The 288,358-nt window shown below is 40.6% G+C and overlaps 2 protein-coding genes and 1 pseudogene across 4 annotated transcripts; 1 reads left to right on the top strand and 2 right to left on the bottom strand.

The window, feature by feature from the left end:
• Window positions 1-8,971: 8,971 nt before the first annotated feature.
• On the bottom strand, window positions 8,972-10,678 carry LOC129504809 (ATP synthase subunit alpha, mitochondrial-like; annotated as a pseudogene).
• Window positions 10,679-114,989: 104,311 nt separating this feature from the next.
• Window positions 114,990-228,773, top strand: USP47 (ubiquitin specific peptidase 47). Of its 2 annotated transcripts, XM_055317661.1 has the most exons (29): window positions 114,990-115,225; window positions 150,171-150,230; window positions 155,487-155,690; window positions 159,581-159,694; window positions 161,173-161,311; window positions 166,712-166,808; window positions 168,381-168,526; window positions 168,960-169,039; window positions 177,215-177,364; window positions 195,482-195,577; window positions 195,654-195,806; window positions 198,143-198,310; window positions 200,437-200,568; window positions 201,010-201,086; window positions 201,612-201,667; window positions 204,254-204,366; window positions 205,558-205,662; window positions 207,749-207,956; window positions 210,031-210,146; window positions 212,153-212,272; window positions 213,958-214,735; window positions 219,417-219,592; window positions 219,942-220,022; window positions 221,724-221,839; window positions 222,181-222,299; window positions 224,717-224,847; window positions 226,111-226,158; window positions 226,252-226,382; window positions 227,211-228,773. In XM_055317661.1, exons 1-29 carry the CDS (start codon window positions 115,187-115,189, stop codon window positions 227,383-227,385), a joined length of 4,128 nt encoding a protein of 1,375 aa, XP_055173636.1. In that variant the 5' UTR covers window positions 114,990-115,186; the 3' UTR covers window positions 227,386-228,773. The 2 variants fall into 2 exon arrangements, with proteins under 2 accessions (XP_055173636.1, XP_055173637.1); XM_055317662.1 differs by lacking the exon at window positions 150,171-150,230 and having other exon boundaries at window positions 114,992-115,225.
• Window positions 228,774-233,305: 4,532 nt separating this feature from the next.
• Window positions 233,306-277,321, bottom strand: DKK3 (dickkopf WNT signaling pathway inhibitor 3). 2 transcript variants are annotated; one of them, XM_055317992.1, is made up of 8 exons: window positions 277,201-277,321; window positions 276,337-276,572; window positions 268,555-268,689; window positions 265,234-265,317; window positions 238,058-238,150; window positions 236,672-236,816; window positions 235,756-235,912; window positions 233,306-234,905 (listed from the first exon to the last, which is right to left on the bottom strand). In XM_055317992.1, the coding sequence occupies exons 2-8, from the start codon at window positions 276,547-276,549 to the stop codon at window positions 234,689-234,691; spliced, it is 1,044 nt and encodes a 347-aa protein (XP_055173967.1). In that variant the 5' UTR covers window positions 276,550-276,572; window positions 277,201-277,321; the 3' UTR covers window positions 233,306-234,688. The 2 variants fall into 2 exon arrangements, with proteins under 2 accessions (XP_055173967.1, XP_055173966.1); XM_055317991.1 differs by lacking the exon at window positions 277,201-277,321 and adding an exon at window positions 276,853-276,961.
• Window positions 277,322-288,358: the final 11,037 nt, after the last annotated feature.

Below are 288,358 nucleotides of genomic sequence, written 5' to 3'. Positions count from 1 at the left end.
AATTGTTTTTGACGCTGGGTATATTATGTTCTAAATGTTTAATCTGGCAGAGGCCATAAAAGACAAGTTCCAGGCCATTTGGAGCTTATATTGCGAACAAGATGGTCTGGGAGGCAGCTATAACGAAAAAAAAAAAAAAAGGACAGAGATCCCAACAGAGTGGCACAGACAAATTGATCTGGTTCTGACATGGATGCTAGGCATCAATTCAGGGTGAAAGAGACTCCTTTGTTGATAGGAGAAAGGCAGTGATAAAAGCAAAATGGTCAGCCGTCAGACCTTACTTTCTAATGCTTGGGGAAGCTTCCCTGAGATGGCAAAGAAATCAATATGTCTAAGGCAGCCGTGTTGATTCGTGGCGCCAGACAGTCAAGAAAGGCAATCCTACCTTCCAGATGTTAATAGATGACCATTTAGCATGCACAAGTCTGATGCACCACATGCCCAGAAGGGCAGATCCTCCCAACCCAAAGCCTGCACTGCAATAAGCACATATATAGTCCCCTTAAGGAATCCTCCTACTGAGGGCTTCCTGACTGGGGGAAAAAAGTCTAGCATGGGTGGTTAAATGCTCAGGCTTAAGTGTTAGATGTAAATTCAGATTTTAGCTCTTCGACCTACTGAGTACACCCACTTTGTAGCCTGTCTGGGCTAGGCCTCTATTTCCTCATCTAGTGGATTCCTGTAGGAATAGAAGGAGTATTGGTCTACCAGCAATGAGGTGAGAATTAAAGGACATAATTGGGGACCTGGGTGGCTCAGTGGTTGAGCGTCTCCCTTTGGCTCAGGTCGTGATCCTGGGGTCCTGGGATCAAGTTCCGTATCAGGTTCCCTTTAGGGACCCTGCTTCTTCCTCTGCCTATGTCTCTACCTCTCTCTGTGTCTCTCATGAATAAATAAATAAATAAATAATCTTATAAAAAAAAAAGAAAAGAAAGGAGATAATCGGCACAGTTTCTGGGATATAGTAAGTGTTGAATACATGTTACCTGTTAGTATTAAGGTTCTCAGTATGTAAAAGAGCATGGACCAAGCAAGGCAGAGACACAGGCAAGGGGAGAGGCAGGCTCCATGCAAGGAGCCCGACATGGGACTCAATCCCAGGTCTCCAGGATCACACCCTGAGCTGAAGGTGGCACTAAACTGCTGAGCCCCCCAGGTTGCCCACAAAGCAATATTTAAACATCAGAAAAGGTCAAGACTTGGCCTCTCTTTTTTTGTACTGCAGGCATTAGGTGGCATTCTTGGCAATGGACAGTGTCTGGCATCTCTTGGTTGTACGGCATTAGGATTTCAGAACAGGGCAGAGCTTGAGCCTTGAAACAAACTCATTGAAGTGTACCCAGGGTTGATTAGATTGAATCCTCCTTCTGGAAATACCCCAGGGCAAGAGGGCCATCACAGATTGTATACTTATTACATGCCAGACACAGTAGCAAGCACTTTATAGCTACTCTCACTGATTTCTTGAACAAACAGAGGCACAGAGAGGGTAGAAAATTTGCCCATAGTCACACAGCAACCTTGGAAGGAGGCAGAAATCATGATTTTTTTCCAAATTTGGGTTTCTAAATCCAGTATTTTTTCCATATCACAGCTGTGCCTTTATTTATAGAAATATAAAAAAGATTGCAAAGGAAATGTTTAGCTTACTTATGAAAGCCAACAGTTTTTTAAGAGTCTATAAAATTACTTTAATTTAACCCATCTGTCTATAGAAACTTACTGCAATAATTACAAATTTTACCTGTTCATTTAAAGAACAAATATGCAAAATCACTACTTGTAATACTATGTTATGCCAATAGTGTGCATTACCTAGTTTTTCACTAAACAAGTATCACCATGTAGTAAAAAATAAGAAAAGTGGGTTCAAATCCTGCTTCTATCATGCATCAGTTCTGTGGCTTTGGACAAGCTCCTTAACTTCACTGAACCTCTATTTCCCCATAAGTGAAAGGCAGCTTTTAAAACTAATCCCATTGCTGCTAGAAACATCGGGGTGCAGGTGTCCCGGCATTTCATTGCATCTGAATCTTTGGGGTAATATCCACAATAGCCAAACTGTGGAAGGAGCCTCGGTGTCCATCGAAAGATGAATGGATAGAGAAGCTGTGGTCTATGTATACAATGGGATATTACTCAGCCATTAGAAACGACAAATACCCACCATTTGCTTCAACGTGGATGGAACTGGAGGGTATTATGCTGAGTGAAGTAAGTCAATCGGAGAAGGACAAACATTATATGGTTTCATTCATTTGGGGAATATAAATAATAATGAAAGGGAATAGAAGGGAAGGGAGAAGAAATGTGTGGGAAATATCAGAAAGGGAGACAGAACATAAAGACTCCTAACTCTGGGAAACGAACTAGAGGTGGTGGAAGGGGAGGAGGGCAGGGGGTGGGGTTAAATGGGTGATGGGAACTGAGCAGGGCAGTTGACAGGATGAGCACTGGGTGTTATTCTGTATGTTGATAAATTGAACACCAATAAAAAATTAATTTATTAAATAAATAAATAAATAAATAAATAAATAAATAAATAAATAAAACTAATCCCAGGAAACGAACTAGGGGTGGTGGAAGGGGAGGAGGGCGGAGGGTGGGGGTGACGGGGTGGCGGGCACTGACGGGGCACTTGACGGGGCACTTGACGGGATGAGCACTGGGTGTTATTCTGTATGTTGGCAAATTGAACACCAATAAAAAATAAATTTATTATTAAAAAAAATAAAATAAAATAAAATAAAACTAATCCCAGGGCAACTGCAACAAGTAAATTACATAATATATATGAGGCACCAGTGTCTGGTAATACTAAATAGTGGGAAATATCATTATTCCTGAGAAATAATCCTTCTTTAAAATATTCTCTAATTCAGACATATTACTGTTCATATAAGCAGATTTCACTATTACAGAAGTCTGATTAGCCAGCAATTCCACTTCCAGGAATTCAGCACAAGGAAATGCTCATAACTACAGAGAAAGATGTGTGTGTGTGTGCATGTGTGTGTGTGTGTGTGTGTGATGAGTTACAGAATTGTTTATAATAGGGAATCCCTGGGTGGCTCAGCAGTTTGGCACCTGCCTTCGGCCCAGACATGATCTGGAGTCCTGGGATCGAGTCCCACATCAGGCTCCTTGCATGGAGCCTGCTTCTCCCTCTGCCTGTCTCTCTCTCTCTTTCTCTCTCTCTCTCTCTCTCATAAATAAATGAATACAATCCTTAAAAAAAAGAATTGTTTATAATAGTAGGAAATGGGAAACAACCTATATATCCATCAAAAGAAGAATGGTTAAATAAATGATGATTTATCTATATAAGGACAAACTTCTCCTGTAAAGAGCTTGAGAGCAAATATTTTCAGTCTTTGTGGGCCATGCAGCCTATGTGACAATTACTCAGGGCTGCTGTTGTAGCACTAAATCAGCCGCCGACAATATGTAAAATAATAGACCTAGATATTTCTCAAAAAAACAAATAGAACTGTATTTAAAAAAATAGATGGAAGCAGATTTGGCCTCAGTGTTTTCCAACCGCTGATATATATGGCTGAATACTACACAGCTATTAAAATAATAATAATAAAGTAGACCCTCATGTATTAAGGCAGAAAGATATCCACAAAACCTCCTACAAGTCATAAGAAAAAGGTAAATAGCACAATAAAAATTGGAGAGAAAATACGAACAGGCAATTCATAAAAGAAAATTCAAATAGCCAGTTTGAAAAGTTGCTCAACTAATTTCCAAATGCAAACTAAAACAAGAAGATCCTAGATGCACTCATGACATCTGCAAAAATTAAAACACTGACAAAATCAAGGGTTGGTGATAATGTAAAGAAAAAAGTACTATCATACACTTTTAGAACGAATATAAAGTAAGACAATCGCTTTGAAATTTTCTTTGGCAGAATCTATTCAAACTGTAAATGTGCATATCCTATGATCCATCATCTCCTCTTCTAGGTCTATACCCCAGAGAATCATGTTCACTTGTGTTCAAAAAGATTGAATAAGAAAACTGACTGAAGCATTATAATAGCAAGAAAATGAAAATGACCAAAGATCCCCAATAATGGAATGGACAACTATAAACCAAAACATTCATGTGGCAAAGTACAATTCAGCAATCAAGAGGTGTAAACTCAATCTATATTCATAGATAGTTCTCAGAAATATGATACCAACTTTCAGAACAATCCTTACAGTATGACACAATGTAGGTAAGAATATGGACACAATTAAAAAAAAAGAATATGGACACAAACTACAAATCATACACTTGTTACAGGAAATGTACATGTGTATAAAGGTATTTATTTATTTTTATTTAAATTTAATTTAGTTAACATATAATGTATTATTAGCTTCAGGAGTAGAATATTATTCACTCCTGATTCATTATTTGCATTTAACACCCAGTGCTCATCACAACAAGTGCCATCCTTAATGGCCCTCACCCAATTATCCCATCCCCCCACCCACCTTTCCTCCAGAAACCTTCAGGTTGTTTCCTATAGTTAAGTCTCTTATGGTTTGCCTCCCTCTCTGTTTTCATCTTATTTTATTTTTCCTTCCTTTCCCCTTGTTCATGTGTTGTTTCTTAAATTCCGCATATGAGTGAAATTATATGGTATTTGTCTTTCTCTGACTTATTTCACTTACCATACTACCCTCTAGTTCCATCCACATTGTTGCAAATGGCAAGATTTTATTCTCTTTGATGGGTAATATTTGATTATATATATATTTATATATAGATGCACTCATGACATCTGCAAAAATTAAAACACTGATGAAATCAAGGGTTGGTGATACTGTAGAGAAAAGAGTATTATCATACACTAAAACTATATATATATATATATATATATATATATATATATATATATATATAGTGGACCTTGCTTCTATAAAGATTGGAGTATTTAAAGAAAGATCTGGAAGGTTATGCAGTACAGTAAATGCAAACAATAGTTATCTTGGGACATAGGAGAGAAGATGAGAATTAGAAGTGATGGCCCAAGGAGACTTTAGATTTACCCATAATGTTTTACTTTTTAAAAATGAAATAACTATGTAATATCTCACAATTGAAATAAATATTCTTAAAATTTTCATGATATATTAAATGAATAGCCGTTACAAAACCATATATATTGAATGATGGTATTTTACTTTTAAAATTTTTACATCTTGTTTTTGTGTGTGTTTGTCTGGAAGGGTGATTACCACATAGTTAACAGGATTTTTTTTTAAGATTTTATTTATTCATTCATGAGAGACACAGAGAGAGAGAGGCAGAGACACAGGCAGAGGGAGAAGCAGGCTCAATGCAGGGAGCCCGATGTGGGACTCGATCCCGGGTCTCCAGGATCACGCCCTGGGCCGAACGCAGCGCTAAACTGCTGAGCCACCCAGGCTGCCCAGTTAACAGGATTATACAGTAGTGGAAAGGGAATTAGAGCCCGGGAAAGAATAATATATTAGTCTGCTCAGGCTGTCGTAACAAAATACCACCAATTAAGTGGCTTAAACAACAGAGATTTATTTCTCACAGTTCTGGTGGCTATAAATTCTAAGATCCAGGTACTTACATATTTGATATCTGGTGAGGGCTCTCTTCCTGGCTTATAGATGGCCACCTCCTTGCTGGGTCCTCACATAGCCTTTTGCTCCTCCCTGTTTCCCAGGGAGGAAGAAGAGAGGGGGGAGGATCAAGGGGAGTAAGCCCTAAGAACTCTAATCCTATCTGATCAGGAGTCCACCCCTATGACCTCATTTTAACCTTAATTAACCTTGGAGGCCCATTTCCAAATACAGCTACATTGGGATTTGGGGCTTCAACATAGGAATTTTGAGGCAACACGAACATTCAGTTCATAAGATATACTTTCCTCTGTTGATGAGAAAGTATGGTGTGGAAACATGCTGCAGTTGGAGTTGGCTAGATTCTAACCCTACCTGTGCCACGTCAGAGCAGCATGGCCATGTGAAAGTCAACCTCTGTTTCTTCATCTGAAAAGTTAGGATAATTTTGTTGTTTAATATGGTACTTACTGTGTCTCAGGTATCCCTGGCATGTATATATGTATGTGTGTGTGTGTGTGTGCATGTGTGTATATATATATGCATATATATACATGTACATATATACATATACATATGTACACACATATCAATGTATACAAATATACATATATACATATATGTATACACACACACACATATATATATTCCTCAGTTCAACCTGTGAGGTAGGATCATATTCCCATTTTAGAGATGAGAAAACTGAGGTGCAAAGAAGTTCAGTGACTTGCCTAAGTCCTAATGCTAGAATGTGGTAGACCTGGTTCCAGAGATGACAGTCTTAAGTCATAACTAGCCCTCTAAACGTAAGTTTTTGTTATTTTCACTTTAAATAATACATATAAATATGTATTTCTATAATCCTTGAATTTTATAACTTAGAATATATGTGTGTGTATACGTGTATATATATACATATATATGTATGTATATGTGTATGTGTGTATATATGTAGTCTTAGTTTCTTATTGCTGCCAACAAAGTCATGCTTAAGACAATAAAAATGGGGATCCCTGGGTGGCGCAGCGGTTTGGCGCCTGCCTTTGGCCCAGGGCGCGATTCTGGAGACCCTGGATCGAATCCCACATCGGGCTCCCGATGCATGGAGCCTGCTTCTCCCTCTGCCTATGTCTCTGCCTCTTTCTCTCTCTCTGTGTGTCTATCATAAAATAAATTAAAAAAAAAGACAATAAAAATGTATTTTTAACAGTTACAGAGGTCAGAAGTCTAAAACCAAGATGGTGCCAGGGCTATATTCCTCCTGGAGGCTTCAGAGAAAAACCTGTTTCCTTGCCCCTTCTGGCTCCTAGAGGCTACCTATAGTCCTGACTCATGCTGTCTTTCTGCATCTTCAAAGTGCATCATTCCCACCTCTGGCTACATCACCACATCTCCTTTTTCTAACTCTGACTCCTTCTACACCCTTCTCACAAGGACTTCGTCCTTATGTTGAGCCCACCCAGATAAATTCAAGGTACTCCCCCTATCTCAAGATCTTTAAATTAATCATATCTGCAAATGACTTTTTGCTATAAAAGGTAAACATTTTCACAGCTTCTTGGGATGAGGATATTGTCATCTTTAGAGGCCATATATTAGACAGAATGCACATATACACATCTACCAATATAGTTTAATAGAGGAAATTTGACACTTTAACCACATGTTAAACATATATAAAGTATACTGATTAATAGCACATTTGCCTTCACAGCACATTAGACACAAATTATATTTCCATTTATATTTTTTTTAATGAAAGAAATGAGCTAAGGACAAGGAAATCTGGCTGAGCCTCCTATTCAGGAGATGAGGGCCCCAGGAGGTCAGGTCTCATGTTTGCCACAGTTGAGGAATCACTGATCTAGTCCAGCACAGCAGGTTAGAAAAAAAGTGGTGACTAACTGGACACACAAGTGTTCTGAGCCCCAGAGCATTGAAGATACTTGCTTTGGGACAGCAGGACAACTTGAAGAGCCCACCTCCAGCAGTGGGTCAGAAAGATCCAGACAGAATCAAAGGGTCACTTGTCTCAGCTGGTCCCAGGGTCTGAATCAGTTTTGATACAGCTCTCTGACACCTCCTTGCTCAGCCTTTGACAATGTCTCCTAAAATAGCTTCACTCTAACCAACCTAAGCGCTAAACCTTCTGCTCCAGGAAAGAAGATAGCTTTGTGGTTTCCTTGAAAAATCCTTGCATCTGGTGTTCAGCTCTAAGAGCCTCAGTGCTGCCACTAAGTTGATTCTGTTTCTTCTTGAAAAGACTCCCCACACAATTCCATGCATTTTAATTTCCAATCGGCAATGCCTTGTCACGGTAACCACAGTGCCGCTGAGTCTCAGCAGCTGCTGTATGGATCTTCAATGATCTCCTGGCTGAGTCTGTTTCAAGGGACCATCTGTAGTTCTGAGTTACACACACTTCCCCCCAACCCCACAGGGCAGCTAGTCTGACCAACCTCCCGTCATGTGTGAGCCCCACCAGGATGTTCCTTTGCTTTGACTTTGGTCTGTGCTAGACCCTTTCCCAGTAGTTAGATATAAATATGGTAGCTTGGTAGATATGGTCACTCTCAAACTATCACTCGCTGCACTCACAGGTGAATCTAGACCACGATAGGAAGGCATGAGGGGAAGGTCAGAGGTCAGAGGATCTGGTCTCTCTGCATGCCCTGCTACTGCCAATTGGTCAAGGGAAAGGCAGGTTACCTCCAAGTGTCATATGAAGAGTAACAGACAGATTGATACAATGTCCCTGTCACTAACCCTGTCACATCTTATGTAAGCCACTCCTACTCACTTATCAGAGTCTGAGTGTCCTTTATCAGATCAGTTTATGGGTCAACTAACATCTCTGATAACAGCCCATGGCACTATCATTTGCATTTATTTCAGATCATCATTAAGATTTCTTCCAGCTCAAAAAAATCTACATTTTATTGAGGTAGCTCTAAATTATATATGGAAAAAAATAAACTTAGACCATGATTTTTTAATGAAATTATTCAAAATTAAAAGTTTTTACAACTTAAGATTGATCAAGAAGAATGTGATTGTTTAAATATGTCTTCCATTCCTTCATTCTTACACACAACTTTGAAATAGGTGTTAAAAACTGACACATGGTGTCTTCTACTGTAGTCAACTTGGAATCCTGTCTTATAAGACATACACACCTCTTGACACCATGGGCCATATGGCTGAGGGTTTTTCCCCCATATTTTTTTTACCACCAAGCAATATGGAACCTTTATTTTTAAGGTAATTTCTGTACATCTGGAGCATGAGAGTAATCCTTTTACAAATGGAACTGATTACTAGAATAAACGACGACAAAACCAAACTGGCATTTTATGTGAATCCAGAGGAGTTTAAGCTTCAAATCCAGCCAAGAAGTTTGTGTTACAATCTCTTTCAGCTTAGCATTTGATTGTTCTGAGATCTTTCCATCGGTCCTTATATTGCCTAAGAGGGCTTGGTGATAACATGAGCCAAGAAATCATGTTCAAACTTTGTGATCTTGCTGGGCTCCAAATTATCAAGATATCCTCTGACACCAGCATAAATAACAGCCACTTGTTCTTCAACAGCCAGGGGAGAACACTGTCCTTGCTTCAGCAACCCAGTCAGTCGCATGCCGTGACTCAAGGGTTATTGACACCATCAAGGTCAGAACTGAACTGGGCAAAAGCAGCAACTTCACGATACTGAGCCAATCCCAGCTTCATGGTACCTGCCACCTGCTTCATGGCACTCGTTTGGGCAACAGATCCAACACAGGACACAGACAAACCGACATTTATAGCAGGGTGGATACCTTTGTAGAACAATTCTGTTTGCAAGATTTGTCCATCAGTGATGGAAATGACATTTGTTGGAATGTAAGCAGACACATCACCAGCTTGCGTTTCTGACTGGTAAAGCAGTCAAGGAGCCACCACCAAAAGAATTGTTCATTTTGGCTGCTCTCTCTAGCAGACGGGAGTGTAGGTAAAACACATAATCAGGATAGGCCTCACGACCAGGGGCCCGGCGGAGCAGCAGAGACATCTGACGATAAGCAACAGCCTGTTTGGATAAGTCACCATAGATGATCAAAGCATGTTTGCTGTTATCTCTAAAATATTCTCCCATAGAATATCCAGAACAAGGAGCCAGGTAGTTAAGTGGAGCAGCATCAGAAGCAGTAGCTGACACCACAATGGTGTACTTCATGGCATCTGCATCTGTAAGTCTCTTCGCCAACTGGGCAACAGTAGACCTCTTCTGACCGATAACAACGTAGATACAGTATAACTTCTTCTTTTCATCAGTTCCATCATTGAGATGTTTCTGATTAATGATTGTGTCAATAGCAATTGATGTTTTGCCAGTTTGCCAGTCACCGATAATCAGCTCACGCTGACCACGACCAATTGGCATCAAGCTATCCACAGCCTTAATGCCAGTCTGCATTGGTTCATGCACAGAGATTGGAGGAATGATCCCAGGGCCTTTCAGGCCAACTCGCCTATAGGTCTTGGAACCAATGGGACCCTTTCCATCAATGGCATTACCAAGGGCATCTACAACATGGCCCAGTAGCTCCTTGCCAACTGGAACGTCCACAGTGGCTTCTGTTCTTTTCACAATATCTCCTTCCTTAATTAGTTTATCATTTCCAAACACAACAACACCAACCTTGTCAGGTCCCAAGTTCAGAATCATACCCTTTAAGCCTGAAGAAAACACTACCATTTCTTTGGCCTGAACATTCCATGTACACGGGCACCACCATCACCGCTGCTTAGGACATGCCCAGTCTCTCCAAGGTCAATAGAGGTATCAGCTCCACGAATACGCTTTTCAAGGACAGAGGACACTTGGGCAGTGCCAGTCTTCTGAAGACGAGTGTCAGAGGCATGGAGGTTCCTTGCAGCAATGAAGGATGATCTCAAAGCCTTTTTGGAGACCAGCCCAGCCCACCGAGGGAGGACACAGGCCACAGCCGGGGTGACACGCACAGACAGCAACTCTGCAGTTTCTCTCAGGTGGTTCCTCTGCAGCCACAGCCTCCAGACTGACTGGGCTTCCTCCATATTTTAAATATGACTTATGTCTACCAAATGTAGCAGAGATCACACGGCTAAGACAGCACAGAAAAGAGAAGAGGACTGTGCACTGAGTAATACTGAGCCTATTATGTATCAGGTATTGTAACAGACATTTTCTGTGAGACAGATGTTGCCCCTAAATTTCAAATGAGGAAACACATTCAGAGATGTTACATAAGTGACCTAGGTCACACTGCTAATTATGTGGATGTTGGGATTCATAATCTGTCACTAAATTCCATGCTAATGTTTCTATATTGTGCTGCCTCTCCAGCATGTTAAAGCAGGCTAAGTTTTCAAACAACCACAGAGAAGAAGGTGTTGGACGTGACCATAAAATCTGCAAGTGAGCAATATAAAAGATTATGACAAAGTTAATTAATCACAAGCCTGAGCTTCAGTTCTCTCAACATTTCACTAGGTATTTATGAATGTATTACTCTAGAGAAAGACTCTGTATTTGTAAGTATATTCTTGGAATTTGTGTGGAAACCAAGTCAAGATTCCATTTCTTCCCCCCAAATGCCCTAAGGTCTTTTTTTTCTTTTTTCTTTTTCCCTAAGGTCTTTAATGCCTCCCATTATTTTGTTTCTTATTTTCTATCCCTTTCTCTCATAAAATTCAGAATTGACTCTATATCAGGGTTTCTTCACAGAAACCTTGGCACAGGCTCACCCTATGCCTTTCAGAGTCCTGATAGTTTGGAGGTTAGAGGTATCACAGGGGCCAGTGAGAAGGAGCTTTGCAATGACTCATGATTAGATGGTATCATCTCCAACGAGGTACCAGGCAGTAGGACAGGATGGGTTTCTGTGTCTTATTGGTCATGGATACAGTTCATGGCATCCTCCACACTTGTACCACTGCCGTCACAGAACTTACAGGATTACAAAGAACTCAGTATTACAAAGAACGGCCCTACTCTCTTTTCTACACTGCTATGTCTTTGACCCTGTCAAAAATTGTTACATTTGATGAATATAGAGCATATTTTAAAAGAAAAAGAAAAAACCTCATTCGAATAGCTAATAGTGTCAAGAGACATGCCATCTCTCACATGATAGGAATTCAGAATTGACTCTAGATCAAGGTTTCTTCACCTTGACACTATTGACATTTTGAACAGATGATTCTCAGTAAGAATTACAAAGTGGGTGGTCTGTATCCCCCAACCCCAACCCTCCTCCCCTAGCTAAGTTCTACTCATCTTTCAGGTTCCTGCTTAAACATCATTTTCTCTGAGTAGTCTTCCCAGCCTTCCTGCACTCTAGTTGACATATCCCCTCCAATTTGCTTCCAAGGCACTCTGAGCTTTCCCCACTGAATACCGTTGTAATGGTCCATTTATTTAGAGAGATATATGAGGCAGAGAATTCGCATAAAACTCTATTTTATCTAATTCCTCATTCATTGTTTTTCTCCTCCTACAGCATCTTTGCTAAACTGTTATCAAATCTCTACCTTCACACCTTCAGTAATGAACCCACTATGTTTTAAGACCTTCATCTTATTGCTTAAGAGGTAAAAGTGTGTCCGAATAGTAAATCCCAATCTTTCTTCTTATAATTTTCTCTTGGCCCTGGCTTTACCTCTAGGGGCCACTTTCAGAATAACAGGTAGACGTAAGCAACTTAGAATTGTTCGACATTCTCAACCCAAACAGACCTCTGCCAAACACCCAATCTTTCCTGCTTTCATATCTCCTTGACTGGTCAGCCGTGTACTTTCAGGGAATACAGAGTCTTCCTTTCTGAATGAGAGATGTGTGATAAGAAAAGAAAACCACAAAAAAAGAAGGAAGGAAAGAAAGGAGAAAAAATGAGTGGGAAATATCAGAAAGGGAGACAAAACATGAGAGGCTCCTAACTCTGGGAAAAAAACTAGGGGTGTTGGAAGGGGAGGTGAGCAGGGGGTGGGGGTGACTGGGTGACGGGCACTGAGGGGGGCACTTGATGGGATGAGCACTGGGTGTTATTCTATATGTTGGCAAATTGAACTCCAATAAAAAATAAATTTATAAAAAAATAATAAATAAATAAATCTCACCCACAATAGAAAAAAAAAGAAAAAGAAAGAAAGAAGGAAAGAAAAGAAAAGAAAGAAAAGAAGAGAAGAGAAGAGAACAGAAAGAAAAGAAAAGAAAAGAAAAGAAAAGAAAAGAAAAGAAAGAAAAGAAAAAGGAAACCACAGGAGGGATAAATAAGTCTCTTCCAGGCCCAGCCTAGAAAATTAAGGTCTAGGTCCCAGGGAGACTCAGGAGCAAAGTATCAACTAGGCAACATCTGGAATCAGCAGCCCCTCTGCTCCTACACAGGGTTTTGTGAATGCTCTTGAGATACCAAGTAGAGGCAAACCCTGCGTATACGTTGGGAAGTCCAAATGTATATACCAAGCCTCAAACCTGGTCATTTGCCCAACGTGCGTGTCACAGCCTGAATGTGTCCCCCTCAAAATTCCCAGGTCGAATGCCAACCCCCCAACATGATGTCAATTGGAAATGGAGCCTTTGGGAGGTAACTAGGGCTAGTGTAGGTTGTGAATGTGGAGCCCTCCTGAGGGGAATAGTGGCTTTATAAGGAGAGGAAGAGGAGCGAGATCTAAATGTGTTTACACTGAGGAAAGGCCGTGGGTGGACATAGTGAGAAGATGGGCACCTGAGAGCCAGGACAAGAGCTCTCACCAAGAACCAAACTGACCAGCACCTTGATCATGGACTTCCCAGCCTCCAAAACTATGAGAAATAAATTTCTGTTGTGTAAGTCACCCAGAGCCCGGTATCTTGTTATGGCAGCCTGAGCAGACTACTATGGCAGGCAACCCAGAAAGAGGTTCACACTCACATCGAGGAAAGTGAGCAGCAAAGTGCTTGCCTCAGCTTTCTCACCTCCAGGCTCTCCCCTCGCTCAGGCTACCGGCAGCCCTCCCTCACACACCCAGGCTGCTCAAGGAAACACGTTTCTCTCCCCAGAGGGTGGTTCCCCGGGTACCATGCCAGGCTCTTTACTCTCCCCAAAGCCAACTTCAGACCTCCCAGCACCTGCACCCCAGATGGTCCCACCATTTCTCAGAAAGGAGCAGTTACATTTGTATCTAGCCAGCACCACTAATTAAATGTGATTTCAGGGTCTCTCATGGAAGAGAAGCTTGTCTTCCTCGGGGGTTTCTGTCTCCAATCTTACTTCCCCTAAATCATTCTCCACACTGATGCCAGAAGGGTCTTTCTAGAACACAAATATAATCTTGTTACTCCCCTGCTTAAAGCTTTTTGAATGACTGCCCACTACCTTTAGGGTGAAATCTGAACTCCTTCACCAAACTCCTCAGTACTGCCCCTGACCTCTTCCTGTGAGTCATGGCTGACCACTCACCACTTGGCCCCTAAGTTAGAGATCCCACACATCTGGAAGTCCCTCTAGGGTCCACACTCCCTAGGACTGTTGCACCCTTCCCTGAGCCAATCCCCCACCTTCATCCCCTCTCTGGGGGCTATTTCATGACCTGCCCACTCCACTCCATATCCACCAGCTGAATTAAGTTATCCCTTCTCTGTATTTCTACACCTCATATGTTTGCCTCTAATATACACAACAACTCACAAACTGTATCTGTCCTTTAATCTGCTTATTTTCCCCCTCACCCATAAGCCAAGACAATCATTAGTCTTTATTTGTAGCCCTCCTGCTCAGTACAGAGGCTGGCACATAGTTGGTGCTCATGTATGGTTTTGGAATGAATGAGTGAAGGAATAAGTGGCCTGTGATGACTGAAATAATGAGTAATCTCACCATTATGACAATTTCTAAGACCTGCAAGTGGCCCATGACCTGGTCAATGCTATATTAACCTCTCTTGTATATCCACTTCCATTTCACAGCAAGTTTCCAAATTCATGAAACACTGTCACTGTCCAAGCTGGTGACTGTTAGCCGCATGTGGTATTTAAGTCATATTAAAATTAAGTAAAATGTTAGTTCCTTGGTCACACCAACCTCTAATAGCTATCATGCTGGACAGTGTGGATATAGAACATTTTTATCACCACAGAAATTTCTACTGGACAATGCAAGTCTAGAATAAAGCACACGAATTGGAATTACAAAGAGAATATATACATTTTTGCCCTCAGGAAGAACAAAATCTAACCTAGTTAATTCTGGCTTGTCAGAAATTAGACAAGCATTTTTGTCTTACCTATGGTTCTGAATATTCATATGTAAATTATTTCTCTGTTATGATAAAGTAAACAATTATTTTTAAATTCCTTGCTCCTTAAAATTATCCTTTTTTTTATAATTGCCATATGGCTCACTGATTTACAAGGGTGTTAAGAGACTTAATTAATGTTTATTTGGAGCTTTGCCTGTCAGGGTTGTTATTAGAGGATCCACGGAGATTCTGCTAGTAACAAAAAGTTTGGTGGAAAACCCTAGCTTATTTGAATAGAGGCATGCAAACAGTGGGAAGAATTCTCTAGTCAGATTTAATTTATCACCTTCCTTTATCAACTATTTATTGAGCATGTACCATGTGTTTCGCAGTGAATAGCAGAAGGAAAATGTGGCTCCTGCTGGAAACTTGTCATTACTTCCTAGTAATGGAATCCCTGGCATCCATCAAAATTGCTATCACTGGGAGTGAAGCTATAAGGAGATGAAATGGAGATGTAGAGGGTACTGGCTCGTGGCTCAGGCTACCCCTGCCTTGATGGAGTCACCATAACCCTGGTTGTTAGCTTTGTGGTTCTAGAACTGAATTATGCCCATATACTCAAAAGGGATGGATCATGATCATGATCATCATTATCATCAACATCATCATCATGATAATCACTAACACTTAGATAATACTATTATGTGCCAGTCACTGTGCTAAGCCATAAGTCATGGATATATGCCTTATTAATCAATTACTTGCCAAATGTGATAGCATTTCCCACTGACCTAACACTAGTGTTTGCATCTGGGAACCTGCTTTAGAAGTCCAGAGGTTGCTTGGTGGGCTTTGACTACTGTGGAATGCATAAGGTATCTAGCACCCCCAACTTACCCTACCCAGTTTACATAGTTCCTAGAGCAGCTGCAGAGCTCTTTCACTTAATCCACCTTCTAGACATGCCTGATTGGTCAAGGTAGACACTTAACCCAAACAGGCCATAAGCCTCCTCCTCAGGATACATAACTTGGGATAGAAGAAAGGACAGTGAGTCCCCTTGCAGTGGTGAAGACTATAAGGCAAAACCCAGAAGCCATTGGGATCTATTTTCTCTACCATTTGGAGATAGTGTGTAGAGGGAGGCGGAAGCCAGCCCATAAGAGAAGCAAGGAAAGTCCTAGCCATATTCAAGCTCCTGATCCCCTAGGGCCCTGAGTCCAACCTCATCTCTGATCCTCCTTCACAGCATTCATCTCTTCCTTGGATCCCAAGCCAATAAATCTCTCTTTTGACTTCAGGTTTTTACATTGAATTCCTTTCACTTGCAACCAAAACAGTTTTAATACAGATGTCCTCAAAATAGGGTCTAAGCCCCTTAGCACGGAGCAAAGGCCCTGCCTGACCTGGACCCCACCTTCTTCACCAAGGTCATGTCCTGCCACTCTCCCTGTCTCAGTGCCCAGCTACACCATGCTCACTCTCTCCTCATGATTTTCTTGCCTCTCAACTAGAAGCTCAAAGATGATAGGAGCTGTATCTGCTTTGTTTACTTCTTTATTCCTAGGGACTAGCAAAGTGTCTTTCATACAGCTGGGACCCAATAAATATTTATGGAATGACTTCATGGGCCACTATATCAATGGAAAGTGAATAGTCCTGAACAACTTTCACCCAACCACTGTGAGCGCCTGAGGAACATCCCTGCCTGCAACAAGAGCACTTCTCTAGGTCAAGAACACTGTCTCCCCGACTTTCAGAGCCTCTACCCTGGACAATGTTGGACACTCAATGACAAGTCTGGCCCTAAGGAATTCCCCGTAAACCCTCACTGCAGACTAGCCTTCTCTATCAGCAAACCTCCCTCAAGTGTTGACCCGCAGTTAAGTTTCAGCTGCAGCCAAGTTAACACACATAATGATGGGAGATGCTCCAGTTTGACTCAGGCTTCATAGACTTGGTACTCCTACACAGCTTTTTACTGACTATCTTTTACTAACTTCCCATTTTATGAACTCTTGGGACATTTCTATAGAGAGCTGATGTCATTTTATGACATTTTTATTCTTCCTAATTTCACTCATAGGAGGAAAGTAAACTTGACTTAAGGCTCTAGGGTTTCCATGCCTGTTATCACTCATCACTGAGATCCCTGTCATTGAAATTACTACAGCAGCACTACGGTAACCACAGCACAGAGAGGAGGCTGGCTCCACAGCACCAGCACCACAGCATCAGTTACCAACAGCAAACTCTAGGCAATAACAGTTTATTGAGTTTTTTTTTCTTCATCATCATTTAAATCCATGCAGACCTCTTCTTTTTCTAATTCAAATTTAACTTGCCAACACACAGTGTAACACCCAGGGTTCATCACATCCCATGCCCTCCCTATTGCCTGTCATCCGGTTACCCCATCCCCCCACCCACCTCTCCTTCTGCAACCCTTTGTTTCCCAGAGTTAGCAGTCTCTCATGGTTTATCTTCCTCTCTAATTTTTCCCCACTCAGTTTCCTCCTCCCCCTTCCCTTATGGTCCCTTTCACTATTTCTTATATTCCACATATGAGTGAAACCATATGATGATTGTCTTTCTCCACTTGACTTATTTCACTTAGCGTAATACCCTCCAGTTCCATCCACATGAATGTAAATAGTACATATTCATCCTTTCTGATGGTTAAGTAATATTCCATACATATGCCACATCTTCTTTATCCATTTATCTGTCAAAGAACATCTCAGCTCCTTCCACAATTTGGCTGTGGTGGACATTGCTGCTGTGAACACTGGGGTGCAGGTGTCCATCATTTCACTACATCTGTATCTTTGGGGAGGTGCAATTACTGGATCATAATGTAGTCTATTTTTAACTTTTCGAGGAACCTCCACACGGTTTTCCAGAGTGGCTTCACAGCTTGCGTTCCCACCAATAGTGCAAGAGGGTTCCCCTTTCTCCACATCCTCACCAACATTTGTTGTTTCTTGTCTGGTTAATTTTAGCCATTCTCACCGGTGTAAAGTGGTATCTCATTGTGATTTTGATTTGTATTTCCCTGGTGCCAAGTGATGCGGAGCATTTTTTTCATGTGCTCATTGGCCACGTGTAGCCCTTCTTTGGAAAAATGTCTATTCATGTCTTCTGGCCATTTCTTGACTGGACTGTTTGTTTTTTACATGTTGAGTTTGGTAAGTTCTTTATAGATCTTAGATACTAGCCCTTGATCTGATATGTCATTTGCAAATATCTTCTCCCATTCTGTAGGTTGTCTTTTAGTTTTGTTGACTCTTTCCTTTGCGGTGCAGAAGCTTTCTATCTTGATGAGGTCCCAATAGTTCATTATTGCTTTTGTTTCCCTTGCCTACAGGACGTGTCTTGCTAGAAGTTGCTCTGGCTGAGGTCAAAAAGGCTGCTGTCTGTGTTCTCCTCTAGGATTTTGATAGATTCCTGTCTCACATTTACATCCTTCATCCATTTTGAGTTTATCTTTGTGTATGGTTTAAGAGAATGGTTCAGTTTCATTCTTCTGCATGTCCAATTTTCCCAGCACCATCTATTGAAGAGACTGGATATTCTTTCCTGCTTTGTCAAAGATAAGTTGACCACAGAGTTGAGGATCTATTTCTGGGTTCTCTATTCTGTTCCATTGACCTGTGTATCTTTTTTTTTTTTTTTTTTTTTTTTTTTTTTTTTGCTGGTACCATACTGTCTTGGTGATCACAGCTCTGTAATTCAGCTTGAATTCAGGCATTGTGATGCCCCCAGCTTTAGTTTTCTTTTTTTTAATATTTTATTTATTTATTCATGAGAAACACAGAGAGAGAGAGAGAGGCAGAGACACAGGCAGAGGGAGAAGCAGGCTCCATGCAGGGAGCCCGACGTGGGACTTGATCCTGGGTCTCCAGGATCAGGCCCTGGGCCAAAGGTGGCGCTAAACTGCTGAGCCACCGGGCTGCCCCCCAGATTTGGTTTTCTTTTTCAACATTCCTCTGACTATTTGGGGTCTTTTCTGGTTCCATACAAATCTTAGGATTATTTGTTCCAACTGTGTGAAGAAAGTCCATGGTATTTTGATAGGGATTGCACTGAATGTATAAATTGCTCTGGGTAGCATAGACATTTTCAAAATATTTATTCTTCCAGTGTTTTCCCATCTCTTTGTGTCTTCCTCAATTTCTTTCCCAAGTGTTCTGTAGTTTTTAGAGTACAGATAATTTACCTCTTTGGTTAGGTTTATTCCTAGGTATCTTATAGTTTTTGGTGCAATTGTGAATGGGATTGACTCCTTAATTTCTCTTTCTTCAGTCCCATTGTTAGTGTATAGAAATGCAGCTGACTTCTGTGCATGGATTTTGTATCCTACCACATTGCTGAATTGCTGTATGAGTTCTAGCAATTTTGAGGTGGAGTCTTTTGGGTTCTCCATATACAGTATCATGTCATCTGCAAAGAGTGAGAGTTTGACTTCTTCTTTGCCAATTTGAATGCCTTTTATTTCTTTTTGTTGCATGCAGACCTCTTTTATCAATTCCTTTCCTCTTTGTTCCCTGCCCTGCCCTCTCTTCACTTCCCTATGTTCTCAAGATCACTGCATTAGAGGCTACTGTGGATGAGAAAACAGGAGAAGAACAAAAAGAGGAAGGAGAGATGACAAGAGAAGGTACTCCAACCTCTCGTCCACTCTCCCTCAGGTGCTTCCTTTTCCTGAACCCTAACCCCCTTCCCTTGCCCCTACTATCCCCCTTATGCAGATTGGCACCTGGCCCCAGCCTGCCCTCCAGTGCCCTGCCTTGATTGCAGATTCCTGGGCTGTGCAGCTGACAGTTTGAATCCCTGGGCTGGCTGCCAGGGTGTTCCACTTCTCATTACTTTTCTCACTGCAATTCGTTTCCCTATGATTGGAGACAATTAGGATGCCAAGAAATGGTTGTCCCAGCCCTGTTTGGCAGTTACATAACTACAAACAAGTGTGCACTGCCCCATCAGAAGCAAGTGAGCTGCTAATGAGGAGGAGTAATTACAAAGTGAAGGTCACCCCAGAATGACCCTTCACCACATTTCACCTACTGTGGGAGAGAGGCCAGGCACCAAAGTCTTGGCTGCAAGGACCAAAATAACTGCACAGGGGCCCTTTTGGAGAGTGGATTGCTGAGCCCTATTTATGGGAGCAGAAAGGGGATGGGGAGGGGTACAGTTCTCCCATCCCTGAGAACCTTATAGCATGATCCCCCAAGGTTGTCCCAACATCAAAAGAATTATATACTCTAGACCCCTTGACCTATTTGCCATATTCTTCCTCCTTATGTCCCCTTGAATGACTCATGGCTTCGAGTCCTTACTTATGTCCTGCTTCAATATACTGAAATACATCCAGTGGTGGGGGATGAGGGGGGTTCTTCAATGTTAGTCAATTCCCCCACACCTCTTAGTGGACTGTGCCCTAATAAACCACCTACCAGCTATACTGAGGGTCCTGGGAAAAAGCAACATGGAGGAACCCATCTAGCACCATCTGTGGATCCTAGCCAGATCTTTTCAACAAGCCATATCTGTGCTACCTTAAAGTTTTCTCTTTTATACCTTTCTATGAAAACCTAAGCAAACTTCTTTGATACTTTCTCCCTCTTCAAGCTGCCACAAGTTATGGCAAACATGACTTTTTTTGTCATGAATGGGAAGACAAGTCCCAAACCAGAAAATGGAAGAATTAGGAGAAAATCTTTATTCTGAGCATGAGGTAATTGGGTATGTGGCTCAGAATTAAAGCTAAAACATATGAATTGACTGGAAGTCCACTTGTTTGCAGTCCGACTGGTTGCAAGTATCTACCCAGGCCTTAGCTCCTATAGAGCTATAGAGTTTTCCTGTGTCTTGTAGGGAGTAAAAGTCATCTTCTCCAGTTCACTTTTGTCCATTCCTTTCTCACTCATTGACAAAATAACACTAATCAATACACAAAGTTATTTTGTGTTATTGCGTTTCTTATCTTCCAAAACTACCCCCTCCTCCAATGTTTCTATACTTTTGATTGAATAATAACATACCAATACCAATAAATGTTTTCAGATTTATTACCATAAGGCCATGTCTGTTTTCATCAAATGCCAAGAAATGTACGTTTCTAACATACTATAAATGTAACTTATTAGCAGGAATCTGAGGTTCCACCAAATTCCCCTTTCATTCCTCATTTTTAATTTACAATATGAACTTAGTCCTTTCTTCCCCAAGAATAAATATAAAACAGTTTTAAGGATGCCTGGAGGGGCTCAATGGTTGAGCGCTTCCCTTTAGCCCGGGGTGTGGTCCTGGAGACCCAGCATCAAGTCCCACATCAGGCTCCCTGCATGGAGGCTGCTTCTCTCTCTGCCTGTGTCTCTGTCTCTCTCTCTGTCTCTGTCTCTGTATCTCTCTATTTGTCTCTGTGTGTCTCTCATGAATAAATAAACAAAATCTTTAAAATAAATAAATAAATAATTAAACAATTTTAAGAGGTAAGGACCAGGAGTGTACAGTACAAGGTAGGGAGTGGCAGAGAATGAGGTTGATGGGGTAAGCATAGGCCAAATAATGAAGACTAAGAGATTTGCACTCTATCTCATAGACAAGTAGTATACTTAACATTTTTCTGTAGACAAATCATGATACTGTTCAGATGCACACTGCCAAAGGCATACCCAAATTTACACACAATTCCCCAACTACCAGCTATAAATCCCCCTTTTCACTCCCCATCAAGGAACACCTCACCAAGCAAGTGATTTAGGATAATGTTATTGTAGGAATAAACGTGTATCCACTATAAGATTGAAGTAGATAAATCATTCACAATCTTTAGGACTTTAACTCATTACTAATAAGTTTCTAACAACATGCAGTGATTTTTGCCTATTTTTATTCACTGACATATCCCCCCTAAAGACTTTCAGTAGTAACTGATACATAATAAATAGTTAATAAATACTTGTTGGATGGATGATGGATGCATGCATGCATGCATTTGCTTTAGAGGTGATGTGACAAACCAATGTGTTATGTCACCAGAGGCTGACAACCACTGTGGCCAGAAAGCATGCTTCCACTAAGGCTTTTAACTAAGGAGTTGACAAGATCATATGCATGTTTTTGAAAGATCACTCCACCTGCTGTGTGAAGGACAGGAGAGGAAGAGCCCAACAGCAGGGAGACCAGTTAGGAGGCCAATGTAATGATGCACATAGGAAATGATGAGTTCCTGAATCATGACAGTGGTGATAGGCTGGAGGGGAAGGAAGGAATTCTAGAAATGTTTATTAGAAGTGGAAAAATGTAATCAAGGGATCTTTCGCCACTGTGTTTTTTAACAGAATTAATTATGTAAGCCAGAGCCAAGGACTGGGAATGCTCATCATACTGAAATCATAGTGGCAAAGCCCAGCTGCCATTATATGTAGGCAGAGTAGGAAGTCACCTCCATATTATAATGTCAGGAGCACATGGAGGAGCTGCAATCCAAAAATATCCATGCCACCCACGGCCTGAAATTATACCACCAAAGCAGCATTTCTTGGTTTTAATCCTCACCTCTCCAGATGACTTTAAAGCATGCTAATATACTTGAGAAGGGGGAAAAGGAATATTTACTAAGTGCAAATAAGATATTAGGCACTCTGCACACTTTTATCAAATTCTCACAATGACCTTGTGATTTCAATATTGTTAGGGGGAAACTGAAGCTCAGAAAGATACCTGGGGTTTGAACCCAGGTCTTTGTAATTTCCTTTTTCTTGAGAGAATCCTGACTGATACCATCATCGTTATTGGTTTTTTTTTTTCCATCATCATTATTGTTACTGACACTATTTCTCTTTTGTTCCTTTTACAACTATGAAAGTAGTGGGTCCAAGGGAAATGAAAGTGGTAGAGGCTCTAAGAAGTATGAGTGGTGCAGACAAGACGGAGTAAATGTACAGATAGTAAATATATTCAACTTCACAACTTTCCCCAGGACTACACTTCAGTGGGAAGTGTAGGCAAGCATCTGAGCCACGTAAGTTAGTGTGGTCTGGGATTCTGAGCACTCTCATTCTCAGGAGCTACACATTATCAGATCGCAGCAAAAGCTCTCAGGACAAGGTCGCTGTGGTCTTGAAATAGTGACAAAACCCAGATCAAGGAGCTAAAAATGGAGACAGGAAGAGTCATTTCCCCCATATTTCCCAGATAAATGGAAAGAAACTAGCTGACCCTGACCCTAAGAGGAATACTTCCCACATTTAAAAATTCACTTTTCTCTTGAAGATTTTTTCATTTGACTAATCCTTTCTTGTTCTTTTCTTCCAGAACTGAGTATTCTTCTATATAAGAGCAGTCCTTGAGTCCCACTTCACAGCTCCCAGAATTTTGCTTTCTTCCTACTTTTTTCACGTGAACACTTAAAACAGCTAACAGAGCTGGATTGTAATATCACACTTCACCAACAGGTGCTGCCAGCTATGTTGTCATAATGTGTCCATGATGTTGTCAAACCTAAAAATAAGTTAAATTTCAGTTTATTGATATGGAGATGTATGCTGGCTTAATGGTTTGTAAATTTGAAATGTGTACATTGAGTTTACTTTATCAAGGCATACAATGGAAAGAAGGGACATAGGAGAAGTTAAGCTCAGAGGAAGAAGGGCGAAGGTCAGAAAATAGTGAGAGATTAGGCAGGACCAGCACCAAACCTGAGTGAGAGCACATGAGAGCTGGGTGAGAGCCAAACTGGGTCAGACTGAGCACCAGCGAGAGGCCCAGGTTAGATCTGTTAACTCTCAGAACTAATGAAGACCTCTAATTCATGCTTACCAAACTTACAAAACACTAATTGATAAACCAAATGCAGAGCCATTAAATTTCAGAGAAAAATTTAAGCAATTATTGGTCTGGAACCCAGGACCTCCCCTGGATAGTGGTTAAGATAAACTGACAATATTTTAGCATCTGGCACTCAACTTTTCTAGAGTCTTTGGAAGATTCCATCTGTGGGCAACATCAAACACATGCTACATGCTAGTATAGCTAAGTTAAATCTCATGCCAACCTTCACAGTCTAGAAAACCTTCCTGAGTCTACACTGAATTTTCACAGCAGTTACATCCACCCACTCTCATAGAGTTATATCCACTCTTTCTTTCATTCATTAATGCTTATTAATGTCTACTACATGCCCAGCAGTGGGCTAGTGGTTGAGGGTGTAACTGGTAAGTGAGAGAGGCATGGCTTCAGTTCTTATGAAACTTAATTAGTTTGGGGAGTCAGACTGTTAACAGAGAAACGAAATCACTACAGAGTGCATGAGGGGTATTAAGGCATAGGATCCTGCAAGAAAGGAAAATGGAAGGCCTCCTTAGATGGGGTGAAAATGTGACTTTTAACCTGTGACCTGAAGAAGCCAACCTTACAAAGATAGATAGAGTATATGTAGCAGGGGCTGGGATTCCAGGCAAAGGGAAGGCATGTGCAAAGTCTCTCAATTTGATGTGAAAATAATTTGATGTGAAAGATGACCGGCGTTGCTGGAATATAAAGAGCAAGGAGAGAACACTGTATGAGATGAAGTTTAGACAGGAGGCTGGGGACAGATCGTGCAGAGCCTTGTGTGCTATGATAAGGAGTTTGGATTTCATTTGAAGTGAAATGGGAGTCATGGAAGAATTTTAAGAAGTAGGGTGACGTGATATGAGTTGAGTATTTAAAAGATCGCCCAGGCTGCTGTGTGGAGAATGCATTGTGGCTTAGGCGAGGGTCATGACCTTCTAGATAGAAGGAAGTAAACTGAATTGAGACATTTAGGAAGGAGAATCGAGAGATTTAGTGATGGATTGGATGTGGAAGAGGGAGAAAAGCTAAGGATGACTCCTGGGTTTCTAGGAGGTGGTGGGACCATGAACTAGAGAAAGACAAATTATCTCCTAGGAGAGAGGTTTCTTGTACCAAGGTCAATAATTTATGCATTCAAAATTCTAGAGTCAAGCCTTTGTTTATATTAGTAAAGGTTCTCCCCCACCCCAAATCTCTGGGCTTATTAAAATCAACTACAAAGGCCAGAGTAGCAGGCACTCATGATCCTCCTAAAGAAACATCAGCTCAAATAACAATGTTAAGAATGGACTCTCTCCCATTTTAACCTCTGTAGTATGGGGGGGGCAACGCCACACATCTTTAATTTACCATCTCAATCAAATCAGACTATTAAGGTCACTCTTTAGACACTCAGACACAACATTATTAAATCCTATCCACTTATTTCTATTGTTCCTGTTATTAAATGTTTATAGGTATCTCTGGAGACCTTTCGAATGCTATTCAAGAACTAGAATTGTTTACATTAACAGTAAGACACAATTTTCAATAGATTTCTTTTACTTAGCCACCATTTATGAAATGCCCACTGTGTGCTAGCCTTTATTAGATCTTAACAGTTGCTCCGTGAGGTGGGGGTCATTGCTCTCACGTGAAGTCTGAGAAAATTAAGATGCACAGAGGACATGATTGGGCCAAAGTCATGAGCGGTCATTGCCACTTAGGTACCTTGGACACAACAGTCATGTTCTTTTCCACTCTGCTCTTCTGAGCAAGCTTCTATTTATGATTTCCTTGGGGTTATCAACAACCTTGTGCATAAATGACATCTTTATAAGCATCAAGAAGAACAAGCCAAATGCCAGGGATAGCACACTGAAGAGCCTACTGGACCCAGACAGATGTTAATTAGTGAACAGGCCTGATAGAAGGAAAAATTGGGAGTCACAGGGACTATGGCAACCTGGGGAGCACATGCCCCTTCCAAGGAGAGCAGCTCCTTCTGACCTTCACATGACTGCCCCTGCTAGGGACGTGGCCTGTGTGACCAGACCTTCTGCTTTATCAAGTAAACAAAAATTCCAGCTTTCCATGTGACTCCCCCAAGTTTTAAGCTTGCAACAAAGCTCAAATATTCCTAAAAGTACTGTGTCTGCCAATACCATGCAAACCTAACAAAATGGGTATGTGAGCAGAATCCAGGCTACAGGCTACCAGTTTCCGGCCTTTATTGTACAGATCGTTGAAGCATTATTTACAATCTGGAAGAATTTTAAATGATCTTAATGTCCAGTGGTGTGGGCTGGTTCAGATAACTGTGATGCAGCCATCTGATTGATTTTTTACAGCCTGTAACAGTCAGCAGTATGAAGACATGCAGCATACTAAAAAATGCTTAGGATAAACAGCAGGGTGACATGATCCTGCTATGACATTAAATTCAAAAAGCAAACTACAATATGATACCCAGCCAAGTGTTTTATATGTTGAACTGGGGGACAGTTACGAAAGTGAACACATGTGAAAAATCATTGAGCTATACAGATATGCATATCTCACAGCATGGATGTCATACCCCAATAAAAAAATTAATGATGCCTGGGCTATGATCACTATTCTGTACATTTTTGCATGATTATGGACAAGAATTGCAAGGAAGCATGGGCAAAGAAAACAATTCAATTGTGTTGGTAGTGTGTTGCACTTTCCTTCCTATTAATTTCTATTACTGTTACTGTAATACGGTATGGGGGGGATTCCTCAAAATATAGTATCTAAAAAGAGTAAAGAGTGGAACATAAGCTGATTAAAAATAAACAAATCAGTAAGTAATTACCTTCCTATTTCAATGCAGATTGAAAGCCCAAAAGGGAAATTCGGCATTTACTGTTTGATCTGGGTCACTTTCCTTTCACTCCTCTCCACCTAGACATATTGAGAACCCCACCTGCTGCCTCAGCACCATTCCTAAGTAGGTCGAAAGGGAAACTGGGAGCCCCAGCCCTACAAGATAAAAGAGACATAACATTGTCAGCCCACGGTCCCCTGATAAGCTTCCAGGAAGTCAGAAGCACCTCTCTGCCCATTGAGCTACCCCTGTCCCCACTGAATCATGTAGAATGATTTCTGCTGCAAGTAATGGAAAAGGCAACCAAACACTTAAATACTGGAAGAAGTTCATTATCTCATGTATCCAGAATTCCAAGTCACCCTACCTGGATCCAGAGGACCACAATCAATAAGTCAATGATGTCAGCAAGGGCTCAGGTTCTTTCTATATCCCTGCCTTCCCATGGCTGTCCCTCCAATCTGATAGCAGTAATAGTCAGAGGTACATGTAGTCAGAGAGATAGCAGAGAACAAGTACTTTGTTCACATCCAGCAAAGCAGTGATGTCGTCCTCTGGTTTTTTCTTTAGGAGGGATTTTTTTCCCCAAAAGCCCCAATTAGACTTCTCATGTCTCAGAATCAGTCACATGACTGTTTTAAAATTAGTCCCCAGAAAGTAGGATGATGAAATTACCATAAACAACTTGGACTAATCACCTCGATTGAGGCTGATGTGGGACACCAACCCCAATGTCCTTGACCCCTTTTTGATTTTACCTCCAAAAAATATCTTAAATGTGTCTACCTCATTGGTTTCCAAGTTACCATAATCTCATCCTTGGACTATATCACAGTCCTCTGAACTAACCAATCTACAAGTTGCTGGTGGGTAGGAACTGCCATTGCACACCCAGCTCAATCAAAGAGCCAGAGCATTAAGTCAATCTGCCTAATAAAGTGTAGGAGGTTGGCGGCCTCAAGGCAGAGAGAGAAATGGAAGGAAACTTTATCTTGGTATTGAACTGTGCTTCTTTGCATATGGCACGGCACTAGCGTTAGCTCTTGTGACACCTTAGGTTATAATGTGATTCCAGGACTAACTGTACTTAGAAATCAGTAAGCTTCTCCTGGAAATGCCAAGTTTCAATCTCAGAAAGAACCACCTGCCAAGGCAAAATAAAGTGAAACGCACAAACAAAAAACCCAAGGAAGTTATTCATTCATCTGATACATTTTTGAGTACTTAGCCCATCCAAGGCAATGTGCTCGACCCTGAAGATAGAAAGGTGAACAAGACTGACAGTCTCCTCTCTTGGAGCTAACACTATAGCAGGAAACACAGTGATTAAACAACCAATTACCGCCTAATAATTTAATTGCAGTTTTGACAAATGCTATTAATAGGGAAATATAGGCAACTGACACCATATAATGGTTTGAGGTGGGAGGCATGAAATCAGAAGATGCTTCCCAAAGGAAGTGACATTTACTCAGAACAGAGTTCAACCAGAGAAAAGCTAAGGGACAAGCATTCAAGGCAGGGAAAACTGTGTGTACAAAGACCCTGAGACAGAATGAAACAGGGAAAAACTAAAAAGGAGTATGTCTAGAAAATAAAAGGAAGAGCAGGAAGAGATAAGCAGGAGAGTCAGGGGCTTGTAAATAGGGGTAGACCAGCAGGACCTTCTGCCCTAGAGGTTTAATAAAGTGATATGAGCATGACACTACAAGCAATTGGGAAGAGACGATCAAAAATAGAATAAATAAGCTGTTTCTAGAGTTCTAGGAGAAAGAGGGCACCCTGATGAGAGAATGGGGCTCTGATAAATCTAGCTTGAGTCCAATTCACTTTCCCTACCCAGCTATAATACTGTAGCTGCCACACAGCCACTGATGGTGAATGACAGGATCACCTTCCCAGTGCCCTTAGGGCTAATGTGCCCCATGTGTAGGCTGGGACGTATTCCTAGATACCTGGGACATGGATCTCCCCGCTGTCCTGGCCCTGGAGTCAGCCTCCTTCCTACCCCAAGATTTTGCATTCCAAACAGGAGCGTTGTCTGTTCCTCCAGTCACTGGGCTGTGAGGAGGGGTTAATTTGCCTGTTAATTTTCCACATGAGGTAATATGCACAATGAAGCACAAATGAGAAGCAGGACCTCGACACTGGCTCCAGCAGAGAAATCAATTCATGCTTTAAATTGTTCTGGGTGACCCCCAGTCACCACTGGGTTCCTATTTCCATCTATCCTGATTTGTATAAAGTTGTCCTCCTGGAGCGTGCAGACCCCAAGAGTACCCTGGGAGGTTTCACTGCTGCACCCTGGTGGCACACTAATGGCCCGGTGAGAAGGAACGCCACTGGGGCGGGCAGGCAGAGGTAAGGCCTGCTTGGCCAGCGCGACAGCTCAGTGTCAGCAACAGTATCAGCCAGCCTGAGCTCTAGCAGGCTACCACCAGGGGTTCAGAGGCCACTCCCCTCTCCCCACCACCTGATATCTCGGCTGATTAACTGTCTGGATCACTTATCCATTTTACAAACATATAAATGAGTGTCAGATATTGTGTGTGGTTTAGAGGAGATAAAAAGATTAAAAAGATGCCCTTGTACCTTGACACTGGAGATTAGAAGAAAGTCAAGCAACTCGGGTGTCAGTCCTAGCTCTTCCATTTAATAGCTATGCGACCGTAGGCCAGCTGTGTAACCTCTCAGCACTTTCTTGGTGCCTCACCTGCAAAATGGAGACAACACCTATTTCCCAAAGTGGTCCTGTAAATAAAGTCTCCATGTACTTGCTTTTCACAAACTAGGTTGCATAGATCATCAGATGTGACGGTTATAATTGGGATGATCTCACATAAAATATAAGCCACACGCAGGGCGCCTGGGTGGCTCAGTCAGTTGAGCATCTGACTTTTGATTTCAGCTCAGGTCATATCTCAGGGTCGTGGGATAGAGCCCTGCATCTGACTCTGCGCTCCATGCTCAGCAGGGAGTCTGCTGGGAATTCTCTCCTCTCTCTTCTTTTGCTCCTCCCTCCGCTTGCATGTGCTCTCTCTCTCTCAAATGAATAAATAAACCTTTAAAAAATTAAATTATTAAAAATATATATATATATTAAAAAAACAAAGAAGAGGGATCCCTGGGTGGCGCAGCTGTTTGGCGCCTGCCTTTGGCCCAGGGCAGGATCCGGAGACCTGGGATCGAATCCCACATCAGGCTCCCGGTGCATGGAGCCTGCTTCTCCCTCTGCCTATGTCTCTGCCTCTCTCTCTGTGTGTGTGTGTGTGTGACTATCATAAATAAATAAATAAAAATTAATCAATAAATAAATAAATAAAACAAAGAAGACTAGTGGTTGCTGAGCACTGGGAAAGGGGAGAATGGGAAGTAACTGGAATGGGCACAGGCTTTCTTTTGGAGGTGATGAAAATGTTCTAGAGTCAGATTGTGGTAACATCTATACAACTCTCTGAATATACTAAAAATCACTGAATTGTATACTTTGAAGGGATGAAGTTTATGGTATGTGAATTGTTTTACTTAAATGTGTAGGAATGTGTGTGTGTGTGTGTGTGTGTGTGTGCACGCGCCCCATGTGGCACATACAAAATCCACTTTGGCGGGATCCCTGGGTGGCGCAGTGGTTTGGCGCCTGCCTTTGGCCCGGGGCGCGATCCTGGAGACCCGGGATCGAATCCCACGTCGGGCGCCCGGTGCATGGAGCCTGCTTCTCCCTCTGCCTGTGTCTCTGCCTCTCTCTCTCTCTCTGTATGACTATCATAAATAAATAATAAAAAAATTAAAAAAAAAAACAAAATCCACTTTGGATATATCTCAGGAGGAAATATATGCAGTATCAATTAATATGATGCAGATAGGAAAAAAAGCAGTGCATTCTATCATGAGTCTAAAGCAAGAGTTTCAAGAACAAGCAATGGGGCTTGCAGGCTTATTAGGCAATCCTGATGCTTCTTGCAGAGGCAGCCCATCACAAATTGGACCAGCCGCAGTTCAAGTGTCACTAGCTGCTTACGGCTAATGGCTATGATTTTGGACAGCACAGTTTTAGAAGGAAGACTGAAAAGAAAGGAAGGAAGGAACTGAAACCTTCCCACCAATTGAAACCTCCTGCACGCTGGCCATGCTTTCTAATACTACCTTATTCCACCTGCAAGGTAGATGGCACTTGCTCCGTTTTGACATTTGAGTAAACTGAGGCTGAAAGAGGTTAAGCAAGCTTATGAAAAAGGGAATTTTGTTTTTAAGTAGGGAGAGAACATGCCTGAAGAGAGGAAACAGCTAACACAAGAAAAGAGGGGCTATATGATGGGCAGAGGAAGGTCCCAGGAGGTGTATGTGGAAGGTCACTTGAGAAGGACAAAATCTCACAAGATAGTTGTGTTTTACACATCAAGCAGAAGGTATTGGAATTAGCTTTGCCTTGTAGAATTCTCGGATGCCAGAACCATAAGAGCAGATAGAAGGCCACTCCATTATCAGCTGGGGTCAACTTGAACAAGAGCATCAACAGAAATGTGTGTCTGCTCAGCAGAAGTTGGGATCCCAGCTGCAAGGGTTTGCAGCAATGACAGAAGGAGCCCATGCCCATGCTGCTCACTCAGCATCTCCTGGCTGCCTTCCCCCCGACCTCACCAATGCTCCCATCCCACACCCCAACAGCAACAGCAGCCCTGGCCTCTGTCTCTTCAGACTCTTCAGAGTCCCTCTCCAATCCCTTTCTTTCTCCTTGCCTCTGTGTCACCTGCTTCCTTTTCTCTACAAATCCTTATTTGCAAGCCCCTTTCCTCCCTATCGTCATAAATAATCCAGGAGAGGCACTTCTAGAAGCTCCTCTTTCATGTAGGTAATTAAAGTAGCCCTCTCTGAGGTAAGTCTCCTCCCTAAATCATTTCTCAGATAAGGAAACTGAGGAAAGGAGGGGGACAGAGCACCCACTCCTTCTCTGGTGGCATTCCCCAACACCGGAGTGTGTGTTGGGCATGACTATTGGTTCTGCTCCAGTGACCAGATCAACATGCTCCCTGACTGCTCTCCCAAACTTCTTAAGATAATGCTTTTACAGGGACGCCCGGGTTGCCCAGCGGTTAAGTGTCTGCTTTCGGTTCAGGGCGTGATCCTGGGGTCCTGGGATGGAGTCCCACATCGGGCTCCCTGCCTGGGGCCTGCTTCTCCCTCTGCCTGTGTCTCTGCCTCTCTCTGTGTCTCTCATGGATAAATAAATAAAATCTTTAAAAAAAAATAAGCTTTTACAACTTGAGGAATAGGAAGGTTGGAATAAAGCCAAATTCTAGTTCAGCTTCCAGCTCACAATACACTCCAACCAGCGTTAAGTTAAGCAGCTTGATATGGTGAAAAAAAAACCCAGATTTTAGGTATCCAGACTTGAGTCTGTGTCCTGACTCTGCTACTTTTTAGCTGTGTGGCTTTGGACAAGTTACTTAACACTCTTCTCCCAACCCTCAAAAGCTTGATTGTCTTGAGTTTTAAAGGTAAAACTTTTTTTTTTAAGAATAGGGAGATTTAGGGGCACGTGGGTGGTTCAGTGGTTGAGTGTCTGCCTTTGGCTCAGGTCGTGATCTCCGGGTCCTGGGATCAAATGTAGCATCAGGCTCCCTGCAGGGAGTCTGCTTCTCCCTCTGCCTATGTCTCTGCCTCTCTCTGTGTGTCTCTCATGAATACATAAATAAACTCTTTTAAAAAAAGAATAAAGAGGTTTAAAAATATAAATGGCTTTCCCAGTTGCACTAATAGTTAAACAAAGTACATGCACAAAAGGACCAGTTCCTCAACTTCTCATGGCTGTTACTTTCCTTCATACCTTTCTTCTCCAAATGAAGAAAATCAGGCTAACCCTGCAGGCCAGTGAAGACACAGGGTTACTAGTTTGCAGGACTCTCAGCCCTGCACACTCCCCTGTGCTCACCCCATGGCTCAAAGACTCACCTGCTTTTTCAGAGAAACACCCAAGTGGAACCAAAGTGATGCTACCTTTTTCCCTGCTCTTGCATTCTTCTGTTTATAGGACCAAAAGAAAGCTAAAAAATCCAACCCTCATTCTGAGTGTGCAGACAGGATGGCCTCCTGAGATTTCTTCCATCTATTAATGAGGCCTTGGGTACTTTTGCAGCTCTAGCATTAAAAGCCCCAATTAGGGATCCCTGGGTGGCGCAGCGGTTTGGCCCCTGCCTTTGGCCCAGGGCGCGATCCTGGAGACCCAGGATCGAATCCCACGTCGGGCTCCCGGTGCATGGAGCCTGCTTCTCCCTCTGCCTGTGTCTCTGCCTCTCTCTCTCTCTCTGTGACTATCATAAATAAATAAATAAATAAATATAATTTAAAAAAAAAAAAAAAAAAAAAAGCCCCAATTAGTCACACATGAGAATCCTCCCTGGGGGCAGTGTCAAGAAAGGGACAGGATGGAGGAAGTTGGGTCTGCAATGATTTTGTGGTTCAGCAAACCCAGACACCCAGTTCTTTTTATACTCAGCACCTAAAATAGTGCCAAGAACATGGGTAGAGCTCAAAAAATTAAATAAATAAATGGCATTCTAGGAAAATAAGACAGGATATTAAAAAGCCTAAATATGTAGCAGAATATAGTATGTTTGAGAGACTGCATACAATTTGGTTTTACAAAAATGTAAAGTGGAAGAGAGATAGGGGGGTCTGACCAGCAAAGTTCAGGCAAGCTCTGTGTACCCACCTGAAGGCAGACCCGGACCAAGGTCTACACCCTCACCTGAAATCCTCCCTCCCTTGCCAAAGTCTATACCCAAATCCTCCATTTCCCCATGCCCTGCTGTAGCTGGTTTTTCTTTCCCTTCTTCTGCTCATCCTTTGCCTTCATGAAATATGTCATCATAATATTTGTGTAGTTTTATACCATCGTAGCCAAAAGCAGGAAACAACCCAATTGTCCATAAATGGATTAATGTATAAATTGTGGTATATCCATACAATGGGATACCACTCAAAAATTTAAAAGGATAAACTGATATCACAGAAACATGAATGAATTTCAAAAACATTATGCTAAGCAAAGGAAGCTAGAGGACAATGAAATAATCATCAAAGTACTGAGATAAAAAACTGCCAGCCTAGATTCTATACATAGCAAAATATCTTCCAAAACCACAAACAGAATTACCATATTTTTAAACTAATAAAAATTGATGAATTTGTCAGAAATCTTAATGAAAAGTTTTTTTATTTATTTTTTTAATTTTTTTTTATTTATTTATGATAGTCACAGAGAGAGAGAGAGAGGCAGAGACACAGGCAGAGGGAGAAGCAGGCTCCATGCACCGGGAGCCTGATGTGGGATTCGATCCCGGGTCTCCAGGATAGCGCCCTGGGCCAAAGGCAGGCGCCAAACTGCTGCACCATCCAGGGATCCCAATGAAAAGTTTTAATGCTTTGAACTAAATGATACTGAAAAACCTGACAGAGCAAAACCAGGAGGATAGGGCTAAAACTATGTTTAGAGAAAAACTATACCCTTAAAAATATTTCGAAAATAATAAAATTGTATTAATCTAAGCATCCTTCTCAAGAGTTAAGGAGAAAGGGGATCCCTGGGTGGCTCAGCGGTTTAGCACCTGCCTTCGGTCCAGGGCGTGATCCTGGAGTCCCGGGATCGAGTCCCACATCAGGTTCCCTGCATGGAGCCTGCTTCTCCCTCTGCCTGTGTCTCTGCCTCGCTCTCTCTCTGTGTGTCTCTCATGAATAAATAAAACATTTTAAAAAATGAGTTAAGGAAAAAAACAAACCAAAACACCAAGAAAAAAAAGAAGGAAGAAAATAGGATGGTAAGTCAAGAAATAAACATATGATAGAGAAGATCAACAAAGCCAAAAGTTGATTCTTTCAAGACTAATAAATCTTATAAATCCCTATCAAACTAATAAAGAAATAAAAACAGAAAAACAAATAACAAAGGATAAATAAATGGAACATCACTACAGATTCTGTAACCATTAAAAAGATAATAACTACCATAACTCACCCAAAATGAAGTAGATCAAATAGTCCAATAATAAAATAAAATAAATTTGTAATTTTAAAATTCTCTCAACAGAAATCTCCAGATCCAAATGGTTTCATTAAAGAATTCTACCAAACATTGAAAAAAAATACCAATTCTACATAATATTGTCTAAATAATAGAAGAGAAGGGAATACTTTCCAACTCTTTTAAGAAGCCAAGATTATTCTGATACCAAAACTAGACAAAGACAGTGAAGAAAGAAAGAAAGAAAGAAAGAAAGAAAGAAAGAAAGAAAGAAAGAAAGAAAGAAGAAAGAAAGAAAGAAAGAGAAAGAAAACTACAAACCAATATCCTTCAAAAATACAGATTAAGTATTATTAAGAGAATGTTAGGAAATAAATTCAGCAATATATAAACAGAAGTATACACCATGACCAAGTAGAGTTTATTCCAGGAATGCAAACCTGGTTAATATGCAAAAGTCAGTCAATGTACTCCATCATATGTGTAAGAGGCCAAAGAAGAAAAACCACATGCTCATCATGGAAAGCTTGTAACAAAATTCATCACCTATTTATGATACAAGCTCTCAAAAAAAAAAAACCCAAAAAACATACAAACAAAAACCCTAGAAATAGAGGGGAATTTTCTGAACTTAATAAAGAACATCTACAAAAGCCTACTATACCATTTCTACTAGATAGCGAAAGACTGAATGCTTTCTCCCTAAGTTTGGGAAGAAGGCAAGGATGTTCATTCTCATCATTTAAAAATCAAAACAAGGGACACCTGGTGACTCAGTGGTTGAGTGCCTGCCTTCAGCTCAAGGTGAGAACCTGGGTCCAGGATCGAGTTCTGTATCAGGCTCCGTGCGAGGAGCCTGCTTCTCCCTCTGCCTGTGTCTCTGCCCCTCTCTCTCTATGTCTCTCATGAATAAATAAATAAAATATTTAAAAAATAAAAAACAAGGGCAGCCTGGGTGGCTCAGCAGTTTAGCGCCACCTCCAGCCCAGGGCCTGATCCTGGAGACCCGGGATGGAGTCCCATGTCGGGCTCCCTGCATGGAGCCTGCTTCTCCCTCTGCCTATGTCTCTCTGTCTCTCTGTCTCTCTCTGTCTCTCATGAATAAATAAATAAAATCAAAAAAATAAAAAATAAAATAAAAAACAAACCAAAGCTTTATTGAGGAATAATTGACATACAAAAAACTGTACATATCGGAGGACAAACATTATATGTTCTCATTCATTTGGGGAATATAAATAATAGTGAAAGGGAATAGAAGGGAAGGGAGAAGAAATGGGTAGGAAATATCAGAAAGGGAGACAGAACATGAAGAGTCCTAACTCTGGGAAATGAACTAGGGGTGGTGGAAGGGGAGGAGGGCGGGGGGTGGGGGTGAATGGGTGACGGGCTCTGAGGGGGGCACTTGACGGGATGAGCACTGGGTGTTATTCTGTATGTTGGCAAATTGAACACCAATAAAAAATAAATTTATTATTAAAAATAAATAAATAATAAAAACAAAAAAACTGTACATACTAAATGCATGCAAATTAATAAATTTGGAAATAAGTGAACATCCATGAAACCATCACTATAATCTATGCCATAAATATATCCATCACCTTTCAAAGTTTCCTTCTGTACTCTTCATATTGTGTGTGTGTGTGTGTGTGTGTATCTTTGAAAAGAACATTTAACCTAAAATCTACTCTCTTGGCAAATGTTTAAGGATACAATACAGTTTTTGTAAACTTACTAGGCACTATGGTATACAATAGACTCCTAAGTCCTATTCATTTTGTATAACTGCAACTTTGTGCCCTTTGACTAATACCTTCCCGTTGCCCCCTGCTCCCAGTCCATGGCAACTATCATTATACTCTCTGCTCCTGTGAATTTGACTATTTTGTTTTTTGATAATAGCCATCCTAACAGGTAGTAGGTGATATCTCATTATGGTTTTGATTTGCATTTCCTTGATGGTTAGTAATATTCAGCACCTTTTCATGTGCCCGTTCGCCATTTGTATGCCTTCTTTGGGGAAATGTCTACTCAGTTTCTTTCCCCAGGTTTTTAATCATGTTATTCATTTTTCTGCTATTGAGCTGCAAAAGTTCTTTATACATTATGCACATTAACCATTTATCAGATATATGGTTTGCAAATATTTTCTCCCACTCCATAGATTGCATTTTCATTTTGTTGACGCAGTCCTGCAGAAGATTTTTAGTTTCATGTAATCTAACTTGTCTATTTTTCCTTTTGTTGCCTGTGCTTTTGCTGTCATGAACAAGAAATCATTGCTAAGGCCAATGTCAAGAAGCTTTTTCCCTATGTTCCCTTCTGGAAGTTTTATGGTTTCAGATCTCGCAAGTAAGCCTTTAATCCATTTTGAATTGATTTTTGTGTACATTGTATGTAAGGGCCTGATTTCATTCTTTTGCATGTAGATATTCAGTTTTCCCAAGACCATTTATTAAAGAGATTATCCCTTCCCTATTATGTATTCTTGGTACCCTTGTCAAAGATCAGCTGACTATATACGCATGAGTTTATTCCCGTGCTCTCTATTCTATTCCATTGGTCTATATGTCTAGGCCAGTACCTTACTGTTTAATTACTGTACCTTTGTCATATATTTTAAAATCCAAACGTGTGATACATCCAGTTTTATTCTTCTTGCTCAAAAGTACTTTAGCTATTCAGGGTCTTTCATGGTTCCTTACTAATTTTAGTTTAATTTTAATTTTTTTCTATTTATGTAAAAAATGTCATTGGCATTTTGATAGAGATTGCATTGAATCTGTAGATCACTTTGGGTAATATGGACATTTCTACAATATTAATTCTTCTGATCAATAAACATAGGATGTCTTTCCATTTATTTGTATCCTCTCTAATTTCTTTCATTAATGCTTTATAGTTTTCAGTATACAAGCCTTTCATCTCCCTGGTTAAGTTTATTTATAAGTATTTTATTCTTTTTTCATGCTATTTTAAATGGATTTTTTTTTCAATTTCCTTTTTGGATAGTTCATTGTTACTGTATTGAAATTTTGATTTTTTTTCCATGTACTTATTTATTAAGCCTTTTTTAGTCTATATAACATGCATTGCACAATACATGGCACTAGTAATTCAGTCTTTATTGCTATTAGGTCAGGTTCTCTACAACCAGAAAGGAGCAAGAATGATAGAACTTATGAGAACTCCTGTCATATAGACCCAGCAGGTTTTAATCTATCAACCTGGTCCAGGGAGGAAGATGGGGGAACATAACATATTGATTAAAGCAGATCTGCCCATCCTCCTAGGATGCAGCAGTACAATGTTCTCTGTTTTTCCTTTGTTCCTGCAGTCCATGCCAATCCACATGAGTCTCCACTGCCTGTCTCTAAAATCCATGTTAAGCAACTACTGTAGCACTTATCTTTCCTTGAGTATCCAGCTCCTGTGCTTGTATATGATACCAGACCTCAAATGTCTCACTCCCTGTATCTCCATTCCAGCCCTCAAGTCCATCTATCCCCTGTGCTTCAGCCTATTATCAACTGTCTGTCCACATTCTGAGTGCCTCCACTCCATCTAGAAAACTAGTGTCTTCATTTACTTCTTCTCTAGCCTCTGTCTAAACTTGCATATTTCTTCACCCTGTACCTGCAGCCCATGTGTGCCTCAAGTTGTCCTTGCCTACTGTGTCTCACTTGGTTGCCATTTACCTATTAAAAAACAACTTGATTCCTTCAAGATTTTGCCTGGAATATTCATTTGGCAATAAATATGCCTTATATATGTCCTTAGTGGTTTTTATATGGACATATGTTTTCACACCAGTTAGGTATATACATGGGGGCACAATTGCTGCACCATATGATGACACTATGCTCAGCTTCACAAGAATCTGGCAAGATGCCTTCTCAAGAGGTTGTGCCATTTGTATTTCCATCAACAATTAATGAGATTTCCTGTTGTACCACATCCTAACTGGCAAGTAGTATTATCAGTTTTTGGTATTTAGCTATTTTATTAGATGGATATGGTATCTCACTGGTATTTTAATGTGCTTTTCCCTAATGCACAATGCATATACTTTTTCAATAATTCTCCAATGCTGAGCAATTTTTACATGTATATATATGTATATGTATATATGTATGTATATATGTATATATATTTAATTAGTAAGTTTCTATTCACATTACCCAATTTATTTTAATTTGGGAAGTTTGTTTTCTTATTGTGGAGTTTTATTAGTTCTTTGAATATTTTGCATGCAAATCTTTCTTTATATATGTTTTGAAAATACATTTTCATAATAAGGGGCTTGTCCTTCCGTTCCTTGAACTTTGTCTTTCACAGAATAGACACTTTAAATTTAATAAAGTCCACATTATCAATTTCTTTTTTTTATGGATCATACTTTTTGTGTTGTACATGAAAACTAATTATCAAACTCTAACTCATGTAGATCTCCTCCTTCCCTGCCTCTTGCAACCACCAATTTTTCTCTGTATCTATGAGCTTGGCATTTTGTTTTCCTGTGTCTTGTTTTTAGATTCCACATACAAGAGAGATCATATGGCATTTGTCTTTCTCTGTCTGACTTATTTTACTTACTATAATGCCCTGGAAGCTCATCCATGTTGTTGCAAATGGCAAGGTTTCACTCTTTTTTATGATCAAATATTATTCCAGTGTATGCGTGTATGTGTGTGTATCATAATTTTTTATATATTTGTCCATTGATGAATACTTAGGCTATTTCCATATCTTGGCTATTATAAATAATGCTGCAATGAACATGGGGGTGCATATATCTTTTTTAATTAGTGTTTTCATTTTATTCAGATAAATATTCAGAAGTGGAATTGCTTCTGTTGTTGTCAAGGAAACAGAACAATTAGAACTTCCAGATTCTGCTGCAGGGAGTGCAAATTTGTACAACCACTATAGAAAACTCTTTGGCGCTGTCTATGAAATTTAGCTGCATTCATAATCCACGATTTAGCAATTTTATCAAAAGATGGAAATCTAAATGACCATCAATAATAGAATAGATAAATAAATTGCAGTGTAACCTACAATAGAATAGAGCAATGATAATGAGTGAACTCTTGCTATATGCAACATCTGTGTTGAATCTCACAACATAAAACTGAATGAAAGAAGCAAGGCACAAAGAATATTGCATGGCTCCATACAATTAGCAAAAACAGGTTTAAAAATCTATGATGTTAAATTCAAAGTCCAATTTATCTTTAAGAAGGAGAGGGGGAATAATGACTAGAAGGTGACATTAGATGTCCAGGGGTGCTGCTAATGTTCTATTTCATAACTTGGTTAGTGGTTTTATGAGTGTTTTTGTTGGTGAAATTCGCTGAAATTACTTAAAATTTATGTGTATGTTTTGGTACGAATGTTACCTTTCAACAAAAATTTTATTAAAAAGTTAAATTTGAAGTGGTGATGATCAGCAAATACTAGATACAAAATGGGTAGAAACTTTTAGATATAGACTTCCCCAAGGAGGATGTCAGAAAATATCAATGATGCAGGGGGCCAGATGCCTGGAAATGAAGAACTGATCAAGAGTAAGCGCCAGAAACCAAGAGCAGGTCAGTCCAGGAGAGAATGCCAAGACACCAGACCACAAAGAGGTGAAATTAGAAGATCCCTGAAATACAGTGGCTGAAAGAAGCTCAAAAGTATTTTAAAATGAAGGAAGTAGTACCCAGGTAAGCATGCAAGCTAGGCATTATAGAGCAATGAGATGATCTGAAATTGTGACTCGCTTTAAGCATCCATCCCAATCATTTTTTAAGTCTGGGTTCCCAACTGACACAGGTCACCTTGCAATCTTAGACTACAGAACTTAACTTTTATCTGACAATTCCCGAAGGATTTCAGTGGTGGAGGGGAAACGGAGTTGTCGCTCTGATACATACTAAATATTCAAAACCACCCTTTCTCTGTCTCTCCTTGGTCTTTGAAAAACCAAGAATGTTTATAATACAATAATGAAATAAAAATAAAGTCATTCATCAAGAACCCTGTATTTATTTTCTTTATGTCTGAAGGTTGTTAAATCCTAATTATCCTGAACTATTTTCATACTGCTGAGCAGCCTCCACTTATAAAGTCAGTAATTAATATTCAATTTGCCTAGAGCTTTCAGATTTGCATGTTAATTATTGATTTCTTAATCACCAGGATGGGTATTTGAAAGCTTTAGAGAACACTGACATTTCAGTAAATGTTAGAGTGATCATCTCTGTAGATTGGGGTTTTTAAGAAAATATTTTTCAATCTTTTATTTTCAGATTTCCTCTCCACCTGCAGCTCTGATTCTTTCCCTGAGGCATCTGCTCAAGCTTTGCACTACTGTTATTGATAGAATCATGAGTATAAATCAGGAAAGGGATAATGTCATGGTCTCGGCCTGGTCATCCTTCTACCAAGTGTCATCTCTCCAGAAGGGCAGAGTGAGGTACATTAGCAACCAAGAGTAGAGACAGACAAACCTAGGACTAATTATTTGGCTGGATATTGGGGAAGTGAACTGGCGATAGTGGTTGGTGTAGTTGATATATCTGGATTACCCAAAGCATAGAACTCAAAGAGACTCTAGCTGGGAAATTGAGAAAATTGATGGGAAGAAATTCTGATGGTAGGGAACACCTGACATGCAGGTAACAGCAGCATCAAGTTGTGGCCAATCAGTTCTTTCACAGCAGACACCAGCCAATCACAGGAGGACCCAAGGAACAGGTCTATCCAAGCCCCAAGGGAAAGAAACTGACAGAACTGAAGATGTTTTCATTAATTTTCCAGACTGGACTGGGGCTCAAATCCAAGCCCCAGACTGGGTTGGAAGCCTCATGTCTTCTGACCATCATCTTTCCAGGGTTGGAGTCAGAGAAGCAATACACACATATACATACACAAGGGCTCATCGATATGGGGAAGCTCATGCAGTATTTCATGACTGAGGGTCCTGAGGAAAAAGAGGTCAATATGCCAAATCCATCCAGGCCATGCCCTAATCAATCAGAAGGAGACTACTGAGAGCCAGGAAAAGACATGCTTGGTCAAATGCTGAAAGAAATAAGGTAGAAGGAAAAGACACTGCAGGGATATAAGAGGTTGGATTACAAACAGACAAAGATAGAGGAGATGTGGATATGGAATGTGGCTGCTGAGAAATAATTCTTGAAAATACAACTTCCAAATCCCTTTATTTGCTGTGTGACGCCTCACTGGACAAACAGTGAACAGGTATAAAAATGAAAGGCTCTCACTAGACAAGTGTTAAAAGGGTTGGGATAGGAAATGCTATGGCTTAGGTGCTCTCCAGCAAACAGTCTCCCTGGAACAGCAGATCTACAACAAAGATGATACTTCCCAGCAAGAAATTTAACCAATATAACAGCATATAAATATCAACGGCCCCTGTATCTTTAAGTACCCAAAAGTACCCTAGTGCAGTTTTCAACAGATTAGATGACCACTCATCAACCATACAAGAGAAATGGATTTGGAGAACTTGACAGCTAGTATCTTAAATTACCTAGTCGAGTTAAACATGAATCCACTTTTTTAAGCAACTTCATGCAACACTTCAAACTGGGGGCATCAGGCTTGCAGTTATCCCAAGGTATTAAGCAATTCAAGAGGAAGCCAAATGCTTGGCCATGTGTACGTCCATCATCATCTTTTTATTCTATTCCATTCTTTACCTGAAACATGTCTGCCCCATACTGAGCTCTAAGCCTGGCTTTGAAGTGCTCCAACATAAGCTGATGTAGCAGCCACTTAAAAATGGCTCACCCAATGTTCCATCTCGACCATCCTCTCACTTACCTGCTGTGGTAGATTGTATTAATAGCTCCAATTCTTTATCCTCCCTGGGCCCATTCCCTTTCATTGTGACATTTCTGTTCCTCCTACTAAAAAGTCAAAGAATATTCCCAGCCCATCTCCACTCGGCCCCCAACTTGGGTTCTGTCATATGACTTGCTTTACCAAAGTGAACGTGAGTAGGCATAAGTTAACAAATATCTGAAAAGTGCTTTTTCTGGTTCTAAAAAGCATCTTCTGGATCTTCTGGATCTCTGACATGCTCTCAGCCTACTCCCACATCCATCTTAGGAGTATAAGAAAATACAATTCCCCTACACATTTGGGGGCAGCAGGAACCCAACAGTTTGTCTAAGGCCCTTCCTGCCCCTAATACCTGTATTTTAGTTTCCTGTTCCCATCCCATGGCAGCATGGGAATTGCTAAAACACTGTCATCTTCTAGCATTCCATTAACTCTTGGCTCCTCCATATTTTCTAAAGATGATAGACCCTTCATAACCAATTTGGAGCTAAGACACAGGAGGCTTTCCCAATGATCCTCATCTGCACACACTCTCTTCCTTCACTCCCAACTTTTCTCTCTCTTCGTCTAAGTAGAGAGATTTTTCTTTTTCCTCTATTAGCAAGAAATAGAGAGAAAAGGGAACAGGCTAACCAAGTATTATTCCAAACCTATTTCTTTTCTTCAAGTTTTTGTTTTAATTCCAGTTAGTTAACATACAGTGCTATATTAGTTTCAGGTGTACAATATGGTGATTCAACAATTCTATACAACACCCAGTGCTCGGGATCCCTGGGTGGCGCAGCGGTTTGGCACCTGCCTTTGGCCCAGGGCGTGATCCTGGAGACCTGGGATCGAATCCCATGTCGGGCTCCCTGCATGGAGCCTGCTTCTCCCTCTGCCTATGTCTCTGGCTCTCTCTCTCTCTCTCTCTCTGTGTGTGTGTGTGTGTGTGTGTGTGTAACTATCATGAATAAATAAATAAAATCTTAAAAAAAAAAACACCCAGTGCTCATCACAACAAGTGTACTCCTTAATCCCCATCAGCTATTTAACCCATCCTTCCAACTACCTCCCCTCTGGCAACCATCAGTTTGTTCTCTATAATTAAGAGTCTGTTTCTTGATTTCTCTCTTTTTCCCTTTGCTCATTTGTTTTGTTTCTTAATTCCACATATGAGTGAAGTCATATGGTATTTGTTTTTCTCTGACTGACTTATTTGGCTTAGCCTTATACTCTCTAGCTTTGCCTATGTCGTTGCAAATGGTAATATTTCACTCTTTTATGATTGAATAACATTTCATTGTGTGTGTGTATACAAATGTCTTCTTTATCCATTATCAATCGATGGACATTTGGGGGCTTCCATAGATTGGTAACTGTAAATAATGCTACTAGAAACGTAGGGGTAGCCCTTTGAATTAGTCTTTTTGTAGGCTTTGGGTACTCAGAAGTGCAATTGCTGAATCATCAGAGTTTTATTTTTAACTTTTTAGAGAACCTTCATAGTATTTTTCATAGTGGCTGCACCAGTTTGCAATCCCACCAACAGTGCACAAGAGTTCCTTTTCCTCTACTTCCTTGCCAACACCTATTTTTTCTTGTGTTGTTGACTTTAGCCATTTGGATAGGTGTGAGGTGATATTTTATTGTAGTTTTGATTTGCATTTCCCTGATAGTAAGCAATGATGAACATTTTTTCAGGTGTCTGTTGGCCATCTGGATGTCTTATTTCAAGAAATGTCTGTTCATGGCTTCTGCCCATTTTTATATTGGATTATTTGGTTTTTGGGTGTTGTGTAAGTTCTTTATATATTTTAATTACTAACCTTTTATCATATATGTCATTTGCATATATCTTCTCCCATTCCATAGGTTGCTTTTTAGTTTTGTCAGTTATTTCCTTTGCTGTGTAGAGCCTTTAATTTTGATGAAGTCCCAATAGTTTATTCTTGGTTTAGTTTCCCTTGCCTCAGAAGACATATCTAGAAGAAGGTTGCTATGGCTTCTGTCTAAGAGGTTACTGCCTGTGTTATTTTCTAGCATTTTTATAGTCTCAGGTCTCCTATTTAGTTTAGGTCTTTAATCCATTTTGAATTTATTTTTGTGTACAGTATAAGAAAGTGACCTTGTTTCTTTCTTTTGCATGTTGTTGTCCAGTTCTCCCAACACCATTTGTTGAAGAGACTATCTTTTTTCTTTTGGACATTCTTTCCTGCTTTGTCGAAGAATAATTGACTGCATAGTTGTAGGTTTATCTCTGGGTTTTCTATTCTGTTCCACTGATCTATGTGTCTATTTTTTGTGCCAGTAACACACTGTTTTGATTACTACAACTTTGTAATGTAACTTGAAGTCCATAATTGTGATGAAGCTTCCAGCTTGGCTTTTCAAGATACCTTTGGCTATTTGGGGTCTTCTGTGGTTTCATACAAATTTTAGAATTATTTGTTTGAGTTCTGTGAAAAATGCTGTTGGTATTTTGATAGGGATTGCATTAATGTGTAGTTTGGGTAGTATAGACATTTTGCCAATATTTGTTCTTCTAATCCATGAGCATGGAATGTCTTGCCATTTCTTTGTGTTTTCTTCAATTTCTTTCATCAGTGTTTTAGTTTTCAGAGTACAGGTATTTTACCTCTTAACCAAACCCATTTCTTATGTCAAAATAATTTGTTGTGTTTTTGTTTTTCTTTCCATTTCAGCTGTGACCTCCCTTCCCTGAAGGCTACGGCCTAGTCCAAATGGTGAGAAGGGCAACAGAACAAACAAGGGAATTGAACAGCAACACCACCAGCAGAAATCAGTCAGTAACTCATTTGTTCATTTGTATACCAAATAAATAAGTATAATTACAGATAAGTTCAGGTCAATAGACAAGTTATCTGAAATATCAAGCAAAAACAAGAACTCAGGAAGAGTATCAGGTCATGGATACCAAAGTAGGGTGAAGTTATTGGTAGAAACTCCAAGCCATAGTAGACATCAAGAAAAAACAGCCAAAGAAGAGAATATCAATAGAAAGATCCACGCTGTGGCGGGAATGTAGGACTCACTGGAAGGCAGAGTGAAACTGGGGCTCATTGCATATGTGCAAAGGTAGGCCAGATGAATAACACTGTGGCCGTGGCTTCCTGTTTCCATATGGTCATGCCTCAACCATGCTGGGACCACACTTTATGTTAATGCAACATGTTTATAAACCACTGCCTAGATCTGCTTTTCTTCCCCAGGTAGATAAACCAGTGCTTACTGAATTTTTGTTAATTTTGCCACATTTACATGTCTTAGGGATGCTTTGGTCATATAATGATAGATACTACATTTGTTATCAGACCACTTTCATCTGTTAGAAGTCTTTAACAGACCCACCCTGATGTTTTGAGAGTTTCAATAATTAGAACCAAGCATTTCAGGTATTAATGTATTTATCAGTCTTACACCAATAATATAGAAGATGGAAGCAAAGCCACATACTAGCTCACAAGGTCTAACATGAAAAAAGGATACAATATGATCCCCTTCCCCTTCTAAGCCACACTCCTATAAGTAGTTGAGCTTCTTCCTCTTTTTTCTTCTCTCCTTATATTGGTCCTTAAGTGTTTGTCCACTTTTCCTAATTTGGGTCTAATGACTGTGCACCCCCACTCCCAGGCTGGGTCAGATGTCACTTGCTGTGCTCCATATTGCATAATACATCTCTCTGTATTATCCAATTATTTTAAAACTCTCTGTTTAGTAGTCTCACTGGACTGTGAAATCCTCTAAGGACTAGGTCTTTTTGTCCCTTCTCTGTCTCACTCATCTCTATATCCCCAGGACCAGCCTAGCACAAAGTCTAGCATAGATTAGCCTTCAGGAATATATAATAGTGGTTGTGGTCAAAAAACACTTGAAACTAGGATGCCTCAATGGCTCAATGGTTGAGTATCTGCCTTTGGCTTGGGTCGTGATCCCGGGGTCCTGGGATTGAGTCCCATATCGGGCTCTCCACAGGGAGCCTGCTTCTCCCTCTGTCTAGGTTTCTGCCTCTCTCTGTGTTTTTCATGAGTAAATAAATAAAAACTTTAAAAAGGGGGGGGGCACCTGAAACTAATTGCAGTGTCGCTTATCCTAGTCCGAATATCTGGACCATGACTTTGGGGATCTCCTTAGGACAGCTGACAAAAAGCTCCTAGTGATTTCCTGCTGTTGGCCTTCACCCGTTACCCTGACCATGAACTAAATCTTCCATGTGCTCACATGGTTCTCGTATCGACCTGAACTTGTTTCTGTTCCTCCTTGAGTCTCAGAGCCTCAGAAAAAATATCTAGAGAGGAGGAAAGGGGAATTATTTGAGTAAGTACAGCCTTGAACACCAGTCAGAGACAAGCTGTGGAAGAATAAACATCCTCCATGTAAAAATTGATGTGCAAAGCACTCTGGGGCAAGTGTGAGGTGCTGTCTGGGTCAAGGATGATCATTACCTCTGCTGTCTGGACCACTGGAGACAGGATCCATGACCCCAATGCATCTTTTCCATCTTTGACACAGATTATTCTATGAATTTTTGATGTTTCAATCTGTGTACTTTGGGGAGAATAGTGGTGATTACAAAAGAGTACTTTCCATCCTCCCGGGGATGTGATAGATGGCTGGCTTCCGAGCCTGGCTGCAGCAGGGAGACGCTGAGGAGGCATTCTCCGCTGTGAGCTGCTCTCACGTATACCTCTTTTGAAAGGCAGACTAAATCCTTTCAAGATAGAAAGCAGTGGGTTTACCTCTTCCCCATTTTGGCAATTATCCTTGGGCTGCTCTGTTTCCTACAGTTATGGAGTGGTTGTTTGGGATTAAAGGAGCAATTGAATCTGTATCAAAAATAAGTTTGAGATTCCTTGCCTCCCTGACAAACATTTTATTACTGCCTTTGCAAAGGGGCCTTTACCTGTCTGTCAGAAATATACTTTGTTTTCATTTCATGTGAAATCCTCTTTTACTTCTGAAGACATATCTGTGGAACAAAATGAATGCTTCTGACAGACATTTCCCAAGGGGAAGCATGAGCCTTCACCCTGCCCGAGGGGTCCTGGCCCTTAAGCAGCACTATTTTGTTGATGAAATACAGTCATGGTCCCATGTGCTTTAAAAGCAGAACCCCATGGATTTCACTCATTGCCAAGGTCTCTGCCGCTGCCCTCATTCACATGCTATTTAAGAGATTCCTTTCCTGAACACTCTCCCTAGGTTTTTTTTTTTTTTTCCCTGAAATAAGTACTTTGCATTTAAAGGGGGAAGGTGTTGTAGCTCTGTGACTGTGGAGTCCCTACCTAATTAAATCCTGGGATGTGGGCTCTCTCCTCTTTCTTAAATATGCTTCGAGTTAGCAGCACACCATCCTCTGGGGTGAGTCATCCAGTTTCCAGGCTGTCATCTCTTGCACATAATGAAAACCTTGAGAGTGTGTGGTCAAGAGCCAGCTCTAATATTAGTGATAATACCTTCCTAGAGCTTTAGGTTTGCAGACCACGTTCACATCTCCTACCTTTTTGGAGCCCTTAAACAATCTTAGGAGGCTGATGTTTTCCACTTCCCAGATCTGAAAGTGAAGACCTCATGAAGAGAAGGGTCTAGCTAGAGTCCAAGAATTCTATGGATGGTCTAATCCAGTTCTCCTGAATAGATATCCCAAGTTTCTTGCATTGCCAAATAAAAAACATTACCAGTTAGACCAAAAGTTATGGGACTGTGGCATGGATCCAGGTATATGTTGGGCGGGTCCACAGTTTCCTGGGGAACTCTAACAAGCAGGCAGGGCTGAGAAGAGCTGCATTCCCCCCCCCACCCCCACACACAGTCCTCCTCCAGACCCCAGCTCTGCACCCAGGGATGAGAGTGGAGCTAATGACTTTTCACATAGCAAGAGGCTGGGATGTGCATATATGATTTTATTTCAGTTTCTCAATCTCTGCTCCATTGACAGCTGAGGCCAGATAAGCCTTTTCTGTGGCGGCTGTCCGATGTATTAGAGAGTGTTTGGCAGTATCGCTGGCCTCAGCCTATTAATGCCAGCAGCAACTCCCTCTTCCCTAGTTGTGACAGCCAAAAATGTTTCCAAACATTCCCAAATGTCTCCAAGGGAACAAAATCATCCATCCCCAGTTGGCAACTACTGTTTTATTTCATTGTATTTAATGTACACTTATTTGTCTCTCCTTAACTGTGGAGCTACTTGAAGGCTGGGGCTATGCTGTACTTACTTCTATAATCCACAAACCTAGCAGCACACAGTAGAGACCTTTCAGTTCACAGTGACCATTTAAATTGACCTGTTATTCCTGGGAGTGATCCTCTGAGGGTTTGCACTTCACAGTCCTACTCCTTTGGCCATTATTAGACAAAAGGTAGGTACTAATTCAAACTCAGTGAGTCAGATTCTCTCCTCTGTCCTGTTGGAACTGAGGAACTGAGACTGATAGACCCAACATCAGCATGGGTAGCTCTTTTGCACAGATGAGTTGAGAGCTGTGAGCAGCCTTTTGCACCTATCACATGAACTGAGATGCAGAAAAAGTCAGTCTTCAAAGAAATAAGAGTGAAACAGACGTTCAAGCAGAGACTAGGGACCAGATGAGAGCACCTCTGGGTTCATGATGGCTTTTCAGATATTGCCTGATGATTTTTCCAGTGCCCTCTGCGGCCTGGTTGCATTCTTGTCCTTGGGTTCTATAAAACTTCCCTCCATCTTTATGACAGACACACTTTTTGCATGTAAAATAGCTTGAATTGGATTCTGACACTTGTAATCAAAGAAACCTTATGAAAACATGAGATCTGGCACTGGGTAGATAAGCAACAAACTTTGTTTAATTAATTGATCAATTAATGAGTGCATCAGCAGCCCACGACAAGAGGTGGTGAGAGTAGAAAGGCTCTGCAAAAGCAGTAGCACCAGCTACCTGAGGTCCACTGGAATGGAAAAATGGTTCATGCTTCTAGCCTGTGCCCAGCCCTGCCTGGAAACAGAGGCTGATCCAGACACTGGGCGAGAAAGGGTTTGGTGGTAGAGTAAGAGGTGCAAAAATAAAACCTGATAGGGTGTTGACAAGAATCCAGTCCTCTGGGATTCTAATTCAAACCATTGAGTCTTTCCAAGTTGGGCCCAGCCTGGAATAGGCCTCCAACTGGCCTGCAGAGAATCTAATTATTCACTCAGCCACAACTGTTGTCTTAAAGCATCTCAAGGGGACTCCCAATTCTTAGACACCACATCACATCACAAGGCAATTTTGTTCCCATCTCCCTGAGAGTCAGCCAGGATGAGTTGAGATTGCTCCTCGATATGAGTCTGCAGCAGACTAGGATCTGAGGAACACTCCCCCGGCTTTCCTATGGGCACACCAGGATGGCATTTTGTTCTAAAAGGCAAACAGGAAGAAATGTGATACCAAGGGCAAGGAAGTGCCCCTCTCATGAGGCCAGAAAAGAGAGGCACAGAAGGTCCCTGGACTGAAGGACAAGCAGATGAGTGTGGTGGAAGGACTGAATTTCAACCGTCGTCAGGAAGGCTCTGTAGCGTTAAGAGTCGCTACGCATTGTGGCAGCAAATAAATGAAATCAAAACCACAATGGCCAAGATGCTCAACCTCACTAATCACTAGAGAAATGTAATTCAAAACTGCAACATGATACCACCTCACATCCATTGGGGTGACTATTATTTTAGAAAATAACAGAAAATAACAAGGTGAGGATGTGGACAAGTCGGAACTCTTAAAAACTGCTGGTGGAAATGTAATATGGTGCAGGTGCTCTGGAAAACAGTGTAGTTGTTCCTTAAAAATTAAAAATAGAATTACCCTATGATCCAGCAATTCCACTTCTGGGTATATATCCAAAAGAATTGAAAGCAAATTCTCAAAGACATATTTACACACCCATATTCACAGCAGCATTATTCACAATAGCCAAAAGGTAAAAAAAAAAAAAAAAAAAAAAAGCCAAATGTCTGTCAGCAGTTGAAGTAATAAACAAATATGGTACACAACCACACACACACACACACTCACACACGCACACACAATAAAACATCACTCCACCTGAACAAGGAGTGAGATTCTTGTACATAACTACAATACAAATGAACTTTGAGGACACAATGCTAAGCCAACACAAAAAGACAAATGCTGTATGATTCCTCTTATATAAGATACCTAGAATAGTCAAATTCATAGAAACAGAAAGTAAATGGTGGTTGTCAGGGGCTGGGAAGAGAGGGTAATTGAGGGTTGTTGTTTAAAAGATAAAGTTCCAGTTTTGCAAGATGAAAAGAGTTCTGGAGATTGTATAGCAGTATGAATGCAACTAACAGTACTGAGCTATACATCTAAAATGGTGAAGATAGTAAATTTTATGTTATGTGTATTTTACTACAATTTAAAAAAAAACAACTGTAATGCAGTACATGTTAACTAAACTGAGTTTAAATAACAGATTTTAAAAAACCATAAATAAATAATAAAATAAATAATAAAAACTGCAATGATTGAGAGTGTCACCAACCTGCCAAAACTAGAGAAAGTGGACAACCAAGACTCGCTCACAAAGCAGATACCTTTTTGTGAATAGTTCATTGCATAAGACAAATTACCACCAGCCCAGAGTTTTAGGCAAGGGACTTTGCCTGAGTAATTTCTCTTGGACAACCTTTCCCTGGAAAACCCCCAAGGCGTTTGCACAGCACATTTCTGTGTCCGCTCTTGCTAATCTATTGTACCATCTAGGGCTATCTCAGGAAGCCATGATACAAAGGCAACCCGAAGAGGGCACCTAATCCTCTCCATCAGCTTTGTGAGTGTGGACTATCCCTGTCACCAGGAGATCATAGGAGTTGGGACTGCAGAGCAGAAAACAGAGAGATAAGTGATTTTTGACACTGTTAATATTGGAGACTACTGAAACTGCTGGGTATCGAGGTAGATGCTATCATTGCTGTATATCAAGAAGATACATTTTGGTGGCTTGAAAGAGAAACCTATAAGAAAAGTGTATGGTCATGGAGGAAAAGTAAGGACTTGATAAGTAAGGACTATCATTCAGACTCATGATGGTGGGCAGCCAGTGGAATAAATCATCGCCCACAGCCCCACTGAACCCTTAGGAGGAGAATTCCTGTAGGAATTAAATAGGCTCATCTTTCCTTTGCTCAGTCTTCCTGGGACAACCCCATAAGAGTGAGCCACTCCTTCCTCACGACCCTAGTGATTCCAGGTGTTCTAATTCAACTGCATCTGGTTTTGTCAGGACCTCCCAGATGCAGAGACAATAGGCATGAGACCTATATATCCTACCCAGACTTCCTTCCCCTACCAGGTGGTATCAGTTTTACCCAAACTCCCATTTCCCCAATTTCTGTCCTCAGACAGCCATCAGGACATGAAGTATGCTTAGGATCACTGGTCTGAGTCCCCATCACTTACCTATAGACCCCACATCTAGAGAAGAATCACCTAGGGGAGGATTCAGGAGTGTGGAATCCTACCTGGTATGGGAATATTGGGAATATGAAGACATTCAGAAATCCCAGGAAGAGGGTCACCCATCCACAGGCACAACAGGACAGCCCTTCAGAATCTTTCCACTTACAGGCCAAAGTGATTGATTTTTTTTTCCCTGAATTCCCCCTCTCCCATTTTCCTTCTTCTGAGACAGCAATTGAGGGTAGATAAGCTGCCTATTTGTACAGTAGTGCCTCCCAGTTTTATTGCAAATTAAACATGCACACATTATAAACAAACAATAGATGTCTCTAGAGCAAATATAGAGCTTTCAGACCTCTCATAAATTCTTCAAGAGGAGCTCTTTCAGTTTATAGCCTCAATACAATTGTGAGTGAGTTACAGCCCTGTGTGGGACGTTAACAAGGAGACTGCTCACTTAGGGGTGTTTATACCACAATACCACAATTCTTGGACTAGGGAAATTGTATCCAGTCACTCACTCTTACTTCCTTAAAGTTTTAAGTGGGGAAACCAAAAAGCTTGAGAAACTCACCAGTAAGCAGCAGAGCCAAGACTAGAACATAGATCTTCTGACTCCCAGCCCAATGCTCTTTGTGATACGCTGTGAGCTCCAGGGACCTGACATAAATAAAAGAGCTTTTAAGTGCTTGTAATACTCAAAACTCTAGATGATCATGTCCTATAAAAGGTAGGAAATCAGAGAAAGAAGCTAAAAGGTAGTTGTAGGAGATAGAGTTATAATGTCAACGACAAAATCAGGAGTCAAATGGAAGAAGCAGAATGGGAGCTGTGTGGTCAGATTCTTACTTCTGAGGGATGATGCAGAAAACACATAGACACTCAGGACCAATCCCAGGGATTAGGAGATGGACAGGAAGCATGGGGATTTCTAGTACTGAATCTGGGAGCAAGTTTGCTCTTAGAACATTCCTCTTTTCTATGGTATGGGCTTAGCGCCTTTTTAGAATATCTACCTCACAGCAATTCTTTGTTCTGGGTCTTATAGAAAGTCAACAGGGGCATCATTCAAGTAGGTCCTAGACCCAAGTGGGTCCTGGGAGGCTTTAGGAGAATGCCTTGTCCCACACAGCAAATGGCATCATGGCCTCTCCAGTAGGCATCATGTGACCCTGACAGGGGGGAGTTTCCAATTAAGATAGGTGCTGGGATATTAGCTCTTGCCCTACCATATTCAGATAAGGAAACTGAGGCCCAGAAAGGCCAGCTTACTGAAAATGACATAGCTGGTAACCAGAGCCAGAAAATTCCTTATTTAACTCTGTCTGTCAGACTCTCATTCTGGTGTTCTTCTACCCCAAACTTTCCTCTAAACTACACCCTGGCACTCCTGCCTTTCTAAACAATGTTTTAGGTGATCATTATTAAAATTAAAATTGTTATTATTATTATTTTCTAGTCAATTGAATTTTACTTTTTAAGGACATTGCCAGTGTCATGATGCCCCTCAAAAATTAATGTCAAAATTCTAGAAGACTTTTCTCCAACCCTCACATTCATGGGCCTGAGGAAGGTTAAAAGAAAGCAGGCAGTGGTAGAGAGCAGGAGGTCAAGATGAGTGAGTGATGTTACCTCATATCTTCCCAGCCCTTCCCTGCACTTCTTGTGGTATTGTCTCTTATGGAAAGCGACAAACACTATGGAGATAGCTTTTTTCTCTCCTTGTCCTCTCCACTGATATTCCCATTTAACTCTAGACAGCTAAGACTATCTTTCCTAAAGGAAATAATCTATAACACTGTAAAACGTAAAAAAAAAAAAAAAAAAAAAAAAAAAAAAAAAAAAAAGATACTAAATGTCCAAAAAGAGCGAAAGACTCAAGAAAATCATGTTGTATTCATTAGATAGGTAATGTGTAGTCATTATAAGTGACATTTATGATGTCTATAAGATGGGAAAATGCAGTCTGCAGAGTCTTCAGTAGAGAATGATCACAACTATGTGAGAACTGGAAATAGAATTCTATATAGGGAAAAGGCTGGATAGAAATGTACCTAAATACTAACCATGGATGATTGGAGTGGTAAGACTATGAGACATTGTTAGTGGCTGAATATTCATGTCCCCTCATGCAAATTCATATGTTGAGATCCCAACGCCCCCAGATGTTGCTATTAGCAGGTGGAGTCTTTGGGAAGTGATTAGGTCATAAGCACAGAGCCCTCAGGAATGGGATTAGTGCCCTTATCAAAGAGAGCCTAGAGAGCTCTCTCACCCTTTCTGCCATGTGAGGACACAGTGAGAAGACAGCTGTCTATGAGCCAGGAAGTGGGCTCTCACCAGACACCAAATCAGCCAACACCTTGACCTTAGATTTTCCTGCTTCCAGAACTATAAGAAATAAGCTTCCTGTTTAAGCCACTCAGTATATATTTCTCTTATACTATCCCATATTTACTTTCTACTTTCTGTTTCTCTGATTTTCAATTTTTTAATAATGAATATAAATTGTGTAACAGAAAAAAAGGTGAACTTTTTTAAAATTGCCTTTCCAAATCATGCTAAAATTTCAGAGAAAATAGTGTGTAGTGGCTAAGACTCAAATTCACTTACTCCAGTCAGAATGGCTAAAATTAACAAGTCAGGAAACAACAAATGTTGGCAAGAATGCAGAGAAAGGGGAACCTTCTTACACTGCTGGTGGGAATGCAAGCTGGTAGAGCCACTCTGGAAAACAGTATAGAAGTTCCTCAAAAAGTTAAAAATAGAGCTACAGTACAACCCAGCAACTGCACTACTAGGTATTTACCCAAAGGATACAAACACAATGATCTGAAGGAGCACCTGCACCCCAATGTTTATAGCAGCAATGCCCACAATAGCCAAACTATGGAAAGAGCCCAGATGTCCACTGACAGATGAATGAATACGGAAAATGTGGTGTGATATATATATATATATATCACTATGAGTTTATATATATATATATGTATATGTATATATATGATGGAATATTACTCAGCCATCAAAAATGAAATCTTGTCATTTGCAATGACATGGATAGAACTAGAGGATATTATGCCAAGCAAAATAAGTCAATCAGAGAAGGACAATTATCATATTATTTCATTCATATGTGAAAATTAAGAAACAAAACAGGATCATAGGGGAAGGGAGGGAAAAATAAAAGAGGTGAAATCAGAGAGGGAGACAAACCATAAGAGACTCTTAACTCTAGGAAACAAATTGAGGGTTGCTGGAGGGGAGGGGGTTGGGGGAGGGAGAAACTGGGTGATAAGCAGTAAGGGGGACACTAGATGTAATGAGCACTGGGTGTTATATGTAACTGATGAATCACTGAACTCTACCTATGAAACTAATAATATACTATATGTTAATTAATTGAATTTGAATAAAATAAAGTTTAAAAAAAAAGACCAGGTTCAAATAGATTTGTCTGAATCCCAAGGTAAATTGTTAATTGTTAATTGCTTTATCCCTCTGTGCCTCCATTTCCTCTTCTGTACAGTTTGGATAAAACCAATACCTAATTCACATTATCACTGTGAAAATTAAATGAAGTAAGTTTGAAAAACATCTCTCCCAATACCTGGCACATAGGAGGTGCTTCATAGCATTTATTACTGTTACCATTTATTACTGTTGTCATTATTACTATTGTTGCTAAGTCCCACGCATGAGTTGGTGGCCAGAGTGCATACAGGATCAAGAACAGCCTGGGTCCTCTCTGGGTGGATTGGACCCCTGAAGATGGCAATGCTGGAGGTAACTTTGAGTTTTTCGATTCCTTCAGAGCTACCAGATGGTTTGCAGGAAAAAGAAGCTCCTACGCAAAGAACATTGGTCAGTTAGCCAAGTCACCATTCTGCTTCCCTCTGAGTTTTTCTGGTTTTAGACCTTCTACAGACAGAATTGCACTTTCTAGGGGGACTCACTGTGAATGAATTTTTCCAAGGAAAAGATTTCCAAGTTGTTTTCCAGATTTATATGTGTTCTTTTTATTGGAAACTCAATTCTTACAGTATAAGGAATGCTCCTAAGAAATGTGTGGGAAATACCAGAAAGGGAGACAGAACATGAAGACTCCTAACTCTGGGAAATGAACTAGGGGTGGTGGAAGGGGAGGAGGGCAGGGGGTGGGGGGGAATGGGTGATGGGCACTGAGGGGGGCACTCGACGGGATAAGCACTGGGTGTTATTCTGTATGTTGGTAAATTGAACACCAATAAAAATTAATTTATTAAAAAAAAAAAGGAATGCTCCTGCTGCCAAAAGCATTCATCAACAAAGATGAGAGATTGGACAGGATCACCATAGAATTCCAAATTGAGTTTCTCTCAGGAACATGCCTATTATGTGTCCAAGAAGTTCTGCTAGCTACTTGGCATTAAGGATACATGACTGGAAAAGTAACAGTCAGTCTTCTGAAGTAACATATTTCCTTAGAATAAATGAATGGTTCCCTTAATTCAGGTCCTTAAAATACTATTTGAGCAAGCTCTAGCCCATCACATCTCTGTTCTGAGAACTGTATTGCTCATTTACAGTCTTGGGTTATTAGGTGCAAACAAAGATACTCCATAGAGAAAGACCCTCTTCGCTGCTTACAGATTTTAAGTATGAAACTGGCATCCAGGGTGAAGATGAAATCAGAGGATTTCTGCCAATAAATCACCTTAGCAATGCCTGTGGGGATGGAACTGAAAGTCACTGTTTGCAAAGTATATGTTGATGACGTACTGTTAGTTTAAAATAACTGTGAGTCCACTAGGCCCAGTATTTTTCTGCAATTTCTTTAAAGCTTATAGTAAGTTAAGTCCAAATTAGCATGCCTTCCTTCAGAGGTTTCTAGGACAGTTTGCATATGTGCATCAGTGGCACTCCCACACATCATCAGGCTGATCAGTCCTCGTGGGAAAACTGAGGGAGCTTGGCACCAGAGAACAAAGACTGGACATATCCACTCCTTGTTTTATTTCCAGGTAGCAGCATCTCCTGATACATACCCCTATACTTTCACCCATTTCGAGTGCTGGTTGAATAAATAGTTATAAAGAGTTGAATCTGTTTTATGGATGCAGGTTTTAATGAATACAGAGATATGTTTACCCCCAATTTATCCTCTGCCTCTGGCAATAAAATTTGACTGCATCTGAAGGAGATTTTCATAGTTCTATAATGAAAGGCAGCTTATAGCATGAAAAAGCTTATAGCATTTCAGAGAAAAAAGAAAAATTGAAGCCAGAGGTGGTTAAAAAATATCTCCCACATCCCTTACAAGAAACAAACTATCCTATCCATGCCCAGAGTATTTGAGATTTGCAGCAGAGAATCCTTCTAGTATTTGATGTTTTCATTTCCACGGTGACTGACACATCTCAGTAGCATAGTGAATGCCTTTCTTCTGGATTCCTTTCCAGCATTATCATTATTATTACCATCACTGTTAGGCCAGGCACTAGTTTTGCCTAAAGCAACAAACCATCAAAAACTCAGCTTTCAAGGCTCTCCCTAAGTTATCCTTATACTTATAATGGATCTTATATTATCATTGTTGCATTTTTATTTCCATCAGACTAAGACTCTCCAGAGACCTGAAAACTCCCTTCACCTCTGAGAACAGGAGGGCATGCTAGGGCTCCATAGATTTCTCCCAGGCAAATGAAAATATTATTACCTGGAGAATTCAGACCCCACTGTTGCTTTTGCCTGAACTAACAGAAATATTTCATTCTTCATTGCCTTTGATCTTGCCTCTAGCTCTGAGAAATCCTACCCTACTGGAATGGAAATTTGGATGCAATATGTGGTAGATTCTCAGTAAATGGGCCAGCCAGCCAGGGGAGAAGTACTGTTGTGGGTAATATTGCGAGTCCCTGGATGTAGGAACTGTGACTTACTTGTTCTCCATCTCCTAGCATTTAGGAAAGGATCCTTGAGTGCTTCCTGAATCTCAGTTAGTTCAAACAAAGACGTTGGTTCCAACAAGAGCTACCAGATGGTCCAAGACTCAGAGTCTAACAGGTTCTGCACTGAGTCAGGCAAGGCAACGCCATTGGTGGGGTGTGATAGTGGAGGAGAGAGGACAGGGGATGATGGAGTGAGGATTATGGAAGGATTTGGTATTGAAGGATATGCATATATAGGTGATGGCAATTCTAGTGATCCATACATTATTGGCAGGACTTCGGTGTCCATCGAAAGATGAATGGATAAAGAAGATGTGGTCTATGTATACAATGGAATATTACTCAGCCATTAGAAACGACACATACCCACCATTTGCTTCAACGTGGATGGAACTGGAGGGCATTATGCTGAGTGAAGTAAGTCAGTCGGAGAAGGACAAACGTTATATGGTCTCATTCATTTGGGGAATATAAATAATAGTGAAAGGGAATATAAGGGAAGGGAAAAGAAGTGTGTGGGAAATATCAGAAAGTGAGACAGAACATAAAGGCTCCTAACTCTGGGAAATGAACTAGGGGTGGTGGAAGGGGAGGAGGGCGGGGGGTGGGGGTGAATGGGTGACGGGCACTGAGGGGGGCACTTGACAGGATGAGCACTGGGTGTTATTCTGTAAGTTGGCAAATTGAACACCAATAAAAAATAAATTTATTATTAAAAAAATAAAATAAATTTAAAAAAACTAGTTAACTTGGGAAGGGGTGGTTTAAGAAAGGGATTTCAGCATCTCTCCAACACCATCCCCAACAGGGAGGGGAGAAATTGAACTGAGTGTAATCCCAACCACAGAGATAGACTTTAAGTCAGGCTCCAATGATGGAGAGAGATTATAATACAAGGCATGTTATCCAGGTGACTACAGGGCAGAGATTGAGACAAATGCCCAATTCTGGCAAAGTCTGATATTAAGTCAGAAAGTACCAGGACTGGGCAGCCCCTCAGACAGAGAGAAGTCATCCTTGCCAATCAAACATCAAGTCTTGGGAGTGTGACTTAACTCCAGACCCGCCAGTGATGAATGTCAGGCTGCTAATGTAAGCTATGTCCTAGTCAAAAATGGCTCAGGGCTTTATGAGGTTCTGGATTGTAGGCTAAGAGGACCTGAGTGAGGCTAAGACATAAGCAGTGAAAAATCTACAGTCCCTCCCCGACCAGTTTCTCCTAAGGCCTCAGAACTACCAAGGGGAGTTATGGCTTGAATTAAATTGAAACAGTACATTTTGGCAGAATACATATTAAAAGATGATCCTGCCCTGATTTCGTTGTTGTTATTATTCGAAGGAAAAGAACAGGTTGTACAATATCTTTTCCTAGGCAGTAAATCTAAGTTCTTCACTTCTCAAGAATCTGGCACAAGATTTGGAAAGTTTGGTTGGGCTGAATGTGTCCTGCTTTGGGGAATCTTGCCTGGCATCAGCTATGCTCCCTCAGTGTAACCAGGCAACTGGAGGATTTTATCAAGACTGCAAAGGCAGGAGAGCTGGCCAAGTTCCATAAATCAGTGCTCTGGGGAAAGGTACATTGATGGCTTCTGGGAGTTGGCGAGGAGAAGAAGGAGGAAAGGAACCACTCACAAAAACCTCAGCACAGAAAACAAGAAAAAAGGACACAGGTCATGATGGGAAGAGGAAAAGAGACTTTTTCATTCAAGATCGAAGGTGTCCAGGGATAAATGACAGATATGCCTCCTGTGACCAACTGGAATCTAAGAAAGGACAGTCTCCTCCCTTCTCTCCTTCTACCATCATCTAGATTTTTAAACATTATATTCTATAGCCATTGTATCAGTGAGAGTTCAACCAGAAAAAGAGACTCCTCTAGGTTTTCCAAATAGGGAAGGAAGGTTTTAATATAGGGAATACACTCTCATGTAACCAGCAGAACAACCTGAGCAAAGATCAGGGTAGCAATTTCCAGAGTTCATGAAATCAGGAAGTGCCCAGGAAGGTGGCTGCCACCAATCTCTGCCATCTACAGCTCAAATCAAGTGAAACTGGACATTGCCCAGAGGTGCTACGAAACTCAGGAATTTCAGAGAAACTACAATCTCAGCTCTCTGTAGCAGGTGGTTCACAAGAACTCACTTGGAAGCTTCGGAAAACCTTACTTTTGCCTCCTTTCCATCTGCCTACAATTGTGCTAGAGAATAATGACTTCTACTCCACCACCACTCAATTTTCATGTGGGTTCGCAGAATATAATTCAGAACCACCCTGGCAAGGAATTCCGGGAAATATATTTGCTGGCTTCTCTGTAGTAATGATGTGAAGATGAAGATAATGTAGAAGCAGATAGAAAAGACACGGAGTTAACAGCAGACAATCCGGCATTGAGAATGGGGTTTTTGCCAGTTCCACTTATCTTTGACGTGTGACTTGTAGATTTGAAGTTTGTTATTGATTCTGTTTTGAGTCTATCTCCTTCTGCAGGCATGAACAATGGCATTTGAATATTTGAAATATGGTAGAGATTGCTAGCTTATTTATTCACTCGTTCTCCTGAATATGTGCTGAGCTCTTACTAGGTGCCAGATGCTAGCCTAGTTGCTGAGGACAGAGTGGTGAACAAGACAGACAAGGGCACTGCCCTCTGAGACTTACACCCTGATCACAGAGTGCCAGACAAAGGTGAACAAATTAAACAAGGTAATTTCTTTTCCCTAACAGCTTTATTGAGGTATATTTTACATATCATAAAATTCACCCACTTTAAGTGTGCAATTCAATGACTTTTAGTAGATTTACTGAGTGGTACAACAATCACCATAAATCAGTTTCAGAACATTTTCATCCCCACAATAAGGTCACCCATGCCCATTTACGGTTAATCCCAGTTCCCAACCTCAACCTCTCACCAACACCAATAGGCCAACATAAGCCTATTTTCCATCTGTATAAATTCACCTTTTCTGGACATTTCATATAAATGGCATCATACCATAAATTTCAATTTGAGATAACTACATGATTTAAATGAATCATCTAAATACGATAGAGTAACTAGGCAGGGGAGGGGTTATTTTGGATGGTGGGAGAGGGCCCTCTTGAGAAAGACTAACATTGAGCTGAGATACATCTAATTCAGTAAGTCAGGCCTATACTGTCAAAAGACTGAGGTAGAGACTACGTGAATTGGCATAAAATACACGAAATACATTAAAATACACCAACAGACTAAGATCGTGGTTTGGCGATGATGTGAAGTCTCATTTCCCTGGCAATAATCATCTATGGCAGCGGTCATGCCCAAGGAGGGGATGCTGTAGAGACCTGTGGGCTTCTAGAAGGGTACATTCTCATGGACAGAACTCAGGAAGAAGTTGGGAGACTCTGGATTTTTTTTTAATTTTTTTTATTTATTTATGATAGTCATCACAGAGAGAGAGGCAGAGACATAGGCAGAGGGAGAAGCAGGCTCCATGCAGGGAGCCGGACATGGGATTCGATCCTGGGTCTCCAGGATCGCGCCCTGGGCCAAAGGCAGGCGCTAAACCGCTGCGCCACCCAGGGATCCCAGAAGTTGGGAGACTCTGAAGAAAGGGATAAAGGGCTTTGTTCTCCATCTAAACAGCGAAGTCCTCAGATTTCATTGACAACCATGCCCCAGCACCTACCAGGATACTCAGACATAAGAAGAGGCGGAACCAAACAGAACATCTGCTTCTGCTCCAGGAGCTAAGCCAGGATATAGCAAACTCAGCCCTCACAGCAGTAATGGGAGAGACAAGGGCTAGGACTCTAGAATCAGGGTCTTTTCAAAACGAGTTCCTATACTTGCTTGCCTTGTGATTTCAACGACTGTCTCCTTATCTGCAAAATGGGAATTAAAACTCTTATCTTGGTGGACCACTTTGAGGGTTAAATGTGATCATACAGGCAAGTGATCAGCACAGAGTCCAGCCCATCATCAGGCCTCAATAAATGATGTGTTATTTTGAAGGCAGGAGCAGCAGCCTCAAGATTCAGGTAGACACAAGACGACGTGAGGTTAGACACTATTTGGTACATCAATTTTGACCAATTTAACTACTCTAGCCGCCACATGTACATAAAAAGACAGATACCTGTGCTGCTACCAGGTAGTTAAATAAATTACTGCCAGGTAATTAAAGAAAATGACTATTGTCTCAGAAGCAGCCAGGGTCAGGTGAAACTACACCAATTCTGCAAACACAGGAACTTAGAGCACAGGGGGCCATGAGACTGAGAGCCCAGACCCCACCCAGGGAATGCCCAAACATCTTGGGGAGTCTACTGGATATCTACCGAGATGGGATGAGGTTGCAGCCAACCTTATCTTGAGGATAAAAAACCCAACACACAGCAGGGTTAGAGCAGCTGCTGTGTTGCTATTATTATCACTATTTGTTGTTGTCATCCCCCCACCCAAGTCCAATTTAGCAGATGAGAGAACTAGCCAATAAGACCTAGGCAGACAAGGAGATTGAAAGTTCAAGAAGCTGCAGGCCAGGAAGAGCTAAAAAATGAGGGTGGGAGTAGGGTGCAAAATCCTAGAGGTCCCATGACCTGGAGATGGTCATCATCACATTCACTACATCCTTCCCAATTCCCTTCCAGGAATTTTTCTGAAAACAGAGAAATGAAAACCCTAAAAGGATTGTCCTGAGGTAGAAAAACCCATGAAAAGGATGAAAAAAAGAACTTGCAGTTTCTGTGTGGGTCATCGCTTGCACAGAGTCTCATCGCAGAATTCTGCTCAGTGAGCAATTCAAATGAAATACAAGGAAATATCCAGCACTTAGCCCCAGGGTTTCCAAAAGGTGATATTAATTAGTTCTGACTAAAGAAAAGCCAGCCACCAACTATCTTTCTTTTTTTTTCTTTTTTTATTTAAATTCAATTAGCCAACATATAGTACATCATTAGTTTCAGATGTAGAGTTCATTAATTCATCACTTGCATATAACACCCAGTGCTCATTACATCACGCGGCCTCCTTAATTCCCATCTCCTGATTACCCCATCCCCCTCCATCCCCCTTCCCTCCAGCAACCCTCAGCTTGTTTCCTATAGTTAAGAGTCTCTCACAGTGGGGCACCTGGGTGGCTCAGATGGTTAAGGATCTGCCTTTGGCTCAGGTTGTGCTCTCCAGGTCCTGGGATTGAACCCCCACTCCAGCTCCCTGCTCAGCAGGGAGTCTGCTTCTCCCTCTCCCCTCTGCTAGTGCTCGCTCTCTCTTTCTCTCTCTCAAATGAACAAATAAAATCTTTAAAAAAAGAGAGAGAGAGAGAGAGTCTCTCATGGTTTGTCTCCCCCTTTGATTACTTCCCAGTTTTCCCTCCCTTCCCCTATGATCCTCTGAGCTGTTTCTTATCTTTCTCTTCCATCTTCCCAGTGAGCTGTTGTCACTTCTATCCAAATATGGAGAAAAGACCTTTGAGGAGGCCTGCCATATGAGATTGTACCCAACTGAGCCCAGTGCTGAAGGATGATAGCACTGGCCTTCTCTGAGGGGGGAGATCACTGGAAGATGACCCATGATTAGAAGACACAGAAGAATGTGTTATCCACTTTCAAGAGCAAAGCGTCAGCAGTCATCAGAACTAGGCTTAAATCCTGGCTCTGCCACTTAAGCAAGTGACTTAAATCTCTCCGTGCCTCAGTTTCTTTCTCTGAAAAGTGGGACTATTAACAGTTCCAGCATCATAGGGCTGTAACAAGGATTAAGAGACAATTTATGCAAAGCATTTTGTAGGGTACCTGTCACAAGCTCAGTGCAATAATTGATTATTACCGTTCATATATTCAAACATAATTGGTTTCCTGTACTATGCTGTGAACTGAGGTATGGATGCACTTGGTGTGGTGAAGAAAAGTCGGTTTGGGAGAATGAGCACCTGAGTTTCAATTCTGGTTCTGCCCTTTATTAGCTGTTCCAACCTAGTCAAAGCTTTAAAGCTTCTTGAGAGCCTGCTTCCTCACTTAGCAAATGGGAGTACTAGGCTATATCCCCAGTATCGTTAGGAGGATTAAATAGAATATTGTCTTTAAAAAGCATGTTGAAAAGGAGATACGGTTAGTCATCTGTGGATCTCTTGGGCATTTTACTTTTCTTCTTTCCTCAGTCCACTCCTTTTGTGCCTATTTTCTTTTCTACTTCGTTGGGGTTTTTTTTTTTCTTTTCTGTTTTGGTACCAACCAGAAGCAAGGGAAGTGAAGGAAAGCAAACTGACCCAAACCTCAGTCTGTTTTTATCAGCTACTATTAATCCTATGATATTTCTGATGGGGAAAAAAAGTTGAAGATGTGATTAATTCATACACAGAACCTAGAGCATAAGTATATTTCTATTTTCCAGGGTAAATACAGGTTTGTATAAAGAAACAGATGTTATTAGGATGTCTGGGTGGCTCAGCGGTTAAGCATCTGCCTTTGGCTCAGGGTGTGATCCTGGTCTCGGGATCAAGTCCCACATCGGGATCCCTGCGAGGAGCCTGCTTCTCCCTCTGCCTGTGTCTCTGCCCCTCTCTGTGTATCTTTCATGAATAAATAAATAAAATCTTTAAAAAAAAAAAAGAAACAGATGTTACAATCAGATCTGTATTCTAACTCTTAAAAAATCCTTATTCTGTTCCCTTTATACCTCTGTGACCATGGGTGAATTACTTAACCTTTCTGAGCCTCATTTTTTTTTTCAACTAATAGGGGTAAATATACCTAACAAGTAGAGTTGTTAGATTTAAATATAAAATAGGTAAAAATACATAGTCTGGACAGATAAAATGTTCAATTAAGTGGCAATTATTACAAATTGAAATGTTTATTTCAAGTCTTTCAAGTCCTAATATGATTTTTTTGAGCATTACCAAGATCTTGTCATGAAATACAATGAAGTCCTAACCAGCCAACAGACTCAAATGCAACTTCTTCATTATCCTCCCCTTCCTGTCAGACCTATGCTTCTTTCCTCCTCAGGCATGACAATATAATTCCTCAAATCACTTCTCCCAAGCTTCTTGCTTTCAAACTGGTGGTTTGGTCTTTAACAACAGCATGCATCTACAGGATTAATCACTCTCCGGAACCAATGTTCTGTCAGGAAAGGTGTGCTGAGTGCTACCATGTGCAAGCAAGCACTCTGCAAGGCCCCTGAGATAGATAATTGTGGAATGCACAGTCCTGACCCCCGAGGGAGACAGACCTGTTCGCAGTGGCAGTACTCTGATAACCAACGTTCAGTGAGGACCAACACTGGACAGCCAGTGAAGGTAGCCTTTAGGCTGGGTCTTAAAGGATGGGCAGGGATTTGAGAGGTGGTCAAGGGACAGAGAGGAATGATAATTGACATGGACATGGAAACAGGAATGGTGTTTCCAGTTTGGGTTACCTGAAACATGGTAGGTTGAAAAAGTGACAGAAGAGATTAGAGAAGCAGTATGGGAAAAGATGATAAAGATCCAAACTACAGCAGTGGTGCTGACGGTAGAGAGGAAGAAGTGTAGAAGAGCCATTTCTGAGGGCGCATCATCAGTTCTCAACCAGCAGAAGACATTGGCAGAGGTTGAGGAGGGGCACCTAAGGGGGCTCTCTGGTTCAACCTGGAGGACCAAGTGGAGCGATGGCTCCACTGACTGAGAAGGAGTCTAGGTAGGAAGAACAGGCAAGTCTTCAGCTCCATCTGGCATATGTTGAATTTGAGATGGATGTGAGGACCTTCCAGGCCGAGGTTGGTTCCCAAAGATGCATCCAATGTGTAACTGTTGTAGCTCTGGGGGCCATACTGGCTGATGTGTATGTTTTCCTCTCTGACAAGCAGCCCTGTCCAGTATGAATCAGACCAGCAGATGTGTCTGAACAGGACAGAGGATTTGAGCAGTCATCTTCATAAATGCAGTCATAGGGTGGAAAAGGCACTCCTTGTATCCCTATAGCTCCCAGCAGAGGCAAGAGCTTGTGGCTGGAACTTGATGAATCACATCTACCGAGTTGACTCTCTTGACACAGCTGTCCTCCCTACCCACCTCATCTTTTCTATCGTGTTCACATCTTTTTTCCTTTCATCTCCTCCTGCTTCTCCTTTGCAGCTCCCAGTGAATGCTGATGAATCCTGGCTTAGCGAATAGGCTAAACTCACCACTTAGAAAACAAGCCCTAGCTTTTATCTTCCTCTGTGGGTTTGAGTCTGCTAGAATCAAAGTAATATTAGCACGATTTGTTTGGATTAGCATGAAGACTTCTAATCCACTCCTTTGCAATATTCCATATTTTAATAACTTTAATAATTACTGCTTCCCTTTTCTAATTAAGAGCTTAGAGACAGAGACCTTGGAGAGGGACCAAAACAGTGGCGTTTGCTATTGTGGAGAATGGGAAGAAACATTTGCATAGCAGAATCAATATTCAGAGCCAGCTAAGAAGACTTGGATTTCAGTTCTGTGAGTATTTATTATGCCCCACTGTGGACAAGGCCCCGAATACTGGAGATACAGATGTGCCAGATACAGATGTAGCCTCCATCCTGTTTGAGGTCTGACAACAATAGCATAAATTCCATAACAATATTCTTCTGGTAATGTGCCTAGCAGTACTTAGAGCTTAGAAGTCTAGACCACCTTGGCTCTGACTCACTGTTCTAACTTTTAAGGAGGGACACTCGTGGTTGAGCTAAAGTTTCTGTTGGGGAGTTGCTTTTCAAACCACAAAAGTGCTTTCGAGTCCTCAGCTCCAGCATTAGCTGTGCATTTTCAGGCGTGTCCTCTCCACCAGAAGCTAACCTAAAGGGCCAAGCCCAACCCTCAGGACCCTCAGGCTAATCTTTTCCAACTTCCAGACACTACGTGGATGTGGAAGCCATGATGAAAGAAAGCTCTATCATCTGGGCATGGGGTGAGTCCAGAGGTTTGGCAGAGGAGGACCTCCAGAGTGGCAAAGTGCTAGCCGTGCTGTCTGAATGCCTTCTCCTGAAGAGGTTGAGGTGGGTCTTCTGTTCCATCTCAACCCAGCCCAGAACAGTTCTTATACTGTACCTTTTCTCTTTGAAGCCCAGTTTGGGAATGAGATCAGTTCTGGGGTCCCCCAATTCTTGGACTCAAAATCACCATCCTCTTCCCTCCTGGGGAGGAGGAACAACTTTCATTTTAAACTCTCACCCATGGGATTTTGTTAAGAACCTTTCCCTCAATCATACTACATCTCCTCTTTTAATAAAATCTTTAGTGATTCTAGGGACCACCGCTCTGGTAGGAATTCCACACCCCAGAGGTAAATTGGATGCCACCTCTGCCTCAAAAAATTGCGGTCTTTTGAGGAAATCGGGTATGGGCCATTACATTTCTATAGGTAGGATAGAATAAGTGCTAAATATAGGTTCAAAAAAGCCCTCATTCATTCGGAGTTGGTGAATTGAGGCCAGTTTTGCAGAGGAAGTATTTGATCTGGTTCTTTGAGGATAAGAAGGATTTAATAGATAGATAAAAGGGAAATAGTATTCCAGGATTGGGGTACAGAGTGAGTCAGCCAGGGAAGCTTGAAAATGCTTTACTTAGGGAAAAACTATGGGTCTGGTACTGATAAAAAGGCAGGATTCAGACCAGGCTGGATGGAACATGAAGCTGAAATATATAATGGCATCCAACCACAATGCCTTGAGTGCTGTTGTAAGGAGTCAGGTCTCTATTCTGGAGGGGTTGGAAGAACCTCATGGCAGTGTTCGAGAGAGATGAATGATCTGATTCTTCCTTAGATGAATAAGATTCAGGAGGATCACTGTTCATCCACATGAAGGATGAAGAAATTAATAACATGCCACTGCTTGTAGGCTATCGCTACTGCCCCAGGACTGAGAGACAAAACCAGGGGAAGAGTAGGTACTACAACGCAAAAGAGAGATGACACAGAAGAATCAGTAGGTTTCTGCAGCTGACTAGCTCAGGTATCAGTGCCTGACATATGTTTGAGCTCCCTCACCAGAGTACAAATCCCTTGAAGGCAGGAACCGTGCCTTATTCACCCTTATGGCCTTAGTGTTTAACACAAGTGGTTCTCATGTTAGTAGAGGTCTTAACCTGGTGGCCTTAGGTAGGTTACAAGGGAGTCTGCAAGTCTCCCCAAAACCATATGCAGATTTTTTTTTGTCTGTGCACACATGCACCTGTTAGAGAGGGCTAACAGCTTTTCTCACATCCTTAAGGGGCTCTGTGACCCAAAAAATGGTTAAGAACTACTCTAGAAATTTGTCACCTTCATAAATGTTTCTGACTCTTGGTTTCCTTTTTTATTTCTTCTCTAAGTACTAACTTCCTATTTAAAAAAAGACAGGGTCAAAAACATTAATGGGTACTGTGAATGTTATTATATTTTATTTGTAGTAAAAACCCAACATATAAATTTAGCTGAGTCTAATATGCCAAAACTCTGAAAGACATTTTCCCTGCCCGTATCTGACCTCATTCTCTGGTAACATACTCCATTCCAGAACCTACTCTCTAATAGCTGATGCATCTATGAGGATGTGAATCAATTTTAATTTGGAGTTTAGCTTCTGCAGCAAGTGCCTTTGAAGAAGCACCTTCCTGAGAATGCCTAACTTGCACCTTTCAATTACAGCCAGATAATTAGGATGGAGCCTCGCCTGCTGCGGTTCCATTTCTGTGTGGGTGGTAGGGGACAGATGTGGCACTTCTGGGCAACAGACGCTTTCACCAAACATTGAAAGGGATTATATTGTCCAAACCCAAGTGGAAGAAGGAGTTTGTGCCACTTTTTGCATGCCAGAACAGTCTAGGAGACGTGTCCAGGATGCCAAATTACTGGATGCTCTGTGATAGCCCAGTGGTTTATAAGGACTACATAACAAGTGGGACTGGCCTAGAGAATTTGGAACATATGTTCCCTAGGAGGAATAATAGCCTCAGACCTCAAAAAAAAAAAAATGCAGTCCAGTTGTGGGGTGGAGAGGACAAGACACACACACTGAAAAAAAAAAAAAAAAGAACCTACTTAAAGGGACACAGAAGTGCATGCTCAGTTCCTTCGGGAAAGCCCTCAGTTGAGTCCACTTGAAAAGTTCCAGGTAATATCGCAGGTTTCAGGTGCAGAACGAGAACACTCATTCTCACTGGGCTTCAGCATTATTCCAGGGCCTCGCCACATGGAAGCTAGAATCCAGTCACTGGCACACTGTCTCAGCTTGGGTGGCTGGCACCCCCCGGCTGCCAGCAGTAGAGATCCATCCTCAGTGTTCAGGAGGCAGCTTAGCTCGTGTGGCCATCAGGGTGTGCAGTGCTTCTGCTGCTCCCAGGCCTGTCTCTAGAGATCCAGTGAGTGAGCAGGAGACAGAGGCCATCTCTAATCCCCACAGGACAATCCGTCTGCCTGTCCAACAGGCTTCTGTCCGCGGTCCCCTGAGCAGAGCTTTCCCATCAGTCCCCTGCCTAGACTGGAGCTCCCCTCCGCCCCTGTTCCCAGGCCTGCTGCCTCTCACTCGGCCCAGCCTCAGCCCCAACATCTCTGCCACTGATGGCCATGGAGAGGGCCTTGAGATGCCCAGTGCCCTCTCACTTCTGCACTGGTTGTCCTGGATCTGAATTCACCTAATCCTCTAGCATTGGACAATTTACTACTCTTTCAGCATACCTGCCCAGGCATCCCTCTGCCAGCCTGCACTCCTCTTCTTCCCACTGCACTAGGACCTCACCTTACATTTCATTCATCCATTCTACAAATATTTATTATATGCTATGAACATTTTATACTAAATTGCACAATTATGAAATAACTTCCATATACATCAAGTTCTGTATTTCTATTGCAATATGGATGACAGGCTATTGAATTTTTATGAATTTATTACCATAGACTGGATATAATTCAGTCTTTTTCCTGGAAGAGATGCTCTCCCAGGTAGTTACCATTATAGTACTATAGCCCATCCCACTGACATGTCGTAACGCCAAAATATGAAATAAGTACTACTGTCATCCCCATTTTATAGATGAATATCTGGAGCTAACTAAATCACCGATAGAGCCAGTATCCAAACCTAGGCATCTGACACCAGGCCTGTACTCTTAACCACTATGGCATTCCGCCCCTCCACAGTGCATTTCTGCATCCGATCCTTGGACAGCTTCCCCAAAATTCATAAATGGCAGCTTTGGGAAAGCCTGGAAGATGAAGGGTCCAGGACCTCAAATGAGAGCAACAGCTCTGGACTCTGGTCAATGGAACTCCTTAGCAAGCTGAGTGATCTGTAGGCAGTGGGCACCATTGTCTAGCATGTTCCAGTGATGTGATGAGAGAGGTACATGGGACACAGAGCTGTCAGGACACAGACAGTACTGAGGACACAGAGCTGTCCATTCTGTCCTGCTGATAAGAGATGGCCATTCACACTTACTCTTCTTTCAACTCTAGTCATCTCCAAGCTTCTCTGCATGGTGGTTAAGATGTCACTTTGAGAAATAAGGGCAAGGATTCTGGGGTCACAGTGTCTGGGTCCAAACAAATCTTGGTTCTACTAGTTCATAGGTATGTGACCTTGAGATAACTTGAAAAACATATCTGTGCCTCAGTTTCCTGGTATATAAAATGATACCAATAAATGTGAACTATTTTAATACCATCCCAAAGGCCAGCTGACCACTTGGGAACAGCTGAGACAGTGAACATAAAGCCACAACAAAAATACTTGCTCTTGTATAGGTGCTATACAAGGTGCATTCGGCGTGGGGCTAGATGGCAGTAGAATAGCAATGTGGGTAAAAATAGCTGTGTTAGTTTGTTAGGACTGAGGGAATACTACCAAATACTGAGTAGGTTAAATAACAAATTCGTATCATGTCTCAGTTCTGGATGCTGGAAGTCCAAGATCAAGGTGTCAGCAGGACCGGTTCCTCCTGAGAGCTGTTAGGGAAGGATCTCTTCCAGGCCTCCCTAATTGGCATAGACTCCTATCTTCTCCCCGAATCTATTCACATCATCTCCCCTCCATGTATGTCTCTGTGTCTAAATTCTCCTTTTTGTAAGGACACCACATCTGATTAGGGCCCACCTGAACAATCTCATTTTTCTATACGTTTATTTTTACAATTACAGGTAAAATAAGAAAAACACACAAAAAATAATAAACAACTGTTATCTGAAAACTGCTAGTGCAGTCTCGGAGTTGACAACAATTTTTCTTTTTAGATTTTATTTAAATTCAAGTTAGTTAAAATATTAATTTCAGGGGTATAATTTAGTGATTCATCAGCTGCATATAAACTCAGTGCTCATTATATCACATGCCCTCCTTAATGCCCATCACCCAATTACTCCATCCCCCACCCACTTTCCCTCCAGCAACCCTCAGTTTGTTCCCTATAGTTAAGATTCTCTTATAGTTTTACCTCCTCTCTGTTTTTATTTGATCTTATTTTTCCTTCTTTTTCCCCTGTGTTCATCTGTTTTGGTTCTTAAATTCCACATATGCATGCAATCATATGTTGTCTTTCTCTGACTGACTTGTTTTACTTAATACCCTCTAGTTCCTCTAGCCCACATCGTTGCAAATGGCAAGATTTTATTATTTTTGATGGCTGAGTAATATTCCTGTGTGTGTGTGTGTGTGTGTACTCACACATATATACATACCAAATCTGTTTTATCTGTTCATCAGCCAATGCACATCTGGGCTCTTTCCATATTTTTGCTATTTGTGGATATTGCTGCTATAAACATTGGGGCACATGTGCCCTTTCAAATCATTACTTCTATGAAGCCAGCTTTATCTTGATCCCAAAACCAGACAACTCACTAAAAAGGAGAATTACAGACCAATATCCCTGATGAACATGGATGCAAAAATTATCGACAATATACTAGCTAATCAGATCCAACAGTATATTAAAAGGATTATTCATTAGATGGCTGGGTGGTTCAATGGTTGAGTATCCACCTTCGTCTCAGGGTCCTAGGATCGAGTCCCACATTAAGCTCCCTGCAGGGAGCCTGCTTCTCCCTCTGCCTATGTCTCTGCCTCTCTCTGTGTATCTTTCATGAATAAATAAGCAAAAAATATATTTTTTAAAAAAGGGATTATTCACTACAATCAAATGGAATTTATTCCTGGGCTGCAGGGGTGGTTCAACATCTGCAAATCAATCAATGTGATACACCACATTAATAAAAGAAAGGATAAGAATCATATGATACTCTCAGTAGATGCAGAAAAAACATTTGACAAAATGCAACATCCTTTGATAAAAACCCTCAAAAGAAAAAAAAAACCCTCAAGAGAGTAAGGCTAGAAAAAACATATCTCAACCTCACAAAGGTCATACACAAAAGACCCACAGCTATTATCATCCTCAATGGGGAAAAACTGAAAGCCTTTCCCCTAATATCAGGGATGTCCAATCTCACCACTGTTGCTCTGCATAGTACTGAAAGTCCTAGCCTCAGTAATGTGACAAAAAATAATAATAATAAAAGAAATAAAAGGCATCCAAATCAGCAAGGAAGAAGTGAAACTCTCACTCTTTGCAGACAACATGATACTCTATGTAGAAAACCCAAAAGACTCCACCAAAAAAATTGCTAGAACTGATAACAGGAATTCAGCAAAGTCACAGGACATAAAATCAGTGCACAGAAGTCTGTTGCATTTCTATACACCAATAATGAAGCAGCGGAAAGAGAAATCAAGGAATCAATCCCATTTACAATTGCACCAAAAAAACGAACTAGGGGTGGTAGTAAGGGAGGTGGGCAGGGGGTGGGGGTGACTGAGTGATGGGCACTGAGGGGGGCACTTGATGGGTTGAGCACTGGGTGTTATTCTATATGTTGGCAAATTGAACACCAATAAAAAATAAATTTATTAAAAAAAAACAATTGCACCAAAAACCATAAGATACCTAGGAATAAACCTAACCAAAGAGGTAAAAGATTTGTACTTTGAAAACTATAGGACATTTATGAAAGAAATTGAGGAAGACACAAAGAAATGGAAAAACATCCCATGTTCATAGATTAGAAGAACAAATATTGTTAAAATGTCTATACTACCCAAAGCAATGTGTAGACATTGAATGCAATCATCAAAATAACACCAGCATTTTTCATAGAGCTGGAACAAACAATTCTAAAATTTGGATGGAACCAGAAAAGACCCCCAAATATCCAAAGTAATGTTGAAAAAGAAAACCAAAGCTGGAGGCATCACAATTCTGGACTTTAAGCTGTATAACAAAACTGTATTCAAGACAGTATGGGACTGGCATGAAAACAGATACATAGATCAATGGAGCAGAACAGAGAACTCAGAAATGGGCCCTTAACTCTATGGTCAACTAATCTTCAACAAAGCAGGAAAGAATATCCAATAGAAAAAAGTCTCTTAGTGACCTCATTTTAACTTGATTACCCTTGAAAAAACCATATCTCCAAATAAGATCATGTTCTGAGGTACTGAGAGTCAGGATTTCAACATACGAATCTTCAGGTGACCCAATTCAACCCATAACAATCACTAGTGAAAAGAGTTACCATTTATTGGGCAACTATCATGTGTCAAACACATGATAAACTCTGATACTAACCCACAGCAAAAAAAAAAAAAAAAAAGAACTCACAGCAAATCTTAAGGTATCTACTAAGAAAATCAAGATTCAGGGAGTCATACTGACTTACCCAAGATTATACAGCTAGTATTCAGTGGAGCCAAGGTTTAGATCAGGACTATCTGACTCCAAACCCATGTTCTTTTAGATGCTTATATAATTACATCCTGTTCAGTTGGCTCCTAACTTGCCAGTGACTTGGGATCATTTCTACGAAGATACAAAGGCTTATCTAATCTGTATCTCCCTCTGGAGCTCCTTTGAACAGAAGGGGCCTAGTTCTATTCACATACAGATCCATGGGGATTCCAGAAAAATCACAGTCTGGCAGAGCAGGAAGAAACTTCGGTGTCATCTGGTCCATCCCCTCCTTTACAGATGAAGAATGAGCTACTTACATAAGATCACACAGGCCGAGGAGAATAGTCTTGAGTCGGCTCTCTACCCTACCCTGCCTTGCCAGAAGAAATTGTGAACTTCGCTGGCTGGTCTCATTTATTTAGCAAATTGTCTAACAGACTTGAGCCATTTATATAAAATCATGAGATTAGTCATTTTCAATCAAATAGAGTCTGACACAGTATGAAATAGCCAAGGATAGGTCTGTCATGCAAACATACTGCAGCTTTAATTACCAAACGGCCAGCCCCTCACATTTATCACAAAAAGCATTAAACTCCTTATATAACTTATTTTCTATGCCAATACTTTGAATAGTAAGAAATCAGAAAAAAGGTAATCTGTTCTTGTCACAGGAATTATTATACAAAAAGGGGAAAATGCATCAAATTTCTACATCCATCCTCCAGACTGAAAGTGTGGTATTCCATTGCAGTAGCATACATCTTCCCTCAGTCACCAGCTCTGGGGCACAACCACCTGCCCCCCATCTGGAGCAAGTGTCCTCTGTCATGCTGGTTTTCTCTGTCCCTGAGTATAGCCTGAGTTTCTCAACAATAACCAGGCAGAAAGTCAGGAGAACTGAGACAGAAACGAGACTGCAGGCTGATACAAAAGGTATGATTCCAGGAACACTGTCAAAAGCCTAGCAGCTCCAGACCCAACTCTGCCTCTTAGGAAACAGGACCGCCTCAGGCAGACTCCTTTAGCCTTCAAAAACTCAATTTTCTCATCTTTAAAATGAGAGAAATAATTGCCTGCATCACAGGTAGTGAAGATTAAACACAGCACAACACTTGTGATGAATACAGCATAATGTGTCAACTCAACAAATTGCTACGTTGACTACCTGAAGCTAATGTAACCTCCTGTGGCAACTATACTAAAAAAAAATAATAATAATTAAATAAAAATAAATTTAAAAATAAAATGCACAGCACAGTGGCTGGCACATAGTAGGAGCTTAAATATTTTTTTAATTGAAAGGGTATGGCAAATAATCTTCTTCCCTCTAAAACTGATTGGAGTAATCTCTTCCCTCCATATTTCATATACGAATAAGGAAGGAATTGGGAGTATCACAGAGCCTAACGTGGCCAATTTTTGTTCTAATGCTGCCACCTGCTGCTGGATAGCCAGCATCCTATGCTGCTATTTCTTGGGAATGCACTGAAATACATGAGGGACCATAGATAGGGGGGGTGTATGTAGACCATCCCTCCTTAGCACACTTCTCTTCGTTGCCAGCATTCAGATCTGAAAACACGGACATACCTGACTTATCTGGTCCTGGGGTTACAGCCAAATTTCCATAGCAGGAGGGACTTTTCAGACAGAAGATGACATTTTCCTAGTAGGTCACATTTCCAGCATTAGGAACATTAGAACAGCCAAGAGGTGAGCTGTACCAGAAGTCAAAAAGTACTATGCAGCCTGCAGACATGTTTCACTGAACCTACATAATGTTGGCCCACACTGTGGTTCATAAAATTCAAATAACCTCCAGTGCTTAAAACTATCAGATTTCACCTTAAAATGTGGATTTTCAGATTGTCTCCCTAAATCCCAATCACAAAGACTTGCAGAGAATAAGATGGCTAAATAGAGTAAGATTGATTTACATCTTCGAGTAATAATAATTAGTAACTACCAAGCACCTCGCTTATATCAGGCACAAAGGGGAGCATTTTAACCCTAAGTTATGACCTCAAAGATATTTTCATCCATTGTGCATTCAGGTCTCATAGCTCTGCTCTATACATTTACTTTGTTCTCTGGGCAAGAAATATAAAATCACCAACACATCCAATCCACAATAAATATGACTTGCATAAATAATCTACACAAAGTAAAACCTGCTATTGCAAAAGCTTCAAATAGTAAAATTTATCATTGGCTAAAAAATGACAAAAAGAATCATATCTTCTAGGTAATATTGAAAACATCAAAATTTGAACTGAAAATTTTATGTAAAAAAGACAATCTTCTTCACAAAACTTTGATCTGATCATTTACTCAGGAGAACCAAACTTGTTAAAAATAATGGCCAAAAAGAAAATTCACAATAACATAAGTTATAGTCAGTCCAGCTAGATAGGAAGAAAGTGCTCATTATTGAGTCTTTGTCAAAAAATGTTTATGGAAAAAATTCACCCTAATAAAAATTTTTTCACTAAAATAAAAATTTAATTGGAAAAAATAAGTAAATGTGGAAAATTATGAATTTTTGAAAAATTGTATTTTGTAAAAATTGTTGAAAAGTTATATTGGCTTTAAAATCTGCCCTCCCTCCAATACCACAGAAACCGCATGTTGATAGCCTAGTATGCATTCTTCTGTATATTTCTCCATATTATAATCTCACATACTCATATTTACATTGGCAAAGGCTTTTCATTCTCTGTCTTATAAAAACTGAATAATATATGTTTCCAGGCATCTTGTTTTTCTCATTTAACAATACCATAAAGATGGTATATTTAGGGATCCCTGGGTGGCGCAGCGGTTTAGCGCCTGCCTTTGGCCCAGGGCCGATCCTGGAGACCCAGGATCGAATCCCGCGTCGCGCTTCTGGTGTATGGAGCCTGCTTCTCCCTCTGCCTGTGTCTCTGCCTCTCTCTCTCACTGTGTGCCTGTCATAAATAAATAAAAAATTTTAAAAAGATGGTATATTTAATTTTTTTGAATAAACATAAGACAAAAGTCTGAGTTTTTCTTCCAAATGGATAGCCAGTTTTGACAGGACCATTCATTACAGAATATATCCTTTTCCCTCTGATCTAAACTACCAACTTTCTAATGTAGAAGATGCATATATAGTCCAAGACCTATTTCCAGAATCTTTATTCTATTTTACTGATCTAGTTACCTATTCTTATGCCATTGTAATTTTTTTATGCCATTGTAATATTTAATTTATAGTATACTCTGACATCTTATAAACCCTCTCTCACTAGTCTTCTTATCATATTTTTCTGAGCCATCTTTGGGCATTTATTCTTCTGTATAAACTTTAATATATTTTTATCAAATCTTTCCCATCCCAAAGCAACTGAGACCTAATTAGAATTGCATTAACTTTACATATTAATTTTAGAAGAATTGACTATTCTAACTTATCTTCCCATCCAAAAACATGGTGTTTTAATTTTGTTTATATCTTGTTTTATGGCCTTCTACAAGACATGTAACTCTTGCTGATTTATTTGCTTCATATTAAGTTCTATACTTGTTAAATTTCTTCCTATTAACTTTGTGGTTATTAAGCAGTTGCTAACATTTCTATTTGTAGCTATTTATTCTTGTAGATAAAAATTGCTGATATTAATATATTTATCTTGCATTTAGACACCTAGTCAAATTACCTTATTAGCTCTAAGAATCTTTTACTATGGCTTCCTGGATTTTTCATGCATATAGTTATACGGTCAGAAAGACAGCTTATTATTCTCCTCTTTCTCAGTATTTTTTTAACAATTATTTTACTTACTCATTGTATTAGCACAAATCTCCAAGACAATGTTAAATAATAATGGCAAGGGTAGGCATTTTTGTCTAGTTCTAGGTTTGAATTATAATGTTTTACTATTTTACCATTTAGGAAAATATTTGCTGCTCATTTTGGTAAATAATCTTTATTTTGGGGGGAGTTCTTCTTAGGGACAGTTCCTAATTTTTAGTCAGATGTCTTTTTTTTAAAGATCTTATTTATTTATTCATAAGAGACAGAGAGAGAGAAAGGCAGAGACACAGGCAGAGGGAGAAGCAGGTTCCAAGCAGGGAGCCTGACAGGACTCCATCCCAGGTTTCCAGGATCACACCCTGGGCTGAAGGTGGCGCTAAACCGCTGAGCCACCTGGGCTGCCCAGACAGATGTCTTTCAGACTGGTATCTGGATGTTTTTCCCTTAATTTGTTGATGAATGGATCATGTTGATAGGTTTCAAGTTATATTCTTGAAATAAACCATACTTCTTTTACAGTTTATACCCCTAGATACATTATTAGAATCTATTTGTTAATATTTTATTTAGAAATGTCTCACATATATTCCTATGGGATCACTGTAAATGACCTGGCTTATAAACATTTGAACTGTCCTTAAAAATGAGAAAAACAACTGTGGCTCTCTCCAGGCCTGTTGTCTTCTTCAATCATAAGTTTTTAATCACCTTTCCAACATGTTGTATAGTAACTGATACATCTGTATTTCCTACTTCATCTTATTCCCTTGAGGGATTTAGGGATTTTTTGGGGGGGGAATCAACCTTTTTTTCTCTGTATCCAAACATGCTGCCATAGAGGTGCATGTAGTACTCCTTACAACTATTTTCATCTCTGTCATTTTCAGTTGTACATACTGTTTTTTCTCTAATCATAGAACCAGGGTTTGAACTCTAGTCTTTCTGTTTCTAGCCCCAGCGCTCATGACCTTGCTCCGTACTATATCCTTAAGATTAATTTAGGCTGAATCTATAAATGTAAATCATCTTGACTGATTTGATTGAAAAGATTAGTCTAACTGCAAAAAAATCAGGTTTTTACAAAGTTTAAATTATCCTAATTTTTCCTTAAAATAGTTATCTTGGCACAAATAGAATCAGCAGTAATATATTTATGCTTGGCAAAATCTTGGAGGGTTTGAATTGTCTTCAATTAGAAAGGAGACTCCTTTGTCTTCCTCCATTCTAAAATTGGTTTTGACCAGCACCAATAATTTCCATGGAGGAAAGCAAAATCCTCTTTATCTGAGACTATAAATGTTATTTAATTTTTGAAAATGGTATTCAAAGTAACATGAGATTTCTTTCAGTTTAATAAATACTACCTAATTAGGAAGAAGCTTTACTATTATCTCTAGGGATGTATTAATATCATTAAAAAGAACATATGGTTGAAAAAGTTGTATGTACATTTATAATTTTGTTCCCTTCTGAATATGAAACACTATTTAATTAAGATTATTACTATCTTTAAAGCTTTTTCTCAAAGGAAATGTTCTTCATTCTAAACTACATATCTTCTTTTGGAAAAAAATATATTTTTTTAAAAATCCTGAAATTCTACAAATACATATACTCTGGTTGTATCCAAGGGAGGACTCCCTCCCTCCCTCCTTCACTATATTTCAATAGCACAATATCAATCAGGGCTACTTGCATGTGTTTGCTTTCTTTCTCTCTCAATGACAATTTCTTTTTTTTTAAGATCTTATTTATTTATTTATTTGATAGAGGGAGAACATGAGAGAGAGAAAGAGAGACAGCGCATGAGCAGGGGGTAGGAGTAGAAGGAGAAGCAGACTCCCAGCTGAGCAGGAGCCCAATGTGGGGTTCTATTCCAGGTCCCTGGGATTATGACCTGAGCCGCAGGCAAACACTTAACCCACTGAGCCACTCAGGCACCCCACTGATGACAATTTCTTAACTGTTTTTTCATGAGAAAATTGAAGAGAGAAACCAACTCTCCATATAACTCAGGCAAAAACAAAAGAAAAAGTGTAAGGTCTGGCAGAAGGGTACAGAAAAGACCATCCTCTGGATTTACATATACACTCAGACTATTATTCCTCCATCCATCTTGCTTTCTCCTCATTTTAAACATCCTCTCTGCCCTCATGGTCAATATACTTCAATTTGTCCCATGTTTCTCTACTTTATTTGTTCGAGTTCCACTTTCTTATTTTTCTTGCTCTATGTATAATCTGATCTCTGCCTAAATTATTCTTCCAAAGTCCGCCTTCCCTGTTATGAGTTTGTGTCCCAACAAAATTCATATGTTGAGGTCCTAACCCCAGTACTCAGTATGTGACATTATTTAGAAATAGTGTCATCACAGATATAATTAGTTAAGATGAAGTCATACTGGAGTAGGGAGGCCCCCAATCCAACATGACCAGTGTCCTTATTATGAAGAGGAAATTTGGCACACACAGGGAGAGTGCCATGTGGTGACAAAGGCAGAGATTGGGACATGCCAAGGAATGCCAAGATGGCCAACAAACCACCATAAGCTAGGAGAGAGGCATGGAGCACATTCATCCTCATACTCTCTGAAGGAACTAACTCTACTGACACCCTGATCTTGGACTCCTGGCCTCCAGAAGTGTGAAACAATACTCACCTGGTGTTTAAACCACTCAGTTCATGTTACCTTGTTATGGAAGCCCTAGCAAACTAACATGTTCTCCTTTCAAATTTAAAGGTATTTGTTCTATACTCATCCACATTAGCTTCTCAATTCAACTGATAACAGTGATCATCAAGTCCTTCTAAAATTCTTTCCTAACCCTGCAAAACTATAGTCCACTGGCCCTCTTCTGTTGATTTTTCTTATCTTCTTCTCTGATTTCTCTCCTCCAACCCTCCAAAATGTCAGTGCCCCCAAGTTTCTGTCCACAATCATTTCCATTATTAGTGGTAATATGTTGTTTGAAATAATTCACTTTTATTGAGCATATGCCAGGCATTATACTAAACATTTTACATATACCATACTACTGAATCCTCACATCTGCCCTGAGAAAAATTCTATTTCCTATTCCATTTTGTAGATGAGGAAACTGAGGCTTAGAGAGGTTCAGTAACTTGCCCTCAGCAGAGCCAAAATTCAAACTCAGGTCTGTCTGACTCCTGAGCACAGACTCACTCCCATACTTCCTCTCACTCTTTCTCCACAGAGAACAGATCTCTCTCCACCTGTCCTCTGAAACCTTCCAGAATTCTGCTGCTTTGTTTTCTCCCCAATGGAAATGAGCCTGTATTCTGTATCTCCAGAGCCATTTCCCTCCTGTACTCCAAGTCTGAATCCCACCTCGAATTTCTCTTGTCCAAAACTGAACTCCTCCCAAATCCCTCCAAAAATGCTTTGCCTTCTCTACCCTCTTCTAGTTCCAAAATCTCCTCTGCCACCCACGCTTAAAAACGTCATAGCATTTTTTATTCACCTCTGTCCCTAACCCCTTTTTATAATATTTCCAAGTTGTGTTAATTCTACTCCTGAACAACTAAGTTGCCCACCTATCTCCAATCCACCTGCCTGAACCATCCCCCAAATTGCCTCTGAACTCACTTTATATTCTATTTCTATTCATCTTGAATCATTACCACTTTCCACCCTCTACTCCAGGGATTAGTCTACATGTCTTATATCCCCCACCAGACTATGAGACGAAGAACTGAGATTCATCTCAGAAATTGCCACAGCACTTAACACAGTATCTATCATATGGTAGGTACTCAGCAGGTATCTACTGGCTTAATTTGTAAAGTCTCGAAGCAAATTAATGTATTAGCCAAACTGACCATTTGAAATCCACAGAGTTCAGAGCAGCAAAACCTTGAGAATAGATTCAAATCACTGACATCGCCAGGAGATACGACTCACCTGAGTCCCATTCTGATCCAGTCAAAGGTTGTCATTATGCACAGCAATCCTGCTTTTTTGTTCCTGTGGAACACTCCAGGCTACCATCCACTGGCACCAAAGTCCTTTTCCCACCACACCCTGGAAGGTCAGAATATGTCATTATCCTTCATGTTTCAGTCTACAAGATGCTAGGTAGATGCCTAAACTCCTTTGCAGTGGTAATAACTCTTGCCAAAGTGCTTTGAACTTGGGCAGGTCCCATTCACCCTGTTGTTATGAGCATTCTCATGGCCAGAGGCCACCACTAGGAGGCTCCAGCATGTCCCTGAAGCCAGGCTGTTCAGCAAGTCTCTGGGACTGATTGGAGAGAAACTTCAAAGTCTTGATTCCAATCTCCAGATAGGGGAATGCAGGACAATCCCAAAGACCACTCACCTGAGCATATAGCCAGAGGGTGTCCCAGGGCCTGATGAGGAACAGGTGTTTATCTTGTCCCTACATATTGGAGATTTCTGATATGGCAGTTATGTGGATGGCCCTCCCTACAAAATAAGAGACTGATAAGACCTAATCATCTCATGAAGGGAAGGGAAAAGGGGAAGGGAAGAGAATCTTTGAAGAGTGTAGCATTACTCTTTTCTTTGGCCCTGGTCAACTAACTATGCATATAAAGAGTGTCTCGGTGGTACTGTTCAATGTTTATGGCACAAACACACATAACCAAGTATCCCCATTTAGAATGTTCTTCACTGATTGCAGCTTTTTACTTTTTACATATATCAAAGGGATCAAAGGTTGTATGTAGGAGTGGAAATCCAGACATATGAAGTATTTCAATCTTAGAATGACTGTAAAGAAAAAGGCAAGGCCAATAACTTTATTTCTTTCACAAGCTTGATTTCAAATGAGGTAATGACAACTAAAGTCATTCACAAATTTCTGTATATATAATATGTAGCATAATCTGAGAGCTGCTCCTAAATTGTATGAAGAACCAAAAACATCTGGCAAGTAATATATTCTACAAATTGAAAATACTTAAGTCTCAGTTTTCCAGTAAGTTCCGACAAGGAACATTCGCACACACCTCTAAACTGTCTTAGCATTTACACATGCACACTGAGAAAAATATTGTATATTGTGGTGAACATAAAAGCAATATTTTAAAAGAACAAATAACCTTCCAACACCTAGTTACACCATATACTATATCATATCTATTCTCACATTGGTCAAAAGTAGTTATAAAGTATTAAATAGCATGACTTTATTACAACACAGGAACAATGTACAAATAATATTTAAGATCGAGAGTTCCCAAATAGTGAGCTTTGAACCTTAAAAATAGTATTTGGAGGGGGGATCCCTGGGTGGCTCAGTGGTTTGGCGCCTGCCTTTGGTCCAGGGCGCAATCCTGGAGTCTCGGGATCGAGTCCCACGTCGGGCTCCCGGCATGGAGCCTGCTTCTCCCTCTGCCTATGTCTCTGCCTCCCTCTCTCTGTCTCTCATGAATAAATAAATAAAATCTTTAAAAAAAATAGTATTTGGAGTAACGTTAATTTAACCTCTTTTTTTTTTATTTTACATCTTAAACTAGCAAAAAAGACTAGATGATGTAATTGGGAATTTAAGCAATCACCTATTAGTACAAAAGCACTCATATTTCTAAATTGCATAATGTTTTAGAATAAGCATAGTTTTAATTTAATAGCTAAGGATCAAACTAAGTTTTGTTTAAATAAGTATTTCTCATGTGGTAAGGAAACCTAAACACAGGCTGTTTACAAGACATCAAAACCTTTGGGGGAAAAAATTAAAATGTGGTGATTTTTACATATGCCAAAAATCCCTCTTTGCAAACCATCAGTGAACAATTTGTGTACTATTCAACTGTTTCCTATAATTAGATGTGGCTCCACTGAGGGAAACTACATTTTTTTGAAACTTTTTTCTGTAAAGGTAGACAACCAACCCTACTATTGTCTATTCTTATTCAAAATGGAGGTCAACTAACATTGCCTTGTATATTTGTTGGTAACTCCATGTTAACATCCCAAGAAATTACTGTTGCCCTCATCCCCAACCCATTTTCTTCAATGTACAGCAATAAAATATGCTAAAATTAAAAATTATGTGTAAATGTGTGTACATATGTATCATACTAAGATTTTTTTTCATCTTTCTTTCTTTTTTTTCTTTTTTTTGAGAGAGAGAAAGAGAAAAATAGCAGAGGAGGAAGACGCAGAGAGAGAAGGAGAGAGAGAATCTTAAGCAGGCTCTACACCCAGATCAGAGCCCAACACAGGGTTTGATTTCACAACCTGAGATCATGACCTGAACTGAATTCAAAAGTCGGACACTAAAAAAAAAAAAAAAAAAAAGTCAGACACTTAAGTGACTGAGCTACCCAAACACCCCTAGATTTTTAATTTTCTTAATAAAAAGTAACACTAAAACATAAACACTAAAAAACTCTGCTTTAAATTCAGATTTGCTCATATTCCTGCATAATTTCTAGGCTTGCACTTTTGCCTTGGTTATTTTCCCTAACAGCTTTCCAGGAATATTAGGATATTGGTCACTTTTGAGGAAAAATTATTAATTCCATCTTGTTGGATATATTTTAGCTAATCTGTTTTTTGCAACCTGATGCAACCCCATCTTTCCCTCTGGCTATAATTACTAAGTCATTATACCTGAGTCTTCATTTCTTCATTATTATCTTCTACAAGACTCACAATCTCCAAAACATTTTTGTGAGTCCTAAGTACTCCATCACAAGCATCCAGGATGTTACAAAATACACTCAGCCACTTTTAACCAAGCCCTGCTTCCTCCAGTCCAACTCAAATCCAGGGGCTTTCATCCAAATCTACTTTCTTTCTGAAGAGCAAGGCAGTAGCTATGGCTGAAGAACTCAAGAAATCTGACTAGCCTCCTCTTGGACGCCCACATGACTTCTGATTCTCTTAGAGGATCTTAAGTTTCTCTGAGTGAGGTGGCTGCACTCTTGAATTGTTTCTCCACTTAAAGATCTCTTCTAAATGTCTGCAGAATCACAAAATGGTGACTCTCTTCCCTATTTCTGTCCCTAAAATGTTTGGGAGTTGCTAAAAACAAGTAACTGCAGTGACTACTAGGACAACTGGGGAAATGTCTCAATTAAAAAAGTCTTTTGAGTTAGAAATATCTATTGACTATAATCAAAACTATTGCCTATCTTTCTAGTGCTTGATGTGCTCATTTGAGAAACCCGCTTATCTTCAGATTCCCCACCCAAAATTCATCTTCTGAGTTACATGTTTTCAATTTCAGCACAGATGGACTGGATGACAAAGAAAGCTCTATGCTACCAGGACAGCTGTTTATTTCAGGGATGGCAACTCCTAATACAAGGCCAATAATGATTGCCTTTGTGTGCCCTTTTCTGTTTTTTGGAATCTGCTAGGATCCTATCATCAAAATAGTATGAAGCAGTTTTAAGATCTTCATTGCTATTATCTCTGGAAGTACTAGCTATTTGGTGTTCACTGTGTTCATCTTGACAGGCAAGCATATATACTTACACAGCTCTTGGTCTTCTCTTGATTTACTTTCCTGGGAAGAGATAAGGTTTCTCTAAAACCTTTTATAAGTTATGTCTGACAATGGGTCTTGCCTAAGACTTTTTAAGTGTGTTTTTCTTGTCTTCTTTCTTTTTTGTTAATAATTGACAAGAATCAAGATGAAAGAAAAGGCTTGATCCTGATAAATGTCATCTTTGGTTGGTTTGATATTACCTATACTCTTTTTGTCATGCTTAGTATGTTTGTTTTTAGGAGTTTTATTCTTTTTACAAGACATGGTATGAAAGCATTTGTGATATTTTTCAAAATATTCCAGTTTTCTGAATAAAATATCATATCTTCATTTTCCTTATACAGCTGAGGTAGATTTTGATGATCTATGGGAATCTTCCACTTCTTAGTTGATTTCCTAGCTTTATCCTTTCTTTGATAATGATGTGTTCTGAATTTTCCCTTATAGTCATCAGTTACCAAACTAGTGCTCATCAGGTTACAACTGATGATACTTAAGACAAGTATACTTAAGTATACTTAAGAGAAGGTAAGCTCCATTCATCTATATAACACATATTTAAGTCATCTCTATATGCACACAAATAGACACTAGGTGTTATATATAGTCATATCTTAAGAAGGTTCATTGGAGAAGGGGAGATATAGGTCCTTGAAAAGAAAAAATTAAGCCACTATATGAGCAAGTACATAATAGGTGGTCAGACTAAAGATGGTTATATCTATAAGTAACTATGCAATAAGTATTCTTTTAGTAATATTACAGATAGTACATATTATAATACTTTGATTTCAATACAAGTAGTATTGGATATATTTGGCAATACTGTAAAATAACTCAGCTATAACTGGTAGTGACTTGATGTACTTTAGGTAGAAACGATTACTTTCCTGAGCATGTGCTCCCTAAACAAAGTGCAGGCTGCAATTTGATTTTTAAGCAGAAAAAAAAAAAGTTGGTTTCCAACTTGCCAATTTAGTGAAGTTTAAAGAGAGAATGTTTCTGTTTAATAAAGTATATCAAAGAGGTATGTGATGTTCTGAGTAAGAAAGCAAAGGATCAAAGAGGAAACCTCATCTGGGGATCATGCGTCTAAATGAAACATCAATTTAAAACTAAACACATCAAATCACCAAAAATTAAAGATTCCAATTTACATTAACAGCTGTATTCATTTAATAACATACCATGAAACCAACAAAGCCATGTTCTACTGTGAGGTACTAGCAAATATCTACATAAAATCCCCCCTAAGACTTGCATATTATGAAGAACAGTAATTTACACTTGTATGGTGTTTCTGCTTTCAAAATATTTTCATATCCCATATCAATAATAATGAAAAAGGATGTTATATGATGTGCCAGATACAGCTGTAATGCAAACTGAGAGGGAAAATGTCTGGTCCATTAGGCAGTGGTTGCAGGCATGATAGCTTTGTCTTTAGCATATTGTATTATGTGAAGATAAACTCCAGACCATGAAGGTGGGCTCCAATCAAAACAAAATCAAATAAGGCTGACAAAACCAACTAAAAGCCAAGGCAAGAAAAGCACATTGGGTATGTGAATCAAATGTCTACCTACTGACCTACACAATAACAAGGAAGGAATAAAAATAGAACACGGGTCTAGATTCCACTGGTTAATTTAAACTGCTTGTCATTTCATCTTTAAATCTGCCACTCTGACTGATCAGGGTTGGCAACAAGGAAATAGAGTGTGGTTTACAGAAAGGACCTGGTAGGAAAGAGAGAAAAAGCTATGCACCAATATGTTCACTGAGCCACATGGCAGTTCTCCAAAGCTAAACATAATGACCCCAGAAAACAAAACAAAACAAACAGTGAAGTGGCTAGGGCAGCCCTCCTTTGGGAGTGCCCCCTTTCTTGAGCTATTTCTCATCTCGTCTATGAACTCCCTATGACAAATTATTAGTCCCACCACCTGATAGTCATACCCCCCAACCCCCACTCTCAGGCCTTGGAAACAAGAAAAAAGCTTAGTGTGAGTCAGTTGAGGTCAGATATTCTTAACTATAATTTAACATATAAGATCAGCTCTCTGGAAGTGACCTTAGAAGTCTTTTCCTCCTAATTTTTCACCTTCTGCATCAATTCTCCTCTAATAATCTCCACACATGGAATCTAGCCTGAATAAACACCTCCCCTGACTGTAAGTCAAGGCTTCCTGGGGCAGCCCATTCCATTTCTGGACTTTTCTAACCATTAAAACGTTTTCAGTCATGCTAAACAAAATTAGCCCCCTACAGTCTCTCCTCACTTGAGAAATATAAAACAAGTCCTTCTCTTCTTGGCAAACTTTCACTTTATTTGAAGACAGTCACCTCCCCACTGAGTACCACTTCCCTGCAGGTCAAATAATGCCCAACTGCTCCTCATATGCCATGATTTATAGGCTCCTAACCATCTTGCTCATCCTCTCTGGGACATGCTGCAGTTCAATAAAGTCCCTCTTCAAAAGTATGGAAGACAACATTGCAGGGAGTCTCTCTTGCCCAGAATGAAAGAAAATATTGTAGGAATGGCCTCAATATGGAATGAAAGACTTTATCTGCCATTAAAAGAATTGCAGGCAAAAAAAAAAAAAAAAGAATTGCAGGCATCAAGGATAGACTGAACAAGAGAAGGGTTATTATTATCAGGCTGTGAGGGGAGGGGGCAGTGGTGGAAAGGTGGGAAACAGAGTTCACCATGCTTTTCATTCTGTGATTTTGGAATTAGATTTTAAAACACAAATGAGGGGATCCCTGGGTGGCTCAGTGGTTTAGCGCCTGCCTTTGGCCAAGGGCCTGATCCTGGGGATCCAGGATCGAGTCCCACATCAGGCTCCCTGCATGCAGCCTGCTTCTCCCTCTGCCTCTGTCTCTGCCTCTCTCTCTCTTTCTCTCTCTCTCTCTCTCTCTCTCTCTCTCTCTGTGTGTGTGTGTGTCTCTCATGAATAAATAAATAAAATCTTTAAAAAAAATAAAAATAAAACACAAATGAGAACCGGCTGTGTGCAATGCTCTCTGCTAGGCACTTTTGGAAAAACAAATGAATAAGATACGGCCCTGAAAGAACCCCACAAACCCATCCTCTGCCCCTTATCCCTCCCCCCAACTTCATGCAGATCACAATCACACAGGTCTTTTTGATGAGGCAGGCTTGAATTACTCATCTATGTCGGAGCACTTGGTTGGGGATAGAAGCCCTCCTCGCCCTCAGGAAGATGACCTTGACCTAACCCCACAAAGGGTGTTAACATCTGTTCCCTTGGACATTAGTATTTCATATGCTTGCATCGCTGGTCCCATCGACACTCATCACACCAGCCTAGCGCTTGTATACTGTACCCCCTCTTCCCAGACTGAGAGCGCTCCCCTCTTCTCTCAACACCTGCTCCTCCTTGTCGGTCCGGATCCCCTGAGACTACACATCTATCATCCATGCTCCCTGACCCTGGCAGAGGTGGACTTCCCCCGTTCCTGCTGACTGGCAGCACCTGAGCACAGGGCTTGCCTACCTGTCCCAGTCCTGAGCACCTTGCATTCTCTTTGCCCTGGTCACTGTTTGCCTTAAGGACACACGTCCTGAGGCTGTTCAGCTATAGCAGACTTTTAGAGAATCCAGAACCCAAAAGCCCTGGGGACCATTCATTCATTCTACAGTCGACAAAATAAGGGAAGCCCAGAAAGCTCACTGAGCCCTTTGAGGTTAACAGAGGAACCCTCGTGATGGAGTCTACACCATCTTGATTTCCGGCTCAGGGCTCCTTCCGAGGGAGGACGTTTTCAAAATCTAAACACTTTCTGTGAATTTGAAGACTCAGCCCGGGAGCGGATGTGCCTATGTCGTCCTCTCAACATTTGAAGAAAGAAGTCTAAGTCTCAACGCTCGCCACAGGGGACAGGAGATTCGCCCCCTCGTTGCTGGCCGCCTGTCAAAGAGCGGGTCAGGGCGCTGGTCTCCCACCGTCCCTCCCGCACAGGGCGAGGATTCCGAGCGCAGAACCTGGATTCTCGCAATTCAGGGGCTCCCGACGGCGCGGACTCACCAGCGCATCACCAGGCCGGGGTGCAGGGGGCAAAGCTGTGGCCGCGCTGACCCGGCCTGGCCTCCCCCGGAGGGGGGCGGGCACTCGCTCCGCAGCGACCCCCGGGGTGCGGACTCCACCCCACCCCCCCCACCCCACCCCCCCCACCCCCCACCCCCCCCCCCCCCCGGCGCGCGGGACCCGGAGGCGACCTGGGCTCGGCGCCCTCCGCCCCGCCTTGGAAGCACCTGCGCCGCGGGCCCTGCCTGCGGGAGGATGAGCGGAAGCCACGCCCCCTCCGGGGCACGCCCCCTCCGGACCACGCCCCCTCCTGGCCACGCCTCGCCATAGCCACGCCCCTCCGGGCCCCGCCCCGCCCAGGCCCGCCCCTCCTTGCTCCCTCCTGGCCCCGCGGGCCCGTCCTTGCACCCCTGCGCCCCTCCGCCCCCCTCCCACTCCGAGTGCCTCTGCCTCCCCTTTCCGCCCCGCACCGCTCGGACGCGGCACTTCCACCCTCCGTCCCCCTTCCAGGCCCCGCCCAGACGGGCGCAGAGCCCCCCCCAGCGCCGGGGCAGTGCCCACTGGCGAGAAGTCCGAATCTGTCCTTGCCCTCGGTTTGAGCCCCCATGCGGGAAGCATCTGTACCGCCCGAGAGTGGACCGTTAAATATAGTAAGATGAGCTAACAGAGAATGTCGGAGGTGCCAGGCTCTGTTACGAGTTACTAGTATTGTGCCCATTTTACACATTAGAAGACTGAGGCACAGAGTGATTAAAAAGTTGAAGATCGATGGATAAATGGGAAAGCGGTATGTCCATACAATGGAATATTACTGAGAACCAAAAAGGAGCCAACTGCTAAGTTCGAGAACTTTTTTTTTCCCAGACAGAAGTTCTGTAATGTTTATTTATTTTTATTAGAGTTCAATTTGCCAACATATCACATAACACCCAGTGCTCACCCCACCAAGTGCCCCCCTCAGTGCCCGTCACCCAGTCACCCCAAACCCCCACCCACCTCCCCTTCCACTACCCCTTGTTCATTTCCCAGAGTTAGGAGTCTCTCATGTTCTGTCACCCTCACTGATATTTTCTAAGTTCCAGAACTTGTATGAATCCCAAAAACACCATGCTAAGAACCCAGACACAAAAGAAAACACAATAATGCCATACACATGAAATTCTAGACAAGGCAAATTGTTAGCAACAATAAGCAGACCAGTGGTTGCCCCGGGCCAGAGATGGGGTAGGAAGGAACTTTTGGGGGGTGATGGACGGGTACCAAAACTTTATTGTGATGGTGGTTGCACAACTGTGTGCACTTACCCAAATGTATCAAGCTGTACGTTTCAAATGGGTGATTTCTGTGGTATGTAAAATGTACCTCAAAACAACTGCAAAAGGAGAAAGAAGAAGAAGAAGAAGAAGAAGAAGAAGAAGAAGAAGAAGAAGAAGAAGAAGAAGAAGAAGAAGAAAAAAAAGAAAGAAAGAAAGAAAGAACTCAGGATAACACCAAGGATAAATAGAGAGGAAACAGGAAAAGTGAAGAGAGGTCAGAGCAGTGTGAGAAGGAAGAGAGATGGTACCGAAGCCAAGTGGAGAGACTAGTGCCTGGGGTATTGTGGATGCAAAATAAATTCTTGTGGAATGAATAAATGAGCAGTGTCTAGAGAGAGGAAGTGGTCAACATGCCACAAAGAGGTTGTTGATGATGAGATCTCTAAAGAGGCCCCTGAGAGTTGAGCTAGAACCAGGGAGAGCAGTCTTAAGAGGAAAAGTTGCCTGTTTTTGTTTTGTTTTGGTTTGGTTTAGTTTGGTTTGGTTTGTTTTGGTTTGGTTTGGTTTGTTTTGGTTTGCTCTTATTCTGCATCAGTGTTCTGAAAGACTCCAGGGAGAGAGATGTAGGAGCATGGTATGCTATCAGCAGACCACTTGCCCTACATACAGTTCGGTTACTCTTAATACAGTTGTAAACAAAACCAATGGATTATTGGGCTCATGTTGATTTTCCTCTTTACAAAATCCACGTTGTTTTTTTTCTTTTTTTTTTTCATCATTGTTTTAAAACTATTCAAAGTACTTATTTTTAAGAGGGTTCAATTATATGTAAACATTGTGCAGTATCTTTAATGCCGCTTGGCCAATGGCTTGAAAATGTAATAAAAGATGTTCTGTCCCGTATCCTGAACTCTTGAAATACAGGCTCAAGGCTTTAGAAGAGTGAGAATCATAGAAGATATGTCCCCTGGAGTGTGAATTTTCTGACAGTGGTTTACACATGTATGATTAGTAGCATGCTGTGGTATTCAGCAAAGCCAGCCCACAGCGTAGGCTTTCCAAACCTCATGCCCCAACTTGCAAGATCTGAGTCACAATGACTGATGGAAGAGGGTGTTGCCCGTTAAGTTAAAGGCTGGTGGGCTGATTAATAGTGTCAGCATGAAGCTTTGAGCCTCTAACCCTGACAGATCATTAGCTCCTAGAAAATGTCCAGCCTCTGGAGGTCACAGTTATTATTACAAACTAATACATGAAAACATAAAACAGAGCAAATGGCCTTTTTATGTACTGGAGATATTTAAAAACTAAGCTGCATATTTCCATGAATATAGAGTTCTGTTTGTAACATAAATCCTCCCTTAGCTTTTAGAAAGCAGGAGCAGAGACCATTAGAAGAGCCATACTTCACTGTTAATGTTGCATTAAATTTTAACCACTGAAGTCATGGTTAAGGAGATATTTTTATTATAATCCAGTATACTCAGGGCCTTGCAACTTAACTTAATTCAACATTCTTTTTTGGCAAATTGATTATATTCATGCTGGCTTCTTAGTTGAAGGATATGAGTGTCTTAAGTTTGATAAAACTTAATCAGTCCTTAAGGTTATTTAAATGTTAGATAAAATCCTCAGACACAGAGTAGTACATATTATGTGAGGAAAATATTAAGCCCCTTTGGGCAGAAACATTGTTCAGCCACTGTTTCTTTGTTATTAAGTACAATATGTTCCAGTGAAAAATACATATGCTACCACTATAAGCTGATAGTATGTAAGAGCAAACAAACATACAAGGAAGCCAAAAGCTCAAGACTGTTGGAATCATTGTCTGTTTCTTTAATTTCTACTTTATATCTTCCTGGAAAAAAAATATGAAATGGCTAGCAAAAAGACAAATGCAGTAATAGGAAACTAATCGTGGAAAAAAGGCAGACTACAACTATTCCAATAATAGGTGCCATTTTAGTCACCAGAATGAGGTCAGAGATCTGGACTCCCTGGTCCTAAGGCTCAAAGGGAAACTTGGTAAGCTGACATAACCGTCAAAAGAACAGAGAAAATGTGTGTGGGGTCCCCCAGAAAAGCAAACTATTAAATTTTAAAGATCTGTTAAATGTGAATCATGTCCCATTCTCTTTGACCATTAGACTGTGGCTCTTTAGTGACACTTTGCTGTGAGCTGAATCCCACCCTCCCGAAAATAATATTTTTAAGCCCTAACCCCCAATGTGACTGTATCCAGGGAGGTTCTATAGGAAGTAATTAAAGTTAAATGAAGTACTAAAGCAAGGGCCCAATTCTAAAGGACTGTGGTCTTACAAGAATAGGGGAAAAAAAAAAAAGAAGAAAAGGAGGAAGAGAGATCTCCCTCTCTCTACCATGTAAGGAAGGACATAGCAAGAAGGCATGCCAGGAATAGAGCACTCACCAGAACCTGACAATGCTGGCACCCTGAGCTCGATCTTCCAGCCTTCAGAACTGTGAAAAAATTAATTTCTATTACTTAAGCCACTCAGTCAATGGTATTTTATTATGGCAGCCCAAGCTGACTAATATACACTTTGACATAAATGCTGTCACCCATAAAACATGATAACACAGTATGCAATCAGGTGTCTGGATCTGATCCTAGCCCTCTATACCTCCTTTCCTGACTTATCAACATAGAAGACAGTAGTTTCTAATTAGATATTTTTACCTGTCCTATAAATGGCAAATAAATAAAGTTGACTCTTCTTCTATGCCATGCACTAAAATCATATGTTTTCTTTAACAAACTATACAATAAGTCGATTCATGTCAATCTGTTTTTAACAACTTAAAAAGAAAAAGCAAGGTATCTACATAGATGTCCCACAATACGAGACTGATTAATTAAATGATGTGCTTTGACTACATAACTATGGACTCTTATTTTAAGGAATTTTGAAAAATACTTATGACATAGTATTAAGTAGAAAAATTAAAATGGAAAAGACATACTCTTATTAAAATGACATAAAAGAAACTATAAAGATAATATAAAAATGGGAACAGTAATAGGTGGTCGAAGTATGAGTTACTTTTGCCTATATTCTCTGATATGTTGCTAGATATCTTTTTTTTTAATATTTATTTATTTATTTATTTATTTATTTATTTATTTATTTATTTATGATAGTCACAGAGAGAGAGAAAGAGGCAGAGACACAGGCAGAGGGAGAAGCAGGCTCCATGCACCGGAAGCCTGACGTGGGATTCGATCCCGGGTCTCCAGGATCGCGCCCTGGGCCAAAGGCAGGCGCCAAACCGCTGCTCCACCCAGGAATCCCTAGATATCTTTTTTTTTTTAATTATTATTTACAATTTTGAAAACAAATTCAAAAGCACCTATGGAGCACTGTCTTTTATTACCAAATTGACTGTGCCTTTCATTAGTTACTGAAGATTCCAATTGTGATTAAAGTTTCGTTTGATTGATAGTGCTGTCATTTTAAGTACACAGAGTCAAAAATGACTAAATTGAAACAACCAAATGTTTCCATTTTAATGAGATCTGAAAGCTAATTTAGCTAAATACCTTCAAAAGACAAGATCAAGATAAATGTTGGAGGGATTGGATGTAGTCATCTCACTATAAATACCAAGACTGTCCAGTGTGTCAAGATGAAATGAGAAGGTATTCTTAGAAAAAGGAAAGCATTCAACCCCCACCAAAGCTAGATCCTGATCACTAAGCATGAGCGAGTAACAAAGACCTCTTACCATTTATTTATTCATTAATTTACTTGTCATTCATTCAGTTGACATTCACGAATCAGAATAGGGTAGTGATTTGAGGCATGGGCTTCAGAGCCAGACTACCTGGATTTAAATCTCTGCTCTATCACTTACCAGAGTTCTGATCCTGCATATAAGTCAAGATTAAGTTAGATATGCTCTGGTGTCTCAGTCAGTTTGGGCTGCTATAACAAAAATACTGTAGATTGGGCAGTCTATAAATGACATTTATCTCTCACAGTCCTGGAGTCTGGAAAGCCTGAAATCAAGGCACCAGACAGAGCCTGCTTTCTGGTTTATTGACAGCTATCTTCTCACTGTGTCCTGCATGGCAGAAGGGCAAGGAAGCTCCCTGGGGTCTCTTTTATAAGGGTGCTAATTCCGTTCATGAGTGGGATCACTGCCCTGCCCAAAGTCCCTACCTCCAAATATTATCACCATGGGGATTAGGTTTCAACTAATTGAATTTGGGGGAAAGGCTCTAAATTTCAGTCTATAGCATGTGTAGCAGATGACAACTGAAATCTCAGTGACTTAATACACTTCGATTTCTTTCTTTCTTTCTTTCTTTTTTTTTTTTTTCACTTCGATTTATTTCTCACTCAAGCTACATTTCCTCTGTGAGGGAGAGAGCTGTGCTCCACATAATCACTCAGCGATCCAGGGTGGTGGAGACCCTAGCATCTTTGAACTGTGTGTGCATGTCAGCTTTTTGAGCACTGGAGAGTCTCATACCAGCAATTAAATGCTCCAGCAGAGAAGTGATCCATAGCACAGAAGTGACACATATCAATTCTACTCAAAGCTTATTGATCCTTACTAGTCACAAGACAACCTAACTGCAAGAAGGCAAGAAAATTATCCTCCTACATACTGAGAGAGAGAGAGAGGAGACTCAGGGGAAGGATGAGCACTAAATACCTCTATGACAACTTGGGCAAATTACTTAACCTCTTTGTGGCTCCATTTCTTTATCCATAGAATGAAGATAATAATAGTGTATAGCCTATAAAGTTATTGTGAGGATTAAGTTAGGATACATAAAGCACTTTGAACTGTGCTTAACACCTAATACTCAATGAATGCTACTATTATTATGTACCAGTCATTGTGCTCAGCAGTAGGAACAAAAATGATGAATTAGACAGCTCTCCCATCCCTAGGAATTCACACATTAGCAGAGAATAGATACATAGATGTAATGATTCCACGGGAAATCTGATTAATATCACTCGGGAAAATTATTTTAGTTCTGATTACCCAGTAATGCAGAAAAACAGAACAGCATGGGAAAGTGGAACACAGGCTGTGGAATCATTAATTCTTGATTTGACCCTTGGCTTTGCCACTTTTACTGGCTGTGACTTAAGACAAGCGACTTAACCTCTCTGGGCCTCAGTATCCTTCACTGTAAAACAGGAATTTAAAAACATTCACCTGAGGTTAGTTATGAGGATTCAATGTGAAGCATAATGCATACCATGTACTTCAATTAATAGGAGCTATGGTTCTGAATATATGCAACATTCTAGATAGAAACTTTCTGTGATCTATTCACTTCAAGGCAGTCAGCATGTAGAGAACACCTATGTGCCTACCCATACTCATTGAGGGACTATAAATTTAGCAGGCTTGTTTTTTTCAGGTCACATCAGAGCAAAAAAGAAAAAGAAAACAGAATAAACCTTCATAATCCAGAGCAATATATTCCTTGATCTAGCCTTCCCTCTGCTCCCATCTCCACTCTCCAAAATCCAGTCCCACTTAGAGTCTTCCCAGTCATTTTGCAAGTTTCTCCCCGATATAATCTTCCTTCCTTCCTCTTCGTTCGTCTTCCTGCATTGAAGCCCTAGAGAGGACTCTCCACCTCACCAGCTCCACTGCCCGCCAACCCCATCCCACTGAAATGCATAAGGTGGTACACAGAGGAGGACGAGATGCTTTGCAGTAAATCACTATTGTGGATATCCTTTAATTAACTTTTGATTTACAAACAATAAATTCTCAAGCTCTACATCACATTCCTATGAATACCTACTTGTCTTTGGTCAAGAATCTTCTCTGTAACCAATCTTTCATTTTGTGCAGATATTAGGACAATCAGGAGGAGTATTCACTGTTAAACCAAAGTCAAGTTACAAATCTACCCAACCAGATGACACCTCTTCTATCACAAGTTAAGAAAAAATTACCTCAAATACTATAAAAAGATAGACAGTTGGTATTTTTTGATGTGAGTTCCAAATAAATAATTTCCCATATACTTTTCTATTGTATAATTCCTAATATCCTATAGATAATAGTAATAGCTTATAACATAGCTATAAATTAATAAATAATCTTGTTGAAATATTTTCAATGGAATTAAATCAGGTCTTCCCAAGCCACCAGCCTGAGCATAATGGCTATAAGCACTAGAAAACCAAGAACATCAGGAGATTGGGGCTAAAGTTTCTACCCCCCTAGTCCATTCAGCTTCTTGATGAACTACTAGGAGTTAGAGAGGGATGTTTCATGCTCTTTGCTTGCTCTTCTCCTGAGCCCTGACAACCACCAAGGACACCACATGTTGCATTTGCCTGAAGTCCATGGCCACCTCCTCCACAGCACAGTGCTGCTCTGAGGCAGCATCCTGGGCCTCTGGTTGAGGCTCAGTTGCTGAAATCACTCCTTCCCTACCCATTTAACCTAAATTTGGAGAGAACCTTAGGCTTCTATCTGTCTTTTTCCCCCGGAACCTGTGTGTCCCAGGAAGCTTTATCTGCCTCTTTGCCTCTCTGGCATCAGCCAAGTCCACTGAGAAGCAGCATGGAATCCCCCCACCCCTCCCCCCCACACACACACAGAGGAGATGAGCACCAGTGTGCCTGGCTAGGATAAGGCTGTGTCTCCCTCAGTTGGTGACCAAGCCCTCAACTACCAGTCACCTGATCTAAGACACCTCCTGTTTCCTTCCTGCTCTGGCAAGATTCCTCTCATTGGAGCTGCAAATGTTTTCCTTTCATCCTTTTTTGGTGAGGTACTGAACATAAGTGCTAGTATGTGTGTCTGTGTGTGGGTTTTCTTTTTTTTTATAATAAATTTATTTTTTATTGGTGTTCAATTTACCAACATACAGAATAACACCCAGTGCTCATCCCGTAAAGTGCCCCCCTCAGTGCCCGTCACCCATTCACCCCCACCCCCCGCCCTCCTCCCCTTCCACCACCCCTAGTTCGTTTCCCAGAGTTAGGAGTCTTTATGTTCTGTCTCCCTTTCTGATATTTCTGTGTGTGGGTTTTCATGTAGGGCAGTGTCTAGTACTACTTCTCAGTATATATTCATGTTTACTTTAAAAATGTGAACTTGCTTTCCCGATTGACTTTTCCCTTTTATAACAAACACTTTGGTTTAAAAATATTATTCTTATTTTCTTTATTCATTCAAGAGATATTTATTCCTGCCAATGCTGTGACAGTGATGAATAAGCTGGCTCTAATGGAACTTACGTTAGAAAAACGTTGAGGAGCCAGTACCATAATTTTTAAAATTACAATTATGTTAAGTGCTAAAATGTAGAAAAACAAATTGCTAAGAGGGGATATGACAAGGCACCTGACTTATCCAAAGAGGGAGAAAGGCTTCCTAGAGGGGCTGCTGATTAAGCTGAACTCTGCGGAGTAGGTAGAAAAATCTCTGGGCAAAGGACATGTGTGGGTGGGAAAGCACCACACTAGAGAACATTGCAGGAAGTTGAAATAACAGGTGCAAAGGGCCTGGGGAAGGGAATCAGTGAGGACTCTCAGGAACTGAAAGAATGTGGTTGAAATGCAAAGAGTCAAGAGGACCATGCCCAAGAGGAAGCTGGTGAGCAAGTAGACGCCAGATCCCTAGGGGCCTGTTCACCACACCCAAGACTCTGGTCTTAACCTTATGAACTATGGGAAGAACTGGAAGACTATAAGCAAAAAAGTTATATGATTCTTTTTTTGAGAGATAATTCTAGCTGTTGTGTGGCAAAAGGATCAGAGGGAGAGAATGGAATTAAGAAGTTATTATATTAGTCTTAACTGAGAGATGATACTGGGTTGGCTTAGCCTGTGGCAATAGAGATGGAGAAAACTGGGCAGCTTTGAGATATGTTTAGGAGGTAGAATTTAAAAACAACGAAGGCCTGAAGCTTCAAGCTAGTAGACATGAATTTAAGTTTAAAAGGGGAAAAAACTTAGCTGGAGGAATGTCCCTATTTAGAAAGGGCGGTGGCAGAGTTTACTTTGAGATAATAACGTTTATGCAAAGACTAGGGGGTGTGATGGCAAAGTCAGATTTTTATGCCTAGAATCTAAAATTCTGGGTTGTTGGATCTGTCTATCCTTTATGCTACATTAAATGTAATAATTTATAGATTATACATTCTTTTCATAAATATTCATGTATTATGTGAATACATATTCATATTATATTTATGAATATCTGTGTATTCCACATATACCCTTAACAACAATGAGGAGCTCGGAGGTGTTCAGCTCACATTTCTCTTGAACATTGGGCTACAGTGACTGGGCTATTCAGCCTCCACAGTGTGTTTGGGAAACAATGGATGTAGTTAGAGAATGTGTTTATATTACATATTTTAAACTGTATCTGCATATTTATTGCTACTTTGTTTCTTCCTCATTCCTTGGAGAGGAAGGACCTGTAACAACTAACGCTACCGGTTCCCAGAGAAGCCAGACACAAATACAGCAGTTAGAGAGAAAAATCTCTAACATCTCCATTTCCTTCAGCCTTCTGGAATCAGATTCATTCCTGGCACTTGAGGAGGTCTGACGAGTAAGAGATGAGTTGTGGCCATCTGGTACTTCTGGCGAGGTGCCATTGGATCATGAAGAAAACACTGGATGAGGAGTTAGGAAATGGGAGCTGTTCTAGACCTGGCTTCCTGGCTTGCCTTGAGTGGATTACTTGACTCTTTGAGCCTTGGTTTTTCAGCAGCAGAATTTGAACTAGATTGCATCTGGTATCCCCATAATACTCATTCTATGATTCGAAGGGAGACTACAAAGTCTCCTACCTAATAGTTCACAGACATGGTTTCTCTAATCATTAATTCATTTGACAAATGAGAACCACTGTGTGCCAAGCATTACTATAGGCATTAGGCACACAGCAATGAGCACAAGCAGACAAATATCCTCATGGAATTTACTAGTGTTGGCAGGGACTCTATTCAAACTCTGGTATCTTTTCAGACTCCCTGCTCAGCGGGGAGTCTGCTTCTCCCACTCTGTATGTTCTCTCTCTCTCTCTGTTTCTCAAATAAGTAAATAAAATATTTTTTAAAGGGGGGGGGTATGCCTGGGTGGCTCAGGCAGTTAAGTGTATGCCTTATGTCATGATCCCAGGGTCCTGCAATTGAGCCCAATGTTGGTGATCCCTGCTCAGTGAGGAGTCTGCTTCTTCTTCTTTTTTTTTTTTTTAAGATTTTATTTATTTATTCATGAGAGACAGAGAGAGAGAGAGGCAGAGACACAAGCAGCGGGAGAAGCAGGCTCCATGCAGGGAGCCCGACGTGGGACTCGATTCTGGGTCTCCAGGACCAGGCCCTGGGCCAAAGGCGGTGCTAAACCGCTGACCACCCCCAACCCCGGGCTGCCCAGGAGTCTGCTTCTCCCACTCTCTCATACTCTCTCTTTCTGTGTCAAATAAATAAATAAAATATGTTAAAAACAAACAAAGAAACTCTGGTATCTTTAATAACCAGGTAAAAGAGATGGTTTTTGGTTTTTGGTTTTTTTTAACACTAATCAGAGAAAGTTGTCCTTTCAATACTTATTTGTCATCCCACACAGCATCTCCTTCCTTCAGGAGACCATTTCTCTGAAGACCCGATTAGGGCAAAGTAGTTCCTCCTGTAGGTTATAGCATTCTGTGCTATGGGATTCATTCATAAATCATATGTATACGTACATACTAATAGACATAAATAAATAACTCGTTGAAATTTGATATTGGTGTTAGTCACCTCAGTCAGACTAAACTTGCAGAAGTGACCACGTCCTCTCAGACCCTTAGCACAGTGCTGGGCCACACTAGGTGCTGAATGGCTCTTCGCTGTGGAAACGTGTTGGAGCTGGAACCCCAGAGTTTCACAGACCTGCCCAGAAGAGCCTTCAGAGCAGGATTACACCTACTGCTGCAATCTGGCACATGGGCTTTTGCCAGGTTTCCTTTGCTCTTCCTGCCCTTTCTCGCCCCCAGTTTCTTTCCCATCCCACAGCTCAGGCTTGCTCAGGTCTTGCTTCCATAGCTGTCAGGCTATGGATCTCTTCCCAGCAGTGCATTCCAGCACATGGGCCTCCCAGGTGGGGTGGGCTCATCACAGGGAATACCCTAGAAATCCACTGAGATGTGAGAAGAAAATATTAGAATACACATACACATACACATTTTGTCCCCCAAAAAGAGGAAAAATTAAGATTTACTTACACTGTTTGTGTTGCTTGACTCCACCAGCCCCACTAGGCACGTGTGTCTGATGGCCTCTCAGCACATACTGTACACAGATCACTTTAAGGGAAAGGGGTAAGGGGAGTTTCCACAGTAAAGACAGGGTCACTGAAGGTTCAGTGAGGTAGATTTACAGATTACGTTATCTGGTTTTAACTAACTTGTCCCACAACATAGAAAGGTGGCTTTAAAAGATTCTTGCCCCCCAAAAAATCATGGTTGGAATATAATGTAAATGATATATGGGATACTTACATGGGATTTACTACACGCCAGTCACTGTCCTAAGTGCTTGTCCCTATTAATGTATTTAACCTGTATAAAAACCCCATGAAGAAGGGACTATTTTTACTCCCTCCCCCACTTTTTTTAAGTAGGTCCCACGCTGAGTGTAGAATTTAATGTGGAGATCAAGACCTGAGCTTAGATCATGAGTCCAACGCTTAACTGACTGAGCCACCCTGGTGCCCCCTTTTATTCCCATTTTAAACATGAGGAAACTAGGGCATAGAGAGTTTGTTTCTAGTTCTTAATCCAGCCCAGACAGCCTGTCTATGCTCAGTGCTGTTAAGTAGGAATGACAGACACTCTTTATAAGCACAAGGAAACAAAATAGCAGAGTGAACCCTTCTCCTTTTGGTACAACATTTCAGACATCTCAGGAAGTTAAAGTTTTGACCAGTATGATAGTCAAACAAATTTTTTATGAAACTATCAAGAAAGTATTTGAAATATGGATTTGCATTCACTATCCCTAACGATGAACTTTGCCTTGCTTATTATCTCTTGGGATATCAGCCAACAAAAGTAGGACATGTGTTAAATTTAAAAATAAATGAATCAACATATGTTAGTGCTTTCTTAAATAAGCACCAAATCAGAACAATTTGGAGATCACTCTCCTAGAGATTATTGGATCACTAAACAAACAACTTTCTATGAGGGTTCAGAAGCTTGCACACCATATTGTTTGCTGTGGTTACTTTCTGGGAACTGAGATTATATGCAAGAAATAGTGTTAAGATAAAATTTCAAAACAAAAACAAAAGATAAAATCTCCACTTATTATCTCTAGATTTATTTTTTTTATTATCTCTAGATTTAAATAGTGTTGGAATTTTCCAAACTATCGTGAAACATTTTATAAGGAGAATCTGAAGGATAAAATTTATTTCTCAGGTCTGTGCTAACAACCCTAAAGTGCCTGACTTCTTAGCATGGCATTTAGGATCTTCCATGATGTTTGTAGTCCTCTTCTCCAGCTCTCAGAGTTCCCAGGTCACCTTTGCTTTCCACCAATCTCTCCTCCGCAGCCTCTCTATTGCGCTGTCAGTATTTGGTTGCATATGGGCCATTGCATTAGCCATGTGCCTCAGACTAGGCCAATCATAAAGGGACCCCTTTTCCTCATTGTAACACATCTTTCCAGTTATCTGAGGCTCAAATGTCATGTCCTGCCAGAACCTACTTCTCTACATACTCAGGATTTTATGTATAGGTCTATTATATATTTTATTTTAAAAAATATTTTTTTATTTATTTATGAGAGACATGGAGAGAGAGGCAGAGACATAGGCAGAGGGAGAAGGAGGCTCCCCGCAGGGAATGGGGACTCAATCCCAGGACCCCGGGATCACGCCCTGAGCCAAAGACAGACGTTCAACCACTGAGCTACCCAGATGTTCGTATAGATCTATTATATATTTTAAACATTTGTTTCAATTATAGCTAAAGCTTCTGCATGTGAGTGTACAGGTTGTGAAAATACACAGGTGCCCAGTTGAGGGTGGATGGAGTCTGAAGTCTAGCCCAAACATTCTTCACTGGGCTGGGAACCTAGAGACACCTTTTCTTAATTCACACATTGGATAGAGCTATTCAAACTAGATTGTAAACTCCTTAAGAGTAGAGAGCATTCTTGTTCATCTCTCTGGCACGGTTCCTGGCAACATGCCTTGTCAAAAAACTCTCAATAAATACCTGTTGAATTGAATTTCAGAGTACATCTTCAGACATGCTCCATCATTTTTAATCTTCTTTATTCAATTATGCAGGAAATCAGCCACCACACTGACTTTATGCTCTTTTAAGCATCTATCACAGTGTCAAACACCTTAGGGATATTTTGTGGAGATTAATTTATTATGATAAATGACCCTTGCTCTTTTTCTATTCTTTTCATCACATTTTCTTATCTATTTTTATGGTCTACTTTCTTACTTTTATTTATGTTTTATCTTCCAAAGAATCTTACACGATTATAGTACTCACACATAATAAATTTTGAAGTTTTTGTAGTTAAATCAAATGAGACATTGAATCTGGCTAAGAATTTATGATTCCTCATAAACAGTGCCATATACACAGCAGGAATCCAATAAATTTGATTATCGACAAAATAAGATCCTGGTTGAAGATCTTGAAAAAGTTTTTAATTAAAAAAAATGGCCTAATTATCTGTGCATGTATAAAATTCTATCAACAACTAACAAGTGTTAATTTCATTGGTTTTCTACTAGAAGTCTCATGTAACCAATGAGAAAATATTCCTTTACTCATGTGTATTGTTCTGTTAAAAGGTCTTGATAGGCAAATTTAGATGATGTTATGCAAAATAAACAACAAAGAACAATATGAACAACAACAAAAAACCCTACCTGCTCTATAAGAAGTGGGAAGGTGAGGAAAGGAATAACAATTGCTATTTATCTTTTTAAAAAAAAAGTTTGGGATGCCTGGGTGGCTCAGTCGGTTTAGAGTTCAACTCTTGGTTTTGCTCAGGTCAGGATCTCAGAGTAGACCCCCAAGTCTATGTCAGTGCTCAGCAAGAGGTCTGCTTGAGATTCTCTCTGTCTCCCTCTATACCCCACCTCCGCTCACGCACATGCTCTGTCTCTAAAAAAATAAATCTTTTTTAAAAAAAAGGTTCATATTCAGGGTATGTAGAGATTCATAATCTCTCAGAAAAGAGCAACTATAAGGATTAAATAACTGAAGGCTTGTTTTTTTTTTTTGAATAAGCTCTATACTCAATGTGAGGCTTGAACTCACAACCCCAAGATCAAGATTCACATGCTTCACTGACTGAGGCAGCCAGGTACTCAAAGGATTAAATAACAAAATCTTTTAAAAATGAGCAAAAAATTGGATCATTTAGTGAAAACTATCAAATAATTGAAGATTAGTTTGAACATGTAGGATGTAAAGAATCAAAGTGCAAAGCTCATGTGCTGAAATGTATTTTTGTTAAATATTTTATTTATTTATTTGACAGAGAAAGAACACAAATGGGGGAGGGGTAGAGGGAGAAGGAGTTGCAGGCTCCCAACTGAGCAGGGAACCCCTATGTGGGGCTTGATCCAGAACCCTGGGATCATGACCTGAGCAGAGGGCAGATGCTCAACCAACTGAGCCACCCAGATGCCTTTCATGTGCTGAAATTTAAAAGAAAGGTCCAGGGACTTTGAATCGCCCAACTTAGTTAAAAATTATGGGCAGCCCATGTGGCTCAGCGGTTTAGCGCCGCCTTCAGCCCAAGGTGTGGTCCTGGAGACCTGGGATCCAGTCCCATGTCAGGCTCCCTGCATGGACCCCAGCCTGCTGCTCCCTCTGCCTGTGTCTGTGCCTCTCTCTCTCTCTCTTGCTCTCGCTCTCGCTCTCTGTGTGTCTCTCATGAATAAATAAACAAAATCTTAAAAAAAAAGTTATTAGTCATCAATTTCCTCAACTGAAGGTGAATTATATTCATCACTTAACCATTAAGGAAGTTATGGAAATTCTATATGTTAAAATATTTTCTATAGTATCTATAGAAACAAACAAGGCTTTCTCTATGATCAAAGACTATGGGGCAGCCCAGGTGGCTCAGTGGTTTAGCACCACCTTCGGCCCAGGTTGTGATCCTGGAGACCCTGGATCGAGTCCCACATCGGGCTCCCTGCATGGAGCCTGCTTCTCCCTCTGCCTGTGTCTCTGCCTGTGTTTCTGCCTCTCTCTCTCTCTGTGTCTTTCATGAATAAATAAAATCTTAAAAAAAAAAAAAAAAAGACTATGGAGTCAGACTGATTGAGTTCCAATCCTGTCTACACCATTTATTTTTCTTGTGACCTTGGCAAGTTACTTGATTTCTCCATTGTTTTCTTGTTTGTAAAATGGGGGTAATGATTGTACCCAACTCAGAATGTTGTTAAGGGAGAACAATGAAATACCGTGTGTAGAATATTTAACACAGGGCCTGGACCATAATAAATACTCAACAAAAATTTGTGTTTGTCATTAGAGATATAATTAAGAACTTATTAATCAAAGCTGATAATAAAAAAACAAAAGTTTTCAGGACACCTGGGTGGCTCAGTGGTTGAACGTCTGCCTTCAGCTCAGGGTGTGATCCTCGGATCAAGTTTCCCATTGGGCTCCCCACAGGGAACCTGTTTCTCCCTCTGCTTATGTCTCTGCCTCTCTCTCTCTGTGTCTCTCATGAATAAATAAAATCTTTAAAAAAAAATACCAAAAGTTTTCAAATACTGAGCATCTACAAGATATCAGTCACCATGTTAGTCAATTTCCGTACCATAGTTTTTTAATTAGTTGCTTTTAAATTATATAAGACACATATGTCTCCATGGCAAAAGAATTAAAAGAACACAGCATGATTTAATGTGAAAGTGAAAATTAAAAGATCCCAGTCAACACTGATGTTGATGTTGACAATCTCTGTTCCAAGGACTCAGAGATAACTACTGTAAACTTCCTTTTTGGTAGAATAAGATCATGTGTTCCCAGAGATTTCTATGCCTTTAGTAGTATATATATATATATAATCCTCATCTTTTAGTACACCAATGCTAAACATACTATCCTGCAACTTGCTCTTTTCCATTTTTTATATCTTGATTTTCTTTCTATCTCACTTTTTAAATGTAAACTTTTCATACTGGAACAATTTTGGACTTACAGGAAGTTGTAAGTTATTGCACTTCTCTTTATTGCACTTCACAGATCTGAAGTTTTTACAAATCAAAGGTTTGTGACAACCCTGCATCTGGGAAGTCTGCCGGCAACATTTTTCCAACACATTTGCTCGCTTAAGGTCTTTGCCCCAGATTTTAGTAATTCTTTCAATATTTCAAACTCTTTCATTATTATGTTAATTACAGTGATGTGTAATCAGTGATGTTTTGTTGCTATTGTAATTGTTTTGGGGGCACCATGAACCATGCCCATATAAGGCAATGAATTTAATTGATAAATGTTATGCAGGTTCTAACTGCTCCACTGACCAGCTATTCCTTAGCCTCCCTATTCCCTGAAACACAATATCAGGCCAGTTAATAACTGTACAATGGGTTCTAGTGAAAGAAAGAGTCACATGTCTCACTTTAAATCAAAAGCTAGAAATAATTAGGCTTAGTGAGGAAGGCACGTCAAAAGCCAAGATAAGCCAAAAAGTAGGCCTCTTACAACAGTTAGCTAAATTGTGAATACAAAGGAAAAGTTCTTGAAGGAAATTCGAAGTGAACAGAGGAATGATGAAAGTGAAACACCTTATGGCTGATATGGAGAAAGTTTTCATGGTCTGGATAGAAGATCAAACCAACCACAACATTCCTTTAAGGCAAAGCCTAATCCAGAGTGTGGCCGTAACTCTCTTTAAATCTAGGAAGACTGAGAGAAGTGAGAAAGCTGCAGAAGAAAAGTTTGAAGCTAGCAGAGGTTGGTGTATGAGGTTTAAGGAGAGAAGCCATCTCTGTAACATTAGTGCAAAGCAAAGCAGCAAGTGCTAATATAGAATCTGCAACAAGTTATCCAGAAGATCTAGTTCAGATAAGCCATGGAGGTAGCTACACTAAACAACAGATTTTGAATGCAGGTGAAACAGCCTTCTATTGGAAGAAGGTATCATCTAGGACTTTCATAGCTAGAGAGGAGAAGTCAGTACCTGGGTCAGACCTTCAAAGGGGAGACTAAAAATAAAATAAAAAAATTAATTAATTAAAAAAGGGCAGACTGACTCTCTTGTTAGGGGCTAATGCAGCTGTTGACTTTGAATTGAAGCCAATGCTCATTGACCATTGTGAAAATCCTGGGGCCCTGAGGAATTATGCTCAATCTACTTTGCCTGTGCTCTATAAATGGAACAACAAAGCCTGGATGATAGCACATCTATTTACCACATGGTTTACTGAATGTTTTAAACCCACTGTAGAGAGCCACTGCTCAGAAAAAAATTTACTTTCAAAATATTTCTGCTCATTGACAATGTACCTGGTCACCCAAGAGCTCTGATGGAGATGTACAATGAGATGAATGTTATTTTCACACCTGCTGACACAACATCCATTCTGCAGCACTTGGATCAGGGAGTAATTTCAACTTTCAAGCCTTATTGTTTAATAAATAGGTTTCATAAGGCTATAGCTGCCATAGATAGTGATTCTGCTAATGGATCTGGGCAAAGGAAATTGAAACCTTTTGGAAAGGTTTCGCCATTCTAGATGCCATTAAATGTTTGTGTTTCATCATTTGTGGTTCATGGGAAGAAGTCAAAATATCAACATTAGGAGTTTGGGAGAATCATCCAACCATCATGGTTGACTTTGAGGGGTTTAAGACTTCAGTGGACACCTAGGTGGCTCACTGGCTGAGCATCTGCCTTTGGCTCAGGGCATGACCCCCGGGATCCTGAAATCAAGTCCCACATCAGGCTCCCTATGGGGAATCTGCTTCTCCCTCTGCCTATGTCTCTGCCTCTGTGTGTCTCTCATGAATAAATGAATAAAATCTTAAAAAAAAAAAAAAAAACTTCAGTGGAGGAGATAATTCCAGATTGGTGGAAGAGCAAGAGAACAAAAATTTGAAGTGGGGCCTGTAGATGGGATTGAATTGCTGTAATCTCATGATAAAACTTTAATGGATAAAGAGTTGCTTCCTGAGGGGAAAAAGAGAGAGAGAGAGAGAGAGAGAGAAAGAGAGAGAGAGAGAGAGAGTTTTCTTAAGATGTAATCTGCTCCTAAGGCTGTGAAGACCATTGAAATGACAACAGAGGATCTAGAATGTTACATAAACTTAGTTGATAAAGCAGAAGCAGTGCTTGAGAGGATTGACTCCAATTTTGAAAAGTTAACTGTGGGTAAAATGCTATCAAACAACATCACATGCTACAGATAAATCATTCATGAAAGGAAAGGTCAATGTGGCAAACTTCATTATTATCTTATTTTAACAAATCGCCACAGCCACCCCAACCCAACCACCAACCTGATCAGTCAGCAGACATCAACATTTAGAGAAAACCCTCCACCAGCAAGATTATGACTCATTGAAAGTTCAGATGATAGCATTTTTTAGCAATTAAGCATTTTTAAGTTAAGGTATGCACATTTGTTTTTTGGATGTAATGCTACTACTGTACATTTAATAGACTACACTGTAGTGGAAACATAACTTTTGTATGCACTGGGAAACCAAAAAATTCATTTCACTTACTTTATTGAGATGTTCACTTTATTGTGGTGGTCTGAGGTCTGCAGTATCTCTGAGTAAGCCTAAATATCGTTGTTCATTTGTATGGTAGGATAATCTTAGAAATAGAACTGCTGGGTAGAAAGAGAATGTACATTTTGTGTATAATTTTGATATACATATTGCCTTCAAAGAAGTTTAATTCATATTCTACAACATTTAAATGAGTTATTTCCTTATAAATCCTGCTGATCTGAAAGTGAAAATGGCATTTTGGTTTTTTTTTTTCATTTGCAGTTCTTTAGTAATGAGTAAAGCAGAGCATCTTTTCAGATATTTATTGGCAAGTTGTACTTCATTTTTATACGAAATGCCAATTTTTCTCCTTTATGCAGAAGTTGTTCATCTTTTCCTTATTGATTTATGAGAGATCTTTTATATTAAGGAGATTAGCCCCATTTGTTCTATTTGTTGCAAATATTCTTCCAGCTGATATTTTGTCTTTTGACTTTATTTATATCAATATTTTGCTACACACAAGTTGAAAAGATTTAATTACCAACTTTCCTTTTACACTCTGGGTTTTATTTTTGTTCCATGACAATATTTCTATAAAATATTCACCTCTGTATACATTATTCTAATACTCATAATTTTGTGAAGTAATTATTACAAAGGACACTTGACATCCTCAAGGAATATTGGGATGTCTTCAGACACCAACTTTATAAGCACTAGTCTATTACAAAGATCTTATGAAATCATTTCAAAAGATTAACACCATGACTCCAACTTTGCTTTGTTGGATTCCACCTTATTTTGGACCTTGAAGCTGAAGTGTTTGCAGAAACCTAGAGAAAGCTAAGGTGAATCATGATCAGTTTGTCTTCAGTTGTGTTAAACTCTGATATTTGTGTCTCTTCCTTTGATATATCTGCAAGGCATTTTCTGTTGATGTGAGCCTCCTTTTTTGTTGTCGAACATACTAACCCATAAACAGTTTCTTTCATTAACTTCATAAGCTCAGAAGGAGGCAAGCACTTCCGAGGCAATGATTATTTATTTTTATTTTTATTTTTTTAGTTTACATCAATAGAAAAATGCTATGTCAGGTCCTTGCACCAATCTTTCTTTGAGGCCAAAGTGGATTGAGAGCTCCACTGATGTCCTCATTAATTGCATCATAAAAGTACTTGTATATATTACTAGGTTTCTCTTGGATTACATTTTCTTGAGCATCATGCTTCCTATTCTTATCTTTACACCAAGAGTTAGTCATCTTTTTAGTGTTTACTAGGTTCTCTACTCAGTTGATGCCAATTTTTTTTTTTTTATCCCAGTGGTGGAAGCAGTCACTGATTATAGTTAGTTTCCCAATTTTTTTTCTTGCTTCTTTGTTGATGATGTCATTCTGATCACAAATATAAGCCTTTGACTAATTTTATATTCTGCTCTCTAGCTTAATCAGACTATCTCATGGCAAAGATCCATCACTTTATTCATTTCTTCAAACTCATTGCTAATAGTTGAATTTTGTTTCAGAGCCATTTTCAAAAAGAGAACATCTTTAGCATTTTCATGGAGATACTACATAAGTGGAGAAGAGTGGGCAGTAAAGATTGGTTTATTTACTCATTTATTCCACAAATATTCAAAAGCACCTACTATATGCCACGCATTGTTAGGGCTGCATAATCCCTTGTGGAGCTCAGTCAAATGGTGGGATAATTAGAGCCAGTATATATTGATTGTTTACTATGTGCTGGGCAGTGTGAGGCATGCTTCAAAGGCTAAATCTATATTAGGTTCCTCACTTGCAAGATGAGGATAATAGTAGTAGTTATGCTTAGAAAGTAGAAAGAATTGAATGAAATAATATGCGTAAATCTCCTAGAACAGGACTGAATATATACACATACCTTGTTATAGTTTTATTATTATTATTTTCTTTGCTATTTAACATGCCTTGTAAAGTTGTGCTATTATTATCCTCATTTTACAGATAAGAAAATTGAAGCTTAGTGAATGTAAGAAATCTGTTCAAGGAAGACCACACAGTTAATAATAACAGAGGTAGGATTCAAATTCAGGTAACCAATCCTCAGCTTATTCTTTCAACTACTCAACTTTCCAGTTTCCTATACTTTGGCTAATGTGTGAAATTTAAACTTACTCTTTAGCACAATTATGGACAATTATACATATCAAGGGCTTTTCTGGTCAAAACTGTAACTATTAAGTTGGCAAATGCTTAGGGTCCACTTTATTACCTCCATTTTCTAGTTGAGAAAAAAAAGAGGTTCAGAGAGGTCTTACATGGAAAAACTGTCTGAGCTTAGATCTCAAAACAGGCGTCTAAAGCCATATCACACTGACTAATAGATCTTTTTAACTTTATTAAAACATAGTCATGGTAAAAATTTCTATTCACATTTATGGAATACATTTAACAATATTACTGATAGTTACAGTGGTGAACATCATCACTAGCTCCTAAATTGTACAAGATGACTGACTATATGGCTTTAAAGAAAGAGTTTAAAATATAGAAAGGTTTTGTGAAGGGTCCTGAAGTATAAAAAAAAAGGAAAAAGAAAAAAGAAGTGTCTTAAGTATTACTATGGACATTTCTAAAGATTTGATTGATTGATTGATTTGAGAGAGAGCCGAAGAGAAGCAGAGACACAGAGAGACAAGCAACCTTTGCATGAAGCATAGAGCCTGAAGTGGGGCTCAATCTCAGGACTCTGATATCATTCATGACCTGAGCTGAAATTAAGAGTTGGACGCTCAACAACTCTGCCACCCAGGTGCCCCCTGGACATTTCTAAATACACTTTTTATTTTGGAGAAATTTTAGATTTGCAGAAAAGTTGCTAAAGGAGTCCATATGTACCCCTCCCAGTTTCCCCCTTACATTGCCAGTGTACAGTACCATCGTACACTTGTCCAAACTGAGAAACTGACATTGGAACATCATTAGTAACCAAATGACTCATTTTATTTGGTTTTCACCAGTGTTTTCATTAATGTTCTCTTTCTTTCCAGGATCCAATCCAGGGTACCTCACTGTGTGGGCTTGTTGTATCTCCCCCGTCTCCTCTGATTGTGACAGTTTCTCAATCTTTCATTCTATTTCTTTCTTTAAAAAAAAAAAGATTTTATTTATCTATTCATGAGAGACACAGAGAGAGACAGAGAGAGGAGCAGGCTCCATGCAGGGAGCCCGATAAGGTAATTGATCTGAGGACTCCAGGGTCATACCCTGAGCCAAAGGCAGATGCTCAACCACGGAGCAACCCAGGTGCCCTTTCGTTCTCTTTCTTGAGCTTCACTTTGTTGAGGAATAGTAGCTAGGTATCCTGTAGAATATCCCCCCCGTCTGGGTTTGCCTTATGTTTTTTTCATATTTTGACTAGGTTTATATTGTGAACATTTTAAAGTGAAGGGAAAAAGAAAAATAACCTTAAAAAATATATAAGGAAAAGCAACAAGCTTCTGACCTATACTAGTCCTGACAATTTAAAAAATGTGAATGTCACCAAAAAAAAAAAAAGTAATTAATTCAACAAAAATGTATTAAACACCTACTATGTACCAGGCACTATTTCAGGAACAGAGAACACATTAGGATCGAATGGTCATGAAAGGCCTCTTTGAGGAGGAAACATTGGAGAGGCCCAAATGACAAGATGGAACTATATAAGAGCAAAGATTTGGGAGAAGAACATTTAGAGAACGAGATAACTGCAAAGACTTTGTAGCACAGGGTAAACTAAATGTATTTAACAAGCTTCAATAAGGGCAGAGTGGCTGGGTCATTGGTATAAGAGGAAGAATGGTAGGTGAGATGAGCCAGGTAGTCAGGGGCTAGCTTGCACTGAACTTTGCAGGCCATGGCAAGGAATATGGATTTTATGCTGAGTGGGATAGGAAATCTTTGAACGGTTTTAAGTAAGAGAAAGCTTATCTGAGAATTATATAGAATGTCATGTACTTTAAAAGGATCATTCTGGATGCTTTTGGAGTATGAATTTTGGGGGAGAAGAGTAGAAGTTAGGAGCCCCGTAAGGACACCATCACAGTAGTCTAAGCAAGAAAAGATGATGATTGGAGCAGGATGGGGGAGTGGTGGATTTACAGAGAACTGGTTGGATTGGTATATAGTTCAGTGGATGAAGCAACAGCACTTAATAATGAATTGAATGTGAGATCAAGATTCTCAAATGTTCAGCTTGATAAACTGAATTGATAATGATGCAATTTATTGAGATGGAGACAACTGCCAGACCATATGTTGCAGAAGGAAGATGGGGGAAGCTCAGAAATCAAATAGATCTGTTCAAGTCAAGTGAAATTTGAGATGTTTCAAGTCATCAGACAGGTAGATGTAACTATCAGTTTGGCATCCACATATGCATGTAGTATTAGTAACTTATTAAGAAGAGTAGCCATACATCAATATTTGTTCATTTATCAATCATCTCATTGATCCATATACTTATTCCAGAAATATTTATTGCAGAACAACAAACCTATGAGGCTTTAGTACAGACATGTCAATGGCCTCTAAAGAGAATAATACAACCAGAGAAGGAGGATCATGAGACAAAAACCATTAGAATCTTAAAAAATATTTATTTTTATCTAAAAGCAGAAAAAATTAAGTCTTGCAAATATTTAACATCTAGGTTGACACTTGTATCTCACTATTAATGATTGAAAAGTGTGAGTTATGAAATGTGGGGAATGATTCAGGGATTTCTTAATTTTCTTTCATTTTAATATATTGTGATTTATGTGTTTATGTGTGCTGAATTAAGTAGATTTGCCAATTAGGCAAACTGACCTATTATTTCATTATTTCATTAAACTGACCCCTCACTAAAATGAAAGTAGCTAAAAAAGATTTCTGGAAAGAAAACATGAGTTGGAGGTAATAATGCAAACATAAGCAGAAAAGGTAATAGGAGAGATGACATGTCTACTTCAACCATGAGCTGTACAGAAATCATCTTATTAAGTAGTTGGGATAACACTTTGAAATAAAAGATTTAGAAATATTTCTATTATGGGATTTTGATGCAAAAATAACGTTTGTTTGCTACCTAAGGCTAAAACAGTGGTAAAATAAGTGAAGCATTCACCTTGGGTGCAAAATTTAAGGGGGTAAACTCAGTAATCTAGATAAATAATATCGTAATACCACATTTTAAAGATTCAAAATCAGTGCAAAAATCTATGAACAAAACATCAAAATTTTAAATAAAGACAAGATCAGTATCCTAAAAAAAAGTATACATGTACACTAAAACTTGAAGGCAAAAATTTTTCCAAGCTATTGAAAACTCTTCCAAGCAATGCATTCCAAAGAGTTCTGAACCCATTTGTTAAAAATATAAAAATGCAACATTTTCTGGCTGACATCAGGGAAGACAAAGTTAGTAGTTGAATTTCAATAAAAACTTTTCACGATTGGTGGATGGAAGAGATAAAAATGGATACTTGCATTAGTAAGAGCCGCCAAAGATGTACTTTTTCCATTAGGATCTACATATCTTTGTGAGTTATCTTTCTCAGCTTATGACAGCTATTAAAATGAGGTACAGAAATAACCTGAACGTTGAATCAGACAATTTAATAACTGCTTCGCAAAGTATTAAAGATTTCAGAAACCACTGAAACCTAGTCAATCATGCTTCTTTCACTAAATATTTTTAGATAGAGCAACAATTCTCCATACCATTAATGTCTCCCCAAAAAAAATAACTCTTACAGTTACTTTTATTTCATTTTATTTATTTTTTAAAGATTTTATTTATTCATGAGAGACGCAGAGAGAGAGAGAGAGAGAGAGAGAGGCAGAGACACAGGCAGAGGGAGAAGCAGGCTCCATGCAGGGAGCCTGATGTGGGACTCGATCCTGGGACTCCAGGATCACGCCCCGAGCTGACGGCAGATGCTCAAGCACTGAGCCACCCAGGCGTCCCTATAGTTACTTTTAAGTGTCTATTTATTTTTTTATCTTATCCTCTATTACATTTCAAAAATGTTTTATGTCCACATGTAGCGAGAGGTGTATGCAACTTACAGAAGTGTATAGACTTAGTTTTTTTTTTTTTTCCTCTTTTGCTAATAAGGAAGTGCAATCACTAAAAGTTTGCAGAGCACAAGTGCGAGGTAGTTAATACTGTGCAGGATTCTCTGACTTCCGCACGGGGTGAAACCCCTTGCACCCACAGAAGTCTTCCGGAGGGGCACCCCGGCGAGGCTTCATAAAGGAGGGTTGAGGGCAGCCCGGGTGGCGCAGCGGTTTGGCGCCTGCCTTCAGCCCAGGGCGTGATCCTGGAGACTTGGGATCGAGTCCCGCGTCGGGCTCCCTGCATGGAGCTTGCTTCTCCCTCTGCCTGTGTCTCTGCCTCTCTCTGTCTCTCTATCATGAATAAATAAATGAAATCTTTTTTTTTTTTTTTTAAAGGGAAGTTGAATGAGCGAGGTTTGGAAAAACAAGTATTGCATCATTTTGTTTAGCCTAAAACTGAGCCCGGTGCCTGCAGGCGGAGCAGACTTAGGTACTCTGAAAACATCCTTACGGGGGTGGGGTGGGGGTGGGGGTGGGGGTGGGGGTGGGGGATGGCGAGGTGCGGAGGGCAGCCCCAGGCCGGGGCCGGCTGGAGGAGGAGGTTCCCAGAAGCGGGACAGGGGAGCGCCGCTGTAACGCAGGGGAGGGTGCGGGGGGGGGGGGAGAGGTGACGCCGCCGCCTCCCCTCCAGGCCCCTGGGAGCGCAGGCGGGGCCGCCCGGAGGCTGGGGAGAGGGGAGGGCGGAGGCCGCGAGCCCGCGAGCCCGCGCGTGCCGCCTGCGCTTCCAGGACGGCGCCAGGGCCGGGGAGGAGCGGACGGAGCTAAGGAGCCTCGCGGTCGGGAGGCGACGGGGCCGGCCCCTCCCCTGCCGGCAGGGGGAGCCCCGACGAGCACGGGGCGGAAGGCCTCCCGCGGAGGGCGCCGCTGCACGGGCCGCTCGTCCCGCCGCGCGCGCCCCGGCGCTGAGCTCGAGCCGCGGGAGCAGCCGGGCGCTGGGCTGCAGCCGCCTCGGCACCTGGGGCGCGGGGCGCGGGGCGCGGGGCGCGGGGCTGGGAGCCCGGCGGCCCGAACTCTCGCGAGAGCGGCCGCCGCCATTTTTCCATTGATTGCAGCGAGCGGGGGGAGGGGCCGACGACGACGGCGGCGGCGGCGGCGGCGGCGGAGCAGCGGCGGAGCGGCCGTGGTCGGTGTCTGCGCGCTGCTGCTCGGGGGCCGCGGCCGAGGCCTCCGCGGTGTTGCGGGAGCGAGGGCGCGGGCGGCGATGACGGCTGCTGCCCTTCTGTCCTGAGACGCGGAGCGCCGCCAGCACCCGGCTCCCCCCTCCCGGCAGGGCGGAGAGGAGCGGCCGGAGTCTGAGCCATGGTGCCCGGCGAGGAGAACCAGCTGGTGCCGAAGGAGGTGAGGGGCGGGCGGCGGAGGAGGCCGGGCCCGAGGCCTGCGGGCGCTGGGGGCAGCGCAGGCCGGGCCGGGGGGGGGGGGGGGGGAGGGAGGGAGAGGGGGAGGGGGGCGGCGAGGCGGCGAGTGCGGGCCGGGCCGGGCCGCGCCGCGGCGGGGGAGGGGCGGGGGGCGGGGGGGCAGTTGGGAGACCCGCCTGGATCCCGGGCCCGCGGCGGCGGCGGCGGCGGGGAGGGGAGGGGAGGGGAGGGGAGGGGAGGGAGGGGGGAGGGGAGGGGGCGAGCGCCGGCCTCCCCTCTCGAGTCTGTCGGGCCGGGACCGGCTCGCCTTTCCCGTACTCCCTGAACGTGTCGAGCCGAGATAACCTCCCAAGAAAAAAGAAAAAAGAAAAAAAAAAAAAAAAGAAACAACAACAAGATTCCGTACCGACGGCGCCGCTCCCGGTTGCGCCCGCGGCCGAGCGTGCAGCTGCCCCCGGGGCTCGTCAAGTCTACGCCCGAGTGGAGATCGTGGGAGGGCACAGTTTTGCTTTTTCTTTTTTTGACTGTTACTTTTTTTTTTTCTTTTTCTTTTTTGAACTCCTCTGCTACTTGGTGAGCCTGTGGGGGGGGGGGCCGTGGAAGGAAGATGGATGGTCGGGGTGGGGTGGGGGGAATAAATAAATAAAAAAAAAAGTAAATAGGACTTTTCAGGTGAAAGGTGAGAGAGCGCCGCACGTCAGCCTCTGCAGAGCGTAGCTGCCCCCTCCCTGGGGTGGTGCGCGCTCCGTTTGGGTGACTTCTTGAATTCTTTAAAAGCAAGCGATACGGGAGGGCCCGCACCTCTTGGCTTCTCTCTTGAACAGTAGTAGAAGGTTAGTGGCTCGGAGAATCCAGCACCGGCCAGTGGATTTCAACATATTAATAGTATCCCTGTCGGCTTTATAAATATCTTCGGCATATCCAAATGTGTATTTTTAACTGGTTGATCATCAGACTGATGTTTGGCTTTTTTTTTTTTTTTTTTTTGAATTTGTCATATACCGTGCATAGAGGCAGGGTCCTGTTGCAACGGGCCCGTGTAGAATCTGGATCATTTGGAAGTGATGTTCATTAAAGATTTTATTTATTTATTTATTTTTTGCTTTCTGTTACTGCTTCATAGCAGTTGGTTGCTACTTAAGCAAGCTCTGACACTGCAAAAGTCGCCCTGGAGTTAAGGATCTAGGATAAAACTTTTTTTTTTTTTTTTCTGACTTTATCAGATGATGGTTGTTTTCTGGGTTATTTAGAAGTGATGTTCATTAAAGATCTTGATTATTTTTTCGCTTTCTTTAGTTGCTTTGTAGCAGTTGGTTGCTACTTAAGCTCTCTGACACTGCAGAAGTCACACTGGAGTTAAGTATGATAAAACATTTTTTTTTCCCGACTTTATCAGATAATGGTTGTTTTCTGGATTATTTAGAAGTGATCATTAAAGATTTTATTTAATTTTATTTTTTTTTTGCTTTCTGTTAGTTGGTTTGTAGTAGTTGGTTGCTACTTAAGCAAGCTCTGACACTACAAAAGTCGCCCTGGAGTTAAGTATCTATGATAAAACATTTTTTCTGACTTTATCAGATCATGGTTGTTTTGCAAGGACAGTTGTTTTTTGGTTGTTGTTGTTGTTGTTGAACTTCATTATCATGTGTCAGTATTTATTCATGGAGCATCACCAACTCTGTGCAAAGCAGATAAACAGATGAATTAATCAGAATTCTTGCCTTGGGAGCTTTCAGAGCTACTAGGAAACAGAATGCTGATCATATTTGTTGAACTTCGTTTAAGGGAGAGGTATTTTACTACACAAGTAGCTGTTACACAAGGACAGAAGTGATAGGTGCTGTAAGAAAGATAAACATGCGTTTTCTTTTAGAGCTACATACTGCTGGTTTTCATTCTTACAAAACCAATTTGTCTTTTCTTAATTTTTTGACCGTTAGAAAAATACAGTATAGGTGGAACTCTGCTTTAAGAAAATGCAGCATCAGATTTATTTCCCTAAGAATTTGATGCCTAAAACAAAAAACATGGTATGGATATACAGCTCCTCAGGAAAATACTTGTGTAAAAAGTCAATACTGTAATACTGCTCTTACCTTCTTTGGATTTTAAAGATTAATTGCCTCTGCTTTAAGACAAACTCCTTACCTGAGGCTTCAAGTACATTCCGATACTTGGATACTTTTTTCTTATACACTTTTTGGAACATATGCCTATATGCCTCCCCCACCCTCCCCAATCCATCTTCCGGCTGTTCTTTTTCCCTGACTCTTCTCTTGATTCCTGGAAGCATGCACAGTAGTCTTAAGTCTTAAGACTGTCACTTTAAGTTTTTGTCTTTTTTAGCTTTCTAACTAGCTCCTTTTTGATTATGGTCATACTCTTCCTGGATTATTCTTTCTTCTCTTCCTTGGGTTTTCTGTTGCATTTGATAATTTAAAAAAAGTCCTTGATTTTAGCAATACTGTACTTTTTTGGTCTTTTTTCCTATATGTGTTTTTTCTTATCCGCCAGCTCATTCAGTCAGTTCCTTTTCTCTCCTATGTCCTTAATTATCACTTTTGTCTTTGTCATTCCCTGTCTTTTTAAAGTTGGAGTAGAATCATACAGTGTTAAAGCTGAGGGAGAGTGTATAGTGATCTTCTAATAACGTAAACCCCTTCACTTTACAGATGAGGAAATTAGGGCCAGAGGATTGAAAGTGACTTGTTTAGGGTCACATAATGAATAAATGACAGTGTAAGGACTAGACCTCATATTCCCTTCCCTATTTCTTGACTATATTTTATCCATTCATATGACCTGGACAGTCTGTAAGAGTAGTTTGTAACTCTCTAAGTACATTACTATGTGAAAATAAATTGCAAAATTAAAACAAAATTGTGCTTCTGTTCTAATGGCTTATTCTAGAGGGTCTTGTTGTTGTTTGTTTAGGACCATTGTCTAGGGCATCCCTGACCCCTACTAGATTTAGATCTTTGTTAGGTGTGTGCATTCATGCATGTGTATAGTTGTTGAATGAATAAAATACTATTTTGGTCCCTGAAGCTCAAGAGCAAATGTATCTTAGAGGACTCCAATGAAGGCAGCTTAGTGTACTACAGGTATTGGCAGATCCCGTGGACCGAATCCAGCTCGTAGCCTGGTTTTGTATGACCCATGAGTTAAGAATGACTTTTATATTTCCAGATTGTAAAAGACAAGTAAAATAATGTTCCATGACACGTGAAAATCTATGAAATTCAAATTTCAGTATTCATAAATAAAATTTTATTGGACCACAGCCATGCCCATTTATTTCCTATTGTCTATGGCGATAGCAGGCAGAGTTGAGTAGTAGCTACAGAAGCTGTTTACAGGATAAATTTGAAACTACTTAGCTTGGTATTCAAGGCCTAGTACACTTGATTCTGGCCACAACCTTCCTTTTCAGCTTATCTCTTTTCCCAAGAAACTCATTTGTAATGCAGCCAAATGGGTTTCTTTCTAACTTGCATTTCACTTCTTTTTGTACTGTCCCTTCTTTCTTATTTCTCTGTTCAGAACCTTCTTACTTGTACATTTTTCCATAAGTACCCCAGAGCTTGTTTATTCTAAAAATCTTTTTATGACCATTTTAACCTTAGGGATTTCTCCTTCTGAGAAGACCTTTATACATGACTAGAATTCATTTGGCAATTAATAAATAGTGCTTGGTAACATCTATTATGGTCTAAAACTGTAATATACATTTTATATATTATTATGAGTTCCTTGGCAGCAGAGATCTTTGTGAATTTCTCTCAGTCTTCTGTTTTTTTTTTGTATGCCTTATAGGTCTAGGACAGTATCCTTTCTGGAGCAGATACTTAGTAATATTTATTGATGTGGTTACAGGGTTGTGAGAAACTTAAAATTCTAACCAATTATCCCCTACTTGGATGTTTTCTGAGGCACCATTTGTTGGCAAGCTGTTTTCCAACCTTTGCTTGAACGCCTTCATGACTAATCTCTGATAACATCTTTGCCTTAGAAGAGATTTGTTATTTTAAGTTTTTGAGTTGAGAGAAATCTACACCTCCGTCTTTTGATAATTGCCTTGGACAACAGAGAAATCTTAAATCATTTCCCATAGTACAGTTTTTTCTTATTGTTGACAGTGGGAAGGGGTGGGGATAAAGGAGGGCCAACCCCCTCTGTTCTACAATCTCAGGATCCTTGGTTCTTTACTTGTTTCTCAGTTGCTCTCTTTTAGACACAATCCAGTGTTTTTAGTATTTCTCCTAAATTGTGCCCAAAGAAGAGCAAAGGGAGTGTGGTCTGTTCATTGTGATTAACAACAAAGCTTTTCACCTCATTTTTTCATTCTATCCTTTGCCTTTGGATTGTATTGATACTGGCTTTTAGATCTCTTGCTTTTACAAAGGTCATCCCACTTTTTGCTTATTGTTTTGTTGTTTTTATTACTCTCTTTCTTTTTTATTATTTATTTATTTTTAAGATTTTATTTGTTTATTCATGAGAGACACAGAGAGAGAGAGGCAGAAAGAAAGGCACAGGGAGAAGAAGCAGGCTCTCTGTGGGAAGCCTGATAGGGGACTAGATCCCAGGATCCCGGGATCACCACCTGAGCCAAAGGCACATGCTCAACCACCGAGCCACCCAGGTGCTCCTTATTCTCTTTATTAGGATTTGTGACACTAATATTATTGAGTCTTCACTCAATATTACTCTGTCATGTAAGGAACATTTTGAGGAGATAGCAAAAATTCATTCTTCCCTCAAGTATCTTAGAGTAGAATTAAGGATGAGCTACATATTTACTAATGGTTTTAAAATAATACTTACAGTGATGTCCAAGTATATAAATGTAGAGAAGATGGAAAAATGGAAGACAAAAGAGTATTTAGTTTCATATCTAAGGTTTTTTTCTGCCTCTTTTCTATGCAATAAACAGTTTTCACATGGAACTAATGGTGATGATAGTAATAACAGTTATTAAGCATTTATTATATGTCAGATCCTGTTATATGTGTTTTGTGTATATTAACTCATTTTGAGTTTCACAGTGACCTTACAAGTATATAAAGACCATTGATGCTGAGAACTCCTAAAACATTAAAGCAACTTGTTTTTTTATCTCTATTTTCTGGTTTTTAATAAAACCCATCAATATTTATTATGTTCCATATCAAATGAATATCCTTTTAATTTTATGTCTCCTAATTATATTACTTGAGAAAATGTGCTTCTTGTACTTGAGGAAATGGTCTTTCTTGTGTTTGGTCGTTCTTTAAAAATTAGCCTTTAAAAGAAATTGGGGATATTGATTCTCCTTTACTAGCAGGAGGCAAATATGGCAGTTAGGTCAAGTGACACTCATCAGTGGTTTACATAAATTGGAGTGTTTAATAAAAAGTCACTGGTATTTCAGGTACCATTGGAAATACTGATTTAATAAACCAAAAAAGCTGAGTGCAGTTGTATGATTCCAAATTTGTCAGGGAAAAAAATGGATAATTTATGGTTATATGCATTGAAAGATTAGAAGGAATACTCTAAAATATTAACAGTTGTTGTTCCTGGGTATCATTGGGCTTTATTTAGGCTTTCTTTACCTATTTCAACAATGGGCATATTTACTAAGCATTAATAAAAAAAAAAAAAGAAACTTAGATCTAATTGTAGTTTTTGAGGTAATTATTGGTATCATGTTATAGGGTTTTTCGTGCTCATGATTTTTATCTTTCCCCTTTCTTGTTGCTCTGTTTGCCACAGAGTAATCTGATCCACTTGCATGGCTTCAGCCTTTGATTGTAATATACCCATTTCTGTCTCCAGCCCTGACCTCTCTTCTAGATTCAGATTTCCACCTGCATACCTGATCTCTCTATTTGGTTGTATGCCACAAATTACATGTAGGTAATATCAAGCTCATAGCTCTTCTCTCTCCTCATGTTCTCTTCTCAATTCCTTCTGTGTTCAATTCAGTTAGTGTTGTCAGCCTCTATTTATTTGCTTAATTAAGTTAGGAGATTTTTTTGACTCCTTTTTCCTTTTTCTCATATTTAAATTAGTTCATCACTTGGAAAATACCTCTTGTACTCTTACGTTTCACTTTGTAGCTCTGCCTCTTTTCTCATTCAAATGTAGCCCGGCTAAGAGGTCTCTTTGACCTCTAAGCTCTTCTCTTTCCAAAGCCATCCTCTCTGCAACTGTCAAAGTTACTTTGTAAGACAGGTGAGATTATGATTTACTTACTTTAAAGTTTCTAGTTATTACTCTCTGATTGCAAATTGAGTAATAGGTACTATTTATAAATACTGTATGCCAGACACGGTCTTATTTCCTATCATACTTCTTGGCAGCTATTATTTTTCATTTTTATAGATGAAGATTTTTATAGATAAAGAGATTGAGGACCTTGCTCAAAGTTTGTAAAGTTTGGTTCTAAGTCAGTATGGCTGTAACCAGTGAAGGTAGTACTTCATAATCTAGCTTCAGTTGTTTTTTTTAAGTTTAATTTTTATCAAAGTTATATGCACAGATTTAAGAGATTCTAATAGTTCTGCAGGACTATTGACAAAACAATAGTCACCTGCAAATTCCCCCTTCCTTTTATTTTGGACTCTTCAGAGACAACTACTTTCAACTCATTACTTTGCTATTTATCTCTGTATCTCAAATGGCATGCTTAGAGTGTTCTTTCTTGAATTTTCAGTTTAAGGCACTATCTGCTGACTTACTATAGTAGAAGATATGGTTTCCTGCTTTCCCCAGCCACACACACACATACACACACACACACACGTCCCTGTCCTGCTCAGTAAGACATACTGAGTATTGTCATACTCCAGGGAGTTTGGTTACACCGTTACTCAGTATTTATCAGTGTGACTGGAAGCTGTTCATAGTTAAGTCCTGTAGTTTACTGTAGTTATTTTCCTTTCCTGTACATTTTGTTTTTCCTGGGATTTTTGTTTGTTTGTTTTTAATTTGCTTTTGCTCATTGTTAATTTATCCAGGAAATTCTCCAGAGGGGCAACACAGTGGACATTTGGCAATGTTGGGTGGGTGAAGGGAGTGCAGGGAGTGTGCTCCTGATACCTAGGAGTGGAAGCCACCATGCTGCCTAACATCATCCTTTGCTGCACAGGACAGCCTCCCACAACAAAGAATGATGTGGCCCAAAATGTCAATATTGGCACTGTAGAGAAGCCATGATTTCGTCCAGCTCTCTCAAGTGTGTAAATCTCCTCTTACTACGTTCAAACCTACTAATTTTTTACTTAAATTTTCTTGAATTGCAGCTGTTGCCTTAGATTTTCCTTTACTAACATCTTAGCGGTTCCCCTCAGGTGTCTCTTGTATTGGGGCTCCTGGTTCTGTATCTGATGTCTTCTTTCTTTGCTTGTTTTCTCACTTTGGAGGACCACTTTCAACTGCGCTCTGGATGGGATATAATTTTTTCCAGACCTCACATATCCTCTTGCTTTATAGATCATTTGGCTGGGCAGAGAATTCTTGGTCAGAAGTAATTTTCTCTCAGAATTTTGCAAACATTGCCCCATTGTTTTCTTTTTTTCAGTGTTGCTGTTGAGACATCAGATGCCTGGAAGATTCTTTTCCACAATTTTGAAACTTTTTTTTCCTTTCTGGAAGCTTAGAGAATTTTTTCCCCAGAGTTCTGAAAACTCTGTATTATGTGCATTGGCATAGGTCTTTTAAAATCCATTTCTGTTGAGTTCAGGGTAGTCTTATTCAGAAATTCATTTCATCAGTTCTGAGAAATTTCCTTAATTTCTAAAAAATTAATTAATTAATTAATTATTTAAAAAATTTCCTCCCTTGGTTTTCTCCATTCTCTCTCCTGAGTTCCTATGGTTTAGGTTTTGGGCCTACTGACTGGTTTCTCTAATTTTCTTGTCTGTTTTTTTTATCTATTTTTCATTTCTTTCTCCCCTGCTTTCTGGGAAAATTTTCTCAACTTTTATCTTCCAGTTCTTCTACTAAGATTTTATTTTTGCCATCATGTTTATAGTTTCCAGGCACTCTTTTTCTTCTGAAAAAAATTTAAATATCCTGTTTCTGTCTTGCGATGCCTTATCTTTCTTAGGAAATTTATAGTTTTCTTCTCTGCGTAATCCTTCTTTCCTCCAAATTTCCATTTTGTGTTTATTTTCTTGGACTTTGTCTTTCATATGAGATGCTTTCTGGAGGTCTGGTGATCCTTCAAGTCAACTCTTACTTAAAAGAGAGGACTTAAAAAGCTTAGAAGCACTACAAGTGGGAGATTATAGTTTTGCCTGTAGAGTGATAGGCTGAATAATTTCCGTGTAGACTCCCAATGACACGTCTTTTCTCTTGTGCTGGATTGATTTCCCAGAAAAGATTTCTGATCTTATGCCTGGAGAGGAAAAGCTTGGGAGCTGAGTAGGAAAAAAAGGATTTGGGTTTCATCATTAAGTATGCAAATACATTTTCATTTGTTCTCCAGTTTTCAGTATGGCATTCCTCACATTCATTTGTGCCTGGCATTCTCTAGTGCAGAGATACTGTCTCATGCTCTCAGAGGTCATTTAGTCTTTTGCCAGGAAGGGTCAAGGAGCAGAAGAGAGGTCTGGGGGTTCTAACTGCTTCTTAAATAAACTTCAATTGGTTCTCCTAGTTTGGACTCCACCCTTATTCCCAGAGTGTCTGAAACTGAGGTTTTTTTCACCATTATCCTTTAATTTTTTTTTTCCTTTAAAATTTTTTTTGTGGAAGAGTCACACAAAGGATAGAGAATTCTCATATACCCTTCACCAAGCCTCTCCTTATTTTAGCATCATATATAAAACTATAAGATTCTTATCAGAAGTAAGAAAAAGGGCCACAAAAGCCATTTTTGTTGCAAGATCCGAATTCAGGATCTTACACTGCGTTTAGTTGTCTTGTCTCTTTAGTTTTTTCTTATCTGCGACAGTCCTTACCCTGTCCTTCTCATTTGGGACCTTTACACTTTTGAACAGTTATTTTGTATAATGGCCCTCAGTTTGTGTTGTCTGACATTTTCTTATGATTTATGACCTATCTTAAGAGGTTGTGAATTAAAGAGAGGGATATTACAGATATGTGCTTAGTACATCATATGGAATCTGTGGGGGAATGTGATGTACTGTTAGTGATGTTAACCTTGATCACTTGGTTATGGTGCTGTGCTGGGTTTCTCCACCATAAAGTTACTATTTCATCTTTAATAATTACTGAATATTTTGAGACTGTGCAGATACTGTGTTTAGGCTTAAACGACTGCCCACTAGTTTTAGCATCCATCTATGAATCTTGTCTTCTTACTGGTGCATTTTATTGGTGATTTTTCTATTTTCCTCATTATTTCTGCATTTATTAATTGGAATTCTGTGAGGAAGAGTTATCCCTTCTTCCCATTTATTGATGTGATTATTAATATTGGTATAGGCCATTCGGTATTTATTTTATTCTTTGTATTATAACCCAATATTTACAATTTTTCTTGTTTTTCAAGCTGTTCCAATATTGGCCAGGGGAGTTCTTTCTGGTTGGCACCTGTGTATTCATCCTTGCTTTCTGAGCACTTACTTTCTGGCACCACATTATGCTTCAGCCCATGGCATTTTTTCTCTGTCCCAACCCTGGAAGCAACCACGTCTCCAGGGAGTATAGGGAGTCTTTTGGTGTAATTGTAAATGTGACATAAACTAGGTGTCTTTGGTTTTCTTCTAAGTTAGTGTAGCATTCAACCTCTTCAGATGGAATGGTCATTACCATTTGATCTGCTTTCCAGCTTTTGTTTTTGTTTTTAAAGATTTATTTATTTATTTATTTATTTATTTATTTATTTATTTATTTATTTATTTATTTATGAGAGACCCAGGCAGAGGGAGAAGCAGGCTCCATGCAAGGAGCCCAATGTGGGACTCGATCCTGGGTCCCCAGGATCAGGCCCTGGGCCAAAGGTGGCGCTAAACCACTGACCCACCCGGGCTGCCCTGCTTTCCAGCTTTTGAAATCATGTTTTTGGTTTCTTATGGGTTTGTGCTATTAAAAAAAGAAAATCTTCACTCTTTTTCAGAGCTATCTTGGGAAACTTCAGAGCTAAATGCTTATATTCAATCTATCCTTTTAAACCAGATATTCGTAACTTAAGTATTTGTCTTCTGCTCCAGGCCAGTTTTGCTTTAGTCATATTTGACTACATTAGTTGCTGTTCCCAGTGTGCTCTATGCTTTCGTGTGTCACTTCTATATGCCCTTGCCCTGAATGACTAGTATAAAGTATTATCTGGTTTTTAGGAAGTTTTAAATAGGTGAACTTCGATTTTACATGAAAACTAATATGTAAGTACTTTCTTAGGATTGCCTCTTTTTTGTTTTCTAGTTTTTTGATTAGTCACATAAACGTTTGCATCTTAGTGTCAAGGTACTGTCATTTTTTGCTGAATTGAAGGGACTGTGTTAGTACATTTCCAGGGTACTAGAGTATCATGATGACCCAACTTGGAAAGAAAAGATTGTATTGAAAATAGGGGGCTGTGAAAAACATATCATTAAATACACATATTTAAATATCTATTGTAAATTAAGGTTCCGGAAGACATCTACTTTTAAAACTGGTTCATTTGTTTTTAAGGATCTTCTTCAATTCAGGCAACATGTTTAGGTGTGCTGATATGCAGAGGTATATTCTTTTATGAGGTTTACAACACAGATTTTAAAGTGTTCTGCCTGGATAATGTTGGCTTAAACTCTTAATTTTGTACAAACATTCTCCATTGTACAGAGTCTTTGTATAAAATTGAGATTGAGATTGGCAGTGATGGCAAATGATTAGCAAAACTGATATAATCAAGATTCTCAAAGAGAATGCATTTCTCCTGAGCATGATTTGCTAATGGTAGAGTGGAAGAAGGGGTGAATAGAGGTGTAGTGTAAGTATACAAGAGGCTCCTTTCTGTCTTATTACATACTTCCCTTTGCTTTGTCTCTAGGTGTGGGAGCAATAATAACTTATCTATTCTTTCGTTTAATAGAACTGAACTGAACTATGCATGTATAAAGTAGCCACGGATATGAACATTTTCATTTACATAAAACTATTGCTGTTGAGAGATTATTATTTTTGTGAAAATTACTGAGATACATGTCTTGAATTTTGATGTTGTGTAAAAACATGCTCTTATAATATTATTCAGCCAGCAAATTCTAGCCCCTTTTACTTCCCACAAGAAACCTTTCCTGATTGTCCTCTTTCAACCTAATTGCATTTCCTTAACCCTGGAACCCACTGCACTGTATCTTTTGACATTTGAAAAATTGTATATCCCCTTATTATAAGTTACATATTACTGCATTAATGCTTTTATTAGATCAGAAAATCTTCAAAGTCAGAACATGACAGCTAAGAGTGCCTGGGTTCAAATAGTAGCTTTGCGACCTTGGGCAGGTTATTTAATCTCTTTGTACCTTAGTTAAATGAGAATACTAATAACTATGACCTAGGCTTGTTGGGAATAGGAAATGAGTTAATGCATGTAAGGTGTCTTGCATGTAATGAGCGCTCTGTAAATGCTAGCATACCCCTTCATTATGTTACTTGCATCCTGTATTCTTTCTAGGGGCTAGCGCAATGTGCTATGCATTGTTGTCGATTAATATTTATTGATTAAATGAAAATGAAGTCATATTTAGTTATTAAATATGCTAGTCATTACAGCTATAGTTCTGATTATGATCTGTCAGCTAAATATATACGTGTTTGTGCAAATCCTAAATGATTGTTGTATTTGACAGGTCCTTTTATATCCTCAGATATTGCTGATATAAACATACGGCTAAAAAAAACATACTGCTATTCTTACTGCTTTAATTGAAGACTGGAACTTGTAACATAGTATAAAGGTTAAAAATAAATTTTTGAGTCTATTGAGGTTCTGAGAAAAATTCGTTTAGTAAATATAGATATTTGCCTAGATATCTTATGAGATTAACAAATACTGCTTTGTGAGATTCAGTGTGAAATGTTACTTTAAAGCAGGATCCATGTTAAGAATAGTTTGTTTTTGAAAGAGCTTAATGTATGTAATAATTCTGATTTTCTATAACTCTGTAGTAGAACCAATTGACATGAATGGAAGAGACTCTGTTCCTGTCAGTTGTACATTGATTGTGCTCTAGATTTGATTCTGTGTAGTTGACTGATATGAGACTTGCAGAGTGTTTCAAATATTAACATAATATGCTTATATTCAGTAAATATAGTGGCTTTCCAGTAGAGAAAAATTAAGGGCTATTAAGTAACGTAATTAAGAAAAAGTCTGGAATTTAAATTTTTCTGTGTACAATAATCTAATACCTTTGGTAAGATTATTGGTTTAGCTTTAGGAAGACCATCGAACTCATTTATGACTTAAGTGAAAGTTTCTAGTATAACCAAAGCATTGTAGTTTGACTAAAAACCGATACTTTGCTGTTTCAAATGATACTTAGCTATTTTTATTTAATCACATCTTTTAATTTTTTTCTTAGTGTAGGTTTCTATAATTCCTGATGCAGTAGAATTCATTCATTCAGTTAAAGCATTGAGTTTTAGCTGCTAGGAATCCCAGATTCAAAGATAAGAAACTGACCTAACTAGATGCTATCCAGTTAATTTAGTTAGAAGGAATAGCATTTAAAACACAAAAGTTTGTACTGATTTTAGAAAGTGACAAAAAGTTTAGTATATATGAATGAGTTGCCTGGGATTGAGTAGAAGATGGTTCTGGAAAGTTATGTCTTAAGAATGCTGACATGCCTAAAAGGAGTTTAGATTTTTTTTATTGTGTAGATATTAGGGGACTTGAAAAAGTTTTTCCAAGAAAAAGGGTTAATAGTTAATAGGTTTGTATATAATACATATAAAGTTTAATTCCTGAAACTTTTTCACTGAAACATTTTCTACTTACATGAATGTTTTACATCCCTGCATCTATATTAAAAATCTACACACAAATGAAAATGGGGAAGAGGGAGCTTTCTAATACCTTATTCTCTTACCTGTTTGTTTCCTTTTCATTTGCAGTCATTTAGGTACTTTTTTGTTTTTTAAGAATAGAATATTTTCCATTGTCATGCATCTTAAGTGCTTCCCCACCTAGGACTCATGCTGTTAAAATATCTTTTGGCATGATTGTTATATTTTTATATGGATAACACACAGGTAGGCATCTTCAAATATGCTAAATAGGTAGGCTTCATTTGCCTCCAGAGCTGTTTGAAGTCCTGAGCAATTTCTTAGACTTGATGCTTCAAGGGAAATTTCCAAGTGGGGAAGTCCAGTGTACTTCTGATTTTCACTAAACAGTACAAGGCTTATAATAATATGGATTCTTCACATATAAATACATTCTTGTGAGTGACTTTTTGTAGTTGGTTGCTTGGTAAGTGCTTTACCACTGATCTGTTTGCAGGCTTGGTGTAAGGGTTATAGTATAGAGAACTCCAGTGTTTGCCCCCCTTTCCTGTGGCTGAAGCTTAGCAGGCTAGAGGTGGCACTGGCACTGGAGAACCGAGACTCTCCTGGTGACGTTATCTCATGGTGGCAGCTGCACAACAGAGAACACCACAAGGAATGTTACTAAGTGGAAGATTAATGAAATCTTCCTGAAGAAATCTCCAATGTTCCAAATAAAATTAAATCTTTAATATTTAACCACGAGGAGCTCTTGTTACAGCCCCAATTCTAGGTTGCATTAAAAAGTAGAGTTTTTGTATGATTCATCTCCTAAAAGCTACATATTGATTTTACTAAATATAAGTAAACTATGAATTTATATACATTTATTCCATTTTATTGGTACAAAATGTCTACAATCTTGTGTATTTAGGTGTTTTAATTTTATTGCCTTTAATTTTTAGTTTATACCAAGTTGTATAATTTATTATATTATGTTTATTTATAGTACTTTGTGGTAATGTAAGGGAATTGGTGAAAAATTAGATACTTAACAATGAAATCTCTTATTAAAAGACATTTGAGAAACATTATTGCAAAAAAAGAAACATTATTGCTCTAATTTTGACATTTTTTTAGATTTATTTATTTATTTGTTTGTTTGTTTATTTATTTATTTATGATAGACATAGAGAGAGAGAGGCAGAGACACAGGAGGAGGGAGAAGCAGGCTCCATGCTGGAGCCCGACATGACACTCGATCCCGGGACTCCAGGATCGCGCCCTGGGCCAAAGGCAGGCGCTAAACCGCTGAGCCACCCAGGGATCCCCTAATTTTGACATTTTGTATTCACATGTCTTATATTTATTTACCATTACATTATTTACCATTGACATAGCACACATAGAGACACAGAACAGAGAGAAATAGACACAGAAAATGCTTCTATGATTCAGTGATATGATTTAATACTGAAAGGGATGTAGTGGTTAGGTATTATAGCTAGCCCCTTTGTCTTTTTTCCCTCAATTTTAGATCTGGAAACACAAAGGCCATAAATCTCAATAACTTAACTCAAGGTCTCAGCTGGTGGAAGAGCTTGAATGAAACCTTTTTCTTAAAAGTTAAGTTTACCCAAGTATAATGTATGTAGTAAAATTTGCCCTCTTATGGTATACAGCTTTGTGAATTTTGACAAACTTAATTCAGTTGTATAACTACCACCAAGATACAGAATATCTCCATTACAGCAAGAGTTTCTTAGGCCCCTTGTAGACAACTCCCCCCCCCCCACATTCAAGGCCCTGCAACCACTGATCTGTTTTCTGACCTCGTATTTTGCCTGTCTAGAATATCATATAAATAGAACTCATATATAGTATGTAGCATTTTGAGTCCCACTTCTTTCCTCTAGTATAAAACTATGAGATTCATCCATAGTGTTTCATGTATCAGTAGTCTCTCTTCTTAGTTAGTGCTGAGTGCAACAATTGTTTCTCCATTCACCAGGTAGTGGACATTTGTTTCCAGTTTTTGATGACTCTGAAGAAAGCTGCTACAAGTATATGCATACAATTTTTTGGGCAGTAAGTGCATGCTTAACTCTGTAAGAAACTGCCAAACTTTTCTGAAATGGCCTTACTGTTTTGCATTCTGATAAGCAGCGCATGAGCATCTTAGTTGCTCTGCATCCTCCTTCTTGGTACTTGGCAATGTCTTTTTTTGTTGTTTATTATTTTTTGTTTTTTTTTTAACCATTCTAAAAAGTGTATAGTAATATTTTGTGGTTTTTAATTTGCATTTCTTTAATAACTGTTGATGTGGAGCATCTTTTCGTGTGCTTGAGGATTTTAAGCATGATCTGAATAACATACTTTATGCAAGTATTATATTTACTAGGTACTGATAGGAGAGAGAAGGTAAGAGTCCCTGTTCCTAAGGAGTTTATGATTTACATAGGGACAACTGGTAATTGTGTTAAACGGTGGTGGTATTTAAAAACCCAGTTCACATAGTCGCTGATCTGGTGAAAGGAAATGATTTAGGAATCTGAAAACTCAGTGGTTTGACTTTGCTGTAGTCGATTAGCCCTCTTTTTTTTTTTTTAAGATTTATTTATTTATTTATTTATTCATGATAGACATGGGGGTGGGGCAGAGACACAGGCAGAGGGAGAAGCAGGCTCGACGTGGGAGTTGATCCCGGGACCCCAGGATCGCGCCACAGGCCAAAGGCAGGCGCCAAACCAATGAACCATCCAAGGCTCCCTGATTAGCCCTCTTGAGTCTTTGTTTTTACCTTCTTTTAAATGAGCGACTTGGGCCAAATAAAGAATAAGATTTGTCTCTATAAGCCTACAGAGACTTTTAAAGTAGTGGGTGTTTTTACTACTTTTATAGTGGTAGGTTTTTAACCTTTGTAAGAAGGCTATGCAATCAGAAAACAAAAGATCTTTGTAGATTTTTCTTGTTTGATGAAATTCATATTCTCGTAAGATAACCTTCTGCAATTTTAAATATTATAAGTTATAGATTTTATAGTGAAGGATTATATTTTTCTTAAATCTATTATAAGGATAGTAACTGATAGTTCTATAATACCTTCTATTTGATATTATTATATTATCACTTGTAGAGTATTTTCAAGATATTTTCTTTTGATCTTCAGAAAAACTCTTTGTGGGCCTTAAAAGTGACAACTAAATGACTTGCATAAGATTATATAGCTAAAAGAAAAGTAGCCAGCTTGTTTGGAGGGCTTTAGCCTTGATACTTTGCCCTGTGCAGTACATTTCTCTTTGCATTATAGGCCGCTCCAATAGGAAATAAACACTCTTCTAATAGTTTTAAGTAACCTTTACATTTTTTTTCAATTGTACAATTTCATGTTCAGAGGATTATAGGAATGTAATAATCCTACATTAAAATTATTATCCATGCTTCTAAATAAAAGCATGGTAACAGACACAATAAAATAAACTAGTTTCTTTGATTTAGTAATAGTGCTGTAGAACATTCAAGACCTGTAAACAAGTCAGTTGTATCACAAGCTGAGTCACTGTCAACAACAGCCTACTCACAGAAGAAAACTTAGCTGTAATCAAAATAAAGATAACAGGAATAGGGCGTACTATTTCCTCTCCTGAGAGTAGTTTGTTTAGCTTCTAAGTTTAGATACCTACAGTATATTATTAGTGGGTCACTCGTTACCAGTAGTAGAACAACTATTAGAAGGAATAGGGCAGAAATGAGAAGAGTATTAGGGTAGAATTCAGGAGAAAAATAATGGCATTATAACTTTATTGCCACAAATACGTTAACATTATAAAGTCATCAGAAAGCCTCTATTTCTTAGGAGATTGATGTTCATATGTAACTTTAAAGCAAGTCACTTTAGGTTCCAGAATTTCTTTTTATTCATCCGTTAAATAAGGAGCTGGATCACATGTCTAAACGTCCATCCAGCCTTAAATATTATAATTCTGTGTCATGTGTGATGTGTTATCTGATTGATAGTTTCTTAACTGTCAAGTAAAATATATGGCTCATAGTTCGATTTAAACTTTTTTCCTAAAGTTCTGAAACTTTATGTTAATTTTCTAATTGAATGGGTACTTGATGTAATTGTTACAAGTAAAAATAGTTTACATAGAACTCAGTTTTATATAATTAGTTTTCTGATTATAATATGATGGGGTTCTGAGAGCTTGTTTTATGGGTATTTTAGAAGAAAATAGAATGCAGATATCAGAGGGACACACTATAATAGTAGAGCACAGAGAACAAGTATGAACATAGGTATTTATTTTTACAAAAGTTTTAAAACATGCTGTAAGTCATACTATTATACTGTATTACTTGAGATGTTTTATGATTTGGAAACAAATGTCATAAATTGACAGACAATTCATGTCATATCTTATTCAGTATTAGTTTAAATTCAGAAAATCCGTATGTCGATATATTGAATAAGCACCTGTAATTAATGCAGATTAGTTTATCACAGAATTTGCATTTAACTAAGATAGTAAAATATAATGTAGCTATATATACAGTTTTTTAAGCTTTGAACTTAGCTTTTATAATAGGTGCATTGTTGTCTTTTAGAAAATTCTTATATGAAGATTTGAATTAGAAAATAAGTTAAAGCAGAAAGTGATTATTATCAAACTTCCTTTAAATAGCAAAAGCCTGGGACACACTGGGTGGCTCAGTGGTTGAGTGTCTGCCTTTGGCCTCGGGGTCCTGGGATTGAGTCCTGCATCGGGCTCCCCATGGGAGCCTGTTTCTCCCTCTGCCTCTCTCTCTGTGTCTCTCATGAATGAGTAAATAAAATCTTAAAAAAAAAGAAATAGCAAAAGCCCTTGCACTACAAATGTTTTAAAATTTAAAATCAGTTTGGAAAAGTTTAAAACTTTCAAAATCAATTTTTATAAATTTATTGAAGAGTTTTAGGAACATATTTTATGCTCCAACAGCAGAAGCTTTGTATTAATAAATTATTTTCCTGAATTTAATTTCCCAAATATATTGTTTAGCAAATTCCCTGAAAGACTCAGACTTAACTCTTCTGTGGTTCATTTTCAGTAGTAAAGATTCTAAATTAGCCATTTTCATTTCTTACCTAATAAACAGAATCTTGCATATGAATCTGCTTATGTTTTTTTCTTATGTACTTGTTGGTCTTTATTCATGTTCATGTTGAATTTTTATGATTCTCTGAAGTATTTATGTATTCCTGGCCAGTCTTCTCAAATCTTTGGATGTAATTGTTTTCTTTGAGTATATTAACAAAAGAAGCAAAATTCCATTAAAAAGCTGAAACAAATCCTAGATATATGAAAGACACTTCTTTTGAGAAATTTGAGCCTAGAGTATAATTTCACGCTGATGAAAAGGTAGGGTTAAGAAGACTGGACCATTTGGGGGAAGTTGTAGAGAGATACTAGTGGGAATGGAGTTGAGGATAATTGGATCTAAGAAAGTCTTTTATTTTTGTTAGTATATGGAGCTTATATCATTTTCTGATTATAATGATTCACAGAGATGTTTTGTTAGAATGGTTTAACTGTTTAGGAATGCTAAACAGCAAGAGGAATGGGAAATGTGATATATTTAATGATGTACTTTAATTTCAGTTTTCACCCACTTCAGTTTTCACCCACGTTAAAACGGAAACAGGAAATGATTTAATTCTTGAGAAGTTAAAAGTTGAAAAAATGGCTAAAAAGTTATAACTTGATTCATACCAAATTTGATGATAATGTCCTCTTAATTCTCTTTCATTTACATATTCCTTCCTAAATTAAATATTGAAAATACACTGAATAAAAAAGTTCATGATCAGATTTTTTAAAAGTATGATTAAAATTTTTATATTTAATTTAGGAACTCAGCTTCTTGGCAATTAACTTCTGTAGTTAACATTTTAGTTTTAAAGTGAACAAGTGAGATTTAAATTCTGAAAATTAATTTTTTTCTAAGGGATTCTTAAGGAGTACTAAGTTATAGCCATTCTCTAATTAGACTTACTGTCCATCATCAGTATTTTAATATTTTTCAGGAAATAGAACATTTTTTTAGGATTATTTATTTATTTATTCATGACAGAGAGAGAGGCAGAGGCACACAGGCAGAGGGAGAAGCAGGCTCCATGAAAGGAGCCCAATGTGGGACTTGATCCTGAGACACTGAGATCACGCCCTGAGCTGAAGGCAGATGCTCAACCGCTGAGCCACCCAGGCGTCCCTAGAACATGTTAACTATTAAATTTTCAGCTTACCTATGTATATATTTTTAGTCATTTAATTAATTACTTCCTGTCTGATACAACAATCTTTTAATGTAAACTTTTCAGTTGAATAAATATTTGTTTTGATGTTCAAGTTACTCCAGATTTGGCCAGTGAGAACCTTTTCAACTGGCTCCTGAGTCCTTCTGACATATCTCACCATTCTTGGAGTACTTCCTTACTTTCTGTGACAGTGCAGGATATTCCAAGCTATTGTACTTTTCCAACCCTAACACTAAGGTCACTCATTTTACAAAGACCTCTGAATCCTTTTGGTGGAGAATGGTATTCAGAAATCATGATCTGGGGACTAGATGTATTTATTGTCACATGGGTATCCTTGCTTCTAGATCTTCTCAAAGGAGCTAGAAAATATGCACACTTACATATATAAATGTGAAATCTGCACTTACTTCTATATCCTATTTCTCTCTATATATGCATATATACAGTCAAATTATGAAAGCCGTTAATAGGCAGATTTTATATTTTTTGAATTAGAAGAGAAAATAGAAATGTATTCCATGCTTATACATATATTTACATATATCTATAATATGTTCTTATGACTATTATGTGTTTGTAATGTAAAACCATTAGAAACCCAGTTTGCAGACATACTTGCTAATTCCACAGACTTAATGGTCATAAGTTCTATATTTGATTGAAAAATACTTAATTTTGGTAAAATACACATAACAGGGCAGTCCCAGTGGCGCAGCAGTTTAGCGCCTCCTGCAGCCTGGGGTGTAGTCCTGGAGGACCCGGTATTGAGTCCCACGTGAGGCTTCCTGTTTGGAACCTCCTTCTCCCTCTGCCCGTGTCTCTGCCTCTTTCTCTCTCTCTGTGTGTCTTTATGAATAAATAAAATCTTTAAAAAAATACACATAACATAAAATTTACTTTCTTAACCAGTTTTAAATATACAGTTAGCATTAATTACATTTACATTGTTATGCTATTACCATCACCCATCCACAGAAATCTTTTCATCTTGTGAAACTGTACCCATTAGCAGTAACTCCCTGTTCCCATACCCTCCCATCTCCACGCCCTCAACCTCTGGCAACTACCATTCTCTGAATTTGATTACTCTGGGTACCTTAAATAAGTGGAATCCTACAATATTTGTTTTTTTGTGACAAGATTATTTCACTTAGTATCTATTCCTCAAGGTTTATCCATATTGTAGTTTGTGTCAGTATTGCCATCCTATTTAAGGCTAAATAATATTACATTTTATGTATGTATACATACAGACCCATGTACACTATATCTATATATCTATATATATATATACACACACGCACACACACACACACACACACCCCACCCTTGTATTTCCTTATATTTAATCTTATATCTGTATAAATATTTGCTTCCATCTTTTGGCTGTTGTGAATAATGCTCCCGTGAACATGGGTGTACAGCTATCTATGAGTTCTGCTTTCATTTCTTTTGGTTATAAACCCAGAAGAGAAATTGCCAGATCAGTAGACAGTTTTAGCACTCAGAGCAGGTCATGTATTTGGAAAACTTGTAAGCTGAAATGATGTAAGTTGAATTTTAGTTTGCAGCATAGTTATAGTCTTGACTAAGAGCTCATGATGTCTAGCTTTTTGTGGAAATAACCCAAATGTCACATTGAGTCAACTCAGTTATTTTAGGTGTGGAGTTTTGCACAGTGTATTAATCGAGAAATGCTCTAATTAACATAAAATAGCAGTGCTCTAATTGCTAATACAAAATACTTCTATAAAATATACATTATCATAGAATGTAATAATTTCATTTTTAATACAAAATGATTTCTTATTATCATCATTTCTATTTAGAGAACTTCCTTTAGCCATTCTTCTAGGGTAGATCCACTAGCAACAAATATTTTAGTTTTCCGTCATCTGAAAATGTCTTTATTTCCCCTTCATTCCTGAAGGATATTTTCACTGACTATAGAATTCTAGGCTGACAATTCTTTTCTTTCAGCTCTTGGTAAATATTATGGAAAATATCTACTTTTGTGATATTTGATGAGAAATCTGCTACATTTGAATTGTTTTTGTCATTATAGATAAGCTGTTATTTCTGTTTTTAAAGGCTTTCTCTTTGTCTTAAGTTTTCAAAGATTTGTCTAGATTATGATATGTCTTGGCATGAATTGCTTTGTATTTAATCTGTTTGGGATTCATTAAGCTTTCTGAATATCTGGGTATATGCCTCTTGCCAAATTTGGGGTTTTCAGCCATTATTTCTTCAATTAGTTTTTCACATCCACCCTCTTTCTCCTTTCCTTCCAGGACTTAGTTGACAAGAATGTTAGGTCTTTTGTTATAGTCCTACAAATATTGAGAGTAATTTTTTTGTCTTTTTTTTTTATTCATATAAAGATTTCTGTTTTTTTTTTATCTTCAGATCATTGATTCCCTTGTCATCTTCATTTTACTATTGAACTCACCTATGAGTTTTAATTTTAGTTATTTTATCTGCTATTTCTTTGTTGAGACTTTGTTTTTTCATTTGTTTCATGTTCATGTTGAACATTTTTATGACAACTGCTTTGAAATACTTGTCAGAGGGGCACCTAGGTGCCTCAGGAATTGAGTATCTGCCTTTTGCTCGGGTCGTGGTCCTGGAGTCCTGGAATCGAGTCCCACAGCAGGCTTCCTGAAGGGAGCCCACTTCTCCCTCGGCCTGTGTCTCTGTCTCTCTGTCTCTCTGTGTGTCTCTCATGAATGAATGAATGAATGCATAAATCTGTAAAAAAAAAAAAAAAAAAGTCCTTGTCAGATCATTCCAACATTTGTGTCATCTTGGTGTTGGCATCTGTTGATTGTCTTTTTTTCATTCAAGTTGAAATTATCCTGGTTTTTGGTGTGACAAGTGACTTCGTTTTATTCTGGATGTTTTGGGTACTGTATTATGAAACTCTGAGTCTTACTTAAACGTCTGTTTTAACAGATCTCATCTGACACCATGCCAACAAGAGAAAGAGGGTGCTCCTTCATTACTGAGAGGTGGGGGTGGAAGTCCAGGTTCCTCCTCCCACCTTTATTTACAGCCTGGGGTGGGAGTGGTACCTTGTTACTCCTGGATGAGGACGAAGTTCAGGTTTCCTTTAAACTTCTGTGGATACCTGCTTTGCTGGGATGGGGAGAAGGACTATTTCTCCCATGAGGGCTCTCCTGATAGAGAAGTGAGGAGGTGCTTCTTATCACTGGGATGTAATGAAAGTCCCATTGCCCACTTGGTCTTTAATGCCACTCTAGTGGAAGAGTGTGGGAGTACTTGTTTTAGCCAGATGAGAGTGGAAATCTCTTGGACCTTGATGATGGGAGTGGAAATCTCTTGGACCTTGATGATGGGCGTGGAAGCAGAGCAAATTATTTATTTATTTCTCCCCCTGTAATATTTGGGCATAGTATGATTAATGTCTAAAAGTTTTCTGTTTTGTGAGGTTGTTCCTTTTCTGATCCTTTAGCTAGAGAAGGACAGTCTTGTCTTGGGGCATTTTCATTTTCTGTCTGTGCCATTCAGACCAGGATGTATTAGGCAAAAAGAAAAACAGGGAATTAACCACCATCTCCTTCATTCTTTGGCTCCTGAGGTCCCTAGCCAGTCCGCTTCCTCTTCACCTGTCAGTGTTTTCTTATCTTTCTTTAATGCATAGTGCTTTTAGTTGTATTTAACAGATGGAATAGGGAGAAGTGTAACCACTTGCTCTTGTCCCAGAAATGGAAGTATTAGATATTTTAATATGTAGAGTGTTACGTGTGGCTTTAAGACTATAAGCAACATTGATTTTTTTTTTTAAACTACTACCTAAATGAATACTGTTTTCTTTATAATTTCCTTTAAGAGGCTTCCACCCTTCCTTCTGGCCTTTATTTTTTCAGAAATATATTACTTGAAGTAGAAGAATCTTAGTAGTAGAAGTTTATCATCGTAAGTCTTCTGTGTTTTAGATATCCTTAGTTCCTTTAACTATTTTCCTGTGTAGTACCCATACATTGCCTACAGTCTGCATATTGTCTGTTTATGGTACCTGATCTTGACTGTGCTGGTTTTTATTGTTTGTTAATGTGTAGACACAGCAGTCTGTTGGTTGTACACACTGAGTGTAGTTCTTCAACTCTCCCTAGATATCTTTTCCATGTGTATTGTTACCTAGGCAAATTGCTTTTGTTTTCTAATTGTGCTCTTTGATTGAGGGATAGGTATTTTGTCTCTTTTGTTTGAGAGGGTAGGAATAGGCTAAAACTTTAAAAATTTTACTTAATATATTAAATTGACTAAATTTGCTGACTGTATTTTGTATGATTTGCATATAAATTATAAAAATAAGTACACATGCAGTGCTAAATATTTGGAAACTCCAGAAAGCATAAAGGGAAAAAAACACCTCTAGCTCTAACCCTCAAAAACAATTCTATTAATACTCTGATACGATTCTTTTATTCTGAAATTTTTCCTTCCTTCTCCTTCCCAATATAGACTCTTAAAAATGCTATTATATTTCATGTTTTAAGGTTAGCATTGTTTCTTAGCAATATATATTGGATATTTTCCCTTATCTGCATATCTCATACGTTACTTTTATTTTTTTATTTTTATTTAATTTTTTTTAAAGATTATATTTATTTATTCACAAGAGACACACACATAGAGAGAAAGAGGCAGAGACACAGGCAGAGGGAGAAGCAGGCTCCATGCAGGGAGCCTGATGTGGAACTCAATCCCGGGACTCCAGGATCACGCCCTGTGCTAAAGGCAGGCGCTAAACCACTTTGCCACCCAGGGATCAATCCCCTGTGATATTTCCAGTGTTAAATAAACTTAGTTGTAATATATTAAGTTTTACTTGTAAGATTTAATTGTAAGATTGTAAGATTTAATTTCCTAAAACTTTGCTTCAGACTTTTTGCAGTTTTCGTGAGTGATACGGTTTATAATTTTTCTGTCTTCTATTATTAGTCTTTTTAAAGTTTACTATCTTACTAGCCTCATATGATTGAGGGAGCAGTTCTCATTTTCTTTAAAAGTTGAATTATCTTTGAGTATTTGGGAAATCATCCAGGTCTGGAATTTTGTTGTTGTTATTAGGAGATTCTTAACTACTGATTCCATTTGTTTAAGAGCTTTAGGACTGTTGAGATTTTCTTTATTTCTGGAAGTTTATCCATTTTATTATGTTTTCAGATAGGTTGATTTGCAGATTTTTTTCTACTATTCATTACTTTTTCACTCTGTTGTCCTTTGATACATGAAAGTTTTAAATTTTGATGAAGTCCAGTTTATTTTTTTTGTTGTCTGCTTTTGGTATCCTGGCCAAGAAATCATTGCCAACTCCAAAGTCATGAAACTTTTCTTTTGTTTTCTTTTAAGAGTTTTATAGTTTTAGCTCTTATACTTAGTTCTTTGATCCATTTTGAGTTAATTTTTGTAGTTTTTATATTCATTTCTTTTTATATTTCACTCCTTTGTTAAAGAGAAAATAACTCTGGAACCAAAGTGTAAACATTGAGTAAAAATTATACTGCCCAGGAGGGAACCAGATCCAGTACAGGAGGTGGGGAGTGAGAATAAGACTCAAGGCTCAGAAGAGCAAATATGGCAGGTTTTTTAAACCCAAAATCCATGAATAGTCTCTATTCCATATTAGATAAGCAAAGTCTCTCCATGCCTCTGATTTGCTGGCAATATATGAGCTAACTGTTTAGCATTGTGTATTTATTGAGTTTATGGTGGTTTTTTCGGAAAATTGTTTTCATGGTAGACATGATTACAGTGCCACATGATTATGGCACTACAGTAGTTGTTTAGTAGAAATTAGGTAAGCATTATGGTCATCAGCCTAGATAGCCAGATCAGAATTCATTACCTTCTCTCTAGGATCACTTTTCTTCCTGCCTATAATAGATTTTTTTTTTTGAGAGGTTACTGTGAAATATAATTCTGCATATTGTAAATAGACTGAAGAGGATACATCCTGTCTTTCTTCAGCTCTTTCAGTAAAGTTCTAAAAGTATATGACTCCTCAAGCTTTGATAGCCTTTCCAAGCCTCAGGGGTCTATGAGTGATCTGCCTCAAGCGAGTGATTCTCACTTGAAGTCTCTCATGTAGTTGCAGTCAAATGGTCACTGGGATTTTAGCCTGCAGAAAACATTCTTGAATGGGAAAAAAGCATGGATTCCCTAGGCAAAGGAACTGGTAAAGAAGGAAGAGAATACTTTTTTTTTTTTTTTTAAGTTTCTTTAACTTTACCTGTGATCTACTGGTCACAAAAATCTCTGCTTTTGCATTCTTGAAAGACACTTTTGCTGTATATAGCATTCTGGGATAGCAGGTTTTTGGTTTTTTTTTATTCCCCCCTCCAGAACATTAAAGGTATGCTTAAGTTCTGGTTTCCATTTCTTTGGTTGAGAAATCAGCTGTCAATCTAATTATTGTTTATTTGAAGATAATCTGTCATTTTTCTGGCTGTATCTAAACTATTTTTGTTTATTTTGCTTGGCATTTTGTTGGTTTCCTCAATCTGATTGTTCTTGTAAGTTCTTAGCCATTATCTGTTTAAATATTCCCTCTACTTCCATTCTCTCTCTTCTCTTGGATGTTAATTAGATTTTCTTACTATATCCTTCATGTCTCTTAATGCCCTAATGTTTTACATCTCTATGTCAGTAAAAGTTTAGGAAATTTTAGTTTTATTGTAGAGGTCATTAATTCTTTTTTCAGATATTTTAAGTATACTGTTAACCTTTGTGTTTTTAATTTGTTATATTCTTTTCCAGGAATCTTATTCAGTACTTTTAAAAGCCTGCTAATTGCTAACATTTACTTAAAATTTCAAAGCTCTCTTATTTCTTGGAGCATATTAAACAGGCTTTCATGATGTGACTGGTAGTTTCAATATTAAAACTTTTATGTGTGCCATCTGCTGTATTTTGGTATTTGCTGTCACTTGTGCCTTTTTCCTTATGTAATTAGTGATTAAAAAACAATTTTGAGCCATTTTTTCAGGGAAATTGGGCTTTGAAATATAAGTGGGTTTTCCAGAAAAAAAAAATGTGACTGTTTCGGTTATGTACTTGGGAAACTATCTTAGAACCATTTTCAATGTAATTCATGGCTTGGGATTTTTCGTACCACTCAGTGTGAATTGGAACTGCAAATCCATATGAAGGCTAACTTGTGACTACACATTCTCAGGAGTACCCCATTCCACATTCTACTTCTATTCAGCTTCAAGGTTTAAAATATGCAGCCCTCTCTTAGTCTCTACAAGAGAGAGATAGAAGAGTAGTATAATACTACTAAATAGGACTTATTATTTATTAAATTAAGCTTTTTATTTTCAGGTAATTGTAGACTCATTTGTAGACAATTAAGATAACTGTTTTCTTTGCTCCATTTTCCCCACTGGTAGCATCTTCTAAAACTATAGTTTTCTTCATTTCCCTGTGATATTGTTGAAGACGGCAATTGCTGGGTTGAATGGTAGTTGCGTCATTAGTTTTTAAGAAATTACCAAACTGTTTTCTAGTGTAGCTGTACCATTTTACATTCCCATCAGGAAAAGTATGAGAGATCCAGTTTTTCTACATCCTTGTCAGCATTTGATATTGTCACTATTTTTAATTTTAGCTATTGTGATAAGTGTGTGGTAATATCTCATTATGATTTATTTTGCATTTCCCTAATGGCTAGTGATATGGTCATTGACCATCTTGTGCTTATTTCATCTGCTTATGCTCTTTGAAATGTCTCATGAGGGGATCCCTGGGTGGCGCAGCGGTTTGGCGCCTGCCTTTGGCCCAGGGCGCGATCCTGGAGACCCGGGATTGAACCCCACGTCGGGCTCCCGGTGGATGGAGCCTGCTTCTCCCTCTGCCTGTGTCTCTGCCTCTCTCTCTGTGACTATCATAAACAAATAAATTAAAAAAAAAAAAACTTGAAATGTCTCATGATTTTTGTTTAGGTTCTAATTAGGTTTTTTTTTTTGATTTTTGTTTTGGTTCTAATTAGTTTTTTGTTTGTTTGTTTTTGTGTATGTGGTGCTCAGAGTCCTTTATAGTCTAGATACTAGATCTTTGTCAGTTATGTTGTTTGAAATATTTCTTCCTGGTCTTTAGCTTGTCTTTTCATCCTTGTAGAATCTTTGTAAAATAGACTCAATTTTGGTGACATTTAGTTTATCAGATTTTCCTTTTATAGGTCATGCTTTTGATGTCTTCTAAGAACTCTGCCTAGCTTTAGTTCTGGAAGATTTTTTCCTGCCCCCCCCCCAAAAAAAAAAGTTTTATAGTTTTATATTTTTCATTTAAGTTTATGATCCATATTTGCATATAAACTAGTGTATACTCTAGTTATGTATAATGAGCCTTGAAATTGAGTAGACTGAGTTCTCCCATGTTGTTCTTTTGACTACTTTAGTTTCTTTGCCTTTCCGCAAAAATTTTAGAATAATGTTGTTTATACCTTCAAAAACTCTTACTGGCATTTTGATAGGACTTGCTTTGAAACTGTATCTGTTTGGGAAGAAATGAAATTTTTAGTATGTTGAATCTTCCAATTTAAGAAGACATTATATTTATTTATGTTCCGATTCTCTGTTATCCACAGTGAGCAGAGAATACACTCTAATAGCACTTCATTTCTTTTAAATTTAAGTTTATTTTGTGGCCCAGAATGTGGTCTGTCTTGGTATGTGTTCCATGCACATCTGAAGAGAAAGTATATTCTGTCTTTGTAGGTTGGAATGTTTTATAAATGTTGATTAGATCTTCTTGGTCGATGGTATTTTTTTCTATGTCTTTATTGATTTTCTGTGTAATTGTTCTAGCAACTTTTAAGAAAAAGGTGTTGAAATCTAAGTATAATTGTAGATTAACTTAATTCTTCTCTTAGTTTTATCAGTTTTGACTTTGCACATTTTGCTGCTCTGTTTAGTTCATACACATTTAGGATTGCTATGTCTTCTTTGTGGGTAGACCCTTTTATCATATAATGTTTGTTTCTGTCTCTAATAATTTTCTTTGTTCTGTAGTCTACTTTATATGATATTAATTTTTAAAATTAACTCTTGCTCTCAATTAACAATTGCATGATTTATTTTTTCTATCCTACTTTCATGCAAAGTATTTTATATGAAATATATTTAAGTATTTAAAAATATTTTATAGATCGTATATTTGACATATATTACATATATGTGTATATCTATATATGTGTGTAGTGGTAGTGAATTTTTTGAGATAGCATATTGTTGGGTTGTTTGTTTTAATCCACTCTGGCAGTATCTATCTTTTAGTTGATGTATTTAGATAATTTATATTTAATGTAATGATTAATATGTTAGCACTTAAGTCAGCAATTTTATTTTGTGTTTCCTGTTTGTTCTCTGGGTTTCATTTTTCTGTTGTCTTTTACTTGCATTCCTGTGCATTTGCTTGAACATTTTTTTAAAATTCCATCTTATCTATAGTGATTTTGATTGTATCCTTCATGATAGTTTTTTTAGTGATTCCTCTGGGTATTACCTTATATATACCAACTTAACACAGCCTATTGGTGTCATCATTTTATCAGTTCAGTTGAAATACAGAATCCTCACTCTTTTATGTCCCTTTACCTTCCCTTGTTACAATATAATGGTGTCAGATATTTACTCTCTACATCTGTAACCATATCAAGCAGTCTTTTCATTTTTACGTCAACTGTTAAACTTTTTTTAGATTTATTTATTTATTTATTCGAGAGAGAGAGAGAGAGAGAGAGAGAGAGAGAGAGAGAGGGAGGGAGAGAGGGGCACAGAGGGAGAAGCAGGCTCCACGCCGGGAACCCAACATGGGACCCGATCCCGGGACCTCAGGGTCATGCCCTGGGTCAAAGGCAGGTGCTGGACCGCTGAGCCTACTGAGGGATCCCTAACTGTTAAACTTTTAATAAAAACTTCAGAAGAGAAGGAAAGTGTACTGTAGTTAGCTTTATTTTGCATACTGTCACCTTTCTTCCTTCCTGATGTTCTAAGTTTTTTTTTTCTTTGATCATTTCCTTTTTGTTTAGAGAATTTCCTTTGTCCATTCCTTTAGAGTAGTTTTTACTGGAAACAAATTCTTTTAGTTTTCCTTTATTTAAGAATGTCTTGAATTCTGATTAACTACTGAAACAATTATGGGTCATTCCTGAGGGACCTGTATTTCATTTTAGGATTCTGGACTAACCGTTATTTTCTATTAACACCTGAAAAATATTGTGCAACTTCCTTCTAGCCTTTATGGTTTCTGTTCCACTTTTTGGGTTTCTTGTTTGTGTGTATGTTATTTTTTTCCTCTTTGTGTTTCTCTCTCTCTTTTTTCTTCCTAATTTAAATAGAGGTGACACACAATGTTACTTTAGTTCCAGGTGTACAACATAGTGATTTTGACAAGTTTATTTTATTTTTTTTTAATTTTTTTAAAATTTATTTATTCATAGACACACAGAGAGAGAGGCAGAGGGAGAAACAGGCTCCATGCAAGGAGCCCAATGTGGACTCGATCCCGGGTCTCCAGGATCACACCCCAGGCTGCAGGTGGCGCCAAACTGCTATGCCACCAGGGCTGCCCGACAAGTTTATACATTATGCTACATCACCAGAAGTGTAGCTACTGTCTGTCCCCATACATTGCTGTTATAATACCATTGACTGTATTCCTTATGCTGTGCTCTGTATTCCTGTGATTTACTCTTTCTGTAACTGGAGGCCTGTATCTTCCACTCCCCTTCTCTTTCCCATTTTTGCCTACTCTCCCGCTTCTTTCAGCCATCAGTTTGTTCCCTGTATTTTTAGGTCGGATTCTGCTTTTTGCTTATTTTTATTTTTTTAAGATTCCACTTTGTCTTTCTTAGCCTTACTTATTGCACTGAGCATAATACCCTCTAGGTTTATGCATGTTATCTCAAAAGATGCAATGTCTTTATTTACCCAAAGAAAACAGAACACTAATTTGAAAAGATATGTGCATCCTTATGTTTATTGCCGCATTATATACAATAGGCAAGGTATAGAAGTAACCTAAGAGCCCATCAGAAGATGCATGGATAAGGAAGATGGGTGTGTTTGTGTGTGTGTATGTGTGCATGTGTGTGTACATAGGAGTATTATGCAACCATAAAAAAGATGAAATCTGAGTCTCATTTTTTATAGTTTCTATTGTTATGTCTTCAAGTTTATTTATTTTTAAAGATTTTACTTATTTATTTGAGAGAGTGAGAGCGAGAGAGCATGAACTGGGGAAGAAGCAGAGGCAGACTGCCTGCTGAGCAGAAGCGGTATTGCCCTTTCCCCCTGGTCTTGAAAGTCATGTTGTATATCCCAGGTGCCCTGTCTTCAAGGGTTGTTTTTTTTTTTTTTTTTTTTTTGAGGTCGTTGTCAAGTTTATTAATCTTTTATTCAGTGTACCTAATCTGTTAATCCTATCCATTATATAGTCATTTTAGATTGTACTTTCCATCCTTAGAAATTTGAGTCGATCTTTTTAATACTTTCCATGTTTTTTTCTTAACATCCTCATCTACCTTCTTTCTTTTCTAAAGATTTTAAGTAATCTGTACACCCAATGTGGGGCTTGAACTCAAGAACCCAGAGATCAAGAGTCACATGCTTTACTGACTGAGCCAGCCAGGGGTCCCCCTTATCTACCTTCTTGAGATACAGAATATGGTTGTAAAATTTTTATATCATTGTCTGCTAATATCATTGTCTGCTATTCTATATCGTTTCTGGGTTGGCTTTCATTGATTGATTTTTTTCTTCTTATTACGGGTTATAGTTTCCTGCTTTTTTTACATGCCTATTTATGTTTGATTGGATAGCAGACATTGTGAATTATACTTTGAGCCTGTAAATGTTCTTGAACTTTGTTCTTGAATGCAGTTAATTGTGAACAGTTTGGTCTTTTTGAGGCTTGCTTTTAAGCTTTGTAAGATTGGGCTAGAGTAGCCTTTAGACTAGGCCTAATTTGGTCCCACTACCGAGACAGTACTCCTTGAGTACTCTTGTCTGATGCCTTGTATATTGCAGTTTTTAAATTCTGGCTGGTGGGCACTGAAACAAGCTATGAGGATTCTTTCCTGTGGCTCAAGGAGTTGTTCACATGCACTTACTGATGAATGCTCAGCCAAATACTCAAGGAGGGCCCCACTGTAGACCTCTGGAGTTTGCCTTTTGCACAGCTTTCTTTTCTTCAGTATTTTGCTCTATAAATGTTAGCTGAATTGGCCCCTTGGAACTCCCACCGCATTTTTTTCAACTCAGGAAATTGCTGGACTCTAGCTGGATTCTCCCTCCCTGCACTGTAATCTGGAAGGTTAGCTCATCACGTTTGTTTTTTACCTTCACAATGGTCACTGTCCTACATTGCTTGTTGTTTAATACTGTCGAAAATTACCTTTTCATATACTTTGTATAGTTTTTTAGTTTTAAGTTGGGGAGGGTAAATATTGTCTGTTATTTCATCTTGGCTCATAGGAGAAGTTTCTTGGACATAGACAATAGACAAGTAAAATATAAAGAAATATGTCAAGTGGCTAAAGTACTGTGGGGAAACTTGAAGCAAGGAAGGATGTCGTAAACTGTAAGTGGATTGTAACTTTACAAGGATGATAAGAAAAAGACCAGATTGAGAAATCGACTAGTCTGATCATCTTTTGCCGTATAGCACCCTGCCCAACTTAGTGACTTTTGCTTATGGAGTTGTAATTTAGGAAAGACTGAGCTGGGACAGCTCATTACTGTTCTGCTAGGCATCAGCTGGGCAGCTGAAAGGTTAGGGACTGGAATTATCTGAATGTTTCCTCACATGTATGGTGGTTGATGGTGGTTGCCAGCTGGGATCTTATTTGGGCTGTGGCTAGAACATCTATGCATGACCTTTCTATGTGGCTGCTTGGCTCCTACACAGCTTAGTAGCCATGGTCCAAGGGCAAGTGTCTGAGAGAGAGCCAGGCAGAAGCTGTATTGCCCATTCCACCTGGGTCTTGAAAGTCATGTTGTGTATCACAGGCAGTCACTAAGGCTGACCCATAATTAAGGGGACTGAAGTTAGACTCCATTCTTGCTAGAAAGCATGTCAGAGAATCTGTGGACGTATTTTGAAGCCACCACAATGATATTTGAGCAAAGGAAGTAATGATATCCATGGGAAGAACATTCCAGTTAAAGTGGACAGAAATGTAAAGACTCTGAGGTTGGTGGATACCTCCTGACTTAAGATTTGTTTATGGTTGAGTTCCCACCGTAAAGTGGCAGCTCTTTGAGGGCAAGGGTTTTATTTACTGCTATTTTCTGAGCACCTAGTGGTTGACACATATTAGCAATTCGGTTCTTATTTGTGGAAGAGATAGCCTTTTGGCACCATGTATTAAAAGTCCTAAAAATGAGTGTATAACCTTTGATTTAGTAATTCTTTCTTTGGGAAATTATCTTTTTTATTATTATTTTTTTTTATTTATGATAATCACACACACAGAGAGAGAGAGGCAGAGACACAGGCAGAGGGAGAAGCAGGCTCCATGCACCAGGAGCCCGACGTGGGATTCGATCCTGGGTCTCCAGGATCGTGCCCTGGGCCAAAGGCAGGCGCTAAACCGCTGCGCCACCCAGGGATCCCTGGGAAATTCTCTTTAGGGAAGAAAATATACAAATAAGTAAAGCTGTAGTGCAAATTTGAAAGTGTCTAAATGCCTATTAAAAGCAGATTAAATAAATTATGGTTTTCTATGTAATGGAACACTGTAGTTTTTATTTTTATTTTATTTTTTTAAAGATTTTATTTATTTATTCATGAGAGAGAGAGAGGCAGAGGCACAAGCACAGGCAGAGGGAGGAGAAGTAGGCTCCATGTAGGAGCCTGATGCAGGACCCGATCCCAGAACTCCGGGATCACGCCCTGAGCCAAAGGCAGATGCTCAACTGCTGAGCCACCCAGGCGTCCCAACACTATTTTTTTTTTTTAAGATTTTATTTATTTATTCGTGAGAGACACACAGAGAGATAGGCAGATACAGGCAGAGGGAGAAGCAGGCTCCATGCAGGGAGCCCAACGTGGGATCCCGGGTCTTCTGGCTGAAGGTGGCACTAAGCCACTGAGCCACCCGGGCTGCCCCCATCACAAGTTTTAAGCTAAATGTTTTGACATAGAAAGATGATTGAATATCAAGGGACAAGGAGCAGAATTCAAATGATGTTGTACAGAATGATCTTATTTGGTTAATAATTAACAATCTGTATAATAAATATATGCATGGAATGGATAAGGATCTGATAGGATGTATATCAAATTGTTAATAATTGCTATAGGGGTTATTTTAGAGTTGTTAAAAATTACTACTGCTATTGTAATAGAAATATGTTTCTATTGTAAAAGCAGATAAGAATAGAATAGTATCCAAGTTACTGTGAGTAATAAAAAGCACGTTTTAAAATAATTCATTGGCCTGTCTTTTTATTAATTAAGGAAGGTGGGGAAAAACAAGATTCATAGAGAAAAAGTGTGAAATGGTGTAAAACCAAGATTTTTCAGATTATCTCTTGATTATAGGTTATCTTTATTTCCTTTTGCGTATTTCTGTATTTCTATTTTTTCTTTTTAAGATTTTATTTATTTATTCATGACGGGGAGAGAGAGAGAGAGGCAGACACAGGCAGAGGGAGAGAAGCAGGCCCCATGCAGGGAACCTGACATGGGACTTGATCCCGGATCTCCAGGATCATGTCCTGGGCCAAAGGTGGCGCTAAACCGTTAGGCCACCAGGGCTGCCCTCTGTATTTCCTTCTTTGGAAAAATAAGCTTGTCTCATAATAAGGAAAAGGTTTACATTGAAAGAAAATAGCTGGTAGTGTTAAGCAACCCTGCTTGATTGATTACTTATCATGTGAGAAATCCAGATTTACAAACCAGCTAATTCAGGGATCTCTAGGTTTCCCCGCAAAGTTCCTTTAATGGACTCAAAATATTATGTGACTTAGGAAAAAAGAAAGGTATATTGTCTGATATGATTTATATGTAGAATCTAAAAAAAAAAAAAAGAACTCATGGAAACAGATTGGTGGTTGCAAAAGGAAGAGGGTAGAGGAAATAGGTGAAGGTGGTCAAAATTCACAGACATCCAGTTGTAAGATAAATAAGTTCTGGGGATGTCTTGTGCGGTTTGGTGACTATAGTAGCAATACTGCACTGTATATATGAAAGTTGCTAAGAGAGTAGATCTTAAAAGTTGTCATCACTAGGAGAAAACATTGTCACTGTGTGAAATAATAGATGTTAACTAAATTTATTGGGTAATCATTTTGCAATATATATACATATATCAAATCTTTATGTTGTACACTTTAAATTATTACCATGTTAGATGTTAATTATATCTCAGTAAAACTGGAAAAAATATGTGGCTCAGAACATTTGATTTGCAGATAGTTCTAAAGCTACCACTCCTTTAAAATGTGTTTTTTTTTTCCATGCTAATATTAATCTTTATCACTATAGCACAGGTTTTCAGTACCCTTACAAGAGTAAATGAGGCTTAAGGTAAAAATTACAAATGTAATTTATAAATAAGATCCTAGGTGGTGTACTACTTAATACATATTTTGTTGCAAAAATGTTTTTAGCTTAATTGTTCTTATTTCAAGTAGTTTGTAATTCATTTTGTTCTTATATACCATAGGATGTGTTTTGGAGATGCAGACAAAATATCTTTGATGAAATGAAGAAGAAATTTTTACAGGTAGACTGCTGATGTAATTGCTTTAGTATGATAATCAGCAGAACAAATAACAGCATGTTAGTATTTTTATTTAATAACAAGGCATGTTTTAAGTTTTATGCTTGTTTGGCTTACTTGAATTTCTACCTGATTTGAATAAGACGAAAGTCACCTTAAATGAATATATATGTCTAGATAGTCACTTTTTTTCAACATGTGAGTAAGGGAGAAATCATAAAAATGCTATAGAATCCTTTGTTTTGACTTTCGGGTTGATGGTTTATTTTTTATACAGATATAGTTCATTTTCTGAAGTGTTAATGGTGCAAGAATGAAATCATTTAATAATTTATAGAGTCAAAAAACCCAGAAATCTTATTTGAATAATTAAATAAAACTATTACTTTTTCAGCGGCCTGAATGCACTGTAACCTAAACTTTCTTGTGATGAAGCATCCCATTCCAACTTTTACTTAATACCTCATTTTCCTCAGGTCCTTTCAACTCCAGTTCTTTCTTCAGGGTGCTTCCTTGAGTCTCTTGCCTTCTCTGAGTGATCTGTGGCAGAAGACCACTTAGGAAGAGGTCATATAACCTCTTTGTGGAGTTTTCTTGGGGGTAGAGGGGGATGGCCATAGGGGAGGAATAGAATGGCATGGAGGGAGGACCTTAAAAATGTCCTCCATTTAAAAATTTTTTTTAATGTAAGTTAGGGCCCCCATCACTGCCCCAGTTATTGTCACTTGTTCAATTGAAAATGCAAATCTGAATGAGGCTGATACATTTAACAAATTTCAATCAGCAAAAATATTCATACCCTCTAGTTCTCTTTTTTAATCTATGGCAATATTAGCCATGGCTGTCCAGAAGGGTAATGTACTGAGGCCTGTCTTCTTAGCTTGTAGCAGCTCCTGCACCAAAAAGCAGAAAAAACGGGTTTTGTGCATATGTGTAAGTTTGCAACCATAATATTATTCTTTGTAATAATATTGAAAAGAAAGAAGTCTTAAGGGAAAATGAGTTGACTGTTACATTTAGAGGTAAAATCCCTTTGTAATGTTTTAAAATTCTTTATATATTTTTTCTTAGAAAAATCTGAATCTTGGTAACTTTGAATTTTGGTTGATATTGTTTTCTACATACTAATAATATTCTGAATATATGCCACCAATTATACACCTTCCTTTTAAGTAAGAAACACCTAGGAAGGGTTTTTTATGAAACAAAAATTACGGTGTTAATTTCAGAGAACTCAGATTTGAACTTAGATCTCTTTAGGAAGGCCAGGAAAAGGAGATGACATGACTTAAGAGGTGAACGAACATACCTTTAAACAGGCTGTGAGATTCCACAGAATTATCTCATGTCGACCTCTACAGGATGTCCCTAGCAGCAAACCTTTCTTTGGAAGAAAATGTTTAGTGTTTTTATCCCAGTATGTTTTATCTTTTGTAAATAAGACTGTGGTTTATTTATTTATTTTTTACTCTGTTCTTTCAAGGATTCTTCAGACTTTGTTAGGAAATCTAGCTTTGTTTCTTCAGTGAGCATAGACAGGTATGGACAGAACACTCTCCTAGTGTTCTTGTAACTGCTGTTGACGTGCCCCTTATTCTCACAAGTATAATATTGCCATGAGTTGTCCATAAAATAAATAGCATTAATTTTATACTTTATACCTGTTTTGTAACTGGCTAGATTTTCTGTGTCGGGAACTTTGTGCCCCTCTAATAGCTCACCTAAGATAGATTAAATATTTTCCCAAGTGGATCATGCTAATTTAGACTTCTCTAAAACTTTGCATTTATTTTCTCTTATCTGTTTTCTCTTACTCATCATAAAACTTTTAACTCAAAAATTGTGCTGTCTTCCCTATGATATATCCTCTGATGCCTTACCTTAATGTTGGGTGTCTTATTTAAATGGATACCCTCCCTCCTGCTACCAACACTACCATTACTACATCCTAATGCTTGGGTGTGTTTTGATGTAAGTGTATTTTTGCTATCTATTGCTATGGAACAGCTTACCCCTTAGTGGCAGGGAACAACTAGTTTATTTGTTCATAATTCAGTGGGATGGGATTTGGGCAAAGGCTCAGCTGGCCAGTTATTCTCCTTCTTGTGGCATCATCGGGGATCTTACTTGGCTGCATTTAGCTGGTGGCTGGCTTTGGATAGAGTGTCTGAGAAGACTTTTCTCCGTATTAGATACTCCATTGCTCCACTAAGTGGCTATTTTCTCTCTGTGTGGATTGTTAGGGCTTCTTTGTAGTGTGTGGTCCCAGGGTAAGTGGATTTCTTTTAAATTTTTTTTTTTTTTTAATTATAAGATGGAATCTTCCAAGGGGTATGAAAGTAGAAGCTGCTGATTTTTTAAGGTTGTGCCCCAAGTCACAGTGTCACTTCTGTTAAATTCTGTTGGTCCTAGCTGGTCAGTAGGCCAGTCCAGATTCATGTGAAAAGGCAAAAGAAAATGGATGGCAAAAAATATGTAGCCATTTTTCATTTACCTCAAGGTGATTGCTTTTTCCTTTGGGCGTAAGTGGGATCGACCAGGGTCAGAGCTCCAAAGAAAAGAAGAAAGATAGCTACTCTATTTTTCTAATTCTAAGAAACATCTTTTGATTTATAAATGCTCTATAAATCTGCATGTTTAATATAGCATTGTAGAGTCCAGCCTGAGTCAGTAAAATGGAACTGATAGAATAATTTATTATTAATCTGTAATAAAATACTATCCAGCTGTTAAAAATGGTAAGTTAGAAAATGTTTGACAGGAAAAGATTACATGATATATTTATAAGTAAAGAAAGAAATTACAAAACAGCATGTATATTCTAACCCAGTGTGTGTGTTCAGGAATGTGCATGTATATGTACGCATGCGGACAAAATATTTGGAAGGATGTGCTCCAAAATGTTAATATTATCTGTTTGTTATGGGATTACAGATGACTTCCCTGTTTGCCTCTATACTCGTCCTGTTAAAAAAAGGAGCAAAGTTATTTATGTGCAGTACACAGAAAAGAAAGCTATTTTCATTCAAAAGAATAAAAGGCACACATGAGACTAAATTTTGTGTTTGCTATAATACATTTAGTCTTCAGATGAGATTTCTTTGGGGATTATTTCCCCACATGTTTGGGTGGAAAGAGTGGAGGTCCAAGAGTGCCTATGCCTTGTGCTGATATATTTTAGAGAAAGCTTATGATGTTGTTACATCACCATTCTAATGTATACTGATGTATTCTGAAGTAAATCACACTTTGGATTTCTGAATTCTTTGGTAGGTTCATCTTCCTTGGACTATCAGTTCCAGCATATCTGAGATTTTAAAATCTGGCCCTGTGGTATTTTATACCTGGAAAACTTGAATCTACTTCTGAAGTTTACTATTAAAACTATGAAAGTGGATCTTTTGTATTTGAAATTTATTTTGAATTGTTCATTTTTTTACTGTAAACCAGAGTTTTAAAAGGTCCAGTTTAAAAAATAAAAATAAATAAAAGGTCCAGTTTATGTTTTTAAGTTTGGGATTAAAAGGTGTGAAAAAATTAATTACATGTGTAAATATAATACCTTAAGTTTATAGGTGAAGGCTTTTTTCTCTTTTCTGAGAAACATATTAGTAATGCTCTTATTATCCTGTTTATTTTATGGAAATGTATTTCTATTTTATAGAAATGTATTATCCTTTTCATTCTTAAATGGATTATTATTTTTAATTAAATATTTTTATTTGTCTGAAATACGCTAGCCAGTCTTTTTTAAATATTATACATCTTTTGTAGAAATTTATTTCTGTTCTAAACTACTTGGATTAACCTTAATTTGAATAATATCTTGCAAATCCAAAGTTGTGTATAGCAGAAACAAATTGCAATTGTATTACTCCTTGTAAGAAAAAACCTTGTAGCTATTCTGTTTTCAGCACTAGTCAATGATAACTATTATTTAAAAATGGGTAATATAGAAGCAACAAAAGGGAAAAAAAAAGCAATAAAGGTTGGCCTTGATATTGTTGTAAAAGAGAAGGAAAGAAATAAATTATTGTATACAGCAGCAGTTTGTGCAGTTCATACTTCTGTAAGCCTATTATGGGGATGGTGATACATACCCCAAATAAGCAACTGCTGCACTTGATTTTGAGGGAAAGCAAGAGATTTAAATAATCAGATTTGCATGTTATTCTGGATGGAAGGAAGACAAGATTAGAAAAAGTTAAACTCATGAAGCCATGGCCATAATCTCGTGTAAGATTTTGATTGCTGTTGGCAGGAATGAAGAGAAAGGGAGTGGCTCAGGATATATTCAGAAGGTGGAATTGATAGAATTTTGGTGATTGTGTGAGGTGTAGAAGAGGAAGGAGATGAGGAAGATGCTCAGAACTCTAGTTTCAGCAGTCAGTGGATGATGATGCCATTCGTGGAGTTTGGCATTATAGGAGAAGGAGGGAAAGAACTTGCACTCAAGTATCTGATGCAGCCTTCTACCTCTGTGGAAGTTGAAAAGAAAAGCAGTGTCCTTCAACAGCTTGAAGGGAAGGGCAGAGCCTTCCCGAGAAAGTCTCCTTTGAAGACTTTTTGTCTTAATAATTACTGAGTTATATGTTAGATGGAAAAGTTGGAAGGAGAATTTGTGACCCTAACTTTCTTCTACATTGGTAATTGAAAAGTTTTTTTCCCTTGCTTTTCCTTACCTCCCTCTGCTGGCTGATCTGTTTAAATAAGCTTGTCAGCTCCCAACACGTTGATAAACGGGGCTCTTAGACATCTGGCCTCTAGGAACAGTAGCATAAAGATCAGAAGGGTGGTTACCTGTGTCCCTTCGTTAGGGATTTTGCAAGTTGAGATGATCCTCATAGTTCCCTTTCTGTTTTTTTTCAGGAAACCCAGAAATGCTTGATTTGACTGTGCTAGTGTGGTAATAACACATTTTTAAGGATGAGATTTTACTGTTTTTCAACTGAAAATTACTTGAGTATACGGTCTTCATGGCTTGTTGACTGTTGTACTCTTAAAAGGTGAAAGCAAATGTCCACAAGAATGACTCTTGATTCTTAATTATGCTGCAGTTTTTCCAAAACAAATATATATATATATATGGAACTTTCTTATGTTTGACATATCCATTATGGCATATTTCAGACATAACAAAACAGTAAACTAGATAGGAGAAAGTATTTCGTGGGATATTTTTACATTTAATAAGAGAAAATGTGGCTAATTATAATTGTTTTTTAAAATATAAATAATATTTGTTTGTTTTAATTTCAGATAGAAAATGCTGCTGAAGAACCTAGAGTTTTATGTATAATACAAGATACTACTAATTCAAAGACAGTAAATGAACGGATCACTTTAAATTTACCAGCTTCTACTCCACTCAGGAAGCTCTTTGAAGATGTGGCCAACAAAGTAGGCTACATAAATGGAACCTTTGATTTAGTGTGGGGAAATGGAATCAATGCTGCTGATATGGTAAACCCTAGACATAAAGCCTGTTCTTTTAAACTGCTAATAATATCACAGTCATTGTTGTTATTAATGAGTATATTAAATCCTGGAATCTTTTTTAATATCATAAGCAAAACTATAGGGATGCCTGGGTGGCTCAGTGGTTGAGTGTCTTTCCTTTGGCTCAGGGTGTGATTGCATGGTCCCAGGATTGAGTCCCACATTGGGCTCCCTATGTGGAGCCTGCTTTTCCTTCTGCCTATGTCTCTGCCTCTCTCTCTGTGTCTCTCATGAATGGATAAAATCTTTTTAAAAAAGTTAAGTAAAACTATAATAAATAAGAGCATATTTGCAACTCAGTAATTGGATCCCTTTTCATCTCTTTGCCTTCATTCTGGATTTAGCATTTGCTTATCCTAATGTTTGTATGAGGATATTTTATTAGTTTCTTCGTTCCTGTAAGAGGACTAGCATATTATATCAACTATGGAAAATTTTCAAATTTTACTGTGTGGAATGTTGTCATATATATATTTCATAAAATTTTATTAATTAATGTATTATTAAGATTTCATTTATTTATTTATTTGAGAGCGTGACAGCATGTGTGTGAACTGGGGAGGGCCAAACAGAGAGGGAGAGCATCTCAAGCAAATTCAGTGCGGAGCCCTATACAGGGCTTGATCTCATGACCCTGAGATCATAACCTGAACCCAAATCAAGAGTTAGATGCTTAACTGAGCCACCCAGGTGCCCCTATTCATCTTATAGTTTTAAGCAAAAAAAGCAGGATACGGAATCATGTGTATTTTTTAATCTATTTTTTCAAAGAGAAGAGAAAAATTTATGTAGAAAGAAAAAGGAAAGGAAGGATATTCACTCATGTTAATAGAGATTATGTACCAGATAAGGTTAAGCACTTGATTAAGAAGGTTGGTGGTATCATGACTTTTGTGTCAGAGATCTCACAGTCCTGTTATAGAAACAATTGTATTGACAAATAATTACATTAACATGTTTGAAATACTATGTTGTAAGTTTGTTCTGAGTGCAAAGAGGAGGCGTTGATCACTTTTGCATGTGAGAGTAGCAAAGGACACCATTGAATTGGATGTCATCTGCACTATTAGAATAATACTGCAAATGTTTTTTTTTATTATTCCCTGTCTCTCTGTCCAAATTACCCTGCATATTACTGTTAGAATTGTTTTCAGTCATCTTAAATTGTAGCACTTATATCACCTACCAATTCAAAACCTGTGAGCACACTGCCTGACAATTTAAAATCAGATTCCCGGGGGCACCTGGGTGGCTCAGTGGTTGAGTGTCTGCCTTTGGCTCAGGTCATGATCCCAGGGTCCTGGGATTGAGTCCTGCATCAGGCTCCCCGCAGGAAGCCTGCTTCTTCCACTGCCTGTGTCTCTGCCTTTCTCTGTGTCTCTCATGAATAAATAAATAAAATCTTAAAAAACAAAACAAAACAGATTCCCTTAGATGAGCAAGCTTGTTAGACAAATTGCAATGGGTCCTTTAAGACTTTGTAATCTCAACTCCCAGATACTGGGCTAATTTGTTTTCTTAACACAAATTTCCACGTTTTTCCATCTCCATGTTTTTGCTTACATTACCTTTTTCTGTCCTATGTCATTGCTACTTTTTAAAAATTTTTTTTTAAATTAAAAAAAAAATTTTTTTTGTCATTGCTACTCTTAAGTTTTCTAGGAAACTGCCTCTGATGGGAAATGAATAGTGTTATCTCTATAATATTTGAAGGGCAGAGTTTTAACTTGGTCCATACAAGAAACACAGATGTTTGATGTTGCTTCATTTGCCCTTAAAATCCATGATATTTTGGTTTCTATTCTATAATATATTTACATTTTTAAAATGTGCAACTAATGTTTTACATTAACTAACTTTTTCCCTCTGAAATTGATTAGTAAAATCAGGAGTCCAACAAAATATGCAAAGAGAACTAATATTTAATCTGAAATTCTGAATACTCCCTGTTACATCACCATGTAACTTCTAATGTTGCCTCTTTTTTAATTTAAAGGTTAGTTCTATACGGCCATGTGTGTCTCCTCAAGTCTTATTTATCTTGTACTTTTAAGAAATGATGTTTCCTTATGCCACTTTAACAGTAATTTCTTTCTTTGTCCCCCAACTGTATATTTTCTTCTTTGCTATGCCACTTATCATAGCATTTTTAAAATTATAGTTGTTATTCATTTGTGTCTTTTCCATGTGGTAAAATGCATATATTTTGGTGGCTGATATCTCATAGTATTAATTTTGCATCCTCCATCTCTAGTCTCCCTAGGCACTCCAAAGATGGTGTTAAATTAACATCTATAATAGCTTTAAATCTATGTCAAGATTACCTATTTCTCTTTCTTTAGCTATGACTGTTCTCAAGTACTTGACTTCTGTATTTTTATTTGCTTACTGTACATTTCTGTAAATACACTCTTTTACCTGGTTACTGCACTGTGCTACATGTTGCTTTTGTGCAAACCTAACCCACTTAGCTACCCACCACCTCATACACATAGATACATATATCTGTTGAGGTAAAATCCCTATGTATTCCTGCTATATTATCTGGTTTCATATCAGAAATGTAAAGGACCCAAACTTCTTTCCTCCTTTCATGTGGCTTCTCTTAGCCTCTGATTTTTTATGTCCCATTTTTCTCATGGACTTCTAGATGTGAGCCAGTTAAGAGAGATCATATGTTTATTATTTTATTTACTTAACACTTTAAACTTACTGTGTACTTAGAATTGTTCTGGTGTGAGGCTTTATACAAGTATAACCTCATTTAGTCCTTAATAACCACTCTGTGAGGTAGGTCCTATTGCAGCCTCATGACATAGGTAAAGAAACTGAGTCATGGGGAAATGGAGTTAACTTTCCCAAAGTCACACAAATAGCAAGTGGCAACATCTTTTACAGTTAGAGTTTTTGTTTTTGTTTTCCTTAGTACTTATTCATACTTTTATATAATGTTAAGTTCCTAAGAAAGGCATTGCCATAAAATAAGTCCTCCTAAGGAGGCATTTCTCATGTTTTGGAAGCATTAAAAATATTCTTTAATATAATAAAATAGTTTTAAAGCAAAGAATGGGGTGTTCATTTCATCTCTCATTTTTCTCAACAGTGTACTAGCCTGTGAGTGAGTTCCTAGTATAGACTTAAAGCATGCAGAGCTCCATCTATCATCCACCAACCAGAGTGCATCAGAATGAAATTGCCTTACCAGATAAAGAGTTATGTAAAGACTACATATCTTAGGTGTTTCATTTTCAAGAGTGATCACTTCTGTTCCTGGGATCCTCTGGATCCTGGCAGCGGACTTGAGATAGGCTATCACTTCTTTCAGGAATTCTTAAAGTTCTTAAAGTGCCCATGTTGGTATATTACAAATTATTTTGGTTGGATTTTTAGTGTGTTGCGTATCTGGAAATTCTCATATTCATATATCAAAATATGTTTTTACAGTTACATAAAGTTATCTTTAGCTAGTCTTCATGAAAATCCATTATATATTGTATTGAATACATTTTAGAGAACATAGAAACATAAATGTTTATACTTATTTTTTTTGTATAATACTTACATTACTCCTTTACCTTTTTTTCCTCCGGGCTTTTTTTTTTTTTTTTTTTTAAGATGTTAGGCAATATGCACATCTGGGCTAACTGTCAGTATATGCACGGTCATGGGGTTAGCCATCCTAATACATGAGTAAATAAGTTAATTCCAAGTCCAGATTAACAGAATTTACCAGAATCTTTATTTAAAAAAATAGTTTGAACCCAAAAATTGTGGATTCATTTACATATTCCTTGTTTTATTTTATTATACTTAATGTTCCTTGTAATCTGAGATATTTTATTTCATGCCCATAGGCTCCACTGGACCATACCAGTGACAAGTCTCTTCTTGATGCTAGTTTTGAGCCAGGAAAGAAGAACTTTCTGCATTTGACAGATAAAGATGGTGAACAGCCTCAAATACTGCTGGTAAACTTTTTAGAAGCCTCGTATTCATAATTTTTCTGTACTGTCACTATTGGGAAGAAGTATTCCAAAGGAAGGAGAGAGATAATTTGTAATTTATGTATAATAAATTATTTTTCTGTTTTATGTTGGCTTACTGTAAGTGTATATGTTAACATGGCAACAGTGGGCATCTAGAGCACTGTTGCTTGTGTTTGTAGCATGGTCTGTTGCTGCCCTGGAAACAGGGGTTGCTGTTTTCAAGACTACCACCACGACAGGTATGGGGTAGATCCAGAATAAGTGAAAACACTACAGAGAGCTCCTATTATGTGTCAGTGGTTTCTCCTTTGGTTAAGCGTTTGCTTGGTTGCTGTAAGTCCTTGGCAGTTATGCCTGGATTTTTCTGTATTTTAGGGTAGGGACAGACCCCCAGAATTCTCCACTCTGATAATTTTGCTCCTACTCTCACCCCCCTTTCTGGAAAAATTACTTTTTCAAGTTATGTGCTTTTTATTTCTAATCTTTTGGTATTTGCCTCAGTTCATATTTCAGTAGGCTTTCCGATATGGTCCAGTGGCCCTAGAGCTCATCTAATCCAGTAACTCCCAATTTGAGGGTTACTCCTAAAAAAGATTGAGAAAACTTGGTCTGATTTACCTTGCTGTTTTACAGGCTGAGGAAACTAAGGCTCACAGACTTTATCGACTTTTTCAGAACCCTTCTCTTCAATGAAACTTCACTCAGGAAAAGTTCTTCTATTTGATGCTTTTCATGTAGAAGTCTGTTGTGAATTAGAATACTTGTCTGGACAGTAGACAATAATTAAAAACAGCATCCATACTGAAGCAATACTAGATTATGCTCTATCTCATCACTTATTTTTAGGACATCGTGAGAAGATTTTGATTAATCTGAATGAAATTGAAATATAAATTACCTATTAATTTTGGGAACTCTAAATCCACAGTTTGGGAATTTTTAAAAATGCACAATAATTACTCTTCAGCTGTGTCTTAATTATTTATGCTGATTTTATATCCCTGAATCCATTTTAACATCTTCGTTAATAGGAAGTTTTATTGGAGACAATAGGAAATGATCCATTTTATCCAAAACTTTTTAAGTATGGCCTACCTGCTAAGTCTACTTGGCAAGGATGATATAAAAATAAATGACAGACCATGTCATCAAAGAGTTCACAATGGAACTTTCTCCTTCTCTCCTATAAACAAAATTTGAAAGAGAATTAAGGGAAATTGCAAAAGTAAGAACTTTGAAAAGAGACATGAGCACCTCTCCACAGTGTTTTACATTGGGCATCTATCGAGCCTTCCTATAGGAAATGGTGAGAGTATGCATGCCTTTGAATATTGTGGTGGTAATAGTAATGCCTTGTGTCTTTTTCATTGCCTCAGCAATTAGTACGTGTTTTTTTTTTTTTTTCCCATTGTTTCAGCAACATATGCCATTCAGTAAATATTGGTTATGCTGCATTTTAGGAGGATTCCAGTGCCGGAGATGATAGTGTCCATGACCGATTTATAGGTCCACTTCCAAGGGAAGGTTCTGTGGGTTCTACCAGTGATTATGTCAGCCAAAACTACTCCTATTCATCTATTTTGAATAAATCAGAAACTGGTAAGATTTATTACTATTTTTGTGGTCTTTTCACAAAATCATGGCGTGTTAGACTCAGTAATCGAAGAGCTCTCAAGCCTAATCCTTTCATTTTATGGATTAGAAAATTGAGACCCAAAGCAAGATCACTAGTTAACAGAAATAGAACAATAATGTGGCTTCTCTTTCCCTCAACTCGTTGTTTCCCTTACTATATTGTTACTGCCACTATTTAGTAATAAAGTAAAAAAATATTGAATACTGTATTTTGAAGGAAGATTTTTCTTTTTGTTAGTTTTCTATTTTGAATCTAATCTTAAGGTGACTTTCTTTGGAAGGAGTTTCTATTATATCTTCATGGATTAGGATAGACTATGGGGGGATACTTCCATTTTGAAGCAGATGGGCCAAGCTTATTAGACCTACTGTGTCGTATTTTAGTTTAATCATGTGTTTGAAACTAATCATGTAATTTTAAAATTCCTGTTAACTTTTTTCTGTGCATTATTAAACTTAGAATTTTGAATTTTTGAATTTTTTCAATTTATTGAGCTTTATTTATATAAGAGTTTATCCCTTTATCTGTAAGGTTGATTAATTGCCTTACATATAATCTGAGTACTTCTGCATAACATTTGATCTCATAGCAAACCTTTGCAGTAGATACTATTATTCATGTTAAAAGAAGTGGAACCTAGGTTCTGAGAAGCCTTCAATTGCACAACTGGTACTGCTAGGTGTGACTGCAGAATCTCTAAGTACTTCAGAAACAGATGGTTTTAAGTACTATATGCAAGTATCTAGTATGAAAATAAAACTATAGCATAACATTGCAGATATTGTCCTAATGTGATCTGTAATTTTCTAGTTAATATATTTTGTAATTAAAATGTAGAATAATGTCCTCATAGCTGATCATTTGTACAGGCTTACTGGCGTATTTGTTCTGAAAATACCAGTAAAAGCTGGTCATGTTTGGTATTTAGAATCATTTGTATCAGTAGAACATTCTATAGTTAAGTACCAGGAATAAAAGAGGGTACAAAATTATTTTCTGTTTCAGATAATAGGAGATAATAAAGCTATTCATTGTTACACTGTCTGTCTAGAATAGTGATTCTCAAATTTTTGTTTCTTTAAAAGTCATTTGGGGACACTTGTCAAAGTGGGTTCCAAGGCATTACTTTTCAAAATTTCTGGTTAGATAAATTCCATTTTGTTTTAAATAAGCACCCTAGGTTATTCTGAGATAGTTGGAATACTTTGAGAAAGTTCCAGATTTAATGAATCAGGATTCTTGAACTATTTGCTTTGTATTCTGACAACCAATTCAATCCTTTATGTAGGAGTATTTACAGAACTCCTACTTTGTGCTGTATGCTCTATGGCTCTATGATGCCTATAAATTCCTAGAGACTGACTCATACTTTAAAAAAAGTTCTTTCTCTGATTATACAAATGTAATACATGCTCATTGTCATACTTTAAAATGAAGAAAGTGAAAATCACTATACTACTAGCAGAAACTACTTAGTGATTTTGCTTATTTCTATTTTATCTTTCCTCCATATGTGTGCTTTTAAGAAAATGGGGTATCATATGTTATGAGCATTTTTTACTTTGTATTTTTCTTTAATTCTCTATGATAAACATTTTCAATGCTATTATATAGTATTTTAATATAGGGTTTTGAATGACTGAAAAATAGTATTTCATTGAATGATTTAGATATTTAAGCAAATTATTACTGATGTTATAATGAACATTCTTTTTTAAAAAAGATTTTATTTATTCATTCATTCATGAGAGAGACAGAGGCAGAGACACAGGCAGAGGGAGAAGCAGGCTCTGTGCAGGGAGCCCGATGCAGGACTCCATCCTGGGACTCCAGGATCATGCCCTGGGCTGAAGGCAGGTGCTCAACTGCTTAGCCACCCAGGCATCCCTATGATGAACATTCTTGTACATAGGTTTTTATTTTTATTTCTGATTATTTCCTTATTTTTATTTCTGATTCTTTCTGATCATTGAATTACTGTTGAAGTTTACTTAAAAAAATTTTAGAGGCCTTTGTTCTAAATTGTCACGTAATAATAGCCTCATTCCCAATTATATTTCTCACGCACCTCTACTCCACTCCTTTTTCCTACCTGTATATTTTTCCTCCAGTTTTCTAAGGGCCCTGCCTTTCTGAACTAAAATAGTTTATAAGTATCCAAAGTAGTTGTGTTTCAAACATAATGTTGTTAGTGACTGTTGAATTTGCATTTTCCTTAAATTATTGTAAATCTTGGCACGGTGTACAAAGTATTTTTATTGGAAAATGCCATCATGATTTCGACCCAGGGCTCCAGGAACACATTTCTCCTAATGTAAGAGGTTTAGGGATTTGATATATTCTTTTCTGTCTCCCTTGCCTACCAACCCCAACCCCCTCAGGGTACCTAGCCACTGTTGATAGGAGGTACTATGAGCCGGCCAGGGTGGGGTATTGTGTATATGAATACTAAGGGATAAGGAGCAGATTGAAGGCTGATATGGACTTGAGGTGATCCATTATCTGAATCTATGATAACTGTCCTTGGCCAGTTTCTTTAACAATTCTTTTATTTTATCAGCTCTAGGAGTTGGCCTGTTGCATTCTATATTCTTCATATGGACCGTTTGATGGCTACTTCATTACCTGCTGGTTCTGTTCAGGATTTCTTTCCACATGTGCCCCTCACAGAATCACCTTCTTTTCCCTTAGTGGCTCACATTTACAGTATTGATTCATAGCTGTTTAAGTTATAGGACCCTTTTTATCTTTAAGATTTTATTCATGAGAGACAGAGAAAGACAGAGACACAGGCAGAGGGAGAAGCAAGCTCCCTGCATGGAGCCCACTTCAAGACCCCAGTATCATGACCTGAGCCAAAGGCAGACACTCAACCACTGAGCCACCCAGGTGTCCATATAGGACCCATTTGATAACAGTTGTCATTTGAAGTTTTTTGATGTGGACAATGCTTAATGACAAAAGATCTCTATTTAGTAGCGCTTTTATGAATATTACTGAAATCTTCATAGTTTTGCAAATAGTACCTTTACATGAGACACTGTTCATTCTGTGCAAATATGGTGCGAAATCAAGTACAAATGACTATATGTTTTTCTATATGATTTTTATTGCTAATGAGAAAATAAAGAACATTGGTAATAATTAAGTACTGCCACTCCCTCCTCTTAAACTCTCTTCTCCTGTCACCTTTTTTTTTAAGCTCGGGGAAGGGAAACAAGTCAGCCATAAATGATACATAATTGGTATATGGGTACACAAAGGACAATAATAGTATTCATCCTGACTGTTGAGTGATTACGGGAGGGAGATGGAGAAAAAGGGAAATTCCAGGCAGTCTTAGCCAACAAGATGTAGACCAGCCTTGTCTCCTGGCCAAAGCACTGTTGTTTGTGTCAAAGAATCTTTTTATATGAACTAAGAATGAAATAATACTTCATTATTAATAATCAGGGCAGATATACAAATTTGTGTTTCATATGCACTTTCCCCTTAAGTGCACCTGCTGCTATGCTAAGTAGTAGGATAGAGAGATTAATCAGATTTGATCCCTCCACTCACAGTCTGATAGGGAAGACGTATAAGTAAATAGGTCATTACAGAATAGTGAACTGAAGGCTCCAATATAGATTAAAGACAGGGTGCTATGAAAACAACTCAGATCGGAGATGGTTAGGAACTGAAGCAACTTAAAATTCTAAACGATGTACAGTAGAATATATCTATATCTATATATCTATATCTATATATATATATATACACACACACACACACTCGGTAGTTTTTTTCCCCTTTTTCTGAGAGGGGGCTGGGGAAGAGAGACTATTAAGCAGCTCCATGCCTAGCATGAAGCCTGATACAGGGCTCCATCTCACAATCCTGATATCATGCATGAACTGAGCCAAAAATCAAAAGTTGGACATTTAACCTACTGAGCCACCCAGGCACCTCTATAAACACAGTATTCTTAAATATGAAAGGCATTAGATATAAAAACTTGAACCTTAGTCCAAAATGAAAATTGGGCAGCTACTTGATCTCTTCTTAGAACCATACAGATAACATGAAATCTGTTCTTCTTTTCCACAACTGACCAAGTTTTAGCATGCATATTTGTCCTTTCATCACTTTTGGCAATATAGTTATCTACAGAGCCTAGCATTTCTCAAGACATTATAGTTGGGAAATTGAAAAAGTATTTTGGAAAACTTCAGTGAACACCTTCAGCATCTGCTGAGAAGAGATTTGATTGATTTGAAATACCCAAGTCATTCAGTATTAGCTGGGAGTAAATAAGTTTAATTATTAAGCAAAGTGTTTACCACATTTCCTTTTTTTTTGTTTACCACATTTTGCTCACTTAATGAGGTATAACTAAAATGATGGGACTGATATTTTTTTGGTGTATGTGTATCTCGTAAACTGGGCCTAAAGTCTACTTCAAAGGAGAAATTTCAAAAATGTTCTCAACAATGGTAGCCATATCCAAACAAATATATAAGCCTAAGTAATTTTAAACATTCACTTGAACTTGCTATGAGCTTCTCCTTTTTTCTCCCTCTTCCCTTCCCCATTCCCTCTCTCTATTCTTTTTTTTTTTTTTTAAAGATTTTATTTATTTATTCATGAAAGACACAGAGAGGGACACAAACACAGGCAGAGGGAGAAACAGGCTCCATGAAGGGAGCCCGATGTGGGACTCGATCCTGGGTCTCCAGGATCATGCCCTGGGGGTGCTAAACCACTGAGTCACCCGGGCTCCTCTCCCTCTCTCTATTCTTGCCTATTTCTAACTTCTTACTTTGTAGTCCCTCTTTGCATAGTGTGCTGATGTAGACAATCTCATACTTCATGTGCTTGTTAAAATAGAGGAAGTCATTCTAAGTTATATGTAAAATGAATTTATCTCATATGTTATTAATTCTTGGCATAAATTGGTTTATAAGGCTTGATAGCATGCATAGCTGGTTCAGTTCAGTCTTCCTGTTTCAGATGTGTGGTAGGTAAAGTAAATATTTATACTTTTCCACTTTAATCAACAAGTTATCAATTTGGGGAACAAAAATTATTTTTATATCAAGTAAACATATTGAAGTATTCCTCTTTAAATCTTATTAAATGCTGCATAATATCCTTGTATATCTCTGGACATTTAACAAGATATCCTCACTGTTTCTGAGAAACAAGATTTACATAATACAGCATTTTAGAAAAAGGGGTCTTTCTTAGGTATTGTTGAAAAATTTAAAGTAATTTCCAACTGAGTAACCTTAACCTCTCAATTTTTACTGTTCATTAAGTTCTTATTGTTTTTTTTTTAATGTAAATGCTGATTTATATATACTTGTGTTTTCTTTTTAAAGGATATGTGGGATTAGTAAACCAAGCAATGACTTGCTATTTGAATAGCCTTTTGCAGACACTTTTTATGACACCAGAATTTAGGAATGCATTGTATAAGTGAGTATTCAAAGAAAAATTTTATAAATAAAACCGATATAAGAATGAAAGTACAGGTTTTAACTGATAAAATCTAATTTACTTTCTTATACTTATTTGTAAAGTTTGGGGCATTTCTCACTTGTAAAACACATCTTGAATACTATCTAAGAAAAAGATCTTATGAGAGATTGACATATAAAATATTTGTGGAGAGAGAAAACCATCTGTGTGTAGACCAGAAAAGGATAAAATTAATAAGATTTACATTTGGGATAAATTACCATATTAAAGCTTCCCTACTTACATCTTTAATGTCTTTATAAAGAAATTTTATAGGGGCTTTTAGGCTTTTTGTGATAATCTAGATATTTAAACCATATTCTTATTTCCTTACACTTCTCAATTTAAGACACAGTTATCTTTTTAAACCTGCAAACTTTGTTTCTAATTAAAATATAATTTAGAGCTGTCCTTTGAGGGTTGTGGGGGGGGGGGGGGGTGTAAAAGCCAGTATTGTATACGCCAGGTACTTTAAAATGCTCTATGAAGGAAATCCTTTTTTTTTTCTATGAAGGAAATCCTACTTAAATAAACCGTAAAAGACAATTATTTTTATGAGTATCTTATTATAATATGTTTAATATACTCTTGTGTATTTTCTTTAAGGTATGCATACTTATTTTTAAAGACATTTTAAAGTACAGATTAACTAATTTTACCCTTTTGTTGTGTTATTTTGAATAACATCCTTGAATATATATTTAAAGTATTTTTGGAACTTCTAATATTGATTGTGTTGCTCAAACAACATTATATTATCATTCCATTCATGTGGAAGGTCATCATCTGAATTTACTTTTGAACATAGACCTTGTAATGAATCCCTCTGTACCCATCACCTAGCTTTGAATATTATCAACTCGTGATCAGTCTTTTTTATTTAATATCCTCTATTCTGATTATTTGGAAGCACACTCCCGTTGTATCATCCACCTGTAAATATATCTCAGGTTATTGCTAATAAGGTTTCCTTGATTGCCTCATAATTTTTACAATCTGTTCAAATTAGGATCCAAACGAGAGCCATACATCAACTGACTGTTAAGAGTCTTAGTCTATTTAATTCATTTTTTAATCCCCTTCCATCTTTTTTTCCTCCTTGCAGTTTATTCCTTGAAAATAAATATATTGAAAACTGGTATCATTTATCCTGTAGTTTTCCACAGTTTGGATTTTGATAGTTGAATGCAATAGTGTCATTTAATATTGTTCTGTTCTCTGTATTTTTATGAATTAATAATTAGAAAAAGAGACTTGATCAGATTCAGGTTCTATGATTACTTTTAGATGAGCTTTGCCTTTCATTCGTGTTGCCTTCTTATGCTTTTTCTTGTTAAAGTCTAAATTTCTTCTGTATTTATGAATTAGGGAAAGGCTGCTATTTCATTAGATAATAATAGCTTCAGTTAATAGCCAAATTCTGAATACCCCCAGAGTAAAGGTCTTACATTATTATCACGTTAATATTAATGATAGCTTTAAAGAATAAAAATGTTTTATAAATAATATTCAAATATTTTATTTCAATAGGTGGGAATTTGAAGAATCTGAAGAAGATCCTGTGACAAGTATCCCATACCAACTTCAAAGGCTTTTTGTTTTGTTACAAACCAGCAAAAAGAGAGCTATTGAAACCACAGATGTTACAAGGAGCTTTGGATGGGATAGTAGTGAGGGTACTAATTTCTCTTGTAATGATAAGTGTTTCTAATATTCAAAGGAATTCTGGGAGACAATATTATGAACAATATATATAAATAACTTAGTTAACTTTACTATAAACCTCATTGCCTTTTGTTGGAATTTAAAAATAACTTATTTTTAAAATTTAAGAACTAGGGGTAAAGTTTTGATCAATTAAAATTTTCTTGTAAAGAAAGTTTAGTTAAACTCTTAATTTTATGTACGTAAACTAAAATTTTTAGTTTGTTGTCCTAGATTTTTCTTAATACTTTCTTAATTCTCAGTGAAAAGTAACAAAAATAGCAAATATTATAGCATTGTGAAGCATATGTTACTTTCCCATGTTTTTGACAATTTGCTTTTAAAGAAACTGTTTAATTACACTAAATTTATTGCTGTTTTTAATTAAATTTTATCTTAAAATAGCTTGGCAGCAGCATGATGTACAAGAACTGTGCAGAGTCATGTTTGATGCTTTGGAACAGAAATGGAAACAAACAGAACAGGTAATTCATCTCAGGTTGAAGGGAATGTTTTCTAATAAATTATTCATAAGTGACTTTTGTTCTATTGTAACGTTTTTAAAACTTTGGCATTAGTCCAGTTATTAAAGTATCAAATGGGGAATTGAAAGTACTAGGTTCTCACTTAGCCATTAACGGAGTCCTACAGATCCTCATTAAACCACCCTAGACCTCATTTCCTCATCTTTAAAATAAGGAAGTTGGTTTCTATGATCTAGGTGGTGTCTTTTTAACTGAAAACTGTATAATTCACATATAAATATATACATACATGTGTATGTTTGGTTTTGGGGGGATTTTTGAACAATATTTTCAGATATTTACCAAGTAAATTATACGTATTGTTATCTATAGCAGGTTAAGTATAGTTGAATATTACCTTCATTTTGACCAAGGAGATACTCTTTTGACTTCTAAGATTCCTGCTAATCTGACTCTTTTGCCAGTAGAAAAAGAACAGGTTAGAAATGGGGAGAGCATTAGATACACCATTGTGGGATGAAGAGAAGGTTGAACTGGGTGGGATTCAGAACTCAGGAAAGAGGAGGGTTTGTTTATACTGGCTCTAATTATGGGAGTTGGGGTGTCATAGGGATAAAAAGGGAGGAAGAATCTGTAAGATACTGGTTATAATTATGATGATGGCTGGGGCCAGAGTTTTCGAACTGTAGGTTGTGATCCATTTGTGGGTTATAAAATGAATTTAATGAATCTACATCAGCACTTAAAAAATGGAGTAGTATAGAAAAGTATAAGAGTATCACAAAAGTAAGGGTACTATTGTGCAAATTTTGTTAAGTTAGACGTACTAGGTTGTGATACAACATTATTTTCTTACTGTGGGTTATCAAAACTCTTTGAAAAACACTGATTTGAACCACTTAGAAATGCCCTCCCTGATGCAGAAGATACAATCAGATATGACTGAGGCAGATGAAGAAAGCTTCATTAAATAAATGACGTTAGTATAGATGATGATGATGATGGGTTATAAGCCCTAGACATTTGAAGAGATGTACATTTATGAAAGAGGTAAATTGTAATATGCCTTCCTTTCCTTCCTTTCCTTTCCTTCCTTTCCTTTCTCTTACTTAAGAGATATTAAATAAAAATTAAGTTTACTTAGTGATCTAGTTTCTTTACCTAGTCCTATTGTATTTTAGTAAATTTATGTATATAGTAGGGGCTATTTCTTCTTCATAGGTCTGAAGTTACTCTTGTCCTTATATCCCTTTTTGGGACAAGAATTTTGAGGCAAGACTTTTACTTGGAGGGTCCTTACTAATGGAGTTACCTGCCTTTTTTGGGACAGAAAGCCCAGTTGGCTACGTTTGGGGACTTAGAGATTCATTCACGCTTTTTTTTTTTTTTCCACTATTCACATTTAAGAAAAATTAAATTTGCCAACATATGGTTTAATATTCAGTGCTCATCACTTCATGTACCCTCCTTAATGCTTGTCACCCAGTTACCCTATCCCCCTACTGACCTTCCCTTCTGCAACCCTTTGTTTCCCAGAATCAGGAGTCTCTCGCAGTTTGTTTTCCTTTCTGATTTTTACCCACTCAGTTTCCTCACCTTCCCTTATGGTCTCTTTTACTATTTCTTATATTCCACATATGAGTGAAACCATATAATTGTCTTTCTCCACTTGACTTTTTTCACTCAGCATAATACCCTCTAGTTCCATCCACATGAATGCAATCACATCTTCTTTATCCATTTATCTGTCAAAGGACATCTCAGCTTCTTCCACAGTTTGGCTGTGGTGAACATTGCTGTTGTGAACATTGGGGTGCAGGTGTCCATAGTTTCACTACATCTGTATCTTTGGGGTAGATAGCCATTACTGGGTCATAGAGTAGTTCTATTTTTAACTTCTTGAGGAACCTCCACACTTTTCCAGAGTGGGCTTCACCAGCTTGCGTTCCCACCAATAATGCAAGAGGATTTCCCTTTCTCCGCATCCTCACCAACATTTGTTGTTTCCTGTCGTTAATTTAGGCACTCTCACTGGTGTAAAGTGGTATCTCATTGTGATTTTGATTTGTAGTTCCCTGATGGCAAGTGATGTGGGGCTTTTTTCCATGTTTTTGTTGGCCATGTGTAGGCCTTCTTTGGAGAAGTGTCTGTTTGTGTCTTATGACCATTTCTTGATTGGATTCTTTGTTTTTTGAGTGTTGAGTTTGATAAGTTCTCTACAGTTTTTGGATACTAGCCCTTTATCTGATATGTCATTTGCAGATATCTTCTCCCATTCTTTTGGTTGTCTTTTGGTTTCATTGACCATTTCCTTTGCCGTGCAGAAGTTTTTTATGTTGATGAAGTCACAGTAGTTCATTTTTGCTTTTTTTTTCGCTTGCCTGTAGAGTTGTGTCTTGCAAGAAGTTGCTATGGCTGAGGTCAAAAAGGTTGCTGCCTGTGTTCTCCTCTAGGATTTTGGTGGATTCCTGTCTCGTATTTACATCTTTCATCCGTTTTGAGTTTATCTTTGTGTATGGTATAAGAGAATGGTCCAGTTTCATCCTTCTGCATGTGATTGTCCAATTTTCCCAGCACCATTTATTGAAGAGACTGGATATTCTTTCCTGCTTTGTCCATAGAGTTGACCATAGAGTTGAGGGTTCTTTCTGGGTTCTTTATTCTGTTCCATTGACCTATGTATCTGTTCATTGACCTATGTGACCTATGTGACAATATGAATTTGACCATAGAGTAGTTGAGGGTTCTTTCTGTGTTCTCTCTTCTGTTCCATTGACCTATGTATCTGTTCATTGACCTATGTAACAATATGCTGGTTCTATATATATATTTTTTTAAATTTTTTATTTATTTATGATAGTCACACAGAGAGAGAGAGAGAGGCAGAGACACAGGCAGAGGGAGAAGTAGGCTCCATGCACCGGGAGCCCGACGTGGGATTCGATCCCGGGTTTCCAAGATCGCGCCCTGGGCCAAAGGCGGGCGCTAAACCGCAGCGCCACCCAGGGATCCCTGCTGGTTCTATATTGTCTTGATCACAGTTTTGTAATTCAGCTTGAATTCAGGCATTGTGATACCCCCAGCTTTGGTTTTCTTTTTCAACATTCCTCTGGCTATTTGGGGTCTTTTCTGGTTCTATACAGATCTTAGGATTATTTGTTTCAACTGTGTGAAGAAAGTCCTTGGTATTTTGATAGGGATTGCACTGAATGTGTAAATTGCTCTGGGTAGCATTGACATTTTCAAAATATTTATTCTTCCAATGTTTTCCCATCTCTTTGTGTCTTCCTCAATTTCTTTCCCAAGTGTTCTGTAGTTTTTAGAGTACAGATACTTTACCTCTTTGGTTAGGTTTATTCCTAGGTATCTTATGGTTTTTAGTGCAATTGTGAATGGGATTGACTCCTTAATTTCTCTTTCTTCAGTCCCATTGTTAGTGTATAGAAATGCAACTGACTTCTGTGCATGGATTTTGTATTCTGCCACATTGCTGAATTGCTATATGAGTTCTAGCAATTTTGGGGTGGAGTCTTTTGGGTTTTCCATAAACAGTATCATGTCATCTGTGAAGAGTTAGAATTTGACTTCTTTGCTAATTTGAATGCCCTTTATTTATTTTTGTTGTCTGATTGCTGAGGCTAGGACTTTTAGTACTATGTTGAACAGCAGTCGTGAGAATGGGCATCCTTATCATGTTCCTGACCTTAAAGGAAAGGCTCTCAGTTTTTCCCCATTGAGAATGGTACTTGCTGTGGGCTTTTCGTAGATGGCTTTTGTAATATTGAGATATGTTCCCTCTATCCCTACACTTTGAAGAGTTTTAAGAAAGGATGCTGTATTTTGTGAAATGCTTTTTCTGCATTAGTTGAGAGGATCATATGGTTCTTGTCTTTTCTTTTATTAATGTGACCTGTCACTTTGATTTATGAATGTTGAACCACCCTTGCATCCCAGAAAGAAATCCCACTTGGTCATGGTGAATAATCGTTTTAATATACTGTTGGATCCTGTTAGCTAGTATCTTGGTGAGTATTTTCACATCTATGAATTCTTCATAGAACCAGCTCCAAGGGCAGCCCTGGTGGCTCAGTGGTTTAGCGCCGCCACCTTCAGCTCAGGGCGTGATCCTGGAGACCTGGGATCGAGTCCCACATCAGGCAGGACTTCTCCCTCAGTCCGTGTCTCTGCCTGCCTGTCTCTCTCTCTCTCTCTCTCTCTCTCTCTCTCATGAATAAATAGATAAATAAAATCTTAAAAAAAAAAAAAGAGCCAGCTCCTAGTTTCATTGATCTGTTCTACTGTTCTTCTGGTCTCTGTCTTGTTGAGTTCTTCTCTAATCCTTATTATTTTTCTTCCCCTGCTTGGTTTAAGCTTTATTTGCTGTTCTTTTTCCAGCTCCTTTAGGCCTAAGGTTAGCTTTTGTATTTGAGATTTTTCTTTTCTTCTTCTTCTTTTTTTTTTTTTTTTGAGAAAGGCTTATTTTGAAATGTGTTTCCCTCTTAGAACAGCCTTTGCCGTATCCCAAAGATTTTGAACAGATGTGCTTTTATTTTCATTCATTTGCATGAATGTTTTATTTTTTTTTTAAATTTTTATTTATTTATGATAGTCACACACACACACACACACACACACACACACACAGAGAGAGAGAGAGAGAGAGAGAGGCAGAGACATAGGCAGAGGGAGAAGCAGGCTCCATGCACCGGGAGCCCGACGTGGGATTCGATCCGGGGTCTCCAGGATCACGCCCTGGGCCAAAGGCAGGCGCCAAACCGCTGCGCCACCCAGGGATCCCTGCATGAATGTTTTAAATTCTAATTTAATTCTAATTCTAACTTCTTGGTTGACCCATTCATTTTTTAGTAGGATGCTCTTTAACCTCTAAGTGTTTGAGTTCCTTCCAGATTTCTCGGTGTGATTTAGTTTTAGGTTCAAAGCATTGTGGTCTGAAAATATGCAGGGAATAATGCAAGTTTTTTGGTATTGGTTGATACCTGATTTGTTACCCAGTATGTGGTCTATTCTGGAGAAAGTTCCATGTGCAGTTGAGAAGAATGTGTATTCTGTTGCATTGGGATGGAATGTTCTGTATGTATCCATGAAGTCTATCTGGTCCAGTGTACCATTCAAAGCCTTGTTGGTCTTCTGCTTAGAATATCTGTCCTTTGCTGAAAGTGAAGTGTTGAGGTTGCCTATTAATGTATTATTATCCTTGTGTTTCTTTACTTTGGTTATTAATTGGTATAATTGGCTGTTCACACGTGAGGGGCATAAATATTCGTAATTATTAAGTCTTCTTGTTGGATAGACACTTTATGTATGATACAGTGTCCCTCTTCCTCTCTTTCTACAGTCTTTGGTTTAAAATCTAATTATCTGATATGAGTATTACTACCCCACCTTTCTTTTGAGGTCTATTTGCATGGTAAATAGTTCTCCACGCCCTCATTTTCAGTCTGAAGGTGTCTTAGGTCTAAAATAAATCTCTTGTAAAGACGGCATATAGATGGGTCTTGCTTTTTTATCCAGTCTAATACCTTGTGTCTTTTGACTAGAGCATATAGCCTATTCATGTTCAGAGTAATTGAAAGATAGGAATTTAGTGTCATTGTATTAGCTGTACACTCCCTGTTTCTGCAGATTGTCTCTGTTTCTTTGGGCTCCTTCTTCAATTATAGGATCCCCCTTAATATTTCTTGCAGGGCTAGTTTAGTGGTCACATATTCTTTCACTTTGTTTATCCTGGAATCTCGGTATCTCTCCTTCCATTCTGAATGACAGCCTTGCTTGGTAAAGTATTCTTGGCTGTGTATTTTTCTCATTTAGTACCGTGCATATATCATGCCAGCCATTTCTGGCCTGCCACATCTCTGTGGATAGGTCGCTGTTAATCTAGTACTTCTCCCTCTATATGTTAGGATTCTCTTGTCTCAAGCTGCTTTCAGGATTTCCTCTTTATTTCTGAAAGTTGCAATTTTCACTATTATATGTCAGGATGTTGATTGGTTTTTGTTGATTTGGGGAGGGGGTCCTCTCTACCTCTTGGGTATGAATGCCTGTTTCCTTCTCCAGATTAGTTAAATTCTCAGTTATGAGTTGCTCAAATATACCTTCTGGTCCTCTGTATGCCCTCTGGAATGCCAATAATACGGATGTTATTTTTCAGGCTATCACATTTCTTAGAGCCTCTCCTGTGGGCTCTTGTTTTTCTCTTTTCCTCAGCTTCTTCCTATCAACTCAGTTTCTTTGTCACTTATTCTCTTTCCTGCCTCATATACCCTAGCTGCTAGAGCATCCAGTTTAGACTACATCTCAGAGTTTTTAAAATTTCAGCCTGATTAGATCTCATTTCTGCACTTAGAGATTCTCTAGTCTTTCGTGCTTTTTTTCAAGTACAACTAGTAACTTTGTAGTTGTAATCCTGAACTATTTCTCTGACATGTAAATCCATATCCATTAGATCTGTGACAGAGAGTATTACCTGTTGTTCTTTCTTTTGTGGTGAATTCCTTCTTCTAGTCATTTTGTCCAGTGCAGAATGGCTGTATGAGTGAGCAAAGTAAAAAATATCAACCATGACCCAAGCAAAATACACTCTAGACAATTCTGAAGAGGTCAGGGACCAGAAAATAAAAAAAAAAAAGACCAAGAAAAAGAAAAAAGAAAGAGAAACAATAAGAACAAAAAAGGAGGGGGTGAAATGGGGAGAGAGAGAGACTATAATCTCACTCAGTGGACCAAAACAGCAATCCACTTGGTTCTGAGTGTATCTTAGTCTGTATGTTAGAAGGCACTTAATTACAAAATTTTATATATATATAAATATAAATTTTATATAAATATACATATTATATTTAAATATATATTGTATAAATATGTATATTTACAAATATATAAATTATATATGATTTATATATTATACACAAACACACACACACAAAAGTTCTGTAGGGAAACAAGAACAACAAAAGGGTGGGGGGGGGGTTGGGAAGAGAATATAATCTCACTGAGTTACCAAAATGGTGACCCATTTGGTTCTGAGTGTATTTTGGTCTGATGTTAGAATGTACTCAATTCCAAAATTATTAAAAAACAAAACAAAACTTACATATATACAGAAATAAAATTGTATACAGTGAAAGGAAGCTGAGGTTCTGCCCCACTTCATCTCTGAGCACCTTTCAAGCAGGGAAGTCTCTCACAGGAGCAGATTTCTAAAGGTCCCCGTTTTAGCTCTAGGACTGTATCACTTCACTGCAGCTGGCTTACAAAGGCACCTTTTCCCCACTGTTTGTCTTCAGTATAGCACCTCCATTTCTCTTCTCTGCACTCCTACCTTGAAAAAAGTGGTCACTTTTCTATTTGTAGGGCTCCAGCCATTCTTTCTTTACATCTCAGGTGGAATGCATAGGTGTTCAGGATTGTTTGGATGTAGCTAAATTTGGGGGACCACATGAAACGAGGACCCCTCCTCTTCTGCCATCTTGCCTCCTCTCTCTGGGAGATCCATTCTTTTAAATGAGGATATTTTGATGGAGATGGAGTTTTAAGATTTTTTTAAAATTTCTGTGTGTATATATATATATATATATATATATATATATATATATATATATATATATATATATTTTAATTTGCAGTGTAATGTTTCCCCTTAAAAATTGTTTTATGTATATTACTGAAAGTTAAAAAGTTTCATTTGCATCTTGAGCTAGAAGATAGAACTTTAGAAAATCAGAATATAGTATTGTATGAGAGTGGTGGTATGCGTATGTAAAGCTGTAAAACTAGCTGGTTATTTGGTTATGTAATTGTCAACATGCCTAAAGTGGTAATGTATTTTCATCCTAATGAAAAGATAACATGAAGCTTAATAGTATAATAAATTGGTAACTGACTTCAATAAAATGTGGAGTTTTTAGTGATAAGAGAATTAATCTTGTTAATTTTTATACATTGATTCTTAAATTAATCTAATTTTATTGATTTTTAGTTGATTTGTTAAGCTTTCATTTTTTTTTAAACAGAATTCTAGATAAATCAAGGCCTTCTAAAACTTCAACAGTAAAGAATGAATATCCTTTGAAATTTATTTTTAAAGCAGGAATTATTGTGTCTTTTGTATTTTACAAATTATTTTTAAGGAGCACTTTTTAATCTTCTTATTTTTAGGCCGATCTTATAAATGAACTGTATCAAGGAAAGCTGAAGGACTACGTGAGATGTCTGGAATGTGGTTATGAGGGCTGGAGAATCGACACATATCTTGATATTCCATTGGTCATCCGGCCGTATGGGTCCAGTCAAGCATTTGCTAGTGTGGTGTGTACCTTTCAGCTGACTGCTTGTGTATCCATACACAGAATACATAATAGCACAGTGGTATAATCTGTTGTAAGGTAAGTATCATCCTAGATACACCTTCTTGGGTTGTTAGTAATTCCTGCACTTAAACTAGCAAGATCTAGAAGATTTTTAACCCTTCAGTGAGTCCTAATAGTGCATGTATAAAAGGGAAAGTGAATGCAAATGTACTGCCTCATGGTTTAGTATTTTCTCCTTTCTGATAGATGACTAGGTTATTTCACTTTATTCTTTTTTTAAATCTCTAAATAGTCTGTTTTATTTTATTTTTTTTTTTTTGATTTTTATTTACTTATGATAGTCACAGAGAGAGAGAGAGAGAGGCAGAGACACAGGCAGAGGGAGAAGCAGGCTCCATGCACCGGGAGCCCGATGTGGGATTCGATCCCGGGTCTCCAGGATCGCGCCCTGGGCCAAAGGCAGGCGCCAAACCACTGCGCCACCCAGGGATCCAATAGTCTGTTTTAGAAATGCTATTTTGTGACCATTTTTTTGTATTGGAAAGTACTTTTTGTTTTGCGTGCATTGTTAAGATTTTATTTAAGAGAGAGAGAGCATGACTGGGGGGGAGGGGTCAGGAGGAAGGAGAGGCAGAGGAATAGGGAGAAGCAGACTCCCTGCTGATCAGGGAGCCCGATGTGGGTCTTGATCTCAGGGCACAGATAGATCATGACTTGAGCCAAAAAGACAGATGCTTAACCATCTGAGCCACCCAAGTGCCCCTGTTCCATATATTTTTAAAACTGGAAAAAAATAACCTCTGGTTTTTATGATAATCAGAGGCCACATTTTTAAAAAGAACATCCTTGTTCTATAATTTAATTTAAAAACCATACATTGTAGGAACACAAGAACTTGAAGAATCTGACATGTTAGTTAATTGATTAATTAAAAATTAGCTTCATTATGTATATACTGAGAATCCAAGTGGGAGATTATGTAAGATTTTCTTGTTCTTCATATTATCCATTTTTAATTGCTTCTTGATAATTTGTTATTGCATTTTATTGTGTTTACTGATACAAAGGAGAGCCATGGAAAGAGTTGATTTTTAAAATTGGAATATTCAGAAACATTTATTGTGACTCTGTTAGCCAGGGGAAACTTTCAGAGCTATATTGTTTTGGGCCTTATTTATGTTATTACCAAGCTTACGGTGGCTTGTAACTAAAATCAGTGTTTTTAAAGTTACTCCATACTTTATCCTCTAAAATAGTGCTTCAAATATGGTTTGGTCCTCTGGCCTCTAAGACAGTTGGTTCCCTTTGCTTTTTTTCTCCTACTTTCATTTGGCTATCAATAATAAATTATGGAATCACTTGGTTGGAATCCAAGAAGACTTTTTCTAGATCATATAACACCAAGTCTTCTTTCCTGTACTATGTTTCAGTTTCCTTTATAGATTTGAAAAATTTTGTTAATAGTACCTTTTATAAACTGCCATCCTAGATGTATGAGCTTGGCCTTGGTTTGAGTGGCTCATTTTGTTTTTCATTTTTTTTAACCAATCTTTCTTTCTTTCTTTCTTTCTTTCTTTCTTTCTTTCTTTCTTTCTTTCTTTCTTTCTTTCTTTCTTTCTTTCGTTTAAAGTAGGAGTGGTATAATGAAAAATTATCAACATTTGTCTTTAACTTATTTTCTAACTCATTTTTAAATATTGGTACTTCATTAGCAGAATAAACTAGAGAAATATTTGGTAGTCCCAGGTGATAAAGACAATGTTTTCTGCTTTGGTTATGAAAGTATTTTTTAATGAGAGATTTTTCACACATATGTGCAGTTTAGTGTTTTTACAGATTGTATGTTGAGGAAGCTAGTGATATTTGTTGTGTTATTATGGAATATCGTATTTGAACAGTCAGCAAGTCCAGTTGCTTAGCTAAATCTTTGTGTCCTCATTTTCTCACCTGCTGAATTCCCACCACTGTCAAGTATGTTATAGACATAGCAGCAGTGGGGCACTTTGGAGGATAGTTTTGGAGAAGTGAAAAAAAAGACACATTTCCAAATGGAGTTCTCCAAAGGTGGTGTCTTCCATTGATATATGGATGGTGGTGGTAGTAGTGGTGGTGGTCATTGAGTGAGAATTGAAGTTAGAGCTATGAAGCAGTATGTGAGCAAGTTTATATAACAGACATGCGCTAATAGGGCTTGCAGAAGGGAACTTAAAACTTGCTAGACTTTGCTGGAATCTCTTTAGGGAAATTACAGCAGGTAAACTACCCAAGATAGGGGTTCTAAGGAGGATACTACCTTCAGAGAACTTTAGTTAGAGGTAAGTGAATTCCCATCATTTTCTGAATTCAAACCTGTAACCTACACTTCTAAATCCACAGAAGTCATCACACAGCATCTAATAATAGTTTTATATCACTGCTTGCCATTGTGTATTTTGTTAATTCAATGTGTTTTAAAAAGAATTAGGTATAAATGTGGATTATAAAAAAATCTAGTTAAATATCACTCAGACTATATATAATACTTAGCTTAATTTGAACTCTTTTAAAATTTATTTTCCTATTTTTTTTTTATTTTCCTATTTTTATTGATGATTCTGGTATTTTTGTCTTATTGGATATATGTATACACATAAACACATGTACATACATACGCAACATTGATAATTCTGTGTTCTGTTTACTGTACATTCTTTCAGTGAGCCACAATATAATAGATATATATAGTGAGGTTAACAACCTGATGCTTAATTTCAGGCAGTTAAGTGTGAGTGAGGTTCTATTAAAAATTGAAGTGTTTTTATTAACCGTCATCTGAAACATCCAATTTCTAGAGTTGTTTTATCCTCTGTGTTCAAATAAGTTAACTTGAGTAATATTTGAGATTAATATATAAATGGAATTAGCACTTAATTTATCATTATGATATTTATAATAAATGTTTATGGTCCTCTTTCAGCTTGATTGATAGCAGACTGCTTTTTTAATGATTGCAAGGAATTGCCTACAGTTTTTATTTTTTTTTTTTATTTTATTTTTTTTTTTATTTATGACAGTCACAGAGAGAGAGAGAGAGGCAGAGACACAGGCAGAGGGAGAAGCAGGCTCCATGCACCGGGAGCCTGACGTGGGATTCGATCCCGGGTTTCCAGGATCGCGCCCTGGGCCAAAGACCGGCGCTAAACCACTGCGCCACTCAGGGATCCCCTGCCTACAGTTTTTAAAAAAGCTTTTCATAATTTCTTTGTTGAACTATTTTTTAGTCATTATAGCTAAGATATTTATTAAGTTTCTGTCCTTTTTACTTGGACACGTAGGGAATCCATGATTAGGGGCTCTTTTGCCACTCTTAATCTCTCAGACGGAGTTCTTTTTCACACTCCTCTCCCACAAGATTTAATAGAAGTTTAGGAGAATGCTTCCTTGATTAAATTTGGGAAACAATGCAACTGTAATCCTCTTTGAGATGTTTACTGTGCATATTTTATTTTAAATGCCCTGAGGATCCCTGTAATAGAGAAATTTGCTTAACTGTGCTTAACCTAAGGTTTTCTTTCTCTGTGGGATATTTGTGACTATTTTAAGGGACACTAGAATTCTGAGGAACATATTTTGGGAAGCTCTGGACTAGAATAAGGTGACTTAAGGATTATCTGTACTTTATTACATTACTGTTTATGTCCTTGGGATGTTGAGGGCGAGTGAGAATCCTAAAATATGTGTTATAATTTACTGTTTTGCGTATCTCCTTAATCCTGAAAAATTAATATCAGCTGAAAAATTCCTTGTATTAACTTTTTAAAGAAATTTGTTTCTAATGGTTTGTGAGAGAAAACCGGAACCTTTTATTTTCATTGATTAGAGCTGTCTAAACTAATCTCTCTGAATTTCATTATCAAAGAAACCTCGAATCTGCTTATTGCCAAGCGCATTGAAAACATACTTTTTATAATGAGATAGTCCTAAACACATACTAGTAATACATAAAAATTGGAACTATAATTTTTATTGGTTGACTATGAAAGCATATTTCACAAATTAAAAACAATAGAACCTCTTATGTTTGACATTAACTAGGGAGGAGCTTTTCTATTTAACAGTAAATTTTAGATACTGTCTTTTCATGAGTATCTTTTACCATATATTTATTGAGTTGCCTACTCTATGCAGTGGGTACTATTATAGGCCATTTTCTTTTAATATATTGTAAATTCTATTATTAGATAAGTACACATCAATATCTTTATTATCACAAAATGTGTTCAGAAGTCTGAGATTGGGTTCAGCTATATAGTTCCATATAGTGTCTTTGGAAAGATCAGATTATGTGAAAGACTTCTGTGCCCTAAGTAAGCATAGTTTAATGATCATTTTAAAGTTTGAGTGAAAAACTGTTAAATTCATAAGTATTTATGAAATCATAAGCATTTCAAATGTTTGGTGTGCACAAGTTTATATCATACGTTCTACCTGGAATTAACAGATGATTTGGACGTTCTTAAATGTCTGGCTAAACCACATAACTCATTTGGATGGTGAATTGGTCCATATTTGTCCAAATATGTAAGCATCACATAAAGAAAAATCTCTTCCACAGACTCTACCCTCATTTTTCCAGGAATTTGTGTGGTTGGACATAGTGGGAACCAGTTTAAAAAGTGGGGACTTCTGCTTTCAGGAAGATGGAGTAGATGTACATTGCCCTATTCCTCCTGCTAAAACAACTGAAAGTCTTGAACAGTATATATAAAATAAAACATAAGAAGACTCTGAAAGGTGGAGAAAAGGCATAAAGACTAGGGACCTCAGGACTCAAGGAATGACATGGGGTGAGTTCCCTGGGTTTTCTTTTTGCCTAATATAGCCCAAACTTGGAGCTCCAGCAGCCTGGAAACAGCAACAGGCATAGACTGAAAAGTCTGCTGTCTCCAGCCAGAAGACTAGGAAAGAGACAGCCTAGCAAGGCAGAAAACTTTTAGACAGTGCCCAATCTGCTCTAGCCAAACACCACAGAAAGACTGTTTCCCCCATCTCACCCCATGCCAGCTGAGGCTGAGTAGGGAGCCCAGACTTCTCTTCTCATGAAGATGTTACTAGGCTTTCTAGCCCCTTGCCTGGGTGGTTACAGAGAAGGCGGAGTAGATAGCCAGGGATTTCGTCCCTCTTGGGCAGTAACAAATCTCCCCAAAACTACTCTCCTGTTCCTCTGGTTCACTGTCATTAGAGACACATGGGGAGCCTAGCTTTCACTCCTACCTCATAGCGAGGAGATGCTTCTATCTGTCACCATTGATGTCAGAAGAAGCCTAGTGTAAAGAGTCAGGATTTTGCTATCTTTGAACTGTAAGGAGACTAGCCCCTTCCCACTACGGTGTCAGTGGAGGCTGTAAGGGGCTATAAGGGGCTGTACGGAGACCGTCCTACCCCTCATAGCCAAGATTATATCAGCAGAGGCCTACTGAGCAGCCAGGACCCCAACCCTTGCCCTGCAGCAATGAAGGGCCCCTCCCTTCAGGTGTCATTGGAGGCCAAGTGGGAAACCTGGACTTTTCCTACTGGCAGTAATGAATCAGGAACCTTTTCTCTCACTGGAGCAGTGTCAAAGGAAGCCAGTAAACCAGAAGATTTAAATTTGGGTCTAAACTCATAATATCCAAAGTGTTCAGGTTTCAATAGAAAAAAAAAAACTGTACTAAGAACTAGGAAAATCTTATTTCGAATGAAAGAAGAGACAATCAGTAGATACAAACACTAATATGATAGATGTTAGAATTATATGGCAAATATTTTAAAGTAGTCATCATAGAAATACTTAAATAGGAGATCCCAAACCCATGTGAAACAAATGAGAAAATAGAAAAAAATACAGATAAAAAGGAAATGAAGGGAAGAAATACCGATAAAAAAGAAGAAATACAGATAAAAAGGAAAATAAAAGGAAAATGAAATGAAAAAGGAATTTAGAACTGAAAAATGCAATACCAAAGTGGAAAACTTGACCAATAGACCCAATAGCAGAATGGAGGTGACAGCAGAAAGAATCCATGAACTTGGAAGATAGAATTTAGAAATTGCCCAGTCTAACCAGCAGAGAAAAAACAGATTGGAGAGAAAATTTAAAAGGTCAACAGGATTTTGGGGACTATAATAAAAGATCTAAGATTTGTGTCATTGGAGTCCTGGAAGGAGAGGAAAAAGAAAGCAGTGCTGGAAAATACTTGAAGAAATAATGGCTAGAAATTCCCAAATCTGGCAAAAGGCATAAAGCTGTAACATCCAAGAAGCTAACAAACCCTAAATAGGATAAGCCAGAATCACTCTGCATTAAGTAAGTCCAGCTATAGTCAAACTTCTGAAAACTGAAGACAAAAAAAATAAGAGAAGCAACTGAGAAATACGCCTTTTCTTACAGGCTGAAAAGTACTCTGATTTCTCATAAGCAAATGTTTCATCAAAAACAGTGGAGACCAGAAGAAAGTGGCACATTTTTTAGGTGTTGAAAGAAAAGCACTGTCAACGATAGTCTTATACTCATTGAAAATATTCTTCAGGAATAAAGGGGAAATCAAACCCATCCTGGATAACGGAACACTAAAGGAATTTGCCACTAATAGACCCACCTTAAAAAATGGCTAAAGAAAATTCTCTAAACAGAAAGGAAAAAATAAAAGGAAATCATCTAGGAATGTTAGAAATGAAGAAAGAACATGGTAAGCTGAAAATCTGGGTAGATACAATAGGCTTTCCTTCTTGTAAGTTTCCTACATTATTATTATTATTTTTTAAAGATTGTATTTATTTATTTGACAGAGAGCACAAGCAGGGGAAGCAGAGGGAGAGCAGGCTCCCCACTGAGCAAGGACCCCAGTGCTGTACTTGATCCCAGGACCCTGAGATCATGACTTGAGCTGAAGGCAGAGGCTTATTAACCAACTGAGCCACCCAGGTGCCCCCTACATTATGTTTGATGGTTAAGCCAGACTATAACATTGTTTGATATGGTTCTAAATGTATGCAGAAGAAATATTTAAGACAATTATAAATGGGAGAGGATAAAAAGACTTAATTAAAGGGAAGTAAGGTTTCTGTACTTCATTTGAACTGGTAAAAGGATGAAAGTTATGTGTATATAATATACCTAGAGCAACCACTGAAACACTCCAAAAAACTAGATAAATCAAATTAGAATTTAAAATATATGTACAAGTAATCCACAGGAGAGCAGGAGAAAGAACACACACAAAAAAATAGCAGGCTTGGTTACATGTAAACGGTCTAATTATACCAAATAAAAGATAGAGATTTGCACATCAGATTTAAGAACATGACCCAATTGTGTGTATACTTGCTATAAAAACTCCCTTCAAATATATTGGCATTAGACAGGCTGAAATGTAAAAGGATAGAAAAATGTTATATCAAGTAAACATTAATCGAGGGAAATGACTATATTAATATCAGTTAACATAGATGTTAGAACAAAGAAAATTACTAGAAATAGGGCCATTAATGATAATAATGATAAAAGGGGCATAATGATAAATGGGTTATTAGTTCATCAAGAGGACAGCAATCCTAAATGTGTATTTACGAAATAACAGAGTTGAAAAATATATAGGAAAAACTGTCCAAAATGAAGAGAAATTGGCAGATCTATAATTATAGTTGGAGACTTTACTGTCCCTCTGTCAATAATTAATAGAATCTCTAGGCAGAAAATTAGCAAATAAAGAATTCAGTGCCATCAACAACTAGAACTAATAGACATTTATAAAACATTCCACTCAACAACAGCAGAATATACACTCTTTTTAATGGACTATATATATCAAGAAAGACCATATACCTTGGACCATAAAACAAATCTCAACAGATTTAAATGAATTAAAATCATTGTATGTTTTTCAACAACGGTAGAATCAAGTTGGAAGTCAGTAACAATAACATAACTGAAAAACCACCAAGCACTTGCAAAACACACAATATACTTAAATAATCCATGAGTCAAAGAGGAGACCTCAAGGAAAATTGATAAAAACAACAAAACACTTTGAAATGAATGAAAATATATAAAAAAATTTTTGAGACACAGCTGAAACATTTCTGAGAGGGGAACTTAAAGTACCAAATGCTCACCTTTACTAAGATGCTTACATTGGTAAGAAAGAGGAGAAGTTTTGAATCCATAATCTAAGCTTTCAGCTAACCTGGAAAAACAAGAGCAAAAGAAACCTAAAGTAAGGAGGAAGGACAGAATCAATGAAACTGATATTAGGAAAATGAGAGAAAATTAGTGAAACACAGAGCTAATTCTTTGGAAAGATCAATGCAGAAGACCAACAGGAAAAAAAGACAAAAATTTACAGTATTAGAAATGAAATGAGTACTACTATGGATCATACACATATCAAAAGGATAATAAGAGACTGCAAAAACAAACTGCTCTGTACACATAAATTTGATAAATAAATCAATACTTCGAAAAGCACAAACTATAATTCATCCAGTATGAATTAGGTAATTTGAATAACCCCTATAACTGTTAAGCTATTAAATTCATAATTAAAAATTTCTCAAAAATGAAGTCTCCCACACTGGGATGATTTCACTAGAGCCTTGTTTCAAACATTTTAGAACAGTGAGCACCAATTCTACACAATCTTTTTTTTTCAAAGAATAGAAAAGGAGGGAAGCCTTCCCAATTTAATTTATTAAGTTAGCTTATCCTGATACTAAACCAGACAAAAAAGTTAAAGCAAAACTGACCAAGCCAGTATCTTTAATTCATATAGGATGAGAAAATCCTTATGATATCAGTAGACAGAATTAAACAGTATGTGAAAGAATTATATACCATGATCAAGTAGGGTTCATTTCAGGTATTCAAAACTGGTCAATATTTAAAAATCAATTCGAGTAATCTACCATATTAATAGGCAAAAGAAGAAAATTCACACCATCACATCGTTGGACTCAGGAAAAACACTGGACGTAATTCAGTATCTACTCATGATAAAAAAAAAATCAGAAAACTGAAAATAGAGGGTAATTTTCTCAACTTAATAAAGAACATGGTCCAAAAGCCTAGCTAACATAATATTTCATGGTGGAAGACTAAATGCTTTCCCCCTAGATTGTTAAGTTTGTTTTCTAAGCAAGGATTTCTGTCTGCTTTCACCACTCTTAATCAATATAGTACTGGAAGTCCTAGTCAGTACAATAAAGGAAGAAGGAGAAATAAAGAACATTCCAATTAAAGGAAGAAATGAATTTGCCCCCCCCTCCTTTTTAGGTGACACTTTTTTTAATGTAGAAAATCCCAAGGCACCTACAAAAAAAATATGTAGAATAAGTCAGTTTAGGGATCCCTGGGTGGCACAGCGGTTTGGCGCCCGCCTTTGGCCCAGGGCACGATCCTGGAGACCCGGGATCGAATCCCACGTCGGGCTCCCGGTGCATGGAGCCTGCTTCTCCCTCTGCCTGTGTCTCTGCCTCTCTCTCTCTCACTGGTGCCTATCATAAATAAATAAAACAAAAAAATTTAGAATAAGTCAGTTTAGCAAGCTAGCAGGATATGAGATAAACATACAAAAATTAGTTACATTTCAAAATACTAGCAAGGGTAGCCTGGGTGGCTGAGCAGTTTAGCGCCGCCTTCAGCCCAGGGCGTGATCCTGGAGACCCGGGATCGAGTGCCACATCGGGCTCCCTGCATGGAGCCTGCTTCTCCTCTGCCTGTGTCTCTGTCTCTCTCTCTCTCTTTCTCTCTGTCTCTCATGAATAAATAAAATCTTTTTAAAAAATTAAAAAAATAACTAGCAAACAACATGTGGAAAATGGCATTCAAAATACAATACCCATGGGGCAGTCCAGGTGGCTCAGTGGTTTAGCGCCACCTTCATCCTAGGGTGTGATCCTGGAGATCCAGGATCAAGTCCCACGTCAGGCTCCTTGCATGGAGCCTGTTTCTCCCTCTGCCTGTGTCTCTGCCCCCCCCCACGTGTGTGTCTCTCATAAATAAATAAAATCTTAAGAAAAAAATACAATACCATTTACAAACATGGGGGGAACGCTTTAGGAGTAAATCTAACAAAATATGTATAGGACTTAATGTACAAGAAACAACTAATTCTGAAAAGAATATTTCAATAAATGGAAAGACAGTGTGTTCATTGATTAGAAGATTCAACATAGTAAAAATGTTGGTTTTCCTCAGTATTACAGTTTTAATACACCCTTCTCCTCAAAATATGGCAAGATTTTTTGATGATATAAACAAGCTCATTCTAAAATTTATGAAGAAGGCAAGGGAATAAAAATACCTAGATGTAGGTTGCCTGAGTAACTTAGTTTTAGTGTCTGCCTTTGGCTCAGGTCATGACCCCAGGGTTGTGGGATAGAATCCCATATCCGGCTCCCTGTTCTGCAGGGAGTCTGCTTCTCACTCTGCACCCCCACACACACACTAGTTCTCTCAATCTCTCTCTCTCTCTCTCAAATAACTCTTTAAAAACAAATAGCTAGACTTGTGAAGACAGTTTTGGGAAAAGAATAAAGTGGGAAGAAACAGTCTACCTGATACAACTTACAAATTACAGAGCTACAGTAACCAAGACTGGGTGGTGTTGGTGGAGAGGTAGACACATAGATAAATAGGACAGAACAAAGCTGAGAAATAGATTTGCACAAATCTGCCCCAATGGATTTTTGAGAAAGGCCCAAAAGTGATTCAGTGGAGAAGGATAGCCTTTTCAACAAATAGTGATGGAATAATTGGGCAACCATATGCACAAAAGTGAACCTCTACTTAAACCTTACACCTCTACACAAAAAATTTGCTCAAAATGGATATTTTAAATGTAAAGTTACAACCTTTTTTTTTTTTTAAAAGATTTTATTTATTCATTGATGAAAGACAAAGAGGCAGAGACACAGGCAGAGGGAGGAGAAGTAGGCTCCATGCATGGAGCCCGATGGTGGAACTCAATCCCGGGAATCCAGGATCATGCCCTGAGCCCAAGGCAGACAAGTGCCGCTTTTGGCCCAGGGCCTGATGCTGGAGACCCAGGATCGAGTCCCTCATTGGGCTCCCTGCATGGAGCCTGCTTCTCTCTCTGCCTGTGTCTCTGCCTCTCTCTCTCTGTGTGTGTGTCTCATGAATAATTAAATAAAATCTTTAAAAAAAAATAGGAAAAATCTTCCAGATCTAGGGTTAAGCAGTGAGATTTTAGATTTGATACCAAAAGTACAGTCTGCAAAGGGAGAAGTTGCAAGTTGCATCTCATCTTAAAACATTTACTCTCTGAAAGCCCAGGGAAAGAGGATAAAAAGAGGAGCTACAGACTTCGAGAACATATGTGCAAACCATATATCTGACAAGAGATGATATCTAGAATATATAAAGAAGCCTCAAAACACAATAGTTAAAACCCACAATCCATTTGGACAATTGGCAAAAGACAGTATTTCATCAAAGAGGATATACAGGTGTCAAGAAAATACAGGAAAAGGTATTCACTATCACTAAGGGAATTGCAAATTCAAGCCACAATGAAGGTGATACTCTACCTACAGAATGGCTAAAATAAATAGTGACAGCACAGAAAGCTGGTAACAATGTGAAGAAAATAGATCACTCAAATATTTTATGGGAATGTGAAATGTTACAGGGAATTTTTTGTAAAACTAATATACACTTACTGTAAACCCCAGCAATTGTCCTTTTAGTTGCTTTATCTAAGAGTAATGAAAATTCGGGATCCCTGGGTGGCGCAGCGGTTTGGCGCCCGCCTTTGGCCCAGGGCATGATCCTGGAGACCTGGGATCGAATCCCATGTCAGGCTCCCGGTGCATGGAGCCTGCTTCTCCCTCTGCCTGTGTCTCTGCCTCTCTCTCTCTCTCTCTGTGACTATCATAAATAAATAAAAATTAAAAAAAATTAAAAAAAAAAAAAGAGTAATGAAAATTCATGTTCACGTGAAAACCTATAAACCAGTGTCCATAGCATCTTTATTTTAGAAATTTAGATAAAGATGGAATCTTTAAAGATGGAAAACTGGAATCAGCCTAGATGCCCTTCAGTGAGTGAATGGTTTAATAAACTTTGGTACATACAAACCATAGATACTACCCAGCAACAAAAAAGAACAAACTATTGATACACACTAAACTGGAATGAATCTCTAGAGAATTATGCTGAGTGAAAAAAAGCCAATCCCAAAAGGTTATATATGATATGATTCTATTTTTTTTAATTTTTTTTATTTTTTATTTATTTATGATAGTCACACATCAAATATTGTTTGATAGGGCCAGGGGAAGGACAGAGACTGGGAAATGGGATCCTTGTATAGAAACTGTGGAGTCTCTTGACTATGGTAGTGAATACTGAACCTATACAGGGGATAAATTGTATAGAACTTAATACACATGTATAGACAAAGGAGTACATTAAAACTGGGAAAACCTGAATAAGATAATGTATATTATATCAATGTCAATACCTTGATTGTAATATACTATAGTTTTGCAAAATGTTACCATTGAAGGAAATGGGTGTACAAGGGACTGTATGTTATTTCCTATCATTGTGAATTTATAATCATCTCAAAAATTGCGATTAGAAAAAGTGAATGGCTTAGGAAAAAGTTCTTTTCCTAATTAAAACAAAACAAAAAGTATATATCCTGGGAAAGATAGTTGAACATATCTGTAAGGAAGACCTGTTACTTTATATAAATAGCACATGATTGCTATGTACATTAAAATCAATTAGGAAGTAGTTACCAGTGGCAGTTCTGATTTATCTTTTTTCTTTGTTCGATTTTAAAATAAAGTATCTTATTTTAGCACCCATCTCCTCATTCAAAATAGACCCCGAATGATGAGAGAAGAATTTTATATACAGGTTAAGAATTAAAAAAAAAAAAAAAGAGAATTCATAGTGCCATTCCTTGGGTACGCGTTATAATTGCATTGTGTCTAGATTTTCTGCATTAACTATGAAATTGTAATAACTCATGTTAGAATTTTCTGTGTTCTCTTCTGAACTCTGAAAATTATAATCTAAAAATGTGCAAATTAGATTTTAAATAATAGTGAGGAGTAAGCTCTAGAAAATAAATCTATTATCTTTACTCTGGAATGATGAAAAACAACCATAGTCAACCCAAAGCTAGTTTAGAAGCACGATACATGAGTTATTTAACATATTTAAGAGGATAGCTGTTGGTAACCAGAGCAAAATTTTTTGTGTATATTAATCATGGTACAGTATTTGTAGTATTTTGTTCCATTTTTATGATCCATAGTTTATTTTCTTTAATATGTAAAATATAGTTTGGCATGATGTTTCATAATTCTCCTACATCACATTAAGGTGAAGATAAATACATACAGCCACGTTAGCCCATCATTTATTTAATTTATTTGTTCAGTGGAAGATGAATTGAAGCTAATTTTTATAACTGTCTAATCTTATTTATAATTAACCTGGAGCCATCTTGTTAAAAAGTGAATTAGGAAGCCACAGAAAGTTATTATTATATAATTTTAACTGGCTTCTGGATTTGGAGGATAATGGTGCCTGCCTGAATCTGTATATCTCTACACATTCTACATTCTACCCCCAAAACCATAGACTAAAAGGAATACAGATAAAACCCAGGTAACCCATAAATTCTGCATTACTAGGAGACTAAATACCCTAAACTTCAAATCACCTGTAAATAGCAAAATAATCACCACGTTCCAACAGTGGAAAGCCTTTGAAACCATGAAATAGAGAAGAGATCGAAGGACGTAACAGAACAAAGACAAAACTCACCTTCAAAATGAGAAGGTACAATAGTACATGCCAAAAGAGTGAGTGCCAAATGGGACTCGGGTAGTTTATAGCACCAGCTACAGGGAAGGAGTTCTAGAGTGAGAAGAGGAATTTTGCCTTTTGGAGAGAAGTGTAGAGAAGCATGATGCATCTAGATGAGTCATAGTGGTGAAGAGAAAACAAGGACAAAGAGAAAAAAATTAAGTTTCCTGCAGAATGAAAGAAGACTTGAAGCTCTCCACTCCCATTACCCATTTAAGAACCTGTGCTTCACTAAGTTGATAAAAGTTTGAGGTACTCTCAAAGAATGCTGTCCACAAAATGTTGAGGTGGGTGGGGGAATCAAATTTACACAGCACGGTTGTTAAAAGAAAACAAAGTACGTATTAAAGCATTTCAGCTGATGAAAATCTACCCTGCTTAAAAAAAGAAAAAAGCTCTCAGGAAAATAACCACACATAAGAATACTGTAACACAGTACTCTAGACTAAATGAAATATTCTCAAAATAAAACTTGTTATCCAAAAATTTAAGGGGAGAAATTAAAAAAAAAAAAGGAAATACATTATGAATTGATCAAGCTCAGGAAAGAAATTGAAGAAAAAGACAAAACTATGAAATGAAGAATAAACTATAAAATGTTCAAGAGACTAGAACAGAATGGAAATCTAGAAGGATATAGAATGAAAATGAAAGGAAAGTAAAAAGGACCTCAGAGAAAATGACTGAAAGGGAAGACTGACAAAGGATGTCCAAGGAGTCTGAAGTATAAAACCATAACAGTAGAACAAAACTTAAGAACTTCTAAGTCAAGTAAAGTTTCTGGGAATAAGGGAAATTTCAGTCTGCCTTTTGAAGGACCTACCATGTACTTGGAAAAACTAATGTAGAATACTCAACTCAGACATATTTTGGTAAACTGTTCAACTTTAAGGTAAACTGGGCTGGCATCATACTTTTGAAGAGCAGCATGCAAATCATGGCAGCAGGATAGTAATTTCCAGAAACTCAAGAAGTACGGGCCAAGGATTTGACACCTAGCCAAGTTTTTCTTTAATTATGATGGCAATGATTAATTCCATTCTTGAGCATGACTTACTGAATATTGTATCCATGAGCCCTTCTTGAGTTTATTAGGGGATAAGCTCTAGCCACTGAAGAGATAGATCCCTGGGGAAACTTCAGCAAAAGGACTATGAGCACTTAATATATTAAATTATAGAAACAAAGACTAAATGAACAAAGATCGGGACATAAGTAGAAGAATAGTATATGTTAGAGTAGAAGGAATATCATTCAAAAAAGTGGAAGGGGGAAAGTAAGTGAAAGAATGAGATCATAGACTGCTGAAGGAGTAGGAGACAAAGGATAGCATTTAGTAAACCAGACACTAAAACCTTAAGTAAGAAAAAGAGATTAAGGGCATTAACAAAAGTATAAATTCACGAGAACAAAATTCTAACCTTTCTAAATACCAAAGGAAAATATAAAAGGTGTAGCAAAATTGTATACCACATGGAGATAACACAGTAAATATTACTCAATACACACAGTAATTATAATAAACTGATTTTGATAAAACAAAACCATGTCATAGCAAATATGTGCTTAAGTTTCCTACTAAAAAAAAGATTTTCAAGATGGTACATAAAACATATTAAAAATTGATTTAAGCAAGTATCCATTAGTGGATGCTAAATCTAGGGTGGAAAGTTTAAGACACAGAATTTTTGCGTGGTCTCCAAATAGCTCCTTTCAGATTGCATATTAGCTGCAAGGATAAAAGAGTATGTAGTGGAGAAGCTGGATAACACTTTGACCAGGTGGTTGAAGTTCATATCACCATAGGGAGGGTGGAGATATTATGGCCTGTGACGGTGATACCTCAGGTCACATCATAACTTAAATGGTAGTCTAGCAAGGAATACATAAAACTTGAACCTAATTATGAGGAACATCAGAGAAACCTAAATTGCAGACATTTTATAAATAACTGGGCTCCTACAAAAACCATTTATGCCCTGAAAGGAAGAAAGGCTTTGAAACTGTTCCAGACAAAATGAATCTGAAGAGACGGCCAAATGTAATCTGTGATCCTGGATTCAGTTCTGTATTGGATGGGGAGAAATGCATTATTAGGATTGGGACAATTGACAGAATTGCAATATGGCAAAAGTACTTTTTATCAGTGGTAAATTTTCCTGAGTTTGATAACTCTAGTATTTATGTAAGAATAGCCTTCCTCCTAAAAAATCACATAGAACTATTAAGAGGGAAAGCATGATATGTAAACCTACTCTCACATGCTTTAGAAAAATATATGATGTGTGTGAGAGTGGTAGAATGATAGAGCAAGGGTAACAATATTAAAAGTTGGTGAGTTTGAGTAAATTATGAGAGTTTTCTTTGAACCTTTCTCTGAGTTTTAACTTAAAAAATTAGAAAAAGCGCTAGCTATGAACTGTAGCCAGAGACCAGTACACATCACACAGTTAAGTAGAATTTGAGTTCCATGATTGTCTCGCTCTACACACCTCCCCTTGTTTTAAGATATTGAGTGTTTCAGTTTCTATGTGGAAAGCATGACTAATTTGATATCAGCCTATGCTAAGCTATATGATTTCTCTTCAAGCTTTTTCTGTGTTGCATTTTTACAGGATTTGCCTTTTTCATGCTTAAAATATACTTTAAAGAAAAAAGAATCATTCTGAATGTGCCCCTTTCTGTGACCTCCAGTAAAATGCTTGGTCATGTGGGAAGAACCCCACTCTTTGATTCTCCTTCTCCTACCCCCCGCCCCTTGCTTCCTTGGATTTCTGAGAACAAAATAGGAGATGGGAGAGGTTAGAGGCATTTTAAAATCTTTTCATATTTTTTATTCTTATCCCATAATGAACTGTATGTGGATAGTAGTTTTACTAGTATTGTCAGCTATTTTATATTTTGCCAGGTCAAGCTCCTTTATCTTTTGAGAACAACATGTTCTGAATCAAAAGAAAAATATTTGAAGATATTTTATCTTAATGATACAATTTTTTTCTTTGTATGTAGTAAATGTGGTCAGTTCTGATTAGACCAAGTGTGAAGCAATCACAACAAATGAAACTTGAGATTATACAGTCCATCCTTAATTGTATTAATGACAATTTATGTTTTATTGTGAAAAATCAGTGATTAAAAATTAAAAACTTTGGGCAGCCCCAGTGGTGCAACGGGTTAGCGCTGCCTACAGCCCAGGGTGTGATCCTGGAGACCCGAGATCGAGTCCCACAGTGGGTTCCCTGGGTGGAGCCTGCTTCTCCCTCCCTCTGCCTGTTTCTCTACCTCTCTCTCTCTCTCTCTCTCTCTCTGTCTCTCATGAATAAGTAAATAAAATCTTTACCAAAAAAAATGAAAAGTTTTATGCCCACTGATTCTTCACCAGTATTCATACTAAGTTTCTTGCTCCTGTCTTAGGGCTGTATGGAGAAAAGAGAACCATGTGGTTCCACTAGGTGAACAGTCCAGGAGCTCATACATTTTCAAATGGTACAGTATCTGACATGCAGGGAGAAAGCTACCCAGTGTTTTCCAGTCTTTAGTGCAGTAGCAAATTATGGACTGATGCTCTAAATGTGGTAAATGATGGTTATTAGATTTTTTTTTTTTTTTGGTGTATGAATAGTTTGAATTCAGAGTTCTCTGTTATTTACTGTACAGTTTATAAATGTCACCTTTTACAAGAAGATTGAAGTGATGCATGTAACTAATTGCTTCTCTAAGAAGTATAGAATTTTTGATCTAAAGGCAGGATTTTTTTTTTTTAAGATTTTATTTATTCATGAGAGAGAGAGGCAGAGACATAGGCAGAGGGAGAAGCAGGTCCCATGCTAGGAGCCTGACGTGGGACTTGATCCCGGGACTCTAGGATCATGCCCTGGGCCTAATAAGGCAGGCGCCAAACTGCTGAGCCACCCAGGGATCCCCTAAAGGCAGGATTCTTATTAGATTATTTAGCCAATTCCACAATGTAAAGTCCATAAAAATTAGGTAGTGGTAACTGACTGTGATGTGCAGTATTAGGAAAGACAGATTTTGTGCAGAATTAAGGCAATTATTTTGTTGCTCAGTTTTTATAGTGACATTATATTGCTGTTGATATTTTTTTTTTCCTTTTTGCATTTTGAGTTCCTAATTTTCTAGCCATTCTACTTCTAAGTATTTTGATAATTGCAAAGTTTTTACATTCAGGGCTTTGTCATTAATATTATAACATTTTTTAAGTAATTATAAAACAATTTTTTTTCTTACTAGGAAGAAGCACTGCATGCATTTATTCAGCCAGAGATCCTGGATGGCCCAAATCAGTACTTTTGTGAACGTTGTAAGAAGAAATGTGATGCACGAAAGGTAGATGCCATGTAGAAATTAATACTAAACTATCTGATATTATATTCAATATTCAATAGGTCCCCTTTTTTTTTAGGGTCTTCGGTTTTTGCATTTCCCTTATCTGCTCACCTTACAATTGAAAAGGTTTGATTTTGATTATACAACCATGCACAGGATTAAATTGAATGATCGGATGACATTTCCTGAAGAGCTAGATATGAGTACGTTTATTGACGTTGAAGATGAGGTAAGATACTTATTCATATTTTTTTGTTAAAAAACATTAGTCAATTCATTTTGATTGATCACGTGTTTAAAAGAGCTGTTTGGGGTAAAACACCGGTAGTGTTTAGAGTGTCTTCTTGATAGAAGATATTCCTTTCCTCCCGTATTTTATAATGCCAAGTTCTATAAAAAGATCTAGATTTGTGTAAGCTGTTTTGTCCACCATAAATTATATTTATGATATTCTTTTATCATCAGAATAACATACGATATTCTTTGAAAAGATAAAAAGGATCTCAAACTCTGGAATTATTTCTTTAAATTTGAATTATTTCTTTAAATTACATTTATAATTTAATTAGCAAAACAAACCAATCTAGAGGTGGGCTGCACTGTGCTTCTGGTATGTGGTAAACAGAACACATGTCAGTGAAAAAATGAGCAAATTGGGTAGTATGGCCTCTATTTCTTGTATTTATCTTAGTGTCTTTTTCAAGGACTACTAACTTTTTCAAGTTAAAGTTTGCCACCTCTTAAATAGGCCAGGCTAGAAAGCTAGAAAATAAATATTTTGAGAATGGGAATTTGAAGGACACCAGTAATGCTTATCATTTTCTTCTACTCATTAACCACCCCCTCCAATGTTTTCTGGTTCCCCTAACCTTATTCAGTAGAAGATTCTTAATGTCCCACTCTATTCTTTGGAAACTTCTGATTTCATTATAGATTGTAAATTATAATTACAATCACTGGACATAGTTGTTAGTGATAAATCTTTATATTTTTCAAAACCATCATGAGTCGTTAGTTTCTGATCGTACCTGATCACTGTAGTTATAAAAATACCTCTTTCCAAAAGCTCAGAAATGAGCTTAATTAAGTACAGTAATTGCTTTGTATGGCTTTTATAAAAAGAGAACTCTTTAAATAAAGTAGATGTTCATGGAGTGGTATCTATGACCAGGTTTACATTTTGAAACATTTAATTTAAAATAGTATTTCCAGGGCTCCTGGATGGCTCACTCAGTTGGTTGGACATCTGCCGTCAGCTTGGGTCATGATCCTGGGATCCTGGGATTGAGCCCCATATCAGGCTCCCTGCTCGGTGGGGAGTCTGCTTCTCCCTCTGCCTCTCCCCCAGCTAGTGCTCTCTCCCTCATACACACTCTCTCAAATAAAAAATAGAATCTTTAAAAAATAGTATTTCCAACGGTTGTGCTTAAGCTAAGGACTCTCTGCAAAGTATATACCAGGTTTAAAGTAAACATAGTCTTTATAGGAGTCCACACAAACAGAGATCAGTCAGGATTGGATTGGTTTTTCTGTATGTACCTAATATATTTCTTGTAAAAGGAGTTCTTCTACAAATAAAGATAACCTAGATATAATTTGACAGGAACTTTTAGGAAGTTCTAGGTGCATTTGTTGGGAGAAGAGATGTTCCAGCCTCGAGGAAGGTCAGGAATGATCTCTTTGGACTTAGTGTAGAGTTCTAGAGTGGGTTTTCACTTTGAACCAAACTTTATTGAGGAGTGAAGACTATATGTTAGATGCAATCCACACAACAAAGTTCTTGGCAAAAAGTTGGTGCTTATTATTATATATTGCTTAGTTAATTTAGGAACTCCTGTACAACCTGTTAAGAGCCTACATCTTAGAGATGAATTCTCAAACTATTAAAATAAAAATATTTTAGGTATGTATATTAAATATTTAAAAGGGGCAGGGAGTTTTTTGGGGATTTCTAAGAAGTAGAGTCCTTCAAATAAAATTTGCATGAGAGGGGTTTAAAAATCATAAAAGCACAAAAGAGTATGATTTTTTTGTTATATTTCTGCCTCTATGCACTAGAATACAAAGTTGTTGTGAATAGATACAATGTTGTTTTTCTTTCTGATTATAATACCTACCACAGTGATAAATTGAACTTTTTGTTCAAGAAAAGAAATGATATTCTTTTGGGATTTGAGAACAAAAGCTCACTTTGGTACTTATGTTCTCTGCTTTTATTTTTATTATTATTATTTTTTTTTGTTCTCTGCTTTTATAGACCTTGATGAAAGATGGTAATTTAATTACTTTGCAACTATAAACATAAGTGGGGTCTAATTAGAAATCTGAATCACTAATTCATTGTATTTAAATTTTAAGGATTGATGGAGATGCTTTTACAATACATTGTTTTGGCTTAATTTTACTTAAGGACTCAGTAAGAAGACAAATTTATTTAAAATAAATACTTTTATTAATAATATCTGAACTTACATGAAGAAGTTAGCATGTAGACAAAATATTTTGCTGAGTATGTGTTTTCCCTTTGTTCAGCTTGTAATTGTAAGATAATTATGTTTTATTAAGAAATCCCCTCAGACGGAAAGTTGCACAGACAGCGGGGCAGAAAATGAAGGCAGTTGTCACAGTGATCAAATGAGCAATGATTTCTCGAATGATGATGGTGTTGATGAAGGGATCTGCCTTGAAAGTAATAGTGGAACTGAAAAGATTTCAAAACCTGGCCTTGAGAAGGTACCTTTTATAGTTTATGGGTTTTAGTTGAAAGAATAAAATAATCTCCTAGCTGCTGTATAATTCTGTAGCTACTGTGACCAATAAATTCTCTTTAAGAAAAGTAACTTTTGAAAAGGAATAACTTCTGAAAAGGAATACCTTTTAAAAGATTTTCTTATGCATATATGTGATCATAATTATACTTTAGGAAAAGGTACTTATAGGCAGGGGCATGAATTTCTGAGAGGCTCAACTATAGCTATGTGACCAAGCTGAGTGGTGGTACGGAAAGGGTGTTTAGTGGTCAGGAAACCGCTCTGCCTTTAAAGCTGCACCAAGCCTCTAAATCTTATTATCAAAGTCTTCTCATATAGTGAAATGAAAGTATTAGGCTAGACCTGTTGATTTAAAAAATTTTGGCTGTGTACTCCTTATGAAATAGAACCAATCTTTTAGAGATGGGGGAAAGCTAAAGCCCTCAGCCTCCCTCCCCTCCCCATGACAGCCCTTAAGACACTTTAAAAAATGATATAGTTCAAGGGCACCTGGGTGGCTCAGTGGTTGAGCATCTGTCTTTGGCTCAGGTCATGATCCCGGGGTTCTAGGATTGAGTCCTGCATTGGGACACAGGGAGCCTGCTTCTCCCTCTGCTTCTCTCTCTCTCTCTGTGTCTCTCATGAATAAATTTTTAAAAATGATACAGTTCCATGCCTTTCTCTCTGCCTGTGTCTCTGCCTCTTTCTCTGTGTCTCTCATGAATAAATAAATTTTTAAAAAGTGATATAGTTTCATGGATTATAATTTGACAACTACTGGACTTGATAATCTGTCATAAAACCTTTTATGTCACTGATTTTTAAAGATTTTATCAAACTGTTTCTTTCGTATTCATATAATCTGCTTTATTGAGGGGAGAGTTATAGGTCAGGTATCTTCAGCATGTGTGAATTGTGAATCACTAGCCTGAAGACTGATCAGTAGTTCAAGTCTTGCAGAGTCATATTAACAGTATTTAAGAATGGCATTTCTCTTACATAAATCTATTTTTAGACCAAGACCATTATTCTAACCACTATTGTCATTATCTTTTACTTTCTAAAATTATCTGTTTCAGGGCATATAGGTAGGTGATCATGAATTGCTATGTATGAATAACGTTATGGATACATCATAGCTTAGTATAAAGAACATTGTATCAAGTATGGATTGGCAAACTATTCCCTGCCTGTTTTTCTACATAAACAGTTATGTCTGGGGTGTTTTGTTTTGTCTTTTGGGTTGTTTTGTTTTTGTTTTTGGTTTTTTTTTTTGGTCTTACTGCTAAGTAAGACTTCTTACACAGTATTGAATAAGAGTGGTAAGAGAGGACATTCTCGCCTTGTTCCCAGGCTTGCCTTGTTTCCAGTCTTAGGAGGAAAGTGTTCAGTTTCTCACCATCAAGTGTGATGTATTCCTAAGTTTATTTGTATGTATTCTTTATCAGGTTGAGGTTTCCCTCTTCCTAGTTTCTTTAGAGTTTTTATAATGAATAACTATTGGATTTTGTGGAATTATTTTTCTGTCGATTGATAGGATCATGTAATTTTTCTTCTTTAGCCTATATTACATAGATTTTCTAATGTTGAACTATCTGCATACTTGAGAAACCAGTAGATCACTGTATCACAGATATTACGTAAATACATACAGATATAACATAAATACATTAGATGTTCCAAATCATTTTGTCACTCAGCTCTTTTACAAAGAAAATAGAATAATCTTACTTGAATAAAAACAACTATGTTATTTGGGACTTCTTCATCTTGACTGTACATATCAGAACAGTCTTCCATTTAGCACCTGCTTCTAAAATTTCAGACTATTATTTTCTTTTTACATAAATAACATTGTATTTCAGATGTACATAGTTCAGGAGGTTATAACATAAGTAAAATGTGAAAGAATGCACTGAAAGAAACTGTCTTATATGAAATTATGTGGTGACTTGCCATTTTAATGATCTAAGAGAAAAATGTACCTACAATAAATATCTAAGACAGCTAACAGGTTATTTTATTTTGTATTAATAGATAATAGGAAATATACAAATAAAGGTTTTATATTTTTCCTCTTTTGAGTTACTTTTATTTTTCCTCCCTCAGAATTCCTTGATCTATGAGCTCTTCTCCGTTATGGTTCATTCAGGGAGTGCTGCTGGTGGCCATTATTATGCTTGTATAAAGTCCTTCAGTGATGAACAGTGGTACAGCTTCAATGATCAACATGTCAGCAGGGTAAGGAGGGTTTTTTTTTTTTTAAGATTATTCTGAAAGACAGGAGTAGACTGTTTCTAATTAAAAGCAGGGTTTATTAAAAATGGGAGACTTTGTCCAGTGAAGCTTTTTAAGACACATGCTAAGTCAGTCTTTTGTTTTGGTTTTCAGTAAATATCCTAGTTTGTTTTCATAATTACTTCTTTTGTTTTGTTTGAGGCTTGATGAGTGTTTCCAGAGACAGACTCCCCCCTCCCTTTTTTTTCTCTCTGAGCTGTCATCCAGGCTACCTGTTGAGGAGCACTAGACCTGATTGGTAGTGGCCACTAATTGTGATTAGATTTTGTGAATTGGTAGTTGTGTGGTCCATTTAACTGAGGTTAAAAATAGGCTTACCTGTTGACACAGAGGTGATAGTATTATAAATTTTACAGAAAGGCAAATAATGTAATAACTTTTTAGATAACACAAGAGGACATTAAGAAAACACATGGTGGATCTTCAGGAAGCAGAGGATATTACTCAAGTGCTTTTGCAAGGTAAATAACTTCCTAATTTGTACTGCTTATAAATTAGAATTAATTACAGCTTCTCAACATTTTTTTTTTAACCATTAAAGAGGTTTAACCTAGGGGTCAGCAGCTATAACTCAAGGACCAAACCATGCCTGCCTCCAGTTCTTGGAAAATAAAGTTTTATTGGAACACCAGTGTACTCATTTGTTAAGTATTGTGTGTTGATCTTTTCCCTTAACAACAGAGTTAAGTAACTGCAACACAGAAATATGGCCCAGAAAAAATTTGCTGACTCCTAACTCAGTTATATTAATTGTTATAAGACAAGTTTTTCAAAGAGGAGATGTGGAAATCTCATAAATTCATTGGGAAGAACAAAGTACATTTTTCCTTTTTTTCTAGAATATTTTAAGTTTGAACCTACGAACAGTTACATGGTGTTCTAGTTGTTTGAAATACCAAAAAACTACTTAAAAAAATATTGGTGCTAGGAAATGGAACCTTTACATCTCCATTTTGTTGACATTAATTTTTTTATATTTCTACTAGCTCCACAAATGCATATATGCTGATATATAGACTGAAGGACCCAGCACGAAATGCAAGTATGTCAATATGCAGTTATTTGATTTTAATCTGTACTAATTTCTCCTTGCAAGTTTTGCAAACCTAGATAACTACTTTTATTTTTTTATTTTTATTTGTTCATGATAGACAGAGAGAGAGGCAGAGGACACAGGCAGAGGGAGAAGCAGGCTCCATGCTAGGACCCCAATGCAGGACTCCATCCCAGGACTCCTGGATCATGCCCTGGGCCAAAGGCAGGCACTAAACCGCTGAGCCACTCAGGGATCCCTGATAACTACTTTTAAATGATAGGACGATTAAGTTTTTTTATGCCCAGAAAAAATAATTATAAAGACTGTCATGAGGGACCCCTGGGTGGCTCAACAGTGGAGTGTCCGCCTTAGTCCCGGGTCTGACAATTGAGTCCCCCCAGGGAACCTGCTTCTTTCTCTATGTCTCTGCCTCTCTCTGTGTGTCTCTCATGAATAGATAAATAAAATCTTAAAAAAAAAAAAAAAACTAAAAAATAAAGACTGTCATGAGATAATACCAAGTGGCCAAAACACTTGGAAAAAAGTTGAAATGTTTTTTAATACACTAAGAGACAGAACTCTACATTAAAAAATTAGATATTTATTTACAGTAAGAGTATATTCAGTGATAACCCCTAGACCTGTGTAACAGTCATAATTTGCCATCTAGATGGCGTAGAGCTAGTTATTTAATTTTTCTAAATCTTAATTTCCACATCTGTAAAATGGGATTACAGTATTTTATAGGATTGTAATGAAAAGTTAAATGAGATAACAATATTTTTGTCACACCTGGTACATAGTAAAAACTCAAAATTAGCTATTATTGCTTTTTCTTTAATTATAAGTTTTTGGGGTACTTTAATATCTAAATGCTTTGAATAGGGACTCTAAATGAAGTAAACTTCTGACTTAATACTCAAGAAATGTTTCTAAGAACTAGAGTTAAGTATCTTTGTTTATTTGCTTAAAAGGCAAATAAAGTTTTATGATTCTGGTATGCATCCTTTATTGTGTTTTAATTATATTGAGAATCCTCGAAATAATCCTGTATACACAGCATGCAGGTTTTCTTTTTTTCTTTTTTATTTTTAATTAAAAAAATTGCAGTTCCCCTTTTTTCTTAATGCCAACTTCTGACTGAAGCAGTATTGCAAATAAGTACGGATGTGTGAGTGTACCTATAGATATATACACAAATGGTATGTTAACTCACATTTTTTTCACAATTGTTATAATCATTGTCCTTAATTTCAATATATTTCCCTTGTTTAGCAACTACCATACTGTAAAATTTATTTTAGGTAGTGCGATGTTCTTGTTTACATTTTTGTAAACTCATTATATTTTAAATTCAGTTGGTCAAGGCCTAGGACTTCATTTATCTTTTCACTAGTGATAATTCAGTCCGGAGTCTGTCATATGGTGACTGTTTAATAATTTACTATAAAATTAATGGGGTTGTGAAAAAGGAAATTATAACAAGAAGTCATTTCAAAACAGATTTCAGAGTAGTCATTCTGACTTTACAGATAAAATAATAATACTCCACGGATAAACTTGTCCAAAGTCATAGCTTCCTGGAGATAGAGCCAGGATTGTAGTTTGTGTGTCCTCTGTAGCACCCAGCATTCCACAGGTTTCCCTTCATTAGGTCAGTAACATAGCTTTCCTTGATTACTCCCCTTAAACTGTAGTTTTGTGATGAAGCACCAGAGGGCGCGTGGTGTATGATTTGGAGTATTTTTACAACACCTAGAGCTCATTTCTAGAAATAGTGGATTTTTACCTTCCACAGGGATGTGATTTATATATATATATATATATAAATATATATTTTTATATACATATGTGTATATAACATGCATATGTATATATAACATATATGTTATATATATGTATACATACATACATATGTGTTGTTATCCCTATTTAATGCCTGGTAATCATTGGCTTTATTAAATAGTGTCATAATCTCATATTGTCGCTGTTAATGCTTTGAGTTATGTAAAATTTTGTGGATAGAAGGTAGCTAAAAGATTGCTTTGAGAACAAAGTAAAGAGGAGTGTATTAGTGAGTAATAATAAGCAAATAGCATTTGTAATAGTAGCAGCAGCAATAATATTTATTGCATTTTATTATATTCCAGGTAATTACTCTGTGGGATAGGTGAAGGTGCTAATAAGCTGAAGAAACTGCAGTCTGGACAAGTAAACTTGCCCAGGGTCACATGGTTTCAAATTTCATAGCACAATTTGAAATTAGAAATGATTTTATTTCCAAGTTTCAGAGAGGCTTTTTCAATCTAAAAGTCTTAATCTACATGTTACAGTTGTCCTGGAGCCAAGAGATACTATGGATTAAATATACAGCTTTTTAAAATATGAGACCTAACCTTATGTCATTATCAACTACCTCTTTACTCCTGTCTGGAAGAAGCTGATGTTCCAAGTTGAGAGATTGATGGAACTGAATATATTTTGATGAGAGCAGTTATAGAAGTATATACTATGGAAACGTAGTAGAACAAAATTAAGTAAAGGAAGATCAATTTTCAGTGACTCTGTCTTACCTTGTTTTTATTACAATAGAATTTCTAGAAGTAGATGAATATCCAGAACATATTAAAAACTTGGTGCAGAGAGAGAGAGAATTGGAAGAACAAGAAAAAAGGCAACGAGAAATTGAACGCAATACATGCAAGGTTAGATTTCATAATTTTACTTTAAATTAAAAAGTGCTATTGAATTTTGCTTGATTGCAATTCTCATAACGAATTCATTGAGTTGATTCTGTAGACAGTTATGCTATCATGATCATTAAGCAATGTAACCAACTATATTACTGAGGTAACTTACGGTTTTGTTTTATATGTTCATAAACACTAACATGTAGTGATAATACTCAGTGCTGGTAAGGTTACAATGATATGAACATTATCACATTCTGCCACAAGAATAATAAACTGGTAAAAACCTTACTGCATAGAAATTGAGTAAAATTTATCAAGAGCCTTAAGCAAATTCATATATTTTTATATAATTTTCTTAAGGAAATACCTAATGAGATAACCACACATACTGTACAAACTTTGACCACAAGGACATTCATCACAATATTTTCCAAAGTAGAGAAAAATTTGAAACACCTAACTATATATCAGTAGGAGAATGATTATTTAAGTTGTGATATGTGCTTACCAAGAAACGTACAGTTGTTAAAATTAATGTTTTTTAATTCTTTTTTTAATGAGACATAGTCACTATCAATTACTGAGAAAAATAGACACAGGAGAGAATGATCTCAATTATGTTTTTTAAAAATTACAATATTTGGGGGTTCCTGGGTGGGTTGGTCAGTTAAGCAACAGACTCTTAATTTTGGCTTAGGTTATGATCTCAGGGTCATGAGATTGAGCCCCCTGTTGGGCTCTACACTCGACTGGGAGTCTGCTGGAGATGCTCTCTCTCTGCCCCTCCCCCTACCCACTCTCTTTCACTCGCTCACTCTGTCTAAAATAAATAAATCTTTAAAATATTGCTGTATTTTGGGGATCCCTGGGTGGCGCAGCGGTTTGGCGTCTGTCTTTGGCCCAGGGCGTGATCCTGGAGACCCGGGATCGAATCCCATGTCGGGCTCCCGGTGCATGGAGCCTGCTTCTCCCTCTGCCTGTGTCTCTGCCTCTCTCTCTCTCTCTCTCTCTCTCTCTCCCTGACTATCATAAATAAATAAAAATTAATAAAAAAAATTTAAAAGGGGATACTCCCTAACATTTAAAAAAAAAAAAAAAAAATATTGCTGTATTTTGACTATTAGGATAAAAATGCTGTCTACAAAAGAATTATGTTTTGATTGATGACCTGCTGAGGTGATGATGATATTTTACATTTTCCAGATAAAGTTATTCTGTTTGCATCCTGTGAAACAAGTAATGATGGAAAATAAATTGGAGGTTCATAAGGATAAGACATTAAAAGAGGCAGTAGAAATGGCTTATAAGGTATGTCTAATTGTACTATTTATAATATCGATATCTTAGATAACAATATTAACATTTTTTCCAAGATTATTATTAGAGTTAGTAGTAATACAAGCACTTGCAGTTATGTTCATAGCCCATTTACAGAATCTGTCTCTCTCAAGTGTGTAGTTCATACCTCTCCTATAGAACATAGAACAGATGCGTTTGAGGAATTCATTACTCTGAAAGCCAGTTCAATTTTGTAGAACAAGAATTAGAGTTAGAAACAAAAATTTTTTTGTTCCTTTCATTAATTTAGCAGATATGTATTGAGAGCCTCCCCACAATTTGCAAATATGGTTTAGATGCTATAAAGTAAATCAGTAATATATACTCAGATTATTTCTTCTGATACATTAACCAGGAGAAGGAAGCAGCTATGCAAAAAGTTAGGGAAGAATATTTTAATAGAGATGACAGCATGTGTAAAAACTGAAATGAGGACTTGGCTGGCATAAAACTGAAAAAGGGAACAGTATATTCAGAGTGGCTTGACTGAGAATAGAATAGCATAAAATCAAATTAGAGACTTTGTGTGAGTAGAAGTTTGCAATTTACTCTAAGAATAATGGGAAATTATTAGTGGGGTTTTGAAAGGCATTTAGAAAAGGAAGCATTCTTTAATCAGCTTGTTCTAAATGTCATCTGTAATACTTGACAAAAATATCTTTTGCCCATTCCATATAAATATTAACATCACTGAACTGAAACTAAAGTAATTAGGGAAAAAATGGCATACTACATCATTTCATTTATAATTTATGTATAGAACCAATGAGAGAACTAAAAGTAGTACACAAGATAGCTGCTGACATTGTTTCTCAAAGTGTGATTCATACTTGATTGTATGACTATTCTAATTAATGCCACTGTTCCTTACTAAACTATGAGTGATTACAATGGCAAAGAGTGTTTTGGTTTGGCTCACAATCGTATTTCCAGTACTTTACCTGGTATGCAGAAGAATCAGAATTTGGATGGGTATGTGGATGAGTAAATGAATGGCCAAATAGTAAAATGGATGGATGGTTCTGGATTTACCTCATTAAAAGTAAAAATCCTTTAAACACAGTGATGGACTCTAAGTATCATCTTCGCAAAACAATAGTGAAGCCAAATGAGACTAAAATGGAGAAAACATCTTAATTAAACTGTCTTACAATTAGTGATAGCAGTAACAATAGTTTATGTATTCCAGCAGTTTTTAATCCAGGAAGGAAGAAAATGTCTTAAAAATAAGAAGTAAAAGTTCATAAATAGTCAAATGGAAGAGAGAAGTCAGTCAGTCTTATGTACCAGAAAGAGAGCTCTATCTTTGGGGAGAATTGAGGGTGAATAGAGGTCAGTGGGGACACACCGCAAGGCTTACTGTTTTTCTTAAAAATCATAATCACAGACCATAAATAAGTATAAAATACTTTGAAGTAATCCCATGTGTCTCCAGGCCATTTATTTTTCACTTAAGAGATGTTGCATCCATAGTATGTCATCTACCAGTGATGTGAGCTAGGGAGAAATTGATGAAATTCCTGTGCCCTGAACCATAGGGACTCTGGAGGCTCATATGGAAAGGGAGTTGCAGAGTGGTACATGGGAGACACCAAAATTGTGGCCTCTGTGGTGGCTCTCCAAGGCGTGCTGTTCCCCTGCGCTTAGCAGAATGGTTAAACCCAAACATGTGAGCTGCCAGTTCTTCTCCAGGTTGGGTTAAACAGAAGCCTCATATTCTCACTGGTGATTCTCCCATGTTCCAGTTTAGCGATTATAGAGCAGTAGCTTATAACACATAGATTTTTAGTCTATCTAAAGTTTAGAATGTTAACTTTCTTTAAAACCAGATGTCTTTAAAATTTGTTGGTGCCTAAATTGTATGATTTGGGGGATAGTGAAATAATGATTATTTAAAAATAGCATTGGCATTGTGCCTTTAACTTTGATGTCTTTGGCTTTGATGCAAATCATAAATATATGAATTTTGTTAGGAGCTATTGGTAGTGCAGTTAAACATCAGACTAAAATACTGTATATATTTTTTTCTTGTTTCTTGGGCATTGTTTCCTTTTAGATGATGGATTTAGAAGAGGTCATACCCATGGATTGCTGTCGCCTTGTTAAATATGATGAGTTTCATGATTATCTTGAACGATCATATGAAGGAGAAGAAGATACACCAATGGGACTTCTACTAGGAGGAGTCAAGTCAACATATATGTTTGATCTGCTACTGGAGACGAGAAAGCCTGATCAAGTTTTCCAGTCTTATAAACCTGGAGGTAAAGAATTTTATGGTATTTTTAAGTTGTACTAAACTTAAAATTTGCATGAGAAGGTTTTTTGCTACTAAAAATGAGTTTAATTTTAAATTTTATATGTTCTTAAAATGCAGAATAATTTTAATAGGTTAGGAAGTAGTCCGCAACAAGCTTGCAATGAGGTTCTAGATTACTTTCAAAGAGCTATACACAAAATTTTTTAAAATAGGGTTTTTTTTTTTTTAAGCTTATAGTTTTCAGTGGGATTTTTCTCTTTTAGTACTCCCTTCTCTCCTCCTGTTTCCCAGCCCTCTCTATTTATAGGAGAGACCCTGGTCCAAGAAAAGCATATTCCCATAAAGTTTCAGAAGTAGAGTCTATTTTTCAGGGCCTCCTTGAAGAGGTGGTTTCATAAGCCATCACTGCCAACACTTTTTATTTTTCTCCATACTCTCCAGGGACTTCAGCTTTTTGTTTTGTTTTCATTAAAATCTAGTACATTCCTCAATATCTTGGGTGTTTTTTTCTTTGCTTGAGACTGATCTTAAAAGCAAATGACCACACCCCTAGCTGTACCAGGAGTAGTCCCTAAAGACAGTTACATGTCCAAAGTCTTCTAATAATCACTATATGTAAACTGTAACAAATAGAAGACAATCAAAACCTTTAGAGAATTCTTACTATTGTTGTTGTGACCCTAAATCCCTTGCATTGATTGTTAATCAGAATTCAGACTTATATTCTCTACTTTTATTCCTAAAATTTGAACTTATAAAACCTTCTACTCTTTCAAATTCTGTTCCTCTTTGGATCGATCCTACATATCTTTCCTTTCTCTCTCTCTCTCTATCCTCTCTCTAATCAGGGCTCCTCTTTTCTAAGTAGATTAAGTACCATATTCTCTAAAGGGCTTCGTCAGTCAGACTCTGCTCTATTTATTTTTTTCAAATTATTTATTTATGAGAGACACAAAGCGAGAGAGGCACAGACACAGGCAGAGGGAGAAGCAGGCTCCACCCAGGGAGCCTAACGCGGGACTCGATCCCAGGTCTCCAGGATCACGCCCTGGGCTGAAGGCGGTGCTAAACCACTGGGCCACCAGGGCTGCTCTCTGCTCTGTTTATAAAGAGTTCCTTTGGAGCATTTCCTTGCAGGTGATTTTTGGACTAGGTAACAAAAGTTATGATTACAAGTGTAACACAGGAATAAAACCCCTTTTTAACAAGAACTCTCCATGTGAGTATGGATTGTAAAATTATGATTTTACTATCCAAATATGGATTGATAAAGTATTCTTTATTTATAAATAATTAATTTTAGCAGACTATTTTGTCTCATTTCAATTAGCAACTTAGGGAAAAAACTGAGGATTTATGTATACTTCATAAAAGAAATTAAAACATTTAAGCCAATGTAGTGTTTGAAGATTGTTTCCTTTCCTAGTTACTGAAAGTTTAGTTATCTACAACCTGAAAACAGAAGAGGAGAATATAGGATTAAATTGTAAAATGAATTTAAGTGAAAAAAACAAACCATGTAAACCAAAGCAGTTTTTCTGTAGAATTTTCTGTAGGATGTAGAGAGTATTATTTTGAGGAGAGGAAGTTTTTGAGTATGAACAAGATCTGGAGTGGTATAATGAAAGTTGTTCAAAAGCGGGTAGGCTGCTATGTCCCCTTTAGAATTTGTTTTATGTTCTCTAGTTATATTTATTTAGTGTTGTGGTTTGGGTCTGTATTTTGGAACTTTGGGTGTTTTTAATACGCTCGATAAATTTGACTGTGTTGTTTTAGAAGGAAACAAAGTATATACTTTTAAAAAATCATGTTTTGACTGTTGTTTTAAAGAGATATAGGAGAACTTTTCCATTAGCTTCATTTCTATTTCTTTTTTTAGATGTTTGTAATATGATAAACTGTGAAAGAGAAGTTTTAACTTGTATTATTACATGTATAACATTGTGTGTTTACCATCTTGGTGATTAGAAAAACATTCTTTGCCATTTATTGGAAACACATTAAAAATACAGTGCTCATGTGAAATATGTTTTAAAAATAACCTCCAGTTATGTTTTTCTGTTTTTCAAACGTGACAGAAGTAATGGTGAAAGTTCAGGTTGTTGATCTTAAGGCAGAATCTGTAGCAGCTCCTGTCACTGTTCGTGCTTACTTAAATCAAACAGTCACGGAGTTCAAACAACTTATTTCAAAGGTAAGTTTTAAAATTGGTCAGTGAATATTTTTTAGTGGCTTCTCTGTATAAAGCATTATGTGATAGTTCGAGTAAAGTATAGGAATTAATATATACTAGCAGGAGGCAAGTATAGTTAGAAGGACTCTTCAAGGGGAAGACATCAATTGACAAAAGTATGGAGGTCAGGAAGTGTGAGGTAAGTGCACATAGCAATGGCGTATGGGTTTGGCTAGATCTCTGTCAAGTAGATCTACCTAGAAGTAGAAGGTAGTTTATTTCACAGAGAGTCTTTAAGTGGTAGACACAAAAGGATGTGCTCTATTTGACGTAGGCAATAGGAAGTAGGTTGTTTTCCTAAAAGTACAGCGGTGGTATGATGAGAACTCTACTGTAGAATGGTTGTCTAGTGACACTAGGCTAGTATTTCAAATGGATAGAGGGGGAAGGGAGGAGTCAGGAATGTAGATGAGGAGGCTCTTGAAATAATTCCGGTGAAGGCATAGGACTAAAATGAGAGAAGGTGTGGCTCGTTAGAATGGTATAAAAGGTGAATCTGCCAGACTTGTGATTGGTTGGAGTCAGGCTGGAAGGAGCACAGATGACCTGAGAAGTTTCAGACTTGGGTCACCATGAAGAAGCAATGATCTATTAATAGATATGGAGGGGCACATTTGACAGGGGAGGTGGTGAATTAAACATTGGCCACATTTGGTGACTTAGTGATAAAGAACATAGACTGATTCAGAATCTTTGACCTGGAAAAGTATGATGAAAACATTCCAATTTCCCCTGACCTAAAGCTAGTCCACTGCAAATAAAATGATTATACTGGTCTCTGTAGGTAACATAACTAAAATTTGTTCAGGGTTCTTGAGGCCCAGGTTCAGATGCCTTCGTGTAGTGGAAATTGTTCAGTAATTGCAAGCCAAGAAGTTGATCCACTTTCTAGGCATTCATCTTACTGCAGTATTGTCTGTTATCTCATCTGGGTTTTTTAATGCCTATTTTAACAGGGTTGGTGTTAATGGAACAAATAAATGCTTTGTTTGTGGGGGAAAAATTATAAAGTATTATATAAAAGTTGGGTTTTAAATATCATTATGTTAACAAAGCAGTGACTTCTAACTCTTCTGCCTAAGTAATAATAGGAGGAGACAGATCCCGTTTTGAAGTTACATTTTACAATTAAATTTCTCAGAAAAGGACTACATTAGTGTGCTTGCTCTACATTACAGTTTAATCTAGAGTTTGAGCCCTGAGGTAGACTGCGTAAGAAACACGTGATGTTCCCTTCCCTGTAAAAGCTAATAAAATAATAATAATTTGTTGGGGAAAAACACATCTGTAGAGAATAAAGGCAGTTTCAAAATATTTTGCCAAGAAGTGCAGTGGAGAAGGTATGACTAGACTGCCTAAGAATTAGTTATCTGTAATTGTGTTGAAAACAAATCATGCTTTTAAAATGTGATTTTTTTTTGTCTGCTCATTTCTTGTGAAATTCCTATAATGACACCTCAAATTAAGGACATGTAATTTTAGAATAACTAAATTTTACTTATTAATTTAATGCCATTTTACACAGAAGAAAAATGATTTAGTGGAAGTATTAACAACTGTTCACAGAATACAGAATAACCTATCAAAAGGTAAGAAGTTAAACAGGGTATTGGTTTGACATCCGCTCTCAGTTTTTGTTTCATTGGAAGCAGATCACCTCATTTACTTTGTGCAAGTATGAGAGGAATTGAATTTTTAGTGAAAAATCATTACCTTAAAAATAGTTTCAGAGCATACATTTGTAAGGGATACTTTGTTTACCTAATGTACAGCATAATTAATGTGTAGGACTAAAATTTTTCCATAAATTCTTAAAAGTTTTGTAAACCTCTGCAAAAATTATTTTCTCTGAATTTTCTATTTTTAAGAACTCAGCAGTGTCTCATTGTCCACATTTCCATGTCAAGCAGAATTATCCTTGTGAGACCTTTTTTTTTTTTTTTTAAATCAAATCTCTTCCATTACAGGCTATCCACTTACCTGCCGAAACAATGCGGATAGTGCTGGAACGCTGCTACAATGATCTGCGTCTGCTCACTGTGCCGAGTAAGACCCTGAAAGCTGAAGGGTTTTTTAGAAGTAACAAGGTATGTCTTTTAGTTTTTCGTTACTATTTTCTATGCTGATAATAGTAAATCAGGTTTTATATTACAAGGCTGGCCTATAGAGCTATCCACCATTTGTCTATAATTTACCTTGTTGAATTCCCCCATTCTCTCAGTAATTACCTTCTTTTGTAATCAGGTGAGATCAGGCTTCTTTCCATCCTTCTCAGTCAGTCCTGCTGGTTCTTCTCTGTCTTGTTCATGAGCTACCCCCACATGCAGTGTTCTTGCGCCACCCTCCATTTTTTTTCAAGCCCCAGATTAGTTCCTGGTGAAGCCTTCCTAACTATTTCTATCCACAACTGTCCAGTCCTCTTAATTCTTGAATCATGAATTCTGTGAATTTTGTTCATTCTTGAACTTCTCCCCTAAAACAGTACCTCACGGTGAAAGTCAAACATATGCCTACTCTAGAGAGGATTGTCACTTTGAGTTTGCCCAACATTATTCCCTTTGCCTACTTCTTTATCTCTGATAGAAAAAGGAAGTTCACATTGATCTGTTTGTTTCATCTCTTGATAGCATTATGTGTTCTGTCATTTATTGTTTTTCCTGTGTGTTTATTCCTAATGCCATCAGTTTACTCTGGATAAATTGCATCCAAAGTTTTCCTTGTTAGTCATGTTTTATTTATTGCCTTTTCCAGTCTCATTCATCTTAATGCAGTCTTGAGACTTTTATACCATTTAACCTTATTTAGTGTTGTCATATTAATCCCAATGTGTAATTTTTACTTACCTCTGTTTTCTTTGGATACTTTCATGTACTGCTTGTGTGCATATCATTAAAATCTCTAATCTATCCTAATAGCATTCTAGGGTGAAAAATGGGAGGGATCTCACTTTATTTCTTCTTTAAATCAGCTAATAGTCCTGATTTGTAGCATTTATTGAACAGTTGTCCACTCCCGTTTGATCTATATTTAACCACCTACTTCCCCCTAAGATTATTTGAAAAACGTCCCCAAATGAAATATTTTATTTATAAATAATCTTTATTATATCTCTAAAAGGTGAGAACTTTTGAAAAACTTTTATATTATTACATCTGGAAAATTAACAGAAATGCCTTCATATCAAGCAATCTCTAGTTAGTATTCAAATTTCCCTTGTTATCTTGTAAAATTTTTTTCTGATAAGATTTTTTTATTCAGATAGGATCCAAATAAAGTCTAGTATATGCCACTCAAGTCTATTTTAACCTAAAGATCTCCCTATGTGTATTTATTTCCTTGCCATTTTTTCGCTCTAGAATCAAGTCATTTGTCCATTAGATTTTTTTCCCCCTATAATCTGGATTTTGGTATTGCATTCCCAACATGTCTTTTACACGTTCCTCTATCTGTATTTGTGCTAAGCTTATTTTCCTAATGGGCAAGATATGGAATACAGAAACATTCTGAAAGTGGGCAATTCAGTAAACAAGATAATCTGCGTATGCATGTGCGTATCCCAACTGTCTTGTCAATTTTATGGCTAATTAAAAAGATATGAACATAATATTAATTTTATTTATTTAGTCTCCTAAAATAATACACATTCCCTTTAGAAATGTTTTCATCCCAAATTTTACGACTTACTATGCTCTATCTTGTAATGAGATGATTTGAATGAGAATGAATGTCACTCAAATTAATGATGTAATGTAACTTTTGGCTTACTGTTTAGGTGTTTGTTGAAAGTTCTGAGACTTTGGATTACCAGATGGCCTTTACAGATTCCCATTTGTGGAAACTCCTGGATCGTCATGCAAATACGATCAGATTATTTGTTTTGTTACCTGAACAGTCCCCAGGATCTTATTCCAAAAGGACAGCATGCCAGAAAGCTGGGGGCGATTCTGGTAATGTGGATGATGACTGTGAAAGAGTCAAAGGACCTGTGGGGAGCCTAAAGTCTGTGGAAGCTATTCTAGAAGAAAGCACTGAAAAACTCAAAAGCTTGTCACTACAGCAGCAGCAAGATGGAGATAATGGGGACAGCAGCAAAAGTACTGAGACAAGTGACTTTGAAAACATAGAATCACCTCTCAATGAGAGGGACTCTTCAACATCAGTGGACAATAGAGAACTTGAACAGCACATTCAGACTTCTGATCCTGAAAATTTTCAGTCTGAAGAACGATCAGACTCAGATGTGAATAATGACAGGAGTACAAGTTCAGTGGACAGTGACATTCTTAGCTCCAGTCATAGCAGTGACACTTTGTGCAATGCAGATAATGCTCAGATTCCTTTGGCTAATGGACTTGACTCTCATAGCATCACAAGTAGTAGAAGAACTAAAGCAAATGAAGGGAAAAAAGAAACATGGGATACAGCAGAAGAAGACTCTGGAACTGATAGTGAATACGATGAGAGTGGCAAGAGCAGGGGAGAAATACAGTACATGTATTTCAAAGCAGAACCCTATGCTGCAGACGAAGGTTCTGGGGAAGGACATAAATGTATGTACTTAGAAAGAAAAGGCTCTTTGAAACAGCACCAGTTGTTTTCTCAGTTTATATAAATTTTTAGTTGAGAAAAGAATCAGCTAAGAGTTAGGTACTTTGTTCTAAGATCACCCATAACTTCCTGGATTTTAAGAAGGTCCTCTGTTGCCTTTGCTTTCATGTTCAGTGCAGTTGTAGTAGCAAGTGTTCTTGGATGTCTGCAACACGTCAGACCTGTGACAACCGCGATGTCACAGCTCTGGGAAAGATAAGTGAAAAAAATAAAAGAATTAAGAATTTTTTAAAGGCAAAGAATTAACGATAAAATACTAAGTATGAACTTAAGGAATAGCTTAAAAAGTAAATGATATACCAAAAAAAAAAAGGAAGAACCAGACACTAGATTTTTTTTTTTTTTTTTGACCAGACACTAGGAAATTTGATAGTCACTGATATTCACTGCCCAGGAAAAATTTTTTATTTGTGCATCCCCTTTCTTTATCCCACAGTTCAGCTAACTCCCTTCCTACATCCCCTCAATAGTCCATAATTATCTGGGAAAGTCAAAAAGAAAAGGGGGCTTTTTTTTTTTAAAGTTTATACTTTGGGGGTAGGAAAAAAAGACAAGTTGATACTTTGAAATAAGCTCCAGGCAAAGTAAACTAGAAATTCTCCATTGTATAATCACAAAAAGATTGAAGAGATCTGTCAATTTGGGCCTTTGGGATAAGCAACAACAACAAAAACACACCAACTTTAAAATAAATAAAATTAAACTTTTATAAAAACATGAGATAAAAACAGCCAGAGAATTAAGATAACCAGGTTCAATATAAAAAGTTTTTCTTCAGGTTTGCAAGGGCTAGCTCAATTAAATACTTTGCATTAGTCTTTAACAATGCAAATATTGATATTACCCCTTATATTTTTATATTTTAGTTTTCAAAACACTTGTTTGATCTTACTTGAAGCTTCTCTGAAATTTTTAAAGCAAACATTGATATCCCCATTTGACTGATAAGAAAACTGAAGTTCATAGAAGATGAATGACTTGCCCAAAAGTACATGTGTAGCTAGTAAGTAGAAGAACCATTACTAGAATTTAAGTCTTTGAATTGAATGCCTTTGCTCCATTACCTTTGTAACAATGGGAAGGGAGTCCCACTCTTTATCCATCTGTTCATCCACCCACCCAATTAATTTTTCCTGGATCCATTCAATATGCCAGGCCCTATGTAGATTTTAGAAGTAGAGATGACAGAGATTCAGCCTTATGTTTCATCTGGTAGTGAAGGCACACAAATAACCAGTATAAAAGTTAAGTGCTATGATGCTTATAGTCCCAAAATTTAGTCTTTTAAAAGGAAGTGGTTGAAATTATGAAATCAGTTGTGAAAATACATAAATTTGTGTTTAACTAATTAGTTCCAAATAACACTGAAACTATGTGACACCCATACATAAATATCTTCCAGAAACTCAAGTGGAAAAATAATGAATTAGTGAGCCACAGTGGAGCAGAAACTCTATAATAATGCTTTAACTTCCTATGTAGCTTTTACTTCATAAGGCTCATTAACTTTATTTCATGTAGTTCTCAATAACTGTGTGAAATTGATGTTGTTAGACACTTATCACTGATGAAGAAACTGGCTCAAACTCACTAATTTGTCAGAGGTCACACAGCTAGTTGGTCACACTGCTGGGATCAAGCTCCTGTATTCTGATTGTAAGCCTGGTATGCATTCCTCCACCTCATAACTGCTACTACCATTGTCGCCTACTTTCCTCACATCCTAGTAAAGGAAAAATAGCTAGTAGCTACTCTGCTTTCTTACCATCCTCAACCTTTCAGGGGCATTGGAAAAATTAGAAACAGCTCCTCTTTAGGAAAAGGTTAGAAATTCCAGTGGTTTGTTTTATAATGGTATGCTGGATATTTGACTGCATGAGAGTCTCAACCTTAGGAATTTAACAGGAATACTTAGAATTGTAGTCTGAGTAGTCTTATTCCACTTTTCTGGAAATTCATAGTGGACTAACTCACTAGCGTTAATTGAAATAGTAAACATGATCAAGAGAACCCATTTACTACAGTTTACTTCAGCTTTCAGATGCTTGTTTGAAAAGAAAAAATGAAAACCATGGAAATTGGTTTAGAGGGAGAGCAGTAGGGATGATAGCCAGCAACCAGGTGTTTCAGGAGTCTGTACTAAGAAAGACCAGTTCATCACAGTTCCTCAGTGATCTGAAAGTAGGTGCCTGGGTAACGTGAATAATGAATGAATATAATACAGATTCTTCAGAGGGATGAAATGGCAAAGTATAGTAAACAAAGAATTTGATACCTACAAAATGACATTCTGTGTACAGTATAAGCAATTAATTTAGGTAACAACTAAAATACACTTAAAGAGGTGGGTTTTTTGTTTTGTTTTTAGAGTTTATGTATTTAAGGAAGAGAGAGTATGTGAGAGAGCACAAGTGGGGGGGGTTGGGGGGGGGGAAGAGGGAGAAGCAGGTTCCCCACTGAGCAAAAGCCTGACTCAGGGCTCAAGACCGTGGGATCATGACCTGAGCCAAAGGCAGATACTTAACCAGTAGAGCTACCCAGGCTCCCCAAAGAGGTGGTCTTTAAGCTATCTGTTATAATCCAGAAACTGTTTAAAGGAGTAATTACAGACTTTCTCTAAAATGCTATTCTACTGTGACCTAGTTGCAGTCTACAGGCATTCAGGTGTAAACAAGGAGGTCAAGGTAATAAAAATGGCAGTGCATTTGCCCTGGAAATTCTTTGTACAAGTGAGGTTACCACCTTGTTCAAGAAATACATCAAAGAAAGGAAAGAAAAGGAAAAACCTTAAAGATATTTTGAGGTTGCAGCATGAAGAGACTGAACTCTTTAGTTTGAAGAGGTAAATAGGAAAAATGGTATGATGGTAATCTCTAAATTATAATTATAGCCAATCCGTTAAGCCAAAAATTTGGCCAGGGCTGTGTTAAGCATTTTACTTATACTGACCCCAAAATACATGAGGTTATAAATACTCCTGTCTCCACTATACGAGAGGCAATTGAAGTACAGATCAGAATCACAAATCTAATGTACATGGAGGAGCCAGGAATTCATTCAGGCCAGGCCATTTCACTGCAATACCACTTGGTCCTAATCACCATATTGGACCACATCAAACACTTGTGTCTTCCCGTGATACATTACTACAAGTTATCACAGAAATCAAAATGGCAATAATAGCATATTATTTGAGTAATGATTTAGAATTTGCTACATTTGTCAGCAGCAATCAGCGAGACTTGTGTAGTGATCCCATGAAAAAACTGGCTCAGAGACATTGGATGGCATAGTGACAGCCATTTATCAGGCAAAAGTGGTAAAGCTAAATCCAGCCATTGACTTATGATTTCTAATCAAGTAATTTTTCCTTATATTCTTCTCTCAGGAACCTGCTAGGTGGTATAAATAGAGGCTTATTTGCCAAAAGCTGCATTAACATTTAGGGGCCACTCCTTAAAGTTTAGAAATGGACATTTTAAAGAAATTAAATGCTGCCTAAAACATATAACAAAATTCATCACGTTTATATTCTAACTCATACTTGTCACCTTTTCTGTAGCGGATCTGAATCTTATAACCAGAAAAACAGTAAATGAACATTAATTTATTTGAAAAAGTCCACTCAAAAATCCATCAACCCAAAAGTTGGGATGACCTGAGAACCTAAACCAGGCATGTTTTAGATGTGAATTTCACAGAAAACCAAAGCCTACCCTAGAGAGAGCCTTACAGCTTATGGCTGCAGAGGAACCATGGACCCACAGCAGCATGGCAGCTTGTGTATTCTGCACGGCCTATTGTAAGAGAAAGAGAAAAATGAGTGAAGTTGTTGCTCTTTACTAGATAGAATATAAAGACCAGAGTATATAGAAATATTCCAGAAGTATGTTTATGAGTGGCTTAGGACGAAAGATAAATAAGTATTAGAAGAAAAAAGCTTGCCAAAAATAATCCTAATACAATACCAAGAGAGCTTATATGGAAGCTTGAAGAGGTGGGAGTTTGTGATCATTTACTCTTCCTATTACAGTCCAACCACGTAATAAAAGACCTCTTCGTATACTAGTCTTGACATTTTTATTCTAGTAGAAATCCCAGAACTAGATTTACTAACAATTTCTGAGGCACTTACTAGATACCTGGCATGGTGCTAAGAGCATGATAAACATATTACCTCATTGAATTCTCACTGCAGTACCATTGTTTAAATGAAGAAGTGGAAGTACAAAAGCTGGGAGCTTGCTCCATGTCACATAGCTAGTTGGGAAGGGGAAGAGACAGGGTTGGAGCCCAGCCAGGGCCTACATTATTACTGTGTAGAACTAGAAATCTATGCAGTTGAATTCCTGGAAGTTTGGTTTGGAATCAGCAGCCTAAATAAATAAATAAGCACTTAAATGTCTCTGAACATTTGAAGCTGTTGGATTTTATCTATCATATACTCAGTGTCCATGTTTTTTGTCCATTCAATGTTGTGTATATTAGCTAAAAGTCAAATAATTGAAGGGGGTACTTTATTTTCTGCTTACAGTATAATAAAAAAGCATATAATCTGTTTATATTCTCAGAGGTTTCTTTTACATTTTTGTTTCTGTTTTGTTTTGGTTTTTTTGTACTTAGGGTTGATGGTGCATGTTGATAAAAGAATTACTCTGGCTGCTTTCAAACAACATTTAGAGCCCTTTGTTGGAGTTTTGTCCTCTCACTTCAAGGTCTTTCGAGTGTATGCCAGCAATCAAGAGTTTGAGAGCGTCCGACTGAATGAGACACTTTCATCATTTTCAGATGACAATAAGGTTGATTAAAATAATTTTGAATAATTAGAATCTGTTTTAAATGATAGATTTGAGAACATCTTGCCCTGTTTCCAAGTAAGGTGAAATACATAACCCTAAGAGGGTCATTTTATTTTTATGTTTAGTGGTTGTTTTTGTTGTTGTTTTTCATTCATCTAACAAACATTTGTTAAATGTTAACTGTGTGTCAGTTACTATTCTAGGTGCTGGGAATCAGAGGTAAAAAATATACCTGTTCTCAAAAGTCCATAATCTAGAGAATTTTTGAAGACCAAACTAAACAGTGTGGGGAGAATGGGTTGTTTATTCTGCTGACATAATGCATCTAAAAAAATGTTTTAATTTATAGATTACAATTAGACTGGGGAGAGCACTTAAAAAAGGAGAATACAGAGTTAAAGTGTACCAGCTTCTGGTCAATGAACAAGAGGTAAGGAATACCCTTCAGAGCATTGTAAAGTCACTTTTGGTAGTTAATAAAAACATAATAGTACAGAGATTTTATTACTAGTCATTTCTTTTTATTTCTTTAAAGCAGAGATCAGCCCATTATTTCCAGAAAATACTTTAGTTGTACAGGCCATACTGCCTCTGTTGAAACTACTCATCTCTGCCACTGTAACACAAAAGCAGGCATAAACAATACATAAACCAGTGGGATTAGCTATGTCCCGATAAAATTTTATTTACCAAAAACAGGCAGCAGGTGAAGTGGCCCTCAAGCATTTTTTTGCCATCCTTCTGCATTAAAGTGTTATTATAAATGCTGGAGTGAAGCAAAAATATCCTGCGTTTAAAGGGGGAATTGTTTGTACTTGTTTTCTAGATATGATCATGTAGTGCTATAGCAGTTAGCACTATCCTATAGTTAGGATAGCAGTTAATCTGTAGAGTCCTTATACAGAACCTTTTGTGTTCAGAGAGTCATTTTTGTATTTAGCAAGCATTTACCTATTAGCATTTACCGTATGCTTGCAGAATTTAACTCCTTTAACCCTCGTCTGTTAGCTATGACATGAGTACTATTTATTATTCCCATTTTATAGATAAACTGAGGCACAAAGAAATTATGTCATTTGCCCAAGGTCATACAGTATATGCCAAGCTATGGCAAATACCCAGAAAAAGGCAAAGTCCTTGTTTTCAGGATGTTTATAACATCTTATTGAGTACCTAAACAAGTATGAAAACCAAATAGCAAATATAATAGTGGCCCCACTCCTCTTATCCAGAGGATATGTGTTCCAAGATCTCCCCTGCCCAGTGGATGCCTGAAACTGGATACTACCACACCCTATGTATACTGTGCTTTTACCAAGACATGCCAACCTTGATAAAGTTTAAGTTAGAAGTTAGGCATGATAAGAGATTAACAGATACCAATAATTAAATAGAAGAGTTACAACAACAATATACTGTAACAAAAGTTTTGTGAATGTGGTCTCTCAAAATATCTTTTTAAAGTATCTTGCTGTGCTATATTTACCCTTGTGATGATGTGACTTGATAAAATGCCTGTATGATGAGATACAGTGAGGTGAATGATGTAGGCACTGTGACTATTACAGTGTAGCATTGGGCTATTAGGAGCCTTCTAACGATTTGTGAGAAGCAGGATCTTTTGCTTCCAGACCCCAGTTGGCCGCAAGTAACTGAAAATGCAGAAAGGGCAACATATTTTATTGAGCACCTGTCATATCTCTCATATGTGGATGTTTCTTTTGAGTTTGGGTTTGCAGAGATAGTGTCCCTTCTGAGACAATGAATAAATGTGTTTGGAGAATTAGTTTGCATTTCCCTCATTTAGTCCATAAAGGTGATTCTTTTTACTTTCAAAATTGTGATCATTTTGTTTTGAGAAGAGAAATATGAATGCATAATTTAATCTTCTCAATGACTCCGTGAGGAAGACATTGTCCCCAGTTTACAGATGAAAAAAAGGAGGCACAGAAATATTGAGTAAACTTGGCCAAGATAGCAGAGTTAATAAGAAGTGGAGCCAAGATTTGAACCTAGGAAGATAGACTCCTAAACTCAGGCCTGTAATTGTTACACTATAAAGTGCAAATAAGATATCTCATATATCCCTATTTGAATGTGTAATTCAGTTCTCTGATGATTATATTCCTAGCCATGCAAGTTTCTGCTAGATGCTGTGTTTGCTAAAGGGATGACTGTACGGCAATCAAAAGAGGAATTAATTCCTCAACTCAGGGAGCAGTGTGGTTTAGAGCTCAGTATTGACAGGTAAAGTAAAATTAGTGTCCTCAGCAATTGGAAGGAAGACTGTGTGTGGTCAGTTGGTGTGGATGGAGTGGTATAATTTTCTAAAACTAGAATTAAAAATTCCTGAACTATTCAGAATTTTTAATAGAACTAAGCAAAACTATTAGAATTTGTTTGGACTTCCTCTGGCATACTAAATTTGACATTTAAGGAGTATCTTATTATATTTTCCCCAAATTTTAGTGAATAAATACTATTGTATTTAAACATAGTTCATTTTTCCTTAATGTCAGATTCATGTCATTTTTTTAGGTTAAGAATCTCAAAATACAGTAGTTTAAAATGTCTTATCATGTTCGTAGATTTCGTCTAAGGAAAAAAACATGGAAGAATCCTGGCACTGTCTTTTTGGATTATCATATTTATGAAGAAGATATTAATATTTCCAGCAACTGGGAGGTTTTCCTTGAAGTTCTTGATGGTATTATCCGTATTTTTGTGGGGGAAATATCGGTTAGAAATGCTCTAATAGAAGCCTGTAGTTTTTATCAAATACCAGGTTTTCTTTATCTTTAGTCTGGGTTCCATTTGCCTTTTAAATATTTATTTTCTCGGGGATCCATGGGTGGCTCAGTGGTGTAGCGCCTGCCTTTGGCCCAGATCCTGGAGTCCCGGGATCGAGTCCCACATCAGGCTCCCTGCATGGAGCCTGCTTCTCCCTCTGCCTATATCTCTGCTTCTCTCTCTCTCTGTATCTCTCATGAATAAATAAATAAAATCTTTAAAAAAAATAAAAGTAAATATTTTCTCTAATTGTGAGAATATTAATTTCTCCTTACCGGAAGTTCCAGTTTCAAAGTTGCATTTTTAGTACTTTTTACAGAAAATTCTGCCAACATTTTCTTACCTGGGTTTGTTAGTTTCCTTTTTTTTTTCTTTTAAGAATTTGAGAGTGCGAGAGCACAAGTGGGGGAGGGGCAGAGGAAGAAGCCCTCTCCTGGCTGAGCAGGGAGCCAGACTTGAACCCCGTACTCCAGGATCATGACCTGTGCCTAAGGCAGACACTTAACCGACTGAGCCAGCCAAGCACCCTGTTATTTAATTTCTTTCTTGATTATGGCTTATTTTGTTAGAGGGTGTAGTATTGATAATTGATCAGAGATTTTGAGAACAGTAGCTGTATTAGTTTCCTAAGCTGCCATAGCAAAATACCACATACTAGATGGTTTAAACAATAGAAATTTATTGTTTCATGGTTTTAGAAGCTGGAAGTCTGAGATCAAGGTGTCAGCAGGGTTGGTTCCTTCTGAGAACTGTGAGGGAAGATTTGTTCCATGCTCCTCTCTTAGCTTCTAGTGGTTGGTTGGCAAGGCTTTGGCATTTGTTGGCTTGTAAATGCATCGTCCTGATCTGTGCTTTGATCTGCACATGATGTTCTCCCTATGGGCTTGTGTCTGTTTCCAGATTTCCCCATATCATAAGGACACTGGTCATATTGGATTAGGGTCCACCCTAATAATCTAATTTTAACTTGATTACCACTGTAATAACCCTATTTCCAAAGCAGGTCATATTCTGAGGTACTAGGGTATAGGATTTTAAATGTCTCTGACACAGTTCGACCTGTAACAGTAACCTAGTCGAGGACTTGTGTTTGTCAAACCTCCTGGTGTTAATGTTCAACATTGGAACACTTCAAGTATTGTTTTTTTTGGAGGAGGAAATGGAAGAAAGATTGGCTGTGGGGAGATCATATCAGGAAACAACTATTCTGTGTTCTTTTGTGACTGCTATTGCCTAGAAAGATTTTAATTTAACTTTTTTTTTCCCATAGAAATTAAAATATAAGATTATGATAGTTTTCAGAAGGTTCAGTAATACTGATACCTCACCTGTTTCAAGCTATTTTGGGTCCAATTTGTTTTAAATTTTAGTTGTTAAAACTATGATTAATTGATAAGTTAATGGAGAAGACAGGATCAAGTAGGACACTGTCTACCATGCTGTGGTGGGCAGATGCTCTGGATTGTTTCTTTCTCTGAGTATCTGGGGCCTTAGAGAATAATCACTGTGTCTGGGTAGGTCAGGAAGAGATTATGAAGGACATGGAAGTTCTCCTTGTTAGGAAGGATTGAGTGTGTATTGGCAAAGATGGATTAGCTGCGAGATGTTACTGGATGGTAGGTGCCTGCCTTAGTATCATTTCAGTATATATTTTAGCATCAAAATAGTTGAGTAAGCCATAAGTTATGTGATTAAGAAACATTTATTGACCTGTGAATTGTCAGCCATTGCTAATCTCTGTTGCTACAAAAATGAGTGGGAACGAGTGATTGCCCTCTAGATGCATAGTCTATAAGAGAACCAGAACTGTAAATCTGTAATACCAAAATCATAGGTATTGAGGACCAAATCAGTAGTTGCTTTGTGTGTACACCAGAGAGGTGACAATTGAGCTGGGTTTTGGAGAACAGTAAGCTTTGAGTAAATGAAGAGAGGGGTTAACTAATGATAGCCTGAGTGAAAAAAGATTAAAGTGAAGATGATTTGATCATGATAGATTGTGGGGGTAGTAGCCAACACGAAGTAAAGATTGGCAATCCAGAGAAGAGAGTAGTTGGTAGAGCAATGTCCAGTGGGACTCAGGATGGAGAATTAGGAGTCCTGGTGGAAGGAGAGCTTGCAAAAGAGTAATGAATTACTCTTCAGAGACTGGAGGGAAGAGAGGAAATATTTTATTCTCAAAAACTCCTTGGGATAATTGGGTTCTTTTATGTCCCCTATCTAAGCATAAAACTTGAAGTAAATCTTTTTGTTCAGTCAGGTAGTACAAAAAAAGTCAAATTATGAACCTCTAGAGAAAAGAGAGAGAGATGACCTAATCTTGTATCTTCCTAGGGGTGGAGAAGATGAAATCCATGTCCCAGCTGGCTGTTCTGTCAAGACGGTGGAGACCTTCAGAGATGAAACTGGATCCCTTTCAGGAGGTTGTGTTGGAAAGCAGTAGTGTCGATGAGCTGCGAGAGAAGGTAAGTTCATTTTAAACAAATTGAACTAACATGTGTTTTTCTCTGTGTTGCTTAAGAGAGGAACTAGGAAGTGAGTGCCAAACACTAACATGGCGACCTTTCTCTCTCGCACTTTGTGACACCTTGTCACACACTCTTCTGTTTCTTCAGGCTTCTGATGCTGTGAATAATTACACTGGCTTTTAGCCATCAAGAAGTGGACCCTCACTTTGAGTTACTTAAATCAAGTTTGTCCTAAGTAATTAGGATTAGTTAGAAATTACTAGAATAACTTCTATGGCTCTCTAGGGAATAGGTGAATCATTTATAAGCAGTACTAGAACAATTAGCATCTTGAAAAAAAGTTTATTTCCATAATTCATACCAATTTTTGGGACTGCACCACCCCCAAAATAAATTCTAAATATAAAAAATGTAATAAACTTATAATTGTACTAGATAAAAATATTGAAAATATTTTTATGTCTTAGAAAAGGAAAGATATTTGTAAGCATAATACCAAAAACTAAAAAGGAAAAGATCATGTAAAAGCATAAAACTTCCACACAGAGCCTCCTCCCCATTTTTTTTTTTAAAAACAACCTGTAAACACATATAAAAAAACAAGAAAGGGGGAAAATACTTGAAATAGATATGAAACTATGAAACATGATGGTCTGTATTTATAAGGAGCTACTACATTAATAAGAAAAAGATGAATAATCTAATTTTAAAATAAAGAACTTGATTAGGCAATTTGTTGAAGAAATAGAAGTTAGAACAGTAACGACATTCTTTACCTCTTAAAATGGTGAAGATTTAGAACATCAAAAATGCCTAGAGTCAAAGTGGGGAAACAGGCAATATCGTAACTGGGAAAAACTAAAAACAGGCTTGATGTCCATCAATAGGGTATAAAATAGTATCTTCAACTGTTGGAGGGAATGAGGTTACTCTGTGCCCTATTCTTATAAATAGGCTATATAAAATTATTCTATAGAGATGTTTCAAAATATATTTTATGTATTTTAGAAATATGTGATGTAGTTTATATATGCATAGGAAGGGGTCTGGAAGGAATATACTAAATTGGTATTTCTGGGACATGGCATCTGCAGGGTGGACAGGAGACCATTACTCTTTCTGCTTTTTTTTCTAATTTTTTATGTCAAACATTTATTACATTTTTGAAAAAATCAGTCTATATCTGTGTGGGTTAAAAGGTTGACTTATTTTAGCAAATTTATTTTTTAATGAACTCATATAAAATGTTTCCTTTTATAGCTTTCTGAAATCAGTGGAATTCCTTTGGAAGATATTGAATTTGCCAAGGTAAAGCTCTGAGAATGTTTGCATTTGGGTACTAGTACTCAATAAACATGGCTAACAGCATGATTTACTCATTCACTCATTTTTTTCCTTTAGGGTAGAGGAACTTTTCCCTGTGATATTTCTGTCCTTGATATTCATCAGGATTTGGACTGGAATCCTAAAGTTTCTACCCTGAATGTCTGGCCTCTTTATATCTGTGATGATGGTGCAGTCATATTTTATAGGTACGTTAACAAACTACTTGTTATTCCTAGTGATACAACATTTTTTGTTGTGCGTGAGTATCTTCTCCATAAATACCTTAACTATGTTTATGATATAGAGTAGTCCTGATCAGTAATTAATACAAGAGCCACATATTACATTCTGAATTTTTCTAGTAACCACACTTAAAAAAGTAAAAAGAAACTGGTGAAATTAATTTTAATAAATATTAAAATAATAAAAATAAAATATTTTAACCCAGTTATATCCAAAATGTTATCATTACAACATGTAACCAATATAAAAAGTCATTCATGAAATGTTTTACATTCTTATAGTAAGTCTTTAAAATAATGTTACACTTCCAGTAGGTCTCAAGCATTCAGTAGGCACATGTAGCAAGTGGCTACTGTATGAGCCAGTACAGATACAGAAGAAAAAGAACAGTGATTAGAGCCTGGCAGATAAAGAGTTCACATTAAGCTTTGTTCCTTACTTTGCTCCTCATCTCTAAAATGATGACAATGATGTGAGCCTTGCAGAATTTTATAAGAAATAGAACTATTGCATTTTTAAAAACTGGCATAGTACTTAGTATATATAGATGTGCAGTAAATGATAAGTATTATTATGTTAATACTAGCAATGAAATTATTCTATGCCATTTTTAAAAATGAGTGCTCTGTTAATAAACATATTAGAAATCCAAGACATCTTAGTGTGAGATTACTTAAATTCACCAGTGACATTCAGATTTCATTTTCTACCAAGAAGCATTACAACATTCGAGCATAAATCAGTGCAGATAGCTATACGGATCTAATATGTAATTAATATTTTAAATACAGGGATAAAACAGAAGAATTAATGGAGTTAACAGATGAGCAAAGAAATGAACTGATGAAAAAAGAAAGCAGTCGACTCCAGAAGACGGGACATCGTGTAACATACTCACCTCGGAAAGAGAAAGCACTAAAAATATATCTGGATGGAGCACCAAATAAAGATCTGACTCAAGACTGACTCTGCTAGTGTAGCATTTTCCCTGGGGGATTTTTGGTTTTAATTAGATGGTTCACTGCTACTGTGTAGTGCCATTATGGCCGGACATGGTTAGGGGTAACCCAGTGACACCAGCACTGATTGGACTGCCCTTCACCAATCAGAAGCTCAGTGCCCAATGGGCCACTGTTTTGACTTGGAATCATGTTGTGCACTATGGTCAAATGTACTGTAAAGTGAAAAGGGATGTGCAAAAAAATAAAAACAAAACAAAACAAAAACAAAAGCAAAACCTGCTACTAGAAAAGGGGGAAGGGGAATGAGTACACTTCTTTTATTGCAGACAAATGTGCACATAGCCGCTAGTAAAACTAGCCTCAAACAGGATGCTCATAGCTTCATAATAAAAGCTGTGCAAAGGCCATGAATGAATGAATTTTCTGTTTATTTCACTGATACACACATTACCTCATTGACAATTTGGAAGTAAATGCAACGTGTGTTGACCTTTGGAAAGCAGCAAAAATAGGAGCTGAAGAAAGAAATTCTTAGAGCCAGCCATAACCCAGTAAAGAATTGTGAAGTTGTGTTTTTATTTTGTTTCATTTTTTGCAAAGTATTAAGAACATTATTCTGGAACATCAAAACGTTTCCCTTAGACCGCTCCCAGCAGGTAGCAGCTCAAATTGCTGCAATATTGTAATTATAATTGATTGTACTTAAGTTATGGATGTAGAGAATACGTTTCACTCGTTCATTCAGCATGTAAATAAAATTGATCCTATTGAGTTATCATAATTGCAATTCAACTATTTCCCATGGTTATTCTTTTCATATATCATTCATGATGTACATTTGTGTACATTGAGGAGTATAGCAGTCTATGTAAATGTAATCCTCAGTGAGGTTCCTCAGTGCTGGGTCCCATACGATTGTATTTGCCCTTGTTAATGAGGTTTTTCTGTTCAGTGCTTCAGTTTTTTTCTTTGTACATTTATCTTTGAAGATTTACTTCAAGTTTGAATCTTCTAGAACCCTTGTAAGTCTCACTTTAATTTTTGGAGTTGATTTGTAGTTACATGTAGTTTAACTCTGCGGAAGCGTCTTAACATCGTGTTGAAAAACTTGCTAGTAAGTCAGGTCATGGCACAGGCTGATGCAGTCAACATGATTTCATTGCAAAGTCTATTAGAAGTGGCAAGTTTTTGCTTTGCTAAATATGACTTCAATGAACACGATTCTACATAAATTTTTGAAAATGCCATCTAATTTATAAAAATCAATAAAAAGGTTTTGGTAAAACTTTTTCATGACAGATGCTGTTTACAACAATGAACATGCCAATAAAACATTTGTTCATTCTGTTGTGTTATTTTAGTCATTAAACTTTTGTGGATGAAGAATCTGGATTAAGAATAGATTTGTTTTCTTTAACATTTTGTAACATGTACTCAATAATTATCTTATTTCTGTAAGATACATCTACAGTAAAGTTCTCATAAGAGAGATGAAAAGATGTTAATATTTAACTTTGGAGGATCCTGTCAATATTTTAAAATCAGGTTTCTGCCTTATTTCCTTTTAAGAAAGATAGAAAATAGTATTAGCAGATGTTGGCTCTGTAGTTTGAATATAATAATTGAGAATTCCATAATATCTTTAAAGTTTCTTGAAATCCACAGGGGGAAAAAAAACTTTTCTATGGTATTTTTCTGGCTAATTTTTATTCCATGTAAACTGTGTAGCATTCTGCTAAATTTCATTGAAGTATGTTCCAAGTTTGCATTAGTGGCACTGAGTTGGTGTTCTCAGAGGAAGAAGTTGGAAGCATTTGTGGTGCATTGTCTTTTGGATCACTTGGATTTTCTGATGTAACATGACAGCTCTTTGGTTCTGATACGGGCCTACTTACTTGGAATGTAGGGGTTAATAGTTTCTGCTTTGGAGGACCCACTCTTTGTGAGCAGAAGAGGCTGATTGTAAACAAAATGGGCTCTGGGTTTGGTTTGGGGCCAGTGTTCCTTTAAGAGTAAATGGTAAAATTCTTCTCACACCTGCTCCTCATTCTGTGCCTTCTGCCCTGCTTTTTGTTTTTGTGTTTGCTGTTTCTAATTGCAGGCATACTACAAATATCAAGAGTAAAGAAAATATATTTCATTATCAAAAAGAAAAAGCTTCCTGCTTTTCAGTGCCTGTTAGAGTGAGAACACAATGTTGCACTTCAACAATTTCAGTAAAGGGGGTGGCAAACTTTTTAAAGATTGTGGTGATGGGAATGGTAATTTATGTGAGGGAGGTTAATGTGTGTCTACCTGCCCCCCCCTCAGATTCAGAGAATCTCGCGAGTACCCCTCAGCCAAGAGGCAGAGCGCTGACTGTGTGGTTCAGGTGACACAAGCCACATGCAATAAATTGTGACCCTGTTTCTCACAGGTCACGCCAAAGTTTGGAAGAGCTTCTACCGTGGGAGAGATGGGTTTGCGTCAACCAGGCATGCCAGGTGAGGACCAAGTACCGACATATCTGAGGCAGGTCCTGAAGGTGAGGGGTGTATCCTGGTCAAAGAAGCAAACGCTGTGGTTTCAGGACCATCCTGTGTCTAGCTGGTCTGTGCAAAAGCTTGCTAGCTGGAAGTCCACCTGCCAAACTGAGGAGTGTAAGTAAAGGCTAATAGTCATAAGGAGACTAAAATAGTGAAGAAGCCCTACACTAGAGTATTCGGTGGTCTCTTTGCTAATGGATGGAAAGTACTTACATAAGATTCTGAGATGAGGGCGGGAGGAGGGGGGCTGTGGAATCTCTGCCACAGCTAGAAAATCATTGCCAGACTGCACTGTTAGAAAGGGTGTGGCATCTCTAGGCCAGGAGAGAACTAAAACTTGCAACGCGGTCTAAACTAAACGAGTGCACAGAATCAGAGCATTGCTAATCAGTGTTGTTGCTAACTCTGGAAGTGACCTGTGAATGTATGGAATACAATAAAATCGTTTATTCTGGTTCATTTGCTAGTATTTCCTTTCCGATTGGCTACTTTAGTTCTCCGAGTTGTGTCCCTTTGTTTAGCATCAAGACCCTAACCAACTCTTTTTTGCACTTGTAACTTACAAATTGTAGTCTAAGGTATATGGAATAGAGAATAATCTGAAGTAGGAATTTTTTTTATTTGCTAAATAAAACTAAATTGTTTAATTTCTGAAAAATCATTATGTGGTCACTAGTAGAAGCCTTATAAGGCAATTCAGGTCTTTTAAAAAAGCAATACTGTGCATAATGTAGTTTTCTAGGGTTGCTAGTCAAATATTTTTTATCAGGTTTGCAAAGGAGTTCGTGGCCCAAATAAAGTTTTGTGGCCATCAAGACTGGGTGTACAGGAAACCAGATGTTCCTTTAGTCTCATTCTTGGGAAGAAGGGTGCTATACAACCACTTGGTTAGATAGTGTTTTCAAAACTTGGCTTTTAGAAACAATCAAGAATACAATCAATCAACAATCACACACACAAAATTAAGTGTGTGAAAGCATGTGTGACCCTTTAGAAAAACCGCAGCAATCGCAGTGGCCAAGCTGGAAGGGCAAAAACGCGTTGGGGAGGAGGGCTCTCCCCCCTCCCGGTGACAGCACCGACTTCCTCACTTACCAGCTACTCTGTACTGGAGAGAAGCAGGTCTTCTGACTGGTCATAGCCTGAGAATTCACCAGGCCAAGAATTCTCAGTGGACCCTTACAGCCTTGCATGAGAAGTGGGGACCATGCTCCCCATCTGCTTCCTTTGCTCCCAACCTGCCTCTTTCCCCAGTACAGAGAGCACAATGTTCACCCTCTTACAATGCTTAAGTAACCCATTTAATTAAGGAGTACCATACTCCTGGTTAAGGAGTATCTCAACCAAGTCTGTTGAGATACAGAAGTGGTTCTGTTTTTCCAGAAACTCTGTCAACTGTGCTATGTCGATTGCAGTTTCCCACTGGAAGTGGACTCTGATGACAAAGTGGAGCAAGATATACCTGCACATAAATTCCATGAGGGAGGGACCTCGTTTTATCTCATGTACCACCGTCTCCTGGCAGCTAATGTAGGTAGTAGGGCCTGACATACAGTAGGAACTCAGTAAGATTTTTGTTGCATGATGAAACGATTTTAAACCTCTTCTTCAAACACTTGTTGAAATCTATCTTGCCTCCCAGCCACTGTGAATTACTTTGTTTCCTCTGTATACCATCCCTTTTTCTTGCCTCCCTCCCTCTGCCCCTGGCTCAGAATGTCCTTTGCTATTCCTTCTGACCACCTGATAAACTCCCTTGATCTTTGAGCACCCATGCCCATGCCAGCTCTCCCAAACCAAGTGCTCCTTTGAGGCTCCCATAACACGGTTATGATATCGGGTTGATTGCTTTTGTTTTGTGGGTGCTAGGTTTAATGTGTATCCCTCATGAGGCTGTGATATGTTCAGGGTATGACCTTCACACCCCCAGAGCCTATCGCAGCACCTGGTTCTGAGCAGGCTCTCAATAAATACCTGTTGAGTAATAAGGATGTAGAGTGGTTGTGATCCCTTCTGACAATGAATAAGAGAACAGCTCTATATTTGGTCTTAAAATCGTCAGCATATCCTGGGCAGACTATGTTAGATACTGTTTTTGTTGGACTTTTAGCTCTATCACCTAATTTTTGAACTTGCATTTTTTTTCATCTGCTAAATGAAGAAACTAGTCCTGGATTCAGTGAAGGTTATATAGGTAGACTGCCTAAGCTGGCACCTGCCACCAGCTGACCTTAATATATAGTAGTTTTATCATGGCTCCTGAAGATGTGTTATAGTCCAGAACTACATTTGAGTAAAAAGAAGAGTCAGGGTCACCTGGGTGGCTCAGTTGGTTAAGCATCTGCCTTTGGCTCAGGTCATGATTCCAGGGTCCTGGCATTGAGCCCCGTATCCGGCTCCCTGCTTAGTGGGGAGTCTGCTTCTCTCTCTCTCTCCCTCTGCCCCACCCCCCAGTCATGTGTACACACTCTTTCTCAAATAAATAAAATCTTTTAAAAAGAATCCTGGGATGCCCGGGTGGCTCAGCGGTTTAGCGCCTGCCTTCCACCTAGGGCGTAATCCTGGAGACCTGGGATCGAGTCCCACGTCGGGCTCCCTGCGTGGAGCCTGCTCTCCCTCTGCCTATGTCTCTGCCTCTCTGTGTGTGTGTCTCATGAATAAATAAAATTTAAACATAATAATCATAAAAATAAAAATCCTATCCATTCCATTTACTCCAGAAGACAGTGAAGTAGGGCAGGTCGGGTGGCTCAGCGGTTTAGCACCACCTTCGTGGGCGTGATCCTGGAGACCCGGGATCGAGTCCCACATCGGGCTCCCTGCATGGAGCCTGCTTCTCCCTCTGCCTGTGTCTCTGCCTGTGTGTGTGTGTCTCATGAATAAATAAAATCTTAAAAAAAATAAGCAAAGGACATTAAAAAAAAAGTAAAAAAAAAAAATTGAAGTATTCACACTCTTAAGACTAATCCCTGACAAAAATGGTTAGCATTTCTAAAATACTTTGATGCTGGGGCAGCCTGGGTGGCTCAGCAGTTTGACGCCGCCTTCAGCCCAGGGTGTGATCCTGGAGACCCGGGATTGGGTCCCACATCGGGCTCCCTGTGGGGAGCCTGCTTCTCCCTTCTGCCTATGTCCCTGCCTCTGCCTTTCTCTGTGTCTCTCATGAATAAATAAATAAAATCCTTTAAATAGAAAAAAAAATAATAAAATAAAATAAAATACTTTGATGCTAAAACAGGTATGCTTCACTTGTCTGGAAAATTCACTTAGGTGGAAGTTTTTTGGGGGGATTTTGTTTTTGTTTTTGACAATGCAGTTCATTTCCATGTTATTTTTTCTGGCTAAAAGGGTATTTATTCAAAGTCAAAAGGAAAAAAGACACCCGGGAACTACAAAGGAGTAGTTTCAGTGATTTATGCTTGATTTTTTAAAATGCAACATAGGTGTTTATACATAATTTAAAACTCAAAGAAAGCATGCTTATACAATCATGTCCAATTTTAAAATTTAATAACTCTGGATGAATACATGATGGAAACAGTCCATGGCACCTGAAAATAGCATTTATGGAATAGCATCCAGTCCAGTGCTCTCAGTTTGGATATTACAACCATATTTCATAGAGCCTTGCTTGGTTTGATTTTCTCCATGTGGTTGGTAATGGTCTTCAGTTGCTGGTAAGTGATTTTGCAAATTTCACTTATAATCCTGGCCCTACAATTACTTAAGTACTATTTCTGGCAAGTTAACATATATACTATGCACCAGTCATGTACCTTCAAAGTCACTAACATAACTAACTGCCATAGGGGGACAGGGTCAATGTCATTTGTCTCCACTAGAATGATGGCCACCCCCACATTACGGATAATGCTATTTCTAACAGTACAAGTTTAATCTTACAGTGAACTAGTTTGACCTTAATTCCAGATATGCTCAAAAAAAAAAAAAACCCTCCCATCTATCCTCTTTTAGAGGGTACTTCTGGTGGCAATGAGGCTGGCAGGGAGTGGTAGGGAAAGCATGCACTTGGAATCACACCTGGATGAAATCCTGCTCTGGTCTTCACTGTGTGACTTGGGCAAGCAACTTGATGTCTCTGAGACTCCAAGATCCTGACAGATGGGGAGACCACCACCCTCCTCGCCAGACTGTGGTGAGTGATAGAAGCTGCTGCCCTGGCACAGAGGTAGGAGCCGAGTAACACTAAGGACAGGACAGGAATGCACGTGATGCACAGTGAGCAGAACACGTCACCCGCAGCAGCTGAAGGCACAGCTTGCCTGTGCCCATGGGAAGAAGTACATGGAAAATTCATTTGTTACATTTTCACCAGGTTTATGTTTGCAAAGCAGGACACACTTCTCTGTATGTGAAAGAGTCAACATTTCCCCGAAACCCGTCATGGGGAAACCTGCATCCTTTTCCATCCCATCCCCACCCCTCCAACAATTCCCAAGGTGATGTAGAACAAAATGAAGTGTGCCACATGCCAACCATCGGAGGCAAAGTGGCCAATAATCGAGACCAGTTTAGCCGCCCTCCACCCCCACCCTCCCACACAGCCCTGTCTTCCCCAGGCACCCGAACTGTGACATGTAGGGTGTACAACCTGGGGGAGCTGGGCAAATGCACAGCACCTCATTTTACTTAAAGCCAGAGGGAAAACGTACTGGGAAGAGGCCATGGAGAAAAGCCCGGTAAGCCCACACCTAGAGGACACGGCTGGGGAAATAAATTAGCTATTTCTATCGCACGTCTACCCGCACAACAGGCCTCGGTCTAAATCTCTCCTTCCAGCAGCTCAGAGGCAGCATCGGGCTCCCCGAGGGCCATCTCCACAGACAGGCTCCTCTCCAGATTCTCCAGCTCCTGGCGCACCTCTTCAATGAAGCTGCCATCTTCGTACTCGCTGGGGGCCTCTCTGGGCACCGGGCTCTCTCCGTCTTCACCACGGCTCCCCGTGAAGGCCGGCTTGCACACGTAGACCAGGCTGTGGCTGGGGAGAGAGGGCGGTGGGGGAGGGGTGACGCTGGGCTCTCAACATGGGGGCAGCTCCTCCCTTGGAGCTCACCCTCACACCTCCTCTAACACCTCAATGGAGTCTCCCCTTCCTGTCAGGATCTTCCAGAAGATTGCTGAGGGAGGGTCACTTTTTGAGGGGAGGCTCCCCCACCTCCATGGAGAGGTCTGTCTGCCTGAGAGTCTCTCTGGGGCAAGGCCTGCAGGGCCTGACGGTGTATGGCAACGCGTGGCCCCTCCAAGCCGCCTGCCCCTCTGGGGGTCCAGGTAAGAGCAGCCCCTGACGGCAAGGTGGAGCCTGGGGCCAGCCCGGGGCAGGGCCAGGGAGTTCTGTGTGTCTGCCCAGCCCCCCTGGATTCTGCTGGAGGGACAGGTGAGTTGACTGCCAGGAGGCCATACTCAGATGCCTCACGGTCTCAGTTTCGGACACTACTAGCGGTGCCCTCCAACTGGGTGGCCCACTGTCTCCTGGTTTCCCTTCTACCTCTGACTGTGCCACTCTGCCTCACCTTGTCCTTCGCTGTCAGGGGCCTGGGCTCCTGCCTCAGCCCTCAGCTCTTCCGTCTACACGCCCTCTCCCTGGGTCACCTACTCCTAAGGCTTCAACCACCACGCAGGTGAGCTCCAAATCTGTACCCCTAGCCGCACCTTCCCGAGCCCCAGGCTGACATCTGACAGCTAGGAGACCCTCCACCTGAATGACCCAAGGACACCTCAAATTAACCCTACCTTAAACTAACTGCATCACCCCCTCTGCCTCTGAGATCCCACTGGGTGGCAGGTCACCTGCTTTCGACCTCTGATAGGGAGGGCAGGTGGGGCCTCACCTGTGGGGCTGGCAGAGAAGGCCACTGGCACACGGGCATCGGTCCAAAGCTCCATCAGGCTCTAACTCCCAGGTGATGAGGTCCAGAAGCCGGCTGGCGGGGTCATGGCACAGCTCACCCTCCACAGGTAGGGGTGTGCACACAGGAAACAACAGACCTGGGGCCAGTGGACAGTCACCCCTGAGTGCTCAGCATCGAGCACGGAGGCTCCACAGAAGGGAGCCGACAAATGCGGGGGCAGCCCCCACCTTCCACCCTCAACCACAAAGTGGAGATTCATTAAAATGGAAGAGGTGGGATGAAAGGAAACTATGGTGGGATGGACTCAGGAGGGAATGAGTCCGGAGGGCTGGAGCAATTAGGGAGGACTGCCTGGAGGCGCAGGCTTGTGCTGGCTTTTGAGGCCAAAGTTCTAGAGAAATGTGTGAAGCACTCGAGGCGCCGGGGAAGCTGCAGCTGGCCGAAGCCTTGAGAGGCAGAGGAGGAGCCTCACTAAGGAGACAACAGGGCAGCCGCAGCCCTGCAGCCCAAGGAGCCACACTGAGAGCTCAGGAGGGCACGTGGCTGAGCAGCCTCCCTGGGAGGGGCGGTGAGAGTGGAAGCGGAGTAGAAGGGGGCCATCCAGCCTCAGGAAACAGGGGACGGGGTGGAGAGGGGCTGCTCAAATCCCCCCGTCTGGGGGTGTCCTCCCACCCTGGGCTCGTGCATCCTGAAGGGATTGAACTCTTCTAGATGGCAGCCGGGGGCAGAGAGAGAGACGTGTGGCCCAGTGGAGGCCGAGGCTGCCTCGGGCAGAGGTGGTGGGGCTGGCACACGCACAGCGAGCCGTCGGGAGCCTGCCCAGGAGGCGCGCCCCTGGAAAGGTGTGTTGGGCCTGGACCGGGCGTGCCCAGTACTCAGCCGAGAGCCCACCCACCTCTCTGGAAGGCACAGCACAGCCCAGGCTGGCAGTCCCTCTGGTTGTCACAGATGGTCCCGTTGCCACCTCTGGTGGCTGTTTTGGCGCAGCGACCCCAGACGCACAGCTGGTCCCCACAGCACTCACCGTCCCGGGTGCAGAGCTGCAGGGGGTGGGGAGGGAGGGCAGACAATGGCACCCCGGCTCTCGGACCTGAGAGAACCCAGCCGGCACGCTCCTAGCCCCGAGAGCCTGAGCACACCAGGAGGGGCCCCGTTACTCTGGAGAGGGAAGGGGGGGCCAACCGAGGTCTGAGTGTGCGGGGCTTTTAGTGCAAGTCAAGGGGGCAGAGACGGGAGGGGTGAGAACACTGGAAAAATAGCACCTGGGGCGGGGGGGGGGGCTGGGTGGCTCGGTGGGTTAAGTGTCTGCCTTTGGCTCAGGTCCCCATCCGCTCGTGTGCTCTGTCTCAAATAAATAAGTAAAACCTTAAAAAGAGTCTAAACAAAAATAGCACGGGGGGGGGTCACATGTTTGAATCTCCTATGCAACGTCAGTTTTTGCAAAGGACACTGTGTCTTTGCAGTCACCTCCCAGACTTGCCTCCTTTCTATTAGGTCCCTAGGTCAGGGGCCCACAGATGCAGGCAGCAGCCAGATTCTGAGAGCCCGGAGGCCTTGTGGATGGGGAGGGCGCATGGGGCTTCCCCCTGGGGCCTGGGACTGACCACTGCGACCCCACAGTCGCGCTCCGACGTGGCAGGCGGCAGGGAGAAGTGCAGCTGCCTAACCACAGAAGGCACTGGATGGGGGAGTAAGAAGCCCTCTGTTTTCCAAACTTGTTATCCTGCTGTGTTACTGTCTCAATAATGAAAAGACAGGAAAAGTCCATGAGCCCATATGGCTTTGTCCAAAACATCTGTCGGGTGGAGGGAGTTTCCGCTTCCCTGGCTCCCAGCTTCTCGGTGAAACGTCTATCGGGGAAGTATTCTGGCTTCTTCCTGGCTCTCCTCCTGCCTTCTCTGAACAGAATGGGATCTGGAGGATGGGAGTGGGGGCTGCAGTAGGGTCACTGGCTGTATCCAGGGGGATGGGTCTGCCCCAGGGGAAGGGACAGGTGGAGGGCCTCCTGCTGTGTTTTCCTGCCCTCCCTCTGCCATCCAGGAGGCAGGCAGTGGAGCCAGGGACCATGCAGCAGATGGCTTCCCAGGAGTCAGTCCCACTGGGCACCATGGAGAGGCTCGCTCAAGCATGGACGTGGTTCTGAGCCCCACTAAAGGCTTCCAGAAGCCCAACTGAGAACCATGAGGCTCCTGGCCTTCTCCCCCACATGCTCTTCTCTGAGACCCATCCCAGCCCCCATGGTCCTGGTGCTGCAGCCGCAGAAGCCTCTGGGCACACTCACTGTCTGCTGGTCCCGGCAAGACTGGCAGGTGTACTCGAAGCTGGCAAACTGGCAATACCTGGTGGGCCCGCAGTCCTCGTCAATGATGCACTCCTGGGGGGAGGGAGGGAGCAGCTTCAGCAGCAGAAGGCAGAGCAGCACACCCACAGCGCCCCGGAAGGGCAAGGCCCCGTTTTATCCCAGGCCCCACAGGCTCTGGATGCTCAGAGGGTGTCCAGACTCCCCTCACTCCAGAGCCCAGTTGGCTCCTGCTCCTCAGCACCCGCACCCTCCAGGCGAGGCGGAGCCCTCGCCCACACAGCGTGCTCGCCCGTCTGCCCTCCAGGATGCCGCCCCAGTTCGCACAATGGCATCTGTGTGCAGCCCCCCGCCACATATCCAGGGCGGGGAGCACAGAGACTCGGGCCAGTCTCCATGCAGAGCAGATGGATTTAATAAAAGAGCTAATGAGTTCCAGCCCCAGGGCGGCTGCACAGGAGGAGCCGGAGCCCAGGCTGCTGCCCATGCCGGAAGGGGCTGCAGAGGGCTCCCTGTGGCCCCCCTCCTCCGAGGCCTGGGTCTGGGTCTGCCTGGCAAAGGCAGCTGCTGGTTTCCAAAGGAAGGAGGGGTGCGGCTGCATGGGCGCTGCAACCCAGCTGCCTTCTCATGGCTGCCAGTCCATCAGGCTGGAGAAATGGGGGAGAGAGGGAGGCCATGGGAGAGGGCTGGTGTTGGAAGAGTCCCCGTACTCCAAACTAGCCATATCATGTTGGGGGGCGGGCCCCCTGGCCTCTAAGAGCCTCCATTTCTAGGTCAGCAACAGGGGAAAGTAATCTCTACCTGCTGCCTGCTGGGTGAGGTCACGAGGTAGATTGACCCCCTGGGGCTGCACCATGCCAGGTCATCGGTGGTGGGTCTTGTCATGGCCTCACCATGGCAAGGTGGGTGGCCCAGCAAGAGGGGTTCTCCCTCTCAAAAGGAGGGGGTCAATGCTTATCCTGTTCCCATAGCAGCAACCCTAAAATGCCAGAAGGGCTTAGATAGGGGCAGAGGGCTGCGCACCATTTGACCCCAAAGCCCATCATGGCTTGAGAAGTCCACAGTGCAGTAGGCCACAGACCATGACGCCCTCCTAGACACACCCAACTCAGCCAGTTCAGCTGGAAGCATCCAGGTCCAGACACCTTCCAAAGCAGAAAAGCAAGAGAATGGGGTGGGAAGGGCAGAGGGAAGGCCGACAGGCATTGAGGAGCTTCTCTGAATCTGGCCACATCTTCAGGCACTGGGAAGTAAATGTGAGTATGAAAAACTCCTTGCCCTCAAGACTTTATAATTCAACTGAAAACAACCCCCCCAAAAAAAACCCAACTAAAGTCAACCCAATAGAAAAGGAGACAAAAGACACAGACAACAATAATAGAAACCTTCCACCTCTTCACACAGAAAAAGATGTTTAACCTCAGAAATAATTGACAAAATGCAACTTAAAAGGGCAGGACAGCATGTTTTCACTTAGTGTGGACGCAACTAAAAAAGTTGATAACATCTGCGTAGGCAGAGGACTGCCCCGCCCCCAAATGTCCACATCCGACTCCCTGGAACCCGTGGACGTGTCGTGTGACCAGGTAAGGGGACATTCAGGTCACAGGTGCAATTCAGGGATGCTAGTCAGCTGACCTGATAAGGAGAGAATCCTGATTACCCAGGTGCACCCAATGTAATCCTAAGGGGCTCAGAAAATGGAAGGAGGCACAGAGTGTCAGTGTCAGGGTGAGAGAGACTCCAGACTTTGCTGGGTTTTTTTTTGGGTCTTTGTAAGATTTATTTATTTGAAAGAGAGTGAGAGAAAGTGTGTGTGTGGACAGGCACATGAGTGGGGAGAGGGGGAGAGGGAGAGAGAGAATCTCCAGCAGACGCCCCACTGGGCCCAGAGCCAGATGCCCTAATGCAGGGCTCGATCTCAGGACCCTGAGATCACTACTGGAGCTGAAACCAAGAGTCGCAGTCTCAACCGACTAAGCCACCCAGGTGCACCCAGACTTTGCTGGTTTTGAATATAGAAGGGGGCCACAGGCTAAGGAACAGTCTCTCCTAGAGCCTCTAGAAGGATCACAGTCCTGCTTACACTTTGATTTCAGATTTCATCCTGGTGAGACTTGGGTTAGACTTCTGACCTCCAGAACTGTAAGTGATAAATTTGTGTTGTTTTAAAACCACTAAATTTATGGTAGGTTGTTCCAGCAGCAATAGGAAATTAATATCCAATACTGGTAGGTGGGACTTGAGGAAATAGGCATTGCCAGATGCTTTGGGGGTAATTAGAACTGAACTAGATGTTTTTTTGCAGGCAACTCATCAGTATCTTTCAAAAAATTGAAATATGTGTCTCCTCTGAACCTGTAATTTCCCTTCCAGGTGACTGTCCTCAGAAACACTTGTCCAGGGCAGCCTGGGTGGTTCAGCGGCTTAAGCACCTGCCTTCATTCCGGGGCATGATCCTGGAATCCTGGGATCGAGTCCCATGTCAGGCTCCCTACGTGGGGCCTGCTTCTCCCTCTGCCTGTGTCTCTGCCTCTCTCTCTCTCTCTCTGTGTCTATAATGAATGAATAAATAAATAAAATCTTTTTTTTAAAGAAAGAAACACTTGTCCAGGTGGGCAAATATCTAAGTATAATCCAGAAATAATGCAAAGACCCAGTAAGAGGGGAACCGATTAAATGATTGTATACGGGGTCACTTCACAGGGAAGTCTACCCCCGGGCAGACATGGAAAAGAATGAGGTAGTTCTCTGCATTGTCCTGTTTACAATAGCTCAGTAAGTAAAAGAAGCCAAGGGAAGACCCACAGAATCCCACTTTGATAGAGCAGAGTAACTATGTGTGATGTGTGTCTGTGCCCGGCTCGGTGCCTGGCATATAGGGAGCACATGAGGGTTAAGTGTGGAATGGATGAAACGACAGGTATGTTACTCTGACAATCAGGTCAACAAGATGCTGATCATTAGCGAGGATTTGAGGACCAAAGCAAAAAACACATATTCCACTAATTGGGCTTCTCATTTCCCAGGAAATGAGATTTAGATTATAGATTTGGCATTTTCACTTCTGTTTCCAGATCTTAAATTAAAAACATATGAGCTAAAAAAAAAAAAAAAAACAACAAAAAACATATGAGCTAATAAGACCCTTCCAGCACCGGGCAGCCCGGGTGGCTCAGCAGTTTAGTGCCTGCCTTCAGTCCAGGGCATGATCCTGGAGTCCCAGGATCGAGTCCCACATCAGGCTCCCTGCATGGAGCCTGCTTCTCCCTCTGCCTGTGTCTCTGCCTCTCTCTCTCTCTCTCTCTCTCTCTCTCTCTGTGTGTCTCTCGTGAATAAATAAATAAAATCTTAAAAAAAAAAAAAAAAGACCCTTCCAGCACCAATCCCTGTGAGGCACTGCTACTTCCCATTCTCCATCAAGAGGACTGCACCTTCATCCCTTGGAACATCGTCCTTTCCCTAATGACAAAGTATTCCCTGCAAAGCCACAGTGAAGCAGTTCATGTTCTTCCAGGTATGAAAACCTTTTTGGCACAGAACCTTGCCAAACACTTTTGAAAAGTCTCGGTACGCTAAACCTATAGGTTTCCTTTGGTGACATGTTTTTGCCAACTACCAGAGCTCTGCTAGGTTGGCTCAGCAGGACTTCCCCTGGAGAAAGCCTGGTGCTTTTCTTCTAATCATCTGCCAGCCTGTTTGTGGTGGATGTGTCTGCTCAGTGGCCCCTAGAAATGTTCTTTAAGAATTGTGATCACGCTGGGACACCTGGGCGGCTCAGTGGTTGAACATCTGCCTTCAGCTCAGGTCATGATCCCGAGGTCCTGGGATCGAGTCTCGCATCAGGCTCCCCTCTTGGGGCCTGCTTCTCCCTCTGCCGATGTCTCTGCCTCTCTTCTGTGAGTCTCTCATGAATAAATAAAATCCTTTAAAAAAAACTGTGATTATACTGGAAAGCCTGGAACTCTAAGGTATGAAGAAACCCTAGAGGCCAATCCTGGTTTTGTCATTTAATAGCTGTGTGACTTTGGGATACGGATTCGACCTCTTGAAAATGAGGGTGGGGGTGCCTGGGTGGCTCAGTTGGTTAAGCGTCTGACTCTTGATTTTGGGTCAGGTCATGATCTCAGCGTCCCAAGGTTGAGCCCTGAGTCGAGCCCATCCTGGAGCCTATTTAAGATCTTCTCCCTCTCCCTCTGCCCACACCCCCACCTTCAGCTCACACTTTCTATCACTCTCTCTTAAGAAAAAAAAAAAAATTAGGGTGATAACAGGACCAACTCCACAGGGCTGTGTGTTGAGTTAGTGCCTGTGAACAGTAGCCATAGCAACAGAAAGCTGTGCAGCCTCCGCCCATCCAACGCCTTATTCCCATGGAGCACCCCTGCCAGGGGACCAGCGTGTCAGCAGAAGGGCAGTCTAAACAGCGCCTCTCTGTCTCTGTCCCTGGCAACACTTGGCGATTTCACATCTAGCTCCCTGACTTATCTCTATCCAAAGAGTGTCCGATCAATGGGCAGTGGCCTGTACACCCAATAGGAGTAAAGTTCCTGGAGCAGAGAGGCCTCTCCTTGTACGAAGACCAGGCTTTCCATATGATAAGGCTGTTAGTTTTGGGTCTCCTCTAAATATTCCTAAATTGAAGGAGACAAGGTCCCGCCTCTCCCAGTGTTAGAGACCTGGGGAGCAGGTCAGGACCTCCTGCCTTAAACAGAACTCAGTGGTTGGGGGCTGGGAGCACACCGGTTGGTGCCTCCCTAGCAGAGTCAGGCCTGGAGCTGAGAAATCCAGGATTTTATTCCATTCAGTAGTTCCAGCTTCTCTTCCCTTGTTCCCATACAGGCTGATGTTGTAAAGGGGCCTCTCGGCACCCAGCTGGGCACAGGCTGGCTGAGGAGTTAAGTTCTGGAGGACTGGCTGCTCCCCTATCTAAATGGCGTGGAGGTTCTGTGCTTGGGGTACCTCTCAGACCATTAGGACTGGAAGAGGGGACCCCATGCTACACCAAGGCAAATGAAAGACACACCCCGGTGCAGACTGTAGGGGTCACCTGAGTGCCACAGAGCCGCTGGGATGAGATGCCACACCGCGTGCCCGTCCTCCAGAGCCATACGGGAACCCATGGCATCCTGACGCAGCCCTGGCCCGGCGGGGGCGAGTGCCGGCCACCGGGCACACAGTCTCTCTAATCCCCTCAACAGGGGACTCTGACCCTCACTGCACAGATGAGAAACGAGTTTAAGATGAAGGACCTGCCATCACTCAGCTCAGAGGTGGAGCTGGGAGCTCAACCCTGACCGCAGGCTCTTTCCTCCTCCTGAGATCATCATTTTTCTCCTCCTTCAGCGCTGACCCGTCTCTTGTCCCTCAGTCACAGCAGAGCCTGCTCGGGACAGGGCCCCAGACCCCAGACCCCCCAGGGACCGAAGGCAGGAACGCAGGGCCACGGCCCCTGGGCATGTGGGCCTCAGTGTCCCCTGTGTCCAGTCCTGGCCACGCCCTGTCTACGCTGCTCCTCCCTCCCACGAACAGCCTGGAGGCTAAGCCTCAGGACGGAAGCCACGCAGCGGATCTGGTCTTTGCCGTAGGAGGTCTGGAGGAGGAGGAAGCTATATTTAGAAAGCTCTGGCCCAGGCCCTGCAGCTCGTCCAGAGGCTGTGCGAGGGGCCGGGGCTGGGCCTGCGGACGGCCCTGCTGCTTCCCGGATTTTCCAGCTCAGGGTTTCTCAGAGGAGAGCAGCTGCGGGGAGAAAACAGCCCGAGCCGACAGCCGACGGCTTTCCTCAGCACCACGTGGGGCGTCTCCAGGGCAGCCCCCCCCATGCCCACACTCCTAGGGAACCTGGGCGCTCGCGCTCTCGTGAGGCCCCACGGAGGAGGCCACCTGGGTGGACCCCTCGGGGCCCAGGGCCATCCGTGGTGTCGGTGTCGGCTCAAGCCCAGGGCTCCGGACAGGACACCCTCTGGGGAAGGAGTGAGGACACAGGAAATGGAAGCCCAGGGGGCCTCCACCCACCGAAACCGGCTCACCCTCAGAGCTTTGCTCACTGTGGCTGCAGGGGTCTCCCTCCAGGGGACGTTCAGAGAGCACCTACCGCGTGTCTGCACCTACAAGGTCCTGGGCACCCAGGAGACCCCCCCCCACGTGGAGTGCATGCTCCCACGCCACCCTCTCCAGCCCTGTCCTGCACTCCCCACACCGCTGCCTCACTCTGTTTCCTCCACCCCCTCACGGCCCCCTGGCACCAAGTGTACCTGGAGCAGCATGAGGGGTGGACACAGGTGCAGGGCACACACCTGGGCTTGAATACAGGGTCACTTACAAGCTGGGGGATGTTGAGCAAATGACAGAGCCTCTCTGTGCCTCGGTTTCCCTATCCGTAAGACGAGAACCTCCTGTGGTTGTTGCACAGATTAGAAGGGATGACAGGTCCGGGTGCTTAGGACAGTGCCCGGCCCCCAGGACTTGGCCACCAGGACTTAGCCCCCAGGGCGCACCTCCATCGGCAGTGCTTACCCCACACCAGGAGCTTAAAGGTGCCAATGGAAACACTTGAACGACCTTCTGAGCTTAAGCCTGAGCCAGTGGATTTCATCCTATTAACAGAATACCGTTCTACTGAAAAGGTCCAGAACATCAGGCCAAGCCAGGGATCCTCGTGCACCACAAGACTACCTCCCATGTCACCCTGGAGCCCTCTGCTCCAGTCGCACAGAACCACGAGGAAGCCCAGGACTTGCCATCTGACCGAGGAGGATAAGCAGGCGTGCAAGGAAAAACAACCCCCTCCATCACCCACGGGTGCCGGGCACCTTGGCACCCACGGTCTATCCCCTCTGTCTTCCAAAGACAACAAGAGGAGCCCCATTTTATAGACAAGGAAACCAGGGCAGGGAGCTGACATCGCTCATCAAGGTCACGGGGGAAGAAGTGGCAAGGACGGTGCACAAGCCCAACCCAGGGCTCTACGGAGCTCGGTCGGACCCCGGGGTGCAGGCATGCTGGGGGCCTGGGTGCTGCTTCTGCAGGAGAGCAGGGTCCCCAAGGCTGGGCCCTGGTGCCAGGCTAGGAGAGGTGCTGCGAGAAAGCCGCAGGATCCCTCCCCTTCATCCCACGAGATTCCCAAGGCCTGTTTTCCCCTTCTTCAGCCTTTTATTTACCTTAAAAGCAGGCCAGTCGCAGGAACATGTAAAATGCACATTTGTCTCGAACGCAGCAGGGCGCCCCCAGCCTCCCCTGGACGCTGTGCTGGAAACTTTAAGCCAGCTCGGGCCGGGTGGGGGCCCCAAGCCTCATGGAGAGTGCTGGCCTGACCCACGAAGCAGAGCTGGCCCTCGGGAGAAACCCGGGCAGGAGCCAGCAGCAGATGCCAGCTATTCTTACCCTGACGTTGCGATGTCTGCAGAAGCCCGGGGCTCCTGGGGCCTCCCCCCAAGTTGCACAGCCCATGAAAGAGGAGCGCGTCCCGCCTGCGCTGGCACACCAAGTACAGAGAACACCCGCTCCCTTCAGTGCCAGGGATCCTCGGGGAATGGTCCTGAGCTCTCCCTCTCCTCCTGCCCCTCCCTCGCTCCCGTCCCTGCCCCCCCACCGGGCCCTCTGACAGCCCCCTCCCCGCACCAGCCTGCTGGGGAGGCCTGCACACCCACCGAGCTTCTGCAGACGGGGTGTCCCAGACGAAAGCCTGGGTCCTCCTGCCAGCCTCCAGAGACGGCCAGCCCCACGCTCAGAACTTCCCAACACATTCTTTAGGCCTGAGTGAGGTTTCCCCTGTCAAAGTCATGCCTGTATTTAATTCCAAAGGAAATTTCTCCATGAGCCGGAGTCCTCCCTAACCGAATGAGCACTGTCGCCCCACCTAGGCTAGAAACAACGCAGGGAGCCCTTTCTAGCACCCACCGTTTCTGGGGTCTTGGGGTCTGCACCGCCCCCACCCCCCATCTCCCCTGCAGACAGCTGGGGTGGAACCACTGGGCCTTGGCTGGGTCTGACCTTTGCCAAATGCACCTAGGATGCGGTCAGCGTGCCACGTGCACGAGACGCCTGCTGCTCAAGTCATCAGGAGCCTGCCAGGAACTCCGGGTCCCAAAGCACCAATAATGTCGCTGTACCCAGTCCTGGAGCACCTCCAGGCTCCCAGTATGAGGTAAGTACCCAGTCCTGACCACCGGGACACCTGACTCCTCGTTCGGACTTGCATGAGACCCCTTAGTTTTGGGCCTTGACAGTGGTAGGACTGCTGGGTTCAGCAAATAAAGATACAGGATGCCCAGGGAAATCTGAATTTCAGACAAATGAATAATATTTTAGCAGAGTATGCACCAATGACTGACTGCACGGGACAGACTTATACTAAAAATGACTTTAGTAGCGTCCAAGGCATCTTGTGTTTTATCTGCCAAATCTATTAACAAGGAGAAGATTCAACAGGAGTGCTTCTCGGAAGACAGAGAGGGAGACTGGCCTTGGGAGAGGAGGGATCAGTGACCACAGAAGAGGGGTGGCCTCCACGATACCCACGACGACCAGCCAACAAGGCCATCGGAGAGCCCAAGACGCGCGGAGGGGCCGCGTGCGCAGGCACAGCCTCTGTACTTGGGGGAAAGGCCTCCGGATTCCCCACGATGATCGCGATCACGACAAGGAAACGTAAGGTAGGGCCTAGGTCCCGTGGCCTGGCGGCCGGCGCTGTCCTGCGCTCGACGCACTGACTTGTGGTCCTCCCCACGATGCGCTGAGAGAAGTGCTGCTACCGTTGCACTTTACGGGTGTGGGAACAGATGTCCGGAAAGCTCCAGGAAGCTGCGCGACTCGCAGAGGTGTGTGAGCAGCAGGAACCCAGAAGCCAGACCTGCCGGCTCCTGGCGAGGTCACGGGGCGGGGGGCGTCCTGCGGGGCCCTCCCTCCACAGCCCCCCTTCTACCCCCATCAGGGAAGTGGGGGCCGGGCTGGGCCTGGTCGGGAGCCCTGCTCCCAGGTGGTTGCTGCAGCCCTGCACCCGGCACAGGAGCCGTCTCTGCTCCTGCCCTGCTCCTGCGAGGGCCTGCAAAGTGGGAGAGGGGCTCACTCTCAGACTTCCAGGCGGGGAAGGGCTCATGGGCCTCACAGAGGCCCCCCCCCCCCCCGGACCCTCTACTGAGGTCACGCCTCACTCTTGGCACCACAGTGGTAGCCTAGGGGTTGGTGGCCAGCCTCCCCACCGGGCTCCTGCTGCAGCCTCAACTGTCTTCCTAGAACACAAACCTGATTACGCACGTCCCTCATCATAATCGTTCTGAAAGCTGCTCCAGCAGAGGAACCCTCGAGAAAGCTGAGCTCGGACTAATTCAATCTACACCTAATGGGAGGAGACAGATGGCCCTCCAGGCCCGGGAACCGCCAGACTGCATCTGTGACACAGCGTAATAAAGTAATGTGACAAAGGGGGAGTGAGTAAAAAAACAGGTGTGTCCCCCGGTGACCTGGCAGGCGGGCCTGGGGTTCAGGCGGTAGGGAGCTCGCCACTCCAGCTGCAGCAGCAAAGCCTGGAACCCATGAATTGCCCCCCGCAGTATCAACCTCCCGTGGTTTGAATTCTTACCCAGCAACCTTCAAACAACCAACCTGGCTCCCCAGGACCTCGGCACCAGATTGGGGGTGTCCTGGATGGGGTCTCAACATTTCTGCCACTAGGAAGAGGTGCACTCACTCTTACAAAATAACCTTCCTTTTTGGTGTACGCATCAGTGAGGTCCGGATATAGCTGGCGAGAGGACCAGGAATGCCCAGTCTCTGGATCTACAGGGCTCAGAGGTCCTGGATTCTAGCAAATTCATGAAGGTTGTTGAGTCCCCACAAGACCTTCAGCCTGAGGACACTCCACCTTGCAACTGATTCTTTCCACCTTCCCTGCCAACCATGATCTGGAGTCCAAACTCTGCATGGCGTCCAGAGCCTAGAAGTTCAGGTCAGCTCCCAACCTGCTTTCCCACTGGAGTTCCTCACCACCCTCCTAAGGTCCAATCCTAGTTCCTACTTCTAGAATGCCCTCACTGATTCATCTTTAGGGAGCGGCACAGATGTCTCCTCCTCGATGAAGCCCTCCCTCGCTCTCCCCCTGGGCAGCTAGCACTTGTCTCTTTGGTGCTGCTGGCCCTCCACGTCCACTCCAATAAAATTTGGGTGAAGAGAGGAAAGGCGTCTGGACTCAAAGGACCAAAGGAGGTTTTTAAGACTTGTCAAGACCCACCATGCAAAAGCCAAGATTCAGGTTGTGTGTGTGTGGGGGGGGGATCTTTTCTCTCTGATGGGTAGGCCAAGGTGACCCTTGGGTGTTGGTCATTGGTGTCACTAGGCTACCCAAGCTGGGAAACACCACAGTCCTGAAAGACCCCTGAGACCTGCACTTGAGGCCGTGGCATCTTCTTACCCAGAGAGCACTTATAGCTCTTTGGACCCGCGGATTATTTCTAGAAATAAGTAGGAGAAACTGGAAGGGCAGCGTACCCAACACCTAATCATCCCATCCTCACCGCTACGGAGTACACAGGCTCCAGTGATTCGCTTGAATGAACTGACAGTGAAGGGAGTGACACCGCATGACTTACAGAGCCAAGTCACAAGAGGCAGCATTGCTTCCACTTGGCTCTTTCCCTCTTCAGATGTCCTCTGAACTATGCCTCCATGTTGGGAGGAAGCCCAGGCTGCACAGAGAGGCGAGCAGCATTAGCTAGGGGCCCAGGCAACAGCTGAAGCTGAGGGCAAAGGGACCCTAGATGATTCTAGTCTTAGCAACTGAAGTCACCTGTGGCTTCAAGTCCGAGCTCCCAGACTGTGGAGCAGAGATGAATCATCCCCACCATATTTTTCCCAAACTCCTGACCCTTCATCCACGAGCATAACAAATGGTTGTCCTACACCGCTGAGTTTGGGAGAAGAGATAACTAGAGCAACGTTTCCCAAAGTTGTGGATGCCTCTGCTGGGCCCGCTCCCCTGCGGGTAGGCTGCTAAGAAGTATGGCGGGTTATGGGCTCTCGGCAATCGCAAGCCGCCACCTAGAGCGAGGTGGCCATTCCCACGTCCCTCTGCTTACTCGCCTTAGAGCTTGCGGGCTGACGGTGTGAACCTTTTGTCTCCACTTCGGTCCTCTCTGGACTCAGCCACTCTCCAGCCTCTGTGCCCCTTGGCTGCCCTCCAGGCCAAGCAGGTTTGATGCCATTTCCATTGGCTGGATAACTCCACTCACTGTTTAAAAGTCCAGCAGAGCTAGCATTTCTAGGAATTCAAGTGATTTTTCATAAAACACCAATCCTCGTTGATGCTGAGTCTCTGGGATTGGCTGCTAGGGGTGCCCCCCGTGGTCCTAACTGGTCTCTGAGGAGGAGGCCACCCCCTAATCCTAGTCTTGACCCCACGGTGCAGGAAGAGAAGGCCATGGTGAGGGTCTTGATGCTTTCTGCCTTTTAAAATAAATGTTCTGGGTGATTCAGCAGTTTAGTGCCTGCCTTCGGCCCAGGGCATGATCCTGGAGTCCCGGGATCAAGTCCCACGTTGGGCTCCCTGCATGGAGCCTGCTTCTCCTTCTGCCTCTCTCTGTGTGTGCCTCTCATGAATAAATAAATCTTTAAAAAAATAAATAAAATAAATGTTCTAAGCAAGGAATGGCAGGTGTCAGAAGCAACATCTGGGGAGCGATGGTGGGTCCCCCTGGGTCATGCTGTGCCTCAGGAGCCAAGAGTGCTCCTTGACTACGATGTGCAGGGGGGTCTGGAAGGAGACACAGAATTGTGAGCAGCCCTCCAGGGGGGAGAGGGATCGGGGATTTCACAGGTAGGTCTCCTAGGAGACGCCCCAGGAAACCATGGCAGTAATGTCTTGGGAAGGCAGGTCGTGGTTCTTGTTTCTCACGAGCTTTCTGGCACTGGTCTGAAGGGCTGCAGCTGCTTTATAGCTCCTGGCCTCTCGTCTACAAACTGAGCTACCTCAGGCATCTGGGCGTCATCACCTTCCTCTTCCTTCTCTAGTTCTGAACTGATGTAGCTGTCTGGCTCCCATTCTGCCTCCCTTTGCCTCCAGTCTCGCCAGGCCTCGGCCACTTCTTGTGACACATTCAACCAAAATCGGAGCTCCCCGTGCTGCTGGCATCTGCCCCAGACAAACAGTGCTCAGCCTTGGAGGGCAGCAGAGCTGTTGCCTTGGCAGCGGTGTCCTGGGCCTTTTCACTTCTGACTGGAGACCACAGCCAGCGTCTTGGGTTGCAGACCAGCGTGCTGCTCCCACGTGCCCATGGCGGGTGGGAGCCAGCCAGGGCCCTGGGGGGTAGCCGCCACTCTGTGTCCTCAGCCTCAGAAATCTTACACGGCCCCTAATGAAATCACCTTGCTTTCCACAAAGCAATTAATGGGATTAAAGTTAGCCACGTTCCCATCATTTACCTGCACTCACTAACCCTGGCCTCATTCATGCGATTGGTTATGTGACTCCTTCATTCCCTCAAGGGGAAGAATAACATGGAAAATGCAGAGTAGGACCGGGGCAGGTTTCAGGGCAGGGTGCAGGATCTGCTATGCTTTGCAGTAATCACAAACAGCTGACTGGGTCCTGAGAGTGTTCCTACTGCTCAGACACATCTTGGTTACGCGCACAACCCTTCCTCCGTCATTGGGGATGGACAGAGTTTCACAGTATTTACTCAGTTGGTATCTCGTTTACTCATTTCATATGAGTCCGTGAGCTGACTCAGCCTAGCCCAATCCCTTCGCAGGGATTCTCCTTTGCCTTGGGAAGAAAGTAATAAATGTGTCGTCATGTCCCTTCTTACTCGTAGTCCTTGGAGATGCTGCCTACAAAAGATCTAGTTCCTCAGAGTCTGGTGTACTGAGACTCGGCCCCCTCCGCACGTGTACTGGAGGGAACCGCGAGGTGGTGTAGACTAGCTCAGCTTTCTTCTCTTCTTGTCCATCCCAAAGGCGCAGGGGGCTGGAGTCTTCAGGGGAGCGAGTGAGGTCTTCTCTGAGAAACAACAGGCTCTGGGGGCAGTGTGCAGTGATCCTGCCGACATCCTGAATATCTCCAACTGGACGTCTTTTCTGTATCCTTGAGCTGAGCCATCAGTGACACAGGCCTCGGAGGGAGACAAGGTCAGGGGATATTTCAGGAGGCGGTTCACCTGCTGAGCAGCGACGAAGGCCTCCAGCCTTCCCAACTGGGCCACACGGGCATCAAACAGCAGATCGGGGAGCACCAGCACACTCCTCCATCTGAGATGGATGCCAATCTCAGCATTTTCAAGAACCCCCACAATGTTGGTGACCAGGATCTGTTCAAACTTCAGTGTCCTGTGAATGGGTCTTCATGGTCTTTAGGATTCAAGCCACTTGAACGGAGGCTGGCATTCCTCGGAGACTGGCGGTCAAGTTCCATCTCCGATGGTGGGGATTCCACTCCAGGAAAAGCAACAGATGGATCCCCTTCACACAACCGCTCTGCCCGAGAGGCCATGTCTAAATCCAAATGACTCAGAGGCTCCAGTGTGGGCACGGGCCACTGGCCTCTTTCAAAACAGGAGGTTCTTAACCCTTTTTGTGCCATGGACTCCTATGGCAGCTGAATGAGGCCTACGGACCCCTGCTCAGAACAACGAATTTAGGTGAACAGAGGAAAACACACCAGATTACAAAGAAAGACTGAAATACAATTACCAAAGTATTTTGAGATACGGTGCTATGAGCTTCTTTACTAAGTCACTCCATGGTAAGACCTAGCAGCAGGCCTGACCACAGCCTCAACTTCTAAGGAGTGAGGAGGGCAGATGCTATTTCAAGACATCTGGAACAGTAAGAGAATAGGAAATTGACACCGGCGACAAAGGCACTGCTAGTAACACTGCCCTTCGCTGCCTACACTCAAGATCCAAGGAAGCGCCACTTTAATTTCAAAGTCAGTGGAGACAAATGTCTATTTCCTTTCCACAAGTTCTATCCAGGTTAAGGAGGGGATCCTTATGCACATCCAAGGTTAAAACACCACTGCTTTAGGGACGCCCGCGTGGCTCAGCGGTTGAGCATCTGCCTCTGGCCCAGGGTGTGATCCCGGAATCCGGGAGCGAGTCCTACACTGGGCTCCCCATGGGGAGCCTGCTTCTCCCTCTGCCTGCGTCTCTGCCCCCCTCTCTCTCTCTCTGTGTGTCTCATGAACAAATAAATAAAATCTTTAAAAAAATAATGATAAAAAAACAACACTCGTGCCCTCTTTTAAAGATACACCCCAAAGAAATCCTTCTACTTAAAAAAAACAGCAAAAGAAAATTTAAAGCAACATGACACAAACACCAAGTTGTTTCCCCGCAGAAACAAGTCCTCTCCCGGCCCTCTGCCAGGCGGCAGTCACGCTGGGCCAGCCCCGCAGCCCTGGCCTCTTACGGCCCTGAGCAATGACCCCCTCTGCTCCCCGCACACCCCAGCACGTCCTACAACCTCGAGGGCGGCAAGGGGGCTGCTGGGCCTGGGAAACCCTCCAAGGTGAACCGTTCGTGCTGAAGAGCGTGGAGCGGGCCTTAGCGTGGGGACACGGGCTCGGGCCTCCTGCCCACAGGCGGCCGCGGCGGCCCGCGCTTGGCTCCGGCGGGCGGGGGCTTGGGGGGAGGCAGGAGCGCGGGCAGGGCGCCCCGGAGCCACCCATGCACGGAGCTGAGAGCCCGGCTGGGCCTCCTCCTCAGTTCTCCCCGCCGGGCGAGCCGGGCTAGGTGGGCCACCACCGCGGGGCCCCAGCGTCCTCACCTGAGAGGACACGGGCCAGCCCCCGCGTGCCCATCTGCCCTCCTGGCACCAGGCGCCCAGGCTTCGGAGTACAAGGCGGCGCCCAGCGCAGCTCCGCCGTGACCGGCTGTGCTACCGGCAGGTCTTCGCATCGGGGCCAGGGCCCCCGTTTTGGGGGATTGGGAACCGGTCACAGTCTGTGGCACCCAGGAGGTGCCCTTCACCCTCAGGTCTCAGCAAAGCTCTTGGGGGGCAGGGGAGCAGCTGGGCCAGGCAGGCACGGAGGAGGCCGAGCGGCCTTTCCCGCCACGGTGTGACCCCTCGGGGGAGGGGGACCCGTAGACCGGGTCGGGGCGTCAGGGGGCTGTGCCGGCGCTGGGCCTACCTCCTTCCAGCCGGGGTGCACTCCCTCTGGCCACTACTCACGAGGCCCCGGCTCCCTCTTCAGGGGGGGCCTGACCCCTGAGACCACGGGAATTCGGGCTGTCACCCCGCGGCTGTACCTTCCACATCATGTCGCTGAGATTCGTCGGTGGCCAACTTGGCCAGATACGGGCGGATGCCACCCACTTAAAATGCTTCTCTCCAGGGGTTTAGAACGTTCCCGTTCAGTGGCAGCGGGGCTCACGCCCGGTGGGCGGCAAGAACAAAAGTGGGTGAGACATTCCACGGTTTCCCGAGTGCCCTCCTCTGCCCTCCCCTCTCGGTGACCCCAGGGGGCTCTGCCTTGGGGTGGGGTTCCAGGGTTCACTGCCACGGACTGGGACTGGTGCTTTGGTGAGTTTGGTTTCTCATGTTGGGCATATTCGGGGGTGGGGGGTGTTCAATGACTCGATATAAACGACAGGAATGTAATGAGGGGTGGAGGGGTCGTGACAACCCCTTCAAAAGCACTTGGATTCACGGCTGCAAACTTTCATGACTTTATCACAAATATATATATATATATATAAATATATATATATTTAAAGATTTTATTTATTTATTCATGAGAGAGAGAGAGAGACAGAGGGAGGCAGAGAGGCAGAGGGAGAAGCAGGCTCCATGCAGGAGCCTAATGTGGGACTCGATCCCAGGACCCCAGGATCAGGCCCTGGGCCAAAGGCAGGCATTAAACCGCTGAGCCACCCAGGGATCCCACAAATATATCTTTTGATTGAAAAGGCCAAAAATTATGCCCAGGCTCACAGTCCAGTTCTACCGTTCAACCAACCATCCACCACAGACCTGGGAATTTACCTTCTCTGAACTCTGGTGTTCTCTTCTGTAAAATGGTATCTACTTCTCAGGGTTCTAAGGATTAGAAAGTAAGACCCGTAGGGGCGCCTGGGGGGCTCAGTCGGTTGAGCATGTGCCTTCGGCTCAGGCCATGATCCCAGGGTCCTGGGATGGAGCGCCACATGGGGCTCCCTCCTCAGCAGGGTGCCTGCTGCTCCCTCTCCCTCTGCCTGCAGCTTCCCCTGCTTGTGCTCACTCTCTCACAAATAAATAAATCTTAAAAAAAAAAAAAAAGAAAGAAAGTAACACATGGAAAAGCACCTGGGATGCAGCCCAAGAAACAGGAGGTGTTCAATAATGTAGACACATGCACAAAAGCAAGAAAACCCAGAGGGGATCTTCTTTTCTAGCAAAGAAGTCCTCTGCATACTTGCAGTTCTTTGCTGAACCTTACCTTCAAGGATTTCTGCTCCCAAGTTACTCCTTGGTCATACAGCTTTCATCCCTAAATCCGTTCGCTCCACTACTAAGCACCTACCCCTCGGCCATATGGAGGTGAACGTGACAAAGTCCCTTCCTTCCCGGGGCTCACTGTCTTCTAGACCCCTCTCCCGGCTGCCACTTTATGAACTTCTGATTCTTCTCCGCAGGCCTGAGAAGACCCTTCCCCACGGGTCTTCATCATCTTTCTCAGTGTTAGACCACTTCTCTGCTACGAACCTTAGGAGAAGTCACAGAAACAGCGGCCCCTAGACCCTGCTTCCTGAACAGGAAACAACTGAACAGGACAAGAGGTCCCGACTCCAAAAGCTACATGATTTGGAGAAAATTCATCTCCGCTTTCTCATTTGTAAAATGAGAGGTCTGGCCTAGAGCAGGGAGGAGAAATGGATTTTTAATATGCTTCCCATGGACCACCAGTGGCTGCTTGAAGTGCTGGGTTGTCTCAAGCTCTGAGGCCCTGTCTGGGCTCATTTAGGAAACGACTGCAATTGATTAGCGATGGTTGCCATAGTCACGGCGGGGGTGGGGGGGACAATGCCTGTGCCACAGGCTTTCCTCCCTGGGGTATAGGAGCTCGAGGGTCCCTCTGATTTCTGCCACTTATAATTCTGTGATTCAGTGCAATACCGCTTTACTTTAATCTTTGGCACAAGGACTATCTTCACAATCAATAGCTTTTTCATCTGCTTTTGTCCAGCACCTCGGTGGCCATCATCTGAGAAAGTTTCTCAATTATTGTGTTTCAAGTGACAGTACAACATATACTGACTTGACGCACTCATATTTAGGAAGCTACTGTTTCCTGCCCCGGGGTCTGGGAAAGCATGTCACAAGAAAGAGTTTACGTTTACTAAGCATCTATTAAGTATCGGATGCTTTCCACGCAATGTCTCTTCTTTTTTTTTTTTTAAGGATGTTATTTATTTATTCATGATAGACAGAGAGAGAGAGAGAGAGAGAAAGAGGCAGAGACACAGGCAGAGGGAGAAGCAGGCTCCCTGTAGGGAGCCCTACGTGGGACTCGATCCCGGGACTCCAGGATCATGCCCTGAGCCGAAGGCAGGCGCTAAACCGCTGAGCCACCCAGGGATCCCTAATGTCTCTTACTTCTGAAACAACCCCGGGGCAGTCACTAAATCCTCTTTTCACAGAGCAGAGACCAGTGCTCAGAGCAATGAGGGGAGCTCCCCCAGGAGTGGGGGATTCGACCTATTGCACTTCAGACTCCAAATCCCACTGCACTGTCCTCCCCTAAATGTACCCAAATGTCTTGTTTATCCTTTCTCTTCCAGGAAGTGGAGGTGACAAATGAAACTGACAGCGGCTCTAGACTGAGCCATGAGATCTCTGCAAACATTTCCGTGACCCCAACCCCAATTATTTTTCCTACAGGCCGTTGGACATGGCACCACGAGCAGGTGTTCCCTCCCGCCTGACAGGGAGACCAGGTAAGCTCATCGGATCCCAGGCTGATGGGGAGTCCCCAGCCTCACCCAGGTCCTTCCACCAGCCCTACCTGTGAGCCAGAGGAGGACAGGGCATGACCAAGGTCTCTACTGGCCCCCTCCTCTGGCCCTTCTCCCAGGAAGTGCTCCCTACACCAGTGGGAATTAAAACACTGCTGCCACCACCACAAAACCCTCTCCGTGGACGTCCTGGGGGAGGAGAGGCCGGAGGGAGTTTTGGTTTAATGCGTATGGTGTTCCAGTTCTGCAACACGAAAAGATTTCTGGAGACTGGTTGCACAACAATGTGAATGTACTTACTACTCAACTGCATACCCCAAAATGATCAGTTTTAAGTTGTATATATTTTGCCACAATTTAAGAAAATATTCCATTAAGAACAGGGGTTTTAGGAGTTTAGGAATCCACAAGACCTAAGTGATTTGTTTTGGTTTTTCCTTTTAGTACTGGCTCTGCCACGTACCTCTGTTGTACAACTTCTCTGAGCCTCAGTTACTTCATCTATAAAATGGGGTCAGGATCCCTGGGTGGCGCAGCGGTTTAGCGCCTGCCTTTGGCCCAGGGCGTGATCCTGGAGACCCGGGATCGAATCCCACGTCGGGCTCCCGGTGCATGGAGCCTGCTTCTCCCTCTGCCTGTGTCTCTGCCTCTCTCTCTCTCTCTCTCTGTGTGACTATCATAAATAAATTTAAAAAAAAATGGGGTCAACAGGATATCTGCCTTATATGGCTGTCATGCATGCGGATCATGGGAGGGGAAGTTGGTTGGATCTCAAGCAGGATGCCCGGTACACAGCCAGGATGCCACAAATGGCAGCTCTGACCTTCATCATCATCATCTCTATTAATGTCATCATGGTCACTAATTATTAGTGAGCACTTGACATCATACCATGATGGGGTTGGTCTGAACTCTTACCAGAATTTACCCTGAAAATGAGAAAGAGGTGGATCTGGAGAGGGGGTGGTTCATCTGGTCACTTTCTGAGCCATATGGACTAAATGAGAGGAGATGGTGGGATGTTGTGGCCTTTGATACTATTTTTGTTTTCCTTGATGTTATTTTTAAAACAAAACAAAATGGACTCATCAGCTTTGTGGGTTTTCCAGAACAATGCCTAGGGGCAAGGAAGGGCAGTGCCACATATCCTACTGCCAGGATGCAAAGGCTCTGTGGTGCATGTTGCCCAGCCTGCTCTGGAGGGGTCCTTGGGTCCACGTAGCAGGGGACAGCCACACACCTACATGGGGAGCTTTTCAGCCCCCAACATGCTCCAGCTACCCAGCAACCACAGAAACCGGCTTGTTCTGCAGCAGACGCCATCAGCCTAATGAAATTTCAAATTAAATCACTGTCACTTAGCTAGTGGCACCAAGCAAAAGCAGACTGTTCCCCTTCTAGGTAAAAATTTCCAGAGTCTAATCTCTGAGGCCAGGCAGTTTTGCAGGGCACGAGGGACTCAGACCTTGAACTTCAGCAGGATTAAGCAAAACTTTGTCTCCACCCATGTTTCCACCATTTAAACCGTCTTCCTGGTTCTTTCCTCTGGGGATTATGTGGCACCTCAGTACACTGTACATACAGCACAGGGCATGTTGAAGTGTTTCAGACGAGGATGTTACTAACTCAACATGTATTTCCAACACCTTGGCTGGGCTCTGGAAGCCCTGGCTGATCTAATTTCTGCCCCTCCCCCACCTCATTTGCTGCTCCCCCAAGCACACATCCAGCTTTGGCATTTTTTTCTTTCTTTCTTTCTTTCTTTCTTTCTTTCTTTCTTTCTTTCTTTCTTTCTTTTTTTTTTTTAAGATTGTATTCATTTATTCATGAGAGACACAGAGAAAGAGGCAGAGACACAGGCAGAGGGAGAAGCAGGCTCCATGCAGGGAGCCTGATGCGGGACTCGATCCCAGGACCTTGGGACCAGGCCCTGAGCCAGAGGCAGGCGCTCAACCACTGAGCCACCCAGGCGTTCCCCAGCTCTGGCATCCTAAACTATGTAGCGTTCCTCAAACATGGTCTTATTGCCACATGCCTCCTTGACTTTGAACAAAGAATGCTTCTACAAGGAACGCCCTTCGTTCCCACAATTGAGAATCCTGGACATCATTCAAAATACTGTTCAACTGTCACCCCTTGCAGGAAACCTGCCGAGAAATGTGAAGGGTCTTCGACTTCAGCCTACTTGCAAGATGACGAGTGAGCCTTCCACAGTTTCATGGATGGCAGCAGAAGACATGAGCTGCCCGGCTCAGAGACAAGGGACCTCATTGCTGACAGCACAGAAGCAGCACGTCTGCAACAGTTCCCAGTCCCACGGGGCAACACAGAGGGGCCTCGGTGGGTGCTGTGCCCTCAGTGGGCTCAGGAATGTCAAGCTTAGAGAACTCAAATCTTCTATAATGAAACGCAGTCACACCTGCCCTCTGCCCAGGAAGATGAGCTATCTCTGTCTTCCAAGGCTGCCTGCTGTACCAACATCCTTGAAAAGACAGGCTGGAGCAAAAGGGCTAGGAGTGTCTCTGTTTATAAAATGAGAAGAAATGCCATAAACTATGAAGGACGGTCTCCCAACAGAATCTTCCCTGGTTACCTGATCTGGCACCTGTGCAGTGCTCCCACCCAGCCCCGTACAACCTCTGCCTTAGGAAACAGAAATTCACATTGCAGTGACCTTGTATTTTTCTGATTCACTACCAGCCTGGGGGCTCTCCGATGTTAGGGACTGTCTTTTGCATTTATTTGTCAGACACGCAGGAAGTGCTCAATAAATGTGCAAATACAATGAGTCGAATATGTAACACCGGGAATTTTGATAGCTTTGGTTTTGGGAGGCAATTAAATAATAACAACAGATGGCTGGCACTTACTGACTGCTTACTCTTGCATTCCAGGCAACCTATGGCTTTTTTTTTTTTTTTTTTTTTGCGTGGATTGTTTTATCCACAGGGTAACAGCATATGAAAGGTACTTTTATTAACCTGCCTGTACGTATGGGGAAACGAAAGACTTCAGAGCAGTTAAAGAATTTCTTCAGGGCAGTCGGGGTGGCTCAGTGGTTTAGCATCTGCCTTCAGCCCAGGGCGTGATCCTGGAGACCCCGGATCAAGTCCCACGTCAGGCTCCCTGTATGGAGCCTCCTCCTCCCTCTGCCTGTGTCTGTGTCTCTGCCTCTCTCTCTCTCTCTCTCTCTCTCTCTCTCTCTCATGAATAAATAAATAAATAAAACCTTTAAAAAAAAAAGGATTTTCTTCAAAATCACAGGGCTCCTAAGCAACAGAGCTGCACCTGGACCTGGATCTGCCTGTACCCAAGCCCTCAGCCACCCTGCAGAGGTGCTTCTCCTACAGGAGGCATGGAAACATTTGTTCCGGGTGTTTGTGGAGGGTAGGGGGAGAAGGAAGGAGGGAGTGCTGTTGTCTCGAGCCAGCATGTCACCGTCACCCACTCCCCGTGTGACTCATGGCCTATCAGCCTCCTCCCTCACATGGATGCTGAGCGCTCAGCTAGTTCCCACTGGAACATCACGCCTTCCTAATCGGCCCGCAGTGGGGCAGATGGTGTTTGGCCTTGGGAACAGCCTGGAATGCAACACTGACCTTTCTTTCTGAAAGAGGAAATAAGGAAGAAATCTGTCTGTGGAGCCTCTGTATTTGCTACAACTTACAACTCCCGAACAGCCATTCCCCTTGACCTAATAACCAAAGAAACAGAAACAAGAAGATCTGATGATCGCCCACTATAACACCCCCACAGGTGAGGGCCCGTGAAACGGATGGTCTCAGCATCCGCTACTAAGGGTAAAATCAGTACAGCCTTTCTGGAGGAAAACTTGGCAATAGCTCTCAAAGTGTTAGATATGTCCACCCTTTGTCTTAGCCACTTAGTTCCTAGGACTTACACAATGAAACTATTTGTAAAATCATTTGAAAGTACAGAAAGATGTTTACGGCAAAACTATCAACCATAAGCTCCTTTTTAAAACATCAAAATATTTTAAAAAATAATTTAAAGAAATAAATAGGGGATCCCTAGGTGGCTCAGTGGTTGAGCGCCTGCCTTCGGCCCAGGGGGTGATCCCGGAGTCCCTGGATCGAGTCCCACACCAGGCTCCCCGCATGGAGCCTGCTTCTCCTTCTGCCTGTGTCTCTGCCTCTCTCTGTGTGTGTCTCTCAGGAATAAATAAATAATAAATTAAAATAAATAAATAAAACATTAAAAATATGTATACATGGATACAGGAAAAATGTCTGCACATTTCAATTCCTCCACGGACTACTACTGTTAATTTTTTAGCATATATTTTTGCTGAGCTTTTCACACACACACTTCTTCTTTCTAAAAATGAGATATTTTTAGATGCTGTGCATGTAAAGTGTACTTTCTATATTTTATATAATGAGCCATACACGGCTCTGCAATTGCTTTTTTTTTCACTTAACGCTTTACTGAAGGCATCCCTTCATGTCAACTTCTATGAAACCCATATGAAACTGATTTGTGAACCTCATAGTATTTTGATTTTGGATGTAGAATCATGTGTATTTAATGAATTCCCATTGGAAGGATTTTTAGGTTGAGGAGAGTACAATGTGATATAGTCAGGTTATAGGTAAAAAGAAATGCCTACTCCCTCTTCGAGTCTGCTCACCCACCTCAACTTTATTTGGGGATTGTTTATCCACTTCTCAGAAACATCCAGAACTCCTCAAATTTTCCTATAGTTTTTTTTTTCCTACTGGATTAAGGCACGAGAGCCTTACACTTGGCCAGAAATCACAAAGTCAACTCAAAACTGTAAGTCTAGAAATGCAAACGCACCCAGATGTCTGATCATAGGACTGGAGACCTGCACGTTCGCACAAGACTAAGTTATCACTCTCACAAGCAGAAGTCTCTGATTTCTATAGAAACCGGCCCACATCCTGCCAACTTCCTGCAGCTTGTCAGCACCCGACCATGCCCCGCTCTTGCCATTCCCTGCGGCCCATCCTTCCTTCAGTGTGTATCCCCAGAGCCCAGAACAGGCACAAATGGAATGAATGCCTCGCAAGGACAAGTACAGCAGGGTGAGTCAACCTGAGCGAAGAGCTTCTGGCAAAGCTGGTGACTCAGAGGGTGAGGCGGGCCTCTGGAGAGCTTAGCCCCAGGCTACACACATCAAAGGAGAGAAGCCCTCAGAGGCCTCACGCAGACCCCCAGCTCCCAGGCAAATTCCATTCTTTTTGCAGTAGGTTGCTGGGAACCGGGGAGAAGCCAATTAGAACCCAGTTTTAATTACTTTTCAGTAATAATGAGCCTTACACAAAGAGCTTTTATAAACCCTGCCTTCCCTTCCTAGATTCTCACCCAATTTTGTCAACCCAGGATTCTCAGCCACATTTGGTAAATGAAGAAACCGAATCCCAGAGGTCAGGGTTTATGAGGGTCGGGGCGGGGCTTGAACCCAGGTGGGCCTCACACCTTGTTCAGACTTCATTCTGCCTCGACAGTGACAGTGACGACAGACAGCCGAGCAAGGACTGCATTTCCTGGGACTTGGTGACCAATCCCGCCGGCCCCCCCCCCCCCGCCCGACAGACAGGACTCTCCAGGAGGCAGGGCCCTTGGGAGCTGATGGAGTTTCCCTAACAGACTCATGCCCTCCCCAATGCACCTCTTTTAAAATAAACCCCCAGTGACTTGTTATCGTGGTGCCCCCAGCAATCCCACTGCACTGATGAGGGCGACTCCAGTGTCAAATGTCGGGGTATGGGGAGCAGATGCAGCTGGCAGCCCACCTGTGCCCTGATCCTTCTCTGGGACAAGGTAGTCTCAGCCACCCAAACTGCGACCATGTGGCTGTCTGGGGTGTGAAGTGTACCTGTGGCCTCATGAGTCTTGAGCAACCCCTTGGAGTTGGCTGTACATGACTGAACCTGTAGCTTCGAACTAGCTATGCTCAGCTGGCGAAGCAAATGAACCCACTCTTCTAGATCACATTCTGACGTGAGAACAGAAAAGCCGGCAAATGCACGATGGGCTAATAAGCTTTGTAGCTGTGAGCCGTACTTTAATGAGAGGACATGTCCCTTCAAAATGGTGCCTTGGCTAATTGGGCAAGACTCTTCATGTTTAGGGACACAGTTCTATAAATAAAAGCTTCTCGTTCATGCATAATGGCCTGTCCGCTCTCTGGCTTCCGGCATGCCACTTCCTTCCTAACCCCTCTGCTCAAAAGTAGCCCAACATCAATCAGCCCACCCACTGGCCCGTGAAGGGAGCTGGGCCGAGGGCTCCCAACAAAAGCCTCACAGAAAGACGTCAGACCCCATCACTGTCGCAGGGGCACTCAGGTGAAATAACAAGCCCCGCTGGCCTCTTCCCCTTTCACATCTGAAGGTAAAAACAGACCAATACTTGCACATGCTGTGCTGGATTTCCTAGACGGCACATAGTATTACTGTCCGTAACTTTCCAGGGGCCTCCTCGGGTTACCATACATATTAATACACACACCAGCATTCGAAGAAAGGAAAAGAGGGGGTGCTTGATTATTTTTAATTGAATTCATCTGGGAATTTTAAATCCTGAAATTTCAGCCCCGGGTTACGGTATTTTAAGGTTTGAACCGCGTAGGATTTTATCCTTTTGAACAGCAAATATCTCTTTTCCATTTCAGAGAAAGTTTCTTCAGCGCCTAATGCATCTCAGAGCCAACTGTAAAACTCATTATGTTCAGAAACTACAGAATGGGACAAGGATGACAATGTTTGTCCATACGCATCCCTTTGAAGGCAATCTAGTCTTTACAGCTTCCTACTCGCTTCAAAGGAGCCCTGTGTCTCTGTAAAGATGATGCTCAAGCCCCAGCCCTATTGTGTTGGGACAATGGTGAACCAGGAACCAAAGAGGGGCTGAATGGAAGACTTCTGTGGGCACTTGAAACTAGACCTCGCTTCTCTGACTCTTCTTGGCCAGCCATGATGACAACGAGAGAAGCTGTTGTAAGGTGCACATGCCACCATTTCTGCCACACGATATCCCTTCCCCAGGTGGCTTGAAAAGTCTCCAGTCTAGTCTCTCAAGACCCATGGGATTTGCCAGACACTGGCCAGTCAAGCACCACATGCTCCACATCTCCCTTCTAGCCACGCAAATTGGAATTTATTCCCACAGAGAAACTCAATGAGTTAATATCCCAAGGGCCTAAAGAGAATTCAAGAAAAACTGGATTTCTGTGATCTATCTCTTCCCATCACCCTCCTGCACTCCCAAGACCGTCAGGTATGGGAGTTTGGATTACACACTGCACAAAGGCACCGCGTGTCCTCCATCACAGGATGGACCTAAGACACCGTGTGTGTAGGTGTAGAGGTTCTGGGCCTTTCCAGCTGGGGCTGAAGCATGAACACACATGGGCACACAAGACCATGCACAGTGGGAAAAGCTAGTAAGCAAACTCCCAGGCGGCAGCACGGACAGGTGTCAGCGGCTCCCTGACCCGAGCAAGATCTTGCCTCTCCCCTGCCTACCTGTCCCGGAGCCTCAGTCCCCTACTACAGGGCTCAAAACTTGACACAATTGCCTCACCTGGGGGCCAAAAGAAGCTAGGCATGGGTGTGGGTGTTGGAGGCCGTCTGTGCACCTGGGCCTGGGGCAGGTGTGCTATTCATCATAGTCAGGCTTGCTGCCCTCTGGGCTCTGAGAAGCTCCCCAGAGCAAAGATGTACCCCTGTGTAATAATATGCATTTGTTCGTTTTTTTCACTTGACAACAAAGACTTTTTTTTGTTGTTGTTGAAAAGTCTTTTTCAACAAAGACTTTTATGAACCCTAATTCATAGCCCTGAGAGTTGTTTCCCCTGCTCTTTCTATTCCATGGCTCGAGGCTTTCCTTGCCCCATGGGGCCCAGAGACCTAAATCTGGAATACTCTGAAGCTTTTCCCTCTTGGTAGCACACCATATCCTATGGGTGTTTGTTTTGTTCTGTTTTTCCTTCCCTCTTCCCTCCTACCTTTGAAAGCTAGCCTATCTTTCCTCCTGACCTTAGTCGATCCTGCCCTCACTTCAAAGGCTTCTGTGACCGGGATGACCCAGCACGTGACAAGCTCATGCTTCCAGCCCCCCCTGCTAGAGCTCTTTCCATTTCACCACAGACCTTGCCCCCAGAGCCTTGGATGGTGGGTCACCTATCATCACACAAGACCAACCAAACTCTTCCCTCAACCCCCAGCCTGAAGTAAATGTCCGAGCTCTGTGCCAGAAACAATCAAAAAGAACCCACCAACTACCCACCACATCACAACCTCCTCCCGAGCTATGACCGGCACCCTGCTTCTCTTTCTGTGATGATGCCCAAAGGGGTGAGGAAAAAAATCCTTGACCCCCTCTGCAGGCCAGGAACGAATTCTGCAGCTCGGAGGGTAAGAACTTGCAGCTGAAGTTTGTGTCAGACACCTGGACACAGAAAGACCAGGTCTTGGGGTCCCCATAGAGGACGCACATTTTCACTGCTGGCCACGTCACTCAGCAGTCACCTTGTCCACGCCTCACCAGCCGTGTGCATCTGAAGCCAGCCACCTCTTTGAGAAGGTCAAGTGCAGCTGAGTCCCTGAGGCCTGGGAGTCTGGAGACCAGTGACTTCCTCTGGGTCATCTCCTGACCTGTGCCCAGGCTTTCCTTCTGTGAAATGATGCCCCTTTCCAGCATTAGGACTCTGTAATCTTATAAAACAGTCCCGCCACCGGACAAAGCAACAGGTAACTGTGTCGTAGGAACACCACAAGGGGACCAGAGCGTGAAGCCTGGAGCGGGATGGCACCCCCTTTCCCTTAGGCCACCAGGTTCCACCAACTAAGGTTCTCTTGCTCTCACGCTGCTTGACCAGGGCTGGGATTATACAAGGCCTGGCCACACCAGAGGCTCTGGGGAGTCCAGGCTGGCCGAACCACATCTTGCTGCCAGGGCCCCCGGTCATTGTACCTGCTACCTCCTTGCTCCCTTTTGGGGCTGAGAGGGAGCCACGCCCATGACAACTGAACTTCGTTTCCCTATTGTTTCTGAGGCAGAGAGCATTCCGCTCCGGCCTGCTACCAGACCACATCATTCTGGTCGGAGATGTAGGACCTGGGGAATCTCTGTAGAAAGGAGGCAGGAGAGGTAATTGAGAGTCAGCTCCCTCCGCCCCCGGCCTGAAGTCTGGGTCACCCTTTGCAAGCTAAGAGGGGGAGCCCAGGAGAGATGACAACTCACGTGGCTCTTTTTGCCTTCTTCATCTCCCACAGATGTGATGACCGTCTCTGAGAAGACCGTTCGTCCAGTCTGGTTGTTGGTGACCTACGGCAGACCAACCACAGTGAATGTGAAACAGAAGGAATTCTGGGCAAATCCCACATGTTTTCTTGGTTCCATTCTCTGAAGCAGGAGCATCTGCCAAAGTGGACAGGATGCCCACTCCCCTTTGCTTTCTGAGTTCCAGCAGCAGCCGTCAGGTGGGCAACCCCCTCTCTGTGCAGCAGTCAGAAGCCTAACGGAGTCTACCTCCCAGGATTGCTCTGCAGGGAGATGAGCAGGCTAGGGCAAGGCGCTCAGCACAGAGCCGGACCTGCAGCAAATACTCAGCAGTAGCTGTTTTTTTTTTTTTAAGGTTTTATTTATTTAGACATGAGAGACACACAGAGAGAAGCAGAGATATAGACAGAGGGAAAAGAAGGCTCCTCTCAGGGAGCCTGATGTGGGACTCGATCCCCGGACCCGGGATCACGCCCTGAGCCGACGGCAGATGCTCAACTGCTGAGCCACCCAGGCGTCCCCCAGCAGTAGTTGTTTTTACTGTGCTTGAGGCTCATCACTTGAAACTCAATGTCAACATCCTGATTTTCAACGATGACAGGTCTGGGTGTCTCATCCAACATATTTCATGAGAAGCAAGCAGGTTTTAGCTACAGCTGCCCCCCTCCCGGTTCTGGTGAAATATTTCACCAAGAAAGTGCTTATGTACAATGGGAGGCTCCCCTATCTGCTGTCTGGATCGGACTCTGCTCAGCAGCAGCAGGTACCTCAGAGTGGAGCCTCTTCATCCTGACGTGCCCCCCGGGCTGCTCCTGCCCTGACAGAGGTCCCGTCTAAGGAATGCTTGTGCTGGGCACGAAGAACAGAAGAGACGCTGGCCCAGCAGGTAGGAGATCTGTGTTCTTTGAGCCTTGGCTCAGCTACCAACAACCACCTAGTGTGTAACCTGGAATAAGTCACTTCTCTGATTCATGATGTCCTCATTTCTAGGACATCTGTAGAGCTCCCGCCAGCAATAACATTAAAAGGAAGCTGTGTCCAGAACAGAGTGGGAACTCAGCCATTTTGTCATAATGGACCAAATCCCAGTTCTGCAGAGATAAGGATCACGTCTTCATAAACAAACTTTAATACTTTTAAGTAAGTAAATCCTCTCCCCAGCGAAGAGGCAGTGTCTTCTTCCCTCAGCCAGATTTTTGCTGAATTACCTGATGGTATATGTGTTTTTTAAACTGTACAGTCCTATAGTGCAGGTATGGGTTGCAGGACTTCTAAGAGCCTTCATTATATTCAAGTGCTTTTTTCTAAGAGAAGAAATAAGTAAGATGTTTCCAGAATATGCTTAACCACAACCTAGCCTCTCTTTAATGAAGCACTGCACAGGACAGGCGCTCCCTGGAACCTACTGGAGAGCTGCTGCACAGTGCCAATAACGTAACTTTATGGCAAGAAACGAGTATAAGAACAACTTGCTGCTGCAAGCACTTTGTAGTTTATAATGAGCTCTTATGTACTTTAGATTATTTGACTCTCATGCCACTGTCATGTACGTATTGATGTCCCTATTTCATATATATGGATAGTGAGGGATGTACATTTAAATAATTTTTCAAGATCACACTAGTTACTGGGAGGACTCATGCTTGCGTATTCCAACATCTACAAGAAGCAACCTTAAGAAGAGCCAAACCTATTAGCTAATTATTGTCAAAGAGAACGACTTAATATTGGTTTCGACAGAAATAAAAGTGACCTTTGGAAACATTCTCCAGCCCTCAGATGAGCGATGCTAAAGGATTCTGTTCAGGGGGCCCTGGGTGGCGCAGCGGTTTGGCGCCTGCCTTTGGCCCAGGGCGCGATCCTGGAGACCCGGAATTGAGTCCCACATCGGGCTCCCGGTGCATGGAGCCTGCTTCTCCCTCTGCCTGTGTCTCTGCCTCTCTCTCTCTCTCTCTCTGTGTGACTATCATAAATAAATTAAAAAAAAAATAAAGGATTCTGTTCAGCAGGTGACTCATTCATTTATCTGGGGGTGGGGTAGTGATGGGGGTACATCCTGAAGCTGGGCGCATCAGTCTGCAGTGGGAGAAAAGCCACACAAAGGCTACATACAGTCAAGGCGATGGCCCATAAAAATTGACCTGTTTATGCTCCATGACACAGAAACACTATTGTTCCAACGAAGTCATGACCTGGGCATTTGAACAAAAAGTGAGACTCTCGTGAGAGCCATTGGGCCTTGCACATATGAGCTGGGATGAGATCCGAGGTCAAGCTCCTTGATGTGCACAACAGTACATCAACTCAACAGCCTCTACCAATGACCCTCACTATGTGCACACCAGACTCTCTTCAAGAGAAACCAGGCTCACAAGGTTTGTCCTCCCAGTCCTGCCTAAGTTATGCAAGACACATCTCACGCCAGGGCAGGTTAATGCCAAGTGCCTCTGCATTTGTGACGTTTTCTTCCTCAAGTCAGGTGGGCAATGGACCTGCTTGCCCATCATGCCAGATATCAAACCAAGAGACAATTAGACATGTGGCAGGCTGGAAAAAACTCTGCTACAGAAGTCTGAATGGATAACCAGCAAACGAACGTTCAGTCTTATGACAACAGAGGCTTTCCCTTCCAAAGATGTAGAGTTTATCACAATTGAGTTCCTCCAAAGGAAGCAGGGGAGATCTATTCACCACCATGGGCTCTATTTCCATTCTCTACTAAAACTCACATTAAAACCTATGAGATCAATTCCTTGAATTCAATACTAGAGAAGTATTATCTCTAGACACTTGTTTGCACCTTTTAATCAAATGATAACCCCCACCCCGCCCCACGGCCATTCCTTTGCAACCGGGCTGGCAGGCAGCCTAGAGTTAAATTTATTACTTAAATACAAAAGCAATTTTGGTTTGATACACAATGCTCCCTCTTAAATAGCTCCCTCGTTCCCTCTGGTTGTTGTTGTTGTTTTTTAAAGATTTATTTATTTATTTATCCATTCATTCATTCATTCATTCATTCATGAGAGACAGAGAGGGAGGCAGAGACACAGGCAGAGGGAGAAGCAGGCTCCATGCAGGGAGCCTGATGCGGGACTCGATCCCGGGACTCCAGGATCATGCCCTGGGCCGAAGGCAGGTGCTAAACTTCTGAGCCATTCAGGGATCCCCTTCCCTCTATGTATTTTATCAAACTCACTTGTATTTTTGGCTTGTAGCCTTCGTTCTCTGATGGGACAGGGTGCTATAGAGGGGAGGATATGCTGGCCGTGACCCCCTTACCTTGTGAATCTCTCGGTGCACATGGATGGTATTATTTCCAACCCTGGTTTCCGTGTTGGTCTCATTGTGATAGCTGGAAGGTAAGTTTGCCAGGTTCACTTCTGATGTTTTAGCAGCGGCTTCTTCGGCTTCCATCTATTAAATCAATGAACTTAATGAGCAAACCGGTTTTCTCTGGATATAAATCAGACCATTAGAAAAAAGAACCACTTCTCTTTTCCTCTTCCGCAATTACAAATAATGGTAGTGGTAAGAGGCACCGCTAACTGCATGTCCACGAGGATAAGATATTGTACTAAATGTTTTACATGTATCATAGACTTAAATCTCATAGCCTCCCTAGGAGGTGGGCGTGAATGTACCCATTTTATAAATAAGGAGGGGAAGGCTCAGGGAGACTGGATAATTTCCCAAAACTATTGGTGAAAGACATCACTCATCATCAGGGAAATGCAAGTCAAAACCACAACGAGGTATCAACTCGCTCCTGTCAGAATGGCTAAAATCAAAAACACAAGAAACAAGTGCTGGTGAGGATGTGGGGGAAAGGAACCCTCCTGCACTGTTGGTGGGAATGCAAACTGGTGCAGCCACTGTGGGAAACGGTATGGAGGTTCCTCAAAAATTAAAAATAGAACTACCATACGATCCAGTAATCACACGAACTGGGTATTCACCCAAAGAACACAAAAACACTAATTTGAAGACAGATGGACTGCTATGCTTACTGCAGCATTATTTACAATAGCCAAACTATGGAAGCAGCCCGAGTGCCCATCAATAGAAGAATGGATAAAGAAGATGTGGTGCATATATACAATAGAGTATTATTCGGCCGCAAAAAGAATGAAATCTTGCCATTTACAAAAACCTGGGTGGACCCAGAGGGTATAATGCTAAGGGAAATAAGTCAGACAGAGAAAGACAAATACCAGAGAATCTATCACTCATATGTGGAATTTAAGAAACAAAACAAATGAGCAAAGAAAAAAAGAGACAAGAAAACAGTCTCCTAATCCTAGAGAACAAACTGGTGGTCACCACGGGGGCGGGGGGCGGGGAGGATGAGGGAAACAGGTGAAGGGGAATAAGAGGACACCTATTATGATGAGCACTGAGTAATGCACAGAATTGTTGCATCACTGTACTGTATGCCTAAAACTAACATAACACTACGCTCACTGGAATTAAAAATTTTTTATTTTTTATTTTTATTTTTTTAAAGATTTTATTTATTTATTCATGGTAGAGAGAGAGAGAGAGAGAGAGAGAGAGAGAGAGAAGTAGGCTCCATGCAGGGAACCCAATGTGGGACTCGATCTCAGGTCTCCAGGATCACACCCTGGGGCTGAAGGTGGCGCTAAACCGCTGAGCCACCGGGGCTGCCCAAATTAAAAATTTTTAAATTCACTGTGGGATATCCACAAGACACATAAGAAAGAAAACAAAAGAGTGTCAGGGAAGGGCAAGGGCAGAGTTGGTATCTGAGCAAGCTTCCGTGGAACGGTCTCGGCCCTGTACACCTGCTGTTGGCAACCGGTCCATCTCCCCGTGACCTAACCTGGAAGTCACCTGCACACACCTGCATTCACCTGCCTCAAGGGCAGCTCTGCCTCTGAGAGCACTCTCTGGCTGCTCAGTGGGCTCAGCTGGCCCAGATGCTGGGGAGCTAACGCCCCAGGAACCATCCTCCATCAGTGAGGGATGGGCTGTGGGGCGAGTACCCCAGCTTCCTCTCCCCTCAAAGGGGCAGCCTCTCTCCGAGGACCCAGTGGGACTGAACCCCAGCAGCACCGGCCACTAACCTGCTCATCAGTGCAGCCTTTATTCCCTCTCTTCTCTCCCATCTTATTTCCCCACTTCCTCCCGGTGTTTCTGGGATCACTTACCAAATAAATTATTTGCTCCTAAACCTTTGTTGTGGCAGGATCTGGTGGTGGGGGTGGGGATGGTAAGACCCAAACAGCCTCCCAAGACAGCCCCCTACCTGATCCAGGTAGGGCCACAGATATGTCTCCTTCCCCACCCCACCTCTTGGGTACAGCGGGTCAGCTGACTTGTTCCCAGGACCCACCCTCCTTTTTTTTTTTTTTTCTTTAGGACCCACCCTCCTCCTGGCTCTTGTTTGGTGCCAGGTTCCTGAGGCTGCTACTCTCAAATCTTCCAGTGTCAGGAGCCTCCATGACATCTCTACCACATTTATCGATCAACCTGAATCTATACCCAATTTCCCCTCGTGCATTTACCACTGTGTCCCACCCCGAGGGGGCAGTGGACAGTGTGACCAGGTCACAGCTGACTGCACTCAAAGAGAGGCCACATCATGGGCTAGCTGAGCCAATCAGATACTCTCTCGAGGAATTTAAAACGAGACACAAAGAGAAGTTCTAGTTGCTGGCTGGCAGTTTTCCAAACTGGGCTATTTTTACTTCTTAAAACTAATCCTCAAAAAGATTCTATTTTAAAAAAAAATCACTATCTTCTATTCCCTTATGTACTAAATGAGAGACCTCTTTTCCTGTCTCTCCCAGCTAGATTTGCCGAGCTGGGCTGGATATGGGGACAGAACTGCCATGCCTCAGTGCAGCACAAAAACACTGAACCAGAAGTGGAGAGAGTCTGGTACTCCCAAAAGCTCAAATGATCAAACAAGAACTTGAGTCAGTTATTGCTGTGTTTGACCCTGAGAGGGTTGCTGAGATGTCTGAGACTCGATCACTGGCTTCACCATCATCACCATCATCATCATTACCATCACCACCATCATCACCACCACTATTCATCACGATCATCATCACCCCAACAACCGCCATGTTTGGGCATCAGCTATGCCTGCGCCATCACACCATTATCTTCCATGGCTCCTTGGATATTCAAGCACTCCCACAAGGACAGTGTTGGGGCCCTCATTCTGCAGATGAAGAGAACGAGCTGGAGAGAAGTGAAGGGACCTCTACGGTCATCGCGTTGTTAACAAGCGGCAAAGCTCAGATAGAACTCAGGTCAGTCTGACTCCAAATTCTGGGCCTTGTCCAGTATGTGCTTCTGTCCTGCCTGAGTAGCTCATGCGTCTACTGGAGAGAGAGCAGAGCCCCACAACTAACCCAGTTTGAGGGTGATTATGATGGTTTCTAGAAGCAAGCCAGGGGCTCAAAGAAAAGATAGGTCTCCAGGAGGAAGAGGCATGATTGAGCTGATTTCTAAGGATGAGTAGGATTTGACCAGAAAGGAGCACGGGGGAGGCCAAAGCTGTGGCAGCCTGGGCGAGAATGGGGTACGCCGTAGGCCAGGGCACAGCGTCCATGCTGGGTGTGAGAGAACATGGTGGATGATGAATTAGAGAGGGACTGGCGGGCAGATGCAGGAGCAGCTCTATAAAGCAGAGGGTGTTGACATGGTGAGGAGAGTGCATCGGAGTCACGTCTGAAACTCTAACATCAATATCATAGATCTATAACCAGGAGATTTGTGACTATATATTCACACACACACACACACACACACACACACACATCCCTTCTGAGACCTGCTGAATTAGAATTTCTGCAGGTGAAACCCCAGGTATCAAAGAGCTCAAATGAAGAGGCAGTCCCTCCCGCCACTTACCCAGGAGAAAATCTCTCTCCAGGCCATGGGAAGTTGTAACAAGTTCTAAAGACTGGTTGGTAGATAATATATGTTCTGGAGAAGACAAAGAGGGGAGTGAGGGAACTGGCCAGAGTGAGGGGCGGGAGTAGGAAGTTATACCTGGGGAGAGGCCTGCTAAGGCAGCAGAGGTCACAAATAAGTCTAGGTGGGTCAAGCTACTGCGAGTTAGCCACAAGGTGAGGCAAAAGTTGCCTGTGGCATGTCACAGGGCAGCATGTCACAGGACAGCACGGCAGGAAGTGCCAGGGTTCTGGAGTTAGGTAAGGCGGGGGCAATCCCAGCTCGGCCAAGAAGCAGCTATGTGACCTTGGGCAAGATACCAAATGTCTCTAAACCTTAGCTTTCTCGTTCGTGTAGTGGAGATGGCCCCACTTCGCTGAGTGGATGTAAGAATTATGGATCGCGAAATCCAGGTGCGTGTCACAGCACCTGCCCACCCAGCACAGATGCAGTAACACACAGCGACCTTCAGAATGCTGTCCTTGAAGAAAGCAGTTTTAGGAGAAGCTAGCGTGCTAGGGAATGTTCGGGTAGAGGTGGAAAGAGTAGACAGCAGATACTACACGTTTGAAGAATTCGCCAACAAAACGGAGCAGTGGAATGGAGCTAAGATAGGAGACAGGGTGAACACAAAAAGGACTTCAAAGAAAATATTTTTTAAGTGAGAGATCTTGGCATGTTTAGTGATAGAAAAGATGCAGCTGGAAAAGAGCAGGAGAAAAAGAGGCCGTCCAGAAGCAGAAGGGGATGTTTTCGCATTTTTAAAATTCCCACTGGAACCTGAATCTGAAGTTTGGCTTTCAAATAATTGACGAGTTACCAAATCTAGAGTTTGCTTTGGGGTGAGCAGATAGTCTTTTTTTTATAAAGGCTTCTCCCTCTCAACCAGTGGTTATTTCGATAGAATGAGCTAATAGTCCTCCAATGGCACCACAAACTCAAAGTACAGTTTACAATGGAAATTTCAACCACAACTATTACTGCCACTAGCAAGAGAAACTGAAGCCTAAGGCAAAAGGAGTTGTTTCATAGAGGAGGAATGCGCATGTTATAAAAAATGGCATTTATAGTTGGTTGACTCCGTGTGTCTGTTAAAGGAGTACAATAGGAAAAATCGGAGAGATAAATCAATTGGTATTGGGGTTCTTCCTAGGAATAGGTGAAGTGATTAAGAACATTCTAGAATACGTCAATTATAGACATCACAATTCCCTTCCCTTCCCCCTGCTCATTGGGGAGGGGTAGAAAGTGGTTGTTATCCTCAAAACACATTCATCAGCAACACAGAATATTAAGACAGGAAAATGGGAACACCCTCGATTGAACCATTTGAACATTTGTCTCTCCCAATAATGATCCTACAAGCAGAGTTAGTTTCATCTTTCCCCTAGGAGCAATCAACAGCTTGAGTCAGCTGGAATATTTAAAATGTCAGGAAGTTACTTGAAAGCAGATTCATGATGCAGCTACGTAAATAACTAATTCATCTGACCTGGTCCTTTCCCCAGACAACAAATAAATAGCTACTATCCTGTGTTTATGAGACATAAGGGGCGTCCTGACAGTCTCTTTTTAAAAAATTAATATCAATAGCCACAATCTCTTGAGAGTCTATCATATACCAGATACTGGTGGTTCTTTGTCGTCATCAGGATGGGACTATTGAGATGATAATAATAACGGCCATGAGTCATCCAGAACCAACGATCTCCCATAATCCTGACAACAACCTCAAGGGATGACTTACGTTACACAATTTTTCTTACCCCATTTTAGACGGTCAGATATCTTGCTTTACTTGCATCATCTCATTTAAATCACCCCTTATCCTAAACGGGGGAGGAGGGACATGTCTTGGATCCTACCACGTAGTAGAGCTAGGGTCAGATAAAGGAAGGTTGATCCCCACGGCCTGTTCTCCTGCCACGCAGGGGTTCAGCCTCTCTCAACCTGTCCCCACTGCCGTTGAGGATACTCTTCGGGGAATGACCCCTGAGCAGGACAGAGGTAGCAGCCAGTAACTCCACTGGTGGCAAACTTTCAACCAGTCCATCTTCACAAGCCTAGCTGGGACCCTGGCAGAGCCAATGAGGACAACTTCCACAGAATAGATATGCCACTCAGGTCCCTCCGGTCCCAAACTGCTGTGATCAATGAAGAGACTAGCAAGGCCCCTGCTGCTCCCCTGTCTCCTTCAAGCAAGAGCTACCATCAGAAGACCACGCTGCACAAACAAATTCACACAAAATAAAAACATGGCATTGACCTCAACAGTCTCACCCAAAATCCATGTGCTGGAGGGAAAATCCTGGAGCCCAGATAAGGAAAGCAGATGACCTGCCCTGGCACCAGAAGGATCATGAGCTCCATTTTAATAGGAAGGGGTAGAGTTAAGAGATATAGGGGCCCATCTGATTCCCATTCCCTTTTAATTATTCCATGTCATGATCCTTTTGCCTTCACTGGAAACAGAACGTCTGTCCCTGGGTTTTGGAATCTGGCCTGTCCAGCGGATGTTCAGGACAGCTTCCCACACAACTGCCTCCCAATCCAGGGTCCCCTTCACTGTATACTCCACCAGGCCGACTGCTGTGGGAGGGAGAGGGAAATACCCCCAAAGGACATAGGTTGTGGGGAGAAAGCAGCCTCTCCTGGTAGATCAGAGCTAGCATTTAAGGCTCTGTCCCAAAGGAATGTGGAGAAGAAGCAGGGGTGAGAAGACGCCTCACCCCGCAGCCTGGACATCTGGTCTCCTGCTGACTCCTTCACTAGGACGGCTGGCTTCTCCCCAAAGACAGGCTGCAGCCAGAGCCAGACCCGACAGTGACCATGCCCACCAACCCCAGCCACCAGGGACAGCTCCTGACACCTGGGCTGGGCCAGGTAGGCCAGCTGCACCTCCTGCCCAGGCAGCCCTGACAACACCTAGGTGCTCACCCTAGAGGGTGCCACCCACAGTGCGGGGACCTGGGAGGTGATGGAAGGAAGAAGCCAGGCCAAGCTTTGCCAAGGTAGGTGGTATCTGATAGTAACAGCTTATGTATATTGCCCACCTACAATATGCCAGGTGCCCACACATATCAAGGCATTTAATTCTATCAGGAAATTGAGGTACGATGTCACCCTGCTGGTCAGCGGCCCGAGGAGAACTCTGAGCTCAGGACTGACTCCAAAGCACCCCTGGGGTGGAGGTGGGCCGCCCTTCCCACTGTCCGCCCCTCCCCCATCTGAAAATTCACGCGGCCGGGATTGAGGATTCTGATTTTCCTTCTTGGCCTCACGTGCATTTGGGGAAGCCCAGACAGACCAGCAGCAAAGCTTTCCGGGCTTTTTGTCCCCACCCGGCCTCCGAACTGCGTCTTGGGAGGATGGCACAGGCTCAAAGCCCAACGTACAAGCTAGAACTTGAGATCCCTGGGGCTTCCCTGGCCTCTCTGCAGAACCCCGGCGCTGGGATACGGGGCCCGCGCCAGCCTCCGCTTCGACCGGGCGGCGGGGGACACTGCACACTAGAGACAGTTGCGGGGTGGTGGCCGGCAGCCTGCACACAGGGGGTGCCCCGGGCGCCCCTGCGGGAGTCCAGCCGCAGACTCCCGGCGAGCGGGCTCAGATCCCGACCCTGGGGCAGGCAGTCGGAGGTGGGAGTTGAGCTCACCCTGCGCCGCCGCCCGGATCACTCCGAATCTGCCGCCGGCTCCTCGCTGAACCCAGTGAGTGGCCCCCACCTCCCCCCACCCCCGGCGCGCGGAGCGCTGCCCCCGGCCGGCTGCCCCCCCGCAGGGCGCTTTCCCGGCCCCTCCAGCAGGGCGCTCCCCCCCCCGCCCGCTAGCGGGGTGCTCCCCGTGCCCCCCAGCAGGGCGCTCCCCCCCCGCCCGCTAGCGGGGTGCTCCCTGTGCTCCCCAGCAGGGAGCTCCCCCCCGCCCGCTAGCGGGGTGCTCCCCGTGCCCCCCAGCAGGGAGCTCCCCCTGCCCCCCCAGCAGGGCGCTCCCCCCCAGCCCGCTAGCGGGGTGCTCCCCGTGCCCCCCAGCAGGGCGCTCCCCCTGCCCCCCCCAGCAGGGTGCTCCCCCGGCCCCGCTGCACCCCCCGGCAGGGCGCTCCCCCGGCCCCGCGGCACCCCCGGCAGGGCGCACCCACCTCCTCCACCGCGCTGCGCAGTTTGTGCTGCGTGTCCTCCATCAGCTCCTCAACCTCGCGGAACATCTCGTTGAGGGTGGCCTCCTCCTGCGGGTAGCTGAGAGCCGGGCCGGCCTCGGCGGGAGCCGCGGGCGCCGTGGGGGCCGGCGCGGGGGCCGTGGGGACCGCCGCCGCCAGCAGCAGGCACAGCAGGGTGCCCCCGAGCCGCCGCATCTCCGCTCTGCGCCCGCCGCCGCCTGCGTCGGGAGCCGGTCAGAGCGCGCCCAGCACCCCGCCGCCCCGCCGCTCTTCCCCGCACCCCCCAGGGCACGAGCCCGAGGCCCCCGCGCCCCCTCCTCCCGCCCGCGCGGAGCTCCTCCCCGGCCCCGGGGGCGGCCCCTCCCCGCAGCAGCAACCGAGCCTAGTCCCCCACGCCCGTGGCGCCCGCTCAGCCCCGCGCGTCCCGGGTTCGAGCCCGGCCCCTGCCCCACCGGGTCGCCCCCCCCCGGCCCCGTGCGCCCCCCCCCCCCAGCGGACCGAGCTGTGCGCGGGCTGGAGCTGCCGGGCCTCGCCGGGGACGCCGCCGCGGGCTGCGCGCACGACTCGGGAGCGGCGCGGAAGGGGAGCGCGGGGATGCGGCGGCGCCGGGGCCCGGAGACCCGCAGCGCGCCCCGCCCGCCCCGCCCGCCCCGCCCGCTCCCTCCCTCGCCATTGGCCGGCGGCCGCCCGCGCCCCGGGCCGCCCCCCCGCGCGCCTCGGCCGCCGCATCCCGCCCGGTGGTCGCCCCGCCGCGGCCAGGACCCCCCCCACCCCGGGCGGCAGGGCCGGGTGGCTGAGAGCCGGCAGCCCCGGGGACCCAGCTCTGCTCCTCGCGACCTTGCCGACCTTCCGGGTCCCGCCAAGGCCCCAGAGCTGCGGGCGCTCCGCGAGCCCGAGGGGGAGATGGAGGCGAGAGCGGGGTGCGGTGGCCCGGGCCTGCGGGCAGGTGCGGCGCGGCCGGCGGGCCTCCTGCTCCCCAGCCGCCTCCCCGCGCCCGGACCAGGGCCACGCGGTTTCCTAGCGATTTTTTTAAGCGTGCGAGTACCCAGAACAGGAAGCGCTCACATATTTTTTTAATAGCCGAGTGTTTTCTTAAACCTCCTGTGTCTCGGTATTGCTGTCTGGCCAGCCCTCCCTCCCTCCCTCCCTCCCTCCCTCCCCCCGTTGGTCTAGCGGACTCCCCCCACCTTTCAAGAACTAGGAGTCTCTCCGGCTCCTCCCCATTTGTCCTGGGGGGGGAGGGGTGCCCGCTGCGCCTTGTGCCCCCTTGCCGCAGACTTGCCATGGGCTTTCTGGACCCTGGCCCATTTCCCCCCAGTGGCCAGGGGGAGCCCTTGGGTGGCAGAGAATGACCTGCTCACCTTCGTGTCACCGTGGCCACAGCCGTAATACACATTGGGCTCCTGAGGAATGGATGAGCTAATCAGTAAAACAAAAACTATTTTTTCAAAGATTTAATTTTATTTATTTATTCATTCATTCATTCATTCATTTATTTATTCATTTATTCATTTATTCATGTATTCATGTATTCATTTATTTATTAAAGAGAGAGAGCAACCCGAATGGGAGGGGGGCGGGCAGAGGGAGAGGGAGAAGCAGGTTCCTTGCTGAGCTGGGAGGTTGAGGTGAGGCTCCATCCCAGGACCCCAGGATCATGACCTGAGCCAAAAGCAGACGCTTAACCGATTGAGCCAGCCAGGCGCCCCAACAATATCAATAGCTATTGCTATTCTGAAGTATTAGCAATACCATTACCGAGTGCCATGTGCCAGGAAGAAGTGTGAACTCATTTAATTCTCAGACAACCTCTGAAGTTGGTACTTCTAGTTTTATCCCCAATTTGCAAATAAGGAATCTTTTCTAAGGCCACATAGCAATTAAATGGTTGAACTGGGATTTGAACCCAGGAATCTGGCTCCAGGGTCTTCATCCTTCTCTGCCAGACTCCTCTGCTCTCAACTGGGAAGTGTTGGGGCTGACTTGGGAGTATTAAATGAACAATTTCAGTGCAGGTACAGGTGACCACTTGGAAAAAATGTGTTTGAGGATGAAGGAATTCAGGACATGCCACCTCAAAAACTGATTATTTTGAGCTGAGGGCACTTGAGAAATAGCAGATGCAGGAAAGGCTCTGAGACTGTTCCTTTCTACCTAAAAATAGGCCATGAAATGCCACAGTGAGAAAGGTGCCTTCCCTGTACCAGCAAGAAAAGAATGTCCTTATCATTAAATAGGTACTGGGACTTGATATCAAAATGGGACCTGATATCAAAATGGATGTGTACAAACAAATTTACTAAAATGACCCTATCGTCTACTAGGTCCCTACCCCCACCCCCATTTGGTCACTTCTCCACAGTTTACCATCCTGAGCCTAAAGCCCTTTGCCTTGTCATTTATTCACAAGTTTATTGTTTATTTGTCTGAAAAGTCTGTAAGCTTTCTGACCTGGTCACTCTCTGGGGTCCTCATTTTCTTGTGAAGGTTCCTATGTATGTGTGAAATTTTAGTAAAATTTATATACCTTCTGTTAATCTGCCTTATGTCAGTTTAATTTTTAGGCGTGGCTGGAGACCCTACAAGGGTAGAGGAGAAATTTTTCTTCCCCTACAGGGCCCATTGCCTCTTTGTCCTGTTCATACACTTGAGTCCATGGGCCTTCTTACCACTGGACACCGCGCACACCCCAACTCCATAGTGAGGGCATGGAGACTCAGAGAAGTTAGGCCATCCTCTCAAAGCCAGACAGCAAGCGAGGGGTCATCTGGAAGGAGACTCAGGTGTGGCTGACTCTAAATGGCCATTGTAAGGTGAGGGGTCCAGGGGCACACAGGGCCCGAGAGCTGGCCAGAGCCGGCCAGATCAATCATCTTTAGGGCAAGAAATGTTCTAAAATTCCACAATTTCCATTATATGTCTGGTCTAAGTTCTATAACAATTAGGGACATTTGTTGTTTTTTTTTTCTTTTTAAGTTCTATAACAATTAGGGACACTATTATTTTAAAATTCTAAGTTTTCACATTTTCTCTATGAAGGGCCTACAGAGTCATACACCAGGGTCCCATTTCATTATTGAGAAGTGAGAGCAGAGCAGTTTTAACCTGCTAAAAATTACCTAGAAAGCCAGCACCCACACAGCAATTTCTTGGCTAGCTGTCTGCCCTTCAGAAATTGTGACCTTGTGCTTCCAAACCATCTATAAAGATGCTTATTGAAGCCACTATTTACAGTAGCAAAAAATGTGAAAACCATTCACTTAGTGGGTTTTCAGCAGAATGGTTAAACTGGGATTTCTACAAATAATAGAATATAGCCATTAACGTAATGAATAATATTTCTAGGCAACCACATGGATAAATCTCAGAAGAAATGATGTGGAGCAGGAAAGGCAATTTGCAAAGTGATATGTACACAGTGCTATTTGTGCATATTTTAAAGACACAAAACGGCAATTTGTATTGTTTATGGATCCTACAAATATAGTTTTAAAAAAAGTGCAGAAATGTGTAGGCTGCCCCTAAGAGGGAAGGCAGAGGGAGAGATGGGGGCGGGCGGTCCTCAGTTGGATGTATAACACTTTATTTCTTTAAGACAGAAAGTGTACCTGCAGGGAAGGGTTCTGAATTAGAAGTGTCCAAATACTGATATCTGTTTAATCATCACGGCTGGTTAGCTACATGTGGGTGTATGGGAGTGTCTGTTGTATTATTTTCAGCATGTTTGAAGTCATTGAATAAACTGAAACCAAAAAAGAAAAAAAAAAAAAGCAATAGGCAAGTCCCCCCACCCCTATCCCATCGCCCAGAATAAAGCAAAATGAAAAACCTCTTAGTGCCAAATAGACTTTTCTTAGATCTGCTCTTAACAGAAATGCTCACCTCCCCAAGGCCCAGCGGTGGCCCCCATTGCTGTGAGGTGAGAAGCAGGAGTGGGAGGGTCCCCACAGGCCTGCAGGGAGGGGCATTTCTCTTCATAAAAGGCCCTTCTGTCTGCTTGAATGGTTATAGCTTTCCTCCTGGGGTGGGTGGAAGGGCCAGAGGCCTGGAGCCAGGCAACGGCTCTAGGCTGTGGATGGGGTTTATCTGTCCCCCTTTGCAAACAAGGAAACCTCAGATATCCAGAACTTAGAGGCGTGCAGTCTGCGTAGATGACTATTATGCACTGATTTTTAAAACTTTAACAATTCAAGGTGCCTGGCTGGTTCAGTGGGTTGGGCGTCTGCCTTCGGCTCAGGTCATGATCTCAGGGTCCTGGGATGGAGCCTCTCCTGTCTCATGGGCTCCCCGCTCAGCAGAGGGTCTGCTTCTCCTCCTCCCCTCACCTCTTGTACTCTCTCTCTCTAAAATAAATAAAATCTTAAAAAAAAACTTTAACAATTCAGAATACACATCTCCCTTTTTTTTTCTCCCTTTCCCTTCCATTTTAGATAGACATTTCTGAACATAATCTGGAAAAAGAATGTCAAGAGGTGGCTCAGAGATAAGGTATCTGTGTGACTGTTAGTATCTGTTTTCCCTCCTGGAATGCAAGTCACGTGAGATTGCACAGGATGACTGTCCCTGCCACCATCTCCTGCTTGGAGCTGAGGTCCGGCCCTCACGGACTCTGTAGTGTAAGCAGAGAACGCCAGGACACATAGGCGGCCCCGTGAACTCGGGTGGGATCCAGTAATCCTCCTGGCTGACCCTCCTCTCCCACCCCTTTGGCTGCGCCAGAGACAGCTTGAGCCCTCAGATTCCACATTAAGTTTGAGGCCCGAGACACCATGCAGCTACTCAAGGACAAAAGCCAACCTGGACAGAGAAATTCAGAGGCAGAGCGATTGAGGGAGAGAGATGTTTAGAAAAAGAGATTTGTGAGCCTGGGAGAGGGGATGAGGAGGAGGAAGGGAGGAGCAGCTTCTTAACTATGTCATTCCAGTTCCTGGTTCTAATCTTTCATGAGTCTGTCGGAGACCCAGCTGCCCCTAGAGTCTGTGAGATATTTTTGGATTCTTCTCATATACTTCCCTTTGTGTTGGAGCTAGGTTTAGGGACTTTCTGTTCCTGGCTACCAAACTGCCTTAAATGTCTGGAGTGGGGCTGCCTTATCTTAACAAGGCAATCCTCTTCAAGGAAGGTTGGAATTGGGCAGCCCAGGTGGCACAGCGGTTCAGTGCTGTCTTCGGCCCAGGGTGTGATCCTGGAGTCTTGGGATCGGGTCCCACATCGGGCTCCCTGCATGGAGCCTGTTTCTCCCTCTACCTGTGTCTCTGCCTCTGTGTGTGTGTGTGTGTGTGTGTGTGATGAATAAATAAATAAAATCTTTAAAGAAAAAAAAAGAAGATTGGAATTGGAGGAGGTTACTACCTCCTTTCTGAGACCCATGAGTTAGAGACAGCAGGCCACCAGGTGCTGCAGGACAGGGAAATGTCAGGGGCATCTTCCCCTTTGCTAGTGGGCCCCTGACCTGCAAGGCCAACCACCAGTTTCATCAAGCCCTCTCAGGTCCTGCCTGTAACTTGTGATTGTTCTGAAGAAATTGGTGCCAAGATTGCTCTGAATGGAAACTCCATCTGGTTTTGGAAAGAGTGTTCATGTGGATTCAGGATTTCCATGAGTAACAGCCACTGAATATCCAAAACATACGTGTAATTTGCCAAGTTTCCGTGGGTGGGTGAACCAAAGAGACCCCGGGGACCATATTCCCAGCCATCACCCGTGAAATTCAGACCAGGAGGATGAGCCCTTGCCTGGTTGTCTTGCTTTGTTGTTTAGCAGGTGGATTCATGTGCGCTGTCTATGCTTGCATGTGGTCTGAAGCAGAGGGTGAATAAGGAGCAGGAGAATCTTGGAGGGGCCAGTACCAAAAGAAGAAAAGCAAAGAACTGATAATATAAGGCGACTGAAGGAGAAACGATATCTAGAAATGTGACTCTACCCAATTCTCTGTGCTGCTTGGGGACAGAATGATGCAGGTGACCTAACAGTCTCCTGGGAAGCTTGCTAAACAGTACAGGTGCCTGAGATGCAGATCCAGCAGATGTGAGATGCGACCCTTCAGGCTACATTCTCGGGTGGTCCTTGCTAAGGATTATGTTATCATCAGTCCTCACCAAAAAGCTCTCCTCCCATGCCATCAGTCTCTCCCCCAAACCAAAGGACAGCACGGTCAGGCCCCACAGCACTTGCTTTCCTGTAAATGTGGTTGGAAGCTGCTAGAATGGTGGAATGAAGGCTGGACTTACAGCTGGATAGTCCTGGGTTTGAGTTCTGGCTCTGACTCTACCTGCCGTGACCTGAGTATCCTAGGATTCTCTAGCTTATGAACGTGTTAGTGCCCAAACCACAGAACTCTTAGCCCAAATCTGCCATCACTAAGAAGAGAATCTGCGAAGTCTCTAAGGGGTATGTTTGTGTACCTGAGATTCCAGTTGCCTTCACTACCATTACCTCCAAGACAGTTGTGCCATCTTGCAGATAATAAGCAAAGGCTTGGCGGGTGGTGTTCTCAATAGCCTGGGAGGAAGGTGTTTCCAGTTGCTGCTATTGGTTTCTGCTGCACTGAGATCCTTGCTGGTCAACGATAAAAAAAAGGAATACACTATACACATGACAACACAGATGCATCTCGAATGCATGACTCTAAGTAAAAGAAGCCTGACTCAAAAGTCTATATACTGATTTCCATTTATATGATCTTCTAGAAAAGGCAAAACTATAGAGACTGCAAACAGATCATTGGTCACCAGAGGAACAGACTACAAAGGGCACAGGGACGTTTGGGGGATTTTATACCTTGATTGTGGTGGCAGGCAGGGAAAACTGATACACGTTTGTCGAAACTCATACTACTGTACACTGAAAAGACTGAATTTAATGCACATAAATTATCCCCCAGATTAAAAGACAATGAAGAAGAAAGAAGTAGCTTGCCCAAAGTCAGAGCCAGGAGTCAAAGCAGGTCATGCGGAACACCTGGGTCCAGACTTGGAGCTCCCCTGCAGTATGGCCTCTCACAAACCTTTGGCAGCTCTTCAGGTGGAAGTGGTGCTTCTCAGGAAGGAGGGCTTTGACTATGGTCAGGAGCATCGGGCAAAGGGGCACCTGGGTGGCTCAGTGGTTGAGCATCTGCCTTTGGCTTGGGTCATGATCCCGGGGTCCTGGGATTGGGTCCCATGTTGGGCTCCCCGCGGGAAGCCTGCTTGTCCCTCTGCCTGTGTCTCTGCTTCTCTGTGTCTCTCATGAATAAATAAATAAAATCTTAAAAAAAAAAGAATGCCAGACAAAGAAGCCAGCAGTGGACATTGCAGTGTAGGGGAAAGAACTCTGTTCTGGGCGTGGTTTTGCTGCCTTCTACATTTATGAGTTTTCAGATTAGTTTATCATCTTGGATACACTAATTTATCTCCCTAAAATAGAATTTTCTCATTTTTCAATAATTTCTCCTTTGTTGAGATGGAAAAAATATTCCATGCTCATGGATTGGAAGAATTAATATTGTGAAAAAGTCAATGTTACCCAGGGCAATTTACATGTTTAATGCAATCCCTATCAAAATACCATGGACTTTCTTCAGAGAGTTGGAACAAATCATCTTAAGATTTGTGTGGAATCAGAAAAGACCCCGATTAGCCAGGGGAATTTTAAAAAAGAAAACCATAGCCAGGGGCATCACAATGCCAGATTTCAGGTTGTACTACAAAGCTGTGGTCATCAACACAGTGTGGTACTGGCACAAAAACAGACACATAGATCAATGGAACAGAATAGAGAATCCAGAAGTGGACCCTGAACTTTATGGTCAACTAATATTCGATAAAGGAGGAAAGACGATCCACTGGAAGAAAGACAGTCTCTTCAATAAATGGTGCTGGGAAAATTGGACATCCACATGCAGAAGAATGAAACTAGACCACTCTCTTGCACCATACACAAAGATAAACTCAAAATGGATGAAAGATCTAAATGTGAGACAAGAATCCATCAAAATCTTAGAGGAGAACACAGGCAACACCCTTTTTGAACTTGGCCACAGTAACTTCTTGCAAGATACATCCACGAAGGCAAAAGAAACAAAAGCAAAAATGAACTATTGGGACTTCATCAAGATAAGAAGCTTCTTCACAGCAAAAGAAACAGTCAACAAAACTCAAAGACAACCTACAGAATGGGAGAAGATATTTGCAAATGACGTATCAGATAAAAGGCTAGTTTCCAAGATCTATAAAGAACTTATTCAACTCAACAGCAAAGAAACAAACAATCCAATCATGAAATGGGCAAAGGACATGAAGAGAAATCTCACAGAGGAAGACACAGACATGGCCAACATGCACACGAGAAAATGCTCCGCATCATTGGCCATCAGGGAAATACAAATCAAAACCACAATGAGATACCACCTCACACTAGTGAGAATGGGGAAAATTAACAAGGCAGGAAACCACAAATGTTGGAGAGGATGCAGAGAAAAGGGAACCCTCCTGCACTGTTGGTGGGAATGTGAACTGGTGCAGCCACTCTGGAAATCTGTGTGGAGGTTCCTCAAAGAGTTAAAAATAGACCTGCCCTATGACCCAGCAATTGCACTGCTGGGGATTTACCCCAAAGATACAGATGCAGTGAAACGCGAGGACACCTGCACCCTGAAGTTTCTAGCAGCCATGTCCACAATAGCCAAACTGTGGAAGGAGCCTCGGTGTCCACCGAAAGATGAATGGATAAAGGAGCTGTGGTCTATGTATACAATGGAATATTCCTCAGCCATTAGAAATGACAAATACCCACCATTTGCTTCGACGTGGATGGAACTGGAGGGTATTATGCTGAGTGAAGTAAGTCAATCGGAGAAGGACAAACATTATATGGTCTCATTCATTTGGGGAATATAAAAAATAGTGGAAGGGAATAAAGGGGAAAGGAGAGAAAATGAGTGGGAAATATCAGTGAGGGTGACAGACCATGAGAGACTCCTAACTCTGGGAAACGAACAAGGGGTGGTGGAAGGGAGGCGGGCAAGGGGTTGGGGTGACTGGGTGACGGACACTGAGGTGGACACTTGATGGGATGAGCACTGGGTGTTATGCTATATGTTGGCAAATTGAACTCCAATAAAAAGAAAATAATAAATAAAATAAAATAAAAATAAAAAAATAAAATAAAAAAAAAGAAACATAAAAAAAAATTCTCCTTTGTTAAAAAAGAGCAATAAAAGCCCACCTTAAGGAACTAGCCCTTGTTGGGAAACACTACAGGGTCAATGCAAAAGGGCAACCCCAGCCCCGTGTGACTCTCCAGGCAGGTGATAGGAAGAGCGTCTGTCTCCCCGTCTCAGAACCCGGCTTCCCCCGTCTATGAGAGGAAGACAGGAACGGCATCAACTTCAGGGCACTGTTGTGGGTCTTACTGGAAGTTTTTTAAGTCACTCAGCAAAGTGCCTGGCGTGCAGTAAACATCAATGAGTGTTAGCTATCATTGTATCGTCATCCTCAACGTCACTGTCATTATCAAGGACAGCCAACAAGCTCTTGCAAGTGATCAGGGAACAGAGCTCCCTTTGTGTCTGCTCAGCTGGGCCTTCGGGGGGGGGGGGCAGGGTGAAGGAAGCGTCCACAGCAATTTCGCTTAGACCACAAAGGTTATGGAGGGTCTTGGGGCAGCCAGCTCTTCACTGTTTATACACAGGCAAACCTTTTATCTGCCTCAGCGCACAGCCCCGCCAGGATGGCAGGTTCAGATCAAGTTCACGTAATAAACACGTTCCCATCCTCGTTTAGGTCCTGTTGCTGAGGCTCTCACATTTTAGATGCCTTTTCTTTGCTCGCTCAGGGTCTGCACATCCCTTCCCGCAACCTGATTTCCATCCAGTCCCCTGCTGAAATGTGAGCAGGATGCAAATGAAGGACTTAAAACTATCAGTCCAGAGACCCAACCTCTAGAACTTCTATCTTGATTGTTGGGGAGATTGCAAGCATCCCCCGTGATCCGAAGATGATGAGAGTGTTGCTGGCAGCACATCGGCCCAACCGAAAGAGAGCATGAGTATAGATGAAATTGTTCTCCAGGTTTTCCATCTGCTTTCTGCCAGCAGCTACCACGAAACATTCTTCATTGGGTTCAAATCACAGGGCCAAAAGAGGAGGAATTGGTAAAAGATCTGCTCAAGAAAAATGGACCCAGAATCTAGCTCAGAAACTGGGTGGACAAAGAAAGATATTTATAGAACACAATGAAGATTCAGGGGGCAGAGCTGATGAAACAGTGCCGAGTGTCACATCCAACATAAGGTGAGGTCAGAAACGGAGAAAATAAAAAGTGAACAGCATAACAGCATAGAAACAGGTCTGGATGTGGCACCTGACCCAGGGTAGGGGAGGCAGCACAGACCCCTCTTCTGTGAAGAGTGCGTGGGTGCTGGAGAGCAGTCTGCTTCTCTGTCCCAATGGCTAGATGGAGTCTGGAATGGGCAGCTGCTAGTTTCAGAGACCCACAGGCCTGAACAATTCTCTTAAAGCTTAAGAGATGACACTGGGACACCTGAGTGGCTCAGCGGCTGAGCATCTGCCTTCAGCTCAGGGTGTGATCCCGGGTTCCTGGGATCGAGTCCCATATTGGGCTGCCTGCAGGGAGCCTGCTTTTCCCTCTGTGTATGTCTCTGCCTCTCTCTCTGTCTCTCATGAATAAATAAATAAAATCCTTAAAAAAATAGAAGGTGACACTGTGTTCTAAGAATCACATTTTATAAAACTACAAGTAGTTTATAAAACTCTTTTTACCTATCAAGAGAATGAGGCAGCTCTATCTATTCTCATTCACTCATGCATCCATCACTCATTCTACTAATACTTATTGTGTGCTAAGGCTCTGTTCCAGGAGCTGGGAATAGAGATGAACAGAAGAACAAAGCCTCTGGCTTTTTTTAAAGATTTTATTTTTTTTAATTCATGAGAGACCCATAAAGGCAGAGACATAGGCAGAGGAAGAAGCAGGCTCCATGCAGGAAGCCCAATGTGGGACTCCATCCCAGGACTCCAGGATCCCACCCTGAGCTGAAGGCAGACGCTCAACTGCTGAGCTACCCGGGTGTCCCAAAGCCTCTGGTTTTTGTTCGTTTGTTTGTTTGTTTTTTGATATTTTTATTTATTTATTCATGAGAGACACAGAGATAGAGGCAGAGACACAGGCAGAGGGAGAAGAAGCAGGCTCCATGCAGAGAGCCTGATATGGGACTCGATCTTGCAACTCCAGGATCACGCCCTGGGCTGAGGGCAGGCGCTCAACTGCTGAGCCAACCCAGGCGTTCCCTAAAGCTTCTGTTTTTATAGAGTTTGCCTTCCACAGGATAGAGAGACTTCCCAACCTACACCCCCCATACACACACACATACAGACAGAAATGACATTTGGTATTTATATTTTAGGTGGTGATCAATACTGCAGAGAAAATAAAGCAGGAGGAAGACTGAGAAGGACGAGGGAGAGTTGCTAGAGTCTCTGCCCTTTGGGGAGACTTCTCCAATAATGTGACATTTGAGCAGACATGAAGAAAGTGAGGGATGATCTCTGATAAAGGTTTAATACCCAGAATAGGTAAAGAACTCTTACAACTCAACAACAAAAAGACAAACTACCCGACTTTTATTTTTATTTATTTATTTACTTTTTAAATTTTATTTATTTATTCATGAGAGACACACAGAGAGACAGAGACACAGGCAGAGGGAGAAGCAGGCTCCATGCAGGGAGCCTGACGTGGGACTTGATCCTGGGTCTCCAGGATCACACCCTGGGCTGAAGGTGATGCTAAACCACTGAGCCACCTGGGCTGCCCCCACCAGACTTTTTTTTTTTTTTAAGATTTCTTTATTTATTTATTCATGATAGAGAGAGACAGAGATTGAGAGAGAGAGAGAGAGAGAGGCAGAGACACAGGAGGAGGGAGAAGCAGGCTCCATACTGGGAGCCTGATGCGGGACTTGATCCCGGGACTCCAGGATCACACCCTGGGCCAAAGGCAGGGG

Source organism: Nyctereutes procyonoides, unplaced genomic scaffold (assembly GCF_905146905.1).
Source record: "Nyctereutes procyonoides isolate TBG_1078 unplaced genomic scaffold, NYPRO_anot_genome, whole genome shotgun sequence".
NCBI classification, from domain to species: Eukaryota; Metazoa; Chordata; class Mammalia; order Carnivora; family Canidae; genus Nyctereutes; species Nyctereutes procyonoides.
Note: the sequence above shows the minus strand (reverse complement) of the source record. Positions and strands in the feature narration are given on the sequence as shown.

What these genes read in the sequence shown, in the direction of transcription:
- USP47 (XM_055317661.1), top strand. Translation starts at nt 115,187, where the DNA reads ATGGTGCCCGGCGAGGAGAACCAGCTGGTGCCGAAGGAG. An exon ending in GAATCAATGCTGCTGATATG is followed by an intron (nt 155,691 to 159,580) that starts GTAAACCCTAGA and finishes TCATGCCCATAG; the next exon opens with GCTCCACTGGACCATACCAG. An exon ending in TTCTGGGGAAGGACATAAAT is followed by an intron (nt 214,736 to 219,416) that starts GTATGTACTTAG and finishes TTTTGTACTTAG; the next exon opens with GGTTGATGGTGCATGTTGAT.
- DKK3 (XM_055317992.1), bottom strand. Translation starts at nt 276,549, where the DNA reads ATGCGGCGGCTCGGGGGCACCCTGCTGTGCCTGCTGCTGGCGGCGGCG. An exon ending in AAGAAGGCAAAAAGAGCCAC is followed by an intron (nt 238,151 to 265,233) that starts GTGAGTTGTCAT and finishes CCCTCCCCCCAG; the next exon opens with GAGTGCATCATTGACGAGGA. An exon ending in CTTGCCGGGACCAGCAGACA is followed by an intron (nt 236,817 to 238,057) that starts GTGAGTGTGCCC and finishes CACCCCCTGCAG; the next exon opens with CTCTGCACCCGGGACGGTGA.